The sequence below is a fragment of the Myotis nattereri genome (assembly GCF_964212035.1).
Source record: "Myotis nattereri genome assembly, chromosome: 3".
Lineage (NCBI taxonomy): Eukaryota > Metazoa > Chordata > Mammalia > Chiroptera > Vespertilionidae > Myotis > Myotis nattereri.
This window is the reverse complement of record NC_138077.1, coordinates 115192515-115480872: the sequence shown is the minus strand read 5'-3', so window position 1 is coordinate 115480872 and position 288358 is coordinate 115192515. Positions and strand designations below refer to the sequence as shown.

Here is a 288358-nt window from a genome sequence, read left to right as displayed (position 1 = left end):
GGGAACCACTGCTGTAAAACAAAGTGACTGCTATCCTGTTGTAACCAAGTCCCCAGGCATGAGACTGGGGACATAAAGATGAAAAAGATGCTACAAGTGGCTGGATGGAAAAACAAAAACACGGATGCTGAGGCCTTTCAGGAATGGCTGTCACCTAACCAGTCACCCAAACCAGGGACCAGCATGATCATGCACTCCTGTACTCCCAATCGGTCACAAACCTTGTCAACTTTAGCTCCCCAAAATCTCATACAGGGCCCTCCCTCTATTCACAGCCTAGACCCATCATCTCTCCCCTGAGTGTCCATCCTGCCACCAGGTCTACCATGCTCTGTCTACATTGTCACTCCCTGTGGGGAGCCGATATCAGGTTAAGCCTCGGACTGGCCTGTTGGCAAAGTCACAAACAAGTCCCAGCTTAGAGGGCATAGTCCTCTTAATTAGGCTGGACCTATGATGCTCCCTAGATCTTATCTGGGAAGCTAATGGACTGAAGGAAGTGCAGCAAGAACAAGAACAAAAACAAGTGAAACTCACAAGAACAGTGTAACTTTGGTAACCACTACCTGTTTACCTCTGACTATAAAATAAAAGCTCAGTTTGCCTTGGGATCTTTCTCTGTGGCCTCAGCCAGGCACAGGAAGATCCACTGAGACTAAAGAGAGCTAGAGAACTATGAACAATGTCTCCGTTTAAATCATTCTTCTCCGACTCCGTCCACACCTTTGGGAACCCCTGAGCCACCAGGGCTGGACCCCGGCAACTCCCCATGGTCTATGGCAGTGGTCAGCAAACCGCGGCTCACGAGCCACATGCGGCTCTTTGGCCCCTTGAGTGTGGCTCTTCCACCATGTGTGGGTGCGCACGTACAGTGCGATTGAAATTTCGTGGCCCATGTGCAGAAGTCGGTTTTCGGCCTGGGTGAGTCTATTTTGAAGAAGTGGCGTTAGAAGAAGTGGGGTTGTTGGTCGGTCGGGTGACGGGAGACACGGCACAGGAGGGCCTCGGGATATGCAGCACAGGGGGAGACGTGCAATTCATGCATGAGTTGAGTGAGCCAGTCAGTCAGCAGTCTCATTGTGCAGTGGTTAGTGCTAGTCGCATCCACAAATCGCGCATGGGGGACAAAAGATAGAAGAAACAAGTGTACAAGACGAGTGTGGATGGGAGAGTTGGAAGGGGTCGACCTCAGTGAACGTATCTCAATCAGATTGAGGACGTTTTTAGCAAAGGCCAGCTTAGGAGTACCTTAATTAAGTTAATAACAATGTACCTACCTATATGGTTTAAGTTTTAAAAATTTGGCTCGCAAAAGAAATTTCAATCGTTGTACTGTTGATATTTGGCTCTGTTGACTAATGAGTTTGCCAACCACTGGTCTATGGGGAAGATCCAGCCCCTCCCAAGCAGTGTCACACACCCCCTTTTGCTATGCTGGTCTCCCTGCTCCAATGTCCTTCTCCCTACCCCAAATAGTCCAAAATCCCTGATCTGACAAAACCCCTTTCTCAGAGATCTTTTTCTCCTTCATTCTGTCTTTTCTTCCTCACTTTATTGCAGGCAGACCTTGGAGAAATTGAGGGTTCAGGCCCAGACCTCCATAGTAGAGCAACCATCGCAGTAAAGCGAGTAGTAATCTTTTTGCTGATGAAGGGTCTTGCCCTCAATTTGTAAAAATTGCCACATCTCTGAAGCACAAGGAAGTGAAGTGTGCCTGTGCATATCTTGAAAGTCTTTGCACACACTTCATTGAACAAGTAGTTACGGAGTGCCAGAGTCAAGTACAGTACGTACTGGGGGCAGAGTAGGGATAAAGTGCTCCAACCTTCATGGTTACATTTTGGTAGGAAAGACAGCTAACAAGTAAGCACAGGCACCCAAGGAGTGGAATTGCTGGGACACAGGCCAGCCATAAAATCAACTTGAGTACGTAATGCCAAACAATTTCCCAGTGGCTACATCATTTATGTCATCCTTGCAGGACAAGAGTTCTCATTGCTCCACATCCTCATCTGTAGTTGATGCTGTCAATCAATAGCTTTCATTTTTTATTTTCTTGATTACAAATGAGTTCAAGTACCTTTTTGTTTGTTTATTAACCATTTGCAGATCTCATTCTGTAAAGCACCACCCTCCCCTGCCCAGGTAAGACGAGCATGTCCTGCTCCGTGCCCCTGAGCATTCCTCAGAGTTCTCAGGGTATCCGCTTGGCTCTCTGCTGCCCATGGCACATTTGTCCAGGAGCCATTCATGGGCTATTCCTTATCTCTGTGCCCCGCAGGTCAGTGCAGGGAGGCACTCAGGAAGATTGTAGCAGACTTCAGTTGTGACTTTCAGCCATGGCACCCTTGCCAAGTTTGGGGAACTTCTGCCCTCATCAGCTTCCCTGAACGAACAAGGGAGAAACTCACTCTCACAGCTCCAGGCTGCAGCTCAGGGGCAGCGTGGGGCCTCGTTCTACCACTCAGGTGCCCCAGGGCAGAATTCTGCCAGAAGCCTGCAAGGTGAGGAGGTGGCACCTGGGGGATCCATCCAGCAAGAGGGCAGGCTGTGGCAGGGAGACAGCCAGCGCACAGAGCACGAAGCACACCTTGGAGTCCAGAGGAGCAGGGTTGCCGGGGAGCAGACCTGAGATCTCATTTGGGTGCTGCTTCTGGCCATGCGGCTCAATCTCTCTGGACCTCCCACCTGGTGCAACGTACCTGACATCCTTTAACAAATTATTTCTCTGCTTAAACTCACAAGAGCAGATTCTGTCATTCACAGTTGAGCTCTAAGACTGACCCAGGGTTCGAACAAACACTGGTTAAAGTGAGTGAGTAAGTGAGTGAGTGAGTGAGTGAGTGAGTGAGTGAGTGAGTGAGTATTTTAGGAGGTGCCTGAGGATGGCAGCATGAATAAGTGAGCACCTACTGAGTGTTCCTAGCTGCTGGTGCTGGGTATGCTTTGGAAGCCTTGGGGGAGGTACAATGCAGATGGCAGGGATGCAGCTCCTCATTCACCATCTGGCAGTGGAAGAGAAGGTGACTCCTGACTCACTCATCACCTCCCCTCATGCTAACAGGGCAGGTACCATGACCTTCATTACCCAGAGACAGTCCTGAAGAAAGGCTCCCACAGCACACAAGATATGAACACGAGACAGAGGAAACAAGCCCTCAGCCCGGGAGGGAAGGAGACTCCAAAGTCAACAATCAGCCACGGTGCAGAACAGTGACTCGGGCTGCCCAGAGGACACAGCATGCCACACGTGGGCTGCCCGGCAAACTCAAGAAGGACACAGCAATGAAATTAGCAAGAATAATCTGCTCACGACCAAAACAGCCACCCAGGGTCTGCAGCAACACTGACCCCGCCAGGCAGCCTCAGGATCATCGCGAAGCTCACCCTCAGGCTCCCTGGGAAAGCAGAGAACGATGACGCCGAGATTTGTATTTTAAAAAATATTTTAAGAATCAACTCTGAAGCACTTTCTCCCTCTCTTCTCTCTCTTGTCCCTTTGTCTCTCTCTTCTCTTCTCACTCTTTTCCCCCCTTTCTTGTCACTGCATCTCACTAAATATATATATAAGCCTGAATGGGTCCTGAGCACTCTGTACCTGCGAGGCACTTATAAAAGTTCCTTTGGGCCCTGACCTGTTTGGCTCAGTGGATAGAGCGTCGGCCTGCGGACTGAGGGGTCCCGAGTTCGATTCCGGTCAAGGGCATGTACCTTGGTTGCAGGCACATCCCCAGTGGGGGGTGTGCAGGAGGCAGCTGATCGATGTTCCTCTCTCATCAATGTTTCTAACTCTCTATCCCTCTCCCTTCTTCTCTTTAAAAAAATCAATAAAATATATTTTTTAAAAAAGTTCCTTTGGGGCTGGAGGAGGGGGAGGTGAAGCTACCCAGGTAATAAAAAGCCAAGCTATCACACCATTCTCAGCACAGATATGTGGATGGGTTCATTGAGTTCAGGGAAGATGGCCATGTGGCCACTGTTTGCCCGGGTGCGACTGGGCACAGTGCTCAGCACCACCAGATTTTAAAAATTGATTCTACAAGTCCATGAGACTTGGAGCTCAAAGAGGCCCCTTGATGGCTGATGTCACACAGCTGGAGAGTGCCAGAACTGGGATGCAAAGCCATTTCTACCAAGGCTTCATCAGGTTTCTCAAAAACAACTCATGACTTCTGGCCTGGGGCACTGGTGGTAGGGCCTGCTTGGGAATCTCACAGGACAAGTGTCATCAACTGGGCTCCAAATAAATTGTCCCCAAACCAAATGGCTGTTTCCAGTTTTCACAGCCAGCGCCTGCTTTCTTAACACTGGGTCCAGAGAACTATGCCTTGAACTGGTGGAGCCACATCCCCGGAGCTGGGCGACCTTCAAGAGCTCTATCGGAAGTACATTGAGACTGGCATGTCTTTGGACATTCTAAGACTCTATCCAATAATCATTGCACAAAGGTGCAGAGAATACTGGCAGTGACCCATTCTCAATAGCAAAAGACTAATTTGTGATGATATCACACATGTAATTAGAAAATCATGCAGCCATAGGAAATGCTGCTGTGGATCAACCTTTCCTAAACAGGAGTCCCTCACCCCACTTGGCCCATGTGACCTCCGTGAGAAACATGAGGTCGAATACATTTAGGGCTCCCTACCCGGCAGGGAACAGAAGGCCCTCAGAAGGGATCATTGGAGTGACCTGCATGAAAGGGGCTACTACAGAGGTGTGGGTAGGGTTGGGGGAACCAACAAAGATGCTGAAGCTCCCAGGGCTGGAAAAAGTGGGGAGCTGCTAACCCCCTAGTTCTAAGGGACAGGGGAAGGGAACAAAGTGTTTACAGAACCTGGAAGGTTTTCAGGGGGAGAGTCACTCAATAGGAACTGTGGCTGAAAACAGAGGGACGCAGCCACCGCCCACCTCTGGCACAGCTGGGCAGGAATGAACACTCAGCCTTTCTCCATTCTGCCTACTGATCTGTGAGTGAGCCCATCAGGAACCTGGGGGGCACAGGAGCTGGTGATAGAGGGCAAAGCACAGTGGAGGAACCTGCAGAGATGTACCCGAGATACATTCTCTTCCTTGGAGAATTAAAATGCATGCTCCTAGCACATTCCACATACACGTCTAACTTCATTGATTCCCACCCCTTCTCAAAGTTATTGACCTTTTCTGACTTTGGGTCACAATGGCCTAGAATAGTTAATGACACAGGATATCATGAAGTAGGTGAAATGAACAAACTACAAAACTTCACTGACAAGCTCAAGTTGGTGAAAAAGTACTTACATGTGGAGAAAAGCCCCAAAGGAAGCTCTTCCACAAGTTATGGGCAACCACAGATGGTTTTCATTTCACTCCTCGTGCTTTTCTTCATTTTTTCTAACTGAACAGGACAATAAATGGGACTTGGGTTTTTTAGTTTGTTGGTTTCTTTTGCCTTATAATCCGATGCTTTTTAGTTTATTGAGTGATGCAACTACCCCCACAAATCAGTTTTGAAACGTTTTCTTCCCCAGTAAGACCCCTCATGCCTGTTACATGCAATTTACCCCTTTCTCATCACCAGTCCCTAGCAACCACCGACCTACTTCTGTTCCATGGATCTGACTATTCTGGACTTTCATATGATGAAATGCTACAGTATATGGTCTTTTGTGACTAATTTCTTTCATTAAGCATCATGTTTCCAAGATTCATGCATGACACAGTAGCCCATTCCTTTTATAGGACTGAGTAGTATTCCATTGCGTAGATGAAACCCATTTCATCTATGCATTCACACTGCTTTCCAGAGTATTTCCACCTAGAAGTCCCTAAGAGGAATCACAATCTCCAGGAAGAGGGCAGAGTGGGTCCCCAAACCTGTGCAGGCAGCCTTGCCTTGCACCTAACAGTGCAAAACTTCCCAGCCTGACTTATTTCAACCTCTTTCCCCAATATTGTGCTGTATCACTATTGTTTACTCAGTACTTTCTTTTAAATTGCCTCACTTTCTAACTTAAATACATGTATTTTGAAAAGAAAATTCATATTTATTTATATTTGCACTTTAGATGTTAAAATACTATCACTTGCCTAAAAAAGAAATGCACCCCCAAATTAAATACCATGAAAGCAAAATAATCTGGCTCCAAGCTGTTCTCCTTCATGGAACCAGAAGAGCTGGAAAAAGCTGGAATGGAGCGACCTTCTCAAGCGGGGGCTCAGGGCCTCCAGGAGCCGCACAAGTGTTCAGCCACCACCTGTACCAAAGGTGCAGCCCTCACCTCTGAGGCCCTGACCTGCTGGCTCTGCAATACCAGGACTTCAGGGCTCCTAGGTATGGAGGCACAGAACCTTCACAAAAGTCATGTTGGGGAACATGATGGCATACCCCAGCGCTCCCTGATCAATTCCTTCCACATTTGCCTATGACATACTGACCTTTGTGAGAGGCATCCCAGACAGAGCAAGGGCAGGGCTGGACCTGGGCCTGACTTTCAGGTCCTCCAAAGCTGGAACCACTTCTTATCCCAGTAGTAACCCCAGGTTCAGGCTCAGTGCTGAGTAAACAGCAGGCACTCATTAAATGTAGAACGATGCATGCACGATAAGCTAGCTGGCAATAGAGATAAGGCTGACTGAAATAACTGTATCTGAACACTCTCAAACCACAAGAGAAAGGCTATTTCTGAGAGAATGGGGTCTTGGGGCAGGATGGCTCTAACATCCAGTGCTGGAGATAGGAAATAGGTTTTTTAAAGACACAGAAGATGAAAAAACAGGGTCACTTATTCTATTTGCTCCTGTTCCTGGACAGGTTGAGGTGAGGGGAGGCAGGTAAGGTTCTGAGGGGGAGGTCCTGCAAGCTTCCTTAAGGGAGTGCATTGAGTCCTGAAGGCAGCGGGGCTGGAACCATTGACAATTCTTGAATGAGAGCCCTGATTCCATTAAGCTCTCCTATGACTGGTCTGGCAGCAGGTGTGCAATGGGGGGAACCCCCACCCTATTGACTTCTACACTTGTCCAAACCCTCTCAAATCATGTGCAATGCTTCCATTTCCCTCACCCAGTCTTCATAATTCAGCTGGAAATGCTCTCCAAAGTGTACCTGGAATCACCAGTTCTTCCCCCTGCTACCACATCCACCCCGGTTCAGGCTAGCCAGCAGCACCTTGCCCTGGACACCGCACCAGCCTTCCCACCAGTCTGGCAGCTTCCTCGAGGCCTTTGCAATTAGTTCAGCAAGAGGACGGGCTTTATAAACATTGTCACAGCACATCACTCCCAAGCTCCTGTGTAAATCCTCCCAAGACTCCATCAGTAACCCTGGCCCGGAGGCCCCACAGGGTCCTTCCCTGCCCCTCTCCACCCAGTGGTCTCCTGCCCCTCCTCTCTCTGGCCCCTTCGCCGCCCACCAAGCTCATGCCCATCTCCCACTTCACCGCCTCACACCAGCCCTCCCTCCACCGGGGACAGTCTTCACTGATCATCCCAGCTCTTCCTCCCCACCCTATCCCATCGCCCAGCCTGTTTCCAACATAGCGCTTCTGTAACAGCAGCGATCTGCTCACCTCTGTCTCCGCCAGGAGACTAAGCTCCCTGCAGGCAGGGACAGCCTGACCCTTCTGCATTGACAGCGGACCTTTGCTTGAACCAGCTCTTCCGACAAAACATTCATAACACCTGCTTCCAAGTTTAGCAGCAAAAGGAAGCTAAAGGTCTGCAGACCCAGGAACAAATCAGTTAGCACACTCGACACACACTCATGGCACCCGCTTTGTCCAGGTGCAGGAGTCCCTCCCTGGAGTCACTCACAGTGATGTATGCTCCCTGCAGCCCCCAAGCCTAGAAACATATTCCAGGACCCTGGTGGCCTCAAAATGGAGGTGCCTCTCAACCCAGCCCCATCCTGATGGGAAGGAACATTTAGCAGTCGCACCAAACAGAATGCTGCCTTCTTAATATTAATTACAACCTCACTAGCTGCTCGCTCTCCTGGCAGGTCCTGGGGGAACCAGTGGAGGATATGAAAAATGGACTCATGATGTTAAGTAATTCCAGCCGGCAGGCCCTGCCAAGACCCAGTGGGCTTCCTGCTCAGGCAGCGGCACCAGGGCTTGCCCACGGACTGGCCACCTCTGCAGGGCCTCCCTGGCTAAGGGGTCAAGGAGGGAGACAGCACCTCTTCATCCTAAAATCAGCAAGTTCCCTTAGAGGTGCTCAGGGCTTATTTCAACAAAGCTGATGCCACCCAAAACAGCTGGGAAACTCACTTTGGGACGTGAGTGTGTTTGTGGATGAGAGAACCAGGCCAGGTGGGTTCTGGGGCAATCCGGCCCCTCCTAAAGCACAGGCTACCCAGCTCCAGAGCACATCTTTCCATAGTCCCAAGTTTCAAACCTGGAAAACAACCAACAGGAAAAGGCGGCTTCTCACCAACATCAGGTGCCCAGGGCAGAGGGCACCCTAATAATTACTCATTGAATCAAATGACTAATTAATAATCAAGGTACTGCCATAAAATAAAAATGACTTCCTTCTCTGGTTTATTATCTCAGAAGCAGGTCCCTAAAACACATCACTTAAAATGTTCTGAGGCACATTTCAACCCTTGCAGAGAACAGCCTACCTCCCCCCATTTCTACCCTTGCAGAGAACAACTATGGGAACCCCAATCAGAGTACTCCAGATGATCAAGGCCAATTTGCCATAAGCATGCATGCAGGCAGGACACAGCAGTATTATTAGGTGAAAGGCCCCTTTGCCCTACGCAGGTGCAAGGGCAATGACTCAGTAGTAGCAATACACGTACTGTGCAAGTGCATTTTTATGTGATCTGTTTATGTCAATGTAGTACGTGCATGTATATTAATTGGCACAAGGCCACTTTTGTTTGAGCGTGTATATGTTGCCACTGACCAGCTGGTGCATGGCTGCTTTTGTGCGGCTGCTTTTGTGGGGCTACTTTAAAGAACTACTTTGATGGCTCCTGTAGTAGCAATGGCTACTTGGTCTACAATAAAGTGTCTCCTGTATGTGCCTATGACTTCTTATGTCTTCATCTATTGCCCAGGGTCCGAGGAGCTGTGTTCCCGCAACAGCCTACCTGCCCCCATTTCAACTCTTGCAGAGAACAGCCTACCCCCCACCCCAGGTGTGAAGGGTTTGCCCATTTGTACGCCCACATCATGGGATGTGTGGCTAAATCAGCCTTATTAAGAGCCTGGCTCTTCACATAGCCTTTCCCTCGTCTAGTCCACATGGATGGGTTTTGCTGCCAAACTCCTGTTGCTATTAATAGCTACCAGCTATGGGAATGCTTCACAGGCCTTTATTCCACTTATTTCTCAAAATGCCATCATGAGCTGTTTACCCCATTCTCCAGTCAGGAAAAGAGGTATAGAGAGGGGTGGTGATGAGTCTGAGGGAGGCAAGGAGGCCAGTGAGCAGACGGAGGAGAATGAGCCCAGTGGGCTTAGCTCTGAGGCCACCCTCTGCCCTGCCTCCCTCCCCCGCCCCCTCCCCCCCCTCCCCCCGCCCCATAACCACCCTCTGGGGTCAGCCACTGGAAGGACCCTATGATGTCAACACCACAGAAAGATACCCCCCAAATGGTGGGAGAGGTGGTGGTGTTTCTGCCCCAGAGAAGCACCAGGCCCTGTGGACAGAGGCCAGGCCTTTTTACTGCTCAAGGTGGAATCAACTAGGGCAGTGCCCAGAGGCTGTTCCTGCCTGGCAGGGACCCCTGCGGGGGGGGCGGTACGCATGGGCCTCAGGCTTGCTTGCTTCCTGGCCCAGTGTCCCTCTGCAGGCCCCTCTGCTCAACCAGGATGATACCAGCCCTGCAACAGGCCCAAAACCCCGCCAGTGGTGCCAGAGAAAGGGCAAAGGAAGGACAGAGACTTGGGACACAGACCACATCCCTCACACTGCACAGCATGTGAACCTTCTGAGCAAGGCCTTGTGGAGGTCCTCCCCTGGCAAACAGCAGAACTGGGATCCCCATCCCTGTCAGCCCACCCAGCCGCCCGGTGCCCTGTTCTCCATGCCAGGCTGAGTCCAGGGCCCTGATGAGCACCATCAGAGCCTCCTGAAACACACCTGGAGTGTGTGGTGGCTCTCCCGAGGTACACGGCTCCACAATGGCTACAGCTAGAGCAGTATGTGGCTCAGTGACTGAATCACAGGGGCCTGGCCGCCTCCGCATGGAGCTGCTGGCACCAGCAGCTACCACAAGCCAATGCTCACTGGCAATGGAGACATGGAACATGAGGTTTGGTGCCCACGCTGATCAGGCTCATAAAAGGAACCCAGGGCCAGGCAGCTGTCAGAGTTTGAAGTGTCGTGTGTTCCAAAGAGGAGCAAGTATCCTCAGCCAGACCCAGACCCCACTGGAAGCCGGAGCCTCAGAATAAAGGGGCCTGACACCCTTGCAACCAGAGGAGAGTTTCTGCCTCTTTTGATTGTGATGAAAGATACAGAACATGAAATTTGCCATTTTTAAGGGTACAGGTCAGTGGCATTAAGTACACTCACAGTGTGTGCCACCATCCCCACCAGCCATCCCCAGAACTTCTCATCTCCCAAAACTGAAACTCTGTACCCATTAAGCACTACCTCCCTGCCATTCCCGAAGCCCCTACCACTACCATTCTGGTCCCTGTCTCTATGAACTTGACTCCAGCGACCTAATGGGACTGTATCACATGGCATTTGACCTTTTGTGACAGGTTTATTTCACTTAGGACAACGTTTTCAAGGTTCCTCCACCTGATAGTGCGTGTCAGAATTTCCTTCCTTTTTAAGGCCGAGTCAGTGCACTGTGCAGACTGCACTGCCTATCCAGTGCCTTCCATGCACACTTGGGTTGCTTCTACCTCTTAGCTGTTGTGAATAATGCTGCTGTGAACATGGATGAGCAAATACCTCTTTGAGCCCTGCTTCCAATTCTTTTGGGTATAAACCAGAAGTGGACTAGCAGGGTCATAGGTAGTTCTAGGTTTAAATTTTTGAAGAGCCCCCATTGTTTTCCATAGCAGTTGCACCATTTTGCATTCCCATCAGCAGTGCACAAGGGTTCCAGTTTCTCCACATCCTCAGCCACTGGAGAACAATGTCTCAAAGCCTACGCCGAGTTACAGCTCTATGGCGGGCCATAAAAAAACATCCCAAGGTCAAACAGGTTTGAGAACCAGTGAGCAAGTTTTCCTCCCACAGGACTCTGAGAACTGTTAATGCACCGGTGAGCTCAGGGACCAGACAAGGGACAGCATAAGCAGAGTTGCTCAGAGCTTCCTTCAGAGCTGCTGGGAAAGCTTGCTCTGCAAGATGGCCCAGGACCGCCAAGCCCACGCAGCAGGACCACAGCAGAGGAAGAATAGACACAGGCCTCAGCATCCAGGAAACTTCTGCAGCCACTTTACACGCTCGGACACCCAAGGCAGGGTGTTGTATTTTACTAAAGTATTAATAGTGACGGGTTACAAACACAAAGGGGTTTTTCGGAGAGCTGTTGAGAAGGGTCATTCTAGAAGGCCCTGTTACAGAGGTTTGAGGAGAGGGTGGCTTTCCCTGCTGCATGCCGTGGACTCCTCTCCCTGGCTTTCTGTACTTTGTAAATAATCCTCAGAATGTTATCTCTTCATGGGAAAATAAAGGCTTCATTGCATAACTGATCTCCCCTGACTTAGAGACACAGTTGTGGGAAGACCCATAGAAGGGCAGAAGCTCATGTTTAGATGAGGCCCTAAAAGCTCAAATCCTCCCACGAAGAAGAAAGCTCTCCAGACTGTAACCACGTGGCCACCGGCTTCTGCTTTCCCACCTGCCAGGCAGGGGCACTCGCTGCCCCCGGGGGCAGCCTTCTTCACCCCTGTAAGTGTGAAAGCCTTTCCACACACTAAGTAGAACCCTCCCCATGCACAGGGACTGCGTGTAACAGACACCTCAGGGCTAGCAGACCTGCCATGTCAGAGAGAAGCTGCCCCTGAACAGTGCCCACCCTGCCTTTCAGGCCAGAACTGAGGGTCCAAGCTTCTTCCTACAAGAGGTATGCCTGGGACACAGGGAGTCAATGGCCATCTACAGAAGAAGTCAAAACAAAGGCATTAGAGAAAGAGGAAAAGCTTATTAAGTTTGGGACCCATTCCAGATTTTACACCTGGCCCATTGCAGCATTTTCTGACCAAACAGACTCAAGCAGAAGGAGGGAAGGAAGGGTAACATCTTGTGTCCTAGAAATTCACTGCCCAGAGCCACCTACTAAGGTGGCAATGATTTAGAATCACAGGACATTAATTAGCTTTGGAAGGAAATGGGAGGTCAGTACAATGTAGTGATTCAGAGCTGGGCTCCGGGCTAGATGGTCAGGGCTGAGTCCTCACTCAGCCACATACCTGCTGGTTAATCTTGAGCAAGTTACTTAACTGCTCTGAACCTCCAGTTCGTTATCTGAGAAATGGAGACAAATAAGGATGCCTGCATCTTGAGGTTGTTGGGAGACTTAAGTGGGAAAGGAAGCAAGACAATGCAATCCAGGGTGGCGTGGAATGAGAGTGGGTAACTGGGGCCATTAGAATTAAGATCCCTAACTCCCCACCCTGACTGGGAGTCCCTGCCACAGCCCAGTCCAGCCAGAGGGAGGGAAAAGACAGAGGCTTACTCTGAGCCCCTTGAAGTGTAGCGGGAAGAAAGATGCTCACCACACCTAATTATCAGGCCCCAAGAACAGCCGTGGAAAAGCTTTCCCTGGGGGGATCAACGCTGAAACCACAGGTCTTCACCAGTCTAGGCACCAGGCTCAGCCTAGGCCAGGACTGCCTGCTGTCTAGGGTGCAGTGGGAGAAAGGGCGCTGAACACAGTGTGGGGTCCTCGGCCTCAAGACTTCCATTCAGCCAAACTGCTTTCTCATTTAGTCTCCTAAGTGTTGAAATAAGAACCACTTACTTCCTCTCCAATACTGCACTGGGAGATATGAAAGCCAACATCTGCAGTGCCCACCAGAGAGTGTTGTGGAACTAAACTCGAAGTTCAGGTTCACACAACTCTCTCAGGCAGCCATCCACCGAGAAGGACAGGGGCAGGAACACAGCCTGCTAACAGAGTATTTTCAACAGCTCCTCTTCTGTGGCAGCATCCAGCCACCTGAGGGCCATCTCCATCATCACCCCCACATCTAAGTGACCATTCAGGTGCAAGGAGATGAGATACACATCAGACAGGTGTGGGAACCGCCCTGGCTTCAAGGCTTCATGCTCCATGATGCCAACACCTCTTGGAATAATTTCATCCCCAAAGTGTCCAGGCTTCCCACCAGGGATGCAGCCAGCACAAGAACCACTGTGCTCAGCACAGCCCGAGCATGGGGGCCCACCCAGTGTTTAAAGTCAACCACCCAGATGTCCTTTACTAACCAAGAGACATTTCACCATGAGCAATGCTGCCCAGCTTCAGAGGAAAGCATTTATTTGGTTCCCAGGGAAACTTTCAGAGGTTTTGCTACCAACAGTCCACACCTACGACCTTTGGTTAACAACTTTACATATAAGTTAAAATATTTATGACACCAGGATTTGTCTTACTGCAATGGGACATTAATGTCCCTTCTGTCCCCTAACCAAGTAGACTTTTCTTATGGCCAATTAGTTTTATAGTCCCTACAATACCTTTCGATCCTGGGGGTCCAATGTAAGTTTACATCAGATAACATCACATGTTAGAATGCAATGCACCAGAGACATTTCACAGAAGCATTTTCCTCTAAATGAATAATGTGAAGAGTCATCACTAGCTATGATTTTACTAGACTTTGTTATGAGTTTTCTCTCTTGGAACGTATGGGCAGTATTCAAATGAAAGTTCATCATAAGTAGGATTCGATATGCATATATTCACTTGGCAGCTGGTAAGTGCCAGAAACACTTTGAGTCATACATTCAACAAATATTTATTAGGTCTCTAACATGTGTTAGACACAGGCTGGAAGAGACAAAATTAATCAATAAATACAACAAGCTCTCTACCATCAAGAGACTAAAAGTAAATGGGGATTCATAAAGAAACATAAATGAGTGGGTTGTAAGGAATATGACCAAGGTATGTCCACAGGGCAATAAAAGCTAGGAAAAGGGAGAAATTTAAGTGCCTGGTAGCAGAGCAATTTAGTTTGGGTTTTAAGGAATGACGAGGAATTATCTATCTGAAAGGGCATTCTAATAAGAGGGAACAGCATGTGCAAAGGCTATTTGACTCATTAATTCATCAAGTTTCCATTAGATAGGCAATTCAGCTTAGGAATTAATAAAACATTCTGAAACCAGTCTGTCTGGGTTTAAAGCCCAAATCTGCCATTTAGTACCTGTGTGCCCCTTGGTTAGGTAATTTATCTATGCCTCAATTTACTCATCTTTAAAATGATAATAATCATACCTACCTCAAATCATTAATAATTACTAAGCACCTAAGTGCCAGGAATTGTTCTAGCACTGGGGATGGATCAGGGAACAACAACAGATTTTGCCCTTTTGTAACTCATTCTAGTATGGGATAGTAGAGGGCAAAAAAGGAAGAGCAGCAAGCCATGACATCTGAGGGGTGATAGGGACAAGTTGTACAGGGCTTGTGCCCACTCACCCTGACTGAGGAAGAAGCTGTGGGAATGTGCTGGGCAGAGAGAAACGAGGGCTCACTTGGGTTTTATCTGGATCTCTGTGTCTGAGGACAGAGCACAGAGACCATTTATGAGGCTACAATCCAAGTGAGTACTGATGGTAGTAGGACCGGTGGGGGCAGCGGAGGGTGTGAAGGTGGCATTTTTGGTAGGTTTGAAGGAAGAGCTGCCAGAAGTCACTGTTGGAGGAGACAGGTGTGTGGGAGATGAAGAGCTATCAGGAACACAGAGAACTAACTAAGGCAGGGCGTGAGCAGCACACAGGCAGGGCCAGCATGTGGGGAGTCCCCAGCAAGTGGTAGGAAAAGATTTACTGAGTGGGTGCTTATGCCAGGCGCTCTGCTAAGTGAAGAACTGAAGAATTCGGATGACTCCTATCCAGAGACTAAGGGATCTTGTCTGAGCACCAAGCACAACCTGCAGGGGTGAGATGGGAGCCAGGCAGGTTAGGCCAGTGGCCCTGGGGACTCATGGAAGTGGCAATTCACAGGACAAAGTTCACACATGGTGGGTAGGAGCAATTGTAGGCCAAGCCTGGAAGCCACAGAGTCCCCTCTGCAGCTGTGACAGCAACTGGGATCAGCCACCTGGATGCTAAGACCTGAGCCCCAACTCCCCCTGCTGGAGCTGCTCTCCCTCTGCTCCTCCTGCTCACCCTGCTCACCCGGCCCCAGTCCAAACAGTCTGACCTCAGTTTCCACACAGGGTAAAGTCCAGGAGAAAGCGTTCCACTCCAACCCCAATGGCCTCCTCAGTAAGCTCTCCTGTTCTCACCAGCTGTCTCACTCTCTGCCGAGATGCATCAGCCACAGGATCTGATTCATTCATCCACGAGTTCCAGGCAGCCAGGCTACCAGTAATCAAAGCACTGAAAAGTCTGTCTCTTCTGCTCCATCCCAAACCCTGTCACCTGGGAACAAGCTGATATTTGAATGACATTTGCTATAAAGTTCAGAGTTGCTATTTTTTGGCTTCTTTATAAGGCTCACAGGATCACTTCTCCATAAGAACTAGCCAGAATCTTCAAGTTCACAAAAGATCCCACTTTACAGACAGGAAACATGGAGCAGAGACAAGGAAGGGTCTGCAAAAGGGCTTGGTGGACAAAAGCTGGAGCTGGACTCAGGTGAAAGACAATGTGTGTAAAACGCTTGGTGAGTAGCCAACATTAAAAATTATAGCAATTTTAAATTGATTTTATACTAAAATATACCTTGGAACTTTGAAAAGCAAAAATTTTTATTTTAAATTGCAAAGATCTTAACGTCTTTAAAAAATAAAATCTTGTTTTAAAACATTACCAAATCCCTTTGTGTGGCCTACAAAGTGCCACATGATCAGTTCCTGCTTGTTTCTCCCTTCTCAGACCCTCCCGCACCCCTGCCCTCTGTGCTCCAACCTCACTTACCTCTTAGTTCTCTAAACAAGAAAACTATGCTCACCTCAGGGCCTCTGTACGTGTTCCTCTGTCTGGAACACTGCTCCTGCACTCAGAAGCTGGCAGGCTCCTTCCCCCTTTATTTAGACTTCTGGTAAATGATGCTTCCTCGCAAGGCCTTCGATGCTGCTCAATGTAAACTCAGTCCCTCTCGGATCACTCGGTTTTCTGGTTTTCTCCTTTTGGCATGCATGACAATTTCTGATTGGTCTGAGAACTTCCCCTAAGAGTGTCTGCCTGTCTTTCTTTTTACCACTAGAGTCCAGCCTGGTGCCTGACACAAGATAGGCACACGGTAGCAATTACAAAATAAATAAATAAATCTGTGATATTAGTTGGCACCTCTGGTGTACATACATACATTCATACACACTCTCATACAGCCAACATAGTAGAGCATATGGTGGTATCAAATGCTGGACTGCCTGGATTTCAATACCTCCTTTACCCCAAACAGTCTTTAGATAAGGTACTTGCCAAATTTTTGGGCTAGAACAGGGGTGGGCAAACTTTTTGACTCGAGGACCACAATGGGTTCTTAAATTGGACCGGAGGGCCGGAACAAAAGCATGGATGGAGTGTTTGTGTGAACTAATATAAATTCAAAGTAAACATCATTACATAAAAGGATACGGTCTTTTTTTTTTTCTAGTTTTATTCATTTCAAACGGGCCAGATCCAGCCCACGGGCCGTAGTTTGCCCACGGCTGGGCTAGAATGTTGTTTCGGTTTGCCAAGATCTCAGCACACGATGGTGTGCCATTTGATGTATACATGGCACATACAGTAACAGCAGCTGGCACATATTGCCTGCGACATGTTAACTACCGTTAGTATTACAATATGTCATAGACGTAGACTGTTCAGTCCTCAAATGTTTACTGAGTGTACAAGGGGACAAGCATGCCATCATGGGGACACTGCTCCCTATCCCAACCATTAATGTTCTCTTTAAACAGCAATGCAAGAGGTGAATAGGGATTGAGGCAGCAAGGCTAAGCTGTCACAGGCTGCCCAGAACTGACTGTCATGTTAGTGAATTACAGACCAGTGCAGGGGACACAGGGGAACATGGCTGAGGGGTCAGCAGGGCATTGTCAAGGAGGAGAGCTGGCAGGGGGACTCACATTCATTTATTCATTCTTCTCTCAAACTCACCAAGCTTCTTCTTGTCCTGGGGGGCCTTGGCACATTCCGTTCCCCTTGCTGCAATCCTTGTCCCAGACCCATCCACGGCTTCTCCTCTGCCCGGCACAGAGCTTAGCGAGACCAGTTTCTTGGAGAGTCTCACTCATGCCAGCTCAGCCTCTGGAGAGCTCTGGCTGCATTCTCTACTCCACAGCCATGTGACCTCAGGCAAATGAACCACTCTCTCCATGCCTCAGTTGCTTCATATGTCAAGTGAGAACAAGAATTGTACTTATTTCATGGGGCTGTTTTGAAATTTCTGGTTTGAGTTAATACGTATAAAATACACAGAGCAGTCCCTGACATTTAATAAGCCATATATATATAGAGAGAGTGTGTCCCAGAGTATATACACTTTGAATAATTATAAAGATGGTGTTTATTAAAATACATTTCATTTTCAAAATGCAATAGAATCTACAGACATTGTGTGTATACATTTTTTGGGACATCCTGTATATTCAGACCTTGGCACCCAGGTGGCTGACTCCAGCTGCCGTCACAGCTGCAGAGAGGAGCCTGTGGCATCTAGGCTCAGCCTACAACTGCTCCTACCCACCATGTGTGGACTTTGTCCTATGAAATGCCGCCTCCAAGAGTCCCTATCGCCACTGGCCTAACCTGCCTGGCCTCCATCTCACCCCTGCAAGTTGTGCTTGGTGCTCAGACACCTTCCTTTTGCCTCTTACAGGAGTCAACCAAATTCTTCACTTCTTCACTTAGCAGAGGGCCTGGCGTAAGCATTCTTATTTTCTGTAAAATGAGATAATGCCTACTTAGTTGTAACTATCACACACAATAATGAATATGAATGTTTTTTATAAACTATAAATTATTGTGCAAAGATAATCCTGATGTTATTATACCTGAGTTTAGACCTGCTCACAATACGCCAGATGTCCTCCAGCCAGCCTCCAGGAGGGTAGGACCTTCATCCCCTTTGTCCTCCATACTTTATTTCTATCAGTGTAGCCTGATGCAGTAGCAGCACTCTTGGCTACCAGACCATTCAATGACTTTGGTACTATTTCTGGCTCCTCATACCTGTCTTTCCAGGTTGCACGTATGCTCTAGAATATGGGGACCTCATCTTGAGTTACTATTTTCATTCCCAGCCTTGCTTGAGACAGCCTCCCACCATGGGGAGGAGGGTAAACAGGGAGATCTAGCATGGGGTGGGGTGGCCAGACTCCCTCCCACACAGTAAGGATGGCAGCAGCTGCCGAGGAGCCAGGGAAGCACCCAGTGTTGATGTCTTCATAGATGAGCTTTCCCACCCAGCTACTTGACACCCAGCTCATTTTTTCAGCCTCTCTGGGCCTCGGTTTCCCCTCTCTATAATGGGACAATGATGGGACTGAGAGGCTTGCGAAGGGATTTCAGACCAATTAGGCCAACCCATCTAGTATAGCAAATACTTTGTGACCCTCCAGTTAATATTCTGAAATAAAAATCACAGTTGAAAATCTATTTAATGAGAGAACCAAGATGGAGGTGTAGGTAAATGCTGGTACTTGCTGCCACCCATAACCATATCAAAATTACAACTAAAATATAAAACAACCATCATACAGAACTGCCTGAGAACTGGCTAAATGGAAGTCCTACAACTAGAGAAGTAAAGAAGAAAGCACACTGAGAATGTTAGGAGGGACAGAGGTGCAGAACAGGCTGGTCTGGCACCACGTGTGCCGTTTGTTTTTTTAAATCAGGAGAGATATCTCAGCTTCAGAGGTCCCTCCATAAGGAGCAAGGGGTCACAGCCCCACAATAGACCCTCAGCCAGGGTTCCAGAGCCGGGAAGAGAGGTCCCTGTAACTTTGGGCTATAAAAACCAGCAGGGATTGTGGGTGAATTACACAGAGGCTGCTGAAGACCCAGGTGTTCCTCCTCTTAAAGGACCAGCACACAAACTTACTCTGACTCAATCTCTCAGGTTTCAGACTTTGCTAAAATCTCTCAAACAAACAGCAGCTGATGTCAACATGCCCCAAACCTATCAATAAAAGGCCCAAAACCTGGCACTAGCACCAGCCTGCCTTGCTTCACAGCTGGGCCTTGCCTGGGCACTTCACAAGCCCAATACAAATAGCAGCCATCTGCAGATCGCTCTGTCACTCCTGCTGGGTGGCTCCATAGCCAATGCACCTGGTGGACAGCTTCAGAACATACCGGATTACAGTTCTATGCATCCACAGGTGACACAATCAAGGGGCAGACTTAGTGAGCACAAAAGCACCACTGAAGCAAGTCCTGCTTCATAGCGGTGTCCCCTGCACAGCAGCTCTTCCACTATACCAGTAGTCACAGCTGGTTCTCATAGCTAATTGGCCTGGAGGTCAATTCTTCCCAGTGACACCAACAGCAATCAAGGTTCAACTACCAGACTGTGCACACAGACTGTGCACACATACAGGGGCACACATAGAGTGATTTAGGTGATTGAGGAGGCTAAGCCACTGGGTCCTACAGGACACCTACTACACAAGGCCACTCTACCAATTCCAGGAGACATAGAAGCTCTACCTGATACATAGAAACAAACACAGGGAAGCAGCCAAAATGCAGAGACAAAGGAACATGTCACAAATGAAAAAAAACGGAAGCAAGCAAACTATTGGATACAGAGTCAAAACCATGGTTATAAGGGTACTCAAGAACCTTAATGAAAGCGTCAAGTGACTCAAAGAGAGCTTCAAGAGACTTAGTGAGACTTTCAAGGACCTTAGTGAGAATGTCAAAGACATGAAAAAGGACCAGTCAGAAATTAAGCATACACTAACTGAAATAAAGAATAATTTACAGGGATTCAATAGTAGAGTAGAGATTCCAAGAATAGAATTAATGATTTGGAATATGAGGAAGCAAAAATCATCCTATCAGAATAGCAAAAAAATCCAAAACTAAGGAGTCTTGGGACAACTTCAAGTGTATCAACATTCATATTATGGGGGTGCCAGAAGGAAAAGAGAGAGAGCAAGATATTGAAAACCTATTTGAAGAAATAATGATAGAAAACTTACCCTACCTGGTGAAAGAAATAGATTTACAAGTCCAGGAAGTGCAGAGAGTCCAAAACAAGAGAAACCCAAACAGGTCTACACCAAGACACATCATAATTAAAATGCCAAGGGTTAAAAACAAAGAGAGAATCTTAAAAGCAGCAAGAGAAAAGAAGTTAGTTACTTACAAGGGAGCACCCATACGACTATCAGCTGATTTCTCAACAGAAACTTTGCAGGCCAGAAGGGAGTGGCAATAAATACTCAAAGTGATGAATAGCAAAGACCTACAACCAAGATTACTCTACCCAGCAAAGTTATCATTTAGAATTGAAGGTCAAATAAAGAGCTTCACAGACAAGAAAAAGCTAAAGGAGTTCATCCCCACCAAACCAGTATTACATGAAATGTTGAAGGGTATTCTTTAAGAAGTGGAGGAAGAAAAAGGAGGAGGAGGAGGAGGATGAGAAGAACATTAAAGTGGCAATAAATAAATATCTATCCAAATTTAATCTATTCATCAAAATAAATGAACAAGAAATCGAATGAACAAAATAAATTGGTGAATAAAATAGAATTAGAGGCATGGAAACATGGAACAAACTGATGAATCTCAGAGAGAAGGGGTGGGGGCAGGAAGAGATTAGCCAAAGATCTTGCATGCATATATGCCTTACCTATGGACACAGACAATAGGCTGGTGAAGGCCTGGGGCAGGAACCGGGTGGAGGGGGACAATGGGTGAGGGGAAAGAGGACATCGGTAATAACCTCAACAATACATATTTAAAAAAATAAATTTAAAAAAATCACAGCTGAGTCCAGCTGGTGTGGCTCAGGGGTTGAGCTTCAATCTATGAACCAAGAGGTCACAATTCAATTTCCAGTTAGGGCACATGCCCAGGTTGCAGTCTTGATTCCCAGTAGAGGGTGTGCAGGAGGCAACAAATCAATGATTCTCTCTCATCATTGATGTTTTTATCTCTCTCTCCCTCTGCCTCTCTGAAATCAATAAAAAATACATTAAAAAATAAAAATAAAAAAGATTCATGAGAAAGTAATAGAGGTCACTGCAACATGTCAGTGCCCATTATGACCCTGCTGTGGGGCAAAGGGAAACAGCCATACCCACATCTGCCCGTGGCTGCTGCAAATGCAGCCAGTCCCCAGCAGGTAGCGGGACTCCAACACCACATAGGACATGTCCAAAGGTGATATGGTTATCTGAAAGCATGAACAGCTCTCAGTCAAGTCCAAAATGAGAGAAAGTATAACTTCTCACAATTTAGAGACCAGCTGTGCTCCAGAGGAAGCCCTGAAGGTGGAAATCTGAGTTGACTTCCAGACTCAGGGCATTAAGGGCAGATTTTCGCTTCATGAAGGTCTGGCATGATGTTCAAAAGTCATGAGGGATACGTGGTGATTCCCCACTCTGCCCCCACCCCCACCCCCACCCCCACATGCTGCTGCATGTCCAGCATCTCCACCCTGTTCATGCCAGGAGCCCCCATACCTGGATAAGTAAGACCCCGAGGCAGCACCTCCATGCTGGAGCCATGCAAGGACAAGGCCCACCTTGCCCCAGGAGTCAACACAGAGGCTGAACCCCACCAAATGACTGCTGATCTCCCAAGTGCCCTGGGAACGGGAAGGGGCTGGTGAGGAATCAAAGTGGAGGCAGGGAACAGGTGGGGAAGCTTTTAGAATAGCTCAGGTGAGCAATGAGGAGCAATGAGTGTTGATTCCAAGTTAATGAGGAAACATGGAGCTGTGGGAGAGGGTGCAGGAGGGTGAGGGGGCTGTTAAGGTGTGAATAAGGGCATGCAGGAGATTGGGGTTCCTGCTGGCTGAATCAGCAGGTGAGATGGGGACCCCCCAGGAAAAGCAGGTCTCAGGGAGGTGACAAATTTGCTCCTGGCTGTGCCCAATGTGACCTGTGTGGTGGTATGTCCAGTGGAGAGGCCTCATGTGCGACTAGACATATCAACCGGGCTAAGGAGACCACCCCCAACCCCCACTAGGTGACTTGCTAGTTGCAAATACAGGAAATTCACCACTTCCAACACCTGCACACTTCCATGTGGAGTAACCCCATTCCACCATGGGAATCTCAGTGCCCACCCAGCCTGGCCAGCCCCCACTGCCATTTGCCCCCATTGACACAGATTCTCGCAGAACCTTGCCTGCAGGGCTGCTCAGCATCATTTCTTCTCGGCCCATGTCCAGCTAGAGTCCTGAGCTCAAACCTGGAACTGAGGTGCAGCCAGAACCCCCAAAGCCCTAAGGGGGGCACTGTTCATGGACAGCAAAGCTGGCCCTGCTGGGCCCTGGCTCGCAGAGCCAAATTTTTGGATCTAATTACACTGAAGAGAACTTTGCCCTGCCAGGGTCCTAGGGTGGAGGAGACGAAGGGTAAGAACTCCTGGGATTTGGTTCAATGGTGCAAATGCTTTAATAAGGATAGGGTTCTGGAAGGGAGGAGAGGAGGGGTCTCTCAAACATTAGTGTTCATTATGGTAGTTCCTAAAATAATTAAACAAGGAATTACCACATGATTGATCTGGCAATCCAATTCTGGGTACTTATCCAACAGAAGTGAAAGCAGGAACTGAAGAAGTATTTGCACACCCACTTTCATAGCAGCATTATTCACAACAGACAAGAGGTGGAAACAATCAGTGTCCATCAACAGATACACAGATAAAATGTGGTCCATACATACAATGGAATATTATTCAGCTTTAAAAGGAAGGACATCCTGACACCTGCTACACCATGGATGAACCTGGAGGACATTGTGCTCAGTGAAATAAGCCAGTCACAGGGCAAATGCTGTGATTCCACGCATATGAGCTCCCTAGAGTAGTCAGTCATAGATACAGAAAGTAGAAAGCTTGCAGAGGCTAGAGGGAAGAGAACGGGGAGTTAGTGTGTGATGGGCAGGGAGTTTCAGTTTGGGAAGATGAAAAGGTTTCAGGAGATGGATGGTGGTGATGGTTGCACACTTAAAAATGGTTAAAATGGTAAATTTTGTGTTATATGTATTTATCACAATTTAAAAAATAAAATAAACAATGCTCCTTTGTAAAAACAAGTATATAGCACATATTAGATCAATGATGGCAAAACTATAACACGCGTGTCAGAGGTGACACGTGAACTCATTTTTTTGGTTGACTTTTCTTTGTTAAATGGCATTTAAATATATAAAATAAATATCAAAAATGTAAGTCTTTGTTTTACGATGGTTGCAAATATCAAAACATTTCTATATGTGACACGGCACCAGAGTTAAATTAGGGTTTTTCAAAATGCTGACACGCCGAGCTCAAAAGGTTCGCCATCACTGTATTAGATGCTCATCCAATGCTTGTCCTCTGCCATTCTCACCCTTACCCTCAGGGCACAGAAGCAACCAACAAGAGCCAGGAGCCCAAGGCTCAGTGCTCACTAGCCAATGACAATGGCCAAGCTCTCAGCTTTTCTGAGTTTGTGTGTGGACAGGGGGATTCTTCCAGCTCAGCCATTCTCTGGATTCAGTCCTTATCCCTAAGCCTGTCGACCTAGGAGGCCAGTATGCAAAAGTGAGCATGACACAGGCTTTGCACAGGATCAGTAAGATCTAAAGATTTGCTGGAGTGAATATAAATAGCCCCTAAGCTCCTGGCCTCCGCTGCTGAGCCTGGCTGGTGAGCCTGGGGGGCCAAGGGAGCCCCAGCAAGCCCGCTCCACAGAGCCCAGCAACAGGGCTGCATTCACCTCTATTTGTCGGGCCTCGGGTTCTGGCTTTATTCCAAACCCCTAGCTCGCTGCCTGCCACCGTTTCTCTTTTAAAACTCAAATTGGTTTTTAAATCAAAACAGAATCACCAGGAGGCCCTTCTCCTGCATGTGAAGGCATCTGGTTTGATGGGTAAGCACTTGATTGAGGAGAGGAGGGCTGCGGGCACACCTTTCGCGCAGGGGAAGGGGCAGAGCTGGAAACAAACAGTGAAAGCACACCACTTTTCTGCATTCCTGATCTGGGACATGGGTCTTAGTCTTGCTTTCCTCCAATTCCTCTACGATTTTCATTAGTCTCAAAATCAGCCTATGGATACCTCCAAAACATTTGGTGGAGGCATCATCTGATGGGTGTGTGGTCTCCTTCTCCTCTTCCCCACCAAACTGGCACCCCCTGACAACTGACCTGGCCTCTCTCTGCTCCAGTGTAGCCTTGGCTGGCAGCTGGCATTACGGGGTTGGCAAGTGCTGGTTAGGTGAATGAGAAAATGAATAAATCTGTTACTAATTCAACAAATGGGAAAGAAAAGAAAGGGAGAGGTGGACAGGTCATATGCATACAACTGCCTGCACGTCTCTCAGTCTCTGTCCGCCTCTGTCCCTCCGATCTCTTGCCTCTTCCTGCCCCTTCTCTGTCAGTGTCTGTCTGTATCTCTCCCATCAGTGCAGCTAAGAGCAGAAGGACCAGAGGGCTGTCAGCTATCACTGTGCTGCCCTGTCTCCCCCTAGGAAGGGGGCAGGTACACCAATTCCAGACTCCAAAGGAGTGGCCCAGGCCCTGAAGGTCTGGCCAGGTGTCCACTGCCCCACTGTCCACAGCAGCGGCATCCTGACCTTTCCTTTTCCCTAGCTGAGCAGCTGCAGCTGCTCTTCCCCTAAGGGGACCCAGGCCCCTTGCTGGGCAAAAGTCCCACCCCAGATGGTGCTCTCTCTGTCCAAGACACTCACCACTCACTGAGGGTCAGGGTCCAGGGATCTCAGCCAGCTCTACACCTCTGTACCTCACACTGTGTGAAATAACTGACCCTCATCGTGGAGTGATTAAACTCAGCAACTATCCAACACCAAAGGCCCCAGGGGTGTGGTCAAACCACCCTCCTTATAACCTTAGGACTGACCAAGAGGGACCAAGTCCAAATCTCCCAGCACAGACTTACACAGTGCTATTCTCAGGTAAGTCTGGGGGCGGGCAGTCTCCCAGCACAGATTATACAGTGCTATTCTCAGGTAAGTCCAGGAGGGGGACAGTCACGCTCCCCCAGGTTGTCAAGGCCCAGGCTCCTTCCAGCTCCCTGACCTCCCCTCTCTGTGGTGCAGCCTTGTCCTCATAAACCAAAGGGTTGCCCCATGTTCTCATTCTAGTCAACAGAGCAGAGGAGCATGGGCAAAGGACCCACCTCTCCTTTTAAAGGCGCTTCCTGGAAGCTGTGCACCACACTCCCGTTGACCTCTTATTGGCCAGAGCAGAGTCACATGTCCATCTGAGTACCAGGGGTGCTGAGAAATGCAGTCTTTACTCTGGTTGGCCTCATGGACATATTAAAAGACAAATTTTTTTAAAAAACACACAAAAACAAAAGTTTTAATGTTAAAGAAAAAGAGCAAAGCAGATACTGGGAGGCAGCTATCTGGTCATGCACCCACCCTATCTAGGTCAGGGGCCATCCTTCTTCACCTCCGAGACCCCACTTACTACTTTCCCCACAACCTCCAGAAGAATGAGGGCTAAGAACTACTACAGAGTGAGCACTCCTGCAGCAGTGCTGCACTTCCTTCTGGATTTGCCCCACAGGAGGAGCTCCATTCTCTGTGCTTATGCCCACTTTCCAGACGCGGAATCTCCCTTACTGCTCAGGTGGAGTCAGAAGTCAGACCCAGATCCAGATATTTTTATTAACCAAACTGCACTTGGCAAATTGAGGCAGGAGAGGTGGCAGTGTTCAACCCAAGCCCCACAGCCTTGACATTCCTTTCCCTGGAGTTGTCTCAACCTCAGAAAATACCCAGGGACCCAGTGCAGGTCTGACAGCACCAACACTAGCCTTTCTCCGACAGAAAGTTAAGCTCAGGCTGCCTATGGCCGGGCAGAGCTCATCCCACAGGCCCTGTGAAGTCCCCGGCCTGGGGACTTTCCCATCAAACCAGGGGACTCCCAGCGAGCCAAGCAGCCACCAGCTCTTGGGGGACAGGTGATCTGTTTCAATCAAATTAAAGCAAAGGAGAACCATTCAGGGAGAAACAATATTGTAAGTTTCAGCCACAGCTATCATTTTGAGAAGAAATCAAAAGCCAACCCCATCCTAGAGAGACAGAAGTCGAACTCAGAATGTGGGTCCCCGAAAAGGGGTACTGGCACTATTAAGGGCTCGCAGTTCCTCCAGACGCTCTCCCTACCAGCCTGGGCAGGCTTTCCTCACAGACCCTTGCACAGGGGAGAGGCCAGGGCTGTCAGCTTCCCCACCAGGCAGTAGGGATCTCTCCCGTTCTTTCCCTGCACACATCTGCACATACAAGGCCCTGTGCACACTTATTGGGTTAGACCTGCAGCACCAACTCAGTGGGGAGATAAAAGATACCAGCTTTTACACTAAAAAGTCCACGAAGAGAAGAAAATAAAAGCTGCCTTCTTATCCTTCTGCTCCCCTCCAGCTGAGGGGTCAGGACTTTTGGCATCTGGTGAATAAAAATTTGGGGGCCAGAGTCAGCACATTTCTTACATAAGAGAGGTGTTCCCACAACCACTGTTCCAGGCCATCCACACCTCTCCTCCTGGCCTAGAACTTTCAGGTTTGTGGGCAGATGACAGAGAAGGGGCTTGCAGAGTCTTGTCTATGAGGAGCCTTCACATGCCATGTCCAGCCCACTGCTAGCAGGAGCACCCTCCCCAGCGGCCACAGAAACAAAGAGAGGGGCATGTAGGCACCGGGCATGGCACAGTCAAGGTAACGCAGACAGGAGACCCCTGGAGGGACCAGGGCTGCAAACATAAATATAAAGAAAAGGCTTATTCTAACAAGTATCAAAATCATGGAAAGTTCTGAGATGGTAGCCAATCCTTACAGGAAATATGGGGTTTCTAGAGGCAGGAATAGAAGGTGTGGGAAGGGCACTCTAGGCAGAGGGAACAGCATGAGCAAAGTCACTGGAGTGTGAAAATGGCATGTGTCTGGAGTGAGTGGCAGTAAGAGTAAATGCAGCCTCCTGGCCACCCACCCAGGACAGGTTCTGAGCAAAAACAGTGCTTTCAGGAAACACCTATGTCTGCAAAGGAGAAGAAAAGAGAAGAGGAAAAAGCACACTCCCTGCTTGCTCACCTTGCAGCCCTGGGGCTCAGCTCACTCTGCTCAACTCTTCCACACCACAGGTCGTGGCCTCTGGGATTCGGGATTCACCTGAGGGCCCTGGCAGAAAAGGAATGAGGCTGTGGGGTGCCTACCCCCTCCTGGCAGATCGCCTGCCTCCCCCAGGCAGGAGTGATGCTGCTAATACTAGCCATAATGTTGGGAGAGAAGGCAGAAATGAGGATGCAGCATAATTTACTGCTCTTAATCACTGCAGTTATCAAAATATACCCGCAGCCCTGATTTCCTCCAGACCCCCCGTCTCCTCCCTGGATGCTTTGGCTACTTTGCTGTATGGCAGGAGTTCACAAAAGAGCTCAGAGAAAGGGATGCAGAGAGTGAGCCAGTGTCCCCCAGGAAGTGGGTGGGGGATGAGGGACAGCTCCACCCCCCAGCGTAGCCCCTGGTCAGGTCACAGGCCTGGGAGGTATTCCCAGCTCAGGGTGCTGGTCTCCTAAAGAACTATGGGAGAATACCCTTCAGACAACAGCCACCCACAGAAAGTTACCTGGCACCAAAAGGTCACCACAGAGGGGCAGGGCAGGCTGCCACATTCCACATAGAGGCAAAACTGGGCCCACCTGCGGGTAAGCCCCGCCCCGCCCAAGACTTTGTTAGCTTGAGGTGGGGAATGTGACACATGGCCTGTGGTGGGTTAAAGACAGCTGTTCATCCTCACTCCTCCTCCCACTGAGAGTGGAGTCTAATTCTAATCTGGCCTTGGGATCCACTTGACCAACAGGATGTGGCAGGAGCGACCCCCAAGACTCCCAAAGTCTAATCACAAGAAGCCTACCATTTCCCATTCGCCCTGGGGTCCCTGGGTCACCACCTAAGAAGCCTGACGCCCTGAGACCCCTAAGCCGGAGAGGCCACGTGTAGACACTCCAGTCGGCAGTCCCAGCTTTGCCTACCCTTCCAGACATAGAAGTATCCACATGTTCCCAGACATGTAATGAATCCAATTTGGATCCTCCAGACCAGCCCACCCACTATTTGAATACCACTGAGTAACTGACAACAAAGAGAAGACTCAACACTGAAGCTCTGCCCAACCCTGATGGCAGACTCTCAAGATACAAAGGGTGGTTGGTTGAAGCCTCTAGGTTTTAGTTTATTACACAGCCAAGGAACCCAAAGAATTTAGATGACTCCTAGACTGAGCCATTCAGTCACTTATTCATTTACTCGTTCATTCATTTGTTCTTTCATTCAACACATATTCAGGTCCCCTGCAGTGGTTCTCAACCTCTGGCCCTTTAAATACAGTTCCTCATGTTGTGACCCAACCATAAAATTATTTTCGTTGCTACTTCATAACTGTAATGTTGCTACTGTTATGAATCATAATGTAAATATCTGATATGCAGGATGGTCTTAGACAACCCCTGTGAAAGGGTGGTTCAACCGCCAAAGGGGTCATGACCCACAGGTTGAGAACCGCTGCCTTATAGGAACAGCAAAGACAAATAATTCATTTTCCTTGTCCCTGAGGGAGCTCTGGGCTGGTTCCTCATTGGCCACTCAGCTTATCTGGGTCCATACCCATGCACCTGTCTTCCTGTTTAGCAGCTTTCTCTCCTGGGACCTGCCACTTTTGGTCTCTACTCCCAACATTCTCATCCAGCTCCTGCCCCTGCCTTCATTCTCTCTGGGCAATGAGGATATTGGGATGTTTTGTCTCCTGGACAGGTTTTATTATACTCTAAAAAGTCCCCTGTAAAGAGGTACAAGGGCTAGAAAACCTATTTGAAGAAATAATGTCGCCGAAACCGGTTTGGCTCAGTGGATAGAGCGTCGGCCTGCGGACTGAAGGGTCCCAGGTTCGATTCCGGTCAAGGGCATGTACCTGGGTTGCGGGCATATCCTCAGTGGGAGATGTGCAGGAGGCAGCTGATCGATGTTTCTCTCTCAAGGATGTTTCTGACTATCTCTCTCTCTTCCTCTCTGTAAAAAATCAATAAAATATATTTAAAAAAAAAAAAAAGAAATAATGTCAGAAAACTTCCCTGATGTAGGGAAGAAAAAAGTCACACAAGCAAAGAGAGTCCCAAACAAGATGAATCCAAAAAGACCCACACCAAGACACATCATAATTATAATGGCAACTGTTCAGAACAAAGAGAGAATCTTAAAGGCTGCAAGAGAGAGACAGAAAGTTACATACAAGGGATCTCCCATTAGATTATCAAATGATTTCTCAACAGAAACACATCAGGCTAGAAAAAAAAATGGAAGGAAATTTACCAAGTGATGCAAAGCAAGGGACTGAATCCAAAAATACTCTATCCAGCAAGGCTATCATTCAAAACTGAAGGGGAAATAAGGAGCTTCACAGACAAAAAAATAAAAAAGGCTAAGGGAGTTTATCACCACCAAGCCAGCAATGCAAGAAATGCTAAAGGGACTGGTGTAAAAAGAAGAAATAAAAAGGGAAGAAGGAATACAGGCACAAAAAATAAAAATGGCTACAAACAAATACCTTTCAATAATAACTTTAAACGTAAACAGACTAAATGCTCTAATCAAAAGACATCGAGTGGCTCAATGGATAAAAAAACATGACCCATATATGCTGTCTACAAGAGACCCACCTCAGAACAAGGGACTCACACAGACTGAAAGTGAAGGGATAGAAAAATAGCTTTCAGGCAAATGGAAATGAAAAAAAAAAAGCTGGGGTAGCAATACTTATATCTGACAAAATAGACCTCAAAGTGAAGGCCTAACAAGAGATAAGGAAGGCCACTTCATAATACTAATGGGATCGATACAACAAGGATATAACTCTGATAAACATCTATGCACCCAATGCAGGAGCACCCAAATACATTAAAAAACTCCTGAAAGATATCAAGGGAGAGATCAACAACAATACAATCACAGTAGGGGACTTTAATACACCACTGACATCACTGGATAAATCATCTAGACAAAAAAATCAGCAGAGAAACAGCAATCCTAAATGACTCACTAGATCAGATGGACTTAATTGACATCTTCAGAACACTTCACTCCAATGCCACAGTATATACGTTCTTCTCAAGTGCACATGAGACATTTTCGAAGATAGACCACATATTGGGTCTCAGGCAAAGTCTCTCAAAATCCAGGAAGATTGAAATCAAATCAAGCATTTTCTCAGACCACAATGGCATAATATTAAAAATAAACTACAATAAAAACAATCAAAAGAATTCAAACACTTAGAAGCTGAATACCATGCTATTAAACGATGATTGGGTTACCAAAGAGATCAAAGAAGAAATTAAAACCACCCTGGAAACGAATGACAATGAAAACACAACAATCCAAAACCTATGGGACACAATGAAAGCAATCCTGAGAGGGAAGTTTACAGCTCTACAGGCCTACCTCAAAAAAACAAGAAAAATGGTAGTAAATCAGCCAACTCTACAACTCAAAGAATTAGAAAGAGAGCAACAAGAAAAGCCCAGAGTGAGCAGAAGGAAGGAGATAATAAAGATCAGAGCAGAAATAAATGTCACAGAGACCAAAAAAATAATACAAAAGGTCAATGAAACCAAGAGCTGGTTGTTTGAAAGGATAACCAAGATTGATGAACCTCTAGTTAGGCTCACCAAGAAGCAAAGAAAGAGGATCCGAATAAACAAAATCAGAAATAAAAGAGGTGAAATAACAACAGACCCCCCCAGAAATACAAAGGATTGTTAAAAAATACTATGAACAACTCTACTCTAACAAACTAGACAACCTGGAGGAAATGGACATATTCCTAGAAAATACAACCTTCCAGAACTCAATCAGGATGAATCTAAAAATCTCAATAGGCCAATAACTATGGAAGAAATTGAAGCAGGCATCAAAAAGCTTCCAGCAAACAAAAGCCCGGGGCCAGACAGCTTCACAGGAGAGTTTTACCAAACATTCAAGGAAGAACTAAAACCTATCCTCCTCAAACTACTACAAAAAATTCCAGAGGGAGGAATACTTCCAAGCTCATTCTATGAAGCCAGCATCACCCTAATACCAAAACCAGATAAAGACAACACAATGAAAGAGAATTACAGGCCAATATCCCTCATGAACATAGATGCCAAAATCCTCAGCAAAATTCTAGCAAATTGGATCCAGCATTACATCCGAAAGATCATACACCATGACCAAGTAGGATTTATCCTGGGGATGCAAGGATTGTACAATATCTGCAAATCAATAAACATGATACATCACATAAACAAATTGAGAGATAAAAGTCACATAGTCATATCAATTGATGCAGAAAAAGCATTTGACAAAATCCAACACCCTTTCTTGATTAAAAACCTTCAGCATAATGTGAATAGAAGGATCATACATCAACATAATAAAAGCCTTATATGACAAACCTACAGCCAACATAATACTCAATGGGCAAAAACTAAAGCCATTTCCCCTAAGAATAGGAATGAGACAGGGGTGCCCACTTTCAACACTCCTGTTTGACACAGTCCGGAAGTACTAGCCATAGCAATTAGACAAGAAGTAGGAAAAAAAAGGTATCCAAATTGGAAAAGAAGATGTAAAATTGTCATTATTTGCAGATGACATGATACTGTACATAGAAAACACTAAAGACTCCATCAAAAAATTATTAGACTTAATAAATGAATTCGGCAATGTAGCAGGATACAAAATTAATGCCAAGAAATCTATGGCATTTCTATACACCAATAGTGAACTTACAGAAAAAGAGACTAAAAAAACAATCCCATTTACAATCGCATCAAAAAAATTAAGATACTTAGGAATAAACTTGACTAAGGAGGTAAAAGACCTGTACTTGGAAAACTTCAGGACACTGGAAAAAGAAATAGAGGAAGACATAAACAGATGAAAGAACATATGTGTTCACGGATTAGTAGTATGGACATCATTAAAATGTCCATACTTACAAACAACAAGTGTTGGAGAGGATGTGGAGAAAAAGGAACTCTTCTGCACTGCTGGTGGGAATGCAGACTGGTGCAGCCACTGTGGAGAACAGTATGGAGCTACCTCAAAAAACTAAAAATGGAACTCCCATTTGACCCAGTGATCCCACTACTAGGAATATATCCCAAGAAACCAGAAACGTCAATCAGAAAGGATATATGCACCCCTATGTTCATAGCAGCACAATTCACCATAGCTAAGATTTGGAAACAGCCTAAGTGCCCATCAGCAGATGAATGGATTAGAAAACTGTGGTACATATACACAATGGAATACTATGCTGCGGTAAAAAAAAAAAAAAAAAAAAAAGGAACTCTTGCCTTTTGCAACAGCATGCATGGAACTGGAGAGCATTATGCTAAGTGAAATAAGTCAGTCAGAGAAAGATAAATACCACATGATCTCACTCATTTGTGGATTATAGAGAACAACATAGACTGATGCAAAGGGACAGACCCAAAGACTGAGAAACAGCGATTAGGCTATCAATCCCCAGAAGGAAAGTAGGGGAGGGTGGGGGTAAGGGGAAGAGATCAACCGAAGGACTTGTATACATGTATATAAGCCAAACCAATGGGCATGGACAACAGGGGGATGGGAGCATGAGTGTGCGGGGCGGGGAGGGGGGGGGTTTGGGGGAGGTTGGGGGTTAATGGGATGGATGAGGACGCATTTTTAATACCTTAACTAATAAAACACACACACACACACACACACACACAAAATGTCCATACTTACGTAAAGCAATCTATAGATTCAATGCTCTCCCCATTAAAATACCAATGGCATATTTCACAGACCTAGAACAAACTCTACAAAAATTCATCTGGAATACAAAAAAGACCCCTAATAGCTGCAGCAATCCTGAGAAAGAAGAACAAAGTAGGAGGGATCTCAATACCAGATATCAAGCTGTATTCCAAAGCCACTGTTCTCAAAACTGCCTGGTACTGGCACAAGAACAGACATATAGATCAATGGAATAGAATAGAGAACCCAGAATTTGACCCAAACCACTATGCTCAATATTTGACAAAGGAGGCAAGTACAATGGAGTCAAGACAGTCTCTTCAATAAATGGTGTTGGGAAAATTGGACAGACACATGCAAAAAAAAATGAAACTAGACCACCAACTTACACCATACACACCAATAAACTCAAAATGGATTAAGGACTTAAACCTAAGACAGGAAACCATAAAAATACTAGAGGAATCCACAGGCAGCAAAATCTCAGACATATGCTAAAGCAATTTCTTCACCGATACAGCTCCTAGGGCAATGGAAACTAAAGAGAAAATAAAAAAATGGGACTACACCAAAATAAAAGCCTTTTCACAGCAAAAGAAACCATCAACAAAACAACAGAAAAACCCACTGCATGGGAGAACATATTTGCCAATATTATCACTCATAAGGGTTTAATCTCATACAACTTAACAAAAGGAAGATAAACAACCCAATCAAAAAAATGGACAACAGACCTAAATAGATACTTTTCGAAAGAAGACAGAGGAATGCCAAGAGACATATGAAAACATGCTCATAGTCACTAATCATGTGAGAAATGCAAATCAAAGTGACAATCAGTACCATCTCACACCTGTCAGAATGGCTATCATCAACAAATCAACAAATGACAAGTACTGGTGAGGACATGGAGAAAAAGAAACCCTCATGCACTGCTGGTGGGAATGCAGACTGGTGCAGCCACTGTGGAGAACAGTATGGAATTTCCTCAAAAAACTAAAAATGGAACTCCCATTTGACCCAGTGATCCCATTTCTAGGAATATATCCCAAGAAACTAGAAACACCAATCAGAAAGGATATATGCACCCTTATGTTCATAGTGGCACAATTTACCATAGCTAAGATTTGGAAACAGCCTAAGTGCTCATCAGCAGATGAGAGGATTAAAAAACTGTGGTGCATCTATACAATGGAATACTATGCTGCGGTAAAAAAGAAGGAATTCTGACCATTTGCAACAGCATGGATGGAACTGGAGAGCATTATGTTAAGTGAAATAAGCCAGTCAGAGAAAGATAAATATCCCATGATCTCACTCATTTGTGGAATATAATGAACAACATAAACTGATGAACAAAAACAGATCCAGAGACAGAGAAGCATTGATCAGACCATCAAACCTCAGAGGGAAGGTAGGGGAGGGCTGGGGAAAAAGGGAGAGATCAACCAAAAGACTTGTATGCATATAAGCCTAACCAATGGAAAGAGACACCGGGGGTGAGGGCATGAGTGAGGGGAGTGGGGGTGGGGCAATGGGGCAATAAGGACACATATATAATGATTTAATCAATAAAGAAAAAAATAAAATAAAATAAGAAGTCTCCTGTATATTAATACAATAAGAAAACAAAAATCTTGCACTAGAAAATATCTATTTAACACAAAAGAAGGTAGAAAGGAAGGGGTAGAGGAAGAAAAAAGACATTACACATATAGAAAATAAATAACAAAGTTGCAGATATAAATCTTACCTATCTAATAATAGACAATGATGCAAATTGACCGTACCTTCACTACGGCCACTATTGGTTAATCAGAGTGATATGCAAATTAACCACCAATAAAGACAGTGGCTAATTTGCATATACCAGCTGGGAGCGAAGATTGAAGACACCATAGAAGGAAGCCAAGCAAAGGAGCCGAGGTAGCTGAGACGGGCAGGAGAGAAGTGGCAGAGAAGGGCAGGGTAGGAACGGCAGAGAAGGGTGGGGTAGGAGCAGCAGAGATGGGAGTGAAGCCCTATTCTTGCAGGAATCTTCCTGCAATGGGCCTCTAGTATTAAATATAAGTTGGTTAAACACTACAATGAAAAAGCAGAAACTGGCAGAATAGTTTAAAAAACACATTATTCAACTACATGCTGTCTACAAGAGACTCACTTTAGACTCAAAGATATAAATAGGTTAACAATAAAAGGGTGGGAAATGTAAATCATACAAATAGTAAACAAATAGAGTTGGAGTGTTTATACTAATATCAGACAAAATAGACTTTAAGACATAATTTGTTACTAGAGTTAGAAGAAGACAGTGTATAATGATAAAAGGGTCAATCCATCAAGAAAACATAATAATTATAAGATACATGCACCAAACAAACAGAATGGTGAAATATAGGGATGGGCAAAAGTTAGTTTAAGGTTGTGAAACACAGTGTTTATTCTTGTATTATTATTTATTATTGCATTGTCTTTTTCCATATCAAGAACTGTAAACCTACTTTTGCTTACCCCTGTATATGAAGCAAAAACTGACAGAAATAAAAGATGAAGTAGACAATTCGACAATAATAATTGGAGACATCAACACCACAATTTCAATAGACAGAACTGGACAGAAGATCAACAAGAAAACTGATGACTTGAACAGCACTATAAATCAAGCAGACCTAACAGACATGCACGGAACACTGAACCCACATTCTTCTCAGGTGTACTTGGAAAATTCTCCAGGGTAGATCATATTTTAGACCTTAAAGTGAGCCTCAAAACATTTAAAATAACTGTAACCATAAAAGTATATTCTCTAAATACAATGGACTGAAATTTAAGAGGTCCCTTAAAAATGTCTAGACAGCAGTTCTCGTGAGAATGTGCTAGACTCATGCTTGCTCAAACTATAACCTTCCCCACCACCTTGGACTCTCTGTGCCTCTGTTTCCCCATCTGTACAATTGGGATAAGAATGGGATCTACCTCACAGAGTTGTAGCAAATGTTTACATAAAACTAGTAATCATCACAGTTATTATTACTCATTATCGATGAAGGGTAGTCAAACAATCCCTCACATTTCATCTTTGGATGAGGAGATATTCTCTCATACACACCTTTACTCTCACTGTTTAACTTGGTCTTCACTGCAGCCCTGCAGGATCTGTCAAATGAGGGAGTTGGTGGTGGTAAGACCCCAGTACAGTGGCATCTATAGAATCCTTAGCCCAGTGCCTGGTTCACAAGAAATGCCAGAGAGTGAAGGTCAGCCTACAGATGGGAATTGAATGGGTGGTCAGAGTTACCCTGGACATTCCTTTTAACAAAGGATTTTTATGCACCTAGAAGTTTGATAACTGCTGAGCTGGGTGGAAGTAAAGCCTCAAAGAAGTCTAGACAGAGGCGTGAGGCTGTAGTGGGCTCTGCTTTATTGTGGAGAGCCCTCCATTCTGTTTTTAATAACATTAAGTCTCCACAACTTTCTACATGTGAAGAAGCTATAACTGAAGTTTAAAGAGATTATGACAGCACGTGTTACAAGGCTTGATTCAAAATCAGCTGCACTAGATGTGCAGAAAGATGAGTGGTAGATATATAATAGTTGTATGCTGAAACCCAAGTCCAAACCCCATGACTTTTCTCTAACATCAAATTTCTTCTCAACCTAGAAAGAGGGAACAGTGATAGAAGCTAGTAAGAATGAGGAATACTCTGCATTTATATATTAAGAATATAATCCTCACAACCCCTTTATGGAAAAAGTGATGTTTATAGGTGAGAAAACTGAGATACAGAGAGGTTAACTGGCCAGAGAAGATAGAGCAGGTACGTGGTAGAGGGAGTATTGTGGCTACAGAATGCATGTCCTGACCATTGCCACAGTCCACGTACTACATACATGTGTACCCAGACCAGGAACCATCTAGAATCCCCGGGCACCTGGAGAAAGTGGGCATCCCTGCTCAGGCTGCTCCTCCAGAAAGGTGAGTAAACTGGGAGGAGCTGGAGGCAGGGTCCAGGGATGTTGGGTGGTCCTCACTCACTCACCAGTCTAAGAAACGCTGAAGGCAACAAAGACTGACATAGCACATGGAGCTTTCCTCTGGTTAAGCAATGATCTCCTTCCCATCTAGACAGGCAGTTGTTGGAGGAAAATATCACATAGGACCTTGTTCCTTTTATCTAAAACCCATTTGCTCCTGTCTGCCTCCACCAGAACTCTAGGGGAGAAAGTCCCAGCATCACCCAAGTCCTGCAGCATCTCCTGCAACTTCCTATTCACTGGTCACCATGTCTCCAGGAGCCAAGTCCCGTCCACACCTAAGTGCAATCACAGCCCTCCTCTGCAATACCGTCCAGGGACTCCTGTCTCCCAAAGTCCTTCTGAGCTCACCTTGCCCATTCCTACCTCTGGGTCCCCTTCCACTCCTCTCCCACACTGTCCCCTCACTCACTCTGCTCCACACACACTGGTCTGCTTGCTGTGTCTCAACCACGCCAGGCACCCCCACCCCACAGGGCAATCCCAAAAGGGAGACCCAGGCATCACTGTTCCCATTAGAGACAACGAAGCTGAGGCTCAGGAAGGTTCATCTCACAGGCCAAAGAGAGAAAGAAGAGCTGAGGCTCCAGGCCAGGACCCCACCAGAATCTTACCCCTGGGTGACAACATGGGCCAGCCACCATTTGCATCCAACTTCAGGCTGTTTAAGGACCCTAGGTGCCATCCCCAAATCTTATACACACACACACACACACACACACACACACACACTTCCCTAGAAGGGTTCCTAGTGGCTGGACCTAGCACTGAAGCCATCCAGGAAGACAGTGGGTGTCTCCAGCACCTCGTTCCAGCCCCACCATGTCTGCCATTTCACAGGCATGTTACAAACAATGGGCTCCCGCCCACCCACGCTGCCCTCAATGGAGGCCCTTCTTACCCTTGGTGAGCCCTATTCACTGTGGTTCAGATGAGGAGGGCCACTTCCAGGTGCCTTGATTCTCTGAAAATTCAGACCCTCTTCATGCAAGGGTATATGCAAGAGCAAACAGGCCATTCAACCAACAAGGGGGAAGGCAGAGCCAGAGGGGACATAAATGCCAATCCTCCCAAACAACCATGGGTCAGTCCCAATGTGTCCTGGTAAATGAACTCATGTAGAAAGGCCCTGAGTTGCTTCACCAACAGCTTTCTAGGCGGTTCACATGTTTGGAGTGGGAAATTGGGGCCAACTCAAAGTGGAATGCCCAGCACTGGCTGGGTGCTTGATGCCTGAGAGAGTCCCTTCCCTGCACAGGTGCACCCACTGCCTGTGACCCCACCATTTCTGAAAAGGAACTCAGGCTCCTGGCAGTAAAAAAACTTCTCCAAGGTGACCCCAGCAGGTGACAGGTCAAATTTCAAAATGAAAAACCATAGCTGTGCTTGCATGGGTCATGATACTAAACTTAATTCTGCTTCTGAAGCCAAAAGTCTGGGTGCGTTGATCATACCACATCTGGAAAGGGCTCCAAATATTGTGCAAAACATTTACACATCAATAAATAGCTCTGAAGCATCACAGTGTGGCGGCAAACTGCATGGACTCCGACAGACATGCCTCACCACTAGGTCACTGCGGGCAAACTGCTTACTTCTCTGAGCCTCAGTTTGCATATCTGAAAAATGGGATGATAAGACAGAGTCAGGGGGGACACAAAGGAGAATGTGCTCAGCACACAGCACCTGGAGTGGGTTCAGTCATTACTGTGGTTTGATTGTAATCGAATTGTTCTAAGTGTAGGTACAAAGATTAGGATTTCTATGTTGTTCCTTTGTGAATCTTGCCCAACAAGAAGGAAAACCGAGCATTTCCCAATAAGGGATCAGACAAAGCAACAGCTTCAGAGGATGAGGCTTGTCCCCAGGCTGAATACAGGTGCTAGGCAGGCACCACCCAGGCTGCATATGGGCTCTAGGCAAGCAACCACGCAGGTTAGTCCATGCCTGTTTGGACCTTACCTGGCCCATCATCCCTACTCACAGGCCTGGATGACCATGACATCACCAGTCACCTCAAATATGCCACCTACCTTCTCACCTAGCCTTTCACATGCGGTGTTTTCCCTTGCCTTGGTATCATCCTCATCCTCTTGTTCTTCGAGCGCTGGCTCTAATGTCACCTTCTCCAGGAAGCCTCTGTTGACACCTGAGTGGCCATCTTCTTCCTGCTCTGGGTTGCACAACACTTAGCCCCATTTCCTATCCAGGCCTGATTATCTCTGCAACCATCCCTGTACGGGTCTATGTCCCTGTCACATAGTAGAGGCAGTGGGGGAGCTGCCTCGATCAAGAACAATAATCCTATGTGAGTCACCCAGAAACAGTGAACACAAGGATGTGGAGACAGTGTGTGTGCAGTGCTCAGCCTGGTTCCTGGGCCACTCAGGCACTACATAAATATTAGTTCCCCGCCCCACCCCCCAACGTGGTCCCAAACACCCTCCAGGATAGACAGGCATGTAATAAAGCAAATATTGCAAAACCTTCATTGTAGAACCTGGGGGTGTTCTGCCTTGTACAATTCTTTCAACTTTTCCATATGTTTGAAAACATTTGTAAAAAAAAAAAAACATTAGGGGAAAACAATCCTCAAAAGCATTCTCAATATCTTAGCTATTTCTGGCCCTGGAGCTTCCATCCACTGTGTCCTACGATGCCAGGCACCTCCCCGATCCCTCCAAGTCACTTCCAGAGCAGGAGCCCTCTCCATCTTACATGGGAAACACCTCGGAGCTAAGCATGACACCTGCCTTATTTGTGAAGTCCAAACTGCTGGGAGGTGGCTGAGGAAGAACGGGACCCTGCAAACACACTGCTGGGGCAGGGCTTAATGGCTCCAGTGTCAGTCACTGGGTGGCCTGGAAGGTCCCCAGAGCAAGGTCAGGCCAGTTGGGGTAGGGGAGGCATTGAAAAACTCAAGGCTGTAGCTCCTTAGCAATCAAAACAAAAGCACAGAGCATTTGTAGTACCCGGTCTGGCACACCCTGCAGAAATGCCAGCCCTGCAGAGGGCACAGGACTCAAACTCTAAAGGCTAAAAATTCCTTCAATGTTGTCACTGGGCCAAGCCTGGTTCACAGTTGAAGCCATTTCAGCTGCAGCCTGGCCTGCATCTGCACTGGGTAGAAGTGGGAAATTCAAGGCCCACAGAATTTCCTAGCCTCCTCCTAGCCTCATCTGTAGTTTCAGCTAGTTTCAATTAGGTCAGTTCACCTTCTCCTACTCCAGTTATTCCCAAACTCCTGGATGGTCTCTGTGCAATTTTTCAGCTGCTCTGTGGCAATTACAAGGATGACACCTACCCAAACAAGCTCAGAATGGTGCCCTTCCCAAGTCAGACAAAGCACCGCTTTTTCTTAAACGGACAGAAAGCAAAGAACAAAAAACACAATCAGTTGTCAAAACAATTTCATAGACAAAACAGCTGATACATAGCCATCCAACAGACAAAAAGTGCTGATGCCACAAATTCACACCTTACACTGCCTTCCACCAGGCACAGCCCCACCTCCTCCGGCACCACAGGCTGGACCTGAACCCAGAGGGGGAGGCGGAAACATACACTAGAAACGAGCAGGTCTCAACTTCATTTCACACACAGTGCTGCTCCTTGTGTTTCTCAATCTGAGCTAGATAAGAAAGAAGCATTTCATGATGTGTTTTCCAGGTTGTAAGGTAATAATTTGCTTAGCTTGTCAGATGGCTGGGAGAAAGCTTCAGAGAAATACTCTCATCCTGTAGATTCTACCATCTGCTGGAAAAGTAACAACTGCTCACCCTGCTCCCTTGGAATTGAATACATTTTGTCCGAGCAGGACAAGCCTCCAAGAGGATGGTGCAGCTCATTCCTGGCTGAAGGCCATCCTGCCGGCATTGGATACTTGGCTTTATCTTGGCTGGGGGAACAGGAATATGATTTCATGAAAATATGAGCACAGCATCGCCCTCTGCCACCCTCAGGTCAGCCTCTCTGGCCTGCACAGTCCCACTCTGTGCTAAGAGGGACAGGGAGAAAGATGGTAAGAGCCCTCAGATCTTCAGAACCAGTACTTCCCAGCTACTTCAAAGGATAACACTCTTTCACGGACCAGGACCTTCCAAGTACAGCTCCTCCCGCCATTGCTTCCAGTCATCCCTCTTCACTGGCCTCCCTCAAGGTTCCCTCCAAACTGGTGCACAGTCCTCATGGTTAATGTCACCACAGACCCAGGAAGAGGGCTTATTTGTTAAGGTAACAGAGACTGAATCCCACTGGAAACCTCCCCCAGAGTGGGTCACCAGCTCAGAACTTTAGGAAAGTGTTCTCTCTGGGTGATGTGACAGCGCTTGAGGGCTGGAGGGGATGAGAAAGTGAAAAGGTTGCTCCACAGAGGCCTCCGCTATGACCTTTTTAGGACACCATTTACTTCTGTCAGAAATTCCGGAATATAAAGTCTAGACGGGACCATCTGGTGCAGTCCTTCCCCAGCACACTGCCACCTCAGGTGAAGGCAGGGCCTGGCCTTGGTGACAAGATCCTGCGTGGCTGGACAAAAGCCCTGCGTGGGGGGCTTCTTTCCAGCACTAGAGATTGGGACTGGCAGGACCCCAGGAGGTCATGTGATCACTCCTCAGCATGGTAGGTGGATGAGAGCAGAGGGCCTACACCTGAGCCCCACCTCTGGCTCCACCACTAGCCAGGAGGAGAACTTGAACAAGTCACATAACCTCTCTGAGCTTCAGTTTCAACATCTGTAAAATCAGTGCTCCATACGAGTGCACCATACGAGTGATCCGTGCAAAGACCTGGAGCAGGACCCGCATAAAGGATGCCCTCAGCAGATGTGGCTGTCACTCCCAGACTTGGTTTTCTATGTTCCTCAACCAGCAATGCCTCCTAGAGTTCAAGCTTTCTAGAGGAAACACAGTGGTCCTCATCAATCGATCCCCTGCCGTCATCCACTTAACAAATATCTACTGAGCACGGACCATGTGTCTAAGCCCCTAGTGGGAGGGGGGCAGTTCTAGAACCATCATTAGAATGTAGCCCATGAAGCACTGGAAATGAATTCTAATGTCACAAAAAAACAACTTATATAGCCAGATGTAATCAAAGCCATCCTATTTCTTTCCTGTTATCAGCCTGTTTTCCTCAAAGCTCAGGCACTCATGATCATATCTTTCAGTGGTGGTTGAAAAATGACTTTCTGAGAAAGCGTTTAAATGTTTCTGGGCTTAAAAATTCCCACCATGCCCAGTAATCCTACCCAAGGACTGCTTGGGTGAAGTGGTACTAAGATGACTGCTGGCCTGTGTGAACCCGTTCAATTGCACCTATCTGTCCCCCAGAGGGACACTCTACTTTTCAGATGTCAGGGCCGTCCTGTCCAGAGGCAGGAGGAGCAGGACTCCTATTTCAAGCTGGAGCAGCAAGACTGCTTAGAAAAAGGAAAGCCAGGCCTAGCTTAGCCTGACATGCTCCCTGGACCCTGGCCTACAAGGGCCCCTGTCTATAGACAGCAGGGCCTGGGAGAGGCCACTGGCAGTGCCCGATGGTGGGCACTCCGGCGCCAAGGGAAAGTGGAGCAGAGTCCCCCAGCAGGAAGCAGTTCTGAGGCTGTGGCCTTGCCCTGCCTGTCACCTTGGTGACCTCATGCACAGATGTTCCTGTTTTGGTCAACCCCAACCCCACCCCAACTTCTGGACAGCGGTTCTTCATGGTGCCATGTTCCCCACTCCACGTCTCTGCACCAGGCCCCTGGAGGTCTCGCCATGTTGTCAGGAAAGTCACCTCCTGCCTGTGCTCAGTTGGCCCAAAAGAAGTGAGAACCTGGCTGAAGAGGGAAGAACCTGAACTGCATTAAGCACCTGTGGGCCAGTTTCCTCAACACCCATCACTTTCACTCCTACTCAGAAACAGTGTGGGCGACAGCTATGATCACCTCTGTTTTGGGGGCATTTTAAAAATCCCAAGGCTAAGAGAAGAGGCATGATGACCACCTGCTGGCAAGTGCCAAGCTGGCCATCAGACCCAAATTTGTCTGCCATGTCCCTTTCTCCATCAGAGCTGTTTATTCTTTTCCTTGCTGCTCTGATCTTTTTTTTTTCCCTTTCATGTTTACATGCACATCACTAATGGCTTTGCATAAAGAAGGCACTTACTAAAAGCTGGCTACTCTCAGGGGATGGGTTATCCCATGCTCCCTAGGCATAAATCACCTTGCTCCATGGATGACCCGTGGGCACCTCAAATACAGGTGTGGAAAAGTAGCTTTCAGTCCATTCCCCCCCAGGCTGACCAAACCCCACCAGCCCCCACAAGTCTCCCTTGAAGGGAAATGAAGCAGATGCGGGAAGATGAGATCTCAGATGATGACCTGTCAATATGCTGGTGGTCCAAGCTGCCTCTCTGGAGCTTGTTAGAAATGCAGGCTCTCCAGCCTGCCCCAGACCTACAGCCAGAATCTGCATTATAGTACAATCCCTAGGGCCTAGGCACTTTGTGTGCACGTTCAAGTTGAATAAGCTCTCCTGACCTACAACTTGGGTCAGGGACTGTGTTGCCACCATTTCTCTCCAAGGGGATGCTATCATAGGTTCTGGCTGTGTCTCAACTAAGGGAAGCCAGGCTGACACAGGGCTGGGGACTTGTGAAATCCTGCATCTAAGGCCACCGCCAGGATGCCATACTGTGAGGATCTCCATAGCAGGCAGGATTTACTGCCTCTTAGAATCTTCCCATCCTCACACTCACCTCCTCCAGAGCTAACCCAGAGCCCAGGAACACTGCCCAGAACCCGAGCAGGAAGCAGGGTGGCAGGCAGGGGCCCTCTGTCCCATGACTACAGCCTGGCACAGACTCACCTGCGGTGGGGGAGACATGGGATCTCAGATGAACTTACCTGGACTCCTGGGAATCAGGAGGCCCTCCCCTCCCCTTCATCCACACAGGATTTGGGGATCAGGGTTAACTGCGGACCACCACCTCTCCTCTTCCCAACCACCCCCAACCGTTTTTCTCCTCCCCCCAGTCCACACCATGGAATGTGGGCTAGGCTCCCAAAGACATAGGGACAGACTGGGTATACAGGGCGTGGACGCAGGAACCCCAACCCAGCATCACCCAAAGCCCGCCCACCCCAAGCCCGTCACATGCCCCGGATTGGTGCCCGGGCTTCTGCGCTCCAGTTTTCAACACCCACCGGAGGTGAGCCAGCAGCCGGCCCGCGGGCTGCGAACTTGCGGGGACGCCAGAGGCCCGTGTGACTGGGCAGTCTCGCCCCTTCACGTCCCGGCATAATCCTCGGTCGGAAATAGCCCGGGTAATGCCAGGATGAGGCGAGCGGGGTATTAACCCAGGGCCGCCAAGGAAGGCTTGGAGGCATCCTGAGGGAGGAGGCAGCATCCCCGGCCGGAGGCAGCTCCGAGTCCCTTCTGGAGGGGCTGAGTCCGAAAGTGACCCGCCCGGTCGAGAGTGGGGTCTGCGCCCGGCGTGTCCCTCCCCACCGGGTCCCGGGGTCTCCGGGGAAGGAGTTCAAGCTGCGACACCCAGAGCTCCAGCTCTGCGCCCCAGGCAGTCCCCCGGAGTGAGCCTGAGCCCGCGCCCGCAGCAGAGCTACCGGGAGGGCGGGAGCCGAGCCCCAGCCGTCGGTCACGGAGAGCGGGACGGTGGGGGCTCCCGACAGCGCCTCCGAGTTCCTCCTGAGGGCGTCCAATCCCTGCTCGAGAACCCGCCCCAGGCCGGGCCGCGACCACGCCGGGGGTCCCCGTTGCGCCCCGGGGTCTCTTGACGGGCGGGGCGCTCCCTAGACGGGCACCCTCCCCACCCGCCTCGCAGAGGAAGGGGCCCCCGAAGAAGTTCGCGCGACACCGACGCGCCGGCCGCCCCCTTCTCCGTCCCCGCTTACTTGTCGTGGCGGCCGCGGAGCTGCGGGATGGCGCCGAGAGGCTGCGGGCCGGGGCCGGGGTCCGGGCGGGCGCGCGCGGCCAGGTGTCGCCGGTGCCGCTCCAGCAGGCCGGCCTTCTCCCGGCTCAGCCGCGCCACTTGGAGCTCCAGCTCCTCGATGCGCCGCCCCCGGCGCGCCAGCAGCTCCTGCTGAGCCGCGACGATCCGGGCCAGTTCCTGCAGGTACTCGGCCGCCTCGCCCGGGGGCTCCGCGGCGCTGGCCATGGTCCCCGCCCGGCGCCAGCCGCGCCTCAGGCGAGAGGAAGGCGGGGCGGCGGCGGGGCGGCCATGGCTGCGCAGCGGGGATGGCGCCTCCGCGCGGCACCGGGATCGGCCCGGGGGGCGCGGCGGCACGGGCTGGCGCGGCCCCGCCGGGACTCTCACCTCCGCCGGTGCCCGCCCCGGGTGTCTCCGCGCCTTCTGCTCCGTGCGTTGCGGCGCTCTGTCACCCGCTGTCCCACGGGCGCGCCGAGGCCGAGCGAGCGCGGAGCTGCGGCCGCCCCTGGCGGGCGAGGAGTTTGCAAAGTGCCGGCTACGAGGCCGAACGGGAATCGGAGCGGCCAGCGCAGGAGGAGGAAGGAGGGAGGGCGCCTCCTGCCGGCCTTGTGCCCCGCGCCCTGTGCCCCAGGGTGCCATTCTCAACACCACCACTCCTAGCCGCTGGGATATATACATTTAATAAACAAGAAATTAGGGGAGGAGGGGGGGATATATATATATATATATATATTATATAAATAAAAATATATATAATCTTCAGCCTACGATTTGGGTTTGAATAGAAAAATAATGAATTGTGCAGACTTGGGAATGTTTAACTGATCTAAGTCTACTAAAATGAGGGTTTGTTTTGTAGATGCACACCCAAACAAGTTTTCTAGACTAGCTCTTCCACATTCTACTCAGATGGTGGCTCTTCAGCCTCCAAGATGTCCAGGTGGACCAGCTGCTAAGGCCTAGGCATGACCTTCCAAAACTCACACCCTGGGTTCTGGGAACTGATCAGCTTGTAGGACAAGGACCCATCTCCACACTGGCATGGAGGTCTTCAGCAGTTCATTTGCCTCTGAGCTTCAGTTTCCACAGCAATAATGTTTTCTATTTCTTAACTTTTAAAACATCTTTATAATTTTCATACTCCAAATTTCTTTGGTACTAAACTTATTTTTCTACTTGACTTGCAGAACTAAATATTTCCATTGTTTCTTATTTTATAGCAAATGCATTTTTAAGAATATAAACTTAACTGTGGGTGAAGCTTTAGCTACATCTCATAAGTTTCTAAAGCTTTGTAATAATGTATGTTTTGATGGTATAGCTTTTCTTTATTAAGGCTGGCATGATACCTGGTATCCCACACACCTGTTTGTTGATATTCCCTCCAACAGCAGGAGAGGATGAGCCCTATATGCTGAGACCTCAGACCCTCCAGGGGCCCTACACCCTTAATGATATGTTCTGGGCAGGATCTATTCTATGGGGAGGGAAAGAATGGCAGTGGGACCATTTAGTAGGATCCTCAAATTCACCAAGGACTCTTTCATCAGAATGAAATTAAACAAACACCATGCTAAAGGAAAACTCTTAACACTTGGCTTTAAACTTGTCCCTCATTAAGAGGCCAGTAATAGTGGTCTGAAAATTAATATATTTATAAATCCTGTAATTATCTTGTGAAAGTACAATTATATTACATCCTATTTGTGTGTATGTATGTAAAAGTGTTCATCACTACAGTTTTTACATTTAAAATATACCAAAGTCTTTGAAAACCAATTCTAATACTTCCTCATTTTATAAATATACCAGGAGCCTCCCCAAAAGGGATGTGGCACAGGCTTCTCTCAACTTTTTGGGGAGACCTGAACCTGGAATCACACATGGGGCCTCTGCCAATGTTGGGAGTGAAGGAAATTCAATTCTAAATCCTGACCCATGAGAGGATATAACCTTAGTAAATATATGAGTATATGCCCCCAATATAGGAGCATCTAAATATATTTTAAAAACTGCTAGAGGACTTTAAAGGAGAGATCAACAACAATACAGTCATAGTAGGGGAGTTTAACACCCCATGAATTCACTGGATAAATCATCTAGACAAAAAATTAGCAAGGAAACAGTGACTCCAAATGACAAACTGGATCAGATGGATTTAATTGACATTTATAGAACATTCATCCCAAAGCTGCAAAATATATATTCTTCTCAAGTGCACATAGGTCATTCTCAAAAATAGACCACCTGTTAGGACATAAAACAAGTATCTACAATTTAAAGAAGATTGAAATCATATCAATCATCTTCTCAGACCACAATGGAATGAAATTAGAAATCAATGACAGTAAAAATACTCAAAAACATCTGAACACATGGAGGCTAAATAGCATGTTATTAAACAATGAATGGGTTACCAATGAGATCAAGAAAAAAGTAAAATACTTCCTGAAAACAAGTGATAATGAACACACAATTATCAAAAATCTATGGCACACAGCAAAAGCAGTCCTGAGAGGGATGTTCATAGCACTACAGGCCTACCTCAAAGAGCAAGAAAAAATAATAATAAAGTATTCAACCCTAAAACTTAAAGAACTAAAGAATAATAAGAAAAGTCCAGTGTAAGTAGAAGGAATGAAATAATAAAGATTAGAGCAGAAATAAAATGACACAGAGGCTAAAAAAACAATACAAAAGATCAATGAAACCAAGAGCTGGTTATTTGAAAAGATAAACAAGATTGATGAACTTCTAGCCAGACTCATCCAGAAACAAAGAGAGAGGACCCAAATAAACAAAATCAGAAACAAAAGAGGTGAAGTAACAATTGACACCACAGAAATACAAAGGATTCTAAGCAAATACAATGAACAACTATATGCCAACAAGCTGGACAATGTGGATGAAATGAACAAACTCCTAGAAAAATACAATCTCCTAAAAGTGGATCAGAAAACCTGAGTAGGCCAATAACAGCTGATGAAATAAAAGCAGTAAATCAAAACACTCCCAGCAAATAAAAGCCTTGTCCAGATGGTTTCACAGGAGAGTTTTACCGGACATTCAAAGAAGAACTAACATCTATCCTCTTCAAACTATTCCAAAAAATCCAAGGGAAAGAAACACTTCCAAACCCTTTTTATGAGGCCAGCATTACCCTAATTCCAAAACCAGGTAAAGACATTACAAAGAAAAAAATTACAGGCCAATATCCTTGATGAACATAGATGCTAAAATCACCAACAAAATATTAGCAAATTGGATCCAGCAATATATTAAAAGGATCATACACCATAACCAAGTGGGATTTATTCCAGGGATGCAAGGTGGGTACAATATTTGCAAACCAATAAGCATGATACCTCACAAAAATCACATGATCATATCAATAGGCAGAGAAAAAGTATTCAACAAAATGCAACACCCATTTTTGATTTAAAAAAATACCAAAACAACTCTCAGTAAAATGGGTTTAGGGGGAGCATATATCAACATAATAAAGGCCATCTATGACAAACCTACAGCAAACATCATACTCAATTAGCAAAAACTAAAACCATTTTCCCTAAGAACAGGAAGAAGACAGGGATGTCCGCTTTCCCTACTCTTATTCAACACAGACTGGAAGTGCTAGCCAGTAAAAGATTTGTACAGAAAACTACAGGACATTGAAAAAAGAGACAGAGGAAGATATAAACAAGTGGAAGAATATAGCATGTTCACGAATTGGTAGAATTAACATCATTAAAATATTCATATTACCTAAAGCTATCTACAGACTCAATGCAATCCTTATTAAAATACCAACAACATATTTCACAGATCTAGAACAAAGACTTCAAAAATTTATAAGGAACCAAAAAGACCCTGAATAGCTGTAGCAATCTTGAGAAAGAAGAACAGAGTTGGAGAAATCACAATACCAGATATCGAGTTATATTACAAAGTTACTGTAATCAAAACAGCCTGGTACTGGCATAAGAACAGGCATATAGATCAATGGAACAGAACAGAGAACCCAGAAATAGACCTATGCCATTACGCTCAATTAATATTAAAAAAGGAGGCAAGAGCATATAATGGAGTCAAGAAATCTCTTCAATAAATGGGTTTTGGAAAATTGGACACATACATGCAAAAACATGAAATTAGACCACCAACTTACACCATACACAAGAATAAACTCAAAATGGATAAAAGACTTAAATTTAAGACATGAAACCATAGAAATCCTAGAAGAAACTATAGGCAGCAAAATCTCAGACATCTGTGGTAGCAATATGTTTTCAGATACATTCCCTAGAACAAAAGAAACTACGGAGAAAATAAACAAATGGGACCACATAAAAATAAAAATCTTCTGCACAGCAAAAGAAACCATGGACAAAATGAAAAGGGAGTCCACTGCATCAGAGAACATATTTGGCAACGATACATCTGATAAAGGGTTAATATTCAAAATATACATTAAGTGGCCAGATTATTATGACCACTGACGTTTGTAGGCAAGTTAGCTATAATTTAGCGCTGAAGTGGGCCAGACCATTATAAATAGGGAAGCAGGTTGTTTACCACAACAGTACAAGTGATTTTTTTCTGAAGATATGGGTAAACATTATGATTTAACAGCTTTGAAAGTGGGAGATAGATAGATAGATAGATAGATAATGGATAGATAGATAGATAGATAGATAGATAGATAGATAGATATACTGAGTGGCCAGATTATTATGTCCACCCAATTAGTACTTCGTTGGGCCACCTTTTGCCTTCAATACTGCGGCGATTCTTCTTGGCATTGACTCCATGAGATATTGAAAGGTGATGCAAAGAATCTGACACCATGCCTGATGAATAGCACTGTCCAGTTCTGTGAGATTTGATGGTTGTGGAACCAGCTGCCTGATGGCTCTTTTAACTTCGTCCCACAAATGCTCAATTGGATTGAGATCTGGTGATTGTGGGGGCCACCTAAGCAAGGTAAAGTCTTCCTCATGTTCTTGAAACCACTCCTGCACAATACGACCAACGTGGCATGGTGCATTGTCTTGTTGGAAGAAGCCATCTCCATTGGGATATGCCATCAACATGATAGGATGAACTTGATCAGCAATGATACTTAGGTATATTGTGCTATTCAGACATTGTTCCACACGAATTAAAGGGCCCAAATCATGCCAGGAAAACATGCCCCAAACCATAACCACCAGGTTGAAGGGTTGTACTCATGCATATGGGGTGCATGCTTTCATGCTGTTTCCACCAAATTCTCACTCTGCCATCTACATGATGCAACTGGAAACATGATTCATCAGACCACATGATTTTTTTCCAATGCTCGACTGTCCAATCCTGTGTTCCTGTGCGAGTTGGAGACGTTTTATCTTGGTAACTGCAGAGAGCAAAGGTGTTCGAACAGGCCTTTGGCTTCCATATCCCATACAATGCAGTGTACAGCTAATTTGCCTACAAACATCAGGTGGTCATAATAATCTGGCCACTCACGTTCAAATATATCCCACATTCAAAGGCTGTTAAATCGCGTTGTTTACCTATATCTTCAGAAAAAAAATCACTTGTACTGTTGTGGTAAACAACCTGCTTCCCTACTTATAATGGTCTGGCCCTCTAGCAACTTCAGTGCTAAATTATAGCTAATTTGCCTACAAACGTCAGGTGGTCATAATAATCTGGCCACTCAGTGTATAAGGACTCATACAACTTAGCAAAAGGAAGACAAACAATCCAATTAAAAGATGGGCAAAGAACATAAATACAGTGGGGCCTTAACTTACGAATGTCCCAACTAACGAGTTTTTTGAGGTACCAGCTGTCTCTTGCCGATTTTTTGCATTGAGTTGACAGAGTAATTTGAGTTAACGAGCTCCATAATGAGCTCCTTAACAAGCTCGGTCTCAGAACGAATTAAACTCGTAAGTCAAGGCCCCACTGTAGACACTTCTCCAAGGAGGACATACAGATGGTCAAGAGACATATGAAAAAATGCTGATCATCAGAGAGATGCAAATTAAAATGACAATGAGGTATCACTTCACACTTGTCAGAATAGCTACCATCAACAAATCAACAAATAACAAGTGCTGGCGAGAATGTGGAGAAAAGGGAACCCTAGTACACTGCTGGTGGGAATGCAGACTAGTGCAGCCACTATGGAAAACACTATGAAGTTTCGTCAAAAAATTAAATATGGAACTGCCATTTGACCAGTGATTCCACTTCTAGGAATATAGCCTAAGAAACCAGAAACACCAATCAGAAAGAATGTATGCACCCCTATGTTCATAGCAGCACAATTTATAATAGCTAAGATCTGGATACAGCCCAAGTGCCCATCAGTGGATGGGTAGATAAAAAAGCCGTGGTACATTTATACCGTGGAATACTATACAGCAGTAAAAAGGAAAGATCTGTTGCCCTTTGAGACAGCCTAGAGCAGTGGTTCTCAACCTTCTGACCCTTTAAATACAGTTCCTCATGTTGTGACCCAACCATAAAATTATTTTTGTTGCTACTTCATAACTGTAATGTTGCTACTGTTATGAATCGTAATGTAAATATCTGATATGCAGGATGGTCTTAGGCGACCCCTGTGAAAGGGTCGTTCAACCGCCAAAGGGGTCGCAACCCACAGGTTGAGAACTGCTGGCCTAGAGCAGTGGTTCTCAACCTTGGCTGCACATTAGAATCACATGGGAATCTTTTTAAAATCCTGATTTCTGGGTCTCATCCTCTGGAAATTCTGTTCTTTGTTACTAATGTTGTGGCCCCACCCCATAACAAAGAAACAGAATTTCCAGAGGATGAGGCCCAGAAATCAGGATTTTAAAAAGATTCCCAGGTGATTCTAATGTGCAGCCAAGGTTGAGAACCACTGGCCTAGAGAGACCTAGAGAGTATTATCCTAAATGAAATAATCCAGTCAGAGAAAGAGAAGTATCACATGATCTCATTCATATGTGAAATCTAATAAACAAAATAAACTGATAAACAAAATAGACCCAGAGACATAGAAGCATGGGACAGAATGTGGAATCTCAGAGGGAAGGTGTGGGAGGGTGGGTGGATAGGAAGCGACCAACCAAAGAACTTGTATGGATATTTTCATAACCCATGGACACAGACAATAGGGTGGTGAAGGCCTGAGGTAGGGCTCGGAGGCAGACCAGAAGGAGTCAATGGGGGAAAAAGAGGGACATTCTATATAATAAAAGCCCAGCAACCAAATGGCAGAATGACCAAAATGACAGGTCAACCAGTCGCTATGATGTGCACTGACCACCAGCTCCTGAATGCAGGAGCTGCCCCCTGGTGGTCAGTGTGCTCCCACAATGGGAGCATCACTAGGCTGACTGGGATAGGTGGGACTCCCACAGCAGCTGATCCCTGCAGGCCACACCCCCACCAGTGCACAAATCCCATGCACCAGGCCTCTAGTATATAATATTTGCAACAATAAAGATTTAATTAAAAAAAAGAAAAAACATCCTGATCCATGTCAGTGAGAATGGTGAGGAGAAGAGCTGACTGAATGAGGAGAAGGACTAGCTGGGCCTCCCCTCCTGGGCCACATCTCCATCCCCACCACAGACACCCCCTTTCAGCAGTTTCAGGTTGAAGCTGACTTCACATTTCCATCTCCCCACAGCCTCCTTGCTCTGGGAAATTTGCCACTTCTACAAGCAGCAAAGCGCTCAGCCGTGTGGATACCGGAGACTTGGGTGGGAGACTTCACCCTTGCCTTTTAAGAGCAATCAGGCCAGCATAGGGCAGATTATGACAATGGGCAGATAGGTGCTGTGGCAGCCTCAGGGGAACTATATGTACACCCTAGAACTTTGATGACCCTATCCTTCAGGGCCTGCTGCCCCGCCAAGTTCCCTTAACCAAGCTGAGATATCCACAGAGCATAAGTGGGGAACACTCCCAGGTGGCATGAATGATGGTGAGTTTTTGATCCATTTCTCTGCTGCTTCCAGCTCCTATCATCTTAGTCAATGGGAGAGGTGAGGGGAATGAGCCTCCACTGGGTTTTCCAACTGCCTCCCACTTTACTCATTTTCCTTGACCTCCATTCCTGGCACTCTGAGGTATTCCAGTTACAGCCAAATCCCTGGATCTGGGAGTTATAAAAGAGTCTACCACTGGCAATGAGATCACATACAACAGCTGCCTTCACTGCTCACACACCTGAGCCATGCCACGACCTTCACAGTGGGGTTAAGGATCTGAAGGAGGGGCCGACGCACAAATGAAAATACTATACAAGAAATATGAATTTAGAAGGTATGGTGGGGGGGAGGTGGATCCTCTTTCTTGAAGAGGCACACAGACTTCTGGCCTGATCTGCTATTTATTTACTTGAATACACATTTGCCCTTTTTAGCAATGCATACAGGCAGATCAAAGGTAGAGTTTGGTGAACAATGTAAGGATTATCAGGTTAGGAAATTGCCTTGAGCCATTGAGCCCACAGCAGAGCAATATTAGGCTGATTTTTTCAGCCCTGCTGAATATCAAAGTCCATTGGCCTTCCAATGTTTTCTTTTCACATTAATATGCTAACTGATGTTTGCTCCTCCTCAAAGAGCATCAGCCAGTCACTCACTGAGGGAATGTTACTGAGCATCAACTGGATCCAGGCTCTGAGGACACCTAGCATGACAGAAAAGGGTCCTGCTCTCTTGGAGTTCTTCTGTGGAGACAGACACTGAAGGGTCATGATGGGTGGACAGTTGCTCAGAAGGACTTGCTCTTGGGTTAATGCTTTGCTGTCACCATCTTGATTATCTTAATTTTTGGACACAGGGCCCCCATTTTCATTTTGCACTGTGTCCCCCAAACCATGAGGCTAGTCCTGAAGGCATGCAATGGTGTGCTGGTAAACACTGAACAACTGGAAAGAACACCATGTGTAGCATTTGCCACGGTCTGAGGTATAAATACTTCCACCATGGCTGACAGGACAAGGTGTGGCAGTGGCATATAACAGGTGCTTGTCTTGTTTGAGATTTAATGTAACTCAAACAGGAATAACAATGGTATCAGCAGAGAATTTCATCTTCAGGTCAAAGAAGTTGAGAGCTGGGAACAAAGCTTCCCACAGGAGAGTGCTTTCACACCAGCATTTGCTGGGGAAGGATAGCACTGAAATGCCTACATACCTCTTGCCTTATAAGCCAGGCTGTGGAAGATGGTCCAGCACAGCCTGCCTTTTGCAACGCTCTATTGCCACAGCTCAAGTCTTCTTGGCTTTGGTCCCCAGCTCTGGCCCCCAGATGTGGTAACTGACCTCTCTTCTGGACAACTGAACTCTTAGCCACCCAGATATCTCTTATGATTACCCTTCACGAGCCTGTGACATAGGAACAACTGGTAGGCAGCATGGCAGAGGCAGACAGGTAAGGGTAAAGCATGGATAACAAAACAAAGCAGTCAAAACAAATTTAGAGGGTCCAATGTAAACAATGTCTCTTCTCTAAATTGCAGCCCTAGTTGGTTTGGCTTAGTGGATAGTGTTGGCCTGCGGACTGACAGGTTCCAAGTTCAATTTCAGTCAAGGGCACATACCCAGGTTGTGGGCTCGATCCCCAGTAGGGAGCCTGCAGGAAGCAGCTGATCAATGATTCTCTCTCATCATTGATGTTTCTCCCTGCCCCCCTCCATCTTCCTTTCTCTCTGAAATTAATAAAAATATATTTTAAAAAATAAAAATAAATTCCAGTGCACAGTGAAAGAATTAGAACTCTCAACTGAATGTTGTGATAGCTGACCAAACTCCCACTTCATGAAGAGGCTCTTACCTTCCACAAGCCAGGCACACTAGCATCTGATGGCTCACAGGTGAAACGGAGTTTCTCTTGGGAAATTGCCCTGTGCCAATGGCATCTGTCTCACCCAATGTTATGTCACTCACTTCATGGGGCAGCCCTCATTCATGACTGGTCCACTAAGGACCTTATACAAGCGCTGACCCCCTGCCTGAGCTTGGACAGCTCTGCAGTATGATCCCAGCTCTCATCCATGTCTGGTCCATGTAGGATCTTGTACAAGAGCTGACCCGCCTCCTGAGCTTTCACAATTCTTCAGCAGCATCCCAGCTCTGGAGGTCTTGAGAGGAGCCCAGAGGCCTCTGTTGAGATTGTACCTCAGCCCAGCACCTTCCTCTACTCACTCCTGCTTCTTCCCTCCTTCACTGGTGCTGGTCCCAAGAGGACTCTCAAATAATGCTCCTACATGCAAACCTCCATCTCAGAAAGTGTCCCTGGGAAACAGCCCAGACACCCTCTTCTCCTGACCCTGTTCTTCACACCACTGTTGTTACCTTGTTGTGTTTTATGAGTTTACATGCTGTTTTGTAACTCTAGTTAAAGTCTTCCTGCTTCATATGCAGATAAATTCTAAGCCCTAAAAAAATAAAAAATTGGTTCTTCCAATATTATCCTATCTAATAATAGACAAACATGGTAATTAACCGTAACTTCACTACCCTTCCCATTGGCTAATCAGGGCGATATGCAAATTAACTGCCAACAAAGATGGCGGTTAACCGCCAACAAAGATGGCGGCTAATTGGCATACATAGGCACAATGATGGGAGGCCATAAGGGAAGGACAGTGATTGGAAACACAGGCGGCAGGCAAGAACCGGGAGGCACTGCCCCTGGCCCTGGATCAGAGAACTGGCTGCCTTTGCTCGCCCCCCTGCTGGTGATCGGAGAAGCCGAGGGGAGCAGGGATGAGCAACTGTAGATCCCACAGCAGGAAAGGGGGGCCTGCAGTCAGCCTCTATGTGTGCCTGCCCCTGGGTCACCGCTGCGATCCCCAAGCAGGAAAGAGCAGCCTCTAGCCAGCCCCCCTGTGCGCCTGCCCGTGGGATCGCCCGGAGATCATGGAGCAGGAAAGGGTGGCCTCTAGCCAGCCCCTCTGTGGACCTGCTCCTGGGTCGCCATGGCCATCACAGAGCAGGAAAGGGCAGCCTCTAGCCCGCCCCATGTGCGCCTGCCCCTGGGTCACCACGGCGATCCTACAGCAGGAAAGGGGGGCCTGCAGCCAGTCCCCATGTGCACCTGCCTGCCCATGGGATCGCCAATGCAATCCCACAGCAGGATAGGGTGGCCTGCAGCCAGCCCCCATGTGCGCCTGCCCCTGGGTCACCATGGCAATCACAGAGCAGGAAAGGGCGGCCTCTAGCCAGCCCCCCTGTGCGCCTGCCCTTGGGATCGCCACGGCGATCCCACAGCAGGAAAGGGCGCCCCACCCTGGCCATAGCTCAAGGGAGAGTACAACATGTAGTGGAGGCCAGGAGCCTGAGAGATCAACAGAGAGGAGCGCCTGCTCCAAGCCTCCAGGGTGTGGCTGGGGGCACACACACACACACACACACGGGATGCCTACACCGAGCCTCTGCTGCCAGATTGTGGCCATCAGTAGGACATCCACTGAGGGCTCCCGGACTGAGGGGCAGGCTTGGCTGAGGGACCCTCCCGAGTGCACAAATTTCATGCACCGGGCCTCTAGTATATATATAAAAGCCTAAGCAACCATTAAGACTAGTCAACCGAATAACTGGTCACTATGATGCACACTGACCACCAGGGGGCAGATGTTCAATGCAGGAGCTGCCCCTTGGTGGTCAGTGTGCTCCCACAGCCAACCTCCCATGGCCAGCCAACTTCCTGCTGTCCCTCCCCGCGGCTGGCCAGCCTTGATTGGCTCTGATCGCCAGGCAGGCCAAGGGACCCCACCCATGCATGAATTTGTGCATCGAGCCTCTAGAAATTACATAAATATAAGGCTAAGCAGTTTAAGTTGAACTGCAGGAAAAAGAATATGTAACTATGCACTCAAAAGAAAATAAAGGTGACAAAACTTTGGAGGAGGAGGCAGGGAAAGTACAAGCATATTATGATCACTTACTAATTTTTACTATTATGATCCATATGCAGCTTCTCAATAAGATCATCTACTTCTTAATATTGCCATTTGTTGTACAATATTCAGTGTACTTCTTAAAAACATTCCTCTGAGAGCTCTTTGACTCACTGTTGTAATTTGGGCTGGCTGCTTCCTTGGCCAGCTACACCACTATCACTGGAGATTTCTTGGCATTACATTCAGGTCTGGGTCCATGGTTTCTTGGATCTTCTGTATTCTCTTTCTTGGACTCATTTTGTACTTTTCCATGTATATCTTTCAGCAGTTCTCCCAGAGACAGCCTATGGAAAGGTCTTCGAGTCCTGTGTATCTGAAAGAATTTATTTTTTCCACAAACTTGATGGGCAGTTTAGCTGAACATAGGTTAAAAATTAACTTCCTCAGAACCTGGAAGGGTTTGCTTCATTTTCCTCTGACACCTAGTGCTGCTGATGTTAATCTGATTCTTGTTCTTTTGAAGAAGAGTTTCTCCTTGGGCAGATGGGGGAAGTACTTTCCTCCATCAGGACATTTGAAAATATGGTAAGGAGCATTTTTGATGCTGGATACATTCTGGTATTCAAAGGGCAGGGGCCTGGGGTGCTATGGCAGGGAAGCCCCACCTAACCAAAACTGCCCTACTTAAATTGCCAGAAAGAGTAACGAAATTGGAGGACTCACACTATCTGATTTGAAGACTTAATATAAAGTAAGAGTAATCAAAACAAGTGGTTCTGTTGTAAAGATAGACCTAAAGATCAATAGAATAGAAGAGAGTCCAGAAATAGACCCACATGCATATGATCAATTGATTTTCAACAAAGATTACAGGGCAACTTAATGAGCGAAAGTATAGTCTTTCAACAAGTGTTGCTGGAACAATAGGAGATCCACATAGAAAAGAATGGATCTGGACCCATGCCTCACAACATCTACAAAAATTAACTTGGAATAGACAGTAGACCTATATGTAGGAACTAATTAACAAAACTTTTAGAGGAAAAACATAGGAGAAAATGTTAATGGCCTTGAGTTTTGGCAAATATTTCTTAAGTATGAAACCAAAAGCATGAACACTAAGAGAAAAAGAGAAATAAATTGGACTTCATGGCAATAAAAACTTGTTCTTCAAAAGACTGTTAAGAAAAGAGAAGGCAAGCTACAATATGGGAGAAAATATTTGCAAAATATATATTCAATGAAGGATGTGTGCAAAATAAATAAAGAACTCTTAAAACTTCACAATAAGACAACCCAGTTAAAAATAGGCAAAAGACTCAATTATGCATTTTACCAAAGAAGATATACAAAAGCAAATAAGCACATAAAAAGATGCTCAACATCATTAGGCATTAGGGAAATGCAAAATAAAATCACAATGACTTATAAATGACTCCAAAACATAAAAAACAAAAGAAAAACAAGATCAGTTGGACATCAAATTAAAAATGTTTATTCTACAAAGAACACCAATTAAGAAACTGAAAAGACACCCCACAGAATGGTTAAAAAAAAGTTTTGCTAATCATATATTTAATTAGTGATTTGTATCTAGAATATTAAAAAAACTTTTATAACTCAATTATTAAAAACACAAGTAACCCAATGTAACCCAATGTAAAATGAACAAAGGACCTGACAGACATTTCCCCAAAGAAGATATAATAAGCACATGATAAGATGCTCAACATCATTAGCCATCAGAGAAATGCAAATCAAAACCACAGTGAGCCCTGGAGAATGTAGTTCAGTGAATAGAGCATCAGTCCATGCACTGAAGGGTCTTGGGTTCGATTCCCAGTCAAGGGCATGTATCTGGGTGGCAGGTTCAATCCCTGGCCCCAGTCAGGGTGCGTGTGGGAGGCAACCAAACAATGTGTCTGTCACATCAATGTTTCTCTCTCCTCTCTCTCACTCACTCCCTCCTCCTTCCACTCTCTCTAAAAATCAATGGAAAAAAATATCCTCAGGTGAGGATTAACAAAAACAACAAACCCACAGTGAAACACCACTTTACATGCACTAGGATGGCTAGAATTAAAAACACAGAAAATAATGAGAGTTAAAAAGAATGTAGAGAAATTGGGCCCTCTTATGTTGCTGGTGGAAATGTAAAATGGTGCAGCTGCTTTGGAAAATATCTGGCAGTTCCTCAAATATTTAAACATCCAACTATATGACACAGAAAGTCTACTTACAGGTATATAACTAAGATAATTAAAACCATGAATCCATGCAAAAACTTGTGCACAAATGTTCACAGCAGCATTATTTATAACTGGAGGCTCGGTGCACAAAAATTCATGCACTGGGTGAGAGGGGGGTCCCTCAGCCCAGCCTACCTCCTTTCACAGTCTGGGAGCCCTCAAGTGATGTCCTACTGATGGCTTAGCCACAGTCTGGCCTCTCTCAGCAGGAGGTGACCAGGCTGATCAGGGGAAGGTGCCACTCCCATCACCCTGCTGCTGATGCCACTTCCAGCTGCTGTAGCCGCCAAGGTGTTCTCATCAACACAGACTCCAGTCCCTTCACCACGAAAAAATGACAACTTTCTTTAGGCATTTTCAAGATGTCTCTTTTATAGGATATGACTCTTTCTTTCTTTCTTTCTTTCTTTCTTTCTTTCTTTCTTTCTTTCTTTCTTTCTTCCTTTTCCTCACCTGAGGATATTTTTCCATGGATTTTTAGAGAGCATGGAAGAGAGAGGGAAAGACAGAGAGAAACATCAATGTGACAGGGACACTTCAATTGATTCCCTCTTGCATGAGCCCTGACCTGGGCCCTGGCCAGGGAGGAGCCTACAACCTAGGTACATGCCCTTGATCAAAATTGAACCTGGACCCTGTGGTCCGCAGGCCGAGGCTCTATCCACTGAGCCAAACCAGCTAGCTGCAGACCTTCGTTTTTTCCTTCAGGAGTAAGGTGGAAAAACCCTAGGTCACCTTCTTGAATTCTTATTACCCAAGTTACCAAGAACACTACGAGTGGTGTACCGGGAGCTTAGCCAATGAGTGGTCAGAAAAGGTGTTTCCTGTGCAGCTCATGCACAGAGGTGGGACTGCCAGTGCACTATGGCTGGGAGTCCTTCTTCTCTCCCAGCCACCTCACAGCCGCAGTGACTGGCAAGCCCTCTTCTCTCTGGGCCTGCACCATCCATGGCTTGCCTCATTGTGCACGCAGTCCCCTCCCACCCACCTGATCACGCAGCTTCCTGCTGAGCAGTCGTGAGGTTATGGTGTCCTGGACAATTTGCATATTACCTCTTTATATATATACTAGAAGTGCGTTGCATGAAGATTCACGCAATAGGCCTTCCTTCCCCTGGCTGCTGGCACTAGTTTTCCCAGGCCTTTGGTCTGACCGCAGCAGAGAAGCCAAGCCTCTTCAATCTTCAGTCTTCAGTCTTCGCTGAAGAACCTGAGTATGCAAATTTACCACCATCTTTGTTGGGGTAATTTGCATAGTCTTTCTGATTGGCTGGTGGGTGTAGCGAGTGACACCAATTTGCATGTTTCTCTTTTATTAGTGTAGATATCTAAAAAGAGGAAACAACTCACGTGTCTATCAATCCTATATAATAAAAGGCTAATATGCAAATAAACCAAATGGTGGAACAACCAAACAACCAGTCGCTATGGTGTGCACTGACCACCAGGGGGGAGCACGCAGAACATGGCATTGGCAGCAGGTGGCAGAGCACAGAACATGGTGGGCATCTGCCATGAGAGGATGGTGGAGCAGGTGAGCGGGGACACCAGACCAAGGCAGGGCACTGGTTGCTGTCATCAAGGTGAGCCTCTGGTGGTTACTGAAAATTCTTTGCTCCAGTGCACCGTGGTCTCGCGGTCTCGCCTGGAGCTCACACCTGCTGCCAGCACTGGCCCCACTTGCACCCGCTGCCGGCACCTGGTGCTGGCCCCGATCACTCAGCACTGTCAGCGGGTGCGAGTGGCGGCTCCTGGCCCTGATTGCCCCTGAGGGCTTCTCTACCTAACCCTGCTCCTAAGGGGCAATCAGGGCCAGCAGTTGCCTCTAGCACCCGCTGCCAGCAACAGCCCTGCTCACACCACTGCTAGCGCCGGAGCTGCCGCTTGCACCCACTGCTGGTGCCAGCCCCGCTTGCACCCACAGCTGGAGCCAGAGCCACCGCTCACACCTGCTGCCAGAACCTGGTGCCCAGTGCCAGTCCATCAGTGGGTGAGAATGATAGCTGCCATCCCAGATCACCCTGAGGGCTTCTCCACCTCCTCCTGCTCCTGAGGGGTGATCGGGGTAGCAACTGCTGCTTGTACCTGCTGCTGGAGCGAGCCCCAATTGCTCCACGCTGTCAGCTGGTGCGAGTGGGGACAGCGCCATCAGTGCGTGGAAGTAGCAGTGGCAGGAGTGGGACTGCCGCCAGACAGAGGACCGTGGCAGGAGGGGCTGAGACCCGCCCCTATGCCCAGCGCAGCCTCATGGCCCACAGTTCCTTTAAAGGTGCACAAACTCATGCATTGGGCTCCTAGTTGATAAGTAAAATGTACTATAGCCACATAATGACAATCATTTGGTAATAAAAAGGAATAAAATACTGACACATGCTACACATGAATGGATCTTGGAAACATTATGCTAAGTGAAAGAAGTCAGTCAAAAAGGGACACATTCTATGATTTCATGTACACAAACTGTCCAGAACAGGCAGAATGTCGAGACAGAAATAGACTAGTAGTTGTCTGGAGCTGGAAGGTGAGGTGGCTAAGTGGTTTTAAAACTCTGTGAATATACTGAAAATATGTTAATTATATCTTGATAAAGCTGTTTAAGAAATCACAGGATCTAGCAGAATAGCTTCAATTAAGAAGACTGACTATTCTTCTTCTAGTATCCCCATTAGCGCTCATCTGGAATGGGGCAGTGGGGTTGGGAGGTGGAGGTAGGTAGCCAGCTTCTACAGGCTCAGCACGAAGCCCTCCCAGAAACCTCCTGCTGGGTAGGGGTCCTGGAAGTAACTGCCTTTCACCTCACTGCTCCTCTCTGCAACCTCCAGCCAAGGCATGGCCCAGGGAAGCCACAGCTCACTGTGCTTTTGTCAAAAGAAGAGCTGTGTGAATGAGTGCAATGGATGCAGTTCAGACATGGCTCAGTCTTTATGACTGAGTTGGACCCCAGGACAAAGGTTGAAAATGGAGTAGCAGGCCTTTCCAGCCCAAGATGAGCAGTGCATTAAATAATGGGTATCATTTGTCAACATTTTAAGGGTGTGGGATTTCATACAAAGAATCGAACTTGGGCTCCTCCTGGATAGGCCCCTTTGGCTACTATTGTCCCAGGTGGATAATGGCTGCCTCCCCTTAGGAGATTACACACACTCCAGGCTGCCCCAGGCTAGCCCCATCCTCTCCAGGCCTTTACATCACTCACTTGCCCTGAAAGCCTCCGAGTTTTCAGCCTGGTTTCCCATGAGCCTGCCAAGCCCTGGTGCTGGGCTCCAGAGCAATCCTGGCACTCAGTCAGCCACCACTCATTCACGTGGGAGGAGTGGGCAGCACAAGGTTCTCTGAGGTCCGATGCCACTTCTGTCATGTTCTGTTGGCCAAAGCAAGTCATGAGGCTATCTAGGCTCAAAGGGAGGGCAATAAATGCCACCTCTGGATGGAGATAGCTGCAGTCACATCGCAAAGGAGGTAAGGATAGGAAGCAGGCAGAAATCAGGGCCATTTTTGTAATCATGGCTTACGTGGTACTAGGCGCACAACAGGGGCTCAGTCAGCAATGACTTGTATTTCAAGGGCACATCCATCACTTCTTGCAACCACCCTCTAGCCCCTAGTCTGACTTGGAGCCAGGAAGATGGAGGGATGCAGGAAGGGGTTCATCCTCAGGACATCCCAGCTACCAGGACCCCTCTGAGGCAGCTGTAATTTTCCCTCCACCCTTCCATGCACCACAGATGCAGTCTCTTTTTATGATCCTAGGAGGACACTGTGCCATGGAAGTCCTACCTTGTCTGTCTCTCTACTCTTCATGTGTGTGAGGAGTGAGCGGGCTTGCTGAAGCAAGTATCTGCCTGGTGCACTGAGTTTTGTTGTAAAGGGTGTCTCAAAATTCACGCAAGAAATAATTTTGATAGAAAACACAGGTTTATAATTAAAAATTGTAAATTTTTTATTGATTCATAAAGTATACAGTATAGGGTTATGTATGGAATAGCATTTCGGGTAAATGGCCTCCACGGCTTTGCTGGCACATACGCACTCTTTTGTTGAAATTTTCCATGACCGAAATGCGGCTGCTCAGGCAATAACAGTTCATGGTGCTCGCTATCGCGACATGATAATCCAGTTTTTTGTGAATAAATTGCAAGATATGGATGTGGACGCCATGTGGTTTCAACAAGACGATGCCATATGCCATACATCCCGAGAAACAATTCAATTACTGCATGAGTCATTTCCTGGTCGTGTAATTTCCAGTTTTGGTGATCAGAATTGGCCGCCCAGATCATGCGATTTAACACCGTTGGACTTTTTTCTTTGGGTTTTTTTTTGAAGTCTAAGGTTTATGCCAACAAGCCCATGACCACCCACGCCTTGAAGGAGGAAATTGAGTGCTGTATCAACAAAATTCAGCCACATTTATGCAAAACGGTCATGGAAAATTTCAACAAAAGAGTGCTATGTGCCAGCAAAGCCGTGGAGGCCATTTACCCATTATGCTATTCCTTACATACCCTATACTGTATACTTAATGAATCAATAAAAAATTTACAATTTTTAATTATAAACCTGTGTTTTCTATCAAAATTACTTCTTGCGTGAATTTTGGGACACGCTTTAGAACACAGAGCCACATGTTGCAAAGGTGCATGAGGAGAGGGGAGTAGAAGGGTCCAGAGGTAGGGGACAAGAGGAGAACCCCCAGGCCAGGACAATGATTGCATGCTAAGCCTGGACTGCAACAGCCATCTTTCCCTCATTTCCTCACTCGTATGTGGAGGCCCCTTCCTACAAGCCAGGGTGTAGATGGGTGGCACCCTACAAATAAGGAAGTTGAGACCAAAGCCTGGAGTGACTTGCCCAAGGTCACTTAGTGAGTTAAAGGCAATAAGGATCTTGACCTTGAATTCCAGGCTCTGTGTGTATTGCTTCTTCCCACCCTGCACCATTTCCAATAGCTTAGTAATTATGAAGGCTGCTGTCATACCCTATCACGGAGGTGCAGAGGAGAAATGGGTGCAAGGCACAGCCAACAGTGTCCCTTGTTATTGGGCACACTCATTCCCTTCTCTCCACATCATCACTCTGCATTTTCCTGTCTTGGACACATCACATGCTCCCATACCTCTGCATTTTTGTACAATCTGTTCCTTCTTCCTGATACTCCTTCCCCACACTCTTCAGACTGGCAAACTCCTACCAATGCTACCCAATCCATGTGGCACCTCTTTCCAGGAGCCATCCATGACTCCTGCAGCCCAACCGGGGCTTCTTTTGGGCCCCCAGGCTCTTACTACTTCTGTTTTTAAAAGATGGTTTTCACCAGTTTGGTGGGGCTGTGGAGAAAGAAGCACTGACTCTCTGTCACTGCTGGAGTGACAACTGGCACAAGCTCCTCACATGCCAACTGGCAAATCAAACTCTCCCTCAGATTTCAAGTACACAAACCCTTTTGTTAGAAAGAAGGTGAGCCCCAGAGTTAAGGGTCCTAGTGGAACAGAAAGGATACTCAGCAGTCAGACAGCAAGGCAATATCTTTACTTCTGCAGGAGGGTGTGCAATTGGCAAAGAATCTGGTAAGCAACCACACCCAGTGTGAAGTCTGCTCGGATTTTTTCCTGACACAGTCTGCCTCTCCCTGATTGATTAAGGTTCAGGTTCACATTCTTGCACGATTGGCTAGTTCAAAGGATGGGGAGGGATTGACATTTAGGAAACTCAAACTTAGAATGGCGTCATCATGGGGAATTGCAAGTTATGTGACTTAGAATGGCAGCTGTCTCTAGAAATGGCTGCTCGTAAGCTAAGGGACTTTCTTCTTTGACAGAAAAGATTACAGGTTAATTCTCATAATTCTCACAATTTGACCCAATAATTCCAATCTTAGAAGTTTATCTACAGTAACTCACTCACAAGCTCAAAGGAATAATGGAAAGTCTGTTATATGGGACCTCTGCTGCATTAGTCTATGGACTAATAAGGAATAAAGGAAGAAACAAAGTTAGGTACAAAACAGTAGGCATGGGAAGTTCTTAGCAGTGTAAAACTATGAAGGGATGTGCAGAATCCTGTGCTTCAATATGTATAGACTATTTCCAGAAGGATCTACCCCAGGTAATGCTAAAAGTGGGTGCCTCTGAACTTTTTATATCTCCTCATGTACATTTTACCTTTTTATAAAGTAACAATATCCTTGATGTGGAAAAAAGACTGACTCAAAACCTTTGGTAAAGTTCAGATTTTGTTTTCCATGCACAATGCATGACCTTTTCAAAACAGAGCCATAATTAGTGACTTGGAGGAAACAGTAATCTCGGGTATTATACCCTCTATGCCCATCTTCCTCTCACTTCAACCTGGATTCAGAGGGCCAGGTCGTGTCTGAGGTCAGGAGGTACTATGCCCCTACGCCCAAGGAGGACTCAGCAAACATCTGATGAAGGGGATAAATGACTGAGTGGGAAGTCCTTGAGTTTCTAGTTCAGACAGAATCAGCACAGGTGCCTCCCAAGAGCCTGAGGTCAGGAAGACACCGGACCCAGAGCTTCCTGAGGCTCCTGGGCACCCTGAACCCTCACTGACAGGAAAAGGAGCTCTCCCTCTCCCTCTGGTATTCCTTCTTGTCTTTACTCTCCAACTTATCTGACTCTTTATTAATGAAGTACAGACAAAAATGATGAACACTACAAACAGACAGACAGACAGACAGACAGAAGGTATTGGAAAGATCCAGTATTCAGGCCCTGGTCGGGTGGCTCAGTTGGTTGGAGTGTTGTCCCATACACCAAGAGATGGCAGGTTCAATTCCCGGTCAGGGCACATACCCAGGTTGCAGGTTTGATTTCCGGTTGGGCTCGTGTAGGAGGCAGCAGATCGATGTTTCTGTCTCACATTGATGTTTCTTTCTCTCTTCCTTCCTCTTTCTAAAATCAACAAAATAAAATAGAATTTTTTTTTTTTAAAGAAAGAACCAGGACTCAGAAATCCTACTTTGCCAGCAACTTATTAATAAGCCCCAGGCAACTCTTCATCTCTTTGAGCTTCACTTTCCTCATTTGCAAATGAAGAGACTAATTCTGCTTTCCAAACTGCTCTTAGGATAAAATGAGGAGAACTATGGAAACACAGAGACAGTGCCTGGCACATGGTGGGTGAGCATAATGCCATCCTTCCCTGATCCTTGCCTCAGGCATCTGTCAGCATCCCGAAAATACCCATCTGGAATATAGACACTGTTAAATAGTAAACATTATTAATATATTTGACAAAGGAGGCATGAACATACAATGGAGTCAAGACAATTTCTTCAATAAATGGTGTTGGGGCCGAAGCCGGTTTGGCTCAGTGGATGGAGCATCGGCCTGCGGACTGAAGGGTCCCAGGTTCGATTCAGGTCAAGGGCATGTGCCTGGGTTGCGGGCACATCCCCAGTAGGAGATGTGCAGGAGGCGGCTGATCGATGTTTCTCTCTCATCAATGTTTCTAACTCTCTATCTCTCTCCCTTCCTCTCTGTAAAAAATCAATAAAATATATATAAAAAAATTAAAAATAAATAAATAAATGGTGTTGGGAAAATTGGAGATACATGCAAAAAAATGAAACTAGACCACCAACTTACACCATACACAAAAATAAACTCAAAATGGATAAAGGACCTAAACATAAGACAGGAAACCATGAAAATACTAGAGGAATCCGCAGGCAGCAAAATCTCAGACATATGCTGAAGCAATTTCTTCACTGATACAGCACCTAGGGCAATGGAAACTAAAGAGAAAATATACAAATGGGACTACATCAAAATAAAAAGCTTTTTCACAGCAAAAGAAACCGTCAACAAAACAACAAGAAAACTGACTGCATATTTGCCAATGTTATCACTGATAAGGGTTTAATCTCCAACATTTACAGGGAACTCATACAACTTAACAAAAGGAAGATAAACAACCCAATCAAAAAATGGGCAATGGACCTAAATAGATACTTTTCAAAAGAAGACAGAAGGAAGGCCAAGAGACATATGAAAACATGCTCAAAGTCACTAATCATCTAAAGATGCAAATCAAAACGATAATGTGGTACCATCTCACACCTGTCAGAATGGCTATCATCAACAAATCAAGAAACGACAAGTACTGGTGAGGATGGGAAGAAAAAGGAACCCTCATGCACTGCTTGTGGGAATGCAGACTGGTGCAGCCACTGTGGAGAACAGTATGGATTTCCTCAAAAAACTAAAAATGGAACTCCCATTTGACCCAGTGATCCCACTTCTAGGAATATATCCCAAGAAACTAGAAACAGCAGTTAGAAAGGATATATGCACCCCTATGTTCTTAGCAGCACAATTCACCATAGCTAAGATTTGGAAACAGCCTAAGTGCCCATCAGCAGATGAGTGGATTAGAAAACTGTGGTACATCTACACAATGTAATACTATGCTGTGGTAAAAAAGAAGGAGTTCTGACCATTTGCAACAGCATGGATGGAACTGGAGAGCATTATGCTAAGTGAAATAAGCCAGTCAGAGAAAGATAAATATCCCATGATCTCACTCATTTATGGAATATAATGAACAACATAAACTGATGAACAAAAACAGATCCAGAAACAGAGAAGCATTGATCAGACCATCAAACCTCAGAGGGAAGGTAGGGGAGAGTTGGGGAAAGGGGGAGAGATCAACCAAAGGACTTGTATGCATGCATATAAGCCTAACCAATGGACACAGACAACAGCGGGGTGAGGGCATGAGCAGGGGGAGGGGGGTCATGGGGGATAAGGACATATATGTGGTACCTTGATCAATAAAGAAATTTAAAAAAATAAACATTATTAGAAAACTAAGTATGTGTATTAAAAATATAAAAGTAGTCATCAGAAAAATAAAGATAGAAGATAAATTTTCCAAAAAAGTAGAGGGTAAAAATGGAACAGATTTAAAATTTAGAATTTGGTCAATTTTAAAATAAAACACAATGAAATCATGATTAAAAACATAAACTAAGATGGCTAAATAAGTTCAGACACATCAACAACTACAATAAACGTTAATATTGTCAAGTCCTCTGTTAAAAGGCAGAGGCTCTCAAAATTCTCATGATCTCCAACTGCATGTGTTTATAAAAGGTGAAGCATCTCAAGAGCATCCTTGGAGTTGAAGTCCCTGCTTCAGGTCCTCCCACTCTAACCTCACCTGCCCTGATGCTCCAGGCCCCTAATCCTTAGAGCTGGCCATTGGGCCCCTCTGGATGGCCACGGAGCACTTTCATATGGGGCTGGCTGGTGATGGCAGTAATCTTGTCAATCACCTCCTTTCTGCAAATCAGTTGCCCACCTTCCATAAGCAGGTAACTGGCTACTGTGTTCCTGTTTTTAGTGACTCAGAGCAGCTGCACACAACCTATGGTGAGAATGAAGTCCCTCTGGTCTCTCATCCTCAGCACTGAGCTGCTGGAGCCCATGTGCACAAAGCATAGTATTAGTATTCAGGCCCTTGGTCCACTGTCTCTAAGACCTGTCCCTCCAGAGAAGCAAACAGATTCTTCAGAGTTAGATTGTTAGCACTGGAACTTGTTTGGGCCAACAATCTCTTATTACAAATGGGAGGCCCAAAGAGGATGAGTAATTTGTCAAGGACACACAACATGTTAATGGCTGCCTACCCCAAATATAATCCCAAATTTGCTCACTCAAATTCTACCTTCTTAAATTTTGCCATCACTGGATACACACTAAATGCATATTTGATTTTTCTCTTTAAATTACTTTTTTGAGGCAAAATATCTTCAGTTTAAAAGTTTTCCTACCAAAATGCATTTAGTCTGAAATGAAAGTTTGTAGCACTTGCCATACTTAGAAGATAATTCATAAAAAAAATATTAATTTCTAGTTAGAAACTGTGATCATTCTACACTGTGATTTTGAGACCTGCTCTTTCTAGATCAGCAAGTGCTAGGGAAGTGTTTGAGGCCCGTCCCACAGAGCTGAACGCTTCTCCTTCATGTAATATGATTGAAATAGAAATGAAAAAAGGGGGGGCCTTTCTCTCCCTGTCATTTGACATTATTTAATTTATTTCTATCCACATTCCTGCACTTACTTACCATGGGGACTTTGTCTCAGGTGTGTTAGGGCTCCACAGGGCTTATCCTAACTCCCCACCCCCATTCTCTGATTTTTAATCTGTGAAATGGGGTTGAGAATATCTAATGAGGAGGGATGTTGGAGGCCATGAAATTCAATGAGGTGACATTTAAGTGACCCAGCACAGCTCCTCCTCAGAGGGGTTACAGGTATTATCACTACAATCTATGGGGGGGGGGGGGGTAGCATGAGCAATCCTCTCCAAGAGGAGAAACATGTGCAGTAGGAGGCACCTCTTCCAACCTTTCTTTCCCTTTTATAGATGGGGAGCCTGAAGCCCCAGAGACAAGGCCTTCTCCCTATAGCCTGGGGGCACAGTGTCTGCACCCAGGAGCTTGTCAGGGGCCCATGAAGATGTTTGAAATGGGGAGTGGGGGAGGGAGGAAAAAACACAATGACTCGTCAAAATGAATAAATGTTGTTAGGGTCGCCGAAGGAGGAACACACATAACCAAAAGTGGTAAAGCATTATAAATTAATTAGGTCATGTGGAAAACCAGATGGGTTGAGCCCCCAAATGGCACCAGCACCCAGGGATGGGGAGTCACAGATTTTAAAGAACTCTAGGTGGGTTTTTTCTGGGCAGAGAATTCTCTGTGCAGGTCCGGATCCTGGGAAGGTCCAGAGGGGAAGGATAATGGTCTTAGCAAGTGGAATGTGGTTTAAGCAAAAGGGCATGTCCATTGTGAAGTGGTCTTAAGGTCAGTTCCCAGGGGAGGGGGTATCGATTCAATTATTTGATCAGATCTAAGATTCCAGCATTTTTGTTTTATGGAATAGGGACGAAGGTCATATCTTCCATAGTTACTTCCTGCTGAGGGGGGGCATTGAAATCATAGGGGGACGGACTTTGAGTGTAGTTGGCTGGTGCAAGGTATAGATTCCTCACGGTTGGAGCAAGGGGCTGCAGCAGCATGATTTCCTGAGAGACTGGTCGGTGAAGCTCAAAAGCGGTCCTAAAAGAAAGATAAAAAGTGATGCAGAATACATGGGCGAAAACAAGTACGAGGAATAGGAATGTTAATGGTCCTATGAAGGGAAGTAGCCAGGTATACCAATTTATATTTTTTAGCCAGTAGTCCCATGAATTTGATTGATGTTCTCTAATCTTTGTGGCCCTTTCTGTTAATTTTTGGGCAACATCCCTGAGTGGGCCAGACTGACTGACATAATTACAACATTCTTCTTCCAGAAAGAGGCATAGACCTCCTTTCTCTGAAGTTAGGAGGTCTAGTCCTCTTTGATTTTGGAGGGTGACAGCTGCTAGTGAATCTATCTGATCTTGAATTTGAACTAAACTTTTGGCAATGTCACCTAGGCTTTCTTGTAGGTCCTGAGACAGGGTTTCAAAATATGATAGAGCAGTGGTTAAGCCCCTATGCAAGTCCCAACCCTTGCTGTGAGGGTTATGAGGAGAGGGATTATTTGGCCTGCTCTTTTGTGTCAGATATGATGGGTTATGGGGACAGGTAAAGACTGATTATTGGGGTTATACCTACATTGGATGACAGTACAGGTTCCTGTCCAGTTGGTTGGGAAGCAGATGAATGTCTCCCCACCCCCCCCCCCCCACCACCACCACCACCACCAAAGGAAGAAAAATCCCTGATCATGGAAACAAGCTGAAAGGTGTTGAGAGAAGAGTGAACTTAAGGGTATGAGGTTCCTTTTCTGGGTTCCGCACTCCAAACCAAGAGGGTAGTCACCATGACACTACCAATAAGAGGTGACAAATGAGTGGTTGAGATTCTATTGCAGTTAAAGTGTGTGGGAAAGCTAGAATGGGCTGTTATTCAAGGGGAAGGGAAGGAGAGGAGCAGCTGAAGCCTCAGATGGTTGGATAAGAAGTAAAAAGGACTGGCTGTAGGAAATAACCATTGGCTTCTGGGGAGACCTGATAGTCAACCCGTTGGGACCAATGGCCATTCAGCAGTTTTAAGTTAACTGTGGTGTTGCAAGCTGATGATGGGAGTTGGCCTGTAGTTATATTTTCCTGTGACCTTACAAAGCATAAAGGGACTTGGACGATTAGTGGAGTGTGTGGAGTGATAGGACCTGTGACCGGGATGAAGGAAGAGCTACCTCAGTAAGAGGTTGAATATAAATACAGAAAAGAAGGGGGGCTTGATTTGCCTGACCTGTAGGATAATTACCTAAAAGGGTGTCTGCCTTTTCCAGAAATATAGTTCCCCTTTCCTTTTTGTAAGCTAGAGTGATTTTTGCCTGATTCCATCTCCTGGTTGGTATAGAGAAGGTGGTATTCCCTGAAGAGGAGAGGGAAAGGCAGAGCCTGCAATTCCTGGCTAAGGTTGGATTGGCCTCATTTAGGAGGGAATGGGTAAGGTTAAGTGTTCATTCAAGATGAGTGGATGTGAGAAAATTCCTTATGGGATTAGGAGAAGGGGGTTGGAATAGGATAAGAAGGAGAGCTAATCCCCACTTCCAGGGTCAGGATTGTCCCAAGCAGGAGAAAGGTTGTGTTCAGGATCTAGAAAGAAGAAAATCTCGTCCCATGGATAATTGAAGGCCCCTTGTAGAGGAGAGTCCCATAGAAAGGTGAGAATTCTGATTTGAAGGGAGAGGGCGGCAGTATGTAGGACTTGTATTGGGAGAGGAGATGGGCTTTCAGGGAAGTCAGAGTTGGTAGGGTCAGTACATAGGGGGCACAAGCAGGGATGCTCACTCATTCGTCCTCTTCTGGGATGCAGGTAAGGTTGAGTCTGGTGAGCCCCATCTGGTGGCTGTGATACTTAGGGGATTCCAGCTCACTTGATGGTGGTGTGCTGGGGACAGGTTTTAATCTGGAAAGGTGGAACCATGGTATATGCCCTGATAGTTTAGCTGCAGTTGGGGTAGTTAGGAGTACCTGATTGTGTCAGGGCGAGGGGCTCCCTTTTCCGCGTCCCGCAAGGGAAAGAGAGCTTGAACTGGTTCCTTCAAGTAGAGGCGCTTTGGGATTGAGAAATGACAGACACAGAAATAGAAAGGAAAGCTGGGCCTGGGTGGGCTTCTGTCCTCTTCTGGCAGAGAGGCAAAGAGACCAAGTCCCAAAGCAGCGTGTTTATTTTATAGTCCCAATTCCCCAAAATATCAGGAGGTGTCACCAAAACTCAAGATAAGGGAGGTATTTCCAATGCTTGACTGGATTTACATAATAAAAACCCATTCCCGCACCTGGGCTTTGAAGAGTTGAGCTGAAGGCATTCTCAGAAATACCCCCAAGGAAGGGCTATGCCCAAGCCTTGGGTTCAGTCAACATAACTTAAAGAAAGCCATGATGCCTTCCCTGGCAGGGGGCCTCCCACACCTGATAAGGGCCTTGCCAATGGGACTGTAAATTATTTGATGAATGGATTTTCCTTAGGAGGACCCAGACCCCAGGCTGTAGAGGAGTAGGGGGATGTCTCCCATAAAGGTTGAGGGAGGACCTCATCAGCATGTTCTCTCAGGAATTGATGGACAAGATTTAAAATGGGGAAATAGCCTCCTAAAGAGGTCCCTGTGAAAGGGAAAAGTTTCCTAATAAGAAGAGTCTTCAATACATGAGTTCAAAGGGACTAAGAAAGGAGGGTATGCGGGGGTGGGGGTGTTCTAATGCGCATACGGGCTGGAGGTAGGAAAGTAGTCCAGGCTTCTTTAGTTTTGAGAGTTAATTTAGTTAGATGAGACTTGATTAAGGAACTTGCCCTTTCTACCTTGCCTGAGGATGGGGTCAGTAGGGGGTGTGTAAGTTCTACTGGATACTGAGAGTGGAAGAGACCTATTGAGTTATTTGAGGTATGAAAGCAGGTCTATTATCTGATTGTAATGAGGTGGGGAGGCTGAATCTGGGAATGATATGCTAAATGAGAGCTTGTGTCACCTTGGGGGACTTTTCAGACATAGTGGGGAATGCTTCTACCCAGCCTGAGAAGGCATCTACCAGGGTTAAGAGATAGTTGGTTCTTTTAATAGGGGGCATTGAGTGAAGTCAATTTGCCAGTCTTGTCCAGGGATTTGACCTATTGCCTGATGAGTGGGGAAAGAAGGAGTTCTAACCTGTCCTTGAGGAGCTACAGAGTAACAAGTAGAACAGGTTTGGGTGATATCTTGCAGTAGGGGGGCTAGGCTAGGGTATGTGATGAGGGGTTTTAGGAGTTGTAAAAGCGATCTGTATCTTATAAGGATACAGGGAATTATAAATAGCCCATAAGATGCCGTGGGCCTGTCCCTGGGGAAGGATATATTTTCCCTGAAATTTTAACCATGGATCTTCCTGAGTGGCCCCAAGAGCTAATAGGGACGGAAGTTCCTCTGGAGTGTATTTGGGTGTTATATGAAGTACTATAGCTAAGAGTTGGGGAGACGGGGGCTTCCTCTGAGCTACTGCCTTGGCTGTGGTCTGCTTTGTTATTTCCCTGTCTTACAGGATCATTCCCAACTTGGTGTCCTTTGCAGTGAATGACTTTTAAGAAGGCTGGAAAAGGGGAGAGAGGTTCCTAAATACCAAGCAGCAAGAACTGTTGAGGTTTTCAATGATAGTGTCAAGGACTGTGAATGAGCGGTGGAAATAAAGTCTAGGCTCCAATCTAAGGACTTAAGCAACAGGAGAGAGTCTGGGTGGGGTCCCTTCGGAAGTCAGGGGTGATCAGGTCCTGACTCACTGGACAAACTTTCCTACAATTTTCACAAACCTTTCTACCCATTCACAAATAACCAGCTTTAGCCAAAAAGTAAACAACCATATTTCTTAGATTGACATGTATGAGCACACTTTAAACACACTCTTACTTTCAAGAAAATACACCTTCAACAAAGTACAAGAGACCTTCTATAATAAAAGCTAATAGCACGCAAATTTAAAACCTGTCTAGCAATCAATGTTTCAGTATTTTATGCTATTTTAAAGTACTTAGATGTTTATCATTTAACCCAGTAATGCTCCAAAGCTTTTTTTTTTTAAATTTCTTTATCGGTTAAGGTATTACAAATTGTCCTCATCCCCCCATTAACCCCTAACCCCCCCCCCACACACACACACACACACACACTCATGCTCTCATCCCCCTGTTGTCCACGTCCATTGGTTTGGCTTATATGCATGCATACAGGTCCTTTGGTTGATCTCTTCCCCTTACCCCCGCCCTCCCCTACTTTCCCTCTGGGGATTGATAGTCTGATTGCTGTTTCTCTGTCTTTGGATCTGTCCCTGTACATCAGTCTATGTAGTTCTCTATAATCCACAAATGAGTGAGATCATGTGGTATTTATCTTTCTCTGACTGGCTAATTTCACTTAGCATAATGCTCTCCAGTTCCATGCATGCTGTTGCAAATGGCAAGAGTTCCTTCTTTTTTACCTCAGCATAGTATTCCATTGTGTAGATGTACCACAGTTTTCTAATCCACTCATCTGCTGATGGGCACTTAGGCTGTTTCCAAATCTTAGCTATGGTGAATTGTGCTGCTATGAACATAGGGGTGTATATATCCTTTCTGATTGGTGTTTCTGGCTTCTTGGGATATATTTCTAGAAGTGGGATCACTGGGTCAAATGGGAGTTCCATTTTTAGTTTTTTGAGGAAACTCCATACTGTTTTCCACAGTGGCTGCACGATTCTGCATTCCCACCAGCAGTGCAGAAGGGTTCCTTTTTCTCCACATCCTCTCCAACACTTGTTGTTTGTTGATTTGTTGATGATAGCCATTCTAGCAGGTGTGAGATGATACCGCACTGTCGTTTTGATTTGCATCTCTCGTATAATTAGTGATTTTGAATGCTCCAAAGCTTTTAAGTTACCAAAGACTTTGGAAAATTATGTAGAGGCCTCTGACACTGGAGAAAAGGTGGGGGGAAAGGGAGCAGGTCCTGCAGCCTGTTCTAGGACTGCAGTTTCCAAGCCTCCAGCCCCTTGGATTTAAAACTTCCACATTTTTCCTTAGAGATAACATGCTAAGGTTTGGTTGATAATGAATTCAGCTTCTGATAATAGCAGGACTGTTAAGTAAGCTTTTGCAGTTTTGCAGTAAAGAAAGTTATTCTTTGGGAAGGTGGGGTGGTGAGAAGGCACTGAAATGAAAGCAGTTTTTTTGAACATTAAAGGGATGAGAATGCTGGCCTTGGGATCTAAAGGCTCAGTGGGGGTCCCTTCAGTGTGTCATAGAGGGGCTTTTCCAAAAGACTAAAGTTGGGAACCCAGATGCAAAAGTATTTAACAAGCCCATGAAAGGAGAGTATTTCTTCTCTAGAGGAGGGGACAGTCATAGAAGAGATAATACGTTTATGGTCTGAGGTAATGGCTTGACTTTGTGGGGTAGAGTGAAACTGAGGTAAGTTACTGTGGTTTGGGACAGCTGGTCTTTATGAGGGGATGAACAGTAGCCCTGGTTGGGCATCAAGGTAGAATGAGGAAAGAGTGGATAAAGGGGGAATTTAGTAAGATGCAGTATAGAGGTGAGGTGGCTAATGGCTGTGAGTCTAATCCATCAACCCCCATAATAGAGACCGAGGAGGGGATAAGGGTATCAAGAAGTTTGGGGAGGGCAGAATGAGTGGCCCCAGTGTCAATTAAAAAGGAGATTGCAGCTGGCATGGCTCAGTGGTTGAGCGTCAACCTATGAACCAGAAGGTCACGGTTCGATTCCTGGTTGGGACACATGCCCAAGTTGTGGGCTCAATCCCCAGTGTGGGGTATGCAGGAGGCAGTCAATCAATAATTCCCTCTTATTGTTGATCTCTCTCTCTCTCTCTCTCTCTCTCTCTCTCTCTCTCTCTCTCTCCCCCTTCCTCTCTGAAATCAATAAAATATATATTAAAAAAGAAAAAGGAGATCGGCTTACCTGCCTCCACAATTGTTACCCGAGGGTCTGTCCTGGTGATGTAAGTCTCTGGGGCCATGTCAGGGGCTGGGCAGCTTCAGTCTTTGGTGGCCAGTCCCAGGAGGTCTGGGAGCTCCAAACCGGATCCAGAGGGTGGCCTTGGTGGACTGGCCAAGGTCCAACCTGGAGAGGCCAGACTACAGTCTGATTTCCAGTGGCCTTCCCTTCTGCACCTTGGGCAGGGCCCAGGCCAGGGTGTTCGGTTTGCACAGGACTTGGCCCAGTGTCCTTCCTTGTTGCATTTGAAGCATGGGCTTAGACGAGGCTTAACCCTTGACTTAGAGGTTTGTGAGAGTGGTGGCTAAGAGCTTAAAGGCCTTCTTCAGGACCTTAGCCTTTGGCCTGATCTCGCTTTTGTTTTTGGATTTGGGTCTCTTCATCTCTTATTATTAAAGACCTTAAAGGCCAAGTTAACAAGGCCTTTTTGAGGGGTTTGTGGACCTGTGTCTATTTTTTGAATTTGCAGCATATGTCAAGGGCTGATTCGGAAATAAAATGGGTGTTCAGAAAAGGGTTCCCTTTGGGGAGGTGTGGTCTAAGGTGGTCAATTTCTGTAAGGCTTCAGTGAGGCGGGAGAGGAAGAGAGCTGAGTTTCAACAGGGCCCTGAGTGATTTTATTGTTTGTCATAGTTGACTGCCTATGGGCATCCTTTTTCAGTCCAGCAATGAGACAGGTGATTATATGGCTACAGAGCTGGAGCCCTGGAGAATTAACCTGATAGTCCCGTCTGGGGTCAGTTCAGGGGACTGCATCACCGCAAGCTGGGTTGGCCACCATGTCCTGTCTATGGAAGGCATCGGCATGGTCCTGAGCTGCTAGCCAGATGTGCTCCTTCTCCTCTGGGTTTAGAGAGGAGGACAGGATGATGTAGATGTCGTGCCAGGTCAGGTCATAGGACTGGGTCAGGTACTCAAATTCCTTAGTAAAGGTGGTCGGATCAGTGGGAAAAGACCTGAGATGCCTTTCAATCTGTGCAGGTTGGGCATGGGATGTGCACCCAGACAATACCCCCAGTTCCTGCTACCTCCCTCAGGGATAGAATGGGAGTGGGAATAGAAGTGGCTGTTGAGGAGGGCGGTCTTTGGGTGGCCAGAGAGCGAGTGTTAGGTGAGTGTATTACAGCTCGAGTTCTTGGTATTTGGGCTCTCAGGGACTGGGGAGAAGGTGGTTGCTAGTTAGGAGGGTCTGGGTTTGGGAATCTACTGCAGCTGAGGAAGGGGGTGCATAAGCGTGTGGAGGTTGGTTGTCTGCTGGGTCAAAAGTAGATTTAGAATCAGAAGTGTTAGGGGTATGATGTTCTGTGTGAAAGGGGAGGTTCTGATAGGTAGAGCAGGGCTGACAGAGGGTTGAGACTGGTGGGTGAAAAAGGCCTGGACATAGGGAATCTGACCATTTTCCATTTCAGTAACAGCAATTATCTAAACCATGAAATGTGTTAAAATCAAAAGTTTTCAGGCCATTGAGACTCATTATTTAGTTTATACTGTGGAGGCACTTGGACCTGATCTCCCCCATAAGTGTGCAGAAGTGTGGCGTGGCCCACAAGAGAGGAAAGGTGAGTGACAGACCACAAATCCAAAGTTCTGTTTAGGGCAGGCTAAACAAATCACCATGAGAAACAAGAGGTGACCCTCCAGACTGGGTGTGACCAGTCCAGAAGGACCCAAAGCCAAATGGCTGAGGAGTCTTCTGGCCTACTGCTAGGACTTTCGAGATGAAAGGACTTTCGAGAAGTCAGAGAGAGTGGGCAGATTGGCCGGTATGGGGTGAAGGGTCAGCAATGGAGGAGAGGTTCCTGATCTGGTGTCCTCCTTGGCTGGTTCTGGAGAGCCCGTAAGAGAGGGAGGCCTAATCAAGGCTGGCAATCATGTCACTTGAGTAGGATTCAGAGGTAAGCCCAGGACCAGCTGCCGCTGCCTACTGCTCTTTGAGTAGCAAACTCAGGGTGACCGAAGCCAGGGTGGTGGATCCCCTTCCCTATGGAACCCTTCGGGATTTTGGTACCAAATGTTAGGGTCATCAATTGAGAAACACACGAGGTCAAAAGTGGTAAAGAATTATAAATGTATTACATCACGTGGAAAACCAGATGGGTTGAGCCCCCAAATGGTGCCAGCACCCAGGAACCGGGAGTCAGAGATTTTAAAGGACTCTAGGCAGGCTTTCTGGGCATTGCATTTTCTGGATCGGCCCAGATCCTGCGAAGGTCTGGAGGGGAAGGATAATGGTCTTAGCAAGTGGAATGTGGTCTAAGCAAGTGGGATGTGGTCTAAGCAAAAGGGAATGTCAGTTGTGAAGTGGTCTAAAGGTCAGTTCCCAGGGGAGGGAGTATCGATTTAATTATTTCATCAAACCTAACAAATGTTTAATTAAATGTCCAGAAAACATAACAATAAACAAGTAATCAATTGCATCTCAGCTCAGTTCTTGTATAGTTATATATGAATTCTATTTAATGAGGCATGTGTGTGCCTTTTAACATATTTGATGTGATGTAATGTGGGTGTGCCAAAACAGAACCTAGCAGAAGTCTTAAAATAGCCCTAGCCACAAAAAAGGCTAGGGTTTGTCAAAGAGCCCTCATTCATTCATTCATTCATTCATTCATTCTTTCATTCAATAAGCACCTTACAGAGTAAGCCAGCAGAGCCATGAGTGGAGCCCTGATGTTAGGGACAGAAATAGAATATTGGAAACTAACTATAATTATAAGAAATATTAATCATGCTCTGTTAACTGTGATTGTTCTTTTCTGATTAGAGAAAGCACATTTTCACCTCACTGGGAGCTAGCATCAGAATACAGTCCATCCTCCTGTCCCAAGAACTGCCCATCATTATGGAAAGATTTACAATCTGGTGGCTGAAACAATTTAGTCCCAGGGGCACCTGCTCTTTACAATCCCCAGCCTCTATTACCTGTAATCTGGTCCCGGGGTGCCTGGAGGCGCCCGCCCTCTGTGACACTCCCCCTCCAGACCACATGACTTGTAAGCTGTAATAATTATTCCATGCCCACTTTCCCATACCTGTAGTTCCTCCTTTCCTTTGTAATCTTTGTCCTTCTACCCAATATAAGCAGCTGGCTTATGGTGACGTGCAGAGCAGGTTTTTGTGAATGACCTGCTGCTCTCCATATGGCCAGAATTATTGGAATAAATGCTCATATATGATTCAACCCTGCCTCTGATTAATTGGCTGAAGTAGGGACAGGCTGCCCAAACCCCTTGGTTGCCCAGTTACCCAAGGGGCAGCTAGAGTCACCGCCTCCCTGTGGCCCTCATCTCCTGGTAACCGGTCTTGAACTTCATTCTTTCAACTGTCTCCCCCAGGGCAGGGCCTCTCCTGTACACATGGGGAAAACGGGAGTTCAGAGAGTGCAGGGCAGGCCTGAGGTCACAGAAATTCACCTCATTTGTGGCAGAGCCAGGATTTGCACCCACACCTTCAGCTGTACCTCTCTTGGAAGTGAGCAGGCCTGTACTCCCCAGGGTCCCTCTCTGAGCTCATGAATATTTACACAGCTGATCCAGGCCTTTCCTTCCAGAAGTCTGCAAGGAAGCTGGTTAGAGTCATGTGGCACCAAATTCATGTTCTAATTTTAACATCACTCACATACTACCACCATGTGCCTCCCTTTCTCCTTTCTGCAAGGGATGTTTTGCCTGCTGGGAGCATACCACAGCCCCAGCTCTCTTGTCTGTTAGTTGGAATGAGTCATCTTTTGGAGGGCTCTTCGTAATGTAGGTGACTTGTTCTGGGCTCCCTAACAGAGGTTTCCCCAAGTATGCAGAGTACCCACCCACTTAGCTGGAGGCTGGTGGCCTTAGTTCCTGTTGTCCATGATGCTTAGAATTAAATTCAACCATTCCCAAGGCCTGTCAAGCCTCTGCCCTTTTGCTGACTCATTTCCCTCAACTTTTTCCCTCTCTCTCCCCACTCTAGCCTAGGATTCCCAAATAAAATATACAATGCCACCCTGGCCAGTGTGGCTCAATTGGCTGGGCGTCATACTATCAACGTAGGCAGTTAGAGTTATTAATATAAGAAAGAAAGCAAAAGGGAATTAAATAATTTTCATAAACTGGGAAGCAGGAACAAGTAACAGAACAGAATTTCCATCTAGCTTACTGGTACACAGACCATTAACACACTCTGCAGCGGTTCTCAACCTGTGGGTCGCGACCATCGGAAAACACATTTTAGCATATCAGATATTTACATTACGATTCATAACAGTGGCAAAATTACAGTTATGAAGTAGCAACGAAAATAATTTTATGGTTGGGGGTCACCACAACATGAGGAACTGTATTAAAGGGTCATGGCATTAGGAGGGTTGAGAACCACTGCCTAGTAGTGGGACTGCTCTAGGGGGCCTGCCCTGGAGAAGTCAATCCCGGAAGAGGACAGGAAACCTCCTTAGAAATGCTAAACGCTCCCGGCCCAGCATAGCTCAGTAGTTGAGCATACACCTAAGAACCACGGTTTGATTCTCAGTCAGGGCACATGCCTGGGTTACCAGCTCTATCCCCAGTAGGGGCCATGCAGGATACAGCTGATCAATGATTCTCCCTCATCATTGATGTGTTTTTTTTTTTCGTTTTTTTTTTCTTAATATTTTTTATTGATTAAGATATTACATATGTGTACCCTCTACCCCACCCCCCCCCCGCTCATCCCCTCACCCCCCCGTTGTCCGTGTCCATTGGTTAGGCCTATACGCTTGCATATAAGTCCTTTGGTTGATCTTTCCCCCTTGCCCCCACCCTCCCCTACCTTCCCTCCAAGGCCCGACAGTCCAATCAAAGCCTCTCCGTCTCTGGATCAGTCCTTGTTCATCAGTTTATGTTGTTCATTATATTCCACAAATAAGTGAGATCTTGTGGTATTTATCCGCTCTCCAGTTCCATCGATGCTGTGGCAAATGGTAAGAGTTCCTTTTTCTTCTTCCTCTTCTTAAAGAATACCTTTCAGCATTTCATATAATGCTGGTTTGGTGGTGATGAACTCCTTTAGCTTTTTCTCATCCGTGAAGCTCTTTATCTGACCTTCCATTCTGAATGATAGCTTTGCTGGATAAAGTAATCTTGGTTGCAGGTTCTTGCTATTCATCTCTTTGAATATTTCTTGCCACTCTCTTCTGGCCTACATGGTTTCTGTTGAGAAATCAGCTGACAGTCGGATGGGTACTCCCTTGTAGGTAACTGACTGTCTTTCTCTTGCTGCTTTTAAGATTCTCTCTTTATCTTTTGCTCTTGGCATTTTAATTATGATGTGTCTTGGTGTGGTCCTCTTTGGATTCCTTTTGTTTGGGGTTCTCTGCGCTTCCTGGACTTGTAAGTCCATTTCTTTCACCAGGTGGGGGAAGTTTTCTGTCATTATTTCTTCAAGAAGGTTTTCAATATCTTGCCCTCTCTCTCCTTCTGGTACCCCTATAATTCTGATGTTGGTATGCTTGAAGTTGTCCCAGAGGTTCCTTACACTATCTTCATATTTTTTGAATCTCTTTTCTTTTTTCTTTTTCGGTTGGGTATTTTTTGTTTCTTTGTATTTCAAATCTTTGACTTGATTCTTGGGATCCTCTTGTCTGCTGTTGGATCTCTGTAAATTATTCTTTATTTCAGTCAGTGTATGCTTAATTTCTAGTTGGTCCTTTTTCATGTCCTCCATGGTCTCACTATACTCCTTGAGGGATTCATTAAATTTATCGGCGGTTTCCATAAAATTCTTGACAAACCTTATAAACGTGGCCTTGAACTCTATATCCAGTCGTCTGCCCTCCTCCGTTTCTGCCAATTGTGACCTGTTTCTTTGTCTCCGCATTTTGGCTGCTTCCCTGTGTTGATAGAGTGGCCCTGCGCGCCAGGTGTCCTGTAGGGCCCAGTGGCTCAGCCTCCCCAGTTACCTGGGGTGGACACTCTTGGTGCACTCTTGGTGCCTTGGTTGTTGTAGGATCACTGGGAGGAATTGACCTCCAGGCCAATTGGCTGTGGGAAGCAGCTGTGTCTGAAGTGGGAGAATGGTCCCCCTCTGACCACTGGGTACAGTGGCTCCTGGATCTAAGGAGGTGCTAATTCAGCCCCTGCCTGAGGCCACACAGTCGGAGCCACGAAGAGGCTCAGCTGTGAAGCAATGCAAGCCGCTGCAGGGCCTTGGGCCTTCTCTTGGAAGTTCCGGGTCTGCCTGGCTGGGCTGTAGTTAGGTACATTCACATGCAAAAGCCTCTGCCGCAGCCTGGGTGGGGCGGGGTCTCAGGGAGTCAAAAGGGCGGAGAAAGAAGCTATGGCTGATTCTCCGCGCCCGGAGTCACACGCGTCTCAGTGTCCCGGTAACGGCTGCAAGCACCTCTGAGGGAAATCCGCCCTCAAGTTCGCCCGCTGCCCCCTGACATACCAGCCTCTCCCCGTATGAGACCTGGGTCCCCAGAGACTTCCTGGAACCGGAGTTCAGAGCAGTCGGGAGCTTGTGATTCAAAAAGACAGCCGCGTCCTCAGGTGCCACCCCCTTTCCGTGCGCGGGAGCCGCCGCCGTACCTCTGCACTCAGCCTCCGCAGCCCCTCTGGCTCTCAGTGTGCTTTTCTTTTCTTCTAGTTGTAGAAATTACACTCAGCCAGCCTTCCTGTTGTTCTGGACGATGTTTGCTCCGTCCTTTGGGATATTTTTCAATTGTTGTGTGAGGCGACTATTTCCCGGTGTTTATCTATGCCGCCATCTTAGTTTCTCCATCATTGATGTTTTTATCTTTCTCTCCCTCTCCCTTCCTCTCTGAAATCAATAAAAATATATTGTTAAAAAGAAATGCTATAAGCCAGGTACTGGGTGTAAGGGAGGAAATTCCTCTTCTGGGCACACGTGCAATAAGAATTAGATGATGTGCCCTAGCCGATTTTGGTTAAGTGGATAGAGCATCGGCCTGAGGACTGAAGGGTCCTGGGTTCAATTTTGGTCAAGGGCACATACCGAGGTTTTAGGCTTCTCCCCGGTCCAGGCCCTGGTCAGAGTGCGTGCAGGAGGCAATCAATTGATGTGTTTCTCTCACATTGATGTTTCTCTCTCTCTTTCCCTCTCTCTTCCACTCTCTAAAAATTAATGGAAAAATATCCTCAGGTGAGGATAAAAAAAAAAAAGAATTAGATGATGTAATGAAACTTTTGGACACTCGCAATGAAGTCAGGGTGACGAAATAGAGGGACAGGGCCTAGTATGGGAAAAATTGTAAAGGTAACTGGGTTATAGAGCATGAAACCCCAAGCCACACCTGCGAAAAGTTAGGAATTTGGGTTGGATAATTGAAATGGTCCTTTGTCTTTTGCCTAACTAGAAGATATATGGAGGGGTATCAGACTGCCTCCTGGGAGTGCTTCTACAGCCTGCCCACCCTTTAGATCCCCGAGGGTGTATTAATTCCCCGTAATTCACAATAAAATCTTACCCTCACGTTTAAACTTCTGCGTGTGCATTTGCAATTCCCTTCCTCACTTCACCACAAAAGGACCTACTGCACACATGGACAATCCCATGCACCCAAAGGTCACTGATTTGATTCCTGGTCAGAGCACATGGCCAGGTTGCAGGTTCAGGGATGCCTACGGCAACTGGTCGATGTTCCTCTCTCTGTTCCTCTGCCTTTCTCTCTCTCTAAAAAGAAAATCAATAAAAACATTTAAAAATGAAATAAAATACAGAATGCCCACTTAAATTGAATAAACAATGAATAATTTTTTAGCATAACTATGTCCCATGCAACATTTGGGACATACTTATACTAAAATATTATTCGCCATTAATCTGAAATTCTAATTTCAGAAATTTAACTGGATGCCCTATTTATACAGGATAGGACAAAAGTAGGTTTACAATTGTTGGTATAAAAAATAATACAATGATTAATAAATAATACAGGAATAAACTTTGTTTTGTATGCTCACAACTGCAAACCTACTTTTGCCTCATCCTGTATATTTTTTTTTATGTTAAGGTTGCTGGTTTTGGGCAAATAGGTCCTTTTTCGAAGTGAGGAAGGAATTCCAAATGCACACGCAGAAATTTAAGTGGGAGGGTAAGATTTTACTGTGAATTAAGGGGAATTAATACACAGCGGGTACGTAGAGGGTGCTGTGGCAGGCTCAGATAGAAGCACTGAACCTTTGTTAATCCTCCATATATCATGGTTTAGGCAAAGGACAAAGGACCATTTAAATTATCCAACCCAAATTCCTAATTTTTCTGGCTTGGATTGGGCCCTCCTCCCAGTAAATTCTACTGGGGTTTCATATCCTCTGTCCAACCCAGTTACTTTTTAAAAATATATATATATATTATTGATTATTTTACAGAGAGGAAGGGAGAGGAATAGAGTTAGAAACACCAATGAGAGAGAAACATCGATCAGCTGCCTCCTGCACACCCCCCACTGGGGATGTGCCTGCAACCAAGGTACATGCTCTTGACTGGAATCCAACCTGGGATCTTTCAGTCTGCAGGCCAACACACTCAATCCACTGAGCCAAACCGGTCAGGGCCCAGTCACCTTTTTGATTGTTCCCACGCTAGGCCCAGCCCCTCATTTTCATCACCCTGACTCCCATGGCTCCTGCTCTGAGCAGAGAAATTTCCTCCCCCACCTCCAGTACCAGGCTTTTAGTATTTCTAAGGAGGTTTCCTGTCCCCTTCCAACTGGTGGCAGCCCACTTAGAGTACGTTAATGGGTCTGTGTACCAATAAGTTAGATGGGAATTCTGTTTTTTGTTCCTGCTTCCCAGTTTATAAAAATTATTTAATTCCTTTTGCTTTCTTCCTTATATTAATAACTATAACTGCTATGTAGACTTTAACATGTAATGGGTTTTTTTTTCTAATTACTGTTAACATACAATATCATATTAGTTTCAGGTGTACAGCATAGCAGTTAGGCATTTATATACCTTACGAAGTGATCACCCTAATAAGTCTAGTACCTATCTGACACCATACATCATTATTACAATTTTATTGATTATACTCCCTATGCATCCTCATGACTTTTTGTAGCTACCAATTTGTATTTTTTTAAAACATATATTTTTTATTGATTTCAGAGAGGAAGGGAGAGGAAGAGAGAGATAGAAACATCAGTGATGAGAGACAATCATCAGTCGGCTGCCTCCTGCAATGCCCCACACCAGGGATCGAGCCCACAACCAGGGTATGTGTGTGCCCTCACTGGGAATCGAACTGTGACCTCCTGGTTCATAGGTTCATAGGTTCATAGGTCAATGCTCAACCACTGAGGCACACTGGCTAGACCTAATTTGTACTTAATTGCTTCTCCTTTTTCACCCAGCCCCCCAACCCCCCCTCCCATCTGGCAACCATCAAAATGTTCTATTGGGTGCCCTATATTTTTATTTGCTATCTCTGCCGACCCTACTTCAGTACACTGTCCTCCTGCTCTTTCACAATTACCATCAACACCCCCACCTCAGGGCCTGTGCGTGTGCTGTTCCCTCAGCCTGGAACACTCCTTCTGCCCCATCTTTGCTAACTCCTTGACACTGAAATGCTCAACTCAAATGTTGCCACTGCAGCAAAATTTTTCCTGACTATCAAACTGAAGTAGTGTCCCCATTACCACCATTACTCTCTCTCCTATGATCGTGTTTTGTGTTCCTCATGGCACATGGAGCTATCTCTGAAATACTCCTATGTTTTTTCCATGTCCCCCACTACAAAGTCAGCTCCATGAGAGAATCTGAGTTTGTCTAGCAGAGGCTACACACATGTTTGTTGGATGTTGTTAAATACCTAACTAAAAGTGCCCCTGCAAGAGGGGTTTCATTTTGCCCACACTACAGCTGGAGAATCCAAAGATCAGAGTGGTGGGTAACCCATCCTTGGCCTCCAGCTGGCCTTTTATATACCAGGAACTCTTCCCAGTATTTTGCATTAATTAACTTATTTAATCTCAAATCAGCCCAATGATGGAGGCGCTATTATTACCAAAGTAAAGAAACTGAGGCACAGAGAGGTTTAGCAACTTGGCCATATAGCTCATTAGAAGTGGAGTCAGGATTTGAACTCAGGCCTCCAGAGCCTGCATGTAGAAAACAGTGGCCTGGTCCAATCCCTCACTTCACTCATTTAAATATTTACAACAGATCCACTGAAGCTCTGCCCAGCCATATAGCCTCAACACTCTCCTGACCTTAGTCACGCCCATCCTTGCTACCACCAACACCCACCCAGCACACACACAGTTCCTTGCCCTCTCCCTGATCACTTTTGCACGTGTTGTTCCCTCTGCTTGGGAATCCTTCCTTCTTTCTCTTGTCCACCAGAGAAACCTTTTACTAGTCCAGTGATGGCGAACCTATGACACGCATGTCAGAGGTGACACGCGAACTCGTTTTGGGTGACATGCATCAACAGAGACAAAAAATTGCATAATTCAAATATTTGTCTCTTGCAACGGCCAGAGTTGTACATCACTCGAGTAATATTACTCACGTTACTCATGATCAATACTGCGATTCTAAAACCGGATGTAAACATGTACATCAGTGTTGTGTAGCAAAGATACATAGTGAAAACATCCAAGGTACATTGTTCCAATATTGACATTAATATAAAAAGGTTAAGAATTGCACTATAAGGAGATTAATCTTTACTCATGACATTTTGTTTTTACTCGAGTGACAAAATACCCACTTCTGGAAACGGCCTCGTTATTGTCAACATGTGCCTCGGGTAAGCTTCCCGTGCGTTCGGGTGCATTCGGCAAACGAACGCACTTGATCGCCATGTTCGTTAGGAGACAGGAGTGGGAGGGTTAGAAGGAAAAGATATACAGTGCAACAGTGCTCGACGAGACATTCTGCGTGTTGGATAATTGATTACAGCACCATATATTTGTTGGTTATACATACTATCTTTGAATTGTTTTGCACCAGGAGTCAGTGCAACAACACTGCAAAAAGTTAATAGGTAAGAAACCTATCAACCTTTTATAAAAAACGCTGTGATTTATATTTATTTATTTTTGCAGCCTTGTGATGGAGAATCAAAAAAATAAAAAAGCAAGATTGTATGATAAAGAAAGTGGAAGTAGCAGTAGCCGACCCTTTCAAGACATATGGACCGAGATGTATGGGATTGTCGACAGAAACAACAGATCATTGTGCATCTGTGTAATGAAATGGTAGTAAGAAGAATGTGGAATGTAGAGAGACATTTTGAAACTAATCATTGTCAGCTCTTGAAAAAGAGTATCGATGAAAGGAAGGAATACATTTCTAGGCAGCTATACCTCTATAAAAGTCAATCAAATTCCATCATTAAATTTGTAAGATGCTCTACAAATTTAACATCAGCAAGTTACTGTATTGCTCACTCCATAGCTCAGCATGGAAAAGGCCTCAGTGACGGACAATTTATTAAGGAAACATTTCTAAGATGTGAACCAGCTCTAATTCACGATATGAAAAATAAAGATGATATTATTAAAAGAATTTCTGAGTTACCACTCAGTAGAAATACTACCAAAGACAGAATAATAGATCTTAACAAAAATGTACAACATCAATTTAAAAAAGACTTAAATAGTTGTAAATATTTTTCGATTTCTCTTGATGAAACTACTGATGTCACATCAAATGCTCGGTTGGCCATTATTGCTAGATATTCTGATGGTCTCACAATGAGAGAAGAGTTGATAAAGTTAGAATCAGTGCCAATAAGTAAATCAGGAAACGAAATATGTAAGGTTGTTATAAAAACATTCAGTGACCTAAACATTGATATCTCTAAAATTGTGTCAGTCACGACAGATGGGGCACCAAATATGGTGGGAAAAAGTGTGGGATTCCTGAAATTGTTTATGGAAGCTATTAGACATCCACTTGTACCTTTTCATTGCATCAGGAGGTGTTGTGTGCCTCAGAATTGAATGATTTAATGTCCGTTGTAACAAAAATTGTGAATTTTATAGCTTCTCGACCCCTTCACAAGCGAGAATTTTCTGCACTTTTACAGGAAGTTGATTCAACCTACAGTGGACTACTGATGTTCAATAATGTGGGATGGCTGAGTCAAGGTAAAGTACTTGAGTGATTTGTGGAGTGCTTTGAAGAAATTACGGTATTTATTGAGAAGAAGGATCTGGCAAACTTTCCTCAGAGCAATGATCATAAGTGGGTCAGCAATTTGATGTTTTTTACACATCTCTCTGTTCATATGAATGAACTAAACTTAAAATTACAAGGTTTTGGCAAAAATATTGACGTTATGTTTGGATACATCAAATCTTTTGAAAGTAAACTTAAAATTTTCAAGCAAGATATTGAAACTAAAATTTATAAGTATTTTCCTCGGATAAAAAAGTATTTCAAGAAGGCCACTGCAACGAGTGTAATGGAGTCCATACTTATGTACCAGAATATAGTAAGCTCATTATTTGAACAGCTCAGAGAAAGATTCGACCAATTTAGAAGCCTAGAACAGACCATTAAAATAATTAAGTATCCGGATGTAGTTGTTTGCAGTACTTTGGAATTAAAGGATTTCCAATGGATGCAAATTGACAATTTAGAGATGCAACCTGCAGATTTTCAAGGTAGCATTTGGACCAGCCCTGGGCAAACTACGGCCCGCAGGCCGGATCTGGCCCGTTTGAAATGAATAAAACTAAAAAAAAAAAAAAGACCGTACCCTTTTATGTAATGATGTTTACTTTGAATTTATATTAGTTCACACAAACACTCCATCCATGCTTTTGTTCCAGCCCTCCGGTCCAGTTTAAGAACCCATTGTGGCCCTCGAGTCAAAAAGTTTGCCCACCCCTGATTTGGACTCATGTGTTTGTCGACTTAAGGTCGAAACTTGAAAATCTGGAATGAAATTATTTGAATAATGAAGAAGAGTACAACTACGAACAAGAAATTTTGAGTGCTTGGAACAGAGTACCTGACACTTTAGCGACATAAAAAATCTAGCGATGGCTTTGCTAACAATTTTTTCATCAACATATTTTTGTGAGACTTTGTTCTCAGCATTAAATAATATTAAAACAAACAAAAGAAACCGGCTAACAGATGAAGTTAGTGGCGCTTGCTTGGCCTTGAAGTGCACCAAGTATGAACCTGCAATTGAAGAATTAGCAGACAAACTTCAGCATCAAAAAAGTCACTAATTTCTAGTTTTCGTACCATTTGATTATCATTGTTTTTATTATTATTTTTTCCTAAATGTACATTGTTTTTCTGTTTTTGTTCATTTTATACATATTTTTGGTTGATTTTTCTTTGTTAAATGGCATTTAAATATATAAAATAAATATCAAAAATATAAATCTTTTTTTTACTATGGTTGCAAATATCAAAAAAAAATTATGAATATTTCTATATGTGACATGGCACCAGAGTTAAGTTAGGGTTTTTTAAAATGACACGCCAAGCTCAAAAGGTTCGCCATCACTGTACTAGTCCATCAAGGTCTCTGAGCAAGTGTCCCCTCTTCCAGGCAGCCCTCCCTGACTATTCCCTCTCCTATCCCAGGCTGGGGCCTCCCCTAAGCTTCCTCAGGACTACTTCCACTCTGATCCTGGTCTAAGCCCCAGCTGTCCCCACATTGGACTGAGAGATCTGGCAGGCAAGGATTGGTTGGAGGCCTTCCAGGGCCCCCGTGCAGGCTGGGCTGAGAAGATAAGACAAGCTCAGAATTGCAAGGGAACCTCAGCTTTCAACATCAGGAAACCTCAGCTGTTTTATCCCTTCAGTCTGGCCTCAGCAGGATTTTGGTCCCCATCCCAGGCTGTCTGTGGCCAACTGGAGTTTGCTCCTCTGGTGTGACTAGAGCAGGGACAGCCACAGAGTCAGGGTGGCTGGTTCAAGGAGAGGCTTCCAGGAAATTAAATCCAGTTGGGGATTTTGGCTCAATAACTCCCAAGACCCACAAAGAGGAAAGCACATACCTATAGCTATAAAACTGTCCTAGTGCCGGGAGCCGGTCCATCCTTGCTGTTTCAAGGGACCTGGCATATATGGCATACTGCTCTTAATATGTTTGCTCACCTTCTTGGCACTATGTGTTTTAACCAAGGTCACCTCTCTGAGAAAGGTTGTTTCCCCAGGTAGGGATTTTCCCCTGAAGTTAGGGAGGGAATAAAACCCCTTAACTAAGTGCCAGGCGGGTAATTAATCACTTTAACTATGAATAATCATGCTTAAGCTACATAATCTTTACTCCCTGGAATGGAGATAAGAAACACCCTAACCTTTGGAATAGAGATTAATAGGATTGGAATCAACTGGTATAAATACAGATGTAACAAGACAACAGGACACAGAACCTAGACACAGAACCTAGACTCGGAACCTAGACACAGAACCTAGAGACAGAAGAACTTCGCTGGAGAGAACATGGCAAAAGATCCTGGACAGAAACTGGCCACAGAACCTAGAGACAAAACCTAGCGAGAGAACCTGGCTGAAGAACCTAGAGACAGAACCTGGCTACAGAACCTGGATAGAACATGGCAAGAGAACCTGACTAGAACCTGTTGACTGAACCTGGCTGGAGAACCTAGCGAGGGAACATGGCTACAGAACCTGGCTGGAGAGCCTGAAGAACCTAGCAAGAGAACATGGACACAGAACCTGGCTGGAGATCCTAACCAGAACTTTGCTGGAGATCCTGACCAGAACTTGGCTAGAGATCCTGGCTAGGCTGCTGATCAACTGAACACTGTCTCCGTGTCATTCCTTCTTCGCCGGCTCCGTCCACACCTTTGGGGAACCCCTGGACCTGCTGGGGCTGGACCCCAGCATCCTAGGAAAATCCAGAGAAGTACGCAGAGTTATATACACGAGGAAGTTCATTCCAGTGCTGTTTATGACACTAAAACATTGGAGACAAGCTAAGTGCCCATTCGCTGGGGACTGGTTTAGTGACATATGCTGCATCTATGCCAGGCAGGTGGCCTCTTGCATCATTTCTCCCTGCTCTCTGCCCATAGGGCACAGTAGTCACATTCCCTCCACTCCCTCCTTCTTAGAGCCTTTGCACACATTATTCCCACTGCCTGGACACTCTTCCCTCCCCTTCTTAGTTGGTTAACTACCAATCACTCTTCAAACCCCCACCAATCATTATTTCCCAGGCATCTCTCCTGGACCAAGTAAAATCCTCCGATAATATGGGTCTTCAAGGAACCTGTTGTATTTGTGACAGTCCCACTACCAGTGTTTATCTTTTTCCCCAACTGGACTGTAAACTCCACAAGTGTAGGAATTGATCTGTTTTGTTCCCCAGTATAAACATAGATCCTAGCATAGTACCTGGCACTCAATATAAATTAATGAAGGGCTAATGGATATAGATCCATACTCATTAACACAGCGAGATGCCCATGATATAATTATGAGCATTAAGAATGTAGGTTACAAAATCTCTGCAGCTTGCTGACATTTCTGTAAGAAAATCCGCGTGTGTGTATGCATGTGTGTGTGAAAATCTTGGAAGAAAGAACAGCAAATTAAAAACAGAGTTAACAATCAGCAGGAGACTACATGTGATGTTTCTTTCCTTCTTCCTTATTTATATTTTCACTTCCATGAACTGAGATTACTCTGTAATTAGAAAAGTATATGCAAGTCCCCTGAGGGTCTTGTTGAAATGCAGACTCAGATCCAGGTGGTCTGGGGTGGGGCCTGACGGTCTGCATTTCTAGGCTCATGCTGTTGATTTGAGGGCCAGTTTGAGTGGCAAGGCTGTAGAGTACTGCATGAGAAGGAGAAGAGGAAGAAGAGAAATTACAAATGATGTGAGGCATCTACCCCTGGAGGAGCCTGGCAGGAGGAGACGAAGAAAAGACAAACAGAAGGACAGATTGGCCAGGGGCTGGCAGGGAGCATCCCCAGGGCAGAATAGACTTGGTGATGGGAGGAGGCCACGAGGTGTGGCCGGCTGGGTGGAGAGTTGGCCAGAGGGGTGTAATACTGCCCTGATGGGTAGACAGGCATAACTCAGGGGTCCAGTGTTTGGAGCCCCTCCTTCAACTGAAACATTTCCTGGTGGTGAGTGCTCTGCCTGGGCCTACTCCTGCCAGTCTCTCAGATGTTCCCAGTTAGGCAGGGACAGACAGGAACTGCTTGTTGTGTACTTCAGACCTCACCCTGCACTGTTGACTAAGCTGGGCTGCAGTTTGCAGAGGGGTGCCCTGCTGTCCCACCCAGCCCAGCTTAGCTGTGGCCTCTTACATTTCTCTCCCTACTGCCAAGGACAGGGCATCCCAAGGGGAGCAGATGTTCCCTGAGGGCTCAGCTGTGGTGGACAGGCTGACTCAGGCCTTTGGGCTGCTCCTTTCCTGGCCTCTGCTCCTCAGAGTTGGGAGTACCTGATCAAGGCCAAGGCGGGCACTAAGGGGAAGGGAGGGGAAGGGAGGGGTCTGGCAGGACTAAAAGCAGAAGCCTGGGAGAGCCTGGTTAAAGGACAAGGTGGCAGAGAAGAGGGGAGGACACACATTGTCCACTCCTTCTGGAAAGACAAGTCATTTTATCAGCTACCACTAAGGGTTCCACTAACACACACAATTAGCACTAGGAGAACCCCTCTAGTCTGTCTCCAAACACAGCACACTCCCACTCAAGCACCATTCATGGCTCCCATTACCTAAGAAGAGGTTTACAACTTTTGGGTTGCCTCCTCACGGAACTTTGGCAAGACTGTATCCCCCCACAATCTTTCTAAGTTGACATCTGTAAGTTTTCACCCTATGTTTCAAGGAATACTCGTATTAATAGAAAATAAAACATATTAGCCCTAACCGGTTTGGCTCAGTGGATAGAGCGTAGGCCTGCGGACTCAAGGGTCCCAAGTTCGATTCCGGTCAAGGGCATGTACCTTGGTTGCAGGCACATACCCTGTGGGGAGTGTGCAGGAGGCAGCTGATCAATGTTTCCCTCTCATCGATGTTTCTAACTGTCTATCCCTCTCCCTTCCTCTCTGTAAAAAATCAATAAAATATATTAAAAAAACATATTAAACATTTGACAAGATAAAATACACTGAAGATCAACTAATTAGAATATTTTATGACATGATTTGGTCAAATAGGTTTTAATTATTAAATTAAATAACCCACTCAGAACCTGAAATTATGTGAAATTTTATTAAGTGGTTTCATCCATTTTGTAATTCAAAATGTGATAAACCTAAAAGAGTCCAATTAGATGAGAAGAATCAACTTTGCTGACTCTTTGGCTGTCCTGCATTTAGAACATCCCCCCTCCCCCCCCCCCCCCCCACCTGTTCTCCGGGGAATGCTATGAGGGTGGAGAGATGGGAAGCCTGAGGTCAATGTAGTGATCTGAGGTATCCAGGACCTCCCATCGCCCTCTTAGCGTGGGGACCCGGAGCTCTTTACACCCAGCACAATGTGCCATAACTTGTTCCAAGGGGCAAGGATTTGAACCCAGGCCACTACCCATTCTTCCTCAGTGCCTCCACATGAGGCTCAAAGTTTCTGATCTTGGGCTCAAACCTGCCCTTCCCCTGAGATGCCCATTGTTCCTGGCCTGGTTCTGACTTATCTCCTCCCTGGAGCTGCCTTCAAGACACCAACAGGCACAGTCTCTTTTCCCAGATTTGAGCCCCTTCCAGCCTTTAGAACAGCGGTTCTCAACCTGTGGGTCGCAACCCCTTAGGGGTTGCCTAAGACCATCCTGCATATCAGATGTTTACATTACGATTCATAACAGTAGCAACATTACAGTTATAAAGCAGCAACGAAAATAATTTTATGGTTGAGGTCACCACAACATGAGGAACTGTATTAAAGGGCCACGGCATCAGGAAGCTTGAGAACCACTGCTTTAGAAGGTCCTTTAGCTGCTCTGTCTCCCACTTTGCCTCTCCATGGAGAAGCTCCACTTCACTCACCTCTCTGCCCCAACCCTGCCAGCACATACCTTGAGCTCATAAATGTTTGAAGAATAAATGCATGGCAAGTGGGACATTGACAAAGGATAACAACATCCCTAGGTGGTACTAACAGGAACTCAACTGTCTTCGCTTAGGAAACAAAATTATCAGCTTGGCAGAAGAAATGAATCTGCCTCCAACTCTGGTGCCCAAGAAACTGCCTTGATAATTTTCTTTTAATTTAGCCAATGAGCCCCCGTACCCCTCCCCAACACAGGTGGGAAATGTCATTTCAATGGTTTTTGAAAACTTAGTGAAATGACTACATTTACACATTTAACACAGCCCCCCACAAAGCCCCTTGCCCACTGCCTCTGGGACCCTGGGAGCAGTAGGAGCAGGAAGCTGGGGCAGCAATAGTTGCCTGCTCCCTCTGCATTTTAAGATGCTTTAGCCCCAAGCCTATAACTTTGAAGGGGGGAAGAAACTCTTCCAGCATGCACAGCACCTTTTACCACCACCCCTCTATCTCTTCCTCTATGTGTGTCCACCCCAGGCAAGTTGCTAGAGAAAAGCCTACACCTTCACATCTTTGATTATGAGAGTACAAAACCAGCCCTTCCATCTCTAAAATAAGGGTCTTAGAGTAGACTAGGGGTGATGGGCTCATCTCCTCTGCCAATACTAGCTGGATGGCTGTGGCCTCCTAGATTGCTGGACTGTAAGGGATTTTGAGGCAGAGTCCTGCTTGAGTAAGAAAGAGTGCTGGAAGCTTTGACAATGTCCGCCAAGGACATAGGAAGGGAAAGTGGGGATACAGGTTCCAGAATTTTACCATTTATGAAGAAATTTAGAGATTGAAAACTGGTGGCCCGAGGCCAGATTTCTTTGTCTCTTACAGGTTGTTACATGTATCTTAGAGAGAGAGGAAGGGAGGGAGAGAGAGAGAGAAACATCAATCAGTTGCCTCCTGTACATGCCCAGACCAAGGATCCATCCTGAAACCTGGGTATGTGCCCTGACTGGAAATTGAACCCACAACCTCTTGGCATATGGCATGACACTCCAATCAACTGAGCCACACTGGATTTTTTTATATTTTTTAAACTTGAATTTTACTACCACTATTTCTAAAGTGGAAGGTTTTACCATCAAAAGCTAGATTTGTGGAGTCTCTAGAAAACCAGAATTGTCCCCACTGGGCTTTGTTCCCACCTGGTAGCTGGAACTTGGCAGGTGGGTCATGCTCTCCAGGTCCTTAGTCTCCATCCCCAACCCCTCTCACATGCTGGGGGTTTTCAACAGAGAAACTAATTAAACCCACACAGCAAACCTACAGGGAAGGTCCTGTTATAATAACATTTTGCAGACAGGGCATCTGAGGCTCAGAGAGGTGATATGGAGTATCCAAGGTTAAAATCATCCACGGGTAAGTGGCAGAGGCAGGAGTCCTACTAGGTGGCTGGGCCTCACTGGCTACACTGTTTGCCTCTGAGGAGAAGGACCCAGAGGAGGGGAGTGCCTGCTGCCCTAGAGCAATTATGCCTAAAGCAGGGTCTTTCAGATTCCATTTTCCTGGTTCTTATAAATTGTATTATTTTTCCTTCAGTAAATACTCCCCAGAGGAAAATGGTGACCTGATAAGCATCCAGTTGTAGGAAATAGTCCTCTGTGATCCAGCTTCAGCATAGTCAACTTTTAATGGAAACGGTTACTGAATTTCCCCAGGGCAAACAGAATGTAGGGAGGAGGGAAGAGGATATAAGAACAAAGAAATGTGTGGACACCCTCATGGCACCCACCTCAAGTAGATGGGGGGAGGGGGAAAGGTAGAGACAACCAGAAAAGGCCTGAACCCATTGTTTTAAATAACCCAATAAGAGACAATATGATTTAGGCGACATATGAGGAAACTGTTAACCCCATAGTACTCAGCCAATGAGGAACTGGAGGAGGGACTCTCCCATCTTAGGGATAAATAGCCTGTGATTGCTACTCCATGTTGCCTGTTGAACCGGATGGACACCTGCTCTTACAAGAACATATTAAAAGTCTCGTTTTTTCCATCCTTCTGTCTCTGAGTCCATTATTTGAATTCGGACAGGTGAGCATTTCTCACACAGTTAAATCCTCCACAGAATTTTATTTGCTAATTACATACAATATAAAACTTAACAAAATAATAGATGGTCACCAAACCCATGGTCTTAGGCTTTGCCAGCTCCTTGAAAATTAATCATATAATAACAGGTGCACAGTGATTTGTTGACACATCTACATGGTCAGTTGGAACCTTACATGTACAGATAAAAAAAGGGGGGGTTCTCTGGAAACTAACTCACAGGGTAATCTGATCATGAATACTTAACTGGGAAGGTCATGGTGGGTAGTCATGCCTCAGGCATATAACTTCTTTAGTAAAAAGTTTATCTTGACTTAAACTCTGTCTATTGCTTCTATATATCTCTAGGTCAGTGGTCGGGAAACTCATTAGTCAACAGAGCCAAATATCAACAGTACGACGATTGAAATTTCTTTTGAGAGCCAAATTTTTTAAACTTAAACTATATAGGTAGGTACATTGTTATTAACTTAATTAGGGTACACCTAAGGCTTAGGAAGGGCCACACTCAAGGGGCCAAAGAGCTGCATGTGGCTCTCGAGCCGCAGTTTGCCGACCACGGCTCTAGGTTAATACACCTTTGAAATAAGACTAACCACCCTCAGGAGAGCACATAATCTTTTTTTTTTAACTTCTTTATTGATTAAAGTATTACAAATGTGTCCTCATCCCCCCATTAACCCCCAACCTTCCCCTCCCCCCCACTCATGCTTACATCCCCCTGTTGTCTGGGCCCATTGGTTTGGCTTATATGCATGCATACAAGTCCTTTGGTTGATCTCTTCCCCTTACCCCCACCCTCCCCTACTTTCCCTTTGGGGATTGACAGTCTGATCATTGTGTCTCTGGATCTGGCCCTGTTCATCAGTCCATGTTGTTCTCTATATTCCACAAATGAGTGATATCATGTGGTATTTATCTTTCTCTGACTGGCTAATTTCACTTAGCATAATGCTCTCCAGTTCCATCCATGTTGTTGCAAATGGCAAGAGTTCCTTCTTTTTTACCTCAGCGTAGTATTCCATTGTGTAGATGTACCACAGTTTTCTAATCCACTCATCTGCTGATGAGCACTTAGGCTGTTTCCAGATCTTAGCTATGGTGAATTGTGCTGCTATGAACATAGGGGTGTATATATCCTTTCTGATTGGTGTTTCTGGCTTCTTGGGATATATTCCTAGAAGTGGGATCACTGGGTCAAATGGAAGTTCCATTTTTAGTTTTTTGAGGAAACTGCATACTGTTCTCCACAGTGGCTGCACCAATCTGTATTCCCACAAGCAGTGCAGAAGGGTTCCTTTTTCTCCACATCCTCTCCAACACTTGTTGTTTGTTGATTTGTTGATGATAGCCATTCTAGCAGGTGTGAGATGATACCGCATTTTCGTTTTGATTTGCATCTCTCGTATAATTAGTGACTTTGAGCATGTTTTCATATGTCTTTCGGCCTTCTGTATGTCCTCTTTCGAAAAGTGTCTATTTAGGTCCGTTGCCCATTTTTAAAATATATTTTATTGATTTTTTACAGAGAGGAAGGGAGAGGGATAGACAGTTAGAAACATCGATGAGAGAGAAACATCGATCAGCTGCCTCCTGCACACTCCCCACTGGGGATGTGCCTGCAACCAAGGTACATGCCGTTGACCGGAATCGAACCTGGGACCCTTCAGTCTGCAGGCTGACGCTTTATCCACTGAGCCAAACCGGTTAGGGCAGGAGAGTACATAATCTTATTAATTATCCTGTAATTCAATCTCCATGTAATCTTCCTTATGGCCCCTCCTTCATTTCAAATGTATAAAAGAAACTGCAAAACTGTTATTCTCCTAAGCATTTGAGATCTTCCTTGCATTGTCCTCAGTTTAGTTCAAATAAACTCTTGTAAAAATTTGACAGAAAAAAAATGGTGGCAGAGTAAGGGGATGCTTCACAGACACACTCCCAGAAACAAACTGGAATTACAACTAAAATACAGAAAAACTTCCTGAATAATCAACAGAAGACTCACGGGAGAGAACCCTCATACCAGAGGACTGAATGTGGAGACTACATAAAGATGGATAGGAGGGGCGGAGGCCTGAAAGGACTGGCCAGGCTCCCACAGACAGCTACTGAATTTCCAGAGAGATAGCTCACCTGTCAGGGGTTGCCACTGAGAACTCTGGGGTCTAATCCCCAAGCTGGGCCACCCAGCAGAGAGCATTGGAACTGAGAAGGGTACCCACATAATATCTGTCTGTGAATAGCAGCAAGGTGCTGCCTACCAGGGAGCAGCAGCTGGAAATTCAGGCACCCTCTTAAAGGGCTAATGCACAAAACTCCCCATGGAACACCCACCTTGTGCTCCAGCAGAGAGAGGGCAGAGTGGACTGGAGTTGTGTGAGCAGAGGCCAGGATTGGGGATTCAGGGATTAGAGCTCAGAAGGCAGACAGCCACGGTTTCTTGTGCTGATCCATTCCCTCACCCAGTGGAGGACATCTTTCCCACACAGACATTTGCCTTGTCTGCAGGGAAGACAGTTGACTCACCCTATTAGAAAACACTTTGCCCTGAGGCCACTTAAGAGACTAAAAATAACAATTACCCTCCAGGCAGAAGCAACTGCCCTAACCTGTTGAAAAAAACTCTCCCCACACCTGAGGACGATTACCTGCGGGTAATGCAAGTCAGAATCCTATCAGTCTCTGGAGCAGGGGTGGGCAAACTTTTTGACTCGAGGGCCACAATGGGTTCTTAAACTCCACCGGAAGGCTGGAACAAAAGCATGGATGGAGTGTTTGTGTGAACTCATATAAATTCAAAGTAAACATCATTACATAAAAGGGTACGGTCTTTTTTTTTTTTAGTTTTATTCATTTCAAACAGGCCAGATCCGGCCCGTGGGCCGTAGTTTGCCCACGGCTGCTCTGGAGGATTTGAGTCTTTGCCTGATCTAAGTAGTCAGAAACAGTGTTTGACACTGTCCTGCACTAGAGATTGAGAGGTGTAGAGAATTTATCTACCTAATAAATAGTCATAAATCCAAATAGGCAGCCAAAATGAGGAGACAAAGAAACAACCCCGAAATAAAAAAAAATAAGAGAATTCTCCAGAAGAAGAGATAAATGAAGTAGAGAGAAGAAATTTATCTGTTTTATGTGCTTGCCAGTCAAGGGGATGCTAATTACTCACTTTTACCTTTTTATCCCTACCTGATCTCTGGCTGGTCTACTAGTGTAAGACCTTCTGAGCTAGAGATAAGGCAATGCACCTTGGGGCTTCAAAGGGTTATTGCAGGATGATAAGAACAGATGGATAGTAAATAAAAGTTTGCCCTGCCATATAGGTGGGTCTAAAAGGTTTTTGCTGGTAATCTCTTACTATGGGCCAGGACCCTAATTCAAGTTCTTTCAGGTAATTAAGGAAGGGACAGATTTCTCTTGAGCCTGAAACTACTAGTAAAATTGCCTTTAGCTCAAAATAATCACATACCGCCCTAACCGGTTTGGCTCAGTGGATAGAGTGTTGGCCTATGGACTGAAGGGTCCCAGGTTCGATTCCCGTCAAGGGCATGTACCTTGGTTGCAGGCACATCCCCAGTTAGGGGGTGTGCAGAAGGCAGCTGATCGATGTTTCTCTCTCGTCGATGTTTCTAACTGTCTATCCCTCTCCCTTCCTCTCTGTAAAAAAATAAATAAAATATATTTTAAAAAATAATCACATACCATTAAGGCACATCTTGGGGTGACTTGTTCTGAACTCCCACAAAAGCAAGATGCTGAATGTGACTACAATTATGTAAAAGCATAAGAGGACACACAAAAAAGTATTATTTATTGAATGCTTATTATTAACAACAAAAGTAGCTTTGAATGGATATGCTGCAAATTAAAAGTAGTTGACTCTAAGAATGTAGGGGAAGGGATGGAAGGCAGAGGTGAGATGAAACTTAAGTCATATCTTTGTGTATCTGTTTTTGTTTTGTTGTTGTGTATCTGTTTTTTTAAACAACACCACCACCATAGCCTGGAAGTCTGAAAGACCATGCTAACAGGTTCCTACACTGAGTGGAAGTCATGGGGGAGGGTTGTTAAATCATCCTTTATACTCTTATATATTACAATTATTTTCCTTATGAAAAAATGATCCATAAGACAGTCTAAAGGCAAGCTGCTCTGAGGGGAGTGTTTGCAGGCCCTGCTCCCTGCCCACACAGCCTTCCTCTCCAGGGTGTGCCCCCAGCCACCCATTCCAGGTGGGCAGAGGCAAGAATGGGTGTGGACAGCAAACCCTGTCACCAGTCTGCATGCATTCTGATCTTGGTTCTGCCACTTGCCAAGTGTGTAATGCCTGAAGGGTGGCTTGTCCTTGTGTACCTCAGTTTCCCTATCTGTAAATAGCTGTACCAGTTGTAGGGCTGAGGTGTGGACGAAGCAAACTAGAGACTGGAAAGTGCTCAGCACAGGCTACTAGAGGAGTGCAGTAAATGTCAGCTGCCTTGATTGCCCCTGCTGTTCCCAGGCTTCTTCTGACCGTCCACACTGCCTCAGGGAACCACGGCTGGCTGCAGGAGGTGGTGACTACTCTTCTGAGCTGCCCTTGCTTGGCCCTAATCCAGGTGGCTTCAGAGCCTCCAGGTTTGGGGGAGGCTGGGTCAGCCTTCTCTACCCCAGGGGCATTTGGGATGAAATGAACTTGAGAGTTTCAGCTGCACCTGTCTCCCCAGTCCCTGCTCTTCTCCTCACTGGCCCAAGGCTCAGGGTGTTCCAGAAAACTAGAGCCCCATGGTGGAGGAAAACCTACTATCATTTGTTCCTTCATGGGGACCTATTCTGGTATTCATCCAACAACATCCTTCTTTGTGTGGTCCCCACCATGAGAGAGGCAATGGAGGGTGAGGCTGGTAGGGGATGGTTTTACTTTGGGTACAGGATATACTAGTAATTCGATGGAGCAAGGAGTCTTTCAGAACCACATTTCCATCAACCCTCACAGCAGCCTCAAGTGTGCAGCTGACTGGCCCTTCCCAAGAAAAAGGAAGTTGGAGCTCAGGGACGGGAAGGCACTGCATCAGACAGCACTCCTGTGCCCTTCGTCCTCCTCAGAGGCTCCTGCCTGAAGCCTGGCTTGGCCTCTGAGTGCCAGTGCCCTTCCAGCCTCTGCTACGGCCACCCAGGAATCCCTGTCCCCGCAGATGGACTGAAAGAGCAGGTATGGCAGGGCCCGGGAGAGAGTAGGCTGAAGGGCTCAACTGTGTCAGTCAGACTCCACCCCAGAGTGACAAGTGATGGAAAACGTGCCTTCAACGAGTTCAGACAGAAAGGAATCCATATAACACGTTGTCACCTACTAAATAATAACACTGCCAGACATCCATCTCCAAAGTCAGTGTTTCTTCACACCCATCATTTATTCCCACGGGCATGGGTCTGTAGGTCAGTTGATCTGGGATGGGCATGGATTATTTCAGGTCCTTTTAGGTGTCTTTCCTCCTCCTTGGGCCAACAGCCACCTGGGCTTTTTTATTATTGTCAGTGGCAGAAGCACAGGAAGGGGAGTAGAAACTTGAGAGGCCTCTTTAAGCACAGGCTCTGAACTGACACGATGTGACATCCACCCACATCCTGTTGGCTGAAGCAAGTGACATGACCACAACTTTCATGGCGGGTGAGGAGGGGGATATACTCAGCCTCTAGTGGGAGGCACTGAAGAGTCACATGGAAGAGGATGTGCATGCAGGGAGGGTGAGGGCTGGGGAAGTAACGGACCTGCTTCCCTCTGGGAGCCAGTCTGGGTGGGAGGGCAGGAAAGATGTTATGAGGAAACTACTATGGCCCAGAGAGATAAAATTATTTGCATTTCCCATTAGACTACTAGACCCTCGCCACCCATCTGGGATGCCCCAGGCTCTGGGCTCTCTCCTAGCTGATATATCAGACTTCGAGATATAACATTTACAGAATGTCACTCACACTTACACACACACACACACACACACACACACACACACACACAAAAGATAGGCACAAAGAGTTAATTTTTGGACAAATTTTGGAATTCTGGAGGAAAAAAATCCATATGCAATACTATATTTTTAGCACTAAATGGTGCCAAAAGCATGTTTGGGCACTCTTTAGAGTGCAAGTTGCTTAGCTAGTTTGGGAACAAAAAGCAGAACCATGCTGTGCGTCACCTGGTTCTGCAGATGCACTTCTGGGGAGGTCTGACTACTTCTGGCAGCAGGTGCATCTGCCATCCCCAAATGTGCTTGAAAATGATGGTCGCTTCTGGGGAGAAGAAAGCCCAGACCTCTCACCTGTGTATCTGGTCCTCCAGCTCTGTCAGGCTCACAGCATTCAAGGTAGGTGAAGGGAAGACATATCATCATCAGAGAGAAACCAACTGGGCAAATGCCAGGACTGAGGCAGGATGCTAAGAAGCTAGGAAAATCTTTGGCCAGCAGAATGGGGAAACTGAGACAGGTCGCTGAACAAACTGGCCCCGCAATTTATAGCAGAGACAGGTCACCTCTCTAGGGATAACATCTAGGCCTCAGTTGTATTTCCGCTCCAGTCCCAGAAAAGCAGCAAAACCAGGTGGGCGATGCCAGGACCAGCAGCAATGACTAATGACCCCTGCCCTGGTGCTGACCAATCAGTGGAGACCATGACCGTGAAAGGGCATACCTGGAAAGCTAATTATTATTTTATTGAAATTCTCCCCTAAGTTCCCAACCTTTAAAACCCTCAAAACAAAGAACCCAGCAAGTGCTCTCTCTCCTGGGAGCATGCCTTTGTCTTTCCCTCCCCATTCCCATCCCCCACAGGCATGCACCTCCTAAATTCTAAGGGACCCCAAAGCTTGCAACCAGGGCAGCAATGGTGAGTGGCAGCTCCTCCCGGACTAACCCTCTGAACCTGTCTTTGACTTTCTCGTGAGCTCTACCAGCCCCGCCTCAGCTCATTTCTTTCACTATGACTTTTATTTTTCAGTGAGCCAAAGCAGCCCAGCCCAGGCCCTCTCCTGTTGCCTCTTCTACCCTAAGCCCTTTCTTGTTTCACTGTCCCCAGCTTTAATAAAGATACCCTCATAGTCACCTGGACTTGTCTTGTGAAATCTTTCCTGCATGAAGTCAAGAAACCACACACTACCAGCTGACCCTAGGCAGGCCTTTTGATTTTTGCTGAAAGAGGTTGAAGGAGTCAATATCTTGACATCCACTCAACCCCGAAGGATTACCACACATGGACATAATCATCCCATTGCCCGCACCAGCCACGAGATAGAAATGGCCATGAGAGCCAACCTCAACTATGATATTATGGGAGCTGTCTGCGAAGGAGCCTTCCAGCAAAGAAGTCTTCAGTCGTTGAATGGGGACAGGGAGAGCGTGACTTTCTGCTCTTCTTATGAATGCCACCATGTCTAGATGTGATATGATTCCTGGCTCCTGGCAACCAGTTGTTCACCGAGGGGGCTTGTCTGAGGGCACTGCTGACAATTATTGAGTGCTGTGTGCTCAGTATGAAATTTTTAAAGATTTTTCTTACCTTCGTTCAGTCATCAATTCAAATGGAGACTGAAGCCAGGAAATAAACGGAAGGCTCAGAAGGGCAACAATAGAAAAATTAGAAAAGATCACCAAAAGCAAAGATGTGTCATTAGAGACCAAGGCTTAAATCACCTACACCCTCATATTCCCAATTATTATATACAGATGTGAAAATTGGATAGTGAAGAAGGCTGATAGGAAAAAATGGATTCATGTGAAATACGGTGTTGGAGAGAGCTCCATGGGATACCCTGAACCACCAGAAAGATGAACAAGTGAGCCCACAGCAAATTAAGCCTGAAGCATTGCTGGAAGTAAAAATGACAAAACTGAAGCTGCTTCAGGCACATTACGAGAAGGCAGGTTCTTTGGAAAAGACAATAATGCTGGGAAAAGCAGAAGGCAGCAGGAACAGAGGAATCCCAAGCATGAGCTGGTTGGGCTCCAGGAAAGAAGCCAGTGGTGCGAGTCTGCAGGGGCTGAGCAGGGCTGCTGAGAACAGGACACTGTGGACATCACTCATTCGTGGGGTCACCAAGAGTCAAAACTGACTCAAGGGCACATAACATAACTGTGCACCAGGCAGACTCTGTGCTGAATATATGACATCAGTTAAATGCTTTCTAGATCTTTCTGTGCCTTGGGTCCTGGAAACATAATAGAATCGGGCTTGTGCCCACCCTCAAGGAGACCCCAGCTGGGGAGGGAAGTGGGGTCAGATGATTGGCAGCACAGCATGGGGAATAACAGCAGAGGTCCAGGGGGCTAGAGGAGCATCCTCCCTCCCTGCTCACCTGTCTCTTCATCTCATCATTATATGACACTCTTTCTCCTCACGGGCCCTGTGCCAGCTTTCCCCCACAGTGACAGCGGCACATGTGGATGCAGCACCTCCCATCTGTTAGTTCATTTTGTCCTCACAGAATCCTCATGAAGAAAGTTTCCTCCTCTTTCCAGTCAGGGAAACCAGGACCAGGGCAATGACAGTGGCTACAGGGGCTATTTTATTTTTTTAAAATATGTTTTGTTGATTTCTAGAGAGAAAGGAAGGGAGAGGGATAGTGAGATAGATATATCGATGAGAGAGAGGAACATCATTGACCGGCTGCCTCCTGCACACCCCCTACTGGGGATCGAGCCCGCAACCCAAGCATGTGCCATGACCAGGAATTGAACCAGCAATGTCTTGGTTCCTGGGTTGACACTCAACCACTGAGCACACTAGCCAGGCTTTTTAGATTCAGCATTTAGCTTGTCAGCATGAGCAGGCCATAACAAAGTCTTAACTTGTTCTAAAGTTATCACTTGTGCCCCAGTTGTTACAGAGGATATATGAAATCTTATGCTAATCAACAAAATAATATTGTTGAATAAATAACATATAATTAACAATGTTTCTTTCCAAATCAGGGAACAGGCTGTATGCTTTAAAACAAAGGCCCAGTTTGTCACGCCTGCCATAAATTGCTAACAACCTTTTGAGCATATTACAGGAACTAGCTTTGGAGAAGGCGGCTGACTCTGCAACCGGACGTTCTGGCTCTGGGAGACCTGCTGATTCTCAACCATAAAAACTGGACCTCCGCTTGATCTATTTATTGCAAGATAATCATCAGAATGGACTGTGCTGACTTACATGTAAAGAACGTTCAACTCCTCCTCCCCGATTTCTTTATTCTGCTTTTCCTCTCCTTCCTGATAAGAACCCTTGCCTGCACTGAGATGTTAAGATGGGCTTTGAGACGAGAGTCCCCCTTCTTCTCAGGCGCTCGGCACTTTAATAAACCACTTTCTTTCTCAAGAGCGCCTGTCTCAGGAGTTTGGCTTTCATTGGGGCAGGCAGCCAAAACTTGTTCAGTTACACAATCATTTATGCACCCAGTCATCTCCCTTTCCCAGGGCTCTCAGTGCAATGGTTGGCCTCCTCCCTGCTCCACAGAGCCTTCCATATGGTGCTGAGGCCTCTCCCTCACTATCTCCCTCTCCTGCCTTCCCTTCTGAGAGTCAGATCAGCCACTTCCTCCCGGAGAGGACACCCCCCCTCACCCATCCACTGCCCGAATGAAAGGCCTCACACATGGTAGCTTGTTTATTTTTACAGTAACTTTGTAGGCACTGCTGCACCCATTTCACAGAGGAGAAAAACAAATCCCACTGTGGGTAAGAGACCAGAACAGGACTGCACAGGAGGGAAAGGTGGATCCAAGAACTGACCCCAGCTCTGTCTGATCTCAAAGCCAGCTGAGTGAGAGGTGGGGAGGATGGATTGGGGGTGGGGAGGATGGATTGGGCCAGGAGGGCAGTTTCCACCTGAGTACAAAGAGCAGAGGTGAGGAAAGCCGAGCCTATTTGGGAAATGGTACTTTATGGGGTGTGTACAAAGAAGCTGGGACAGTTAGGCCTGAGGGGCCACACCCAGGAAGGGCTGTGGTGAGTTTAAGGGAGGTGCAACAATCAGATCTGCCAGCAGCACGGCAGGGGATCAGAGGGTAGTTAAAATGAGGAGAGGCTGGGGCAGGGAGGCCAGTGGGGAGGCCATGACCTCATCCATCAGGAGTGTCCCTGGACTGAGAAGAGAGCCATGGGAAGCCAGAAAGATGAGGAGACTAGGATTCATGGGAACTTGGAGACTGGCTGGATGCAGCGAATGGGGTCGAGGAGGACCTGAGGAGGGGATCTCAGTAGTGCAGGAGCAAGTGCGTCCATGGTGGTGAAAGGAGAGCTCTGGTCAGGAGGTGACTGGATATGTGGGTGTGACCTACAGGAGTGGGGCCCCTAGCACAGAGGGCTGGGCCATCTGGGCTTGCATTTAGGTGCTGCCATTGAATGAGAGGAATTAGGTTAGGCTGTTAATGAAGGCCCACTTGATCATGGAGCCAATGAGTGTCAAGGGAGGCAGTCCTGGGTTGGGATACAGGCTTCACGGTTACAATGGCCCAGCGACTCTACTGTCCTTGCTACATGGAAACCCCACCAGGTCTGCTCAGTCAGGGGAAGAGATGCTGAGATGAGGAGTGTACCACCTTCCTTTGGGAGACCATTTTGTGAGCTGCACGGGACACTGCTGCTCATTCTCTTCCCAAAACATAGTGGCATGGTGGTTTCTGTGCATGCTGGCTGCTCTTTGTCCTACTTAGTCAGAGTTTTGGATCCTAAGGAAGGAGAGGAAGTGATGTTGGGTACATCTGGTCTCCACCAGAGGAACCTTGGGGTGGCTTGTGATCTTGGGCAGCTATCTCATTTCTCTCAGAATCTGTTCCCATGCCTGTGACCTGACCCTCAGGGCTCTCGGATGTCTGTGTGAGTGCTCTGTGATGGCAGATGGGGGCTCTAGGGGCCTGAGTTGGGGTTGGTGGGGAAGGGCCGGCAGAGGACTAACCCTGAGGGACATGAGCAATCCAACAGGCAGAGGGTGAGGGTGTGGGGAGGTAAAGTGGGGCAGTAGATGAGGAGTTGCCCACAAGGCAGGGAGTTAACAGGGAAGTGTCCAGACTAGAGGTCAGTGAGAGGACTGGCTGAGTAGAGGTGCTGGTGACCCTGGGAAGATCAGCCTTACAGGAAGTGGGGTGGAAGCCAGAGTGGCAGGGAGAAAGGAATAGCTGGCAGAGGGAAAGATGCTGGGAGAGAAGGCTGAGCTGGCAATCGGTAACATGCAGATGTGTGGGCAGGGCTGCCATGAGGTCCTACAAGGAAGACACCTATGGGGGTCCTGGACTGGCAGCTGTGGGAAGACACCATGGCCGCCAGCCCTGGCTGCTGGCTGCCCTCGGAGGTGGAAGGGAGGCTTTGGTGGCCAGAGGAGGGAGATGTAGCGCAGGAGGCTCAAGGTGAGTAAAACAGAGCTTCTTCCCAAACCCACGTAACCAGAAGCAGTCACCAGGGCCTGGGCCCCTTCCAGGCAGGACTCATGTAATCCCGGCAATGATCACGCGCCTCTTAAGAAATTATACTGAGCTTTATTAAATAAATCAAGTAGAAATAAACCTGTTTACATCCAAGTTGTCAGTTTGAGCTCAAGTAATATGCAAGGCACAATTCTTCCTGTCTCCAGCTTTACAAAATCACAGAACAACCCCAAAGGACCGAAGTGGATTCACACTGCATCTCAGAGTCAAACCAGACCCCACACACAGCGCCCACGTGAGACGGGCCCTGGGGTGTGTCTCTAGGTCCACCTGGTGCAGGGCAGAGGGAGTGAGGAGTGGGAAAGAGGGAGGACTTTCCCCACTGTCTTCTCCCAGCGCCTCACTGGTCCGGCTGGGCTGCACCTGCTGCGGAGCTGCCTGGAGACCTGCTGGTAGGACAGAGGCTAGGATCTGCTGAGGTGTGACTGTAGCGGCTCAGATCTGCTGAGGTGTGACTGTCATACAAAAGGAGGGACAAATAACACTGGGTCTTTGTGCGTGGAAATATGGAGGCTTCTCCAAAAGAACACAAAGATTCCTGACTCCAAGGACATTTCTTCACGATGATTCCAAGGTTCCTGTGCTGACAGAGAGCTTGGACGTCCCCAGGGGGCGAGGCTGAATCCAGATGTGTCCACAGGTCAGGAAACAAAGAAACACGAAGGCCAGCAGTCTATTCACAGTGGCCCAAAAGCAGTCTGGCTGGTACTTCCTGCTGTGTCTCAGCACTTCAGTGAGGCTGAGCGGGCTCAGGGTCCCACTCGCTGCGGTCCTGAGGCTTCTTGTGCAGGAAATGGGGCAGGCATGGGCACCTGTCATTCACTTCCCTCATTTCCTAGCAGGAGCTGGATCAGGGGAAAAGCAATTTCCACAGGGGAAAAAGCCCCCAAATAAAAAAGTAATTAAAAAGTCCTTTCCCTGAGACCACTGCAGTAGCATCATCTATAGACAACTTCTAAACAGTCTGGCTGCTCAAAGTCAGAGAAGGGAGTGATCGTAGAGACTAGGAAAATGAAAGCACTGTTCAGAAACCCTAGACAACCAGGCATAGAGGGATGAGTCAGAAAGTCTTCGCCTTTGCAAGGCTGAAGTAAAACAAACTCCAATATATCAGCAGCAGCCAATGAGCACAGTCTAAACTAAAAATCAGAACAGAGGAGCAGTGGGACTGGGCTGGGGCTGGGCAACCATCAGGGGCTTGCTCCACGCTGGCGCTGCAGAACGGCCCCTGGCTCGATGACTAGTGGGAGGTGTAGGCAGGGCTCCACAGCCCTGAGGGAGGGCTAGCTCGGCGACCAGGAGGCAGTGCAACAGAAGACATCGGGGATGAAGCAGCAAAATCTGGATGAAGAGAGACATGTGAGCAAGAGCACAGGGAGAGGGACACTCCTTAGATTTCTCTGAACAAAGATCACCAGGCACCTCCTAAATGTGCCCCCAGGCACCTCTGGGCAGCAGAATGAATCCACTGGGGGCTTGCTGAGCTGGCCCTTGGAGGGAAAAAGAGCAGCTGGATGTGCAGAGAGGCCTAGAGTGTGACTCCTGACCTCCCGGACCGCCAGCAGAGTGTAAGAATGGCAGAGAAGCATCTGGCCCACGGTACATGCAGGGAGGGGCTGTCCGACTGTACAGAGAAAGGTGCATGAACAGACTCCAAGGTGAGCAGAAGGTCAGAGTGTCGGGGAGACAATGCAAAGGCCCGGGGGTGGCTCCAGCACCCCGAGAGAGTGAGTGGGGAGGTGTGGTTAGAAAAAGCATGGTGGGGCGGGGCAGGGCAGGGGGGAGGTATGGGTAGAAAGGGCACCCAGGGAGAGTGAGTGGGGAGAGGTGGTTAGAAAGGGTGAGTGAGTGCCTCTGTGTGCCTCTGGTTAGCCTACCCGAGTTACAAAGCTAGTGAGCTGTTGACCATCCCATGCCTTTCACAGGTATTAGTTCACAGACCTAGGAGGAGCCTCCTAGGAGACTGTGATTCTGGAGTCCAGCATGTATGTGGGAACCGGCTATCCTGGAAATGCATCTATATACAAAACTGTGTCCTGACAAAAACTTCACGGAGCCCTTGAACCTAGACATAGTCGGTAGACCCAGTTCCAGGATTTCCTGTGTGGGGGAGAGAACCCTTAAATGGAATCAGGAGACAAGGGCTGCCGTGCACAGCTGTGCAGAGTGGGCACTGCACAGTTTCAGGAACACCACTTACAGAGAGAGGTGCTCCCTGGAGTTGTGCAGAGTTGCCAGGGCCTCAGTGCCACCAGAGACAATGGGGTTGTTAAGGGGAATGGGCCTTGGCATTGTTGCCCACTTGGGAAATCCCTCATCAGGACTATCCAGAATCCTTGTCTCTGAGTCGGCCAGCCCAGCCCCAGCTTAAAGTCCACTGCAGTGCCCAGCAGACGGGAGCCAGGCCTAGTGTGCACACCTGCAGAGACAGCGCTCCCTGCCACCGGCCCCTCCACCCTGCCCAGCTCTGTCTGCGAAAGCTCTCCTGGCCCAGGACCCAGGATCAGTGTTGGAGCCCACGGTTCTCTCCCATGAGCTCCCGGATCTGCCTTCCTTTGTGCCCAGCACCACGCCTGCTGAGACACGGGGTCTAGGGACTCAACTGCCACTTCTCCCCAGGACTCCTCTTCAGCCCAGTTCTGACTGCCTGGGCTTTCAGGGGGCTACTCACAGTGGGAGCTGTGCTGAGGGCTGGCTCGGTGGGACAGGGCTGGTGGGGCGGTGAGCTCCTGGGGGGCATAGACCGTGTGGTAAGCTGCAAGACCGAATACATGGCTGGTTAGAGCAGGATGGGCATGGGGGCGCAATCCAAGGGACACACGTGGCCTGCCTCACCTATGATCATGACCGCGGTCCCAGCCAGCAGGGCAAAGAGTGTGAAGAGCATGACTTGGTAGGAATCCAGGAAGTGCTGGAAGAGGCCGGCTCCATCTGTGGGCAGTGAAGAGACAGCTTAGCACACTACCCTGGAACCCCTGAGGTTCCGTGTGCATGGCCAGAGGGTGAGGGCCTGCTTGAGGCCAGAAGCAGTGTCTGGTCCGTGGGCTGTCTCCCTGTGCTGTCCCCTTCTACTTGGGCTGCCTGACCCGCCCTGTTCCTCCAGACAGTCTGCTTCCTTGAAACGTCCTCCTCATGGAAAGGCCCCACACTGCTCAGCAGAAAAGCTGAGGATACAACAGGCCTGTCTAGGAGAGTTAGGGGGGCATGGGCTGCCCAGGATCAGCCATGCTGCCCCAAAAGGCAGGGCAGTGCTGAAAATGCCAAGTGAGTTAGCACCACAGCAGTGGAGGGAGGTCAGGGGCAAAGGTCCTTTACAGGGACCCCACTGCTCTCAGAGCTGAGGCTTCTGACCCAAAGCCTGCACGTGGCCCCAGGGTCTCTGACTACATCGCCCACCCTCGGCCACTCATCCTTCCAGACTTAGCTGAAGCAGCCCTTTGACCTGCAGCTCCTCCCAGCAGAGGGGAAACTGCCCCTGTGTGCTGCCCCATCCGCAGCCACATCTCTAGAAACATTCCCTCGTTTCTGTAGTTGGAATCCATGCCTCTCTACTGGGGTTGGGAGAGGGAGGGGGGAGCGCTTTTCAGGCATCTGCCAGCATGGGCTCTGGAACACAACAGGTGCAGACTTAACAAATATGTTCGCTAATGAGCACCCTAACTGTATATGCCTGTTCTAAGTGCTGTCCTCACATACTTAACTTCCAGTGGAGGAGACGGGCAGCAATCACTACACTCAATGGCGCCAGCTACTGTGCGGGCTGGCAGCTGGCAGCGGTGCTGAGGAAGCATGCGGTGTTTGGAGTGAGGGTTGATGTTCAGATTCTAGGAGAAGGTGCCATTGGAGGAAAGCTTTAAAGAAGGTGGGGGTTTTGGCCAAGGGGAAAACACATCCTACAGTGAAGAAACAGCAAATGCCAAGGGCTCTAGTTGGGAGCTGCACATGTTCCAAAAACAGGAAGGAGGCCAGTCTGGCTGGAGCAGGGTACACAAAGGGAAATGAGTCATAAATGAGTCAAAAGGGCAGGCCATGTGAGGCCCTTGGGGACCTTGGAGGGACTTGGGCTTTATCTCCCAAGGAGATGGGAGTCATGGCAGAATGCTGAGTGTAGGAAGGGTGCAATCCAATCACATTTTAACGGGCTTCCTCTGGCCGCCGTGTGGAGGATGGACTGTGGGAAGCACAGTGTGCATGACCGCCTGAATGGAGGACTTTGTGGGACATTCTATATTTTTATTCCTCCAGTTCCCCCTCTTTCAGGTTTCCACTAACACCCAGGGCAACTCCAGTCCATCTCTCCACACCCAGGTCCGTCCCAGCTATTGTCCCATGACTCACAGGGGCCAGGCCCTCGGCGATCCATCACAAAGGCCACGGTCACTGGGATGGTGACAGCTTGGCTCGTCATAGGACTGGAGAAGGTCAGAGTAGTAGACAGAGGTCCCTGGCTGCCAGCCGCAGGGTCTGAGATGCCAACTGTGTATGTAACAGAGCTGGGCAGCTCCACAGACTTCTCCTTCTCGAAGACCAGCACTGCTGGGGATCCCGATTTCACCTGGGAGAGACGTCAGGGTGGGAGGGAAGCACCTCACTGCTCCTGTAAAGCTGGAGGTGGGGACCCTGCCCAGCTCCCGCAGGCTGGGCACTCCTGAGAGCACACCACCTGCCAAGCTAGGGAAGAGCACACTGTAGACACTCGAGCTGTTTGTAAGGAAAGGACAGGTCCTCATCACTGAATTCCAGTCAAGTTCTCGTTTAAACATGCTAAACTGACACGAACACCCACCAAACAAACTTTCAAGGGAAGTAGTCTGGAGCTCAAATAATGGTGGATTCCCAGGAGCCCAATCCCAGGGCTCAGCAGACCCACCATGAACAATGCACTCAGCCCTGCCTCTCTCGACTCAGCCATGTTGGCTGCTCTGAGATGAGAAGGAGCAGGCAGAGAAGCCAACACCCTCACACATCCCCCTGCCTCCTCCCACCTGCTGAACTCTAGGACATTTACCCACCATTCAGCAGTCGGGGAAATTGAGGCCCAGAGATAGAGACTTGTCCCCAGTTGTATGTGAGTCAGTGACAGGTTATGAATTAGGACATTTATTCCTGCCAAGGTCAGCAGCCTTCAGGCACTGAACCCATTCATTCAATATATTAACTGTTCACTGAGCACCGTCTCTGTGTTAGGGGCCCTGTGACAAGTGCCACTCTCGCACACTTAACTTCTCATTGGGGAAGACCAGCAGGAATCATAATAATCAATACAATTATATAGGCTAATAGAGACCAACAGTGCTATGGGGAAAAAAGGGGTAAGAATATTAAACATTTTTTATTTTTTATTTTAAAAAGAGGTGATGTAGGATTTCCATGTACCACCTCGCCCTCTCTGCCTCCTGGTCCTTCCTCACGCCCTAGGCTTGTGTGTTGATGCCACTTACCTCCAGGTTCTCCAGAATCTCCATGGTACCAAAGACCTTGACCTCGGAGCTGGTGTAGTGGTTGCTCAAAAGGATTTCAGCCTGGTCGGTGTACAGTCCTGGGCTGAAGGGCACCTCAGCCCCAACCTGTTCTCCGGAGAAGTGGCTGCCCCGGAGGGAGGCTGTGACCAGCAGTGCTGTCTTCTTCATGCTCAGGTGCTTCAGCTGCTTGTCTGTCAGTCTGTGCATCATGACCGAGCACAAGTACCGACCTGTGGAGACAAGGGTGTTCCACTTTGTCCCTTTTCCCACCCATGCTCTAATGCTATTCCTTTTCCCTGCTTTTTAAACTGGAGAATTCCTACTCATCCTTCAGAGCCCAGGTGAGACTCCTCCAAGGGTCTCCTAGGAAGTCCTTCGTCACTGTCTCCAGCCCATTAAACACCCTTTTAATGCCCACCACTCTCCCACACTGTCTCAGAACTCTCTACTCCCCAGATCCCCATTGGATTGATGCTCTCTGGACAGGAACACCTGGTACAGCTCTGCAGCTGGGCCCAGCCAGCCTGGCTCAGACAAGGGTGACAGAAGGGTGAACAGCAGACTGCATCACCCAGCGCTGGGCTGCAGGTCAAGCTGACTCAGGGTGCAGCTTAGGGCCCCAGGTGCAGAAAGAAGTTCTGAAAAAGCATTAGTTAGGATTATTTGGTATCACCTATCCTCCATGCCTGACCCAGATAGATAATTAGCTGAACAGACACTGTTGAGCAATGCCTTGGAAAGCATCCTAAACATCAAACCTGAACCTGGATTAGGGTCCCTTCAATGTCCATGCCAGCCAAGTGCCCCTAGAGGAGCCCTCCCATGCCTATGCCAGCCAAGCACCCCTAGACGAGTCAGTTTTGTGGTGGCCCTGTTTCTTCTGGTCAAGTGGCAATAACATCACTCTCCTTAGGGCTGTGTCTTTGAGTAGCCAGGGACTGGGACTGCTAGGTGCCTACTCTGTGCTAAGCCCTGAGCTTAGCACACGCATGTGCTCTCATGATGTATGTCCTGTTCTCAAACAGTGGCTTGGGTGCTGAAGATGCTTTGGTGCTGCGGCCAGAGGGATAGAGCTGCAGAGTGAGTGCAAGAAGAGGAAGCCCCTACCCTAGGCCACTGGGAGTTGCAAACTGGGCTCATGGCCTGCTAACTTCTCCTGGGTAAGACTGGTCATCATCAGTCATCATCATAACACTGGCAGCTACCACAGAGGACTCAGGATATTTGTTGCATGTAGCAGGAATTATCCCCTGAACCCTCACAGCATCCTAGGTGGGAACCCCTTTCCTGAAACCTAGGAGATGATGCTTGACGTGTCTTGGCCAGCACACCTCAGGCAGGCAGCCACTCCTGTCTATGATGCCGGTCTTCAGTTCCACAGCTCTAGTTACGGCACATTGCATGGCCCTCAACTATTCAATAAGGTCCTTCCATCGCTCTCTGGCTTGCTCCTCTCAGAGCCCTGACCTGCAGGTAGAGCAAGGTGCCACCCTCCCCGTTTTATGGAGGGATGCAGTCTCAGCACTTACAGGCTCTGAGCTGGGAAGAGCAAAAAGTGATCGAGCTCAGGGTTTCCAACTTTGACCATGTCCGTCTGCTGGGTAGGTGGTTGCTGAAAATGGCCATGACCCATCACAGAAACACCCACCTCGCCTGCAGGACACAATGAACCACAGAGCCGGAGTGACAGCATCAATCCCTAACTGGGCTCCTGAAAGACTGCCCCTCTGGACAGACAGCCATTGTGAGACAACTGCACTGAAGGCAAACCCTCTGTGCAAGTTAATTTCCACTTTCAACCCCTGGAGACTTACCTAGGGCAGCATCGAACGCTGGTTCTGCAGTGAATACATCACAGGCCGGTACATTAAGGATGTCTTGCTTGAACTGGACCTGGCAGCTGATGAGGGATTCCGGACTCAGCTTCTTGATGACCTCCACCTGGGCCATGGAACACTCACCTAGAGATGGGGAGAGGTTAAGAAGGGCTGGGCTGGGCCAGGCTACCGACCGCCACATCTGGCCCATCAAGGCTTCTACACCTGCCTGAAGAGCCCCAAGATGAGGGAGCAGGGACAGACAGGCACATGGAGGCTGGCCGGGACACAAAATGGCAACTGCACCCCAAATGCCTTCCATGAGGAGCCCCTAGGGTTCTCCAAAGGTGACAGAACAAGGGTGACAGAATGGTGAAGAGCAGACTGCATCACCCAACACTGGGTTGCAGGTCAAGCTGACTCAGGGTGCAGCTTAGGGCCCCAGGTGCAGTAAAAAGTTCTGTAAAGGCCCTAGCTAGTTTGGCTCAGTGGATAGAGCATCAGCCTGCAGATGGAAGGGTCCCAGGTTCGATTCCGGTCGAGGGCATGTACCTTGGTTGCGGACACATTCCCAATGGGGAATGTGCAGGAGGCAGCTGATCAATGTTTCTCTCTCATCGATGTTTCTAACTCTCTATCTCTCTCCCTTCCTCTCCGTAAAAAATCAATAAAATATATTTTTAAAAAAAGTTCTGTAAAGGCATTATTTAGGATTATTAGGTGTCATGGTTTATAAAAGCGAAGGACAAGTTTTACAGAGGATGGGGATCATTCTGAATCTCAGGCAATTTCAGATCAGAATTTCAGCATTTGCTCTAGAGCTTGGGTCTAGGGCAGGGATGGGCAAACTTTTTGACTCGAGGGCCACAATGGGTTCTTAAACTGGACCGGAGGGCTGGAACAAAAGCATGGATGGAGTGTTTGTGTGAACTAATATAAATTCAAAGTAAACATCATTACATAAAAGGGTACGGTCTTTATTTTCAATAGTTTTATTCATTTCAAACGGCCCGGATCCGGCCCGCGGGCCGTAGTTTGCCCACGGCTGGTCTAGGGGCATGGGATGTGGGTGGGTCAGGCCTGCTAACGTGTGTTTGTTCCTGTCAGTGGGGAAAATGGGCAATTGATATCTGGACATCAGGAGGGCAACAGTTCCCCTTTGCTCACTGGCACTGAGGTAGGAAGAGAGGACTGTGATGCAATAAAGCTGCCTCATTAATTAGAACAAAAACAGTTCTGATTAATTCCAACAGTGAAGTCTTTTTTAAAGCCTTAATTGATGTATTTATTTCTGGAAGCTGCTGTCCAGAGCTTTCGTGGGCAGGGGATGGGATTGGATGTTCTGTGTATGACTTGGGACAGGTAATCACAAAACGCCACATCTGCAATGAGGCCTGCTAAGCCATTCCTTTCTGGGATTCGTGGTGGTCAGTGTGGCTTTCTGTATCTGCTGCCCTAGGGCTGAAGTAGCATTTCCAGCTAAGAAACACAGTTTCTGGGGGCCAGGCTCTTTTGGGAAGATTCCTTTTACAACTTCTGCTTGTGGATCACTTGAATTTCTAAAATGCTGAAAGGAGCAGGCATCTGGGGTTAAGTGTTCTCTCTGGCGAACACTTGAGTAGGAAAAGCACACAAAACCCATTAGAGGGGCATAAGAAGCCCCCTTCCCACTCCTGGAGTCTGGCAAGTTCCCTACCCAGACCGCCCGAGTCCCACTCACTCTCTACCTCTCAGGTTAGAGCTTCTGTCTCCCACGGTGACCATCACTTTGAAGGTTGTGACTTCCTGGAAGCTGGTCTGGACAGGGTGGATGTGATGGGCTTGAATCCTTTGAGGGACGCCAATCACTAGCTAGAAGGAAGCCAAGGGAACTTCACTGAGTGCTGTGTTTTTATCTCAACTTGTGGCCTGGATTGCAGGGACTGCCCATTTCACAGGTGATAAAACCAAGGCTCAAAGCTTAAATTATGTGCTGGAACAGGTCCGACTCCATACCCCAGTGCTCTCCCATTGAACAGGGCAGGGAGCTGAAGAGCAGGCCTGAAATGGTCATCAGTCTGGTATGGGCTGTGGATTTTGGCTCCTGTGACACGTATCATCACTTCTCTGTTCATCAATTTGGTTAATTAATCTTTCAGCACTTTGCAGACAGGGCGAGGGCTTTGGCCCCATTCCCCTGTTGTGCCCTGCCTGTTCCCACCCACATTCAAGACCATCACTGTGCCGTAAACCCCACCCCTATTTCCAGCTTTTTGCCCTGGAGCTCCAGACACACACACCCAGCTGCATCCACTGCCCCCCAAGCCCTTCCTGGAAGAGCTCAAACTCATCATGCCCCAAAGTCACTCATCATCTTCCCCCAACTGGCTTCCCCTTCTATGCTCCCCTCTCACAGCAAAGGACCATCTACCTCATCACCTAAGCCAGACCCTGGGGAGTCATCCCCAAGCCCCCTTCTCCCTCATCCCCTACTCTAGTCACCAAACTTTGATGACCCTACCTCCTGAATCTCTTCCAAAGTCATCTTAGTTTCTGCCCACCCAATGGTGCCAGCTGAGGGCCCATCTTTGGTCTCCTGGCTGCTTACTCTGCAGCTACTCCTCCTCTCTTGGGCTCTTAGACTCTGCTGGGCAGCAGGTGATCGTTCCAACACTTACTGCGGATCCATGTCGCTCTTTGATTAAAAAATCCCTGATGAACCCCTACTGCATCTAGTATAAGCTTCAACCCCTTTACCCTGGAATAGTAACAGTACAACTAATACCTACTGAGCATTTGCTACGTGCTGAGTACCATTCTTAGTGCTTCCCACATGCTAACTCACTATTCTGCATCCCCATTTTACAAATAAGAAAACTAAGACACAGGGAGATTAAATAACTTATCCAAGGCCACATAGCCTCTCAGCAGGTGGTCCAGCTGGGATTTAAACTCAGGCAGCCCGGCCCCAGAGCCTACATACTTAACCACTCCATGGAACTAACAACCTGAAATTAATGCAGTTCATGATCTAATCCCAATGCAAGCCTCCATTCCCCCACATCCTATATTCCAGCCACCAGGACTGGGCTCTTGAACCCTGCACACCTTTGCCCATGCCATGCTCTGTCAGCCTTCCTTCCCCAGGTCCCGCCCTTTACCACTCTAAGTAGCTCATTCCAGGAGAGCACGGCTTTATTAGTCCCCAGGTGCTTCTCCCTGCACCCAGTTGGCCCAAACTGCAGAGTTGCAGCACTAACGTGCAAGCTCCTGGGTGATGTTGCTGGAGTCCATACAGGCAGGCTGGCTCTAGGGGTACACTGGGGTGCAGCCAGACGTGCTCACTGATTCATTCTCAACTGGAGATAAACAGAAGAGAGAGCAGTTTTGTTTGCCTCCAGAAAGACTCAAAAGGTCACCTGTTGGAGGAGGTTTAACTTTGCTAGTAACGCCAAATCGCTAGGCTGGCCTGCCCACAGCCACAATGCCCAAGAAACGCCCATACAGGGCATTCCTGCCCTTCCAGGCATAGCGTGAGTCAAACAGATGGACCAACCCTAGGAGATCGCTTCCTATCATCATACAATTTGAAAATAGGGAGACAGAGGCCGGAAATGAAAGGACACTTGTCCCAATCCCAGAAGTGGGTGGCAGACCCCAGACTTATCACTCCCAGAGCTTGACTGCCTCCGGAGACACTGACAGTTATTTCTTAGAGAAAAGGGAATCATTCAGTACCAAAAACTGAAAGTTTCACCCCAAGAAGTTCAGCTATGCCTCTCGGGCCACGTGTGTCCTGAAACCCACCTCCTTGTAGGTCCTCAGGTGCCCAGCAACCTCGTAGTAAACCGTCACGGATCCTGCATCCCGGGCAACGGCCACTCCTGTCTTGGGGTCTATGTGGAGGATGCTGTTGTCTGAGGAGCTCCAGGTTCCAGAGAGACCTGGGGGAGAAAGCCCAAAGTGTCACCTCTCTTTCCCACATCTGACACACCTGCCAAACCCCACCTCACCTGGTGATTGTGCCAGTCTTCACGCTGTCCCGCCCCCACACTCACATCTCATCTCCCTCAGGATAGAAACTGTGCTCTGCCTGCCTCTGAAGCCTGGCTCACCCACTCCCCTCATGTTCCTGGCTGCAGCCACCTGGAACCACCAGCAAGTTCTACCATACCTGCATATTGCACAACTGTTGCCCTGCCAAGAAGGATCCTCCGGCCCCTCCACCCCCAACCCCTCCCTGCTTGTCTCTCAGTCATTCCCCCATCCTGAGATGACCTGGGTGCTGGCCCTCCAGGCCCCACCCTCTACATGCTCTTCCCCACAGCACTGTCCCTGGCCCCCATTATTTATCAGTCCCTTTTGACCAAATGAAGCAGGTGTCAGGCTCAGAACCGTCACCAGACAGTATTTCTTAATTAAAAGTTAATCACATCCTATATAACAAAAGCCTAATATGCTAACTGTCCGGTCGTCTGTTCAACCAATCAAAGTGTAATATGCTAATGATATGCTAAAGCTGCTCAATCACTCACTATGATGTGCACTGACCATCATGGGGCAGACGCTCTGACTGGTAGGTTAGCTTGCTGCTGGGGTCCGGCTGATCAGGACCGAGTGAGACAGGCCGGACACACCCTGGAGCCCTCCCATTTTCCCTTCCTGACTGGCCAACCCCCCACATCCCTCCCCACCTCCAATCGTGCACCGGTGGGGTCCCTTGGCCTGGCCTGCACCCTCTCGCAATCCAGACCCCTTGGGGATGTTGGAGAGCCAGTTTCAGCCCGATCTCGCAGGCCAGGCCAAGGGACCCCACTGGTGCACGAATTTGTAATATAATAAACTAGAGGCCCGATGCACAAAATTCATGCACGGGTAGGGTCCCTAGGCCTGGCCGATGATCAGGGCCGATCTGTGGGGTGACCGATGGGGAGATCAATGGGCCCTCACTGGCACCCACGTTGGCTGGCCTGGTGCCGCCTACTCACCAGTCCTGCCCCCTGCTGCTGGTCACCTCCCTCTGTGGGGCAACCAGTGGGGCTATTGGGGGCCCCTGCTGGCACCCCACCTTGCTTGGCCTGGGGCCTGTGAGCTGGGGGCAGCTCCTGCGTTGAGTGTCTCCCCCTTGTGGTCAGTGCATGTCATAGCAACTGGTCATCCCGCTGGTCAATCTGCATATTAGGCTTTTATTATACAGGATAAAATTAAAAACGGAACAACCACAGTCTATTTATGGCAACTTATATTTGCTTTTCTTTAAAGGCAGTGTTTACCTTCCTTTTAAAAGGAATTTAATTAGGTAAAAAAAATAGCAAATTTGAAAAAAAATTAATCAATAATTGTACATGTAGTTCATAGATGTACAGGTGGCATGGGAAGGACTGAAATTTGGAAGTCACTAAACTGGCCCAATAGCTATTCTTTGCTTAGGTTTCCTTACAGAGGCATGCTGGTCACATGATAGCTGCCAGCATAAAACCAAACGAAACATTCAGTTCCTCAGCTGCATTAGTTGCATTTCAAGTGTTTACCTGCTAGTGGCTATTGTGTCAGACAGTGTAGACACAGGGCGCTTCCACGCTGGCAGAATACTCCTGGACAGGGTTGCTTCAGGGCAGGGGTGGCAAAGGGCCATATATTTGGGGCTGTGTGTGCCCAAAGGTCTCCTATGCCACCATCCAAACTGAAAGTTGGGTGAAAATGGCTACTGACAAGTAAATGAATGGGTGGTTGCTGAGTTCCAATAAAATTTTATTTGCAAAAAACAGGCAACAGGCTGGCTGTGGCCCAAGGTGCCAGTCTTCTGACTCCTGTTCTAGAGCATCATCCGGATTCTATATGTACGTCTCCCACAGCAGGAAGCTGAGCACCTCCCAGGGAGACCACTCCCATCTTTTTGAGGGCCCGTGTCTCACAAGGGAGGGTGCCTGTGAGGGCCAGTGTCTCTCTTACCTTCTAGGCTGACCAGAACAGTGGCCAGACAGAGGATGTCCCCCACCACCACCGCTCCAGACAGCTCCGGAGAGATGGCGTGTAGGACAGGCAATGGGACAAAGTCGAAGAGGCCTGCGTGTTCCGTGTCCCACACACTGAGCAGCGTCAGGCCCACGCTGACAGTGCGGAGGATGCAGGTGTTGTTGGTTGTGCCCTTCCCGATTTGCACAAACTCGTCCCTAGGCACAGAAGGAATATGAGGGCTCTCAGTATCAGGAAACAGCCCTGACTTGGGGGAGAAATGCAGCATCAGTCCTCTGCTGGGCAATACTTTTTGCTGAGCAACAGCCCAGATGTCACTCCAATGCACGGCCACCTAGCAGGTGCTCCAGGTAGAAAGCACCACAGGCCCAACAAGCCTGCCCTCGCCTCATCTTCTGGAGGAACCCGCAGCCTCAGCCAGGAGCGGCTGCATCGCCACCCACACTACAGAAGGAAAAGGAGAGGCCCTGAGAGAAAATTGGCCTGCAGCGTGCTGTCAACAGGAAGTGGGTATGTCCTGGGGAGGCACAGACTGCCCTTTGCGGTGTAGCCTGAACAAGTAAAGTAGCCTCTGCACTCTCATCTGTAAGATGAGTATAAGAATGAACCCTTGTCACAGGCATGGTGTGAGCACCAAACTAGGTCAGCAGCTAGAGGTGCTCAGACTAGTGCCTGGCAACAGTTCGATCCACACCGGCCAGTGTTGTCCAGTGAGAAGGCTTGGCCTGGGAGGCTGTGGGTTAGGGTTCCTGGCCTCATCACTTCCTTCCACCGCACCTTCTGACTCCTGAACCCTGACTGCTCTCTTAGAGGCTCCTACTACACAAGGGCCAGTGTAGCTTCTGCACTGTAGCTAGGGGCTGCCACACCCAGCTCCACCTCCCACAGGGCAGCCTGCACCCCAGACCGACAGATGTCCATACTGTGTGCACAAAACTCCACAGCTGGCAGCGGCCCTCATGCCCACGCCTCAGCTGCCACGCTCCCCTCTTGACGGGGTGACAACAGAGGTCCGGAGAGGTGGCCTGCCTTGCCCAAGCTCACAGGCCTGTAAAGAGCCGATCTGGGCTAGAGCCGGGCCTCACCCTACACCCAGGCCCTCCGACCATGCCCTACCTCCAGCGTCCGGCACTGGGTGTCTGAGCAATAGGGGACACATCTGTTCCAAGGCGCATGGAAAGGCCGGCTGCAATGGTCATCAGAACCTGGACTGTCTTCCGTGCCCCACCCCAGTGCTGCCTAGAACTCCCCAGGCCTATTCCACCCTCTTGGTCTGATGCTTCTCTCTCCTCCTCTGAGCTGGGACTGCATCCCCCTGGGCCATAGTGCTCAACCTTTAGAGTCTCATAGAAGCCTCATTAAAACAGAGATCGTTGGGCCCTGGCAGTGTCATTTCTAAGAGTTCTCCAATGATGCTGATGATGCGGACCTGGGGACCACACTTGAGAACCACCTCTCCCACGGACTCAGGGGTTTTAGTAGGCCTAGACTGAGCCCCCGCCCCCCCCTCTCCTCACATTAGGCCTGAGGCTGCAGTTGTATTTCAGAAGAGTCATCCAAAAAGAATTGCACTTGGAGCTGGTATTCAAGCCTCACTTCCTGGCTGTGTGACCTCTCTGGGTCTCAGCAGTGGGCCACAGTGAAGAACGAGATGTCAGTAGAAGAGCCCGCACACAGCCTGCAGCCAGTGAACACCCGAGCACCGAAGGCGTGTGCCTCATTTGCTCTGACCACCTTTTGTGAGTGTATAATGGTGACGTGCATCCACGGATTACAGGGCCTAGACGTGGCCAGGGCAGTCTATACCGCCCTTGCTATCCAGCTTTCAAAGGTACACAAAAATATTACTGTAAACCCTCCACCTACAAACCCCCACATCTGTGTTTTGCTTCCTGACCATCAGGGAACATCTCCACCCAATAACATCCTGTCACAGAGCAAACAAAGGCTCCCAACCACACTTCCCTCACTCCTCCTGCCTCTGGGCCACGCCTGGTGCTTCCCCTGGTGGCCCTTTGAGAGAGGCATGCCCCCTCTTCCTAGAAACTCTAACAAAACTTTTCTTTCAATGCCCGTAGCTTCTTTGTGTTGTCATCAGTCACATCTCTAAATTAAATGTAGGTACAATCAAGACATAACTTCGCATGAGAAAAGAGCAGCACCCACACCCTACCTGTTAGTTGCAAAGTTGAGGATCGAATTGTGCGCATGGAAAACATCTCCAGAGTTGTCATGGAAATGGACAGTGAAGGTCACAGTCACTCCCAAAGGTAGGGCAGCCAGAGCCTCATTGTTCCGGGTGTGCAGGGCAGGGCTCAGGGAGATCCTCAGGTAAGACACCGGAGCCACCTGAAGGACAATAAGCAGATATGGCAATGACTGTGTTGGTAAACCCACCTCCCAAGGAGATGCTTGTCCCTAGCTGGTCCCCATCTCAGGGAGGACTGGGGGCCCGACCAACAAAGAGCAAAGGCCTTGCTCCCCAGAGTGTCCCAACCTAGTGACGAGGTTCCCACCTCCCTACACAGTGAGCCAACTTAACCCACAAGAGTTAAAATCTATGACTGAAAATTAGATCATTATTCACATTGCAAAGATATCCTGAGCTTTGACTGTTCTGTCCTCAGAAGCCCAGGCTCTATGGCATTTAAAGGAGAATGCTGCCTGCTTGGGTTGTAGAGGCAGCGTTGACTGGAGACACTGCACACCTGAAGCTGCTCCGGGGAAAGGACCGATGGGGAAAGGCGAGAATGATGGGTTTTGGGAGTGGAAGCCCAAGAACCTGAGCTCCATAAAGATCAGTCTTGCTTCTCTAATTCCAGGTGAAATCTGAACAAAAGCTGGCTCCCCACAGGCCTGACATCTTTGACAGCGTTCAGAGGTGCAGTGATGGCACACAGTTGTGCCATGAGCAGTCAGTCACTTCCACTCACTCAGAAACTAGGGTGCAGCTTCCCTGCCAGGCACTCACCTTGAAACAAAGAGCCATTACTTAAGGAAGTAGGCCTGCGACCCAGGGAAAATCTAAACATAAAGTCATGGACTTTCTCTGTCATCTAGGATTTAGAGATGGCAGTGATGAGATATGGAATATCTCACGTTAAGATAAACCCCAGGGATGTCCAAGGACAAATTCCCCTCACTGAGGAGCGACCCGGGAGGCACCGTGATGTGACCAGAGGACACAGGCCTGAGCCAGGCCAAGGCAGGTCAGCACCCAGACTGACTCGCAACCACTGTGACCTTGAGCAACTCACTTCCACTCTGGATCCTGGTTTTCTTGCCCATAGCATGTGTCACCTACCTGTCCAGGCTGCCGCCGGTGTCATGTAATGAACTGTGGGTCCTGTATCTAGCTCATGCATTCAGTGGCACTTATCATGTGCCAGGTACCAGCTGCCCCATCCAGACCCTGGGGTGCCAGTGCTGGCAAATCACAGGACTGTGCTGTACCTCAGTTTCCCCAGTTATGAACAAGGTCAGTGCACTCTATAATTTCCAAAGACCTCTGGCTTGGACAGCCAGAAGATGCTGTAGCTTTTTACCTAGGAACTTTGCCCCTGGCTATTCTGAAATAAATTCTTACATATGATTTCTCAGCTGCAGGGGAATATATTCATTTTTATACCTGCAAGGGGAGAAATATTACCTCCGCACTACTGCTTTTATTACTCTAAAAAGGAGAATAATGGGACCCTACCTTTACTGCAACGATGATGGTCTGGTTGGTCCCAAACGGCTCTTGGGCAGTCACTTCAATGGTAGAAGTCCCAATTGTGGGTCCTGACACCAGGAAGCCTTTCTCATTAATGTGCACGATGGGAACCTTCTCGGGCCCATTCAGGACACGGTAGCTCAGAGACGCTGTGCCATCCCTTTGGAAAACAAAACAGAGCTGTTTACGTGTGGGCAGCCTGCCTCTTCAGTCACTAACAGGAACCAAAAGTTCCAAGGAAAGTATCTTTTCCCACTCTTCCAAGAACAGCTCCTCACATGGCCAGTCAACAGGGAGACAGACACCATGAGGGCTGATTTCCTTTCACCAGCCACATGGGGCATTTACTGTAAAATACTGTTTCTGAGGCAAACTGTTTTCCGTTTACTGAAATAAGGCAGCCTGGTGTAGCAGAAAGAAGGTGGGAGCTTTGAGTGGGACAGAACCCGGAGGCCGTCCCATCACCCTGCAAACAGCGGTGTGCCTTTAGGCACATCAGTGTGAACGGGAAGCAATGTCCTATTTCCAAGGGCGGGAACAGGGTAAAATGAGCTACTTGCTCAGAAAATGATCTGTGAAGCCACTGACACCATGTACTAGGTGGAAGACAAATCCTGCAGCATTCACATCCCTTACATACTCATTAACATCATAAAGAAAGGACGGTATGGTGCCCTAGCCCCGAAGACCCTCCTGAGAGGACTTTAAACAAACTCTGCCTCAACTTTCAACCCCCTCATCAACCTCTCCTCCTATGCAGAACTCCTATGCATCCTTCAAGACCCAGCTCAAGCATCTCTGTGACATGTCTTCCCTAACTCTTCACATGGAAGGCCCTTCTTTGGGCTGTGGCTTGAATGAAACTTCATTTCATTATAGCTTTTATCATGCTATCTTTTCCCCGCCAAATTCCTTAAGGGCACCATGTGTCATCCACCTCTGTTCCTGGAGCCTGGCACACAACTTAACATTTAGAAAATCTGGTTAAATGAATACCATGTGTATGTGTTTCATGGAACATGTAAGTGCTCCTATGGTCCTCACTGCCCCCTATCTTGCAACAGCATTCCAATGCAAGTCATGGCTGCCAAAGGCATCCACTTGGAATGCACGGTAGGAACTATGTCTGCAGAATGAATTAAAAGGTGTTTCTCAAACATTAATGTATATTCCCATCACCAGAAGATCCTGTTAAAGTGCAGGTCTGGGGTGGTGCCCAAGATTTGCATTTTCTTCTTTTTTCCCCTCCATTGATTTTAAAAAAATATTTTATTTATTTATTTCAGAGAGGAAGGGAGAGGGAGAGATAGGAACATCAATGATGAGAGCGAATCACTAATTGATTGCCTCCTGCATGCCCTCTACTGCGGATAAGCCCACAACCTGGGCATGTACCCTGACCAGGAATCAAACCCTCACCTCCTGGTTCATAGGTCAACACTCAACCACTGAACCAGACTGGCCCACCCCACTGATTTTTTTAGAGAGAGAGTTGAAGGAAGGGAGGAAGGAAGAGGAGAGGGAAAGGGGGGGGGGGAGAGAGAGAGAGAGAGAGAGAGAGAGAGAGAGAGAGAGAGAGAGAGAAACACTGATTGGCTGCCTCCAGCACATGCCCCAATCTGAAACAGGGATCGAACCTGCAACCTAGATACGTGCCCTTGACTGGGAATTGAACTCACTAGGACCCGAGATTTGCATTTTCACATGCTCCCAGTTGATGCCATGTAGGTCTGTGGACTATACTTTGAGTGGCAAGTCTTGAAGATACACAGGATTTGGAAAATTTAACACTTACAAGTTGGTGCTTTTCCCCCTTTGAAGTACTGGATTTCACCAGCAGACATTAAACAGTTTTTAGGCCACAATGAGGAGAAGAGGGCCTGCAGGTCTAAGTGATGAGGAAGAATGGGGATGTCCACACAGAGAGGAGAAATGTGAGGCCACACCCATTTTAAAGGCAATGCCAAGAAAGATGCCCAGTGTACCTGAGGCAGCCACAGCTGTTGACAACTTTGATAAACGAGTTACTGGACCAAGCACAGATTCATGACCTTGCTAAAAACCAGTTGTGTACCTGTTTGTCTGAAGCTTTATAAATGAGTTGGGTGACATTAGTATTTGTTCTGCTTCTATTTCTGGGTTCAGCAGCATCAGCTTTTCAAATACCTAAAACAGAGGCACATTTTATTTCATGTGATATACCAGAATCATGTCTCGTATCTCCTGCTCTCTCAGCAGGGAGAGCCGAGTGTGGCGCACAGATGAGAAACTGCTGCCAGCAAGCATCTGTCTAGCTGGTGATGCACTGGTGAGGGCTGACCGCTAGGAGACACCAGAGGTGGGATGAGGGAAACAGGCAGGTGCATGCTGGGCACCCTGATGGGAGCTGCTTTACAGAGCCAGGGGCATGCTCTACCTCAGTCCCCGGGGGTGCTGTTGAGGGAGGGGTGTGTGTGCACCAGGATGTATGTGCAAAAAGGAACATGCATGGCCAGTGGCACTGACTCAGCCTCACTGTCAAGGATACAACAGGGAGTGATGGGGGGGCCTGTGGCAAACTGGAGAGCATAGTGCTGTTAAAGGGTGGCTGCTTCTCATCTCCTGCTGATTTTGCCATATGGCAAATGCATGTCTTCAGGATGAGCTGCATATTGGATTTTTATACAAAATCTTATTTTTAAATGTTGGCAACAAAGAAAAAATTGTTTCAAAGCGCTGAGCCAAATAAAACACATCTGTGGGCTGGATCCAGCTTCTCTAAGTTTCTGATGCACTCAAAACTCCATCCACTGTCAATGGGGGAAACCAAGTCTGAGAGAGACTGGAAGCTGCAAAGCCCATCTTTAATCCCATGACAGGTGCTAGAACTTCATTCTATTTTAACCAAAAGGAACATGTACTCATGTGTTTACGTATCTGCATGTATCTGTGTTTCTGTGCACATAGTTCTTGTCTGTATGTCTGTGTCTGTGCACATATGTGTGTGTCAGTGTCTGTGTACAATGCTCATGTGAGCCAAGTTGAGAGGGGCTGGCAAACAGGCATTTCCTTCTTGGAAAAACCGCTTCTTCACCCCTACTGGGGTATGTGCCCAGGTTAGAGATGGTTCACTTCTTCTTGAAGAGGGGGCTTGAACCCATTTCTTTTCTCTTAATAGTTAGGGGTGCTTTCAGTTTTTCCTTGTAATTTAGGAGGACCCAGGGGTTGCTGAGCCCCAGATCAGCAGAAGAGGGTCCTTAAAGCTAAAAATGCTCTTCAGAGCATCAACTCTCCAGTTTGACAGAGGGGCCCAGAAGGGCAGAGGAGGCAGGAGGGTGGGTTGGAGAGATGTGCAGGCTGAGCCTGGGTGGGAGGAGGGCTCTGGTCTCGGCTCCTGAATAGGTTGTGTACCCTCGAGGGCTGTGAGCAGACCACCTCCCTCTGAGGTGGGGGCTCATCTGTGAAGTGATGGGCTACACCATCTCCCAGGCCACCCACAGGGCCCACCACCCACTTACTGGGAGCTGGAAGGGCCGCTCCCCGCCGTCTCCCCACCCCCATGGGGCCCTAGGCTTATTGTCAAGGCAGCTCTTGCCCTCAGGCCTACGGGAGTTCTGGGAAACAGGAAACATGTCTAGCAGTCAGGTCCTCTAAGAGTGTTTGTAAAATAAATTCAGACAATATGTTAATGCCCGACTCAGACTATTTTCCAGCCTTTTCCTCCCATGAAAGTCAGAATGACTTTCTATTTTGGGAACACATCAAGCTATTTCAGACCCCCAGGCCTTTGCCCATGCCGGTCCATCTGCCCGGCCACCAGCCGGTTCCTCCCACCCTGCCCGTGCCGTCCATCTGCCCGGCCGCCAGCTGGTTCCTCCCCCCTGAAATGCATTCCTCTGAGAAGCTCTCGGCAGCCACGTCTCTGAGCTCCCAGAGTAGCTCATACACCCTGACCCCGACCCCAGCAGACTGAGAACTGCTTGGGGTAGGGCCTGCCTGTGGCAGTGGAAGGGCTGACATGTACCTTCATGGCCCCTGAGGACAAGGGCACTGGGCTGGCACTTATCTCCCTCTCACATGTGCTTCCTGCCCACCTGGCCTTTACCTGGATTTGGATCTCATCAGAGAGTTCTTTGGCGAGGCCATGCAGCTGCCCAGCTGTGGGGTCCAGAGCCTTGACCACCACCCTCAGCCCGGTCCGGCCTCTTACCCGGCCGTGCACGGTCATGGCAAAGTTGTACTGCGACGGGAGCTGGAGTGACGCCTGGGACAGACACCAAATATGTTTTCAGGGAGAGCCCTGGGGCCCCAGCACCCCCAAAGGGCGGAGCCAGGGAGAGCCCCAGACTGTTCTCAAAGGCTGCTGCCTTCCTGCCCTGGTCAGGCCTGCTGACCCCAAGTGCGCAGACTGCAGTCACCCAGGGCGAGCGGAGTGCCCCATACTGAGTCACCGTGTTCATTCATGGGTGAATGCAGAAAACGCTGGGTCAACCCACCATAGCCAGCATTTCCACGCAGGACTTCTCAGAGCCTTTAGTGTGTGGAGGTGGTTATGAATCACCTAGAGCCATGGTCGGCAAACCGCGGCTCGTGAGCCACATGCGGCTCTTTGGCCCCTTGAGTGTGGCTCTTCCACAAAATACCACGTGCGGGCGCACCGTACAGTGCGATTGAAACTTCATGGCCCATGTGCAGAAGTCGGTATTTTGTGGAAAAGCTGATATTGTGTGGAAGAGCCACACTCAAGGAGCCAAAGAGCTGCACGTGGCTCGCAAGCCGCGGTTTGCAGAGCCGCGGTTGGCCGAGCCGCAGTTTGCCGACCACTGACCGAGAGGGTCTCCAGGCTTGGCAGTGCTTCCCTGCAGAACTCTCTGTTATGATGTCTATGAAGAAGTCACTGCCCACATACCAAGGAAACTGCCTGGGGAAGTGCTGGCACTGGGGACAGAACCCTGGCCCTCCTGGGTGGCCTGGGGAAGAAATTGCCCTATACTAGATGAGCTTTTGGCAGCCCCTAGGAAACTTCATCCCTGGGCCTGGCTCCTCCCCATCACAGCCCCCCGCCCCCCCATCACTATTCACGGATAAGACAAGAAGGACTATCCCAGAACCACCTCCCACTCGGGTCCTGTACACCCAAGGCCTAACTGGGGTGGCAGCCTGGAGTCACCAGGCCTGGCACCCAGTTCCTTCTCCCCACTGGCTCACTGGGCAACCCTAGGTGAGTCCCTTCCCAGGTATGAGTTCCAGTTAACACAAAGAGAGGTTTAAGTAAGTAATTTCCAACACTTGCCAGCTCTGAGATCTGAGGAGGGCAGAGCCCCCCCCCCCCACTGGAGAGCCGTTGGGATAGACCAGAAGAAAACCCCAGGGCTTCCAGCATCATCTCAGAAAGTGGGTAGAAGTTACAGTTTAGCAACCCTATGACATTCTAGGACTTTTTTGATGCCCCCACAAGGCTGTAATTTTTGTTGCCTTCTGTTAGTAGCTTAGCCATAAACTCCTCTATAGTGGTTAGCAAGAATGAGCCTCAAGTGAAAAGGGCTGCACACAGTCCTTGAGCACTATGGGAAGGATCGCTGGGAGACCGTATTCCCAGACACAGGACTGAGAGTCGAGGACACACATCGGAGGAGAGAGAATGGTGGCAGTGTTTGGGCAGTGTCCTGATAAGCCTCAAGACAGAGAGCAGAAAAGGGCTAGGACTGGCCTGGGATGGAGGGGAGGCTCTGGGCAGATGCTTACCTCGTGGTGCCGCCCCCGGATGTCTAGAATGTCCCTCTTGGTGACCGACCAGTGGAAGGTCAGGCCTGGCACAGCATTACCAAAGGAGAAAGGGTTCTGGTTGTTAGTGATTCCAGTAATGTAAACAGGCATCTGTGGGGGAAATACCAGGCCTGTGATCAGCAGAGTCCACTGCCAGGAGCACCCCTGGAAGCTCTGGGCACTGCCCCATCTGCCTCTCCATTGACCAGGGACGTTCGTGTCTCCTTTGTGCAACATGACCTGCCTCGACTCTGCCCTCACCAGAGATGGGGGCTGCACAGGTTAGGAAGGTGTGATAGAAAAGCACCTCCCCACCCATCCTTTTTGACCTGTGGGCTGTATTTCACCTTGGCTGAGAGACTCCATGCCTGAAATGACCCTAGACCTCTCAGGACCTGCAGTCCCCAGCAGCCATCACACCCCGCCTGGGTCCCTGCCTATGCTCTCCTCTCTTCATCTTGCAGGGCCCTTGCTCCCAGCAGTGGCTCCCCTGAGCTCATCCTGAACCAGAATTCAGAGCCCCAAACCTGCCAGAGGCTGCTCAGACAGCACAGAGAGGAGGGGCTGGAGAGGGGGCCACCTCACCTGGGTCCCTGTCCTCATCCGAGTGATGGGGGCTCGGATCCTCACTGCCTGCAGGAGCTGCACCTCCACTTCCACGAGGTCCTGGGGAAAGAGTTCTGGAGCTCAAATGGGCTGAGGATGGGACTGTGGCAGCAACAGTGGTTTCGGGAAGGGACCCCTGCTTCCTCCGAGGCAACCACAGAATGTCTAGCCCAATGCTTCTCTTCCAGAGGTGGCTTAGCTTTGTGGGTGGCTCACCTCACACGGACCTGGTCACTGCCTCTCCCACTCCCTGGGGGAGGGCCGGGCCCCCGCCTGGCTCTCTGAGCCTACAGATCTGTCGGACCCAGGTGCTCCAGGTCAGCACTGCAGAGACTGGGGGCAGTGACTGGGGGCTGTTCTTCTCTAGGCTGGGAAGTACAGGTCTCCAGACCCTCCCAACTCCCAACCCCAAATCCAGCCTGTTGCTCTCTGGCTGAGCACAGTAGATGGACAAATGCAGGAGCCAGGCAGAGTCTGATTAGAGCAGATTTTACATCTTCCTTCATTCTGAACTTTATTCTCCTATAAACCTAGCCGAATTTGATTGGCTTCTTCATAGTACTCTTGACTCATGCTGAGTATTGTTAGTAAGACCCTTAAGCCCTTGCACTGAGCCCATCTCCTGTATCTCGTGATCTGGGCTAATGCCTGGCACATAGTAGGTCCTCAATAAGCCCTTATTCCCTTCCTTTCCTTTAACGTTCTCATTACTTGGTCTCCTCCTGCCAGTCCTGGTCCACCCCTTGACCTTGGGTGTTGATTCTTGGACAGAGAGAACTGGAAGCTTCAGACCAGAATCACAATCCCTTCGGGGACACACGAGCCTCAGGCTGAGCTCGCACCTGCCTGGGCTTGTATAGCCTCTCCCTCTGTCAAGGGGCATTAGGGTCTTCTCCCAGCAGCCCCCGTCTCCAACCTGCCAGATGGAGACACAGAAAGAGGGGTGGCCCAGCAAGGTTAGACCACAAAGAGCAGAGATAGCCAGGAGGGAAATGCATGGCTATGTGTCCCTTTGGCCAAATTTCTAGTCAGCTGCCATTTCAGCCACTTGGGGCCCCAAGAGGGGAAAAGTAGGCCAGTTTCTATGGCAATACTCTCTCTAGAGAGAAAACAAGGGCAGAGCCTCCTTGTTCCTTAATTTATCCTCCAAGACACCTATCTAAAACATGATGTGCCACAAGGTGGACTTTTACATTCCCAACACTTTCTGATCTTTAGCAAATTGACAGGCAGAACCAGTGTCCACCTCCACGATTCAAAAGGACTGCACAGTTTAACTGGGGTACATGGAAGACACTGAAACTGCTGGAGAAAGGAGTAAATCAGTGAACTCAGCGTCAGCTCAGAGTCAGCCTGGGGGAGGACGGTGCATCAGCCTCCCTCCCCGGGCAGCACGTGCCCCAGCTCCTTTCTTCCAGGGTCCCAGTTCCAGCAAGGAACAGGATGACTGGGCTTTGAAACATTACACAAAACAAAATGCTCTCCTTAAGCCCGGCTTTCCATCACAGCCATAAGCATGAAGCAGCCTCCCCTTGAGATGCTCTGTAGGTCACTGCAGGCAAAAGTATTAGGGAGATTCCAAGTGATCTGAGCCCTTCTCAGGAGGTGGAAATGATCTCCCATCTCCTTTCCAGGGGCCCAAAGAGGTACCCACCCCCCCTGGAAAGAAGGTAAGTCAACAGATTTGGGGACACCAACTTTCATGTGCTTGGAGTCAGTCCCACCGACATGGAGCAGTGGGGCTCTCCCAAGGAGAGGCCTCCCCTAGCTAGGCTTTCCAGCATCATGTTGACCCAGAAAAGCAACCAGGAAATGTCCCCACTCAGCAAAGAGGCTTGAAAGACAGCGTCTAGAGGAGCCAAAGATATTAGTAGAAGATTCCAGTTTTGTTTCTCCTGGAAATACAAATCCAGGCCCAAAATACTGTTGGTGTCTATTATTTATGCTTTTAAGCCAAGCCAACGCACACCTTTGAAAACTCACACTGTAATCCACAACGTGTGAGAGAGCCAACAGCACCCTTTCTCTTCCCTCGGAACATCCCAGCCCTGCTTGAAATGAAGGAACAAAGGGACCGAGAGCTCTGCTGTCGGCAGGCCCAGGTCAGTCCTAGAACTGCAGTGTAGTCACCGGCACCTCTAGCAGGTTCGCTAGCCCCTCACCTAGAAACAGGGAGAGGGGCACAACTGCCAGGTGCTGAGGCTACAGGAGGGGTGCACAGTGGTCTGGGCAGAGTCTGTCACCATGGCTGGCACCATCCCCAGGGCAGGGGCTGGAGACCCTGTTCCTTAAAAAGAAGTTAGGAACTCAGTCTGGAGAAGAATCCAGGTGCCTCAAGTTGGCAGGGCTGATCTAGGTGACAGACAGGGATTATAGCCTCAGAAGGCAGAAGCAAGACCCTCAGAGAGGGATGGTCCTTGGGAGCAGAGCCCAAACCCAGTAACCAGAGCTGCCTCCCCTTCACAGATGACCACCCTGCAGCTGCTAGGGGGCAGTACACCCCATCGTGAGAGTGCGGACTCAGAAAGCACCCATCTCTGATGGAGCCCAGGCCTGTTACCTGAGACACGATGACGAGCTTTCCGGTCTCAGCATCCACGGCCTGGACGACCCCGGACACGGTGCCATTGCCAACGGCGAGTCCCCGCACCAGCCCAGCGCAGTTCACCACTGCCAGGCTCTCGTTGCTGATGGAGAAGAGGATGTTGGACTGAGGCTGGGGGCCTCCCTCAGAGGTGATCTGGAATGGGGAGAAACAGCAGTGCCGTCAACCCCTATCCTCCCGGCAACCACACCTTGTCTTCAGAGGATGAGAGTGCTAACATCCCAGAGCACTCCATCTCAGCCTGTCGATGCCCACGGCAGGTGGGCACACCTGGAGCCCAGGCAGGGTGTGTGGCTACTGCCTGCTGGTGCCTGGCCGTGGATGTGGGTGGCATAAGGATGTGGCCTTTGGCTCATACCTGCATCATGGCCCCAATAATCAGCGTCATCTTCCTGGGTATCAGCCTAAATGGGGGAAAGACCTGGGTGTGGAGACAAAAGAGAAAGAGGGGACCGTTGCATTCCAAGCTCATGCTGTTGGGCATAATTCACTCACCATTTTCAGGGAGAAGGGAACATGGTGCGTGGAAATCACTCCTCTGTGAAGGGGTACCTGGGAGAGCCTTGGGGTCCTGTGCCAACTCTGGGGGAGCCTGAGTAGCTCCCATAGGCTCTCATCCCACCCACGGGCCCAAGACTCTGTGGTTGGGGGCATGTCCTACTGCTTGTGAAGGTCTCCTGGGAACCATTAGAGATGCATTTTCCAGCCCAGACCTGTAGGATCAGGTGGGTCCTGTGGTCTGGGAGATTCGCTCCGTGTCAGTTTCAAATCCACTGCCTTTCAGATTTCCCCAACTCATCTTTGGAAATTTGCCTCTTTCCCAAATTTCTCTAAATTCCTATTGACAAATTACCTCTATTTCAATGCCCTCAAAACTTCTCAGAAAGTGGGCCCAGGGGTAGGGAGGAGGATGCCCCATCTCTGCAGCAAGGCAAAGCCCCACATCTTCCTCTTGTTCCCCAGCCCCCACCTGGCAAGAGGAGAGCTTAAGGGTGAGCAAAAGAGCCAGTGGCTGAGAGGCTGCTTTGTGTGTGAGGATTAGTCTCAGGGCTGAGCTATTCACAGGCAGAAATGAACTCCATTCCACCAGGAGAAAGGTGCACTTCCATGTGGAGGCACAGTTCACATCCACCAGTGTCAGACACAGATTAATTAACATACAGCGCACAAGCCCATGTGTGGCCGAGACCCTTGGAAGATGCAAGCAGGAGCCAAACAGTCTAGTGCTGCTGAAGAAGAATAAAGTTGGGCAGGACTTCTTGGTCATGGCTGCCTAGGTCCCTGGTGACTGTGGGGCTCCGGTCAAAAGCTAACACCACATGACAGCCCAAGCCACTTGCTGAGATGATGCTGGGGGGAGCTCAGTGCTTCCCTATCCAGTAGTTGCTTGCTCCAGGCACTCCCATCCCGAAAGCTTGCCCCTTCTAAGGGTCCCGTCTAACATTCAGACTGATTGCCAAGAGGAGCATCCGCACAGCTGTCCACAACTTCTGTCTGGCATTAGAGCAGCTTAGAGTGCCTGCCATTACCCTGCTGGGTGATAAGGGGCTTCGTTTCTCTGAGCAACATCAATGCCCCCATGTCCCAGAGGGAGGTTAACGTAGCTCAGCCCTTCCTCTGGGGCTGCCCTCAGCTCCCTGAGGCTGGTCATCAAGGCACACTGTAGGGCACAGATGCTAAAATGGCCTATCACAGAAAGGACGTCCTCTCCTCTCCACCCGTGTGCCCCCTAGGGGCTGGACTGACCCCACGTGGCATGAAGAGAAACAACTTTACCTCAATCTGTTGTGGGGCTGAGTTGATTCTCTGTCCAGCTTTATCAGTCACAACTGCAGTGAGACTGGTCTGGCCAATGGCCACACCATGGATGTGGAACGTGGCAGTGTAGTTGTCAAGGGCCTCGTCAAGGGAGCTGGAACAGAGGGAAGGGCTGGGACTTCTCCCCCAGACAGGCCTGTCAGCACCGTCCCTGAGATGCTGTCCTGACCCTGGGGAACTCACACCAATGTGACGATCTGGGAGGCTGCGTGGAGCTTCAGGTCCATGAAGGCAAAGTATTTTGCCAGGAAAGGCTTCTTGTGCAAGTCCAGCACACGGACATACGCCTTGACTGTCTTCCCAATCTCCACCTATATCACAGGGAACAGATTCAGGGGGTTCGGAATGACCAACTCCACCACCTATAACAACCTACGATCTTCTGAGAAATGTCATCAACCTCAAACCCCCAGACCTGGAAATTAGGGACAGGTCACCTGGATTGACCTCCAGACCATGAGCCAATCAACAAATGAAAATCAATAGAATAACTGCTGTATACAAGCAGTTACTTAGATGCATAAATTACACTCCCCACTCTTAAAGAACTAACCATCGAGTTAGATAAGGCACAGCTTAGAATGGCAGCCGATGTAGTGTAGTTCAATAAGTGCATAATGACTGAATATCTCACACCTGGCAGCATATAATACATACAGTAAGAATTTTAGGAAATGGGAGTCAGAAACGCTAAGTGAAATCTGGTCAGCAAATCACCAGCGAAAATGAGACCATAGGAGGAATATTTGAGGCTGTGTAAGAGAATATTGGCTTTTTAAGTTGTCTAAGCTGCTCAAACACTTCCCTTTTAATTAACCATTCTCTCCACTCAGAAAAATAGGAACCAACAGTAACTCTCCGTAAATCTAGCTACAGTTACTTTAGGTATTTGGAGTATAAACATTTCCTATTTACATTAAAGAAAAGCCTATATCTACTATGTATTTACTTTGCAAAAGACTTGGCATTAGTGAGCTTCATTCAATTGCCAATGAAATTCCTGAGACTCCAAAAGCTACATAGTGGGGAGAAAATATCATGTTCCACAAGGTGTGCACCCAGCTGGCTAGTGACCCGCACCAGCTGCAGGACAGGAATCCCTAGTCCAGGCTGATGTGGAGACAGCTCCAAGGGGGATTTGCAGCCAAGCTTTATTGTTGTCCGCTGGGCTGAAGAAGTACACTCAGAGCTCATTCTGCACTATGTGCACAGAAGAGCAGAGATGAGAGACAGTGCCAGCTCACAGCAACCCAGGAGGGATATAGCAACCAGGAGAAAAAGCAAAGAATGTGAGAAAAAATATCTCCCATGACCACAGCATCTTCCTGGTTTCTGTGAATCAGCAGAGAAGGGGAAGATCAGGAAGCTGACACTGACCTTGTCTACTACTCGGACGTACAGCTCCTGAATGTCTGAAACATAAACATCAACCTTCGCTGGGGCTGGGAAGGCGAGGCACAAGTCGTGGATCATGATGGTTGACGTGCCCGGGAACAAAGGGTACACCTGCAGGGTCAGAGACAGGCTCAGTCACAGCTTTTCACAGCAGCAGGCCATCCCCATGGAACACCATCTCACAGAGACCTCTGGGGCAGGGCTGGAAGTAGTTAACAGAGAAAATCCTAACTCAAATGTTGCCCTTCCCACTCCTCATCATGAGTTCCCACTGCCAGCCAGGGGATGGGCTTGAAATGTAAAATATTAGTGCTGGGATATTATCTCAGAGAGCATTTATTTCCTTTGTACATTTTATAAAGAAGAAAATGGAAGTTGCAACTTGGAGGCGGAATGAGGATTCAAACCTAGGATTCCATATTCCCTGTCCAGGCAACCTGCACCTTCAGCTCCAGTAACAGAAAAGCATCTGGCAAGTCAGGGACTGGAAGGGCACAAGATGTCTCAGCCTGAACTCAGAGTCAGAACCTGGGAACAAACCCTGGAGGCCTCCATGTAAGTGTGAGCTCTTTGAGTCTCATTCATCTCTATTCATTTCTACCACAGCTCCATTTGAATCAGAGACCTCGTAAAAAGTACTGACTGAATGAACACATGTGAGTTACTGTTTTCCAGTCTTTCATTGCCTGCCAAAGATGCCCCCTTCTTAAATCTTCTTCTATCTCTAACCACTTCCATGGATCCCACCTCAAAAGAACCTCTCCCCAAACGTCATCCTCATCACTCTCTCTGTAGATGGATTTGTAGCAACTTGTCAGATTTGTTAGGTGCATATCTCAACTGGGTGGTCTGGGAGGCTGGAAAGGTGGAGGTAAGTTCTGGAGCCAGTGGTGAGCCCAGTGGGCTGCCTGCCATCTCTGTCTGCACTGGCTTTGTGGCCTTCACTTTGTTGTATTACATTCATCGGGGGTAATGTGTACACTGACAGCATTAGTGTTTGTGAAGCTAGAATTTCAATATCAAGAACCTGTGGGGGGAAAAAATAAGGTTTCAGACCCAAAGGAGACAACCAAATATGATTATATCACACCTAGGTTAAAACCCTTCAAGGTCTGCCCAGAGAGTGAGTCCAAATCCTTAACACATCCTGTAAGAACCTGACACAATCTGGCCTCTGCCCATGGCTCTAATTTCACTGAAAACCACAGTCCCCCAGCACCACCACACTGTAGCCACACTGTTCTCTTTGTGCCTCAACTGGCCAGCACCTGCCTGCTGGCCTCAGGTCTGCACTGTCTTTCCTAAGTCAAGATTTGGGATTCTTCTCCCACATCTTCACCTGCTGGCCACACTCATGTTTCAGGTCCCTCTTTAAGCATCCTTTCAGGGAAGTCCTCACTGACCCCATACTGGCCAAGTTCCTGTCACTTCTGCTCATTTCCAGTGCAGTTATACCTTCTGTAATTCAGTCTTGGTGTAGACCCTTGTTTGTGTCAGCCCATTCCAGGCTGTCTTATCCCCTACTGTATCCTCAGGACTGAGCCTAACATCTAGTGCAGACTATCACCCAACAAACTTGTCTTCATTAGATCAAGTTCCATGGGCATAGTTAGCTGAGGCACTCAGGTACCATAAAGAAACCGAGTGTTCCAGCCTGATTGCTTAGTTTTACTTTTAGCTGAAGACTTGGAAATTCTGGGGAGGCGGGAGGGGGGTGCAGTCTGCAAACCCATGTACCCTCACCTATTTGGGAAGGGTTGTTTCTAGTCCAACACCTTCAATGCACACATGGGGAAATGGAGGCTTGCACAGAATGAGAGCACAGCCCTGAAGGGGCAGCACTGGTGAGAGAATCCAGGCGCCTAAGCTCCCAGTGTAGGGCTCCATCCACCACACTCTGCCACTTCCAGAGCTGACACCTGCTCTAATTAGTCAAAAACAGCAGTTTGGGTCCCCACCACGGACACTACCCGACACTGCTCAGTGAGGCAAAAGCCAGTGGGACCCCAAACACTGCAGCTGACAGCTGCAGGACTAGCTCCATGGGGGAAGGAAGTGCAGGTCAAAACAGGGTCAATAAAGTGTGAGACTCAAGACAGATCCAGCCTCTGGGCTAAGAAGTCCCTGACCACTGGACTACAAGAGGATTCAACTTCTTAGACCTCAATCAGGTTGCCTAGGACCACAAAGGGACAGTGACTCACATATACCTGCACTTGAGCAGCTACCATGAGGCACAGGATAGACACATCAAGGGACCAGATTCAACAACATCAGAGAAAAATCCAGCGAGCCCCACAAATAGCAGACCCAAAGCACCTGTATAACAGCTGGAACGAGGACATTGGGGATGAAGCTCACTGGCATCCAATGAGAGGAAAGATCCCTCCCACAAAAGGGACATCAACAATCAAGTCCCAATTACAACAGGAGAGCACAAACAGCACACATAAGGATCATTCCTAGAGTATCCAGCTCAGGTGAACAAAGAGACTATGCAACTGGACCCCTTAAGACACTTTCTACATAAGGTCATTCCACAAAGACTGGGAGGGAGGCATAGCAGTTCTATCTTATACATAGAAGCAAATACAAGCAGACAGGTAAATGGGGAGACAAAGAAACAACCCTCAAATGAGAGAAAAGGAATATCCAGAAAAAGAACTAAATGAGAGGGAGGCAAGCAACCTATCAGACATAGAGTTCAAAGCAATGGTTATAAAGATGCTTAAGGCCAGCATGGCTCAGTGGTTGAGCATTGGCCTAGAAACCAGGAGGTCACAGTTCAATTCCCAGTCAGGGCACATACCCAGGTTGTGGGCTCAATCCCCAGTGTGGGGCATGCAGGAGGCAGCCAATCAATGATTTTTCTCCCATCATTGATGTTTCTATTCTCTCTCCCTTTCCCTTCCTCTCTGAAATCAATAAAAATATATTTTTTAAAAAATATGATTAAGGAAAACTTAGTGCATAAAGAAAACAACAGCATGAGAAGGGAAGTATAGGTCATGATTCCATTTTCATGCTGAACAAGACAGGAATGATGAATGATATATCTGATATCAAGAACACACTGGAAGGGATTAAAAGTAAAGTGGATGAAGCAGAGGATTGAATCAGCGATCTGGAAGACAAGGTAGAAATAAATACCCAATAAGAACAGCAAATAGAAAAAAGATTTAGAAAGCAGGGAGATAGCTTAAGGGAGCTCTGGGACAACATGAACCCAAAGAGACACACACTTAGACACATCATAATTAAAATGGCAAATGTTAAAGACCAAGAAAGAACCTTAAATGCAGCAAGAGAGAGATAGAAAAAAAAATTACAAAGGAGTACCCATTAGAATGTCAGCTGACTTCTCAAGAGAAACACTTCAGGCCAGAAGGGATTGGCATGAAGTATGAAGTACTCAAAGTAAAGAAAAGCAAGGGCCTAAATCCAAGACTACTGTATCCAGCAAGGCTATCATTCAAAATTGAAGGTGAAATAAAAAGCTTTCCAGACAAAAAATGGCTAAAGGAGTATATTACCAGCAAACCAGCAATGCAAGAAATGTTAAAGGGACTGCTTTAAGGGGCGAACCAAGATGGCAGCATAGGTAAATGCCTGTACTTGCTGCCTCCCACAACCACATCAAAATTACAACTAAAATACAAAACAACTATCATCCAGAACCATGGGAAAGCTGGCTGAGTGGAAGTACTACAACTAGAGAAAGAAGAAAGCACATTGAGGCTGGTAGGAGGTGCAGAGGTGCAGAACGGGATGAACTAGCACTCACATGTGCTGCTTTTTTTTTTTTTTAATAAATCTTTATTGTTCAGATTATTACAGTTGTTCCTCTTTTTCCCCCCCATAGCTCCCCTCCACCCAGTTCCCACGCACCCTCTGCCCTTACCCCCCCCCCCCACTGTTCTCATCCATAGGTGTACGATTTTTGTCCAGTCTCTTCCCACAACCCAAAACCCCTTTACCCCCCAAGAATTGTCAGTCCACTCCCTTTCTATGCCCCTGATTCTATTATATTCACCAGTTTACTCTGTTCGTCAGATTTTTTATTCACTTGATTTTTAGATTCACTTGTTGATAGATATGTATTTGTTGTTCATAATTTTTTATCTTTACCTTTTTCTTCTTCTTCCTCTTCTTAAAGGATACCTTTCAGCACTTCATATAATACTGGTTTGGTGGTGATGAACTCCTTTAGCTTTTTCTTATCTGTGAAGCTCTTTATCTGACCTTCAATTCTGAATGATAGCTTTGCTGGATAAAGTAATGTTGGTTGTAGGTTCTTGGCATTCATCACTTTGAATATTTCTTGCCACTCCCTTCTGGCCTGCACAGTTTCTTGAGAAATCAGCTGACAGTCGTATGGGTACTCCCTTGTAGGTAACTGACATTTTTTCTCTTGCTGCTTTTAAGATTCTCTCTTTGTCTTTTGCTCTCGGCATTTTAATTATGATGTGTCATGGTGTGGTCCTCTTTGAATTCCTCTTGTTTGGGGTTCTCTGTACTTCCTGGACTTTTAAGTCTATTTCTTTCACCAGGTAAGGGAAATTTTCTGTCATGATTTCTTCAAATAGGTTTTCAATATCTTGCCCTCTCTCTTCTTCTGGCACCCCCATAATTCGGATGTTGGTACACTTGAAGTTGTCACAGAGGCTCCTTACACTACCTTCATATTTTTGGATTCTTTTTTCTTTTTGTTTTTCCGGTTGGGTATTTTTTGCTTCTTTGTATTTCAAATCTTTGACTTGATTCTTGGGATCCTCTTGTCTGCTGTTGGATCTCTGTATATTATTCTTTATTTCAGTCCGTGTATGCTTAATTTCTAGTTGGTCCTTTTTCATATCCTCGAGGGTCTCACTAAATTTATCTGTGGTTTCTAGAAAATACTTGAAAAACCTTATAACCATGGTTTTGAACTCTATATCCAGTCATTTGCTTTCCTCCATTTCTGTCATTTGTGACCTGTTTCTTTGTTTCTTTGTGGGCTGTGTGCACAGTCTTGTTGTAGTTAAGCCTTGATTGTTGTAGGTATCACTGGGAGGAATTGACGTCCAGGCCAATTGTCTGACAATCAGCTGTGTCTACAGTGGGAGAACTTCTGTGCTGAAGACACCCTTATGGGGCAAGACTTGCTTCAGTGGGGCTTTGGTGCTCACTGAGTCTGCCCCCTGAGTGTGTCCCTTATGGATCTGAAGATGTAATTGGATGGTCCCAATCTGACCACTGGGTACACTGGCTCTTGGATCTCTAAGGAGGTGTTAATTAGCCTCTGCCTGAGGCTACCCAGCAGGAGCTATGAAGAGATCTGCAGATGTCTCTTCCTTGTTTGGAGTTTGGGGGTGCCCAGATGAAGCCCAGCTGTGAAGCAATGCAAGCTGCTGTGGGGCCTTGGGACTTCTTTTGGATGTTCTGGGTTTCTCTGACCCAGCTGCAGTTTGTTAGGTAATTTTAGATCGAAAAGGGCCAGGTCATTCATATGCAAAAGCCTCTGCACACAGTTTTGGTGGGGCGGGGTCTCAGGGAATCAACAGGGTGGAGCAAACAGCTATAGCTGATCCTCAGTCCTGCCCTAGGAGGCCCAGGGTCTGTGTCCCGGTAATCGCTCCAAGCACCTCTGAGAGAAAGCCGCCCTCGAGTTCCACCCGCTTCCAGGCAGTTCTGTTTCTCCCCGTATGAGTCTGGGTCCTGAGAGACTCGCCCGGAACTGGAGTTCAGAGCCTTCGGGAGCTTGTGACTCCCTCCCGGTTGAAAAAGACACTGGTGTCCTCAGTTGCCAGCCCTTGCCACCTGCGCCTCCGTACCTCTGCACTTTACTTCCGCACCTCCTCTGAGTCTCAGTGTGCTTTTCTCTTTCCTTCTAGTTGTAGAATTTCCACTCAGACAGCCTTCCTGTGGTTCTGGATGATGTCCGTTTTGTCTTTTAGTTGTATTTTTGAAGCGGTTATGCGAGGCAGAAATTTCCGGTGTTTACCTATGCCGTTATCTTGAAACCATCACATGTGCTGCTTTTTTAATCGGGAGGAAGATTGCCTCTGCGGAGGCTGCCTGGAGGAGCAGAGTCCCAACCCCACACCAGACCCCCAGCCCAGGGTCCCAGAGCTGGGGAAAGAAGTCCCTATAGGCCGTAAGAACTACAAACTGTAAAAATCGGTGTGGATTGGGGCTGAGTGACACACAGCCTGCTGGAGACCAAGCTGCTCCTCTTAAAAGCCTGGCACCACGAACTGTATTTACAAGCTCCCACTTCCTCTGAGCTCCAGTGCCAGGTGAGCTCATATGGGGAGAAACTGGACTGTCTGGCTTGGGGCAGGAACACGGGGGCGGCTTTCTTCCAGATGGAGGTGCTCGCAGCGGTCATTATTCCCGTGCTGGGACCTCCCTGGTGCAGGGCTGACTGGCAGCCATTTCTGTTTGCTCCACCCTAGTGAGTCCCTGAGACCCCGCCTCACCCCATTTACACCCCACCCAAGCTGTGGGCAGCGGCTTTTGCATATGAATGGTCTATCCTTTCTCAGGTAAAAACTGTTAAACAAGATGCAGCTGGGTCAGGGAGATGCAAACCTATCAATAAAAGGCCCAAAAAATGGCACCAGCACCAGCCTGCCTTACTTCACATCTGGGCCTCATCTGGGCACCTCCAAACCCCAAACAAAGAGGAGGAATCTGCAGATCTCTCTGTAGCTCCTGCTGGGTGGCTCCAGGTAGTGGCTGACTTTGCCTCTCCTTGGAGATCCAAGAGCTAGTGTACCAATGGTCAGTGTGAGACCATACGAGATTACAACTATTCACATCCATAAGTGACACTCAAGGGGCAGACTCAGTGAGCACCAAAGCCCCACTGAAGCAAGTCCTGCTCCATAAGGGTGTCTCCTGCACAACAGCTCTCCCACTGTAGTCGCATCTGGTCCTCACAGCCAATTGGACTGGAGATCAATTCCTCCCAGAGCTATCAACAGCAATCAAGGCTCAACTACAACAGGACTGTGCACACAGCCCACAAAGAGGTGCACCAAGAGTGTCCACCTCAGGCGATTGGGGAAGCTGAGTCACTATAGGACACCTACTACACAAGGCCACTCTATCAACTCAAGGAGACTTAGCAGCTACCCAATACATAGAAATAAACACAGGGAAGCAGCCAAAATGTGGAGACAAAAAAAACATGTCACAAATGAAAGAAATGGAAGAAAGCAAACTACTGGATATAGAGTTCAAAACTACAATTATAAAATTACTCAAGAATCTTCTAGAAACCTCCAAGGAATTTAGTGAGACTTTTAAGGATCTTAGTGAGAATGCCAAAAAAAAAAAAAAAAAAAGGAAAAGGACCAGTCAGACATTAAGCACACACTGACTGAAATAAAGAATAATATACAGGGATTCAGCAGTAGATTAGAGGATTCTGAGAATCAAATCAATGATTTGAAATATGAGGAAGCAAAAAACACCCAAATGGAAAAGCAAAAAGAATCCAAAAATATTGCCCTAACTGGTTTGGCTCAGTGGATAGAGCATCGGCCTGCGGACTCAAGGGTCCCAGGTTTGATTCCAGTCAAGGGCATATACCTTGCTGCAGGCACATCCCCAGTAGGGGACGTGCAGGAGGCAGCTGATCAATGTTTCTCGCTCATCGATGTTTCTAACTCTCTATCCCTCCCCCTTCCTCTCTGTAAAAAATCAATAAACTATATTCAAAAATATCAAGATAGTGTAAGGAGCCTCTGGGACAACTTCAAGCATACCAACATCTGAATTATGGGGGTGCCAGAAGAAGAGAGAGCAAAATACTAAAAACCTATTTGAAGAAATAATGACAGAAAACTTTCCCTACCTGGTGAAAGAAATAGACTTAAAAGTCCAGGAAGTACAGAGAACCCCAAACAAAAGGAATCCAAAGAGGACCACACCAAGACACATCATAATTAAAATGACAAGGGCAAAAGACAAAGAGAGAATCTTAAAAGCAGCAAGAGAAAAACAGTTACCTACATGGGAGTGCTCATATGACTGTCAGCTGATTTCTCAACAGAAACTATGCAGGCTAGAAGGGAGTGGCAAGAAATATTCAAAGTGATGAATAGCAAGAACCTACAACCAAGAATACTCTACCCAGCAAAGCTATCATTTAGAATTGAAGGTCAGATAAAGAGCTTCACAGACACGAAGAAGCTAAAGGAGTTCATCACCACCAAACCAGTATTATATGAAATGCTGAAGGGTATTCTTTAAGAAGAGGAGGAAGAAGAAAAAGGTAAAGATAAAAATTATGAACAACAAAGTTACAACAAATACATATCTATCAACAAGTGAGTCCAAAAATCAAATGAATAAAAAAATCTGATGAACAGAATAAACTGGTGAATGGAATAGAACCAGGGGTATGGAAATGGAAAAGACTGACGATTCTCAGAGCGAAGGGGTTGGGGGGCGGTGTGAGAAGAGGTTAGACAAAGATCTTATATGCATGTATGCATTACCTATAGACACAGACAATAGGGTGGCGAGGACCTGGGGTGGGGTGGGAACTGGATGGAGGGGAGCTATGAGAGGTAAAAAGAGGGACATCTGTAATAATCTTAACAATAAAGATTTAAAAAAAAAAGAAAGAAACCGTGTTAAGAAGAAAAAGAAAGAGAGGGGATCACAAGCATAAAGAAAATAAAAACAGCAATAAAAAAATACCTACCAATAGTAAACTTAAATGTAAATAGATTAAATGCTCCAGTCAAAAGACATAGGGTGACTGAATGGATAAGTAAACATGACCCATATATATGCTGTCTACAAGAGAGCCATCTCAGAACAAAAGATACACACAGACTGAGAGTGAAGTGATGAAAAAATGTATTCCATGCAAATGGGAAGGAAAAAAAAGCCAGAGTAGCAATATTAATATCAGACAAAGTAGATTTCAAAACAAAGGCCATACCAAGAGACAAAGTAGGCCACTACACTACACTAAAGGTAATGACTCAACAAGAAAATATAGCCCTTGTAAACGTATATGCATCCAACATAGGAGCACCCATGTACATTAAAAAATTTTTGATGGACTTTAAGAAAGGGTTTTACAGCAATACAGTCATAGTGAGGGACTTTAATATCCCACTGACATCACTGGATAGATCGTCCAGACAAAAAATTAACAAGGAAACAGGCCTTAAATGATACACTAGATCAGATAGATCTAACAGATATTTATAGAACATTTCACCTCAATGCAACAGAATATCCAGTCTTCTCAAGTGAACATGGAATATTCTCAAAGATAGACCACATGTTAGGGCACAAAACAAGTCTATACAAATTCAAGAAGCTTGATATACCAAGCATCTTTGCGGATCACAATGGCATGAAGTTAGAAATCAACTACAACAACAAAAAACCTCAAACACACTCAGATACATGGAGGCTAAATAGCATGTTAATAAAAAGTTGAGGCCCAGTGCATGAAATTCGTGCACTGGACGGGGGGCTGTCCCTCAGCCCAGCCTGCACCCTCTCCAATCTGTGGCCCCTCAGGGGATGTCCGACTGCTGGTTTAGGGCTGATTCCACAGGGATTAAGCCTAAACCAGCAGCTGGACATCCCTCTCATAATCTGGGACTGCTGGCTCCCAACTGCTCACCTGCCTGCCTGCCTGCCTGATTGCCCCTAACCACTTTTGCCTGCCAGCCTGATCACCCCTTAACCACTCCCCTGCCGGCCTGATTGCCTCAAACTGCCCTCCCCTGCCAGCCGGGTTGCCCCCAACTGCCCTCCCCTGCAGGCCCGGTCACCCCCAACTGCCCTCCCCTGCAGGCCTGGTCATCCCTAACTGCCCTCCCCTGCTGGCCTGATCACTCACAACTGCCCTCCCCTGCCAGCCTTCTTGTGATGACATGGGGGTGGCCATCTTATGTGAGGGTGTGATGGTCAATTTGCATATTACTTCTTTATTTTATAGGATAAATGGGTCAACAATGAGATCAAAAAAGAAATTAAAAACTTCCTAGAAACAAATGAAAATGAACACACAATCACCCAAAACCTATGGGACAGGGCAAAAGCAATACTGAGAGGGAAGTTCATAGTACTACAGGCCTACCTCAAGAAACGAGAAAAAGGACTAATAAACTACCTAACCTTCCTACGACTAAATGAATTAGGAAGAGAATAGCAAGAAAAGCCCAGAGGAAGCAGAAGGAAGGAAGTAATAAAGATCAGAGTGGAAATAAATGATATAGAGACTAAAACAACAAACAAAAACAGTACAAAAGATCAATAATTCCAAGAGCTGGTTCTTTGAAAAGATAAAAAGATTGAAGAACCCCTAACCAGACTCATCAAGAAACAAAGAGAGAGGATCCAAAGAAATAAAATCAGAAATGAAAGAGGCAATATAACCACGAATACCAGAGAAACAGAAAGGATTGTATGCAAATACTGTGAACAACTATATGCCAACAAACTAGACAACTTGGGTGAAATGGACAAATTCCTAGAAAAATACAATCTTCCAAAACTCAAGCAGGCAGAATCAGAATACCTTAGTAGGCCAATAACAACTGATGAAATCGAAGTATCGATTTAAAAACTTCCAGCAAACAAAAGTCCTAGACCAGATGGATTTACAGGTGAATTTTACCAAACATTCAAAGAAGAACTAACACCCATCATTCTCAAACTATTGCCAAAAATTCAAGAGGAAGGAACACTTTCAAGCTCTTTTAACAAAGCCAGCATTAACCTAATTCCAAACCCAGATAAAGATACTACAAAGAAAGAAAATTACAGACCAATAGCCCTGATGAACACAGAAGCTAAAGTCCTCAGCAAAATAGTAGCAAATTGGATCCAGCAATATATTCAAAAGATCAAACACCATGATCAAGTGGGATTTATTCCAGGGATGCAAGGCTGGTACAATATTTACAAATCAATAAATGTGATAAATAATATAAACAAATTGAAAGATAAAAACCACATGATCATATCAATAAATGCAGAAAAAGCATTAGACAAAATCCAGCACCCTTCTTTGATAAAAACTCTCAGCAAAGTGGGAATAGAGGGACAATACTCAACATAATAAAGGCCATATATGACAACCTACAGCCAACATAATACTCAACGGGCAAAACCCAAAAGTGTTTCCCTTAAGAATAGGAACAAGACAAGGATGTCTGCTTTCACCACTCTTATTCAACATAGTACTGGAATTCCTAGCCACCGCAATCAGACAAGAAGAGAAAAAAGGCATTCAAATTGGAAAGGAGAAAGTAAAACTGTTACTACTCGCAGATGACATCATACTGTACATAGAAAACTCTAAAGACTCCACCAGGAAACTACTAGACTTAATAAATGAATTTGGCAATGTAGCAGGATACAAAATCAAAATTCACATCGATGGCATTTTTCTACACCAATAATGAACTCTCAGAAAGAGAAACTAAAAAAGCAATCTCATTTAGCATTGCAACAACAACAACAAAATAAGATACCTAGGAATAAACTTAACCAAGGAGGTAAAAGACCTGTACTTGGAAAATGATAGGACATTGAAAAAAGAAACAGAGGAAGATACAAACACATGAAAGCGTATACCATGTTCATGGATTGGAAGCATTAACATCATTAAAATGTCTATACTACCCAAAGCAATCTACAGATTCAATATAATCCCTATTAAAATACGAATGGCAGCCTGGCTGGTGTGGTTGAGTGTCATCCTATGAACCAGGAGGTCAGGGTTCAATTCCCGTTTTGGGCACATGCCCACTTGCAGGCTAGACCCCCAGTGTGGGGCATGTAGGCGGCAGCCAATCAATGATTCTTTCTCATCATTGATGTTTCTATCTCTCTCTTTCTCCCTCTCCCTTCCTCTCTGAAATAAAAATATATTAAAAATTACAATGGCATATTTCACAGAGCTAGAATTATATATAATGATCAAGTAGCAGTTATCCTAGGAATGCAAGGTTGGTTTAACATCTGAAAGTCAATTAATGTAACACATCATATTAACAAAATAAAAAACCACACAATCATCTTAAGAGATACAGAAATGCATCTGACAGTACCCAATACTCTTTCATGTGTGAGTGTGTGTACACGCAAATAGAGGTGATAGGTAAAATGTATGGGGTTTCTTTTTGAAGTGATGAAAATACTCTAAAACTGACTGTGGTGATGGTTGCACATCTGTATGAATATATTAAAAACCACTAAATTGTACACTTCATTATTTTAAAAATTTTATTTCATTTTTTCCATCACCTTTTATCTCCTCTCTGCCCTCTACCACTTCCACCTATATCCTTCCATCTCATGATCACCACACTATTGTCCCTGTTCTCTTTTCTTTTTTTTTTTTTTTTTTTGCTCAATCCCTCCACCATTCCAACCCTCTGCCCTAACCATCCAGAGCTGTCTGCTGACTATGTATCTATGAGTCTGTCTCTATTTTGCTTAATAGTTTAATTTGTTCATTAAATTCCACATATGAGTGAAATCACATGGTACTTGTCTTTCTCACTGGCTTATTTCACTTTGCATAATGTTCTCTAGGTCCATCCATGCTGTCACAAAGGGTAAAACTTTCTTCCTTTTTATGGCAGGGTAGTATTTCATTGTATAAATGTACCACAGCTTTTTTTTATCTATTCATCTACTAAAGGACACTTGGACTGCTTCTAAATCTAGGCTAATGTAAGTAACACTGCAAAGAACACAGGGGTACATATAGTCTTTCTAATTAGTGATTTGGGGTTTCTTCAGATAAATTCCCAGAAGAGAAATCCCTGGGTCATAAGGCAGTTCCATTTTTAATTTTTTGAGGTAACTCCACACTGCTTTCCACAGTGGCTGCACCAATCTGCATTGCTACAAACAGTGCAAAGTTTCCCTTTTCTCCACATCCTTGCCAACACTTGCTTTTTGTTGATATTGATGGTAACCATTCTGACAGGTGTGAGGTGATATCGTATTATAGTTTTAATTTGCATTTCTTTGATGATTATAACAATGATAATTTTTTATATGTCTATTGGTCATCTATATGTCCTCTTTGGAGAAATGTTTATTCATATCCTTTGCCCATTTTTAATTGGATTGTTTATTGGTGTTGAGTTTTATAAGTACTTCATACATTTTGAATATTAACCCCTTCTCAGATGTATCATTGGCAAGTATGTTTTCCCATTCCATAGTTTTTCTTTTCATTTTGTTGATGGTTTCCTTTTCTGTGTAAAAACTCTGTAGTTTAATGTAGTCCCATTTGTTTATGTTTCCTTTTGTTTCCTTTGCCTGAGGAAAAAATATTGCTATAAGAAATATCCAAGATTTTACTACCTATGTTTTCTTTTGGCATTTTTATGGTTTCGAGTCTAACATTTAAGTCTTTAATACATTTTGAGTTTATTCTTGTATATGATGTAAGAAGATAGTCTAGTTCCTTTTTCTTTTGCATGTATCTCTCCAATTTTCCCAACACCATTTATTGAATAGACGATCTTTAGTCCATTGTATCTTTTTACCTCCTTTGTCAAATATTAATTGACTACAAAGGTATGGATTTATTTCTGGACTCTCAATTCTATTCCATTGATTTATATGTCTGTTTTGTGCCAGTACCATGCTGTTTTGCTAAATTGTACACTTTAAATGGGTGAATTGTATGGTATGTGGATTATACCTCAATAAAGCTATTATTAAAAACTAGAGGCCCATCGTGTGATTGAAATCACGCGAGGAGGCGCCCTGCCTCCTGCCGTGTGAGGAGGCATCCCGTGGTCCACTGCGGGAGTCAGGCCTGACTGGAACCACGGGCGGCTGGGTCCCGTGCCTGACTTCCACCCCAGGACCCCCCTACCCCCTGCCTGTGTCCGCTCTGGGATGCTGGAGCCTCTGCGCCAGCTCAGGCAGGCCCCCTGAGTCTGTCTCCGTCTCCGCTCCAGGCCTCACCTGCGGCGCAACCTCCTCCTGTCTGGTCCTGACCCGTTACGGCGTCCCAGCCTAATTTGAATATCACCTCTTTATATGTATAGATACCAACAGAAGTGAGCTATAGATGCATAGTGGTTGTACCTTAGACATGGCCTGTGCTCTCCCTCTCCTACAGTCCCACCACTGCCTATTACGTCCCAGCACTGAAGCTAAGCATCAGGTGATATTTTTTTTTGCTTTTTATTTTTTAAGGTGACATTTCAGCATAGCACTCCCCAAGCATGTTCCTCGCACCCTGCTTGTTTTTCTCACTTTACTTTGAACCTGTCCCACCTCAGAGGCAACTAATTTTGTGACCCAGGTGGTAAGACAGTCAGTGGATGCAAACAGATAAACAGACTTGCATAAAGTCATGGCTGGACATGTCCTGCAGAGACTGAGGTGACATATTTTGATTTCTGACTAGGCCACAAACTTACTATACAACCATGGGCAAGTACCCGGGCTGTACTTCTGAAAGGAGATTTAGGGAATAGGTCTCTATGAAGGTTAATTCTGATTTTAGCCTTCCCTGGAATTAGAAAGCTTGTTCCATGCTGTTGCCAGTCTGTTAGGGCTCACCTCCGGGAACAGGACAACACTGAAGCCAATGTGGGCATCAGGACAGCAGGTGACTAATGGCCAGGATAAGGTCCTAACCTGTCCTCCCTCACTGTATGTACTATCTGCACTACTCCCACCACATGCCAAACACTGAATCAACCTGGCCCCTTTCGAGTTCAGGAAGAAGTTTCATTTGGTGCTGTATAATTGGGGCACTCCTTACACACCTGGCAGTCAGCCCTTAACAAAGGGAAAGCTGGTCTTAGGTTCAGAATATTCCAATGGCAATAGAAGAGCTGCAATTGATGACACTGCTTTGATGTCATCACTGTATTTTTGTTTTTGGCTGCCTGCATTTATGTAAGTAAGAATTTCCTTTTAAAGAAAGTTAGGTTTTCATGATTGCATAACTCAATATACAAATATGCAGGTATTGAGAATATTGGTATGTGTTTTTAATCCTTTCACTCTTTGCTATAATTGCAGGGCTATTTTTAAAAAATGATTTAAACTACCAAAATGCTCTACATGGAGAAAATGGCTGAGTATAAAAGGCTGCACAGAAATAACCAGCCAGCCTACACAGCAACATGGGAAAACACTTAGGATAAAATAATTGAAAAAGTGGAATGCTAAATTCTTCTATGCCATGGACAAAGATGTCACATTTGTAGGAATAGGGAGAGGATTGAGAAAGGAGTGTGGAAAAAACATAAAAAGCTAATACATCTTTTAAAAGCAACTTTATGGTTGTTGTAGTGATGCTTATGTTCTTATGATATTTTAATCCTAATAAAGATTTACTAAAAGGAAGCCATTGGCTAACTAATAGTGTGGGTAATTTGTGGAGATGAAATAAAAATCACAAAGGTAGCAGACAAATGACTGAAGCTGCACAACAATGAATCAGATAATCTGAAGACCTTGCAAACTACAGCTGACAGTGCCAACCTTTGAAATAATCAAATCAGGAAGCCTATGGCCACCCAATGATAGAGACGGGCCCCCACTCACCATGGCACTGCTTCTGGCCTCTTGGTAGGCCACCTTGACGACGTCAGTGGTGCTGGTGTTGAGGAAGAAGTAGCCGGAACCTTCTCTGATATGCAGCTCTGCCTGCAAGGAGGGTCAGTCTAAGAGGCCAGGACTGCCACACCAATGGGCCACATCTAGGTGGCAAGGCAGCAAGAAAGGGGCTGTACCTGTACTCCAGGGTGGTTGTAGATGGTCACCTCTTCCGGACTCACCCTCACATCCTCTACCAAGATGAGTTCTATAGAGGCTGACACAGGCACAAGAGGGTCCTGCTGAAAGGGCAAGACCAACACCATCATATCCAGGAAGCAACAGGCCAACCCCATGAGCCCACAGGCCTTCCACCCACCCTTGCCCCTGGGGAAGAGTAGGACCAGAGGCCCCAGATTCCGGTATCATTTGCTATGTCTAGGACACAAGTCCTGATGAATTCATTGTGTGAGCCCAGCTCAGAGACCGTGTCCCTTTGAGGCATCTCATAATCCTGCCAAGGCAAGTGCCCCATCCTACCTTCCAGGTTCCACATAGTGGACAATTCACAAACATCCAGGAAAGCAGGGGCACACAGCAACCGGCCAGCTGTAGTGCCATGTATGAGATGTGTACTGGGCAAACAGCAAAGACCCTGACCAGCCTAAACATGGGAGTACTGTACAGGTGTCCTCAGGGTGCTCACAAGAGGACAAGCTTGGCTTTCACCCCTTGGGCCATGTGCATATTTAAGTATCTTTCTTTCCTGCCACATCATTCCAGGGAGACTGCTGGACCTGACCTGGCTTTGACCCACATATACTCACACATTTGAGCACCTACTCTGTGCCAGGCACTGCACTAGGCACTGTGTTAGGCACTAGAGGGACAGCAGCTACCCTCAGGGAGATGATTCTAATGCAAGGATTAGAGAAAAAGAATGCCAGAAAGGTGTGTTTGTGGTGTGGGCTGAAGGGACCATGACAGGTTTGAGAGGAAGAGACTCTCAGGTGTGCCTCTCAGATGAACAGAGACACAGAAAGTGAAGGTATGAATGATGTAAATAAATTGCAAAAAGCCCACAGGGCAGAGTGTAAGTGCAAAGGCCTTGAAGGGGGATCTGCTTAGATGTTTATAGTCCAGAAGGAGGCCCATGAGGCCAACAGCTGAGATGCTAGTGAAATGACTGAGAACCTAAGCCATCAGGGTCATGTACCAGTATGCTCCTCAGGGCTACCTTCCTCCAAGCTAGCCTCTTAGTGCTGCTCCCATTGGTGTCACACCCTCTTCAAGTGTCCCTGCTCCCCAATACCCCAGTTCCTCGTCCTAGCATTCAGAGTCCCTCAGAGTCAGACACACCTTCCCTCCACAGTCATTACCTGCTGCCTCCACCCCATTCACAATCCAATCTGACTGCCACCCTCTTCCATGATGGGGTGGTGTCATCCAGGCAGTGCTGTTCTGGGGGAACCCTTCCCACTCACCTTATAGGTGCCCACCTGCCACCCACTGCAGCACTTCTGCCTGGGCCCCCATGAGAGGCTGGGTAGAGAGGTGTGGTCCAGTGGATGGCCACATGTGTGTGCAGACAGGGTGTCAGTGCATGAGTGGAGGCTGCACTAGGAGAGCAGGAAGCATGAGTGGCTCTGGGACCTGGGCAACAGCGGCTGCTCTGTGAGGAGAGTTCAGGGAACTCTCCACAGAGGGGCTGATATTTTAGGTGTGACTAAAAGAACAGGAGGCTCCTGGGAGAGAAGAATAAAAGGAAGGAGGAAATGGAATTCCAGGGAACAAAACTGAGGGTTCAAAGGCATATAGAGGCAGGGGCGGGGGCTGTAAGTCAGGTCAATCAGGGAGAAGAGCGTGGATGGGCAAGCCCTGGCTGAGGATGAGGACGGCTCCTGCCCTTAGGTCTGCGGGCTCCCAAAGCCATGTCCTAGAGCCGAAAGGGGGCACTGGATCCCTCCAGTCCCCTGAATGCAGGTCATGCAAGGTGGGGGAGACTGGAGGCGGGAGGCCAGCAAGGAGGCTCACCAATTCAGGTGAGTGTACCTCACCTGATTCAGGGAGAAGGGCAGTGAACTGAGGGGTGTGGCCCAGTGCAGGGGCTCAAGACACTAAAACTAAAGAGAATGCAGGAGGAGCAGAAGACCCCATCCCCAATGTGCCCTGGGAGTTACCGGCTGCTTCACGCTGGCTGCGAGGAGGTGGGACTGCTGGTAGCCACTCACGGTAGCAGAGATGGCTGTGGTTCCCGATGCTTTGTGAACCGAAATGGCCTGCAAACCTGAGTCCAAGAAGAGAAAAACCCATGTCTTTTTTTTTTTTTTTTTTGCCCCACTGCTGCCTGTGAAACAGACCCTCCCTCCTTCTGATTTGCAGTTTTAAATCTTCCAGTCCTAAAAGTAGATGCCCGAGTTTGTTGAAGCTTTATGTATCATAATGGTTGACATAGCAAGGTTCCATGAAGCAGTTTAGATGAGCTGGAGATGTTCAACTCCTGGCTGCTGGGGCCAGGCCAATGTGCTGTATAGCCTAGGACGTGGGGGTCACCTGCAACAGTCTCTGAACCTGCTCTCTATCTCTCAAACAAGGTCACAGGTTTAAAGGAGAGTGGTAAACCCACAATGCTCCCTAAGTTTCCATCCTAGATAAAAGGGTGTCCCAGATAACAGCTCCCAACAGCCGCTAGCACTCCTCAGACACCTCTTGTCTGTAGGGTTTCACTGCTCTGTCTTCCTGTCCTGGACCTGCAGGCTCACCACCCCAGCTCACCATGCAACTTCTGGCCACTCCCATCATCCCGGGACACCAGCTGCATGGGCAGGTCAAGCTCGATGCTGGCCAGCAATGGCCTCGTTGACTCCCACTGGATGCTCAGAGAGCTGAAGTTACTGAACTGGCGGCCCTGCTGGTCATAGACAGCCAAGTCCAGGAGGGGGTTGCGGTGGCTGGAGACTGGAACCTGAAAGAAGCCAAGGTCAGGTGCTGTGACCATACCCAGATCACAATGGGCACAGTGTTCAGAGTAAGCATTGAGGACCCATAGCGGCACAGCCATTCCTGGTGTTCCAGGAACCCAGCGGACTGCCTTATGGGCTCATTAGGGTCCTGGTGAGCAACTCGGGGCAAGTCACTAACCAGTCCTCACTACTGCCCAGTGATCAAGGTGCCCACAGCCTTGGCCTCTTACTCTAGCTCATGATTCTCAACAAGGGCAAGGGGGCTTTGATGACATCTAAAAGCATTTTTATTATAAACTGCAGGGGATGCAAACAGTATCTAGTGGGTAGAGGTCAAGGGTACTGTGTATACCCTGCAGTACACTGGTCAGCACCATGAGCAGAAAAAATCTGGTCCAAAACATCAATAGTGCCAAGGGTGGGAGACTCTGTGTCCCTTAGTAGTTTAACAGGAATGCCAATTCCAGCTCCAAAAAGCTCTTGCAAAGCTCCTTGCTCCTAAAATATCTGAGACGTGGGAGCTGTCACCCACATATCAAGGGTGAGGAAGCAGAGTCCCCAGGAATAGAAGGAGCAAAACAACTCAGTGGCTGAGTGGCACACCTACAGGATTCAGTTCCAAACCCTGAATTCTACCATCTACCCTCACCTCTCTGGCCCTTGTAGTTAGTTAGGAGTGACCATGTCATTTACTTTGGCCAGTGACAACTGACTTGAGACAATTCCAGGAGACAGAAGACTTAACAGCCAGAACATGATCTGCCATGGTCTCCTTGCCTCCACAGTGCCACCTGGCCATATTCAACTTGGCGATGCTCACATCTAAGTCTTGGAAGGAAGATCACAATGACACACAGTAGGGTCCCCAGCCCGCCCAGATGCACAGGTAGTGTGAGTAAGAGTATGCCTGTGCTGTGTGAAGCCAGTGGGACTTGGGGCTGCTTGTCGTTGTAGCCTCGCCTCATCTGCCCTGACTATTATAGCCCTCAAACTCCCGACCACACGTGGCTGCTCCCCAAGTCCTAGGTCTTTTCCCCAAAACACTAAACCAAAGCATGTTGCAAATTGTAAATGCAAATCAGCACAATCACCTGAGAATGCAAAGGGTTTTATAAGTATCTGGACACAAATTGGGAGCCATGACTATGGGCAGAGACAAGGGGCATGTGCTGGGTGCCCCATTTCTTCCTCCAGATGCAAACCTGGGTGAAACACTACTATTCCTCCCTCCCTCCTGCGCTCCCAGGGAAGGACATTAATACTGTATGTCAAGCATGCTTGCATGTTTACTGGATCCTTCCCATGGCCATTTCAGGCACGATATAATCCCTAACTTACAGATGGGGAAGCTGAAGCTCAGAGACATCAGTAACTTGCCCAAGGTCACACAGGGTTCGGGGTGGAACTGCTGGTCTGATCTGAAAGCCCATGGGCCTCCTCGGACAGTGTGCAGCTTCTCTCTGGCTCGAGAGTGAGGCTCCGATGGCTACTCAGTCTCCTGGCGTGCAGCTGCAGTGACCAGAACTTGGATGACCTGAACGAAGTGCCAGCGTCAGGCCAGAGTGTGGTTCCATTGTCATTCCAACCAGTCAGATCTGTTCTAGTGTCTGGCCTTGCCAATAATTTACTCTGCAAATGTGTCTTGGGTAGCCTTTGGCTTTAGAGAAGTGTAAAATTAAATTGATACTGCACCCAGGATGTATGGCAGGGATACAGCTTTCTCAAGGTCCCCTGGTGACACCATAAATCACAGGGTCCCTGCCTAATCAGCTCTCAGCACCAGAACCCCAGCACTGATGACCACATGGCAATTCCATGTTCAAGGTCTACTGCTTCCTGATGATTGAGGTCTACAGCACATGCAAGCGAATGCAGAGCCCTGCCCTGCTGCCTGGCCAGCATCCTTCAGACAAGAGAGACAACCCTGGGCTGACCCAGAGGTCACACACTATGGACGGCCTGAACCTGCTCCCTGGACGAGGAGCCAGCATTTAAGGACAGGGAAGCTGCACATAATCTGATTGGTTTTTGTTTTGAAAATGAGGTTTGGCCAGCCTGGGGTTGAATGGGCTGGAGCTGAGCAGGCAGGTTTCCTGTGCGGTCCTGATCCTGAGGCTGGCACCATCCACTGTGCCCCTTTCCTCAGCAGTGTCTCCACTGGGATTCTTGAGGTGTCTACACAGCCGGAGTCATGACAGAAGGCCACTGGGACACAAGCAGTGAGTTCTTTGCCATGCTCATGCGCCTGCCACATTTACTGAGCTCCTGCCATGAGCCAGGCTCCCCTAGAGGCTCACAGAGGAGAGAAGAAACATTGTACAGTGTGCCCAGTGGTGTTCAGTGCTGGCTGAGGGAAGGGACCTGGATATGGAATGTGGAGGGTGAAACTTCAGATAAGGTCTGAAGGCCGAGGAAGGCCCCACTGAGGAGGTAATGTGTGAATGAAGAACTAAAGGAGGCAAAAGAGGAAAGCATGGGGTGGGAGGGGAGAGAATTCGAACCAGAGGGCATGGCAAGTTCGAGACCCACGCAGGATCACTGCTCACAGGTGACAGGGCTTCCAGCAAGGATGGAGTGGGCAGCAGAGGGAGACGTGGCCTTGCCTCAGTGAGTGGGATGCCACTGGCAGGGTTGAAGTGGAGAACAAGTAAAAAGCCTAACAGGTACCGGACTGAACCCCTTTCTCCAATAATGACTCTGGGAGGCCAGTCACCCCCAGTCACTCGGAGGAGGCCAGCCATATCCGGGGTAGGGTTGGGCCCTATCTCTCAGCCTGTGGACGTGAGTGCTGTCCAGCTCCAAGCCTCACACAGTGGACCCAGCAGGCCAGGTTTTCCCAAAGAGTTCGGACTTATTGCAATTTTAGTCTTTTAGGGCATAATTTGCTAAATGCATAAAAGTGATTTAAAATGTAAAACTTTCAGGACAGTCATTCTCAATAATTCCCAAAGTCTGGGAAATAAAAATGTTTCCGTTTGGGAAAGATGGTCATCAGCTCCACGCCACAAACACCCAGGCCTGAGCTAGGGTGACACTGGCTTCTCAGGGCTCTGAGCCTGCTCTCCTCACCTGCCAAGAGGGCACAAAGGTGGGACAATCCTCGCCCAGTCCCCGCTAGCTCTGAGGCGGAGCACAGAGTCCTCACTTTTAACGATGCCTCAGGACACCAACGTTATGGTATCAGCATCAGGGCTGGCGGAGCTCACACACCACGTGTCTCAGAGCTGGGTGACTAGTAAAGCCCAAGAGAAGGCAGAAGCCCACCCACCGATGCCAGAGCTGTGGAAGGAAAAGTTGAACTAAATGTATAGTCATGTGCTAGATGGTGGAATTGTTCCCAAATACCAGACACTGGAGTCTGGTGCTTTCCCTGGAACTTTGACCAAATACAAAGCAGCTCTGTCCTCCATCCAGCAAGAAGCTAACTCCCAAATTTCGAAGGCTGCCAGGGTGGGAGAGGCTGCTGATACAAACTGCTTCAGAAAGGTTCCCGTAGGTGCAAAGAGGACAGGCACTGAGTGTTCTCTGGAGAACTGCGGAGAGTGGAGAGGGTTTCCCAATGCCACCGAAGCAGCGGGCAGCTAGACCAAGACTGGGCTGGGAGAAGAGAAGCAGCTCCAGGGGCCACTGGGGAGGCACTGAGCTTGGAGCTGGGCAGATCTGTGCTCTGCCTTTGGGACCTTGCCCATCTCCGAGCCTCGTGGACAAACCCGTGAAGGGGATGCAAGGACCCTGGGGTCACAGACAATCCTGGTGATAGGCAATGAGGCACAGAGGTGAAAGTTCTTAGCACAGATGACTTGTGTGATTATCATGTGAGCACAGGAACACCGAGACCCTGGTCTGGCCTCAAGGCCTTTGTACTGCTGTTCTATCTGCCCAGGGTGCCCTTATCTCAGCTCTTTTCAGCCAAGGGCCTGAGTGGGATGTGCTCTCTGCTCCCGGGCCTTTCCTGGCTCCATCTGAAGGGGCCTCCACCAGTAGCTGTCTCGCACCCTACTTTACTCCCTCCACAGCACTTCCCACCTTCTCACCCATCCTGTCACCTCTGTGGGGAAGGTGCCTCACCTGTCCTGATTGCCCTATATCCAAGACATGGAACGGTGCCTGGCACAGAGGAGGTGCTCAACAAACAAATGTCAAGGAATGAGTGAAAAGAAGCCTAGTGCCCGCCTCTGAGGAGGGCTGGGGACAGCTGCAGATTCACACAACTGAACCTGCACAGCAGGACTTCCAAGCTCTGTCCAGTCATCTGGTCCCTGAGTGCCTCAGAGGTAGAGGGTTGGTTGGCTGCAACCCCAAGGGGACCAGACCTTTGGGTTTCACCTCACCTCCCTGCTGTTCTTTTCTCTGACCACATTTGCAGCACAGTCCCTCGAGAACACTGCAGCTGGGCCCTGTCCTTGGCAACCCTTCCTCTGACCACACATACTGCCTGCCGACAACAAGCCCCACCTTATCATCTTCAAGTCACAGAAAAAAAAGGTTTTTACAAACTGCCAAGCGCTGTGCAGAGAGAAGCAGCTGCTCCAGGTGCCAGAGGCCCCACCTTCACCGGTGCTGCCACTAGCAGCTGGGCCTGCTGGGTCTTATCACCTCTCTAGGTCTTGGGAACCCCCAAAGGTAACATTCAGGCAAAAGTGCCCACCATGCAGGGCCAGCTGAGTGTAGAGACGTGATGTGCACTGAACCACTCCAATCCCCAAGCAGTGCCCACTCACCACCTGCTTGTTCTGCTGCAGCAGCGGACAGGACAAGCCCAGCTGGGGGCTGGCGTAGACAGGCGTCAGGGTGACCCTGGAGGGTGTGGCGCACACAAACTTCACCACAGCAGGCTCCAGCGCAGGGAAGGGGTTGGTGATGCTGGGCTTGTTCCCCACTGAGAGCGCAATGACCTGGCAGAGCACAAGGAGCAGTCAGACATCCCCAAATTTGAGGCTCGGCTCCACTGTGCACCTCACCTTGCCACCCAGCTCCAGGGGACTCAGTGTGCTTTTCTGCAGAATGGGAATGATAATGACATCTACATCATGGGGGACGGGGAGGGGTGAGTACAAAAGTCCAGTGACATAGGCATGGGAGATTGGAGCCCCTAGTGCCCTCTACAGACATCAGCCAGAACCACTGCCCAGGAAAGAGGTGGATTGGTGGCACCACATGGCTTCCCAGCATCCTATGAAAACCCCAGGTTGCATGAACAAATTCCCAAGTCTGGGTTGTTAAATGAAGAGTCCACACTGACTTGAAAACATTCATCACAACGAGGTACAGGTGTGAGAGAATGTGTGCTATCGGACTGAGACCTGTGGGCGGACCAGAAAAGAGAGTGGTCCTGACCCCCTAATGACACACTCTGTAGGAAGGCATGGTCTGGTCCAGAGCCTCTCACCCTTCCTGACCTTTGGGCAGGACAAAGGGCAGTTTCCACGTTGACCCGCAGGGTTTCTGCCTACAGCCTGACACCCCAAGAAAGTAATACACAGACCAGTAGAGTGGGCAAGCTGCCCTCAATCCACGTGATTCCAACCCTCAGGGGTTCCAGTGACAGACACATTTTGTTCAGTCTACCCAGTCTCCTAATTTCTTGGTTTTCAACATTAAAAAGAAAATGAAAATTGCCTGGCCAGTGTGGCCCAGTGGTTGAGCTTCAATCCATGAACCAGGAGGTCATGGTTCAATTCCAGGTCAGGGTGCATGACTGGGTTGTGGCTCAATCCCCAGTGGGAGGCATGCAGGAGGCAGCTGATCAATGATTCTCTCTCATCATTGATGTTTCTATCTCTCCCCCTTCTCTCTGAAATCAATAAAGACATATTAAAATAAATAATAATAATAAATAAAAATTAAGAGATTTCACAGAAAAAAGTATTGGGATTACCAGATTTTCGTGAAATACCAAAAAGATATGACAAATGTGGCCCTGTGACTTCACTCTTTACAAGACCTGCCTGCCCCTGGAGGCATCTGACTGTGCCCCTGATCTTAGCTCAGCCCTGATTTGGTAGTGGGGAGTGTTAAAGCCTGGAGAGAGAAGAGGTCACCAGGTTGTTGAAATGGAGCCAGGACTGACTAGCTCTATCAAAGCCAGCATGTATAGGAAGGGGGTCCCAACCGCATAACCTGCTAGATCTGCTTGCATTCTACCTCACTGATCCTCATCTGTCTGTGAGATGAGTATAGCAGCAGAAGCTATCTCTCAGGTATAGCAACAGAGCCTTCTGCTCTGTATGTGAGATGGATATAGCAGCAGAGCTGGGTATAGAACTGACTGAACAGTTTGATCACAGCCATTTTGATTAAATAAAATGATGCTGTGAATACAGCAGGGTCCTCCCTCTGGGCAAGGTGATCTGGGGGCGGCTGTCCTCTCACCTGTTCACCCAAGGCCTGGCAAGTCACGAGGATCCAATGTTGCTGGTAATTACGGGAGGCAGGGGGCCCAAGGAGAGCCAGACTGATGCTGTGAGTGTCCTCGGAGGTGACATTTCGGAAGAACTTGGACGGCTCCAGGACCCAGGGCCTGGGACCTCCTTCGAACAGCATCTCCTGTGAGGAGCCGAGGGTCACCAAGGCAACAGAGGAGGGGTTCACAGCCTGTGGGAGCAAAAAGAAGAGTCAGTGCCTTCCTCTGAGAGGCACGTGTAGAGGCCTGCCCTGCCCTGTGGAGGCCACATAGCCCCGCTCCTGGTGCTCATTGGCAGCACTGCCCGTGCTGTTGGTGCAAACGTGCTCTGAAGGGGAATTCTGTCCTCTCTGATACTGCTGGGGTGAAGGGAGCCATAAATTGATCTGCTTCTTTTGTAAAACAATCCAGTAAAGGCCTTGAAAATACTCACTGTCCTTGACACAGGAACTTCCCGTCTGGAATCTAACCTAAGGACAGTCTAGGAAGGAGGGAAATGAGCTCATGCAGAGAGGCTCACACATAGCCATTTCCTACTGCAGATGCCCAGCACGGGGCTGCGTGAGTGCTTGGTGCATCCACACAGTGTACAAACCCGGCCGGGCTGCAGGAGTGCCTTGTGCATCGCGATGGGGCCTGTGTGGGTCCCTAAGGCAGAGCTGGGTATGGAACTGACTGAAGAGTTTGATCACAGCCATCTTGTTTTAAAAAGCATGAAAGAATTCTAAACAGAAACAAACCAGATGACCAGGGGAAACACAGGCTGGTGTCATTGAGGGCATAATTCAGAGTGGTTTGTTTCCTCACTTCTTTCTCCACTGCATTTCTTGCACTTCCTTCAACGTGTCCATGAGCTTTGGGGAACAAGCCTTTCTGCCGTTTTGCTCCTAGAACAGTGCCTAGAACAGTGCCTAGAACAGTGCCTAGAACAGCACCTAGAACAGTGCCTGGCACAGAGTAGGTATTCAATTATTTGTTAAGTGAAAGAGTGAATATTAAGTCCTCAAAGTACCCAATCTACAAAGAATAAATTAAAGTAATTTTTTTATATTATTTATTTATTTTTTTACAGAGAGGAAGGGAGAGGAATAGAGAGTTAGAAATATCGATGAGAGAGAAACATCGATCAGCTGCCTCCTGCACACCCCCTACTGGGGATGTGCCCACAACCAAGGTACATGCCCTTGACTGGAATCGAACCTGGGACCCTTCAGTCCGTAGGCCGATGCTCTATCCACTGAGCCAAACTGGTTAGGGCAATTAAAGTAATTTTTTACAAAAAGCTCTCATCTGCTCTCCCGGCCTAGGGTGACCGTGTGCTGTGGGCCCCAGGGATTCCTGCAGGGATAGTGGCAGTGCTGAGAAAGGATGGAAAGCTGGTGGAAAGGATGTCATTCCCATCTCACAGCGGGTTTGCTCCACATGAGGACACTTCCCTCTACAGACATAGCTGGGGTGTGAGGAAGCAGGGAGTCCTGAGGGCCCTGCAGCCCTGCTCTTCTGCCCCCTGCCTGGGCTGCTGAGCTCCTGCTCCAGGGGATCCACAGGGTTAGCACCCAGTCCTGACTTGTGAGCCTGCTTCCCTGCTAGTCACTACAGTCTGCCCTCTGAGAGCTGCTCGGTATTCCTTCCTAAACACAGACCATGCCCTCTCTGTATTAAATGGTTCCATAGTGCCGGTCGCCCTGAGAAGAAAGGCTGAGCTAGCATTTTACCCTAGGATTCAGGCTCTCCCAGCCTGGCCCTCACCTATCTCTCTCGAGTCCCACCTTCAGACTAGTCTGTCCCCAGGCTATCCTGCGCCCCCTACCCACTCCTTCCTCTAAAAAGCTCCTGCTTCCTCCCTTACCAGGTGACCCTCAACCTGCCAGGTAGGTGGCTCATTCTTTGGTTCCTGCTTCGAGTGTTACTCAATCATATTGGGAGGAAAGGATCTGTTTGGGTATCTATCTCCTGATCAGGCTGTGGGCTCATTAAGAGTAGGGAAATATGTGTCTGTTTCCTTCTGTATTCACAGCATGATCTCAACCACATGAGAAATAAAATATCATATAGGAAAAATTAAAACATTAAATAAAACAAGAATGTACAACCACACTGTGATATTTTTCAGCCATCTGACTGATACAAGTCCAAAAGTTTGACTCTCTAGCAAGCACACTGCTGGTGGGTAGATAACAGTGTACTCTTTTCCAAAATTAGTTCATTTTGGCCCAACACACGTGCCTCCCACTGCAGTGTGCCAACCTCTGCCCTGCCCCCTGTCTGCAGTGTCTGCAGACCATGCAAAACCTGACTTCTCTCACCCCTGGGCTATGTCCAGACCTGCCAACAGCCTATAGTCCTTGCAGGTACAGGCTAATAACCACTCAGCTGTCCCCCACAGTCCTGGACCTAGAGCAGTGCCCCAACCAGATGCCACCTAAGGTGGAAACAAACTCCCACCTGAATGGCAGCTTTATATGCACACACCCTCAAGAATGGGGTAGGGCTAGTGGCTAAGGCAGCCGTGGGCAAACTACGGCCCGTGGGCCGGATCCGGCCGTTTGAAATGAATAAAACTAAAAAAAAAAAAGACCGTACCCTTTTATGTAATGATGTTTACTTTGAACTTATATTAGTTCACACAAACACTCCATCCATGCTTTTGTTCCGGCCCTCCGGTCCAGTTTAAGAACCCATTGTGGCCCTCGAGTCAAAAAGTTTGCCCACCCCTGGGCTAAGGTAATGATCTGCGGAGGCCTATAGGTGCGGGCTCGCCTGGTTGGCTTTTCACAGTATACCCTTAGCAAAAAAAGGTATTACTTTTCAATGAGAATTCTCTCCTTTTGAATTACTTTTTGCAATATGAACACTTTTCTGGGTTTATCAGCCAACAACTCCCCATGCATCCCCTCCCTGCACACGTGCTCAGGTCTGCTCAAACGTCACCTCTTCAGAGAGGCCTTCCCTAACCCCATCCAAAGCAGGACCTCCCAACACTTGTTACTTCCTTCCCTTATCACTACCTACCATCACTTTCAATGTTTATTGTCCATCTGCTTCTCTGTCCCCACAACGGGAACAACACTGCCACTTGCTCAGTCTCTCATGCTGTAAAATGAGCATGAGAAGAGCTCCTGCCTTGCAGGGTTATTGCAGCTTCAAGGGAGTGGGAATGAACACATCCAGCACAAGCTCAGTTAACAGTCTTTGCTATTATCACTGTCATTAGTATGAACTGTCATCCCATTTTACAGATGGAAAACATGAATCCCAACAAAGAAATTTACCCAAGTTTACCCAGCTATTCTGGCTTCAGATGCCCTGCTCTTGCCCATGTCTCAATGCCACAGTCCGCAAAACTCTGCTGTGGGTAAAGCAGGCCACTGCAGACGCCACCAAAGGAAGTTTTCATGACCAACCCAAAGGGAAGGGTTGTGCAAATGAACCAGATGCTCTGTAACCAACAGCCAGAGAACTAGGAATTATCACTTTCACACGGAATTCCATTCTCATTCGGCAGAAAAGTGTCACAGAAATCTATGCCAGGGAGATAGGTCAATAACCAACACCACTAATGAGGGACACTCAGAAATCGTACAGGCTCCTTAGTACGCATCAAAGTGCAGATATTAAAACAGGCAAAGCCAGGGACTTGAGTGCCCATGTAGCTAGAGCGAGGTCTCCACCCTGGGCCTCGTTTTGCAAAACAAGAAGATGGGTCTGGCTATCAAGAGGCCCTTACTGCTGGCAGTATATGTTTCTAGGAGATAGAACAGATGCACTTTTTTGTAGGGAAATCACAGCTGGTGTAAGATGAAGAGGCAGAAGGCCAGGGACAGGGCAGAGGGAGATTCAGGCCCCAGGCACCTGGCTGGCCCAGGGTGATGCATTCAATCTATGCTGACGGACAGAAGGAAGAAGCAGGTGGGCTCTCCAGACCCAGCACTTGGGGGCTTCACAAGAGTGATGTGCAGGTGGGGCAGACCCTCATGTCATTTGCAAATAATGACAGTTTTACTTCTTCTTTTCCAATTTGAATGCCTTTTATTTCTTCTTGTCTTGGCTAGCACTTCCAGTACTATGTCGAATAGGAGTGGGGAAAGTTGGCATCCCTGTCTTGTTCCTGTTCTTAGGGGAAATGGTTTTAGTTTATGCCCATTAAGTATGATGTTGGCTGTAGGTTTGTCTTATATGGCCTTTATCATGTTGAGATATGCTCCCTCTGTTCCCACATTGCTGAGAGTTTTTATCAAAAAAGGGTGTTGGATTTTGTCAAGTGCTTTCTCTGTGTCTATTGATATGATCATGAGATTTTTGTCTTTCAATTTATTTATGTGCTGTATCATGTTTATTGATCTGCAGATATTGTACCAGCCTTGCATCCCTGAAATAAATCCCACTTGGTCAGGGTGTGATTGTTTAATATATTGTTAGATACAATTTGCTAAGATTTTGTTGAGGATTTTGGCATCTATGTTCATCAGGAATATTGGCCTTTAATTCTTTCTTTGTGTCCTTATCTGGTTTGGGAAATATAATAATGCTGGCCTCATAAAAAGAGTTTGGAAGTGTACCTTCCTTTTGGATTTTCTGAAATAGTTTGAGGAGTATAGGTGTTAGTTCTTCTTTGAATGTTTGGTAAAACTTCCCTGTGAAGCTGTCTGGACCTGGCCTTTGTTTGCTGGGAGTTTTTTTTTTATTACTGCTTCTATTTCATCAGCTGTTACTGGCTTATTCAGATTTTCTGATTCCTCCTGATTCAGTTTTTGGAGATACATTTTTCTAGAAATTTGTCTATTTCATCCACATTGTCCAGCTTATTGGCATACAGTTGTTCATAGTATTTTCTTACAATCATTTGTATTTCTGTGGTGTCAGTGGTTACTTCTCCATTTTGTTTCTGATTTTATTTATTTGGGTCCTCTCTGTTTCTTGATGACCCTGGCTAATGGTTTGTCAACTTTGTTTATCCTTTCAAAAAAACAGCCCTTGGTTTCATTGACTTTTTATTTTTTTGTATTGTTTTTTAGTCTCTATGTTTACTTCTGCTCTAATCTTTATTATTTCCTTCCTTCTACTTATTCTGGGCTTTTCTTGTTGTTCTCTTTCTAGTTCTTTAAGTTGTAGGATCAAATAGTTTATTGTTGATTTTTCTTGTGGTTTTTTTTGTTTGTTTGTTTGTTTTTCTGAGGTATGCCTGTAGTACTATGAATTTCCCTCACAGGATTGCTTTTGCTGTGTCACAGAAATTTTGGGTTGTTGTGTGTTCATTTTAATTTGTTTCCAGAAGTTTTTTTATTTCTTTTTTGATCTTGTTGGTAACCCATTCGTTGTTTAATAACATGCTACTTAGCCTCCTTGTGTTTGAATGTTTGGGGTGTTTTTACTGTAGTTGATTTCTAATTTCATTCCACTGTGATCTGAGAAGATGCCTGATATGATTTCAATCTTCTTGAACTTTTAGAGACTTGTTTTGTGTCCTAACATGTGGTCTATCTTTGTGAATGATCCATATGCACTTGAGAAGAATGTATATTCTGCAGCTTTGGAGTGAAATGTTCCATAAATGTCTATTAAATCCATCTGATGCAGTGTATCCTTTAGAGTCACTGTTTCCTTGTTAAGTTTTTGTCTGGAAGATCTATCCAGTGAAGTCAGAGGGGTGTTAAAGTCCCCTACTATGACTGTATTGTTGTCGATCTCTCCATTAACGTCCTCTAGAATTTTTTTTTTATATATATTTAAGTGTTTCTGTATTGGGTGCATATATGTTTATCAAGGTTATATCCTCTTGTTGGATCATTCTCTTTAGTATTATGTAGTGACCTTTGTTGTCTCTTATGATGACCTTCATTTTAAAGTCTATTTTGTTGGATATGAGTATTGCTACTCCAGCTTTTTATTTTCCATTTGCATGGAAAAATTTTCCCATCCCTTCACTCTCATCCTGTGTGTGTCTTTTGTTCTGTGATGGGTCTCTTATACACAGCATATGGTTGGGTCATGTTTTTGTATCCATTTAGCTACCCTACGCCTTTTGATTGGAGCATTTAATCCATTTTCATTTAGGCTTATTATTGACAGGTACTTATTTATTGCCATTTTAATTCTGTATGGCTAGGGTTCTCTGCTTCTTCTTCTCATTATAGCAGTCCTTTTGCATTTCTTGTAATGCTGGCTTGGTGGTGATGCACTCCTTTAGCCTTTTTTTGTTTGGTCTGGGTAGCTCTTTGTTTGACCATCTATTTTGAATGATAGCCTTGCTGGATATAATAGTCTTGGTCTCAGATCTTGCTTTCCATTACCTTGAGTACTTCATGCCATTCCCTTCTGGCCTATCAAGTTTCTGTTGAGATATCAGGTGTCAGGCTTATGGGAGCTCCTTTGAGGTAACAGTTTTCTTTTCTCTTGCTGTCTTTAAGATTCTTTCTTTGTCTTTAATTTTTGGCATTTTAATTTTGATGTGTTTGGGCATGGGCCTGTTTGGGTTCTTCTTGCTTGGGGTTCTCTGTTCCTCCTGAAGTTGTGCTACTTTTTCCTTAACCAGGTTATGGAAGTTTTCTGCCATTATTTTTTCAAACATATTCTCTATTCCTTTCTCTCTTTCTGCTTCTTCTGGCACACCTGCTACTCTAATATTGTTACATTTTACATTGTCCCACAGCTCCCTTAAGCTGTGCTACTGTTTTTGTTTTTTCTTTTTGGTTCTCTGATTGAGTGATATTTTCAACTCTGTCTTCTAATTCACTGATTCGATCCTCAGCTTCCCCTAATCTACTGTGTATTCCTTCCAATGCATTCTTTATTTGTGTTATATCATTCTTTATCTCACACTGTTGTTTTTTCATAGTTATATTTTTTTATGCTGTTGAACATCTTTGCCATCATTACTCTGAACTCTGTTTCAGATAAAATTCTTACTCTGCTTCATTTATCTCTTCTTCTGGGGAATTCTCTTGTTCTTTCATTTGGGGGTTGCTTTTTTGTATCCTCATTTTGGCTGTTTCTTTGGGTTTATAACTCTGTATTAGGTACATCCTCTACACCTCTCTCTCAAATCTCTAGTGTTAAAGGCTGTTTCTGACTACTTAGGTGAGGCAAAGACTCAAAGCCTCCAGAGATCACCTTTGCCTACAGACTGATAGGATTGGGACTTGAATTGCCCCCCCCCCCCCCAGGCAATTGTCCTCAGGTGTAGTGAGTTTTTTTCAACAGGGTGGGGCAGTAGCTTCCGCCTGAAGGCTAATTGTCATTTTTATCTTTTAAGTAGCTCAGGGCAAGGTGTTTTCCAATAGGGTGTGTCACCTGTCTTCCCCCAAGGCAAGGCAAATGTCTATGTGGGAAAGATGTCCTCTGCTGGGTAAGTGAATGACTCAGCCCAGGAAACATGGGGTGTCTGCCTTCTTAGCTCTATCCCTTGAGTCCCCAGTCCTGGCTTCTGCTCTCACAGCTCCAATCCACTTCACCCTCCCTCTGCTGGAGCACAAGGTGGGTAGCTCCACAGGGAATTTTGTGTGTTGGCCCTTTAAGAGGGTGCCTGAATTTTCAGCTGTCACTCACTGGCAGACAGCACCCTGCTGCTTTTCACAGCCAGATGTTATGTGGGTACCCTTCTCAGTTCTGGTGCTCTCTGCTGGAGGGCCCAGCTTGTGGATTAGATCCCAGAATTCTCAGTGGCAACCCCCCACAGCTGAGATATCTCTCTGGGACTTCAGTTGCTATCTGTGGGCGCCCAGCCAGCCCTTTTGTGCCTCCACCCCTCCTACCAGTCTCTATGGGGTCTCCACTTTCGGTCCTCAGATATCAGGGTTCTCTCCTACAAGTTTTCCATTGATTATTCAGGAAGTTTTTCTGTGTTTTAGTTGTAATTCCAGTTTGTTCCTGGAAGCATGTCCATGCAGCATCCACTTACTCTGCCACCGCAGCAGACAAGGGCTAAGGAGTGACTGGGATGTTAACTGCAGAGGGAGTCAGGTCACTGGCAAGCATGAGCCCCACCATGATCCTAGCATAGAGAGAAGATACCATGTAAGTTGGAGGGGGAGGGCAAGCAGTGCAAACAAGATCTGAAATGGATCTTTCTTCTGCGGATCAGATGGGGAGAGTCCTTACACTGTGCTTCCAGGGCACACACATTCCCCTACTCCACCAGTAGTGCTGGTCATGTGTGAACCTGACTGTCATCCCCAGACCTTCACCAACTGCCCACTGCAAGATGAGAACATCCAGCTCCTAAATGGATTTCAAAAACCTCCTATTCTGACCCACCACAGTCTCTAATCTCACTCCAAGATATACTACACTACTTCTGGTGCCCCCACCAGCCACACTTCCTGCCTCCCTGTCCTCCTTCTATTTCTGTGTTCATCAGTGACCTGTCCTCCTGGGGACTCTTCATTATCTCTACTATGTTCACTGCAATGATCTGAGTGTCTGTCTTCCCCATACACTGGCAGCCTCCCCGGCACAGACTGTGAGATTTCTCCCTAGAGCTCTGTCTCCCCAGCCTGGGCCTGTACCTGCCAAGTGCCCAGCAACTGTCTGCAAAGTAAAATGATGGATGGACCAGCAAACACAGGCTGTAGCAATGACTGCTGCCTTCCCCGTTTCCATACTCCTCTCTTCCTTAGAGAAAGAACCCCATTTTATTAGCGTAGTAAATATCCCAGCTAAAATATGTCCCTCGGTGTGACCAACAGATTAAGTCTTGGCCAGTGAGACATGGGTGGAAACTGCTGCTTTAAACTTCTGACAAGGCTCCTACAGGAAATGAACTCAGCTGAGAGGGAGCACTTCCCCTTCTGGCTACATGGAATGCAGACAGGATGCTGGAGCTTCAGTAGCCAACTTTAGACCACGAGGCAGCCTTGAAGATGAAAGCCACATACTAGTATGATGAAGTAGAGACAGAAACCTGGGTCCCTGATGACTCTGGAGCTGCCACACTAGCTCTGTGTGAACAAGAAATAAATTCTCTATTGGTTAGGCCACTGTTATTTGGGTTTTGTTACCTGACCTTAACTGATATGAAGGCATAAGATAGATAAAAGGAGAAGAGATCCATATTCTTCTTCTATTATTTGTCTAGTCAGGAAGCCGCCTTGATTGGGGACATGCCTACCTTATCTCTACCTTTAATCCCGTGTTGGGACAGTGAGTTCAGTTGTGGGCCTCTGATGTTCTAGCTCAATACCCCAGTAATCAGACCATCCAGTCATCTGGAGAAGCACTCATGAGGGCTATATAGAACCTCACAGGAGGGTCCTGGCAGAACACCCCGCCTAGTGACAGGCTGTGGCCAGCTATAGAGGACTGTGGGGGGCTGTGGAGGGCTATGAGCAGCTATGGTGGGCTGCGGGCAGCTGTAGAGAGCTATGGTGGGCTGTGGGGGGCTATGGGCAGCTATGGTGGGCTGTGGCAGGCTGTGGTGGGCTGTGGGCGGCTATGACAGGCTATGGGGAGCTGTGGGCGGCTATGGCAGGCTGTGGCAGGACTTCCTCAAGAATGACCACTGCCATCTTAGGAATTTCCGTTCTCTTCAGCTCTGCTCTCGAAGCCCTCTCACCTCATCCAGTGCCCTCATCAGGAAGGGAAGTTTGACCTCCTAATTTTAAACTGCCAGCCTCCCTTGCCCCATGCTTTTTATAATCTCACACTTTTCTCTTAGTAAAACATCTGTAAGGATCTGCTATTTTAGGTCTGGGGGTCAGGAGATCTTGAGTTGAGTCCTGCATGGTTAACCCTGAACACATTTTCCCTACTTGTTCATTTTAAATAAAACAACCCTTCTCAAATAATTAAAACAGAACCACTCCTCTTCTGGATATGAATGAAGGTGAAGGAAACAAAACACTAACTTGAAAAGATTTCTGCACCCTCATATTCACTGCAGCATTATTTACAATAGCTAAGACATAAAAACAACCTAAGTATCCACTGATGAATGAGTGGATAAAGAAAATATGCTTCATATATACAATGGAATATTATTCAGCCATAAAAAAAAATCCTGCCATTTGCAACAACATGCACAGACCGTGAGGGCATTATTCTGTGACATAAGTCAGACAGAAAAGACATATAGTATATGATATCACTTATATTTGGAATAAAAAACAAATGAACAACTCATAGATACAGAACACACATTGATGATTGCAAGGGTGAGAAAGGATTTGGAGGAGAAATGCATAAAGGAAATCTAAACATACAAACTTCCAGTATAAAATAAATTAGTTCTAGGGATGTAATGTACAGCATGGTAACGATAGTTAACAATACTGTATTGCATATTTTATTTTTGAATCCTCACTTGAAGATATTTTTTTCTTCATTGATTTTTAGAAAGAAGAGAATGGAGGGGAAGAGAGAGAGAGAGACACATCACATCAATTGGTTGCCTCCTGTACAGGCCCTGGCCAGGGATGGGATCAAATCCACAACCGAGGTACATGCCCTTGACCAGGAATCGAACCCACAACCCTTAGTTCCATGGGTTGACACTCTAACCTCTGAGAAAAACCAGCCAGGGCTGTATTACATGCTTTTTAAGCTGCTAATAAAGTAGAGCTTAAAAGTTCTCATCACAAGAAAAAAATATTTAACTATGGGTGGTGATGGATGGCAACTAGACTTACTTGGGTGACCATTTCCTGATATATACATTGAATCATTATGTTGCACATAATGCAATGTTATAGGTCAATTATATATACACTGTTATATGTCAATTATACCTCAATTTTTAAAAAAGCTGTCTGTGTTATATCAGGCACTATTTCCAGGGCCAGGGGCTCTGAGATGAAAGATTCTGATGTTACTGAGCTTGCTTTAATGAGTAAAAGTCAGAAACCCAGGAGACCAGGGCTGTCCCAGAGGTTGATGGTGAGTGTCAGGGAATGCAAGCACTGGCTGGGCCTTCAGCCATCCCCTGAAAAAGGAGCCAACTTACCTTCTCTGGGCCTCCTGTGTGAGAAGCACAGTTCAAAGTAAGAAATAGATACATGCACCATCCTGCTTCATAGTAGCTATTGTGTGAAGCCTTCTTTTTTATTCGTATTTTAATTATTAACCCTCATTGGGCACTCCCTACTTCCTAGGCACTGTTTTAAGCCGATTTTGCACATAACTCAGCTAATTCTCACCACAACCCTATGAAGTGGGTACTATATTAGCCCATTTTTACAGGCAGGGAAACTGAGACCCAGAGAAATTAACCCTTTGTATGCCATTAGCATCTATAGACGCAAGCCAGATAAAAGCATTTTTGAATGCATGGCAATTAACTGGTTAAATTAGCCAAAGCCTGTGGTCGGCAAACCGTGGCTCATGAGCCACATGCGGCTCTTTGGCCCCTTGAGTGCGGCTGTTCCACAAAATACCACGTGCGGGCGCGCACGTACAGTGCGATTGAAACTTCCTGGCCCGTGCACAGAAGTCGGTATTTTGTGGAAGAGCTGGTATTTTGTGAAAGAGCCACACTCAAGGGCCCAAAGAGCCGCATGTGGCTCGCAAGTCGCGGTTTGCTGAGCCGCAGTTTGCTGACCGCTGGCCAAAGCCACAGAACTGGTATCGGACCTGGATCCAAACTCAGGGTTGGTGTCAACCCTGAGGCAGTGTGCTGTGACCTCAAGTGCTGTAACTGCCACAGATGGACAAAGGGGGACTCAGATGCTTGATGGTTACCTGACAGGCAGGGGGAAAATCCAAACCTGTCCCAGATTCCTGAGGCCTCAGAATTTGCACTCACAAGCCAGGGTCACTGTCCCCATTCGAGGGTTCTGTGGAGACCCTGCAGGGTAACTCTGGAGATCACTAGAATCACCCTCTCTGTCTTAATCCCTGGAGGCCCAGAGAGGGCAACATTTCATCTGCATGGGTATCAGGAATCACTAAGCACTGCTCTTTTACATACTTCCTCATTTCAGCCTGAAACTCAAAGAAAGAGATCGCTGCTCTAAAAGCTATTCTGAATCATCAGGGCTTTAACACAAACTCACCAGAACAAATGAATAATTCCCATCATGGAAGCAGGTGGAGTACAGGGGCCCCAGGCTCACCTTGAGGGGCAGGTAGGCAGCAATGGTGATGCGGGCACTCAGGTGGATGTGGCCATGTTTGTAGCTCACCAGAAGCACAGTGTGCCCCTGGGCCTCGGCTCTTACGCTGACACCACTGCAGTGCTCAGACCCCGGCTGCAGCCGCCCTGCAAGAAGAGAGTCAGGTGGTCACTCTGAATTTGCCTTTGTTGAAAGACCACACAGGCAGACAGTCCTTTCATCCTGGGTTAGACACACAACCTAATTTTCTAACGTAAAATTATAATTCCCATACCAAACAGTACAATTGTCAGAAACATACAGTTCACAATGACCCCCCCCCCCCACACACACACCCCCCATAAACTGAGCACACCCTGTACCCAGGACTGGGATCAAGAAACGTGACCTGTTCCCTGGAATCTCCCATGGACCCTTCGGGTCACTAGCTCCTCCCCAAAGGAGAACCACTGTACTTCTGCTGGCTTCTCTATTTTATATAAAGGGATCCACTGAGCTTACACTCCTTTGTGTCTGCCCTCTTCAACTAAGTGTGGATGGTGAGATCCCTCCTTATGTTATGCATGTTGTAGATCTTTTATCCGTATTTGTATACATGATTCTGTTGTGTGAAGAGATTTCTCCATGCTACTGCAAAGTCCTGGGCTGTTCCCGGACAGCACAACAGCACACAGCGCTGCTGAGAACATTTCTTTCGATGCATGTTTCTTCGGGCGGACATATTTCGGCCTTTCTGTTGAGTGTGTCCCTAAGAATGCCATATGTGCACCCCTTATCCCTATTGCCTAGGATCATGCGTATGTTCAGCTTTCAATATTCCTGCCTAATACCTTTCCCAAAATGGTTGAAACAAGTTATACTATTTCTAAAGGCCATGCTACATCCCTGCCAATGGTTGGTATTTTCCACCCTTTTAAAAAAAGGCCATTCTAGTGGGAGTATAGCAGAGTTCTACTGTTTTCTTTCCAAACTTTTAGAAAAAATTACATTGTGAAACTCCATATTGTCACCCCCTAGATTCTACAATCACCATTTTGCTTTATTTCTGTTATTGCATTATCTATCCATCCCCTACCCATTGACCAATTGATCTTATTTTTTTAACTATATATATTTTTATTGATTTCCAAGAGGAAGGGGGAGAGAGAGAGAGAGAGAGAGAGAGAGAGAAACATCAATGAGAAAGAATCACTGACTGGCTGCCTCCTGCACGCCCCCTACTGGGGGGGGCGGGGGGAATCAAGCCCGCAACCAGGGCATATGTCCTTGGCTGGAATTGAACCTGGGACCCTTCAGTCTGCAGGCTGATGCTCTATCCACTGAGCCAAACCGGCCAGGGCTGATCTTATTTTTTATGCATTAAAAAGTAAGTTGCAGGTGTCAGAATACTTCATTCTAAATACTTTATCAAACAGGTAATTATCTACAGTTTAATATTTCTTTATGGTTCTGTTTTTCTAAAAATCAAATTTATGCACAGTGAAATGCACAGACCAGACCATGAATTCTGGCTATCCAGAAGCCCCAATCTCCCACGTGCAGAACCGTCCCCACCGCCCCAGGTCCCTCGTGTGGTTTCCAAGGCAATCCCCAGCCACTCCTCCCCTACAGGCCATCACTATACCATTCTGATTTTTCCCACCATAGTTTAGTTTTTTTTAATACTAGTTTTACTGAAATATAAATCACATACTGCAGAATCACCCATTTAAAATGCACATGCAATTCTGTGGTTTTTAACATATTCATGGGGTTGTGCAACTATCGCCACTAATTTTAGAGCATTTCACCCCGAGCAAGAAACTCCATACCCATGAGCAGTCACCCTCCTCCCCTAGACCCCATCCATGGCAACCACTGCTCTACACTCAGTCTCCACATGGACCGGTTTGCCTCACCCTACACATCCACAAACTGCACTCTTCATGTCTGGTTCGTCTCATGCAGTGTATTTTTTAAACTTGGCCATGCTGCTGCGTGATCAATGGCTTGCTTCCTTTGCATTGCTGAGAAGTTTTCCACTGCCAGGATGTCCCGCAGTCTGCTTATCCATTCACCAGTTGATCAGCATTTGGGTTCTTTCCAGTTTGGAGCAATTAGTCAAAGAGCTGCTGTGGACATCTGAGAACAATCTCCTCCACCCTTAGGACACATTTCAATGCATGCTGTTTCGCCAATGGCCACTGCTGTACCCACCAAGAAGGGCAGGCCAGAGTCCACAGGCAGAGCCCAGGAGCTCCTGAAAACTGAAACTGCCAAATGGGCCATCTGTGTCCACATTACACAAAAACAACAGGGAAATGATGGGTCTGAGTATGGACCCTGCTGTCTTCCAGTCAGGTACAAGGAGTCTGCACAAACGTTTATCTGGACATGACCCTGAATTATAAGTAGGGAGGTGGGCCCTTTGTAGGAAGATGCTGAAGATGGAGCCCCAAGGGGCTTACTCTGGTTCCAAGGACCTGCCCTGGAAAGTGGAGGCCCACCTGCCCCAACCTGGCAGGAGCCGGAGTGTGCCATATCCTTTCTTGTGTCTAGGCTTACAACACTCTTCCTGCTCCTTGGAATACTCTTCCCATTTCCTCCCAGCCCCATCCTTCAGGTCTCAGCCTTCCTGCACACCTCCAAACTGGCGTAGGCACTTTCTTCAAGCACATCTCTTCTAGGGAACGTGTTTAGGCATTTTGGTGGGTTCATGGCCAGGAGTGAGACAGAGCCCCCAGGACCCTTGCTCCCACACTGGCACACTGTCCCAGCACCACTCCTGCCCATTGCACCATCTGTCTTACTAGACTGTAAAGGCCATGAAGGTGAGACCACAGCTCTCATGGTAACTAGGGGACCCCAGGGCATAGCACTTGGGAGGTGCTCAGTGAACAAAGGGCTAGAAATCAGCTGAGTCTGAGAACAGAGAAAGGGCTGGGGGTGGGGACAAGAGCTGTGGGGTTGCCACCCCCAGAGGTCAACCTGGTCAAGCCCAATCCTGGGGGCTCCGTGAAGAAGTTCACAGTAACACCCACAACCCCAATGGGCTCTTAAGGGGGCTTCCATGATGAGGACATGGCAGAAATGGGATCCCAGTGGCAAGTCCAGCAGGAAGAAGGTGAGGCCCCAAATTACTCAAATGCTGCTGGTAGGGGTGTTGCCTGGGATCCTGGTCGAGTCCTTTCCAAGAACCAAGGCTTGAGTTCCATCAGGTGTGTCTTAACTTGGTCAAGACCAAGGACCTGCACTTAGTAGGGGAGACGGAGAAAGAGAAGGACCCTGTCAGCCTAACTGGGATCCTATCTGTCCTCATGTTTCTCTTCCATGAGCCTCCTGTGCCCTAGGGCAGGTGTCACTCAATCTACTGACCCCATCTGGTCCTGAGTCCCACGGATTTCCATGATGCCATCGCCTTTCTACCCTGACTAGGCTTCTCATGTTACCTGGGCCCTACCACAAGCCTCCACAAAGCCACATGTACTATACATTGGGGGACACTTAAGAAGCTTTCTAAGGGAAATTTTGCTGCCACAGGACTTGTCTCCGCTGCTGTCTTCAGGACCAAACCCCAGCTCTGGGCTGAGGGACATTCATTGTAACCCTCACAGCAGGCAAGGGGCCGGTCTCCCCACTTTATACATGAAGAATCCAAGGCTCAGAGAGGTTGGGCAACTCAGCCAATATTGAAGAAGGGGTGCTCAGACCCAGGAGTGTGGAATTCCAAGGCCTGTCCTTTATTCCTGGACTCCTGGATGCTTACCCAGCGCCTGGGCTGAGCCTGCCGATTCCCCTCCAGGACACCTGTGGGGGACTGGGAGGCAGGCTTCTTCCCTGTCGCCAGCAGTGCTCTCTCCCACGCACTAATGTTTTCCTCCACCCTAAATTGTTGCCTCGCCAAGAACACTTTAAGATCTCCCACAGCTGGTTCTCCTGGATGGTCAGAGAGGACCTGGCATAGCTTGTCCTTCCTCTGCGCAGCTCCGAGTTCACGGGGCTCCATGGGTAGCCATGCTGTGACGCTGGTGTGGAAGGCTGCTCAGCACCTCGGGCCACTCTACAAACACCTCTGCCAACTGGGCTTCCCAGCCCCATCAGGATCAAGCCACACTGCTCTGCTCACAGACCGTCAGTGGCTCCCCACTGCCTGGACACTGAGGTCCAAGCCCTCCAGTAACCTCCACAATTCAGGATTCAACAGGCTCAGCCATTCCAGGTCCACTGTGTGTGCCCACGTTCCTGGACATGCCCACCTCAGGAGCCCCACCCACTGAATGCTGATCCCTGTTTCCCTGTTACTTCCACCCCTGCTTAAACCTTACTCCTTCCTCAATGGCTCAATAGTCCTTGCTTTTCTTCATCTGCACATCGAAGAGGAGCTCTCTGCTGCCCCTGAGCTAATTTCCCTGCAAAGCCCACTTTTTGGAGGACTGAGGCTTCAGATCAGTATCCCAGACATACTTGGATCTGCACACCATCACACCCTGTGCCCTTTGTGACCTTGGATGGCTACACAGCTTCAGTCTCTTTATCTGACACATGGCCCAACACCAGTTCCTCCTCCTGTGATGGTTGTGAAGTCTAAGGAGGGCATACACAGAGGCTCACTTACCTGTACCTGGCAGGGCTGACACCCTATAAATTAACAAGCTTCCACTGACACCAACACCACTGACACCACCACCCCCCAAACCCTGCATGGGGCGCTGATGGCTCTGGAGGGCTAGACCACACATGTCTCAAAGGTGTTGCGATTCTGTCCCTAACCAAATCCCCTTATCAACAGTGTATTCTGAGCATCTACTACAGTCCAGATGCTGCAATAGGCACTGTGACATGCAATTCTATTTAGTATGATACTGCATTAGAGATGTGGAAACAGGCTGAGAGCACAGTGACACAATAGGTCACATGGCAGGTAAGATCCAAATCAGACCATTGCTGGTGGAGCACAAGGAGACAAATGCCATTTCTCATGCTGTGACCCCTGCTGCCTCATGCCCTCTTTTTAGGAGCCTAGAGTAGCCCATGTTGAACACAAGGCGTCAACCCACTGCTATCTGGCACCTGCTCATCAGTGCTAATTTACCTGGAAGCAGCTGGAATACGCCCTGGTTCTCCACCTCGACCACCAAGTCTAAGTGGGAGCAGTCGCTCAGGGTGACCACCTCATTGGCCCCGCCGGGCATTAGGCCATTGATCCTTATGGGCAGCTCCAGGGTCTGGCCCACTCGTGCCTCCACCTGGCATGGGGTGAACTCCATGCCTCTGGGCTCAATCACATACACCTGGAAGACAGGGAGTTGATGAGGTCATCAGGCTCCATGGGAGAGGAAAGGCCTGCTGCTCAGATTTACTAACAGTACTGTGTGCTGGGTACCAACTATATATCAGTGAGAAGACCAAGCCTGAGGGTCATGCGGGTGTGTGCTGGGGACTGAGGTAATGTTCAGGGATAGAGCTGTCAGGGAAGACCTTTCTGAAAAGGTGATGTAGGCTTAGATCTGAGAGCCACAAAAGTCTGGAGGAAAGACATTCTGGGAAAAGAGATGGTCCGAGCAAAGATCCTGAGGCATGTACCACCTCAGCACATTGGAAAAATATAAAGAAGGCAGTGTACAGGGTGAGAGAGAGCCATCATCAAAAACAATGAATCTTTGCCCAGCAGGTGTGACTCAGTGGGTTGAGGGTCGACCTATGAACCAGGCGGTCACAGTTCTATTCCCAGTCAGGGCATATGCCCAGGTGTGCGCTCGATCCCCAGTGTGGGGCACACAGGAGGCAGCCAATCAATGATTCTCCCATCATTGATGTTTCTATCACTCTCCCTCTCCCTTCCTCTCTGAAATCAATAAAAATATTTTTTAAAAAACAACAATCTTTGTATAAACAAAACTTACCAGACTCCAGGTTCAGTTAGGAGAATGCTGCTAACTCACTGACTCCTCTCAGTCTCCTTGTTAAGAAGGTTCTAATACCAACCTCAACACTTGATGAAGAAACTGGCATGGGAGGTTAAAGAACCTATCTGGGCTGAAGCATGGTGGTGTCTGGCCCAGGCAGTCCAGCCCCAAGAGCCAGGTTCTAACCATTATATACTGCCCATCAGGGAATTGTCCTCGGCTTTTGGCTGAGTAACTGGGTGGAAGGTGGCACATTTACTGAGATGAAGAAGCTTGGGAGATGGGGAGGGGCAAGGTGGCTAGAGTTTATCCAAATATTTCACAATTATGCTGTAGCTAAAGGGTCTCCATTACAACCCTCTTCATATGAAACTTAGATAAATTTTAAGGTAGGGATGTGTGTGTTTGTGTGACAATAAAAAGACAAAATAGCCTATCAACAATATCCCAAATAATATGAGAAGATCAGTATTAGACATATCATGAACGGACCTTCAATTTCTGCTCTAAGTGAAGTAATGAAAGGGTCAGGGAGGAAGGAAAGAAGTGGGGTCAGGAGGCCACCAGGCTCAGCTGCAGATGACCACTCACCTGTGGCCTTTGCTGAGTGAGTTGATCCCACATCACTTGGGGTCAAAAGCCAGGTGTGGAGCCCTGGGACAGGGGACTCCTGACTGTATCTGAACAAGAAGCAGAGCAGAGGCTGGGCCAGGTCTCCTGGAGTCCTGGGCTTTCCTTTCACTGGGCACTTACAACCTGACAGTCAGCAACCCTTCCAATTTGGAGAGTTGTATGTTTTAGGTCTGGCAAATGTTCTAGAATGGCTCATTTGGTTATCTCCTGTGTTCTGTGTTCTCTGGTCTCCACTCAAAAAACTCCAGCTATGTTGACCCTGGCCCTTCTGGTCCCATCCCCTGCCTGGTGTGGGATGCCATTCCCATCTCCCTGATGCAGCTGGGAGCTCCTCAAGGGCAGGGCTAGGGCCTGATTCACTACCACTTCACCTGTTGCCAACACCAAGTATATGACCAAGGGCTAAAGGGTGATTCTGAATTAAGCCTGAGGCCTAGACATCACCCCCTGGGCTTTCCTGGCCCCTGAGGTCTCACCTTCATCTCCCCAAAATGGAGCGGGTTCTGAACATCATGAGCCTGGATCACACTGAGTCCCATGTCACTGCCTGTGGTCATCAGACCCTTGACGGTGACTGTGGCAACCACGTAGTTTGATGAAGACCAACTGAAGTTCCCACTCCCACCATGGGCCTAGAGGAAAAAATCATCATCTAATCAGTACACCTGCATGGCCTCTCTCTGCTTCACACACACCCACTCACATTCACCCCCACTCACACCTACTCACACTCACAGGTCAGTGTCCCCCACTGCAAGGAAAAACATGTCATCCACCCCATGCCTGACTGGAGGCTGCCTCCACGCCTCGCTCTCTCCACTCTACCCGGGTCTAATCCTCACATTCTAGGGACCTTGTGGCGACATACACATACCCACATGTCCATGACAGTGGCCCCAGAGCCCAGGGGTACCTCCCAGAGCCCAGGCTGGAATGGATGGACCCTAGGCCATGGGGCCCGGTGCAGGATGCTGCCTCTGACCAGACACAACGCTCCCTCCCAGCACACACCCCTGCCCACTCCTAGCCATCTGCCATGAAGTAAACAACAGTCCGCCAGCTCCCAAGAACAGGGGCCACCACCTTAAAACCCAAGAGGGGCCAGGACGGTGACACACCTGGCAGTGGGCACCATTGCACAGACAGGACACCTGCCATCACTGCCAGGGAGGTGGGGACTGATGGGGAACATGCTGCCCTCAAGGGCTCAAAAGGCCCAAAGGAATCAATCAGTCCATGCTGACAAATGCCCAAGAACACTTGGTAAATAACAGGGTTGGAGACATTTTCTCTTACATTTCAATTTTTTCTCTACGAATATTTACACTGCTTTGGGAAAACAATTTTTTTTACAAAAACAAATGTATGTGGCCCTGGCCAGGTAGCTCAGTTGGTTAAAACATTGTCTCAATACATTAAGGTTGTAGGTTCGATTCCTGGTCAGGGCACATACAAGAATCAACCAATGAATGCATAAATAAATAAAACAACAAAACAATGTTTCTGTCTTTCCTTCTTTCTTCTTCCCTTCCTCTCTTTCTAAAATCAATAATTTTAAAAAAACACCAAATGCATATGGAAGTTATATCGGTATTCCAGGTTTTCTTTATTTTGCTTTACTTTCTATTTTTCAGGGTTTTTTTTCTGATTATCAAAATTTACAGCTGTGATAGAAACCTCAGAAATAAAGAATAAAGACTCTGATTTTAAATTCTCTCCAGCCCCTAGAACACAACCTAGAAGATAATATTAGATGAAACACAATGTCCTAAAAGTTTCAATCCCATGGAAATGCCCAAAGGAGTGCAGCCAGACTTGGGGCTCCCAGTTACCTTGATCACGTACTGATAGGCGCCTGTCTTTGGTTGCCACGGAAACGTCAAGATGCTGGGATAGAGGGTGATGGGGATGTGAATTTCCACTTCCTGCTGGTTCCACACAGGCACTCGTAACATGTGGACCCCTCCATCCTACAAGGGGATGAGGGTGCCCCACATCACCATGACAACCAGGTTGCAGCAGTTTTCCCAGTCAAGCAGACCCCTGTCCCTCCCTGGGGATCAGACACGAAGGGGGAGTGGGAAGGAAATGCCAGATAACCTGCAGCCTCTCCATCTCCTTGGAGATGGCTTTGTGTGGCTCTATAATGTCCACTGGAGTAAATGCTGCCTGACTTCATCCTCAGGGACCCCCTGACAGGATGGATGTGGGTGTCCCCACTTTACAATGGGAAAGCTGAGGTGCGGTATGCTAAAGCAACTCGCCCAAAGCCCCCAGGGAAGGTTTGGGTAGGAATTGCAGTGTGGGCCACACGCCATTTCTTTCTGCTGCCTCTTAGAGGTTGGTGCAGGGTAGGCAGATGAGAACAGTCATGCCAGTGTTCCCATCAGTAAAGAATTACTCCCACTAACTGATTGGCCTTTTAAGTACAGGAAAAAATGAAAAGACTTTGAAGCTGGGGAGAGATTAACCAAAGAACGTATACGCATATATGCATAGCCCATGGACACAGACAATAGTACCATGAAGGTCTTGGGGTTGGGGGAGGGGGGAGGTTGAGGGGTGGAGGAGATCAATAGGAAAAAGGGGACATCTGTAATACTCTCAATGATAAAGATAAATTTAAAAAATATGTATATGTAAAAACTTTAAAAATAAAAGAGACTTTGAAGGACCCACAGCCAAAACAGCCAAAGGGACGCTGGTGGCTCCTGGTTGGTGCAGCTGGATGCAGGGGCCCAACACTGTTCCTCAGCAAGAGTTCTGGCCTCTTCCCAAAGGTGCAGGCTCACTCTTACAGGGGCTGGCAGGGGAAGAGGGCCTCTGGCCTGGTGTGAGGACAGGTGACAGAAGAGCCCAAAGCCGCCCCCAGACATCCTTTGTGAGCCCAGAGAGAGAGGAACCCTCAAGGTACCTGTGAGAGGAACACACAGGCCGAGCTTGGGTCCCTGACTCCCCAGGGCTCCCATCCAGCCTGGGTGAACACTTCTGCCTGTGGGGCACAGAAGGTAGACGTGGGGCGCCGACTTACCTGATCTACCACGGAGGTGAGGGCTGCCTCCACAGCCGTCTGGCCTCTCTTTATTGGCCTGACCTGATGGGATGACCCATTCTTTGAAGAAGAGAGCACCTCAAAGAACTCAGAGGGAAGTGCAGTTTCAATGCGGATGTTCTGGAAGGTAAGGCAGGGTGGGTGAGAGGTGCTTCTCGGACAACCCAGGAAAGTCAGATGCAGGCCAGAAGCCATGTGACCTGAAAGCAGGAGGCAGGCCAGGCGAAGGGCCCCGAGGCTCGCAGGTCCAGACAAGCTGGACAAAGCCCACGCTGGCCTTGACCCTTCCCGGGCTTCCCTCCCTGCCTGACCTGATGACCCAGTGCTCCTGCTATAGTTATCCCGTGGGGCTCCTGGGAGCTAAAGGCCTGCAGTCAGCTTTCATAGGTCCTGAGGTCCCATCAAGGACACCACCAAATACAGTAAAGGACATTGAAACCCGTATAGCTAATCACAGCTGGCAGACACCACCTCCTCACCACCACTTCCTCAACCCTGCTGCTTCTTCTCCCACCCAGCTCTGTGGGAGTGAGTCTGTGGGGTGCAGATGCACAGGTGTACTGGTCCTCGAGATGCCTCAGGGATCCCACACAGTGCCTCCTGTAGGCCTAACAGTACCACTAGGAAGTTCCTGAACTCAGCCTGCCTGCATGGGGACCCCTGTTCTTTGGGAGCAGCTCATTTAGGAGCTATCCCACCTCCCCATCCCTGCCCTCATCCCCACCCCAGGACCCTAGGCAGGCACTCACATCTGATGGGTAGACCTTGTTGCCAGACTTATCAAGCACGTCAATGGTAATTTCATATACGCGTCCAGTCTCCAGCACCCACCTGTCACCAGGGTGGACTGTGAACCCTGTAAGAAAGGCAAGTGGCAGCATCTGATGACTCAGGCCACAGGGACATACAGGATGGGACCAAGCACCATTAGCACGAGGGCCCACACTGCTTACCTGGAGGCCCCACAACCACCTATCTGGAAGGGCCCAGACCACTTACCTGAAGAGACATACAAATGCTCAACTTAAAGGTACCTAAAACCACTCACCTAGACAACTCACATCTACTTACCTGGAGGGCCCACAACTACCTACTTGGAAGGGCTTAGACCACTCAATTGGAGAGACCTATAACCGCTCACTGGAAGGGCCCCATAGCACTCACCTAGATAGCCCACAACCGCTCACCTATATTCCTCCATGGAAAAAGTCCAGCTGTTAATGACTATGGGATCTGATGCTGGGCTTCAGTGCTGAGCCCTACAAACCTGAACTGATCTCTAAGATTCCCCAAGACAATCCCACACTTGACTGCTCAGTACTCACTCAAACTTGACCCTGTCCATAGTAAGTCAAAATTCCATACTGATATATACTCTGAATACACAGTAGGCCCACTCTGAATCCATGTGAGTCTATACTCTGAACCCATAGTAGGTCTATGCTCTGATACCACAGGGGGTCTACACTCTGAATCCACAGTAAGGCTATACTCTGACTCCGAAGTGAGGCTATCCGCTGAATCCACAGTGAGGCTATACTCTGAATCTACAGTAGGTATATGCTCTGAATCCACAGTGGGTCTACACTCTTGAGTCCACGGTGAGGCTATACTCTGAGTCTACCCTCGGGCTGCACTCTGAACCCACACTGTATCTACATTCTAAATGCACAGGTTTGCGTGAGGCCTGGCACTGGGTACGCTCCCCGAGTGAGCCTGCACTGCTTCCAGGCCCCCTGCTTTGTTCCCACTGTAGATGCCACACCAGCTGCCTGCTGCCCCCTGTGATGCTATGTGCTTTCTCACCTCCACACCATTACCCATGCTGCTCTCTGAGCCATGATGACCCACCAGCAAAAGCAGCTTCTTAGAAAAGGCCTGCCTCAATTAGCATATCCCTGAAGCCTTTCTCTGCACTCTCATTAACCCTCCCAGCTGTCCTGTCACTGCCTGCTGTGCTGGCCTCTCCCCACAACACCAAGCACCAAGAATCCTGTCTGCCTTCTGGAACACCCTGCCAGCATAGACCAGACAGCTGGGAGATGCCAAGGAGGCATTTCTAAGTGGAGCTCCTAAGACACGCAGGGCCATCCTGCCTGGTGTCACCACATCATCCACAGAGGTCTGCACCAAACAGCAATCTGACATGGCAGCACACAAGAAAACTTTGGGGTTGCTGCACCATGTCACTGCACTCAACAGGTGAGCAAGCCCAGACCAAAAGAAGTGTTGCGTTGGTGACCCGGAGTGTCCCGGACACATCTCAAGTCCTCATCTGTCATGGCAGCTCCCAGGCACTGGCTGTACCCATGGCTATGGGTTCCTCCCCTCCTCCTGACAAAAGCCTCCCCTTCCTCCCCAAGGAGACATCTACCAACTATCATGGTACCTCAGGGGCCCTTCTCACCTCCAAATGTCCATGGCCATGATCAGGTCTGGACAGAGCCCTGCTATGAAAGCCAGCAAGAGACAAAGCCCTTCCCCACTCTACCCTATCCCATTTCTCTCCCTGACGAGCTGGCCACCTCCCTGACCCCATCTAGCCTCTGACAGATTCTGGGTTCGGACAGGGGAAGGACTGAGGAGCAGCCCTGGCAAGGGCAGGTGGGTGCTGATGGCCCCAGGCCTCCCAGCTGGTCGAGCTGGTCAGATTGAAGCATCCTCTGGGGAGTTGTTACTTTTATTTTATTTTCCTAACTTATGTAATAAAAAAAGAACAGCATCCAGGACCTAGGATGCCCACACTCACCCAAGTATCCGGGTTCCACCACGTAGATGGTGCTGTTAGGTAACCTGGAAGCACCCTGCATACGGATACCTGAATTCCTCATTAAGGAACAAAACACAAGGCGGTAAGTAAACCAGCTGGCAGGCTTCAGCATGGGTAGGATGGCTCCCATCACCCACTGCATGGACAGAGGAGGGAGGGAAACTTCCCTGCCTGGTGTCAAGTGGGGCAGAGCCGTTTCCAGAATCAGAGCCACTCCGTGCTTCCTACACCAGCAAAGGGGGTCTCTGCAGAGGACACTGGAGGCACACAGACACCCCAACAAGTCTGAGACAAGGGATGGCACCATTGTGGAAACAGCTTCAGCCAGCCCCTTAGAAGAGATCGCAGGCGTTCTGGAGTTGGAAGTGAGGCTCCAGGCCCACAACCAGCTCCCATGCGGGAGCTTCTCCAGTGAGTCACCCACAGAGGTGAGCAATCTTTCTGATTTTCAGACCTTGAGGGAAAACAGGGCTATTTTTAGCCTAGCCCAGCTTCCAAGGAGAAAAAGACTCCCCTTCCAAACAGCAGATCCCCTGAACATAGGACATGCATCGGGCATGCTGGTCTGAGGAAAGGATAATCCCCGCACTGAGGACTTGCATGGGGCATGCCGGCCCGAGGAAAGGATACTCTTGTAGGCCAGGACCAGGCTGCTCTGTCCCAGCTGCACGGCAGTGACCGTCGTTGTGTCCTGAGCCAAGACAGCCACAGGCCGGCTGGGGTCTCCCGTAGGGCCCTGGATGTGGTCTTGAAGCTGCAGTTGGTACTGATCTGAAGGCATTGAGAGTTCTGGCCAGGAACCCAAAAAGCCAGGTGGGAGAGAGGGAGCGAGAAGATAGGAAATGTCAGGAGCTGATGTATCAATCGCACCCTGAATCCCTGCTGCCAGTACAGCTACATGATATTTTTTTGCTTATTTTTTTAGTATTATTTCCCATGCCTATGGAGAAAGCTGACACTCTTCATGAATCCTAGAGGCAATCAGCTTTTTGAGGCTGTCAAATGCTGCTTTTTAAATTTTAGCACAGCCTCTGTCACAGGGCCTCCTGCTTACGGAACATCAAGGCCCTTTTGTGTTCACTGCAGAAGTGCACTCTGCTGCACCGAGAGTGCAGATGGGGCTCCCTGGGCTGGGTATCCTCTGGAAGTTTCCAGAAAAGGTGCTGGTCCGGGTTCCACCACCATGCTTTGGGGAGCTGAGTCTAGAATATGCAAAGCATCTTCTCTGTTGCTAATCCTGACCATCATCAATACTTCCCTGCTTCATGCTGTGTTGTGGAGAGAATGAGCTCAGCGGGGCCAGGATGAAAACAATTTCCCAGGAAATAACAGCTTACAGAACCTACCCTCTCTGTCCATCTCCCGCACAAGCACTTTTGATCTAAGTGGCTACTGCTGACCAGGAAACCAAAATGGTGTGGGACTGAGCCAACGTTCTCCTAGTATGTGCACATTACCCCATGTTGTCCCTCAGCAACCCTTGAAATAGACACTCCCGATGCCTGCATCTCGAGATGGGAGTGCTGTGGAAATGAAATGAGAAGCTTGGGAGTGGTCCCACAGACCTGGGACTGAGACCACCGAGTCTCGAGTCTCGCCACTCTGACACGCCCTCTCCGCCAGTTTCCTGTCAAGTAACCCACTCACCAAGGCCAGCAGGAGTGGCCATGTTCCAGCCATCCAGCAAGAGATGAAAGAGGCCATAGAGAATGCAGGACAACTTCCCTGCTCAGCCCTGGGAGAAATTTCAGCTGGAGCAGCCTTCAGAATGAATCTGAAGGAAGGCCACTTGCCCATTTCCTGTACTGGGGAATCTTTTGTGTGTTCTGATTAGTCCCCAAGATTCTACCCTAGAGCAGAGGGTTCTCAATGTGTGGTCCCTGGACCAGCAGCCTTACCTGGGAACCTCACATAGTGGGCCCCTGAGGATGAGGATCTGCTGAAGCAAACTCAGGGGTGGCCCCAGTGCTGTGAACAGGCCCGCCAGGTGATTCTGGCCTAGGGCTGAGTCACTTAAAGTGCGTACACTGCTCATTTCCTTGCCTCTAACTGGGGAGTCCGGCAGCGCTGTTGTGATTTGAGCAGAGTATGCACCAGTGTTCAGCATGTGGCCATAGTGTGTCAAGGATGCAGGTCATAGTAAAATGAGATGGTGCCACTGCTCACTCAGTAGGGCAGCTTTCCTTTATGCTGCTTTATGAAGCACTAGCTGCCTCCCTGTCTAAAGTTCCCCAAATGAATATACTGACTCTCGAGGGACCTTGCACAACTCAGACATAACTATACAGACCAGACAAAAGTATGTTTACAGTTGTGAGCATGTGAAACAGTTCATTCTTATTTTTTTAACTTTATTTTAATTGTTGACACTATTACAGATGTCCCCATTCTCCCCACCTTTGCCCACCTCCACCCAACTACCCAAGCCCCTCACTTCCCTCTGGCTAGCACCACAATGTTGTCTGTGTCTATGGGTTATGCATATATGTTCTTTGGCTAATCCCTTCACCTTCTTTCATTTTGTCCTCCCTCCCTCATCCCCTCCATTCTTGTATTACTATTTATAAATCATTATATTACTGCCATATGAAAGATGATAAACCTACTTTTGCCCTACTATGTATATACAAAACCCTAAAAGGATAAAAACGAGGAGGAGCCTAACAGACTCCTTAAATACCTCCTATAATGCAGGCTCACTACTTGTCAGAGGCCCTGAATATGGGAGGCTTTTCAGATGTTAAGGGTCACTGTCCACTGTTCCTGGGGTCCCAGATCAGACATATTGCAGAGAATAAATGGCCATCCTCAAGGTTGCCCTTACATTCTCCTAGGAAACATGGTCTCTGACCCCTCCCGCTGGCTCTCCAGATGTGCTTCTAATTGTCAGAGTCCCCTGCTCCAGGTAGGGTCCAGGGATGACCATGGAGTTGCTGGATGATGGCCTGAGCTCAGGATGGCATGGGCTCACTCCAGCCCCTGCTCATGCAACCAGTGTGCGTTAGTTCTGAGCAGCCATGGTTCAAGGGTGGACTGGGTTCTAAGTCCCTCCAACATTGTCTTTGACACAGGAACCCAGCCCACATCCATCCATCCATGCAGTTGGACACTTTATGTCAATAAATTCCACCAGGAAGAAACCAAGATGGTGGCATAGGTAAACACCGGAAATTGCTGCCTCCCACAACAAATTCAAAAATACAACTGGGAGGCCAGGGGATTGTCAAGGGCGGGGGGGGGGGGGGAGGGACACATATGTAATACCCTTTGTAATACTTTAAGCAATAAAAAAAAAAAAGTAAGTCTGGAGTTAGGCACACCTACAGTTATATGAAACGGAAATGCTAATACTACTTCACTCTGTTTTTAAAGCTAATGTTTGTTGACTGCGGACTATGTACCAGGCACTAGGCTTAACCCTTCATATGCATGATGTCATTTAATCATTGCAACAACCCTAGGAGGTAGGAAGGAGCTTGCCAGTTAAAAACAAATCCTTCCTCAAAACCACACATGCCCCTTTAGATGCTGCCTTTCCCTATCCTTTACAACCAGACTCCTTGTAACACGTACTATCCCTATGTCCTCACTTCCCACTCACAATTCTACCGTCTTCAGTGTGGCTTCCACCCCATTATTCCATCAAAACAGTTTTCTGTAAGGCAGCCATTTTTAACAAGTGCGCCGCAAGAATTTAAAAAATAAGCAATACCTGATACTTAGTCAGGGACACTGACCTCTTTTCCTTAGATTGTTAAATAAAAAACAACAACAGGCAACACACACACACACACACAAAAATACAACTAAAAGACAAAATGGACATCATCCAGAACCACAGGAAGGCTCTCTGAGTGGAAATTCTACAACTAGAAGGAAAGAGAAAAGCATTCTGAGACTCAGAGAAGGTGCGGAAGTAAAGTGCAGAGGTACGGAGGCGCACTCGGAAAGGGCTGGCAACTGAGGACACGGCTCTCTTTTTGAATCGGGAAGCAGTCACAAGCCCCCAACTGCTCTGAACTCCAGTTCCGGGTGAGTCTCTGGGGACCTAGACTCATACGGGGAGTAACTGGACTGTCTGGCAGCGGGCAGAACTCGGAACTCGAGGGCGGCTTTCTCTCAAAGGTGCTTGCAGTGATTACTGGGACACTGAGACACAGGGCCCCTTAGGGCAGGGCTGAGGATCAGCCATAGCTGCTTGCTCCACCCTGTTGATTCCCTGAGACCCCGCCCCATCCAAGCTGCGGCACAGGCTTTTGCATATGAATGCCCTGGCCCTTTGCAATCTGAAAATTACCTAACAAACTGCAGCTGGGCCAGACAGACCCAGAACTTCCAAGAGAAGGTCCAAGGCCCCACAGCAGCTTGCATTGCTTCACAGCTGTGCCTCATTTGGGCACCTCCAAACCCCAAACAAGAAGGGGAATCTGCAGATCTCTTCATAGCTCCTGCTGGGTAGCCTCAGGCAGAGGCTAAATTAGCATCTCCTTAGATCCAAGAGCCAGTGTACCTAGTGGTCAGATTGGGACCATCCAATTACAACTCCTCAGATCCATAAGGGACACACTCAGGGGGCAGACTCAGTGAGCACCAAAGCCCCACTGAAGCAAGTCTTGCCTCATAAGGGTGTCTTCAGCACAGATGTTCTCCCACCGTAGACACAGCTAATTCTCACAGCCAATTGGCCTGGAGGTCAATTCCTCCCAGTGATACCCACAACAATCAAGGCTTAACTACAACAAGACTGTGCACAAAGCCCACAGAGGGGTGCACCAGAGTGTCCACCTCAGGTAATTGGGGAGGCTGAGCCACTGGGCCCTATGGGACACCTAGCACACACAGACACTCTACCAACACAGGGAAGCATAAAAAATGCAGAGACAAAGAAACAGATCACAAATGACAGAAATGGAGGAAAGCAAATGACTGGATATAGAGTTCAAAACCACACTTTTAAGGTTTTTCAAGAACTTTCTAGAAACCACCAATAAATTTAGTAAAACCCTCAAAAAGTCTGGTGAGACCGCCAATAAATGTAGTGAGACCCTCAAGAAATCTAGTGAGACCCTCGAGGTTATGAAAAAGGACCAACTAGAAATTAAGCATACACTGACTGAAATAAAGGATATTATGCAGAGTTCCAATAGCAGACTAGAGAATCGCAAGAATCAAGTCAAAGATTTGAAATACGAACAAGCAAAAAACACCCAACCGGAAAAGCAAAATGAAAAAAGAATCCAAAAATACGAAGATAGTGTAAGGAGCCTCTGGGACAGCTTCAAGCGTACCAACATCCGAATTATAGGGGTGCCAGAAGAAGAGAGAGGGAAAGATATGGAAAACCTATTTGAAGAAAAAATGACAGAAAACTTCCCCTACCTGGTGAAAGAAATAGACTTACAAGTCCAGGAAGCACAGAGAACCCCAAACAAAAGGAATCCAAAGAGGACCACACCAAGACACATCATAATTAAAATGCCAAGAGCAAAAGACAAATAGAGAATCTTAAAAGCAGCAAGAGAAAGACAGTCAGTTACCTACAAGGGAGTACCCATACGACTGTCAGCTGATTTCTCAACAGAAACTTTGCAGGCCAGAAGGGAGTGGCAAGAAATATTCAAAGTGATAAATGTCAAGAACCTACAACCAACATTACTTTATCCAGCAAAGCTATCATTCAGAATTGAAGGTCAGATAAAGAGCTTCACAGATAAGAAAAAGCTAAAGGAGTTCATCACCACCAAACCAGTATTATATGAAATGCTGAAAGGTATCCTTTAAGAAGAGGAAGAAGAAGAAAAAGGTAAATATAAAAATTATGAACAACAAATACACATCCATCAACAAGTGAATCTAAAAATCAAGTGAATAAATAATCTGATGAACAGAATAAACTGGTGATTATAATAGAATCAGGGGCATAGAAAGGGAGTGGACTGACTATTCTTGGGGGGTAAAGGGGTGTGGGGGATGAGGGAAGAGACTGGACAAAAATCGTGCACCTGTGGATGAGGACAGCGGTGGCGGGGGGATGAGGGTGAAGGAGGGGTGGGAACCGGGTGGAGGGGAGCTATGGGGGGAAAAAAGAAGAACAACTGTAATAATCTGAACAATAAAGATTTAATTTAAAAAATTAATTAATTAATTAAATTCCACCATTCCAATCACTCAAGTCTTTCTCAAGATACCAATTCCATCAGCCAGCATGTCCTTCCCACATTTTGTTCTGTCTAATAATTTGGTTACTGTGCCTATCGTGTCTGCAAGCAATCCAAATGCCAACAGAACTGAGTAGAAACATCACCCTGCAAGCAACATAGACACCTGCTATAAGTACTAAGAGCCCTCTTCTCCCTCACCAATCCTACTGTGGGGATGTTCTCAGGGTGCACCTCTTGTCAGAGAGAGCCAGGCCCCAAGGCAGGAGTGGCTGTTCTCGGCTTCTGTGGCCTTCTAAGCGTGCCACACAGTAATACTCCTCTCAGCTAAGGTGCTGTCTTTTCAACCAAGCTGGTTAAAAGCTGAAGCATGCAGCTTCTTAAACAGCGCCCTGCATCACAGGCATGCAGCCCCCAACCTGGGGTAGGCGCCTGCCCAGACACAGGTCCAGGCCCTCAAATGATGGTCCCCGATTGCAACACTCTTGTTCCAGAGACTCTTGACACCCTGTGCTCTAACCATGAAATGTGTAAATGCTAAACAAAATGACAATAATAATAATTCTTAGTAGGATTGGTGCTGCATTAAGAACACTCACTATATGAAATGTATCACATGTACACAGCTCTTTGAAACTCCAGAACAAATCTATGTCCATCAGTTCAATTTGCCCTCACAGCGCAGGCAGAAAGGCCTCAAGGGCTCTGATGGAGAAAATGAGTCTCAAAAGTGGGGGATGGCTTGCAAAGGCTGCTCAGCAATTGATGGCAAACCAAGGGTAGAACCCAGTCCAATGTGAAGCTCACGAATAAATACCCAAAAGAACTGGAAGCAGGGTCTCAACTTGATATCTGCACATCCATGTTCACAGCAGCATTATTCACAATAGCTAAGAGATGGAAACAACCCAGGCATCCACCGAAGGATGACTGGGTAAACAAAATGTGGTCTGTCTATACAATGGAATATTATTCAGCCTTAAAAAGGAAGGACATTCTGACACGTGCTACACCATGGGTGAACCTAGAGGACCTATGCTACGTGAAATGAGCCTGTCACAAAACAACAAGTACTGTTTGATTCCACTTATTTGAGGTACTTAGAGAAGTAAATTCATAGAGACAGAAAGCAGTGGATTGGGGAAGCGGATGGAGAGTGTTGGATGGGGACAGAGTTTCAGCTTTACAAGATGAAGATTTCTGTGGATGGATGGTGGTGATGGTTACTGAACAATGTGAGTGTACTTAATGCCACTGAACTGTTAACGTGGTAAATGTTATATTATGTATGTTTTACCTGAGTCGGTGACTCACCTGTAATCTTTCCTTGCCTGATCTTCTGCACCTTGTAGCAAATGGAGGTCCCCACCATCAGGTAAACATCATAAGCTGGGTTCAGAAGGATATTCTCCAAAATTAGTAGCCTCACCTCCGCAGCATGGACATTCTTGGCATAAAGATGAGGATAGAACAGGTGAGGTGGGGTCAGGGACAGGAGAGTGGGTATGGCCAAGAGAAGGAACCTTTAGAACATTTCAGTATGTTCATGTGAGGACAGGGAAGGTAGGGGTGAAAGAATGAGGCAATGCCTTCGGATCCCAAAGCCCCAGGAGAGCCGCGCTTGTGCCGCAAGCATGAATTCAGCACTCCCTCCATGTGTGTTACAGCCCAATTCACAACAATAAAAATTAAACAGAATGCAAAGTGAGGAGCCAGGAGTGATTTCCATGGATACTGTGGTCACCAGGGGCTCAGGGGCTCTCCGCACAGAAGGGTTGGGAAACCTGAGGCCAACGTGGAAAGGGGAGGCGTGTGTCTCTGAGAGCACTCAGCCCTTGCTTCTGGGCCCGTCCCTGACCAACGTGAAGCCCCACCAAGGCCTCCTCCTCAGTGACTCTGAGTGGGAGAAAGACCACCTGTGTGGACTGCAGTGCACCATCGCCACCGGGTCCTACGGGGCCGTGCCTTCCATTGCCATCTCACTGCTTGGCAACTCTGCAAGTTGGAGAAAACTGATGGCAAAGCAGATGATTCCCATCCACAGACATGGAAACCCATTTTCCCTGGGGGGGAGGGGGGGGTGGTGGTGCAAATGATTACCGCCCAATGAATATTGACCAGCTTTGCACCTATTCATAAATTATTTGGGTTCTCTTTTGACTCAGCTGTAACATTTTACAGGTTTCCTGGCTTAACAATAAGTTAAATAATATCCTTGACTTGTTGAAAAATCAAAGAACATACAGAGCCCCTCCCTTGGGCCAGGTTTTGTGGTGGGTGCCTCCCAGAAAGGCAGGCAGGGAAGCCCTTTACCAACACAGGCAGGACAAAGGGCCTGTCCATCTCAGCCCTGCACACCACACAAGGGCCCAGGATCCTAAGAGGCAAACTGTTTCCAAAGAGCAGAGTCCTGTAGGGTCAGCCCTGTGCCATGGCACCTCCCATGTTTCCAAAACCCTCCAGGACTCCCAAACTACTGGCTAATCTGCCAAAGAGTCTTAATGTGGGGAGGTTTCTGTCATCTGTCACTTTACAGATTAAAAGGCAGATGAAATACCACTGCCTGTCTCCCTGTGACCCAGGAACCAGGCCAACAAAAGGAAGAGCTCCGGTTTGCAGTTTGCAGGCAGGGCAGACATCTTCTCACAAGAATCTAGAAAGAGCCAAGACTGTGACAAAACCCACCCTTTTCCTATCGTACCCCTCTCAAAACAAGGCACTGATGGAAAAGTAGGTGCTGGTGAGACCAGGGCAACACTGGGGGTGGAGGGAGGGTGAGGAGCACTAGTCCTTCACAAATGGAACCGCCAGTCTCAGGGCTTCTGTTGGGCACAGGAAGAGACAGCATGGAGGGCAACTCAGGATTGTTCGCAGAGTGCCCAATGCTCGGATGTGTCCCTATATTGGCACAGGGGGTAGTTGTTGAAAGTAAGCTAATTAATGAAAATCCCAGTGCTCCTGAACCTCCTTCAAAACTGAGAATGGAACAAATGTTTGTGACTCCAGATGGTGCACTCTGGTGCCTCAACTACCTCTCACTAAGCTGTGGCCCCCAAACCCAAACCAAACTAACAAAAACATGGAATCACACCTTGAAGTTCCCCTTTCATGACAGTGAAACTTTCACGGCTGGGCATCTCACTTCCATGAGGAAATGTGCATATGGGGTGAACAGGCATCCTGCCCCCTCCCCAGGAAGCCCAGCACCTCCCGCGCCCAGGCCCACCTGATACACAGCCTCCTGGATGCGAGCCTTGAGCTTGGCACTCCCGGTCTTCATCCCGGACACCAGGACGGTGTCCCCTTGCTTGGCCGCCTTCTCCATTTCTAATATATAGGAAGGAGGTGTGTAGGTAGACTCCAGGAACGGGAGGATTCTGGAAAAGCACATGTCATCAGACCTGATGTGTGGAACCAAAGAACCTCACACATCCACTGTCTATCAGGACTCCTGTAGGTACCAGGTGCTAAAATGAGAGGTGTTGCCCTAGTTGGTGCTGCTTAGAAATGTGTCCATGAAACTTCCTTATCAGACTCGCCAACATCCTTATGAAAATTGCACATTCATGGGCCCTGATCCAGATCTTTGTTTGCATGAAGCCTGGCAGTCTGCATTTTATCAAAATCTACATGTGATTATGATAAACACTGAAATTTGAGGATCACCCACTTAGTAGAAATGCTTCACTCTCACAGATGTGAAAGATGAGGCCCATGGAGACTAAGAAGCAGGCCCCAGACAACAGACTCAGCCAGGGTGATGTCAAAAATGCCCATCAGGCTCCCTAGGGCCACTTGCCATGTTCCGGTCCACCCTTGGGCTACCTCCTGCCTCTGGGAAATGAGTCTCAATGACCCAATGCATCAGGACTAGGGAATCATATCACACCTTATCCTTTTTAGGGTTGGGCTGTGGGGGAACGCCCAGGTGGGGAGAGAAGTCGAGATGTGTGGGGTCTCCCCAGAGTGTTCTTTGGCAAGTATGGCTGGCTTAAGGGACCCTTTTGAAACAGTCTGTTACCTACAGTCTGTGATTTATAAATAAGCCCACCTTACTGCCTGAACAAGAGCCATCCACTGGAGATGCTTTCCTTCTCCCCGAGGTCTGCTGGGTGCTGTACTGCACCATGATCTATCTCCTTGTCCTATCTTACAGGTGTCATATGCTGAGTTTAATGAAAACCCAATACACTAGTTCCAATATGCCTTAGTACCTGGGATTTCAGTTAGCTGTGGACTCAGATATGGGGTGACTGGGCGCTCAGGGGCCTGTTGTGGCAGAGAACAGGCCAGTGACACAAAAAGTACTACTGGTAGGTACCACGTGCTAAAATGAGAGGTGTTGCCCTAGTTGGTGCTGCTTAGAAATGTGTCCCTGAAACTTCCTATATCAGACTTGCCAACATCCTTATGAAAATTGCACATTCATGGACCCTGGTCCAGATCTTTGTTTGCATGAAGCCTGGCAGTCTGCACAATAAGGGCCCGTGAACCAGCATTCCCTGAACATCTAGTGTGCACAGGCCCAGCAGGGGCTCTGAACACAGTCCATGTGCTGACCCACAGGGCCACCCTCAGAGGGAAGCTGATGCTCAGAGGATCACATTCCTTCACTAAGACCCCAGGCAGGAAGTGACCAGGTCGGGACTGGAATCCAGACCTTTGACTGCCAAGCCCATGTCCCAGGCTTTATGAGATACCAACAATTCCAGAGCTCTTCCAGGTAACACATTGATGGTCCCAGTCCCGGGAAGAGCTCTGGCCCAGGAAGGTGCCTAGGGGTGCAGGGTCAGGACATAAGGGTGTCTGCCAGGAGATGCTGTGAGCCAAGGCTGGGTGTGTCCTACAGCCCTAAGTTAGACCTTTAGAGGGATAAATACCGGACTCTTAGCTCCCCACAAAATACTTAAAAATTGCAAGGGGGTAAGAACGTGACTTTATATTGGGGTCTTTGGCAGACACCCAATCCAAGTGATGACAGTGATGGACCAACATCAACATCAGTGATGGGCCAGCAAAATCGTAACACGATGCAATTAGAAGAATACAGAATCTCATCTTTTTTATATTCCTGCCAAAGATGCAAAGCTCTGAGTCTAATTGGGAGTGAACATTAAACAAACCCCAAATGAGAGACCTCCTACAACATAACTGGACTGCAGTCTTCCCACATGCTGAGATCCATGAAACAGTTCCAGGCTGATAGTGACTAAGTGACAGGACAACATGGAGGGACTCTGGGCTGGGTTTTTGCCACAAAGGATGGAACTAGAATAATTGGTCAATTTGAATGAAGTCTTGTATGCATCAATGTTTATTTCCTAACTAGAGGCCCAATGCACAAAATTCGTGCAAGAGTAGGCCTTCCTTCCCCAGGCTGCCAGCACCAGATTCCCTCTGGCTGCTGGCAGGCACCCAGAACCCGGGCTTCACTCCAGCTGCCAGCAGGCACCCGAGACCTGGGCTTCCCTTGCAGCTCTGGCTTCGTTCGGAAGGTTGTCCGGAAGGATGTCCAGAAGGACATCTGGTGTAATTAGCATATTACGCTTTTATGATTATAGATTTTGGTGAGTATGCTGTGGAGATGCAGGAAGTGCCCTTCGTGGCAATAAATGCACATTAAAGTCCTCAGGGTGATGGGGCAACAGGCTGGCAAACCTGCTCTTCTAGGGCAGCAATTTTCATCCTTGTCATCTTGTGGCACATAAATGAATTACTAAAATTCTGTGGCACATCAAAAGCCATGTTATAATTTTTGCCAATTTGACAAAAAAGAGTTATAATTTTGATTCATTCACACCAGATGGCTTTGTTGGGTTGGCTGTTGTCATTTTTTTTACTTGATGATCTAAGGCAGGGGTCCTCAAACTTTTTAAACAGGGGGCCAGTTCACTGTCCCTCAGACCATTGGAGGGCCAGACTATAGTTTAAAAAAAAACTATGAACAAATTCCTATGCACACTGCACATATCTTATTTTGAAGTAAAAAAACAAAACGGGAACAAATACAATATTTGTATTTGCATGTGGCCCGCAGGCCGTAGTTTGAGGACCCCTAATCTAAGGGAACGTGCCCCTGACTAACCATTCAGCTATTGCATGTTTTAAAAATTCTTGCAGCACGCCACTTGAAAATCGCTGGTTTAGGGAAACCACCTTTTGTACTGTACTTGCAACTTTTCCATAGACTGAAAATGGCTGCAACATTTCTGCCCCCAGAGGGATTACACTCTTTTAAAACATACTTGATAAAGCATGAGACAATGTAGTATCACCGAGGTAAAGCCCAGGCCTGGCTCTTTGTCCCACTGGCCCACAGAACCTGCAGGTGTGATGGATGCACACCCATGCTGTCCACAGGTGGTAGCCACTGACTGCACAGTGATACGCACCACAGATGCAGCTAGTGTACCTAAAGACCTGGGCTCCTCATTCTACCTAACATAAATGCAAACAGCCAGGATGAGGTGGTGGCTACCATATTCATAGTGAAGATTTATACAGATCTGGTTTAAACTCTATCTACGCCATTTACTAATATGAGACAAAAGGCTTCAAACTCTCAGTTTCTGTCTGAAAAGTGGAGAAAATCGTGGTACGTAAGCCCACATAGCTATTGGGAAGAGTTAATGAGTCAAGATAGGTGAGGAATCCATCTGTACTCTGGTGCTGGGAACACAGTCTCTTGCATCCGAGAATGTTCTCTTAGCTGGAACCTGTCTCCCCATTAACCATCCCCCAATAGGAGACTGCCCTCTGGGGACACACAGAACCCTTCCCTGTACCCCATTGCCAGGGACAAGTTTTCTCTTCTATAGTTGGACACTCAGCCTCCTTGACAGCTGCTACAGAACACACCCAATGGGCTGCAAAAGCATCAAAATTCCCGCACAACTGTGTGGGCCAAAACACTTTTTCCTAAATCAGTCCCGAGGAATGTTGGCTGGCATACTGGCAATCGCCCCTCACTGACAGCAGCAATGATCACGATGAAAGCCCCCAGCCCGTTCAGAGCCAAGTGACACCCCTTCCCATTTCCCTTCCCAGGAGAGGTAGTTCTCACCGTAGTGCACTGTGGGAGTCGGAGAAGCGGCTGGCCTCCGTGTCCTTCATGATTGTCCAGTCAAAGACCAGTCCAGCCAGGGTGCTGAATGTGTTCCCTATAAGAGCAGATGGGGGAAGGGTGGTAAACATGCTGGAGTTAACTCCCTAGGGCCAAGGGAAGGGAGAGTCCTCAGGCCCCTGCAAAGGAGGAGTGAGGGCAGTGGGAAATTGAGGCTTAAAGGATCAGGGTCCCGAGGCTGTGAGGGGCCAAGCTGGGATGTGAACCCAGACCAGTCTCAGATGAATGCTGTGTGCTTCCCGCTGTACCTCCCCCTTTGCTCACAGCAGGTTCAGTGTAGTGCATAACACCATCACCCCTAGCACCTATAAGCACTTTACAGTTTAGGCAGCAGCTCTTGAGACCTGATTCATCCATTCTTGCTACCACCTCCCTACACAGGGAAAGAAACTTCAGAGGAGAGGCAGATCCCCGACCTGCTGGCTGGCTTCAAATGGCTGGGGGATTCTTGTCTCTTCACCTTGACACTGAGACCCCTGGCCTCCAGGGTGGGGCTGATGGGAAGCCATGTGCATCTGGCGTTGCTCTTGAAAAGTCTAAAGGTCCAAGCTCCTGGGCTCTATTCCTTCCTGTGAGCAGTAGCTAGCTGGCTCAGCCTCTCTAGAGGGACATGATCACAGGTGTGCCACCTTCCCCACCACACCCTATTGTCCCACATCCACTCCACCCCCATCATCTATATTCCCTGCCTGTCCAGCCTCCAAAGCAGAGCACCTGGAGCCTAGAAAGTCGTTTTCCAGCACACAGGGCATGGTGTATAGAGTGAGAGAGGACTGTGATCCTGTACCCCACACCTCCTGTGAGGTTTCAGAGGTCAAATTAAACAGTGCTTATCAAAAGTTCCACAAAATTGTGACTGTCGTTACTTTTCAGGGCACTTATTATGAAGGGAGACCATTCCTTACCATTCCTTAGATGTCTTTCCATCAACTTAGCAACTGATCAGAAGAAGGGAAGAAAAACCCCATGCACAATGGACACAAGCTTGGAGCTCCAAGGGAGGACCCAGAATACCCAGCTGCTGTGACAACTCACCCAGTTCTTTCCTGAGTGGACAATGAGTAACATATAGGGTGCAAAAGGGAATAGGACAGGGCAAAAACCAAGGAAGGGAGGCAGCTGCAAGGATCCTGTATCCTCCTCCCCCCAAAACCGGACCCCAGCCTAGCGGGCAGGAGAGCCATGCTCTCAGTGCCGGCGCATGGCCCTCCCACTATACAGAGTGTGCTCAGCTGTCTGAGTACTGTCATTACCGGGAACTCAGGAGGACAGGACTGTCCCACTTATCTCTGCGGTACCTTGGCAGGGCCTGATACACATTATAGGTGCTCAATAAATGATTTTGAGCAAACAAAAGGTAAAGGTATGTGATTTCTTAAACCTCAAAGCATTTTGACCAAAGTAACCTGTCTCCCCAGTATTCAGGCATTAGGTAAGAAGGTAGATGATAAAACCCATGCCAGTGAAGCATGTTGGTTGCAAGAGTCCAACCCAAGGACACCACACCCTGCTGCAGGGACCTACACCTTTCCTGCTCACCCAGTGAGGAGCAGCTCACCAACTCCCAATATAGCCCATTCCTCTGTTTAATGGTTCTGACTATGAGAACCTCCTGCCCACTGAGTCAAAATGGAATGCCTAAAGCAAAGCCAACCCAACCACCCAACACCCCCCCCCCCCCCCCCGCTTCTGGTGGCAGAGCCAAGCATGCTGACTCTGCAATCCACTTAATTGGGAGAAGAATGGATTTCCCTATTATCGCAGCAGACTGTCAAAGCATGACCAGAAATTCAATACAAAAGCTTTTTTGGCACATGTCCATTTAAGCATCACTAAAGTGTACTGACCTACCCAGGTCATCTCTGAGCACCACTTTTCTCACTGTAAAATAGGAATAAAAATACCAATGCACAGGGTTGTTGGTAAGATCAAATGGTGAAAGGGCCCCAGCGAGATGCCTAGGCAGCGCTGGACAGCCCCCGTGAGCAAGTACTATCCAAGAAGACCTTCTGAGGACAAGACTGAGGCTGGGGGAGGCCTGCTGGGGTCTCTTAAGATGAAAAATGGCAATAGGAAATTTGTTTTCATATAGTTCTGATTTGCTGCCCCACCCAGACTCTCCTGCATGCCCACCACGTTCAAATGGGAGGACAGAGGAATGTGTGGCACATCTCAGACTGATGCATGCAGCAGGAATATGTGGGGCTGGTAAGGTAGGGGATGGGGGATGTCAAAAAAACTTCTGCCTAAAGTTTTGCTTTTTCCATTCCAAAAGTAGCTATTAGCACATACTATGTGGGACAGACTAAGCCCATGACCTTGCAGCCTCACAGCCAAGTGTTAATATTGAGAAATAAAACCCAGGGTCCAATCTCCGGAGGCTGTACCTCCCCTGTCCTGGTCTGGGGACCACAGAAAAACATTAAGCAATTCAACTTAACAAATCTCTGATGAATGCCCACTGGGCCCAAAGTCCAGTGTCAAACACAGAGAGGCCAGAAGAATGAGGTCAGCCCTGTTCTATTCTGCAAGTGCTGGACTGGACAATGCAGAGTGAAAAATGCCCCAAACCCAGTAGTGTCAGAAGGGAGGGACAGATTTTTCCTTCGTGGTCAGGGAGAGCTCCCTGGGAGAATGTCTAAAAGGGAATATCCAGAGGGACCAGGGCTTTTGAAAGCAGAAATAGGAAGAAACGCTGGAATGTGGTCTGAGAAGAACATGCAGCATAAGGAAAGGGGGAGGGGAAAGGAGGGGGACATCACTGGTGACCCTGAGCTAGTCTAATTTTGCCATGTATGAGGTGTGTGGGGGCTGAAAAATACTGTGAAAAACATTAGCTCAAAACAGTCACTCTGCAGATGCCCCTGGGCCAAAAGGATGGCCCCCAGCCCTGTGCAGAGCCCACCCAGGAAACACACTGCAGCAGGAAACAGGCGATGTGCCCTGGGGGACAAGAGCTCAAGCAACAAAATCAGACATCCTGAGTTCCAACCCATACTCTGCCACCCATGAGCTGTGGGACCTTGAGCAAGTTACTTAAGCTCTGGGCCTCAGCCTCCTTGTCTATGCAACAAGCTTTATCCATTGAGAGTAAATGACTGCACTTGTAAAGGGCCTGGCACAGTGCATGGTATACAGAAGGCACCTAACAATGCTTCTTGAGCCATAAGCAGAGTCTTTTTGACAAACACCAACCAGTCTAGATAAGATGTGTCCTTTCTGAGACTGTTAAAGGTTACAAAGGTCAAGTTCCTCTTGACAAAGGACACTGTGGCTAGTAAAGAGGACAAAGGCTCAGGGAAAAGAAAGAAGAGATAACTGAGGTTCTGATCCAAGGATTTCTGGGGAAGGTTAACCAACTAGAAAGGGAGACACCCTCACAGTGAACAATGAGGAAGGTAGTGAACCACATGCTTACTGCAAAGGCGGGGCCTTGATCTGGACCAGTGGTTCTCAACCTTCCTAATGCTGCGACCCTTTAATACAGTGCCTCATGTTGTGGTGACCCCCGATTTCATTGTTACAAATTGAACATAATTAAAGCATAGTGATTAATCACAAAACAATATGTAATTATATATGTGTTTTCCGATGGTCTTAGGCGACACCTGTGAAAGGGTCGTTCGACCCCCAAAGGGGTCACGACCCACAGGTTGAGAACTGCTGATCTGGGCAATTAATGAATGATCCAGCATTTGTAGGCCAGCTGGTGAACCTCGAATTCCTACTCTGGAACTGGTCTCATGTGCCACTGAAACCTCAGGAGTGGGAAAGGTGACTACCAAGGGCCACTGGGCACCTGTCCTGCAGGGACAGGCCAGGAACAAACACCTTCCCACTCCTGACATTGCCACTAACCGCCTAAGGGAAAGGATGCACACCTAGCAGAAAAATGACTCAACTATAAAGAAGAAGATGAACAATAACAAGTGTTAGTGAGGATGTAGAAACACTGGAAGCCTCATGCATTGCAGGTGGGAATGTAAAATAGGATAGCTGCTGTGGAAGAAAGCCTGGTGGTTCCTCAAATAAAAATTATTTCCACTCCTGGGTCTATACCCAAGAAGCACATGCTACTTCAGGGATGAACCTGAAACACATTATGTGCAATAAAAGCCAGTCACAGAAGGTCACAGAGTGTCTGATTTTGTCTATATGAAATGCCCACAATAGGCAAATCTATTCACACAGAAAGTAGATCAGTGGTTGCCACGGGCTGGAGAGAGGAAAGAATGAAAAGTGACTACTAATGAGTATGGGTTTATTTTTCACAGTGATAAAAATGTCCTACAATTAGTGGTAATGATTGCACAATTTTGTGAAGATATGAAAAAACACTGAATTATACACTTTAAACAGGTGAATTCCATGATATAACATATCAATAAAAATGAACAAATCTTTTTAAAATCTGTCACTTTTAAAAAAGTGACTTAAGATGGGAAATAGAACAGTGGCCAAGAGCAAGGATGGGTAAACTAAACTAGTCCCGGGGACAACTCTGGCCCACTGCCAGTTTTTCTAAATAAAGTTTTATTACAACACAGCTATGTCCATTCATTTACACACCATCTAAGACTGCTTAGAGCAACAATGGCAGAGCTGAGTAACTGCAGTAGAGACTGTACAGACAGCAGAGCCTACAACGTTCACTCTCTAGCCTTTCACAGTTTGCTAACCCCCAGCCAAGACAGTGAACTCTGGGACCAGGTTGGAGCTCAGACTCTGGCTCTGCTACATACTAAGGACATGTCTGTGTGCATGCATATGTGTGTTCACTCTGTCCCATAGTCTCATCCCCTGCACGTGAAATGAGCTGGAAAATATGAAGTGTTCAGAGGAGTGCCTGGCACCTTTGTGGCCTCAAATTTTGGTCATTTGTTCCCAAGAAGAGCAAATGCCCCCCCACCCCCACGCCACCCCCCAGAGTCCTGCAGGTGAGCTCCTATCACTTCACTGCACAAACTCCTTCCTCAGCGCCCTCTGTTCTAAGGCCAAGTGCAAATCCCACACATGACACACAGGATCCTTTACATTCTGCAACCTACCCCTGTCTGAGCTTCAGTCGCTTTCAAAATAAAATGGCCTTCCCTTCCTAGCAAACCTCACATCCTCAAGGATCAGGCAACCATCATGTCTTCTAAGAAACTGTCCTGACCTCTGTCCTACACAATTCACCTCCAACCTTCCCAGGGTTTCGCTCCCCCAAACTCTGTGGTCCATTCACACTTTGCATCTAATTTGACTCTCAACAGTACCTACTGAGATGCATGTGGGCATTTATTTACACAGGGACCTTCCCCAAAGCCGGAGAATCTGGGAGCAGAGGCCAGGCCTCCCTTTCCAGGCAGCACCCCCAGACCTGGCAGAGTGCTAGATATGTAGAAAGTGCACAGACACTACTGGGCTTAATGAGTACTCATATGCACCATGCAGCACGAAACCCTTTACACACTTCTTACCAAGTCCTTCAATCCCCTATCTTACTTTCACAGACCAGAAAACAGATAAGGTAGGCAACTTATTTGATGGATGAACACACAGAGGAAGGGAAGATTGGAAAGATGCCCCCAGAACAGTTCTACCCCTTCCAAGGGATATCTGGCACTGGCTAGAGATATGTTTGGTTGTCACAACTTGGAGAGTTCTGCTGGCATATAGTGGGTGGAGGCCAGGGATGCTGCTAAACATCCTATGAAGCGTTAGAAAGCCTTTTGCCATAAAGAATTATCTTCCCTTGAAAGGGAATGTCAATACTACCTACGTTGAGAAACCTCCATCTAGAAACGTTTTTAAAAAGCAGGGGGGGTGGGGGGTGAGAGTGGTCAGGGAAGATTTCAAAGATAAGATGTGACTTGGTTTGAACTTGAAATTTTAGAAGATCCTTCATCTTAAAGGCATCTTGTGCCTAACTTGCTTTCTTCAACAAGAATCTTAACCTACATACTAGATTCAACAGGGTGATCACTTCATGAGGTATATAAATGTCTATTCACTATGCTGTACACCTGAAACTATTTTTAAACTTTTTAAAATCATTTTTCAATTTCAATTACAGTTGACATACATTATTTTTTAGTTTCAGGTGTACACACCAGTGATTAGACATTATATAATTTACCAAGTGATCATCCCAATAAATCTCACACTCATCTGACACCATACATAGTTATTAGAATACTAGAGGCCCGGTGTACAAAAATTTGTGCACTCGGTGGGGGAGGGGGGTCCCTCAGCCCGGCCTGTGCCCTCTCGCAGTCTGGGACCCCTCAGGAGATAATGACCTGCTGGCTTAGGCCTGCTCCCGGGTGGCAGAGGGCAGGCCCAATCCCTAGGTGCAGCCCCTGGTCGGGCTCAGAGCAGGGCTGATTGGGGAGTTGGGGCGCCGCCCCCTGTCATACACAGAGCAGGGCAATTGGGAGGTTGTGATTCCACCCTCAGTCACGCTCAGGGTAGGGCCGATTGGGGGGTTGGGGCACCATCCCCTGTCACACTCAAGACAGGGTCGATGGGGAGGTTGCGGCGCCACCCCCTGTCACACACAGAGCAGGGCCAATCAGGGGGTTGGAGCACTGCCCTCTATCACCCACAGAGGAGGGCCGATCAGGGGGTTGGGGTGCCGCCACTCTCACACTCAGGGCAGGGCCAATGGGGAGGTTATGGCTCTACCCTGTCACACACAGAGCAGGGCCCATGGGGAGGAAGGGGGGTTGGGGCGCCGCACCCTGTTACACACAAAGCAGGGCTGATCAGGGGGTTGGGGCGCCTCACCCTGTCACACACAGAGCCGCAGGGCGATCAGGGGGTTTGGGCGCTGCCCCCTGTCACGCTGATCCTGGTGCCAGGAGGCCTCGCGGCTCCGCTGATCCCGGTGCTGGGAGGCATATTACCCTTTTACTATATAGGGTAGAGGCCTGGTGCATAGGTGGGTGCCGGCTGGTTTGCCCTGAAGGGTGTCCTGGATCAGGGTGGGGGTCCCCACTGGGGTGCCTAGCCAGTCTGGGTGAGGAGCTGAGGGCTGTTTTCAGGCTGGGGGTGACTGAAGTTCCCAACCGCTCCTTTTATTCTTTTTTTTTTTTTTTATTCTGGGCCAGCTTTAGCTTTGAGGCTTGGCTCCAGCTCTTAGGCCTCCGCTGCTGAAAGTAGGTTTCTGGCCTTTGCTTACAATGTTGCGATCCTGCTGGCTGAAGCCCAGCAGGTTTCTGGGGTTTTGTTTAGCTTCTATGTTTGTTACATAGTTGCTTGCAGCTCGGAGGCCTGCAGTGGCAGGCGGGGAACGTTGGAGTCCTCCGTCACTGAAGCAAGCAAGCCTCATGTTAGTTTCAAGCTTCCTGGCTGCCCACAGCCATCTTGGCTGACAGTTAATTTGCATATCACCCTGATTAGCCAATGGGAAGAGTAGCGGTCGTATGCCAATTACCATGTTTCTCTTTTATTAGATTAGATTACTGACCATATCCCCTATGCCCCTGGTCGGCAAACTGCGGCTCACGAGCCACATGCGGCTCTTTGGCCCTTTGAGTGTGGCTCTTCCACAAAATACCATGTGCAGGCACGCACATACAGTGCTATCGAAACTTCGTGGCCCATGCGCAGAAGTCAGTTTTCGGCCTGGGCGAGTCTATTTTGAAGAAGTATGGTTGATATTTGGCTCTGTTGACTAATGAGTTTGCCGACCACTGCCCTATGCTGTAATTTACATCTCTGTGACTGTTCTGTAACTACCAATATGTACTTCTTAAGCCCTTCACCTCTTTCACCCATTTACCCAGCCCCGCTCCAATCTGGCAACCACTAAAATGTTCTCTGTATCTATGAGTCTGTTTCTGCTGTGCTTGTTCATTTATTTTTTTTAGGTTCAATTGTTGATAGATATGTAATTATTGCCATTTTATTGTGTTTTTTTTTTCATTTTTTTTTTTTATTGCTTAAAGTATTACAAAGAGTATTACATATGTCTCCTTTTTTTTTTTTCACCGCCCTTGACAATCCCCTGGCCTCCTCTACCCCACAGTGGCTTATGTCCATTGGTTATGCTTATATGCATGCATACAAGTCCTTCGGCTGATCTCTTACCCACCTCCCTCCTGTCCTCCCATCCTCCCGGACTTCCTGCTGTAGTTTGACAGTCTGCTCGAGGCAGCTCTGCCTCTGTATCTATTTTTGTTCATAAGTTTATAATGGTCTTTATTATCCAGAAATGAGTGACATCATGTGGTATTTTTCCTTCATTGACTGGCTTATTTCACTTAGCATAATGCTCTCCAGTTCCATCCATGCTGTTGCAAATGGTAAGAGTTCCTTCTTTTTTACAGCAGCATAGTATTCCATCATGTAGATGTACCACTGTTTTCTAATCCATTCATCTACAGATGGGCACTTAGGCTGTTTCCAGATCGTAGCTATGGTGAATTGTGCTGCTATGAACATAGGGGTGCATATATCCTTTCTGACTGGTGTTTCTGGTTTCTTGGGATATATTCCTAGAAGTGGGATCACAGGGTCAAATGGGAGTTCCATCTGTAGTTTTTTGAGGAAACTCCATACTGTCTTCCATAGTGGCTGCACCAGTCTGCATTCCCACCAGCAGTGCACAAATGTTCCTTTTTCTCCACATCCTCTCCAGCACTTGTCGTTTGTTGATTTGTTGATGATAGCCATTCTGACAGGTGTGAGATGGTACCTCACTGTTGTTTTGATTTGCATCTCTCGGATGATTAGCGACTTTGAGCATGTTTTCATATGTCTCTTGGCTTTCTGAATGTCCTCTTTTAAAAGGTGTCTATTTAGGTCCTTTGCCCTTTTTTTAAAAAATATATTTTATTGATTTTTTACAGAGAGGAAGGGAGAGAGATAGAGAGTTAGAAACATCGATGAGAGAGAAACATTGATCAGCTGCCTCCTGCACATCCCCCACTGGGGATGTGCCCACAACCCAGGTACATGCCCTTGACCGGACTCGAACCTGGGACCCCCCAGTCCGCAACCCGACACTCTATCCACTCAGCCAAACCGGTTTCGGCTCTTTGCCCATTTTTTGATTGGATTGTTTATCTTCTTTTTGTTGAGTTGTATGAGTTCCCTATAAATGTTGGAGGTTAAACCCTTATCAGTGATAGCATTGGCAAATATGTTCTCCCATGTAGTGGGCTTTTTTATTGTTTTGTTGATGGTTTCTTTTGCTGTGCAGAAACTTTTTATTTTGATGAAGTCCCATTTGCTTATTTTCTCTTTAGTTTCCAATGCCCTAGTATCTGTATCGGTGAAGAAATTGCTTTGGCATATGTCTGAGATTTTGTTGCCTTTGGATTCTTCTAGTATTTTTATGGTTTCTCGTCGTATATTTAAGTCCTTTATCCATTTTGAGTTTATTTTTGTGTATGGTGTAAGTTGGTAGTCTAGTTTCATTTTCTTGCATGTATCTGTCCAATTTTCCCAACACCATTTATTGAAGAGACTATCCTGGCTCCATTGTATGTTCTTGCCTCCTTTGTCAAATATTAATTGAGCATATTGGTTGGGGCTGATTTCTGGGCTCTCTATTCTATTCCATTGATCTATATGTCTGTTCTTGTGCCAGTACCAGGCAGTTTTGAGAACAGTGGCTTTGTAATACAGCTTGATATCTGGTATTGAGATCCCACCTACTTTGTTCTTTCTCAGGATCGCTGCAGCTATTCGGGGTCGTTTTTTATTCCAGATGAATTTTTGGAGAATTCGTTCTAGGTCTGTGAAATATGCCATTGGTATTTTAATGGGAAGTGCGTTGAATTTATAGATTGCTTTGGGCAGTATGGACATTTTAATGATGTTGATTCTACCAATCCAAGAACATGGTATGTTCTTCCATCTCTTTATGTCTTCCGCTATCTCTTTTTTCAATGTTCTGTAGTTTTCTGAGTAGAGGTCTTTTACCTCTTTAGTTAAGTTTATTCCTAGGTAGCTTAATTTTTTTGGTGCGATGGTAAATGGGATTGCTTTTTCAGTCTCTCTTTCTGCAAATTCACTATTGTTGTATAGAAATGCCATAGATTTCTTGGCATTAATTTTGTATCCTGCTACATTGCCAAATTCTTTTATTAAGTCTAATAGTTTTTTGATGGAGTCTTTAGGGTTTTTTAAGTATAATATCATGTCATCTGCAAATAAAGACAGTTTTACTTCTTCTTTTCCAATCTGGATGCCTTTTATTTCTTCTTCTTGTCTAATTGCAATGGCTAATACTTCCAGTACTATGTCAAACAGGAGTGGTGAGAGTGGGCATCCCTGTCTTGTTCCTGTTCTTAGGGGAAATGGTGTTAGTTTTTGTCCATTGAGTATGATGTTGGCTGTGGGTTTGTCATATGTGGCTTTTGTTATGTTGAGGAATGATCCTTCAATTCCCACCTTGCTGAGAGTTTTTATCAAAAATGGGTGTTGAATTTTGTCAAACGCTTTTTCTGCATCAATTGATATGACTATGTGGTTTTTTTCTTTCAATTTGTTTATGTGATGTATCACGTTTATTGATTTGCGGATATTGTACCATCCTTGCATCCCTGGGATAAATCCTAATTGGTCGTGGTGTATGATCTTTCTGATGTACTGCTGGATCTGATTTGCTAAGATTTTGTTGAGGATTTTGACATCTATGTTCATGAGAGATATTGGCCTGTAATTCTCTTTCCTTGTGTTGTCTTTACCTGGTTTTGGTATTAGGGTGATGCTGGCTTCATAGAATGAGCTTGGAAGTGTTCCTTCCTCTTGGATTTTTTGTAGTAGTCTGAGGAGGATAGGTTTTAGTTCTTCCTTGACTGTTTCGTAAAACTCCCCTGTGAAGCCGTCTGGTCCTGGGCTTTTGTTTGCTGGAAGCTTTTTGATGACTGCTTCAATTTCTTCCATAGTTATTGGCCTATTGAGATTTTTAGATTCTTCCTGATTAAGTTTTGGAATGTTGTATTTTTCTAGGAATATGTCCATTTCCTCCAGGTTGTCCAGTTTGTTGGAGTAGAGTTGTCCATAGTATTTTTTAACAATCATTTGTATTTCTGTGGGATCTGTTGTTATTTCGCCTCTATCATTTCTGATTTTGTTGATTTGGGTCCTTCTCTTTGCTTCTTGGTGAGCCTGGCTAGAGGTTTGTCAATCTTGTTTATCCTTTCAAAGAACCAGCTCTTGGTTTCATTGATTTTCTGTATTGGTTTTTTTGGTCTCTATGTCATTTATTTCTGCTCTAATCTTTATTATCTCCTTCCTTCTGCTCACTCTGGGCTTTTCTTGTTGCTCTCTTTCTAATTCTTTGAGCTGTAGATTTAGATGATTTACCACCATTTTTTCTTATTTTTTGAGATAGGCCTGTAGAGCTATAAACTTCCCTCTCAGGACTGCTTTCATTGTGTCCCAAAGGTTTTGGATCGTTGTGTTTTCATTGTTATTAGTTTCCAGGATGTTTTTAATTTCTTCTTTGATCTCATTGGTAACCCAATCAATATTTAATAGCATGCTATTCAGCTTCCAGGTGTTTGAGTATTTTGGGTTGTTTTTATTGTAGTTTATTTCTAATATTATGCCATTGTGATCTGAGAAGATGCTTGGTATGATTTCAATCTTCTTGAATTTGGGGAGACTTCGTTTGTGACCCAATATGTGGTCTATTTTTGAAGATGTCCCATGAGCACTTGAGAAGAACGTATATTTTGTGGCCTTGGGATGAAGTGTTCTGAAGATGTCAACTAAGTCCATCTGATCTAGTGAGTCATTTAGGATTGCTGTTTCTTTGCTGAGTTTTTGTCTACCGGATTTATCCAGTGCTGTCAGTGGTGTATTAAAGTCCCCTACTATGACTGTATTGTTGTCGATCTCCCCCCTGATATCTTCCAGGAGTTTTCTTATGTATGTGGGTGCTCCTGCATTGGGTGCATATATGTTTATCAGGGTTATATCCTCTTGTTGTATTGATCCCTTTAGTATTATGAAGTGGCCTTCCTTATCTCTTGTTAGGCCTTCACTTTGAGGTCTATTTTGTCCGATATAAGTACTGCTACCCCAGCTTTTTTTTCATTTCCATTTGCCTGAAAGATATTTTTCCATCCCTTCACTTTCAGTCTGTGTGAGTCCCTTCTAATGAGGTGGGTCTCTTGTAGACAGCAAATATATGGGTCATGTTTTTTTATCCATTCAGCCACTCGATTTCTGTTGATTGGACCATTTAGTCCATTTACATTTAAAGTTATTATTGAAAGGTACTTGTTTGTAGCCATTTCCTTTTTTGTGTGGCTGTTTTCTTTCTGAGATTTTTATTTCTTCTTTTTACACCAGTCCCTTTAGCATTTCTTGCATTGCTGTCTTGGTGGTGATAAACTCCGTTAGCCTTTTTTTGTCTGTGAAGCTTCTTATTTCCCCTTCAATTTTGAACGATAGCCTTGCTGCATAGAGTATTCTTGGATTCAGCCCTTTGCTTTCATCACTTTGTAAATTTCTGTCCATTCTTTTCTGGCCCGATGTGTTTCTGTTGAGAAATCATTTGATAATCTGATGGGGGATCCTTTGTAGGTAACTCTCTGTTTCTCTCTTGCAGCCTTTAAGATTCTGTCTTTGTTTGTACATTTGCCATCGTTATTATGACGTGTCTTGGTGTGGGTCTTTTGGGGTTCATCTTGCCTGGGACTCTCTGTACTTGTGTAACTTTTTTCTTCCCCATATCTGGGAAGTTTTCTGACATTATTTCTTCAAATAGATTTTCTAATCCTTGCTGCTCTTCTTGTCCTTCTTGCAGCCCTATTATGCGTATGTTACTTCGTTTCATGTTGTTCCGAAGCTCCCTTAGGCTCTCCTCCTGCTTTTTAATTTTTTTCTCCAGTTGCTGTTCAGATTAAGCTTGTTTCTCTGCCTTATCTTCTAATTCACTAATTCGGTCCTCTGCTTCTTCTAGTCTGCTGTTGAAACTTTCCATGGTGTTTTTGATTGTAGCTATATCACTTTTCATTTCTTCCTGATTCTTGCATAGGTTGTTGATTTTCTCATCCATCCGGTGAATGAATTGTACAACCATTATTCTGAATTTTTTTTCTGTCATGTTGCATGCTTCAACTTCATTAATTTCCTTTCTTGGTGACTCCTCATTGTATTTCCTCTGGGTGTTGTGTCGTCTCTTCATTCTGATTATCTCCCGATGGTTCAAACGTCGAGTTGCGTGGGCCTGGGCTGTGTGCAGTGGGAGCCTCCCACCTCCCTAGTGTCACTGAAGAGCTCTGACACTAAGATGTCTGGTTGTTGTGGGTTGGTGGGAACCAGGCTCGCTCAGAGTCAGTGTAGTCAGCGCTCAATGTGTCCTCGTACGCGCCCTTAGAATCAGGGACCCTGCCTGCACCATGCTGGAACAGAGACCCCCCTGAAGCATGTTGAAAACCAGAACCCCCTAGCGTGCGCCAGGAGTCAGAGTTCCCCAAGAATCCAGTATTAGAGTCTCTGTTGCTTTGCGCAACCTTGCTTTGAGAATCAGGGTCCCTGTGTGCCCTTGCACCAGGAATTGGAGTCACTGGCTCTTAGTATAAATACACAGGGAATCAGGATCTCAGGCACAGGTGATAAGAAACACAGTCAAGTCACTGGTGCTTGGTGCTGCCTCCTGCCCAGAGAATCGGGGTCCCTGGGCCTGTGCTACGCGAGACAAATTCCCGGTGTTCCCGTGATTGCTCTCAGCCCAGGGCTCCGAAGCCAGCAGTGTGCGTAGGATCAGTTCCTGGGGTTCGCGTGTTTGCTCCCAGCCCAGGGCTCCTGGAGCAGGCAGTGTGAGCAGGACCAGATCCCGGTGTTCGCGGGATTGCTCCCAGCCCAGGGCTCCGAAACCGGCAGTGTGCATAGGACCAGTTCCGGATGTTCACACAATTGCTCCCAGGCCAGGACTCCTGAACCCAGCCCTATGCGGGATCAGTTCCAAGGTGCTCGCGCACTTCCAGGCTAAAGTTCCTGGAGCGCTGAGGCACCGGCAAGGGGTGGGTCTATCAGTTAGTTACTCTGGCGCTGCCCGCAAGCCTGCGGGAAGCGGGGATGGGCTCTGTTACTCACGGATCTGCTGCGGGGATTTCTGAACTTTTGGTGTCTGCAGGTCTGTAGCTGTGGTCACAGGTCTCTGTCCCCAGTGGCTGCAGGGTCCTGGTATGCGTCTGAGATCAGACTGGGTGGTGCTGAGGCCAGGATCCTAGTCTCAAACAGCTCTGTTTCCCAAGATGGTGTGGTCGCTGTGCCTGTGCTGGCCACCCAGGAGTGTCCGGGCAGGGAGCGGGACTCCGCCGCCTAAGACTTCCCTGGTTTAGCAGCTCCTTAGAAGACCTGCAGAATCTAACTGTCCCTAGCTCATACACACACACCACACACGTCCACACACTCCTCTATCACTTCCTTGCGCTCTCACACTCTCTCCCTCCCTACCTTCCTGCTGGTCACCATTTTCTCCCTCCAACACTGTAGTATTCGCCATTTTATTGTTCATATTTTTTCTCTTGTTCCTCTTCCTTCTGCCCCTCCCCACTCCCCTACTTCTTCCTCTTCTTCTTGAAGACCCTTTAACATTTATTGTAATACTGGTTTGGTGGTGATGAACTCCTTTAGCTTTTTCTTGTCTATGAAGCTCTTTATCTGTCCTTCAATTCTAAATGATAGCTTTACTAGGTAGAATAACCTTGATTGCGGGTCCTTGCTGTTCATCACTTTAATATTTCTTGCCAATCCCTTCTGGCCTGCAAAGTTTCTGTTGAGAAATCAGCTGACACTCTTATGGGGCTTCCTTGTAGGTAACTAACTGCTTTCTTTTCTCTTGATGCTTTTAAGATTCTTTGTCTTTACCCTTTTATATTTTAACTAGAGGCCTGGTGCACAAAAATTTGTGCACTCGGGAGGGTCCCTCAGTTCGGCTTGTGCCCTTTCCCAGTCTTGGACCCCTCGGGGAATGACCACCTGCTGGCTTAAACCCGCTCCCCGGGGGATTGGGCCTAAGCTGGCAGTCAGACATCCCTCTGGCAGCCTGGGAGCCTCGGGGGATGTCCACTTTTCAGCGGGAAGCAGGCCTAAGCTACAGTCGGACATCCTTAGCGCTGCTGAGGAGGCAGGAGAGGCTCCCACCACCACCGCTGTACTGGCAGCCGTCAGCCTGCCTTGTGGCTGAGCAGAGCTCTCCCTGTGGGAGCACACTGACCACCAGGGGGACAGCTCCTGCATTGAGCGTCTGCCCCCTGGTGGTCAGTGTCATAGTGACCATTGATTCCCAGTCGCTCTGCTGTTAGGGTCAATTTGCATATTACCCTTTTGTTATATAGGATTAGAGGCCTGGTGCATGGGTGGGGGCCGGCTGGTTTGCCCTGAAGGGTGCCCCGGATCAGAGTGGGGGTCCCGCTGGGGTGCCTGGCCAGCCTGGGTGAGGGGCTGAGGGCCATTTTCAGGCTGGCCACAGCCCCTTCAGGGAGGGGGGTCCAGCTGGGATGCCTGGCCAGCCTGGGTGAGGGGCTGATGGCTGTTTGCAGGCTGGTCAAGCCCCCCAGCGGGGACCCTTACCCCATGAGGGTGTGGCCAGCCTGGGTGAGGGGCTGATGGCTGTTTGCAGGCTGGCCACAGACCCTTCAGGTTGGGGGTCCCCCCTGGGGTGCCTTGCCAGCCTGGGTGAGTGGCTGATGGCTGTTTGCAGGCTGGCCATGGCCCCCAGCCACCCAAGCTCCAAGTGGAGGCTGGCTAGAAGCAGGTATCTGGGATTTATTTAGCTTCTATAATTGAAACTTTGTTGCCTTTTGTGGAGGCCACAGCTGGCCAGGGCGGGCGGGAAGCTTGGCTTCCTCCATCACCGGGGCAACCAAGCCTCCTGCTTGCTCCAGCTCCGTGGCTGCCATCTTGGTTGGGTTAATTTGCATACAGTCGCTCTGATTGGCTGGTGGGCAAGGCTTGGGTGTAGCAGAGGTATGGTCAATTAGCATCTTTGTCTTTTATTAGTGTAGATTATGATGTGTCCTGGTGTGGGCCTCTTTAAGTTCATCCTGTTTGGGACCCTCTGTGCTTCCAGGGCATTGTGTCTCTTTCCTTCACCAAGTTAGGGAATTTTTCTGTCATTATTTTTTCAAATAGGTTTTCAAACTTCTTGCTCTCTCTCTCTTCTTCCAGTACCCCCACTATGCAAATGCTGGTGTGCTTAAAGTTGTCTGAGAGGCTCCTTACACTGTCCTCATTTTTTTTATTCATTTTTCTTTTTGCTGTTCTGACTGGGTGTTTTTTGCTTCTTTATATTCCAAATCTCTGATTTGATTCTTGGCTTCATCTACTCTACTGCTGACTCTCTGTAATTATTCATTTCAGTGAATGTATCCTTCATTCTAACTGGTTCTTTTTATGATTTCCATGTCCTTTTTTCTATGCTGTTGAAGTTCTCACTAAGTTCACTGAGCCTCCTTCTAACTGGTGTTTTCAACTCTACATCTAGCAGATTGCTTGTCTCCATTTTGTTTAGTTCTTTTTCTGGAGTTTTGCTCTGTTCTTTCATTTGGGCCACATTTCTTTGTCTCCTAATTTTGGCAGCCTCCCTGTGCTTGTTTTTATGTATTAGGTAGAGCTGTTACATCTCCCAGGCTTGGTAGAGTGTCCTAATGTAGTAGGTGTTCTGTAGGGTCCCATGGCACAGCCTCCCTGACCACCAAAATCTGGGAACTCAAAGGTACATGCCAGTGTGGGCTTTGTACACCCTCCTCTTGTAGTTGAGCCTCAACTGCTGTTGGCATGTCAATGGGAGGGATTTACCCCCTCAGGCCAATCAGCTGCAAGGACTGGCTGTGACCACCAACCTCCAACCACCCTGGAGGATCAGCTATGCAGGGGCCCATCCCACAGAGCAGGACTTACTTCAGCAGGGTTCTGGTACCTGCTGAGTCCACCCCTTAAGTGCGTTGCGTATCAAGGTGGTTGGGTGGCAGTGCTTTGATTTGATCTGAAGCTGTCCACTGGGTACACTGGCTCTGGGGCCTCCTGGGAGGTGCAGGCCAAGATCAGGCATTACCTGTGTTCTGCCCGGGGCCACCCAGCATGAGCTACAAAGCGATCTACAGATGGCTGCTACTTGTGCTGCGCTTGGAGGTGCCCAGGAGAGGCCAAGCTGTGAAGCAAGGCAAGCTGCTGCTAGTGCCGGGCTTGGGTCCACTTAGAGAGGGGGTACAGGCTCGCTGCAGGCAGATGCTACTTGCTTGAGAAATTTTAGAAAAATCTGAAGCATGAGCCAAAACAGGCCATTAGTATGGAAAGGCCACTGGAAACAGTTTGGGTGGGCCTGAAAGCTGGGTGTGGAGGGGTGGGTTCTCGGAAAATCACTAGGATGGAGCAAAGAGTGGCTCTGGCCTATTGGCTCTGTGGGGGGAAGGCTCATCAAAGGAACAATGTCCTCTGCCAGCACTTCTGTCTGGAGAAAGTTGCCTACCCCAGTTCTCATCCTAATGCTGGACAATTCACTTCCTCCCCATTTGCCTCTGGTGCCTTTCAAGTTGCTGCCCGAGTGCTGGAGCTCAGAGGTAGTGAATCAGACTAAGTCCATGTGCAGGCCCTTTATTTTATTTATTTATTTTCATTTTCATACCAGGGCATGTTTATTGATCTTAGAGAGAGGAGAAGGAGAGTACAGAGAGAAACATCAATGTGAGAGAAACATCAATCGGTTACCTTCCTGTATACCCCCTGACTGGGGCTCAAACCTGCAACCTAGGTATATGCCCTGACTGGGAATAGAACCTGAAACCTTTCAGTGTACAGGACAATACTCCAACCAACTGAGTCACACTAGCCAGTTTTTAGAATATTATTGACTGTATTCCCTGTGCTGTACTTTACATCCCCATGACTATTTTGTAACTGTGTACTTATTAATCCCTTCCTTTTTTAGCTCTGATGCTCTGAGTGGCTTTGAGTCCATATATTCTTCTAAATTCTTCCTATTCGACTAAGCCAAGCACAGGGCTAATTCTTCCTCGAACCCTGCCCACTGTACTAACTGTTGGGAACTTAGTCCAAGTTCCTCCTTTATCCTGTGCTCACTAGTTACACAGGTCAACTCGTGGGGCAGATGGAGAAGCCATGAGAGGTTGTGAGTATATAAGAATGCGTCTTTATTGCAGAAACCAGTGGCCATACAGCCATTAGACACGACAATTCTTCAAGGCAAAGTCCATACAGGCAGGCAGCTGGACACCGGCTGGTAAATACATATCTTTCCCATAAAGTAGCATCAGTCTCTGTACCCACAGTTACAATCTGAGCAGCCGCATGCTGCCTCTAAACTTACCGCTTTGCATCATAGTGGTATCTCAGCTCTCTGGCTCAGCAGCTTCTCCTGTCTCTCCTACTCAGCACACTGGCTGGTCTCTGTAGCCTCACATAGTAACTACTTCTAAGCTTCACTGTCCCAGCACACTGGATGATTAACATGGTGGCTATATCTGAGCTCTCTGTGAGCTCTTAGCCTTATATCGTACCAGTATCAGCTCTCAGCTCCATCTGAGCCCTCTAGCCTCTCCAGCACACACAGAAGCTACATTCTCTGTGCCTACCGCCTCTGCTTCTCCACACACTCCTCTCCCAGCTGCTCTCTCTCTCTAGCAGACTCCTGGTCAGTAACCTGTATATTACTCCAGCGACAAAGAAGGCTAGTTGCCAACAGCGACATCAATCATTTGGGTTACAGAAGGGCATAGCGTACCGTACCGTGAGATCACTGTGGCCTTGCAGCTATTCATGGTATCTTGGCCTTGGGCACCCTAATTAGTCTCATGCTCAGAGTGGCCTTGGCCATTCTGATGTATTGACAACAAGGCCTATCAACTGTAATTGAGAAAATTAAAGTATGTCAACTGTAATTGACAAATAATTTTATAAATTAATTAATTAAATTTAATTTAAAAGGAAAAGAAAAATAATCTAACCTACAAAATTTCCCTTTGTTCCTTTACCACAAGGTCAGGCTACAGTGAAGATAGTCTGACGACTGCCAGAATAGATCTAAGAACAATTCAGTATTCGATTCTGATAAAATGAAGAAAGATACCACATGAGGACAGCAGTATACATGTGTGCCAGAGTCTATCTGTTTCTTTCTCTCTCTCTCTCTCTCTCTCTCTCTCTCTCTCTCACACACACACACACACACACACACACACACACACACACACACAGAAGCAAACACACACACAATCTGCCATCTGGAACAGGAAGTCATACCAGCACTCAAAGCCAAGCAAGGAGAATGCCTCCCACTGTTTACAACCTAGTAACACAGGAGCCTATCCCAGCTTCTCATCACTCAGATGTCACTTTTCCAAGAGGTGCCTTTACCAAACACAATCCCTATGCACATGCCTGAAGTCAGCCTCCAGAGGCTACAAAAGCTCTCACCTCACCAGCCCTACTACAGAGACCAGTAAACAAGAGTGGCCATGGCATCCCTGACACCAAGGGCCTGGGGTTTATCTCCCAGGTAGTCCAGAGCTCTTCAAGCCTCCTCCCCATCCCCATCACCAACCTCACTTTCCTGGCTGGAGCAGCCTTCTGTGTGGAATGGTAGGACTGGACACAGGGAAGAGAGAAACAGAGACTGCCAGGAGGATGTCCTCACCTTCAGAGTCCAGAGCCTGGATCTTCAGCTCCAGGGGCGAGTCCTCCAGGTAGAGTTCGCGGGTCGTGGAGACGATCTGAATGCCATGGATGAGGTCAACGATGGCATCACAGCGCAGGACCTGGCCCGTGGCTAAAGGGACAGGACCCAGGGGTCAGACGGAGTGCCAGGGCATGACTGGCACCCACCTCCAGGGCTTTGCAGGTCAGGTGGTTTTACACTTTGGCAAAGACTAGAGCAGCCAACAAAACAAGCACCACAAAACAGGGCTGGAAGAACCAAATTAAGCCTCAGAAGGCAAGCAGCTGACCAGCACACGCTCTTCTGAAAGTCAGCATGGACTTTCAAAGAGTAAGCACTTTAGAGGCATGCTCACTGCCCACTGTGTGCCTTTCCAACATGAGCACCAGCATTTAAAGCTGTGTGCAGAACACTCCTCTAAGGAAACATTGTACTTTCCGGGCATAGTCATTATGTTAGATGACATATAGTACGATGAGGAGCATCCAAAAAGATAGTACTGTTCTGATGCCTGTCCCTACAGTGAGATCAGGAATTCTGCCTGGTGGTGTTTATTGATCTACACTGGTGTTTTTACATAAGACTATCAGCTCTACAGCAGAAGAAAAGGACTGTGTTCCCATGAGCACAGATGTTTTACTTGCTCCACAAATAAGACACATAAATGGTATTAGCTGGAGAACTCCCTTGCCGGAGTCCATTCATTGTCACTAGCTGAGTTTAGACAGAGACCCCCCAAAAGCTAGTGACCTTTGAAGTCCTAGCAAAGGTCAGAACTACGCACCACCCAGTTAGTTTAGGTAATAATAGTTGAAGCATCCCCACCTTAGTTCCCTTAATTCCTTAGATACTTATGTAGATCCTTGTTGATTAGTGTTAATCAGATACTCTGCCTACTCCCGGAAATCTATTGATGAGCTAATCAGATACTTTGTCTATTCCTGGAAATTGTTTGCTGATCTGTGTGTCATTGAAACCTCCTTACCCTAAGGGCTACTCCAGATCAATAAAAGATTGGAGCAGCCTGAGCAGTGGTGGAAGTCCTTCGGGACTTGCCCGTCTGGTTCCCCAATATTGCAAAATTATCTCGTGTCTTTTTCTCTCATTTGTTGTGCGGCTCCTCTTTCAGATACCGAACCCTACTCCACGCAGAACGTGGAGGGAGTCTTACTCGACACTCCCTAGTGCAAAAATAACAGCATGTGACTCAAAATCACTCTGACCATTCTCCAGGCACCATATGAAACTTCATGTGCACTATTAATGTACTTTGGTAGAAATCAATACAGCCCCATATCAAAAACCTTAAAAATATTCACATGCTGCGAGACCCAGTAAAACTGGCAATCTATCATTAGCTGGAAATGGCTAACAGAACCCAAAATAATTCTCTGAATAAGAATTTTTACTTTTCTATGTAACACTGAAATAAACATCTAAAAACAATATACATGTCCAATGTAAGGAATGATTACAGGACAACTTCCTGTTAAGAATATAACTCAGCCATTAAAAATAATTCTATAATGAGATGAAAAACTGTTCATATCATGTTAGATGGAAGAAAAGCAAGACAGAAAATTATATTATTTTTTAAGCATTTTACAACCATAATATGGTAAATTAAATATGGGGAAGTGAAAGGATTACAACAACTTTCTTCATTTTGATTCAATATTCATTACGAGTTATTTGCGTAATAAATACTAATTTAGAAATGAAAGCCAGCCTCCATGACAGGGAAAACTGTACAAAGTGCTGGCAGGAGGGACCAGGGTAATGATGTTGCTTGCTCAGTGTCCCTATCCTGCCTGGGTGTCCTCTGACCCAACAGGAGAAATAGAGAGCACTGCCATGGATTCTAGTGGCATCTATGGCTGGGCTGTCAGTGGGATGTTTGCTACATGGTTTCCCCCAGGGACCACACAGGACACTCAAAGCCCTTACTGATGTCCTCTGCAAAGATGATGCTGGTCAGGCGGGCAGGCTGGGACAGACGGGCTTGCACCACTGCCTTCTGGGAGCACTGTTGCTCGTCTGGGCTCAGCGGCTCGATGCTGGCCACCTCTGGCCGGGTCGATGACCTGTGATAAGAAGACAAGAATTTGCTCTCTGAAGCCATCCCACAAGGCACAGCTGGGAGCAGAAGCCAAAGACGGCTCCCCATCTGAGGCTCTGTCACAGACTCAAACACAGAATAAAGGTGGTAGTCTCCACAAACTTCAAATCCAGAGGAGAAACAGGGCCCAGCCAAGACCCCTGTGATAGAAGGGGGACAATTTGTGGATGTGGAACCTCTGCACACATACCCCTGCTAAAATAACCCAGCAGGAGACCAAAGACTTGGAAGCCACCTCAATGTTCACTAGATAGGCATCTTACGAGATTATTCTATGGGCTTGAAAATAATTCTACACCAGGAGGAAAACTGCCTATGGTCTCCGGTGAAGAAAAGACACAGTGTACCTCTCATGACTCTACGCCAGGCCTGGCACACAGCAGGCTCCAACATTAGCTCCCATCCCCAAATAAATTCTACCAAAGCTGAAGATGACCACAATGACTTCAAGCCCCCATGTGATGAAGCCAACATCATGTTGATGTGGTTAAGAAAGGCAGATCAACACACAAACAAATGATCAACCAAATCTGTGAGGTGGTTTCCCATGGAGAGACAGGCCTCCAGAATAAAAGGATGAAGGGACAGCATGACTCTGGGAGGTATCCAGGATCAGTGCCATGTTTTCTCACCTACAACATGTGATACAACAGTTCCCAGTTGCAGTGAGATGGGAGGGAGGGGTGCAAGCAGAGTGGAAACACCACAAAGATCACAGGATGAGCGCTACCCTTACAGCTGTCTGCAGACAGAGCTCAGAGAGGCCGCTCTGAAGTGGCCATTCAGTGACACCACGCAAACACAGGTGTATCAGGCTGGGGACCGGTCAGCCAAGGCCCTGGGGTTGAAAGCAGCTAGGTGTACTCAAAGAATGAAAGGGCTTCAGAAGATAAGAGCTGCTAAGCTCAAGGAGAATGGCAGGGGCTGAGGTCAGGGATTGAAGTCAAGGAGATAGCGGGTTTTGAGTTCAAGGAGATGCCAGGGTCTTAGTCAAGTTGATGGCAGGGGGTTAGGTCAAAGACACCAGAGGAGCTGAAGTCAAGAAGACAGGAGGTGATGAGGCCAGGAAGCATTGAGGGCCACAGTAAGGAGCTTCCGTTTATTCAAAGGGCAATGACAAGCACTGGGGATCTTAAGCCAGTAAGCCAGCGGTTCTCAACCTTCTGGCCCTTTAAATACAGTTCCTCATGTTGTGACCTAACCATAAAATTATTTTCGTTGCTACTTCATAACTGTAATGTTGCTACTGTTATGAATTGTAATGTAAATATCTGATATGCAGGATGGTCTTAGGCGACCCCTGTGAAAGGGTCGTTCAACCGCCAAAGGGGTCGCGTCCCACAGGTTGAGAACCGCTGCTAAGCATTCCAATCTGATGTACATTTATAGATCAGAAAATAAGGTGCTGCCCTCAGTGAGCTGCTAGTGTGACTGAGGAACCAGGAAAGGGGAACCTACTGTGCAGAGAATTCGATGCTCCTTCCTAGGGCTACACTTAGCACAGCACCCAGCAGAGCAGGCACATACATGTTTCTCTACTTCCTTCCTGGCCTCGGCTTAAACTCACTGATACATCAACGTCCTAGAATATTCAGAAGGAAACTTGCAAAAACTGCCTGGTGTTTAAAAGCAGTGATGTTAAACACACCCAAACAGACCTCTCCCTGCTCTCCAGTTTGATGCCAAGTGGCTCTCCCAGAGCCAAGTCGGCACAGTAGTGACTGCAAACACACCTAAGGGTGCTTTGATTGCACAGACATCACAGGCACGTGAGCTGCTGGCAAGGTGCCTGAAAGTACTCTGCAATAAACCTCACCCACAGTTAAGGAAAGAAGTCTCAGCCCCTGAGAAAGTGCGTCACTGAGAGACTTCTGAGAAAAGAGTCTCAGAGACTGAGGGCAGACAACACAGTGGACCAGAACATACAAGAGGTGAGAGAAGGTAGCTGTGGCACAATGCTCACACCCATGCTGGAAACACACCCCATTTAACTGGCCATAGCTTTGGAACTCTTAAGAGCATTTTCAAAGGACATTAAACCTTCCAAACATGTGTGCACACACATGCATATATGCACACACCACACTTACTGTGGAAACAAGACCAAATTAGAAAGCTCACACAGATCAGAGGGGACAGAGGAGACAAAGGAAATGGGCAAATAAATGCAATGCTGATGCTGGACTGGATCTAGGAACAGAAAAAGAACTTCAGTGGAGAAAATGGTTATATCAAACAGCCTAGAGTTTAGTGAACTGTCATGTACCAATGTCAGTTTCTTGATTTTGACAAGTGTTCCTGGTTATGGAAGATGTTAACATTAGGGGAAGCTAGGTAAAGGGTTTACAGGAACTTGGTATTATCTTTGTAACTTTCCTGTAAATCTAAAATTAATCCAAATTTTAAAATTGTGTAAAAGACTGGGGAGAGAAGGATGAATAGACAGAACATAGAGGATTTTTTAAGGAAATGAAACTACTCTGTATGAGACTATAATAATACAAGGCAATACACATTTGTCCAAACCTATAGAATGCACAACACTAAGTACAAACTATAATATAAACTATGGACTATGGACAATAATGTGGCAGTGTAGGCTCAACATTTGTAATAAATACACCACTTTAGTGTGGGATATTGATAATGGGGGATACTGAGGGGAGGGGTGCTATATAGAAAATCCATAATTTGGCTCAATATTTTTATGAACCCGCAAAGTTCTGAAAAGTAAAGTCTATTAAGAAAAAATAAAGACAATTTATCATTTCCTGCTTTTACCCTGAGAAACAGCAAGGTTTGTCTTGTTTAATGGCAGCTGGGAGCTAGAGATCTGGACTCCCAGTCTAGGATATAAATGCCACTCCCTCTCCAAGTCTTAATCTCAAGAACAAACTAGGGACACCTCTCTTCTCATTCCCTCACAGCAGTGAGTTAATCTCAGACAGAGTCCCAACAAATAAATCACTGCTGATAAGAACAGAGCTATCCAGTTCCAGTTGAAGAGGCATGAAGCCCTTCGTCCCGCATCCCTAGCCCTTCTCAGTCTGCAACTGCCATGCCAGGCAGCCTTCTGAGCCTGGCTGGGACACTGCACCTTTCATTGTGTGCCTACTGTTTGTAGGGCTTTATTAAGTACAAGCAGCGTTGTCCAGTAGAAATATGAGGTGAATCACATTTAAAATGTTCTAATTGACATGAAAAATGTAACAGTTAAAATTAATTTAATAGACTATTTTTAGAGCAGTTTTAGATTCATAGCAACATTAAGAGTTAAGTACAGAGATTTCCCCTATGCACCCTGCCTACCATGTGCACGCCTCCTCCTCCTCCACCCCCACCCCCACCCCCTCACTATCAATGTCCCCGATGAGGTGGAGATGAGAGAGAGAGAGAAACATCCATCGGTTACCTCCCATATATGACCTGACCTGGGATTGAACCCACAACCTCAGCTCCAACAAACTGAGCCACACAGGCAGGGCAACGGATAAAATTAATTTTAATAATACATATTACTTAATCCAACATATCACAAATATTACATGGCCCCAGCAGCATGTCAAGGACTCCCAAGAGTGGCAAGTGACTATGGGGCTGGACAGTCAGCTCTGAGGGCAGGCCTTTGGGTGGAGAGCCAGTCAGATACAGTACTCTTAATTCACCACTCCCGTGAGCATCTTCCGATCTCTGCCAACGGCTGGTTGCGGGTAGCAGGTGCTGAACCCTCCTACAACCTCTTAAGAAAGGCTCTTTGCACTTAGGGCTGACACGGGGCAGTAAATGTAGCCCAGAGATAAGACAAAGCAGAATGCCTTACTTCTTCTAGCTGCCTGGGGAAGAAGGTACCCACCCCATCCTCAGGCCTGCAGTGGTGGCCTGTCCCAGCCTGAAGACAGCCAGACCCATGCAGGGAAAGATCCCACACACAGGCCTAGAGCAGTCTGGAATCCCTGCACTCACTCAACCTGGGCTGAGCTCACTGCAGTGGGAGCCAGACTGGTCCTCACGAGGCCTCTGGGAGGGCTGGAAACACTTCATAATGAATGATAAAGTGCTGAGAAGTCAATAGCAGACGTGGCAAACTACCAGGGGGTGGACAACCACATCCTCCACCCCCACTTTCACTTGGGAATTTTCTCTGGGCTCCAGAATGCTCCATCTGAAGCCAGAGGGGCTCATCCCAACCATCCGCAGAGGGTTTAGGGCAGCCTAGGGTGGTGTTTCTGTTAACAGCAAAAGGTTATTTTTAGTTATCTGACTCCTTCTAGGACATTCTGAAGCCATTTGTTTTCGCTGTACTTTAAAGAGGTACAAAGAACACAGACTCCAGCAATGACATGTCATCGGGCCTCGCTGTCCCCCTCACGGTGAGGTTCCAGTCGATCCACACTGTAACCTGCCCCCACTGAAGCCACATCTCCTACTCCAACAGTCCAATACACTTGTATGCAGCAGCATGTTCTGTTAAAGAAGCAGGTCCTGGCTCATAAGGCTTTTCTACTGAGAGCAGACTCCAGTTTAAATTATCCGCCAAGAGTGTGTGCTGCTCCAGCTCGCACGTATTTGGCTCATCCATGCATCTCAGCTGCTGGTGGGCATGTCTATCCCACTATCCCCCACTCAACAACACTCCCCAAGGCCTACATGGAAGTGTGAAGGTCTTTCTCTGGGCCCCTGGTGTCTGGATGAGATCAACATGTAACCAGTGGAATGACTAAAGCAGGTTGCCCTCCCTAATGTGGTGGGCGTCATCCAGTCAGTTGAAGGTCTGCGGCTAAGTGGTGAGCAGCACTCTGTGATGGGACATGGCCTTGCTCAGCTCTCTGCCTACTGATATCTGCTGGAAGGTGAACTACTGAGACAGCAGGGTGCTGCCACTCACTAGCTGTGTGACCTTGAGCAAATGACTTAACCTCTTTAGACCTCCATTTACTCTTCTATACAATGGGAATAAAAACAGTACCTGGTGTAAAGGGATAGAGTGGTTTAGTACAATAACAAAGCTCTTATCACAGGGCCTTGCACACAGTAAGCTCTCAAGTTCAGAAAACAGGAGGAGGCTCCCAAATAAGGGGCTTGTGGCCCTTCAGTATTTGGCATGATTCTGAGCACAAGAACTCTGCTCTTTAAAGAAATGAAGAAAATGCGGGGCCTTCCATATTGTGATCATTTATGCTTGACCCTGTCCATCCTCTTCTCTTAATAAAGCCTGACCCTGACCCCTGTTGTCAGGGCCCCAAGAGCAGCCTCCTCAATGCCCGCACCCTACCATCCTTAGAGCCACAAGCAAAAATTCAAGCCTAAGAGAGGGTCCCTGGTTCAAGGTCACATTCTTGAAAAGAGCCTGAACTTCCAACTTCAAGTCTAATTTCTGCTGAGAAGTCTCTCCCTCCCTCTCAGCTTTCACACCTCCACGCTCCATTCCTTTGCTTATACTGTTCCCTCCATTTCACATGCCCTTCTCACCCACTCTCCTGTTGCCCAATTCTCATGGCTTATGGCAAATGGCAACTCTTCCATGGACCCATGTCTGATCCTCCTACCTACCCTCCTCTCAGTTTCCACACCACTGGTCTCCTTGGGGCCCCTAATTCATTTATTCATTCATTGAATCCATATTTATTGGGTTATGTGCAATGTCCCAGGCACTGTTCTAAGCTGGGAATACAACAAAGTACTAATTACACATTAATCCTCACCTTCACAGAGCTTACATTTCAGTGGGAAGAGAACAAGAATAACCAAAATGAGTGAATATGGGGTCTTAGAAAATAGGGCTATGGAAAGCATTAAAGCAGGATAGGGAAAGGCCGTAATTTTCAGTAGAATGTCACCCTCACGGAGAGGGTGACATGGGAGCAGAGACCCACATGTCTGTAAAGGAGCAGCAGGCATGGGCTCTTGGACATCCAGAAGAAGAGTGTCTGGGGGAAATGGATCATCGAGTTCAAAGGCCCCAACACAATGACTTGGCAATAATGCTTTTCCCTGTCCAACTTCCCTCAGGCACTGCAGACAAGGACAGAGCCTGTGGCTTGTTCACTTCTTGCCCTACTGCACTAGCATATGATTTTGGCACATGTTTTTGTAGATGCCCTTTATCAGATTGTGAATTGATTCTCTTCTATTCCTACTTTGCTGTAAATTTTTCTCATGAATGGTGTTGACTACTCTGCACCTATGGGCTTTTCCTCTTCATTCTGTTGATATGATGAATTATATTGATTCCTTTGTTAATGTTAAACCAAACCTGCATTCCTGGGATTTACCCTAGTTGGTCATGATACATTATCCTTTTTTATATTTTCTTGGAATTGATTTGCTAGTATTTTGTTAAGGAATTTTGTGCTTTTGGTCTACGCATTTCTTTTACTGGTAATGTTTTTGTCTGGTTTGCAATCAGTGTAATGTTGGCCTTACAAAAATGATCTAGGAAATGATCGTTCCTTCTCTCCTTCCTAAAAGAGTTTATAAAGGACTTGTACTATTTCTTTATAAATGTTCAAAGAATTTACAGGTAAGGCCATCTGAAATTAGAGTTCTCTTTATGGGAAGGTTTGTAATTATAAACTTAATTTTACCAAATGTCCTTAAATGGAAAAAAAGGCACCAAATGTCCTAAATGGGGAAAAAAGGCCTTTCCAAGTGTTTTCAGAATCATCCCCAAAGTCCTACACAGGAGGTGGCCCAGGACACCCACCTTACAGCTGGGAGACTGAGGCTCAGTGCCGGCCACACAGCCATGCCGCCTTCTTTCCTCTCGTCATTCTCACTCACATCCCACCATGACCTCCTCCCAGACAGCAGCTCCCTTCAAGCACCCGCCCAGGGTATATCTGCCCCCTCACACACACACAAACATCTAAACAGCTCAACGAGCAGGTGAGTGAGGCCAATGCACACACATGGGTGTCATTCCTGTAGGGAACCTGTGCTTGGTTTGGGTGACCCAGTCTCCACCCACCTCTTTCAGTAACAGTGTCCAGATTTTCTAGGGGGGGCGATTTCTTCTCCACTCTCAGACCATGAGCCCCAGAGTACTCACACTCCTCTGGACACTAGGAAGCAGGTGCCTGGGGCCTGGTGAATCAGCTGTGTGTTCCCCTGGTTTGCCAGGGTTCAGACCCAAGCATGTGCCCCACTAGACTTGACTCTGGGGGCTGCAGGGCTGGAACTGTTTTCTTCTACCCCAGGAGAGCACCTAGCTGAAGTAAAGACCTGAGGACTGAGAGACCAAGTACTGCTGAAAAGCTCCTGCAACACAGATGCCCAAAACAAATCCTTCCTGCCTCCAGGTTTATGAGCCAGAACAACATGCCATTGTTTTATTTAAGCTACTGTGGTTTGAGTTTCCTGTTACATACGGTCAGAAGAATCTAGACAAATGAAATCCCCCTGACTGAATTCTGTTAAGGTTTGTTGCCTTATTTCATTCAAACTACTGGTACTATATTTTTTTAAAGAAAAAACCTTTCATTTATTATGTGCTTTTTATGTGTCAGTCACAGAATGAAACACATCACAAATATTTCATTTTAATTCTATTGAAACCCCATTTGGTACACAAGGAAACCTCTGCATGATAAGTAATCTGCCCATATTCATACTCCTAGAAAAATGCCTCAGTCCAGCCGGCTCTAGACCCCTGGTCTGGACACTGTCCCACTCCCTTGTGCTGAAGGCACATAGATAGTTCAAAATAAGGACAAAGGCCTCCCACCCCTGTCCACAGGGAGGGGCCGGCTTCCAAACCTGGGCAGAAAATGGCCTTAACCTCTTCCTCAAACACCACACACCACACATGTATCCTTGACACTGCTTTTCAAGTGGCACTAACTGTTCTAAAACCGTCTTGAAGGAACTAGGTAAACCAACTGTTAGCTGAGAAGTGCTGGCTCATTTCCTCTTGCCTCCCAGGTCTGAGCTGGCTCTAGAGCGAGTGACCTGGTTTTGAAAGTGGCTCTGCCACTAACCGTCTGTGAGGCTCCTGGTCTCTGGCTCCCCATTTGTGCAGTGGAAGTCATTCCTACAAGGGTTAAATTTTGTTTTTAGGATTAAATGGGGAGTAACATGTAAAGGGATTAGCAGGAAAAAAACTGGTTCTACTGTTTTTGTTCCCTCTGCCACACCCCTCCTACAATACTCCAAGCCCCTGCCTCTGGACATGTGCCTCTGGCCACCGGGCAGCTGCCCTCTGCCAGCCTTTCCCCACCTTTGGGCTATTGCTGTATGCTGCCCTCCTGGATCCAGTCACATCCAGGTAACCCTTATATCTTCTCCTTATTTTTTCCTTTGAATTGATTCTTCTTTATAGAAACAGTACTTTAAAGGAAACCTGTATCAATTCTGTAGATAGAAAGCCGCTATCATTTGCCATACATCTGCAGTAACCATAAAAACAAAGATGAGTCAAAACAATGTTACTAGATTCTGGGAAGGCGGAGCTGGGGGGGTAGGGGGGGCACTGCTGCCTGCAAAAGTTCTGAGCCATCGTCCTGTTCTCTCTGAAGACAGACAAATATTAAAAGGTGTTAAGGAAAGTAGAATGGTGGTTGCAGGGGCTGGAAGGAAGGGGATGAGGAGTTGGTGGTTGATGAGTATCGAGTTTCAACTGGCACTAATGAAAGGGTCCTGGAGACGGATGGCAGTGATGGCTGCACAACAGTATGAATGTACTTAATGCCACTGAATCGTCACTTAAAAATGCTTAAGAAGGTACATTTTATGGTATGTATATTTTACTGCAATTTTTCAAAGAAAAAAATATAAACAACATATTGGAACCAGAAATAAACGTTTATTTTGAGGAACTCTAAAGGACTGACACTGAATTTTGAAAGGGTAAAGCTTTCCCAATCTTAACGTCACATAAGGCCCTCGGACACACAGAATGTGCCTGGCGCTCTGGGAGGCACAGGAGCTGAGCAGAGGATGCGGAGCCCCGGACAGGGAAGTTCAGGCCAGAAAACCACAGGGAGAAGAAAAAGTGAGAGCTGTGCCAAGGGGGAGGGGGTGGCAGTGGAAGTGACAGCCCACCCTCTATCCACCTGCAGGTCCAGCCCCTCCTGGGCAGAGTTAGAGCCTGCAGGCCGGAAGATGAGCAGAATGGGGAACCCAGAAATGAAACAGGAAGTAAACAACCCAGGCACCAGGCCAACTGAAAGAAACACACACTTCCAGGCACCTCCCTATCTGGGTCTCATGAAGGGAGTTTAGCAAGGCCCCACCAGTCCTGCAGGAACTAACACTGAGGCAGCCCCCAGGCCAGACGCAGAGGGGAGAGCAAGGCCCAGAGCACCAGTCCCAGGCTAATGCCACCCAACTCCTGACCCTGACCACCCGCTTCCTGTCTCCTAACCATAGGCCACAAGGTCCCACAGGCCCAGCCCCTGCCAACCTCTCTAACCTCATCTCCTAACACCACTTCCCTCACCAAACCTGCTTGTTTGTGCTCTTCCAACAAGCTCAGTACCCCCCCCCCCCCAGGGCCCCTGCACTTGCTGCTCCCTCCGGTTGGTCCCACTCAGGTTCTAGTTCAGCTCCAGAGGCTTCTCCTGCCTGCCCTCTACAGAATCACACAGCACACTGCTCATGTCCTCAAAGACTCACCACTAGGAATGTGGCCTGTATTTTCCTTAGTTTATGCTCCAGGAAAGCAGGTTCTTCTCTGCTTGTCCATTGTCACCCCTGGGACCTGGAGTAACACCTGGCTCATACACTCACAAATATTCATGACCTACCTGTTAAGTGAATCCCCAGCCCTCACCTGTGAAATATGGTTGTCATCAATGCTGTCCCTAGGGCACTCAGGCAGGACAGCTCTTCACAGTGAGCACTGTCCTGGGACCTGCAGGCACGTGGCATCGCTGCCAGAAATAACACCAAATACGACCTCCAGTGAGAACACACAAACACAGTCTACCATTCCAAGACCCCTGCAGAAGCAAGGAGGAGAGAGACTGGTCTGAGTGTGTAAGGATGAACAGTGCCCACAAATGGGGTGTCAAGGGAAAAATACTCCAGACCAGGGGAACAGAAGCACAGTTACAGGCCACAGAAGGCCCAATGAATAGGTGCAGAAGTTGCAAACTGGTCAGCCTGCAGATGAATGAAGCCCACTTTTTTGTAAGCTTCCACATTGTAAATGTTTTATTTTAATGTCAGAGCCTGATTAGCCAGTTCCCGTCAGGCCTACTGCCTCACCTGTCCAGCTCCCAACATGTGAACTGCTCTGTTCTGCAGGCTGAGTCTGTGAACCCAGCAGAAGGTGCTGGAACTGGATGAGGTTCCAACTTGGCTCAGCAGGTAGCAGGGTTTTGGAAGGAGCCAGAGGAAACCTTCACCTCACCCTCTCTCCCCCAACTTCAGCCTGCAAAGTGCTGCAATGTGACTTGCTGATGGTTCCTCCTGCTGGGGGCAGGCAGAGGGACCCTGGGAAGTACATATCTCAGGGAGGTGCTGGACTCTCAGATACGGGTCAGCAAGAACAAAGGGACTGTGAGTCTTTCATGTCCAGTGATTCTCAATGGGTCACCTGAGCTGACTGGGACACAGCATACTCCAAGGACAAACTCCACTGTACAGGGCCCATGTAGCAGAAAGGGGTCCCATTTGCCTCCCCAACAATCCTTACACTTGTGGCTGAGAAGTGCCGGGCTGTGGTGAGTGGGTGCACCTAGTTCAGGACCAAGCCTGGCACACACATCAGGCAGCTCCATGTTGCCCTGGGGAGTTTCCGGCCGCCTGTGCACAGCTCGATTCAGTGCGCACTGTGTATGCCCTGCCAGGTGCCAGATGCTCTTTACCAGGCAGGCCCACCCCATGCCCCTGAGCTGTGGGGAGTACTGTTGCTCACAGTCTATACCCGCAACCTTGTCCAGTCAAACATCCTTGGCCATTAGGCTCCACCCAGAGGCCTGGGAGGCTGCACACACCCCTCCCCTCAGGAGCAGCCAATGGCTGATTGGGTAAAAAAGTACAAGCTTGGTTTCCCCCTCACCTCAAAAGAGGACAACCTTCATCCAAGTTAATTCCAGAGGGTCCCATGGATCAGCCCAAGGCTAGACCTTCTCTGAGACCACATCCTCACTCATCTCCCCTTCCCTATTCCACTTCTCAGCGGAGAAACCTTTTAATATGCCACGCACATTAAATCCTTATCTCGAGCTCTGCTTCTGGGACAACAGGCTAAGACACTTTCTCCAAGACAGTGCAGCCCACTGAAGAATCCAGAAATCCTGGGACTTCAACCGAAAGGAAAAGAATAAGCAGAAAATGTAACATCTATCTAGCAGAATAGTACTCAGACACTGAACACCTAGGAAGATTTTGAAACGGCATAGAAAAGTACTTGGACTTTAATTTTAGCTGGTGGTTGGAAGAGAAAGAGGTTACTAAGTGGCCTAAATACCAGGTTTGAACTTAGAGGGAAAAAATAATGATTAAAAGGGAACTGAAATGGTGACTGATTGATTGTATTACAGTTGAAGAATTATGATATATTTCTCTTTCCACAATTTTCCATATGATGTAATTTTTGTATAAAACATATCTTTAAAAAGGACCTAATGAAATATACTTTATGGAGCATTTTCAATCACACAAAATATTTAAAAAGAATCAGGAACCTGTCACATAACCAGCAATGCTGAGTGTAATTGGAGGGATTCAATTCGTCAGGCAAATTAGCCAGAGGCTGTAAGTTCCTGAATGGGGTAGAACTGGAAGCGTCCCATGTCCTAGCAGTGGTTCTCAACCTTCCTAATGCTGCGACTCTTTAATACAGTTCCTCATGTTGTGATGACACCCAACCATAAAATGATTTTTGTTGCTACTTCATAACTGTAATTTTGCTACTGTTAGGAATCGTAATGTAAATATCTGATATGTAGGATGTATTTTCATTGTTCGCGACCCACAGGTTGAGAACCGCTGTGGGGTCTTGCTCAACTCACAGACCATCACTCTACAGGACATCACAGACAGTAGGTTCCTCTCTGAGGCTTAGACTAAAACATAGGCAGTTTAGACTAGATGATCTCTATGGTTCCTCTGGCCCTAAAACTGTCCAATTATTTGATGCTATAAAATCAAGAAACACGCCGAAACCGGTTTGGCTCAGTGGATAGAGCGTCGGCCTGCGGACTGAAAGGTCCCCGGTTCGATTCCGGTCAAGGGCATGTACCTGGGTTGCGGGCACATCCCCAGTAGGAGATGTGCAGGAGGCAGCTGATTGATGTTTCTCTCTCATCGATGTTTCTAACTCTCTATCTCTCTCCCTTCCTCTCTGTAAAAAATCAATAAAACATATTTTTTTAAAAAATCAAGAAACAGGAAGACAAAACTGTTTCTTGGCTCAGGCATGTGATTTCAGTAAATTTGGAGCTTGACTTCAAATTCTATGGATAACCAAAGTAACTCCAAGGTTCAGGAGAGTTTACGCTTTCTTTGTGTTTCATCACAGAGACTTAACAATGAACTCCTTGGATGCAGAGGATATTTCCTCCCAGGTTTAGATTACTGCAGACATACAGCTTGTCTGCATGCCAACTAAATCAGCGATTTTCAACCAGTGTGCCAAAAGAAGTTTTAAAACATGCAATATGTGACCCTTTAGTCAGGGGCAATGACTTATTTTCCCTGAGATTGTTAAATTAAAAAAAAAAATGACAACAGCAAATACAACAATAGCCATCTAGTGTGAATCAAAATTATACCTATTTTTTTATCAGATTGGCAAAAAATATATTTTTTTGGTGTGCTGCAGAACTTTAGTAATTAGTTTATGTGTACCATGAGATGTAAAAGGTTGAAAATCACTAAACTAAACAATAGATGATGAAACTAGGAACAGCACTACTAAAAATAAAGAAAGCATTTTCAGTACTTGACTGATGGAAGATTTTCCTGTGAAGGGGAAATCACAACCAACAAACACCTGAGGAGACACATAGAATGAGCAGTCACACACTTGCAATAAAACTATGGATCAGATGCAAAACAAGTTATAGCTCACTTAAAGCTTTTCTGATGTGCCAGAGACTACGTGTGTTGTTTTTCCCCTCCCTCCTAAGAAGCTATAACAAGTAAATTAAAATAACCCTAGTCTATATGCTCCATTCAGAAGAAAATGCACACAAAAACACACAAAAAAGATTGTTACTTCAGGGGGAGTGGAGGTACAGTTAAAGAAGCTCAGAGGAAGCAGCATACAAATACATCCAAAAGGACTCCTATGAAGCCAGCTGTTTTTAATAACCAGTTTCCTCTTTCTCACCAATAAAATAAGAGAACAGACAACTTCAACCAGAGTGAGCATGTATCTCCTGTAAAGCATGAACAGCTAAACTTCCCCCACAAGACAAGGCCCTAGACAGGGATATAGAAAACTTAAAGCTAAAGATCAGCCTCTGACAGCCAGCCAGAAACAAGACCCGCAGGCACAGAAGACACTAAACCCAAAATGCAATTGGCTGACATAGCATGTCCTTATTTTAGGAGTCCAACGTACAGAAAAATAAAAAGATGCAAGTAAGGAAGAAAGCTGCTCTGGGCACCACACTTGCACAGATGAATATTCAAACAAACTTAAAATACGCACATACTCCTCTGTAATGTGATCCCACCTTATTAAGCCACAACACACACCCTGCTTTTGAGACTCTGAAAGAAAGGGAGGAGCAAAGGTGTACCATGAGGGGGTGGGGGGGTGGGGCTGTGGAGGGGGGGGGGGAGCCAGGCAGGGGACTACCTCCTCCTTTTCATCTCTAGCAAGGCCCATCTTGGTGGGGGCCTCAGGCACACCAAAGGCTGTCTCCACCCTGCTAGTAGTAGAAGCCGAATTACTCCCCATCTGCTGGATGAAAGGGCTGGACCACATCACTCTGCCCTGCCAGGAGCCTAGCCAGGTCTCCCTGATGTGGGGAGGAGGCACAGAGCCCTCTAGTTTCATTAGTATCACATCCCCCACAATGAGTGTACAATCCCTGAATTCCCTGAGAAGCCAGGAGAGGTGTCTGAGCTTGAGGCATCATGGCTAACTCCACTCTGAGAAACTTGGGCGTGAGTCACCAAACACGTTCTTTTGTCTCATTTCTTGTCTGTCAAATGGGTATTTCCTCCAAAAGCCCTTTCATCACAGGTTTATGTTCTTCCCAAAGATGCTGCAGGGATATGATTTGACTCCCACACACGCCTTCCACACTTCTCCACACCTAATTCCCACACCACTGTGGTGCCAGGGACGGTACCCCATCACTAGGCTTGGCAGGGCCTTGTCCACCTGCTCCCTGGAGTACAGAACAAGAAGACTACAGGACGCCAATCCCGGCCCAGACGCTCGGGCACATTCCACTCCCGACCAGAGACGTCCTGAGAACCCTTGTCCCCAGTCAGGACGACTGGGTGGAGCCCCTGCTCCCGAGGAACCCACCAAAAAGCAGGTCACGGCCTGTCAGGCCTAGGCGGCCCTGGCGCAGAGGCCCAGCGGCGCCGCCGTGCGCAGTGGCGGCGCCGGGCGTGCACGCCGCCTGGTCCGGCCGCCGCACCTGCTGCACGCGGGCCTGGAAGGAGCGCCCCCCGCCCGCCAGACCCGCTCGCGCCGCCTGCCCCCGCGCGGCGCACCTGCAGCGCCCGCCCGCCCGCCTGCAGCCCGGGGCCGCGGCCGCGCCTCACCAGCGGTAGCAGCCCTCCGAGGCCTCCAACGTGAAGTTCACGCGCGTGGCCCGCGTGAAGGGCAGCAGCACTTTGGGGATGTTGAGCTTGGCCGCTGCGGCGGGGCCCAGCGCCAGCAGCACTGAGAGCGCGAGCAGCAGCTGCAGCAGCCCCCGAGCCCGCGCCGCTGTCCTCGCCGGCTTCACCTCCGGTGACCCGGCTGCCCGCGCCGCCATCCTCGTTCGCTTCACCTCCAGCGACCCGATCGCCCGCGCGCTCCCCCTCGCGCCCGAAGTCCCCGCCCGCGCGCCTGGCCAGCAGGTGATAAGCGCGGGAGCGAGAGGGGCGGGGCGGGGCAGCGCGGGAACTAAAGGGGCCGAGCTCACTGCGACCCCACTCATAGGCACGGCGGGCGGGGGGAGGGGCTGGGGTGCGCGCCCCGGGCCATGCAGTCGCGGTATGAGATGGTGCGCGCTCTCGGGGAGACGGTGACTAGGGGAGGGGTAGGGAGGGGTGGGAGTAGAGGAAAGATGCGGCGCATGTCCGCGCCACCGTAGGGAGTAGAAGCGCTGGGTACGCGCCGTGTGGGGAGAGCCTGAAGGCGCGCGCCTGCGGGACACCCTGGACGACGCGGGAAGCCCTGAGCATTTTCTGGCTCCCACGTTCACACCCTGTGGTTTCAACTCTATGGCGGTACTTAGCGCGTCAATGTGGTTTACCCAAAGGGTAGATTAAGGGCGTCGGCACTCCTAGAGCACACTCTTACCCTCACCCCGCCCCCAAGAAAGAGAGAAAGTTCAGCGTCACTGAATTCATCTGCATGCAAAAATCGCAGCTCTTAAATTCAATGTACTTTTTGTCCTCTGTGGTTTGTAGTTTTTGTCATGAATTGTGTGAAGGTGGGTTCAGCAGGCACCAGGTGCACCAGCATTTCTAAAAATGTTAATCTGCTGCAGGGAGGGTTCAGCCTAGTGGGAGGTCAGGAAGGGAACAGGGTGAGCATGCATCCAGAAAGTGTGCTCTGAATTGTAATCAGGAAGACACAAAATGTTGCCACCACCTGACAAGGAAGAAGAAACTGGATTTCAATCATGCTGGGGAAGGCTTCTTGGAGAAGGTGGCCCTGGGGCTGGGCAGACACCTCACTGGACTTCAGAGCGGCCCAGATGGGTCTAAGCCTGCCCCTCAGGAGTCATTGGGCTTGTGGATGGTGATGAGGGGTGTCTAGGGGTCACTCTCAAAGCCTGAAGTCCCCAGGCCAGGGAATGTGTGGGTTGGGGGAACCTCTAAATATCCCTGTACTGGGAGGTCTTCCCTGGGTGGGACCAGGTGCTCTGGCAGGGAGGGTTCCAATGGTTTATTTTCTCTGAAGAAACAGAGAGTTGAATGGAAAGCATCCAGCCCCAGAGAGGTCTCTGTGGAGAAATTTTTGTGTTCTTGTTTGCACATTTTATTGATTCATTTTACAGTCAGATGGCTTAAATTAACAAGGCTCAAAGGGGCTGATCATGAAAGTGATTCCCCCTTACTGTCCCATCGCCAATACCTTCTGGTAAGCAGTGTTTTCTGCTTGAGTACACTTCCAGAGAAAGTTTATGCGTATACAAACATGTACATTTAAAAATCAAGATATAACTCATTATATTCCAGTTCTGCCCACTTAAATTGGCAAACCAAGAGCCTCACCAGGCAGGTAAATAAGTAAAAGGGACTAGGCAGGGCATTAGGGGACTGAAGCACTCTGGCCCATGAGTCTCTATAACCCCATCTTTCCAGATCTTCTGATTATTGAGGAAAAATCAGGAACATGTATTTGTAATTGAAACATCCTGATTGTAAGTGTGAATGAGATTATTAAAAACAGACATACACACTCTTGGACATTTATTCCAGAAAAATGAAAATTCATGTTCACACAAAAATCTGTATATGAAATGTTCATAGCAGCTTTAGTCGTAATAACCCAAAGCTGGAAAAGCACAGAGGCCCTTCAGTGGATCTATCCACATCATGGAATACTAACTACTCAGCAGCAAAGGAAGCAGCCATTGATACAACAACTCACATGAATCTCCAGGGACGTATGCTGAGTGAAAAAAGCCAGCCACAAAGGGTTATGTACTGTATTGTTCCATTCATATAACATTCTTGAAACGGCAAAATTACAGAAATGGAGAGCAGATGGGAGATTGACAGTGGGGGAGCGCCAGGCCTGTGGGGGTGGGGGGTGATGTGGCTATAAAGGGACAACATGAGAAATCCTCCTGGTGGTGAAAATGCTCTATACCTTAACTGTACTGATATCAGTGTCCTGGTTGTAATATTGTCCTTGGGTTTTGCAAGATAATTACCACTAGGGGAACCTGGGTAAAAGGTGCATGGGATCCTTCTATATTATTTCTTACAACTGCATGTGAACTACAATTACCTCAAAAAATAAAGTTTAATCCCACAAACAAATAGCTGACACAGAAACAGACCTAACTGAAAGATCAGACGGAGGCCTAAAACCAGGACTACAGGCTTTATTAGAGGAGAAGCACCTGCCGGGCTGCCTCACAAGGGGAAGACAGCAACACGTGCAGGGGTGGGCACGCCTTTTGAGGGGCGGAATGGGAAGGGGTGGGGGGGCTTAGTGTACTCGGCGCACACTGATTGGTGGTTTACTGTATTGTCCATATAGGACAAGGGCTTAGGGTATTTGGCAGGTGTGGATTGGTGGTCCAATGTATAGTCCATATAAGGTACCTGGTTAGTCACTCAGGTATTTCTGGGCTGCAGGTTACATCATACCCCGCCCACCAGTTGGGGGAAGGGAGGATCTATCATTCCAGGCTTTTGGTAATAGTGAAAAAAAAAATTGTGAGTCCGGGCAAGGTCAGGGGGCAAAGGTCTGTCTTCCATGGCTACTTCCTGCTGAGAGGGGACGTCGTCAGGGGCATCTGCCCGGGGTCTCAAAGATTCTGGTGACATAGGTGTCTCTAGGTTCTGAATTCAAGGCCAGATAGATTTCTCCCACCTTCTGGTTGGCCAACGCCTGCATTCTGTTCTGCAAGAAACTAGTGAAACAGCGCATGAGACAGGGGCCAAAGAGCAAGATTAAAAGAATAAATACCAGTGGGCCTAATAGTGGGAGGAGCCATGGTATAAGTGAGCCAAAGATGTCATAACCCCCTTCTAGCTGGTTACGTCGTCTTTGGTCAATCCTGTCCCGGAGGGATTTAATGTGATCTTTGACAATTCCTGATTCATTTACAAAGTAGCAGCATTCTTCCCCAAGAAAGACACAGGTACCTCCTTTTTCAGCTGTCAAGAGATCTAAAGCACGCCGGTTCTGTAGGGCTACCGCTGCTAAGGAGTCTACCTGCCTTTGAAGGGATTCAAGGGAATTGCTAATGATGGAGATATCTTCTGAAAATTCAGCAGACAATTTGTGGTAGAAATGAACAGAGGAGGAAATGACTCCTACGCCTGTCCCTACTGTAGTGAGAACTCCCGTACCCACTAAGAGAGGAACAAGGGCCCCCCTTTTGTGGCGAGACCTGAGAAGACCAAGAGAAGATTCGAGTTCTCCCTCTGTTCTGATAGAAAGGTTGGGAGTTAGGAAGACATAAAGGCAGAGCGAGTGTGACAGGTCCCGGGGGACACAGGTGTAGGCTGTAGTCCCACAGAGGAGAAAAATACCCGATGGAGGGCAGGCTAAAGGAAGGGGTAAATTTATAGATTGTGTACAAGTAGTAAGGTGTTGGAGTAGTTGAGGTAGTGGTTTGAGACGTATTTGTTAAACAGGTAGTGTTTTCCATATTAGAGAGATGTTGTATAGTGTGCATTGAAGTCTGGTATAGGTAAGAGTTAAGTTAGTGGCCCAATAGGTTGGGATTGGAGTGGCTATGCTGAGGGTTCGAGCCAGTGACAGACAAATCCAGCAGGATGTAGAGAAGGAGGGATTGATGTTAGAGAATAGATAGAAAGTTGTGTTGAGGAGGGTGGGCAAAGGAGTAGGTCCAGGGTTCGTAAATAGAGAGCGACATTAGAGGATTTCCCATCCAGACAGTAGAATTGATGACTCCCTCATCATTCCGTATCTGTTTCACCTGAAAATATGAAAAACCTGAGCAAAATTGGAGGGTCCCTTGCCAGGTAAGAGCCTGTGAGGAATGATGGGTCATCCGGTCCTGGATGGTGTCGCCGAGTCTTCTTCGGGGATGGTGGGAGGCATTTGGTGAGCCTGAGAGAGGAAGGTATTGCAGTGAAAGTGGGAGGGAATGTTAGAATGGGCTGTATCCAAGGGAAAAGAAAATAGGAAGGAAAGGAGCAGTGGAAGCCGGCGACCTGGATGGTTGGATAATAAGTAAGACACTGTGCTGGCTTAACTTCTAATTTTTACTGAACCTTAATCCTTGCTGTTTTTCTGAATATTCTGGTTTAGCTTAAGAAGTATTCAGCTACCTTGTCCTGCCAGGCTTGGAGACCGAAACCTCACTTTCTTGCTCAGAGAAAAATGGCCCTTTTACACTTCTTGTAAATAGTTAATTTAGAACTTCTTTCTTTCTTTCTGCCTTTCTTTCTTTCTTTCTTTCTTTCTTTCTGTCTTTCTTTCTTTCTGTCTTTCTTTCTTTCTTTCAACATTTCTCTTTTCCTTCTCATCACATACACAACCTTCGTAAATTTCACACTTTCAAATTAGCCTTCAAACCTTCTTTCTATGTCCTTCAAAAATGCATAACCATGCCTCAGACCTTCCTTTACTTTCAATAAAGTATACATTCTAAGAGCAGGCGAATTCATTTAACCCAGCAATGCTCCAAAGTCTTTAAGTTAATAAAGACTTTGGAAGATTATGTATAGGTATATGAGGCTGGAGAAAATGCAGGGGGAGGAGGGAGCAGGCCCTGCAATCTGTTCTCAGGCCTCAAGCCGCTTGGATTTTAAAACTGCCACATTTTTCCTAGAGATAACGATCTCAGTTTCTGATAGTAGCTGGACTGTTGAGTCCTTTGGAAAGGGTGGAGTGGGGGAGAGGGGTGGGGTGAGAAGGCGCTGAGGTCAGAGGAGTTTTCAGAGCATTAAAGGGGTGAGAATGTTGGCCTTGGGATCTAAAGGCTCAGTGAGGGGGGTCCCTTCGCCATGTCATGTCATGGAGGAGCTTTGCAAGAAGACCTCAGTTGTGAACCCAGAGGCGAGAGAACCCAGTGAGCCTGAGAAAGAAGATTTCTTTTTCAGAGGAGGGGACAGTCACAGAGGAGATAAGATAAGGCATTTACAGTCCCAGGAATGGCGCAGCCTTGTGGGGCGAGACAGTGAAACTGAGGTAGGTGACTGTGGTTTAGGACAACTGGGCTTTATGAGGGGATACATGGTAGCCTTGGCTGGGCACCGAGGTAGAATAAGAAAAGAGGGAATAGGGGAATTTACTAAGATGCAGTGTAGACATGAGGTGGCTAATGGCTGTGAGACTAATCCATCAACCCCCATAATAGAGACTAAGGAGTGGACAAGGGTCCCAGCGAATTCGAAGAGGGCAGAATAAGTGGCCCAGTGTCAATTAAAAAGGAGATCGGCTTACCTGTCGCCACATTTGTTACCCGAGGCTCTGTCCTGGTGATGTAAGTCTGTGGGGCCCTGTCGAGGCCTGGGCAGCTTCTTCAGTGGCCAGTCCCAGGAGGTCTGGGAGCTCCAGACCGGATCCAGAGGGCGGCCATGCTGGACTGGCTGAGGCCTGGACCGGAGGCCAGACTACAGTCTGATTTCCAGTGGCCTTTCCTTCCTTGGGCAGGGCCCAGGGGGGGTCTCGGGTTTGAGCAGGACTTGGCTCACTGTCTTTCCTTGCTGCATTTGAAGCATGGGCCCGGAGGCGGCTTAGCCCCTGACTTACCTGCAGTTGGAGGACCGGCACTTCGTTTGGGGTTTGAAAGCGGTGGCTAGGAGCTGGAAGGCTCCTAATGGGCCTCAGCCTTGGCCTGATCTCGTCTTTGATTTTGGATATGGGTTTCCTCGTCTCTATTATTAAAGACCTTAAAGATCAGATTAACGAGGTCTTCTTGAGGGGTTTGTGGAAGTTTGCTGCGCATGTCGGGGGGAGTAAAGGTGGTCAGGTCAGTGGAAAAAGAAACCTGAGGTGCCTCTCAATCTGTGAGGCTGGATACAGAGAGTGGGGCATGGACTCAGACTATGTCCTCAGTTCCTGCTGCCTCCCTCAGGGGTAGAATGGATGCAGGAATAAAAGAGGCTGTTGAGGAAGGCAGTCTGTGGGTGGCCTGAGAATGAGTGTTAGTGGGAAAAGCCGTTTTAGAGCTCACGTTCCCAGGATTTGGGCTCTCAGAGACTGGGGAGAAGGTGGCTGCTGGTTAAAGGGTCTGAAGAGAAAGAGTCAAGATATTTTGAGAAATATCAATTTGAGAAAGATCAGAGAGTGAGAAGGGAATGACTACCCAGATAATACCCTCCCCTGTGACTTTCAAGCAAAGGGAACTGGCCAGCCACCTGAATTTGGTTGCTGGCAGTCACGGGGGCCGAGATTCGATGGAGAGCATACAGGGGAAGGCTGGCGGTGAGAGATCTCAGAAGGTAGAGGATGCAGGTTTCTACGGCAGGGTTGTAAGAGTCAGAAGACAGAGAAAGGAGCTGAGAATCAGTTTGAGAGGCAAAGAGGACTTTGCGAGGAGGATCTGATGAATGGAACATGAGAAGTAAAGCGAGGAGCGAGAGCAGAGGGAAAAAGAAGCCTGTTTGTAGGGATTTCGAAAGCTTTCCCCGTCCGGTGGCAACATTATCTAGATCTCGGAGGATATTGGAATCGAAAGTGCCGTTTTCAGGCCACTGAGAACCATTGTCGAGTTTATATCGTGGCCAGGCAGTGTTACAGGAAAAAAAATGAGCTTCTTTGGTTTGATATAGCCAGAAAGACCAAGGGTCGAGAGATTGGCGAGGAGACACCCTAAGGGTGTGTTTCGAGGGGGTTTGGACTGAGAGGTCCCCATGACCGGAGGGAAGGGCGATTGGAAGTTGGGGAAGGAACAAGGAGCATCCTCCTGTTCCCTCAGCCAACCTGTAGCGAGAGAGAGAGAGACGAGAAAAGGTTCCAAGGTCGTCACCCCGAGACCTTTCCTGCGGAGTAGAAGAGAATTCCCGGCCAGGTACCTGGGCTTTCGTAGAACGCACGAAACGTGTAGCCGAGTAGACGGGAAACTCTGTAGGCCCTAATGCCCCTCCAGGTCACAGGGAGCTAGCAAAAAAAAGTGGCGGGGGCGGGGGGGGGGGGGGTGGGGGTGGTGGTCCCTGAAGCCTACCGGAGAAGGGAAGCGAGGAGATCCCCATGTGTCCTGGTGCGGCAGGGTTCGAGAGGTGTCCGGAGCGGGCCAATCAACTCAGAACCGTACCACCGAGCAGAGCCAGAGCAGGAATCAGAAACTTGGGCCTAGGCTCGAGGATCGTCCACGCTCCTGTTCACCTCTCCCGGGTCTTCGGCACCAAAATGAAAGATCAGACGGAGGCCTAAAACCAGGACTACAGGCTTTATTAGAGGAGAAGCACCTGCCGGGCTGCCTCACAAGGGGAAGACAGCAACACGTGCAGGGGTGGGCACGCCTTTTGAGGGGCGGAATGGGAAGGGGTGGGGGGGCTTAGTGTACTCGGCGCACACTGATTGGTGGTTTACTGCATTGTCCATATAGGACAAGGGCTTAGGGTATTTGGCAGGTGTGGATTGGTGGTCCAATGTATAGTCCATATAAGGTACCTGGTTAGTCACTCAGGTATTCCTGGGCTGCAGGTTACATCATACCCCGCCCACCAGTTGGGGGAAGGGAGGATCTATCACTAACAAAATAATCTGGGTGGACACTGTTTTCTGACCACCTGTATGCTTAATTTAAAACAGTCAGGAAATTTCCCCAGCAAAAATAACCAGTGGGAAACAACAAAATGATGGACAAATGTTTTCACATTTGATATCTTCCCCTTTGGTAAACAGCTCTCCTCTTCCCAGGACAGCAAATAGGAGGGACTCAGCTGAGCTGTCAGCAGGCAAACACTCCGGCAGCTAGGAAAATAGGCCCTGAGCATGGAATGGGCCTTCTGGGCATGGACCTACTGCATGCATTACATACATCCTCCTCCTATTCTTCCACCAGCCCAGCCAGCCTGGCATAGAAAGGCATATGATATAGGTTTGGCCAACCTAATGCTATCACCCAGGATTGGATCCTTCAGTAGGGAGTGAGGGTCAAGGACTGTTGAAGGCTATACTGATAGTCATGGAATGGGGACATGCAGTGACCCATTTCTGCAGCAGGATCTCTGCTGAAGATCCTGGGTTCCAGCCCATTTTATAAGCCTGTTTCTTCAGGCTCCCAGTCGACCTGAGGGTATACTTACAAAAAATCCTCCCCCGCTTTCTGATGAAATCAGCAAAGAGGGTATTTGGTCTTTGCAACCCAAAAGCCTACCATTCCAGAACATTTCCAAGATGAAATGCCCTGGAAGAAGAATGTCAGTATGACTGGGTTTTAAACACTGTTGTGTGACTCAATAGGTAGGATATAAATAAGCAGGAAACAGCCCTAGCCAGTGTGGCTCAGTAGTTACTGATAGGTCCTCCCTTCCCCCAACAGGTGGGCAGAGTATGATGTAACCTGCAGCCCAGAAATACCTGAGTGATTAACCATGTACCTTATATGGACTATAAATTGGACCACCAATCCACACCTGCTAAATACCCTAAGCCATTGTCCTATATGGACAATGCAGTAAACCACCAATCAGTGTGCGCCGAGTACACTAAGCCCCCACCCCTTCCCAGTCTGCCCCTCAAAAGGCGTGCTCACCCTGCACATGCTGCTGTCCTCCCCTTGAGAGACAGCCTGACAGGTCCTTCTTCTCTAATAAAGCCTGTAGTCCTGGTTTTCAGCCTCTGTCTGATTTTTCAGTTACAGCATTGGCCCGTGTACTAAAGGGTCTCGGGTTCAATTCCTCGTCAAGGGCATGTACCTGGGTTACAGGTTCGACCCCCAGCCTGACAATCACACACACCTCCAGTCCTTTCTGTGGATTTAGCCATACTTTGCAAGGAAACTCTCTCAGGCAGGGTTTTTCTAACAACAGCACATGGCCCCAGCCAGAGGACCCACACCTGTCCCATGGGGAACATACTCTGCCCTACCAAGCCCAGGAAGGGCAGGTCCTCCCCACAAGACTGGTAAACTGGTGTCTGCACTGCCCCCAGTCAGGGTAATCAAACCTCCAGCTCTCTCCTTCAGATTTTGCAAGAGTGAGTAGTAAGGTACCAGTCCCCTTCAGTAGTGAGGTTTGCCCCAAGTCAGCAGAACATACCCTGCTTTTACTTTGTGAGGGCCAGGGACACCTTGAGGTCAGGAAGGTGATTTGCCCCTCAGGTATTGCTCACTCACAGGAAAGCAGGAAGCAGATTCCTAGAAAAGGCAAATGAAATCGGATAATCTGAACCAGGTATTACAGAGCATCTTCAGATGCTGGCCCCTCCTGCCCTTGGCTCCTTAGCATACAGCTCCTCCCACCTTCCTAATAGCCCAGGCCTTTCAGCTGAGCCACATCTCCCCGACTCTCTTGCAGCCCAGGCCATGCAATTAAGTTCCGGCCAATAGGATGTTAGCAGAGTCATGTGAGCCACTCCCAGCCAAGCAGAGAGCAGCTCTGGGCTGTGCCCTTAGAAGGGAGGCACTGGCCCTGCCCTCCGCTTTTCCATTTCCTCAGCTTGGAGCCAAAGAGCCATGCATAGATGACAGCAGAGTAGCACTGAAGGCCTGGATTATTCAAGAGCCAGTCCTGGATAACCCACACTGTCTTTTATAAGAGAAGGGAATAAAAACTTTGCTATTTAAGCTTGCTGTTATTTCTGGTGCCTCTGTTAAAATGACCAAGTTTTTATCCTAATCAATACAGAGGGTTCTATAAGAGGAACATTGCCTATTGAAAGGACAGTAAATAAAATGGAGGGTTCGGACACATACAACAACACGACCCTTTGATCCCCTACAAGCCAGTGCCTCTCCCCAGCTTCATATCTCAAGTTCCCTGCCCCCTGCAGGAAGTCCCACATCAACCACGGCTCCTTTGGAAACTGCCCTTGGTTATAGGGAATCCACTAGTGCTGGCAAAGTGATAGCCTTGGCGGTCCTGCCTGGGTGTGGCTAGGACAAAATGGGAGAGAATTCTCTTAGATGCATGCCTGGCCTACTTTATCCTTTCCATTTTCAGTGGGACATAATTAAATCTTATCCCAGTAATCAAGCCCAATATTTTTTCATTCACAGCTACAGATCTAGGAGAAGACAGAAAAAGAAGAGAGAAACTTCAGGTAGGGGTGGGGGGTACATTTTAAAAATGTAATAAAATTAAGGTAAATTTGTGCTTTGTTTAGTAACTTTGGGGCACAAATAGAGTTCACTTCTAATCTTCTAAAAAATCTTTATTGTTGAAAGTATTACTTATGTCCCCTTTTTCCCACATTGACCCCTCCAGCTGGCTCCCAACCCCCAACCCAGGCCTTCACCACCCTATTGTCTGTGTCCATGGGTTATGCATATATGCATACAAGTTCTTTGGTTGATTACCTCCCACCCACCCACCCTCCCCTGCCTTCCTTCTGAGATTCCACACTGTTCCATGCTTCCATGTCTCTAGATCTATTTTGTTCATCAGTTTATTTTGAATTAGATTCCACATGTGAGTGAGATCATATGATACATGTATTTTTCTGACTGACTTATTTCACTTAGAATTCAGTGGTTCTCAACCTTCTGGCCCTTTAAGTTCCTCATATTGTGACCCAACCATAAAATTATTTTCGTTGCTACTTTGTAATGTTGCTACTGTTATGAATCGTAATGTAAATATCTGATATGCAGAATGGTCTTAGGCGACCCCTGTGAAAGAGTTGTTCGACTGCCAAAGGGGTCGCATCACACTGGTTGAGAACTGCTGACTTAGATGATATTCTTCAGGCTCCTCCATGCTGTCTCAAAGGGTAAGAGATTCTTCTTTTTTAAGGCTGCATAGTATTCCATGGTATAAATGTACCACAGTTTTTTTATCCACTCATCTAATGGGCACTTGGGCTGTTTCCACATTTAGCTATTATACTAAACTAGAGGCCTGGTGCACAAAAATTTGTGCACTCGGGGGGGAGGCGGGGTCCCTCAGCCCGGCCTGTGCCCTCTCGCAGTCTGGGACCCCTCAGGAGATAACGACCTGCTGGCTTAGGTCTGCTCCTGGGTGGCAGAGGGCAGGCCCAATTCCTAGGTGCAGCCCCTGGTCGGGCTCAGAGCAGGGCTGATTGGGGAGTTGGGGCACTGCCCCCCTGTCATGCACAGATCAGGGTGGATCGGGAGGTTGCGATGCCACCCCCAGTCACACTCAGGGTAGGGCCGATTGGGTGGTTGGGGCACCGTCCCCGTCACACTCAAGGCAGGGTTGATGGGGAGGTTGTGGCGCAACCCCCTGTCACACACAGAGCAGGGCCAATCAGGGGGTTGGGGCGCTGCCCCCTGTCACTCACAGAGCAGGGTCGATCAGGGGGTTGGGGAGCTCCCCCCTGTCACACACAGAGCAGGGCCGATCAGGGGGTTGGGGAGCTCCCCCCTGTCACGCACAGAGTAGGGCCAATAGGGGAGTTGGGGCACCACCCCCTGTCACACACAGAGCAGGGTGGATCATGGGGTTGGGGTGCCGCACCCTGTTACACTCAGGGCAGGGCCGATGGGGAGGTTATGGCTCTACCCCATCACACACAGAGCAGGGCCCGTGGGGGGGGGGGGCGCCCTCTATCACCCACAGAGCAGGGCCGATCAGGGGGTTGGGACGCCGCCACTGTCACACTCAGGGCAGGGCCGATGGGGAGGTTATGGCTCTACCCCATCACACACAGAGCAGGGCCCGTGAGGGGGGCGGTGGGTGGGGTTGGGGCGCTGCACCGTCACACACAGAGCCGCAGGGCGATCAGGGGGTTGGGGAGCTCCCCCCTATCAGGCACAGAGCAGGGCTGATCAGGGGGTTGGGGCACCTTCCCCTGTCAGGAACAGAGCAGGGTGGATAGGGAGGTTGTGGCCCCGCCCCCTGTCACACACAGAGCCGCAGGGCGATCAGGGGGTTTGGGCGCTGCCCCCTGTCATGCTGATCCCGGTGCCAGGAGGCCTCGTGGCTCCACTGATTCCGGTGCTGGGAGGCATATTACCCTTTTACTATATAGGATAGAGGCCTGGTGCACGGGTGGGGGCCGGCTGGTTTTCCCTGAAGGGTGTCCTGGATCAGGGTGGGGGTCCTGCTTGGGTGCCTGGCCAGCCTGGGTGAGGGGCTGATGGCTGTTTGCAGCTGGTCACACCCCCTTCAGGGTGGGGGTCCCCACTGGGGTGCCTGGCAGTCTGGGTGAGGGGCTGAGGGCTGTTTTCAGGCTGGCAGGTGACTGAAGCTCCCAACTGCTCCTTTTTTTCTTTTTCTTTTTATTCTGGGCCCGCTTTAGCTCTGAGGCTTGGCTCCAGCTCTGAGGCCTCGGCTGCTGAAAGCAGGTATCTGGTTTGTTTGGGTTCTATAATCAAAACACTGTTTCAACTCCAGCTCTGAGATCCCGGCTGGCTGAAAGCAGGTTTCTGGGGTTTTGTTTAGCTTCTATATTTGTAACAATGTTTCAAACTGCAAGCTCAGAGGCCGGCAGGGGCAGGCAGGGAACGTTAGCTTCCTCCGACACTGAAGCAAGCAAGCCTCATATTCGCTTCAAGCTGCCTTGCTGCCTGCCATCTTGGCTGGCAGTTAATTTGCATATCGCCCTGATTAGCCAATGGGAAGGGTAGCGGAGGTAAGGCTAATTATCATGTTTCTCTTTTATTAGATAGGATTGTACTGCTGTGAACACAGGGAGTGCATACCTTCTTTCTGTTTGCTATTTTGGGGTTATTAGAATATAATTCTAGAAGTGAGATCACTGGGTCAAATGGCAGTTCCATATTTAATATTTTGAGGAAACTCCAGACTATTTTCTATAATGGGTGCACCAGTCTGCATTTCCACCAGCAGTATACTAAGGTTTCCTTTTCTCCACATCCTCACCAGCACTTGTCATTTGTTGATTTAGTGATGTTAACCATTCTGACAGGTGTGAAATGATACCTCATTGTCATTTTAATTTGCATCTCTGATGATCATTGCTTTGAACATTTTTTTCATATGTCTCTTGGCCAGCTGTATGTCCATTTTGAGAAGTGTCTATTTAGGTCCTTTGCCCATTTTTTAAATTGTATTGTTTGTCTTCCTTTTGTTAAGTAGTAGGAATTCCTTATATATTTTGGATATTAACGCTTTATCAGATGTATCATTGCCAAACATGTTCTCCCATACAGTGGACTCCCTTTTCATTTTGTTGATGGTTTCTTTTGCTATGTACAAGCTTTTTATTTTGATGTAGTCCTATTTATTTATTTTCTCTGTAGTTTCCTTTGCCCTAGGACAGTGGTCAGCAAACTCATTAGACAACAGAGCCAAATATCAACAGTACAATGATTGACATTTCTTTTGAGAGCCAAATTTTTTAAACTTAAACTATATAGGTTGGTACATTGTTATTAACTTAATTAGGGTACTCCTAAGGCTTAGGAAGAGCCACACTCAAGGGGCCAAAGAGCCGCATGTGGCTCGCGAGCCGCAGTTTGCTGACCACAGCACTAGGAGATGTATCAGTAAACATACTGCTACCAGAGATGTCCGAAATTTTGCTGCCTGTTGTTTCTTCTAGGATTCTTATGGTTTCGTAACTTACATTTAAGCTTCCTGTTCTTAGGGGAAATGGTTTTAGTGTTGGCCCATTGAGTATGATGTTTGCTATAGGTTTATCATATACTAGAGGCCTGATGCACAAATATTCATGCAAGAGTAGGCCTTCCTTCCCCTGGCTGCCAGCACTGGCTTTCCTCCAGCAACCAGGACCCAGGCTTCCCTCCCTCTGTCCAGGGCAACTTCGCCCAGGCTGGCCACAGGCACCTGGGACCCGAGGCAGCTTTGCCCGGGCCCCGGTTTTGTCAGGAAGTATGTCCGGAATGACATCTGGAAGATGTCCGGTCTATCCAGTCTAATTAGCATATTGCCCTTTTATTAGTATAGATGGCCTTTATCATGTTGAGATATGATCCCTCTATTCCCACTTTGCTGAGAGTTTTAATAAAAATGGGTGTTGCATTTTGTCAAATGCTTTTTCTGCATATATTGATATGATCATGTGATTTTTGTCTTTCAATTTGTTTATGTGATGTGTCATGTTTATTGATCTGCAGATATTGTACCAGCCTTGCATTCTGGAATAAATCACACTTGGTCATATTATATGATCTTTTTAATATTTTGTTGGATCTGATTTGCTAATATTTTGTTAAGGATTTTAGCATCTATGTTCATCAAGGATATAGCCTGTAATTCTCTTTCTTTGTAGTGTCTTTATCTGGTTTTGGAACTAGGATAATGCTGGCCTCATAAAAAGAGCTTGAAAGTGTTCCTCCCTCTTGGATTTTCTGGGATAGTTTGAGGAGTATAGGTGTTAGTTTTTTGAATGTTTGGTAAAACTCCCCTGTGAAGCCGATCAGAACTTTTGTTTGGTGGGAGTTTGTAATTATTGCTTCTATTTCATCAGTTGTTATTGGCCTATTCAGGTTTTCTGAATCTTCCTGATTTAGTTTTGGGAAATTGTATTTTTTAAAGAATTTGTTCACTTCATCTACATTGTTCAGGTGGTTGGCATATAGTTGTTCATAGTATTTTCTTACAATTTTTTATATTTCCATGGTGTCAGAGGTTACTTCTTCGCTTTTGTTTCTCATTTTATTTATTTGGGTCCTCTCTCTTTGTTTCTTGATGAGTCTGGCTAATGGTTCATCAATTTTGTTTATCCTTTCACAGAACCAGTTCTTGGTTTCTTTGATTTTTTTTAGTCATTTATTTCTGCTCTAATCTTCATTATTTCCTTCCTTCTACTTCCTCTGGGTTTTTTTGTTGTTCTCTTCCTAGTTCTTTAAGTTGTAGGGTTAAATAGTTTATTGCTGATTTTTCTTGTTTTTTTTTTTTGTTTGTTTATTTGTTTTTTTGTGATATACCTGTAGTGCCATGAACTTCCCTCTCATTACTGCTTTTGCTGTGTCACTGAGTTGTTTATGTCATTTGGTTGTTTGTTCATTTTCATTTGTTTCCAGGAAGTTTTTTATTCTTTATTCATCTCATTGGTACCCATTCATCCTATAAAATAAAAGCCTAATATGCTAAGTGTCCAGTCATCCATTCAACCAATCAAAACATAATATGCTAATGATATGCTAAGGCTGCTTGCTATGATATGCTTGCTATGACATGCACTGACCACCAGGGGGCAGACACTCTGACCAGTAGGTTAGCTTGCTGCTGGGGTCCAGCCATCGGGATTGAGCGAGATGGGCCGGTCATACCCTGGAGCCCTCCCATGGTCCCTCCCAAGCTGACCAACCTCCCATGTCCCTCCCTGGCCCAGCAATCATGCACCAATGGGGCCCCCTCAGCCTGGCCTGCGCCCTCTCGCAATCCGGGACCCCTCGGGGGATGTTGGAGAGCCTGTTTTGGCCTGATCACACTCAATGCAGGAGCTGCCCCTGGTGGTCAGTGCATTCCCACGGGGGGGCGGGGGGGGGCGACTCTCAGCCAGAAGCCAGGCTCAAGGCTGGCAACTGCAGCAGCAGTGGCGGGAGCTCTCTGGCCTCTGTGGCAGCGCTAAGGATATCCGACTTCTGGCGTAGGCCTGCTCCCTGGACTGTGAGAGGGCACAGGCCAGGCTGAGGGACCACCCTCCAAGTGCATGAATTTCGTGCACTGAGCCTCTAGTTGTTAATAAAATGCTATTTAGCCTCCTTGTGTTTGAATGTTTTGGGGTTTTTTTACTGTAGTTGATTTCTAGTTTCATTCTACTGTAGTCTGAGAAAATGCTTGGTACAATTTCAGTCTTCTTGAACTTGTTGAGACTTTGTTTGTGTCCTCACATGTAGTCTATCTTTGTGAATGACCCATGTGCACTTGAGAAGAATGTATATTCTGCTGCTTTGGGGTGAAATGTTCTATAAATGTAAATTAAATCCATCTGATCCAGTGTGTCCTTTAGAGTCACTGTTTCCTTGTTAATTTTTTGTCTGGAAGAACTATTCAGTGAAGTTAGTCAGATGTTAAAGTCCCCTGCTATGACGGTATTGTTGTCAATCTCTCCCTTACAGTCCCCTAGAAATTTTTTTTAAAACAAATTTAGATGCTCCTATATTGGGTGCATATATGTTTATCCAATTATTGGATCAATCCCTTTAGTATTATATAGTAACCTCAGTTGTCTCTTTTGATGGCCCTCATTTTGAAGTCTAGTTCATCTGATATGGGTGTTGCTACCACAGCTTTTTTTTCTTTTCCATTTGCATGAAAATAATTTTTCCCATCCCTTCACGCATCTAGTTGAGTCATGTTTTTATATCCATTCTGCTACCTTATATCTTTTGATTAGCACATTTAATCCATTTACATCTAAGGTTATTATTGATAGGTACTTATTTATTGGCATTTTAATTCTGAATTCGTATGCTTCTCTCTCTATTTCTTCTTCTCATTACAGCAGTCCCTTTAGCATTTCTTATAATGCTGGCTTGGTGGTGATGACCTCCTTTAACCTTTTTTTTCTCTTTTTTTTCTTTTTTGTCTGGGAAGCTCTTTATTTGACCGTCTATTTTGAATGATAGCTTTGCTGGATATAATAACTTGGTTTCTGGTACTTGCTTTCTATTACCCTGAGTACTTCATGCCATTCCCTTTTGGCCTGTAGAGTTTCTGATGAGAAATCAGATGACAGCCTTATGGGAGCTCCTTTGTAGGTAACATTTTGCCTTTCTCTTACTGCTTTTAAGATTCTCTCTTTTTCTTTAATTTTTGGCATTTTAATTGTGATGTGTTTGGGCATGGGCCTATTTGGGTTCTTCTTGCTTGGGGTTCTCTGTGCCTCCTGGACTTGTGTAACTTTTTCCTTCACCAGCTTAGGGAAGTTTTCTGCCATTATTTCTTCAAACATGTTCTCCATCCCTTTCTCCCTCTTCTGGCATACCTACTATGCGAATATTGTTATGTTTTATGCTGTCCCACAGCTCCCTTAAGCTACCCTCCTGTTTTTTTTGTTTTGTTTTGTTTTTAATATATTTCATTGATTTTTTACAGAGAGAAAGGGAGAGAGACAGAGAGTTAGAAACATCAATGAGAGAGAAACATCGATCAGCTGCCTCCTGCACATCCCCCACTGGGGATGTGCCTGCAACCCAGGTACATGCCCTTGACCGGAATCGAACCTGGAACCCTTCAGTCCGCAGGCCAATACTCTATCCACCAAGCCAAACCGGTTTCAGCAACCCTCCTTTTTTTTAATTGCTTTTTCTTTTTGGTTCTCCAAGTGATTTTTTTTCAACCCTGTCTTCTAATTCACTGATCTGATCTCCAGATTCCCCTAATCTGCTCTGTATTGCTTCCAATGTGTTCTTTATTTGTCCTCTATCATTCTTTATTTCAGACTGTTCTTTTTTCATAGTTACTATATCTTTTCTCATGCTGTTGAGCATATTTACCATCCTTATTCTGAACTTTGTATCAGATAAATTTCTTATCTCCATTTCATTTATATCTTCTTCTGGATAATTCTCTTGTTCCTTCATTTTGGGGTTTTTTTTTCTCCTCATTTTGGCTGACTCTTTGGGTTTGTGACTATGTATTAGGTAAATCTGCTACCCCTCTCAATCTCTAGTGCTGGACAGTGTCAAATGCTGTTTCTGATTAATTAGATCAGGCAAAGACTCAAAGCCTCCAGATGCCACCTCTGCCTGCAGACTGATTGGATTCAGTCTTGAGTAGCTCTCAAACAATTCTCCACATGTGTAGTGAGAATTTTTCCAACAGGGTGCGGCTATTGCTTCTGCCTGTAGTCTAATTGTTAATCTCAGTCTCTTAATGGGCCTCATAAACTCTAGTCTACTCCATGAGGCAAAGTGTTTTCCAATAGTGTGAGCCAACTATTCCACCCCCCCACCCCCACCGCCCCCACAGGAAAAACTGTCCGGATAACAATTGTTTGCCTTAGGAAGATGACCTCCACAGCATGGGGGAATGATTCAGCACAGGGAACAGGGTGGCTGTCTTCTGAGTTCTAACCCCAGAGCCCCCAACCCTGCCTTCTGCTCACATAGCTCCTGTCCACTCTGCCCTCCCTCTGCCAGAGCATAAGGTGAGTGGGTGTACATAGATTTTTGTACATTGGCCCTTTAAGAGGTTGCCTGCATTTCCAGCTGTCTTTCCCTAGAATACAGCAACCCTGCTGCTTTTCACAGCCAGATATTATGTGGGCACCTTTCTCAGTTCTGGTGCTCTCTGCTAGGGGTTCCAGCTTGGGGATTAGACCTTAGAGTTCTCAGTGGCAACCTTTCACAGCTGAGATATCTCTCTGGAACTTCAGCTGCTGTCTGTGGGAGCTTGACCAGCTCTTTTGCACTTCCACTCTTCTTACCAGTCCCTACGTGATCTCCACTTTCCATCCTTGGTTATCAGGTTTCTCTCCAGCTAGTCTCCACCTCTAATTTTTTAAATTAAAACATACTTGAGTCTGCACATACTAGATTAGTAGTTTCTCTTCTTGAGAAAAGTTGAGGGATTACTTAGTCTAGCAATTCAATTATATTCTTGAAAAGTGAACTGGCCCTAACCGGTTTGGCTCAGTGGATGGAGCATCGGCCTGCAGACTGAAAGGTCCCAAGTTCGATTCAGGCTAAGGGCATGTACCTTGGTTCTGGACACATCCCCAGTAGGGGGTGTGCAGGAGGCAGCTAATCGATGTTTCTCTCTCATCGATGTTTCTAACTCCCTCTCCCTCTCCCTTCCTCTGTGTGAAAAATCAATAAAATATATTAAAAAAAAAAAAAGAAAAGTGAACTGGACTAAGTATCCAGCAGGGCCCATATTTCAGTTGGGATTACCCTGTCCCTGCCATGTTGTTTTTCTTTTGGATGTTAGCCTTATGCAACCTGTCGTGGACTGATGCACTCAATGGTCTGGATCCTTCAACTGACCACAGCACTGTCCACACTGTTTAAGGCTTTGGTTTATAGGCTCATGTTAAGCCACTGTCCTCAAATCACATGTACCATTCCAGAGCTAGTTTGAGCCCAATATATGGTTTCCCTCCACCACACAACATAGACCTGGCATGGAGCATGAGTCACTAGCCCCCGTGGTGATTTCTCCATTTGTATTCCTACATGTCCATTCTTGCAAGGGATCTTTAGTCAGGAACTAACCCCACCATGTCAGACAGTTTTATTATAGTGGAATCTCTAAAGAGAATGGGAGGTATCTTGATTACTTTGTACCCAAGGGGTAATTTGGTCCTAATACAAAATTTCCTATCTTTTCCCCAGCCATAGACTTTGATTAGCCAGTGACTCCCATTATAATCTCCTCGCAAGGCAATGGGTAACCCTCCACACTTGCTTTTTAAGTAAACTAATTTAATTAGGTAAACTAACCTAGGTAAACTAAGAGGAATACTTAATCATTATTCTCCAAATATCAATTTGCTCTAAAGTGACCTTTTTAGTTCATCGAGAGTCAAGCATGTCAAACTCAAAGGCTAACATGGGCCAAATAAACAAGGTTTAAGTTTATGTGGGCTGCCAAAAAAACAAAAAGCTTCAATTTTCATAGAAACATGGGTTTATTTTGATAGAGACATGCTGAATACAAAGGGCTGAAATAAATGAGTAATCATTAACATAAAATAATAGAACATTTTAATAAAAATTAATATCTTTTTCTGGAACATTAACTTACCAGACACTGAATAACTGCACAAATTAATAAGCATAACACAAATAAACCTCTTTTTCTTGTTCTCCGAAAGCAAAATGTTTCCTGTTGTGCACACCAAACAAGTCAGTCCAAGACTAATGACATGGCAATCGGCTGCTAACATATTCGCTGCCAGTACTAGTAGAGAGAAATAGTGTGTCTGCAACTTAATGAGAATTATAAAGGACTTAATGAGAGCTACGCCAACATGAAAAGAGAGCTTGAAACAATAAATAAGAATGTAAGGGAAATGAATGCAACATGATTATAATAATCAGTCATTAGTGGACATTGTAGTTCGTTATTAATAATCCTATCTAATAAAAGAGAAACATGGTAATTAGCCATACCTCCGCTACCCTTCCCATTGGCTAATCAGCGAGATATGCAAATTAACTGCCAGCCAAGATGGCGGCTGGCAGCCAGGCAGCTTGAAGCTAACATGAGGCTTGCTTGCTTCAGTGACGGAGGAAACCAACATTCCCCGCCTGCCTTGCCAGCCTCTGAGCTTGCATTTTGAAACATTATTACAAATATAGAAGCTGAACAAAACCCCAGAAACCTGCTTTTAGCCAGCCGGGATCTCAGAACTGGAGTTGATACAGTGTTTTGATTATAGAACCCAAACAAACCAGATACCTGCTTTCAGCAGCAGAGGCCTCAGAGCTGGAGCCAGAGCTAAAGCGGGCCCAGAATAAAAAGAAAAAGAAAAAAAGGAGCAGTTGGGAGCTTCAGTCACCCAGCAGCCTGAAAATAGCCCTTAGCCCCTCACCCAGACTGGCCAGGCACCCCAGTGGGGACCCCCACGCTGATCCAGGACACCCTTCAGGGAAAACCAGCTGGCCCCCACCCGTGCACCAGGCCTCTATCCTATATAGTCAAAGGGTAATATGCCTCCCAGCACCGGGATCAGCGGAGCCGTGAGGCCTCCCAGCACCAGGATCAGCGGAGCTGAGAGGCCTCCCAGCACCGGGATCAGTGTGACAGGGCGCAGCGCCCAAACCCCCTGATCGCCCTGCGGCTCTGTGTGTGACAGGGGGCGGGGCCACAACCTCCCTATCGCCCTGCTCTGTTCATGACAGGGGAAGGTGCCCCAACCCCCTGATCAGCCCTGCTCTGAGCCTGACCAGGGGCTGCACCTAGGGATTGGGGCTGCCCTCTGCCACCCAGGAGCAGGCCTAAGCCAGTAGGTCATTATCTCCCGAGGGGTCCCAGACTGCAAGAGGGCACAGGCCGGGCTGAGGGATCCCCCTCTCCCCCGAGTGCACAAATTTTTGTGCACCGGGCCTCTAGTTATGTATAACAGGATATTGTAAAAATTAAGTTATGAAATTTTTATTAAAACATTTCTTATATACCGTTATATTGGCTGGGCCACAAAAATATTTGTTGTGGGCCACATGTGGCCCATGGACCACGAGTTTGATGTAGACCAAGAAGTAAAATATAACTTCTAAAGAGCAACCTCTCTTACTCTAAAACAAAACCAAAAGCCTAAGTCTCTGTAAGTGGGCACCTGCCACACAAAGTAAATGACCACCCATTATCACAACACTCATCACAACCAACTAATGAAATCTGTATATTCCCTTGTTGTCCTTGACCATCATGTGCAGACTCAACAGAGCTGTTCAGGCATCTGGGCCAGGAGAGAATCGCCAGGGCAGAAAATAAGCTTCTCTGACTTGCAGTCCTGGTGTTCCACATTGATGCCTATGGCAGCAGCTCAAGCAACAAGGCTAGAAACAGGACTTGCCAGTTGGTCCTCTCTTTGCCTGGTGTGAGCCACCTGGACTGAGGTCTTTGGACTAAATCATCCCCAGCATCCTAATCCAGTGGTTTGGAGGATGAGGCTCAAGAAAAATATATGTGGAGGTTAGACTCTAAAGCCTGCATATAAGACTCAAAATGTATTATTGTCAAGCTACCCTTGAAAATTCCTTAAATTAATAGAATTTAAGGTCCTTGAAAAATCAAAAGCTAATGATTAACTTTTCTCTCTCTCCATTTTGGCTATGGCCTTGCTTTCCTTAGGACAGTGAAGACCAAGATCTAATATGAATGGATGGGAACTAGGAAGGGGTAAGAGGTTAATAAGAGCTCTTTCATTAAATGGTAGTGTGGGATGTATAGTAGTTGTGGATATATAACGTCATTTAATCTCACAATAACTATAGAGGTAAGTATTATTATTTCCCATCCACCCTTTATAGATATGAAAACTGAAGCTCAGAGAGGGCCCATATGTAGCCTCATGTGTAACCTTGTGTCTGGGCCACTCTGAATCCAAGGTGAGATCAGTGTAGGCTCATGCTGGGGCCCTGACACGTGAGACATCACAGAATGCTCTTTGTTCTCAGTTCAGACCATGATCTCTTGGAGGCTGTTGAAATGGGATAAGTGTCAATGAGAGGAACAGGAACTAGAGAGATGTCTGAGGGGTGGCAATGTGCTTTGTTTCTGCAGATACTCAATGTGTGAAAGATGGGGATGAACAGAGTAGAAGGGCTGCTGGGCAGAAGCATGGGAAGAGGGGAAGTGAGGAGGCTGGGAAGCAGAGCCTGTGTCCAGGGGACTGGAGAGTGTGGCTGTAGTGTCACGTGGGTGGGGTGTTCTAGGCTAGAATGCCAGAGGTGCCAAATTGGAGATTTGAGTGCCACCACGAGGGGTAAACTTGAGGAATTGGTGGGCATGGGAGACAGCTCACCCCCTAATATCCTGCTCAGGTTGCCCAAAAAATGTGGCTATGGGATCCCAAATACAGGTGGAAATCACCTGTCTTGAGGTTTGACTGTTTGAGGCATCAATGGAGCAGGTATTCCATGTATTTGAAGTGAGCATGAAGCCATCAGCAACACAGGGCTGAGCTGCCAAGAGGCTCTGCTGCATTTGAAGCCCCACTCTCTGCATATCTTAGTGGACCAAGCAGTGTGTCCTTAGGTGGCAGGTGACAGAAAATCCAGCTCAAATTGGCACAAAGGGGGCTTACAGACACAGGAACTGGCTTGTAGGCACCGAATTGACTTCAAGCTTGGCTCAGACAATACCAGGGCTTGGTTCTCTGTCTCCCCACTTTGCTTCCCACTGAGTTGGCCTCACTCTCAGAACCTACTTCCAATTTGACAGCAAAGAGGTCACCAGCAACTCCTGACACCGATTCCTTATCCTTTTACTGGAAAAGCTGCCTTTCCAAGAGCTACAGCAACAGTCTCAGGAAGAGTTTTCCTTGGTCCAGCTTGAATCACATGCACATGCCTGACCAATCACAGGCATGTGTGAATTAAATGCCCACCTAATGGACTGGTAAGGGGAGGGCTGGCTCCCCAGTGAGAAAAGATGGGTCTTTTTTAAAGCCTATTTAGGCCTCTTTCTTACCCCTCTTTATTGTGGTAAAAACACACATAACAAAATTTACCATTATAACAATTTTGAAGTGTACAGCTTAGTGACATTAAGTATATTTACATTGTCATACAATCATCACCACTGTCTCCAGAATTGTTCATCATCCCAAACTAAAAATCTGACCCCATTAAACACCAATTCCCCATGTTTCTCTCCCCCAACCCTAGCCCCAGCCTCTGGCAACCATCATTCTATTTTTCTTTCTGAATTGACTACTCTAAGTACTAATAAAGGTGGGATCACACCATATTTGTTCTTTTGTGTCTGCTTATTTCACTTAGTAGAATGTTTTCAAGATTCATCCATGTCATAGCAGGTGTCAGAATTTCCCTTTTAAGGCTGCATAATATTCCACTGTATGGATTGACCACACTTTGTCTTTCCATTCATTGATGGGCAAGGATTACTTCTACCTCTTGGCTACTATCACTAATGCTGCTATGAACATGGTTGTGCAAATATATTTTTGAGACCCTGATTTTAATTATTTTGGGTATCTAGTCAGAAGTTAAATTGCTGGGTCATATAATAACTCTATGTTTAATTTTTTGAGAAACTTCCATACTATTTTCTACAGTGGGTGCATCATTTTGCATTCCCACCAGCCATGCACAAGTGTTCCGATTTCTCCACATCCTCAGCACCACTTTTCATATTCTGTTTTCCTTTTCTTTTTATTATTATACCCATCCTAATGGATGTAAAGTGGTAACTTATTGTGGGTTTGATTTGCATTTCCCTAACAATTAGTGATATTGAACATCTTTTCATGTTCTTATTGGCCATCAGTATATCTTCTGTGGAGGAATATCCTTTGCCCACTTTTGAATTGGACTTATTCATTGTTGCTGTTGTTGAGTTTTAGGAGTTCTTTATATATTCTGGATATGAATTCCTTACCAATATGTGGTTTGCAAATATTTTCTTCTATTCTCTGGATGGATGAGAATGTTCCTTTAACAAGAGAGGATGTTGGGCAGGCAATTCCATTGATGTTCAGCCCATGGGTCTAAGCCAGCCGTGGGCAAACTACGGCCCGTGGGCCGGATCCGGCCCGTTTGAAATGAATAAAACTAAAAAAAAAAAAAAAAGACCGTACCCTTTTATGTAATGATGTTTACTTTGAATTTATATTAGTTCACACAAACACTCCATCCATGCTTTTGTTCCGGCCCTCCGGTCCAGTTTAAGAACCCATTGTGGCCCTCGAGTCAAAAAGTTTGCCCACCCCTGGCTAAGCTCTGGAAGGTGGGAATCAAATGAAACCTGCTCTTCCCTAATGGCAGAGGTGTAGCCAGGGCCCAAAGGAAAGATGGGAAAGATTCTACTCAAATTGATTAATTTGCTTGCCCTAGATTAGTCAGGTCCTCTCCCAAATGGGAATCTCAAAGCCTAGCTTGTCCAAAAAATCAGGCATGACTCTTCTCCAGGATTACACAGATTTTTTTTCTTAACACATCTAATTCCTTTTCAGTTCAAGCAGTCCTAATTAAAATCCCTGATGGAATGTCACTTTACGGAAGAATTCTGTGAAAAATAGTAAGTTTTGTAACTGCAGACCCTGGTCCTGTCCTGTTTTCTAAGAAGAACCGGAACCAAAGTTTAAACCTGGGGTGTACCACTGTAGGAAATGGACCTCTGTGATCCATCTCCAGCATGGTTGGCTTTTGATGAAATTTACTGAATTTCCTCAGGGCAAGCAGAATATAGGGAAGAGGGAAGAGGAACAAAGAACTGTGCACGTGGGCCAACATGATGGAAACCCCTGAGGCATCTTCTCAGTTAGGGGAGGTGGAGGCAGCTAGAAAGGCCTCAGCCCAATATTTTAAATGGCCCTAATGGGAGACAGCAAGACCTAGGCGACGTATGAGGAAACAGGTGACTTCATACTACTCAGCCAATGAGGAACTGAAGGAGGGACTAAATAAATAGGCTATGATAGCTAGTCCATGGTGCCTGCACGATGGGATGGATGCCTACTGTCAAGAGAGAATTGAAGGTCTCATTTTCACCATACTTCTGTCTCCTCCAAGTCCGTCATTTGAATTTGGACAGGTGAGCCATTTCTCACACCACTTATGAGTAACATTACATGTGGTCCCTTAACTGCAACTCTATAAAACAGGGGTCCTCAAACTTTTTAAACAGGGGGCCAATTCACTGTCCCTCAGACCGTTGGAGGGCTGGACTATAATTTAAAAAAAAAAAAAAACTATGACCAAATTCCTATGCATACTGCACATATCTTATTTTGAAGTAAAAAAACAAAACGGGAACAAATACAATATTTGTATTTGCATGTGGCCCGCGGGCCATAGTTTGAGGACCCCTGCTACAAAACCCTACCCCATATCCTGGACTGAGGAAAACAGCTCTGGTCCTGCCTCCTGTCTTCTTGCCAGTCAACTCACAAGCAACACTCCATTCTTTTCTCAAAAACCAGTGCCTTAGTATTGACTTCCATGCACAATGGGCAGCAAACCTGTTTGGTAACAGACTCAGACTTTTGTGGTTTTTTTCTGATTTGCTTTTTAAAAAAGTTATCTTTACTGTTGAAAGTATTACAGATGTCCCCTTTTTTTCTCCTATTGACCCCTTACACCCTGCACCCACCACCACCCACCACTCCCGGACCTTCATCACACCACTGTGTCCGTGAAATAAATATATATATATATATATATATATATATATATATATATATATATATATATATATATAAAGTTCTTTGGTTAATCTCTTCCACCCGCCTCTACACATCCCTCTGGGATTGACAGTCTGTCCCATGCTTCTATGTCTCTGGATCTATTTTGTTCATCAGTTTAATTTGTTTATTAGATTCCACATATGAATGAGATCATGTGATACTTATCTTTCTCTGACTGGCTTATTTTGTTTAGCATAATACTCCAGGTGTCTCCATGCTGTCTTAAAGGGTAAGGGATATTTCTTTTTACAGTAGCATAGTATTCCATGGTCTAAATGTACCACAGCCTTTTTATTCACTCATCTATTGATCGGCATTTGGACTGTTTCAAGATCTTAGCTATTGTAAATTGTGCTGCTATAAACATAGGGGTGCATATATTCTTTCTGATTGATGTTTCTGAGTTTTTAGGATATATTTCTAGAAGTGGGGTCAGTAGGTCAAATGGCAGTTCCATATTTAATTTTTTTGAGGAAACTCCATACTATTTTCCACAGTGCCTACACCAGTCTGCATTCCCACCAGCAGTGTACTAAGGTTCCCTTTGCTCCACATCCTCGCCAGTACTTGTCATTTGTTGATTTGGTGATGGTAGTCATTCTGACAGGTGTGAGGTGATACCTCATTGTCATTTTAATTTGCATGTCTCTGATGATCAGTGACTTTGAGCATTTTTTCATATGTCTCTTGGCCATCTGTAGACCCTCTTTGGAGAAGTGTCTATTTAGGTCTTTTGCCCTTTTTTTAATTGGATTATTTGTCTTCCTTTTGTTAAGTTATATGAGTTCTTTATATATTTTGGAAAATAACCCTTTATCTGATGTATTATTGGCAAATATGTTCTCCCATACAGTGGGATACCTTTTCATTTTTGATGTACAAAACCTTTTTATTTTGATGTACTTCCATTTGTTTATTTTTCTTTTGGTTCCCTTGCCTAAGAGATATATCAGCAAACATATTGCTGGGAGAGATATCTGAAATTTTGCTGCCTATGACTTTGTTGCTGGAGGATTGAGTGGGGTCCTTGTAATATCTTGAGAAAAGGAATTTAATAAGACTCACACAGGAGAATGAGTGGTTTTTATCTGCGTAGTTACATCCCTTGGTTTGCAAAGTCCCATGTTCCTTAAACAAGTCCTGAAAAAGATGCAGTTGTGCAAAAAGCAAAGCTAGTGTCTAGAGTTTCCGTTACATGGTGGAGCTGGGACCGATGTAGCATTAGGCTAATTAAAATTAATTGTGTGGAGTCCACATGGCTGTGGGCCACATGGGCCAGGGCAGAGCATGCAAGCTCTGCAGTCCAGGAGTGCCAGAGGGCCAAGAGTGTCAAGAGGGCACGAGAGAGAACTTTCTTTGTTTAGGAGTTAAGTATCAGATTTTGTGCCCTTGAAGAGGCCATGCCTATTCTCCCAGGTGTGACAGACAGGTAAGTAAGTATCATCTCACATCACCCAGACCTTTCTGGGCATGCAATCTGCAGGGAACAGACTTAGAGATAACTGCAGCTTCCTGGAAAAGCTGTGAAAATAGTAGCCTATATTATCTAGTCTCCCCTTTTCTCCTCTACTGTTAAATAATAAGCAGGTTATTATAATGGTATCAGTTTCTTCCAGGATTTTTATGGTTTCATGACTTACATTTAAGTGTTTTATTCATTATGAGTTTATTTTTATGTATGGTGTAAGTTGGTGGTCTATTATCATTTTTTGCATGTACCTGTCCAATTTTCTCAACACCATTTATAGAAGAAACTGTCTTTACTCCATTATATGCTCTTGCCTCCTTTGTCAAATATTAATTGAGCTTAATGGTTTGGGTCAATTACTGGGTTCTCTGTTCTGTTTCATTGATCTATATGCTTGATCTTGTCCCAATACCAGGCTGTTTTGATTACAATGCCTTTTTACTATAGCTTGAGTATCCAGTATTGTGATCCCTCCTTCTTTATCAAGATTGCTCCAGTTATTTGGGTTGTTTATTTTTTTTTTTTTTGGTTCCATATAAACTGTTGGAGTATTTGTTTTAGATCTGTGAAATATGCTGTTGGCATTTTAATAGGGATTGCATTGAATCTGTAGATTGCCTTGGATAGTATGGACATTTCAATGATGTTAATTCTTTCAATACATGAGCATAGTATATGCTTCCATTTGTTTGTATCTTTCTCTTTTTCTTTTTTCAATGTCCTATAGTTTTCTGATTATAGGCCTTTTACCTCCTGGGTTAAGTTTATTCCAAGGCATCTTATTCTGTTATTGTTGTTGCAGTGGTAAATGGTATTGTGTTTTTTTTTTTGTTTGTGTGTGTGTGTGTGTGTGTGTGTGTGTGTGTTTCATTTCTCTTTCTGAGAATTCATTTTTTTGGTGTATAAAAATGCCATCAATTTTGGGCCCTGGATAGTGTTGCTCACTCAGTGGTTAGAGCATCAGCCCAGGCTTGATTCGTGGTGAAGAGTATGTACCAGGTTTTCTCCCTGCCCCAGCCAGGCCCTTGCAGGAGGCCACAAGTCAATGTGTGCGTGTCTCTCTCTCTCCTTTTCCCCCTCCTTCTCTCTCTTATACTCTCTCTGAAAAGCAATGGAAAAAAAATCCTCTGGTAAGGATTAACAATAACAAAAAATGCCATCTATATCTGGGTGTTAATTTTGTATACTGCTACATTGCCGAATTCATTTATTAAATCTAGTAGTTTTTTGGTGGAGTCTTTAGGGTTTCTATATATAATATCATGATATCTGTGAATAATGACAGTTTCACTTCCTCCTTTCCAATTTGAATGCCTTTTATTTATTTATTTATTTTTGTCGGATCACTATGGCTGAGACTTGGAGTGTGGGGAAGCACGGGACTTGGTTAGAATGTCTATAAGGAGGATTCTTGAAAAGGTTGAGGGCCTCTGAGGTGACCTTGCCGAAGGCAGCAGCCCCTACCTTGACTTTCCCAAACAAGTCCGATCCCCGGGGTGTTTTGCTAGAATCTCTATGTTTAGTCTTTAAAGACCCAGCCTTGTAGAAGCATATACTTTCTCAAGGATACTTACCCTGCTGATTGTATCTAGAGGTTAATTTTAGTTTAAACTGTTATAACAATAAAAGCCTAAGAAGGCAATCAAACAAGACTGTTTTTTACTTCTAAGTCCTTTAGCCCTCTCTTTCACAGAAATGTGTGTCAGAGCAATCTGTTCATCCATCGCTTGGAGTCTGCTGGTCAGCCCCGGCAGCTGGTGCCCTGTGTGAGGAGGCCAGGAATGAAACAATAAATAAGAATCAATTGGAAATGATGAATCACATAGTTAAAATAAAGAACACCCTGGAAGGATTCAACAGCAGAGTAGAAGCTGAGGTCCAAATCAGCAAATTGGAAGACAAGGTAGGAAAAACACCCACTCAGAACAGCAAATGGAAAAATTAAAAAGCAGGAGGAGAGTCCAAGAGAGCTTTGGACAACATGAAATGTTACAACATTCACATTATATTGGTACCAGAAGGGTAAGAATCTGATAAAGGAATAGAGGACCTGTTTGAAGAAATAATGGCAGAAAATGTCCCTAATCTGATAAAGGAAAAAGTCACTCAAGTTCAGGAAGCACAGAGAGTACCAGTGAAGATGAACCCCAAAAGAGCCACACCTAGGCACATAATAATTAAAATGTCAAACATTAAAGGCAAAGAAAGAATCTTAAAGGCTTTGAGAAACAGAAAGTTACCTACAATGGAGCTCCCATTAGGCTATCAACAGATTTCTAAACAGTAATACCTTAAGCCAGAGGGAATGAAATGATGTATACAAACTAAAGAAAACCAAGATACTGAACTCAAGACTACCCTATCCAGGAAGTCTATCATGCAAAGTAGAAGGTGAAATAAAGAGCTTCACAGACAAATAAATAAATAAATAACGCTAAAAGAGTTTATTACCACCAAAGCAGCACTGCAAGAAATGCTAAATGGACTGTTATAAGAAGAAATAGAGAGAAAGAGAAAAACAGAGGCATAAAGAATAAGAATGGCAATAATTAAGTACCTATCCTATCTAATAAAAGAGAAACATGGTAATTAGCGTACAACTGCTACCCTTCCCATTGGCTAATCAGGGCGATATGCAAATTAACTGCCAGCCAAGATGGCAGCTGGCAGCCAGGCAGCTTGAAACTAACATGAGGCTTGCTTGCTTCAGTGATGGAGGACTCCAACGTTCCCCGCCTGCTGCTGCAGGCTTCTGAGCTGCAACTCTAAGCAACTATGTTACAAATATAGAAGCTAAACAAAACCCCAGAAACCAGCTTTTAGCCCGCTGGGATCTCAGAGCTGGAGTTGATACAGAGTTTCGATTGTAGAACCCAAACAAACCAGATACCTGTTTTCAGCAGCTGAGGCCTCAGAGCTGGAGCCAGAGCTAAAGCTGGCCCAGAATAAAAAAAAGAAAAAGAAAAAAAGGAGCAGTTGGGAGCTTCAGTCCCAGCCTGAAAACAGCCCTCAGCCCCTCACCCAGACTGGCCAGGCACCCCAGTGGGGACCCCCACCCTGAAGGGTGTGTGACCAGCTGCAAACAGCCATAATTCCCTCATCCAGGCTGGCCAGGCACCCCAGTGGGGACCCCCACCCTGATCCAGGACACCCTTCAGGGCAAACCAGCCAGCCCCACCCATGCACCAGGCCTCTATCCTATATAGTAAAAGGGTAATATGCCTCCCAGACCGGGATCAGCGGAGCCGAGAGGCCACCCGGCACCGGGATCAGCATGACAGGGGGCAGCGCCCAAACCCCCTGATTGCCCTGCGGCTCTGTGTGTGACAGGTGGCGGGGCCACAACCTCTCTATCCGCCCTGCTCTGTTCGTGACAGGGGAAGGCGCCCCACCCCCTGATTGGCCCTGCTCTGTGCCTGATAGGGGGGAGCTCCCCAACCCCCTGATCGCCCTGCAGCTCTGTGTGTGACAGGGTGAGGCGCCCCAACCCCCTGATCGGACCTGCTCTGTGTGTGACAGGGTGCGGCGCCCCAACACCCCCACCCCACGGGCCCTGCTCTGTGTGTGACAGGGTAGAGCCATATCCTCCCCATTGGCCCTGCCCTGAGTGTGAGAGTGGTGGCGCCCCAACCCCCTGATCGGCCCTGCTCTGTGGGTGATAGAGGGTGGCGCCCCAACCCCCTGATCCGCCCTGCTCTGTGTGTGACAGGGGGCAGTGCCCCAACTCCCCTATCGGCCATACTCTGTGAGTGACAGGGGGGAGCTCCCCAAACCCCTGATAGGCCCTGCTCTGTGCATGACGGGGGCAGCACCCCCACCCCCTGATTGGCCCTGCTCTTTGCGTGACAGGGGGTGGCGCCGCAACCTCCCCATCGACCCTGCCTTGAGTGTGGCAGGGGGATGTGCCCCAACTCCCCAATTGGTCCTGCTCTGAGCCCGACCAGGGGCTGCACCTATGGATTGGGCCTGCCCTCTGCCACCCGGGAGCAGGCCTAAGCCAGCAGGTCGTTATCTCCCAAGGGGTCCCAGACTGCAAGAGGGCACAGGCCAGGCTGAGGGACCCTCCTTTCCCCCAAGTGCACAAATTTTTGTGCACCGGGCCTCTAGTCCTATATAATAAAAGCCTAATATGCAAATAGTCCCCTTGGGCAGTTGTTTGAGAGTTTGTTCAGGAGACCAGGAGTTCGACTCCTCGCTATAACATGCTCCGACCACCAGGGGGCGGCGCGAAACATGGCAGGCGTTGGCGATGCAGTGCCCAGGTCAGGGACTACGAACTCTCACCTGCTACCTGGGGGCGGGGATGATGGGGATGGAGGTGCAATGAGAATGAAGGATGTCTGCCAAACTCACTCTCACTCCCCCTGCTACCCTCCCCTGGGATGCAAGGGCTAGAGCACTGGGGAAGCCCCCACACTCAGGTACTGGGCACCAACAAGGAGCCTGCCCTGCACCTGCATAGCCTCTTCCAGGTGAGCTGGGCTGGAGCCGCTGGGACCATAGGGGCTGGTTGGACTCCCTGTGGGTTCACGAAGAAGCCGGTCTGCAAGGCCAGCTGGGAGAGAGTGTGCTGCCCTCCCAGCTTCCGTGTGGTACCGCTGGGTGGCCCAGAGGCCCACGCTGTGCCCTAGCCCACAGCATCCGGCCGTGCTCACTGCATCTCCACGTGGGGACTCGGACACCATGACTCAGTCAGAGGAGTTTGCATGGGGGCCCCAGGGGCCCTGGTGCTGCCCAGGGCCCAGAGGTCAACTGGACCTGCCCTTCTACACCAGACACTCACGTTTCAATTGCCGACCAGGCCTAGGGACCACACTCATGCACAAATTTTGTGCACCAGGCCTCTAGTCAATAATAACCTTAATGTAAATGGAATAAATGCTCCAATCAAAAGACATAGGGCAGCCGAAACCGGTTTGGCTCAGTGGAAAGAGCGTCGGCCTGCGGACTGAAGGGTCCCAGGTTTGATTCCGGTCAAGGTCATGTACCTGGGTTGCGGGCACATCCCCGGTGGGAGATGTGCAGGAGGCAGCTGATCCATGTTTCTCTCTCATTGATGTTTCTAACTCTCTATCTCTCTCCCTTTCTCTCTGTAAAAAATCAATAAAATATATTTTAAAAAAAAAGACATAGGGCATATGAATGCATAAGAAAACATGACCCATATATATGCTGTCTATAAGAGACCCACCTCAGAACAAAGGACTCACACAGAATGAAAGTAAAGGGATGGAAAAAAATTTTCCAGACAAATGAAAATGAAAAAAAGCTGGGGTAGCAATACTCATATCTGATAAAATAGACTTCAAAGTGAAGGCCATAACAAGAGATTCTTCAGACAAAAAAGAATTAAAACCTATTCTCAAACTATTCCAAAAAGTTCAAGAGGAAGGAACACTTCCAAGCTCTTTCTATAAGGCCAGCATTACCCTAATTCCAAAACCAGATAAAGACACTACAAAGAACTAAAATTACAGGCCAATATCCTTTATGAACACAGATGCTAAAATCCTCAACTAAATAGTAGCAAATAGGATCCAGCAATATATTAAAAAGATCATACACCATGATCAAGTGGGATTAGTTCTGGGGATGCAAGGCTGGTACAATACTCACAAGTCAATAAATGGGATACATCTTATAAACCAATTGAAATAGAAAATTCACATGATCATATCAATAAATGCAGAAAAAGCATTCGACAAAAAGCAACATCCATTTTTGATAAAAACTCTCAGCAAACTGGGAATAGAGGGAGCATATCTCAACATATATAAGAAACCTACAGCAAACATCATACTCAATGGGCAAAAACTAAATCATTTCCCCTAAGAACAGGAACAATATAGGGATGTCCACTTTCACCACTCTTATTCAACACTAGAGACCCCGTGCATGAAATTCGTGCATGGGGGGGGGGGGTATCCCTCAGCCCAGCCTGCACCCTCTCCAATCTGGGAGCCCTTGGGGGATGTCCGACTGCCAGTTTAGTCCCGATCCCTGTGATTGCCCCTAACTGATTCTGCCTGCCAGTCTGATCACCCCCTAACCACTCCCCTGCCTGCCTGATCGATGCCTAACTGCTCCCCTGCTGGCCTGATCGCCCCCAACTGCCTTCCCCTGCTGGCCTGGTTGCCCCTAGCTGCACTCCCCTGCAGGCCTGGTCCCCCCAACTGCCCTCCCCTGATGGCCTGGTCACCCCTAACTGCCCTCCCCTGCTGGCCTGATCGCCCACAACTGCCCTCCCCTGCTGTCCATCTTGTGACAACATGGGAGCGGCCATCTTGTGATGACATGGGCATGACCATCTTGTGACCACATGGGAGTGGCCATATTGTGATGACATGGGGGTGGCCATCTTGTGCGAGGGTGTGATGGTCAATTTGCATATTACCTCTATTATATAGGATAGTACTGGAAGTCATAGCCATAGTGATCAGTCAAGAGGAAAAAAATCAAAGGTATCCAAATTAGAAAGGAGTAAATAAAACTGTCACTGTTCACAGATACATAGAAAATCCTAAAGACTGCATCAAAAAACTACTAAATTTAATAAATGAATTTGGCAATGTATCAGGATAAAAAAATTAACACCCAGAAATTAATGGCATTTTTATAAACCAATAATGTACTCTTAGAAAGAGAAATGAAAAAAAAGAATCCCATTTACCATTGCAAGAAAAAATTTAAGATACTTAGGAATAAACTTAACCAGAGGTAAAAGACTTGTACTTGGAAAACTACAGAACATTGAAGAGATAAAAGAAGATATAAACAAGTGGAATAGTATACTGTGTTCATGGATTGGTAGGATCAACATCATTAAAATGTCCACATTACCCAAAGCCTGTAGATTCAATGCAATCCCTATTAAATACTAACAGCATATTTCACAGATCTAGAATAAACACTAAAAAAATTTATATGGAATAAAAAAAGAACCCAAATAGCTGCAGCAATCCTGAAAAGAACAAAGTTGGAGGAATCACAATACCAGACAGATATCAAGTTATACTACAAAGCCACTGTAATAAAAACAGCCTGGTACTGGCACAAGAACAGGCATATAGATCAATGGAACATAACAAAGAACCCAGCAATGAACCCAAGCCATTACGCTCAATTAATATTTGACAAAGGAAGCAAGAGCATACAATGGAGTCAAGACAGTCTGTTCAATAAATGGTGTTAGGAAAATTGGACAGGTACATGCAAAAAAATGAAACTAGACAACCAACTTACAATATACACAAGAATAAACTCAAAATGGATAAATGACTTAAATGTAAGCCTTGAAACCATAAAAAACCTAGAAGAAATCATAGGTAGCAAAATCTCTGACATCTCTCGTAGCAATATGTTTACTGATACAACTCCTAGGGCAAAGGAAACTACAGAGAAAATAAACAATGGGACTACATCAAAATTGAAAGCTTCTGCACAGGAAAAGAAACCATCAACAAAATGAAAAGGGAACTCACCATATGGCAGAACATATTTGGCAATGATACATCCTATAAAGGGTTAGTACCCAAAATATATAAGGAACTCATACAACTTAACAAAAGGAAGACAAACAATCCAATTTTTAAAATGTGCAAATGACCTAAATAGACACTTATGTACATCAACCTGCAGGGGAGGGCAGTTAGGGGCAACCAGGCCGGCAGGGGAGGTTTTGTACATCAAAAGAAGTCTTGCCTCAAGGAATGGCCAATAGCCCCACCTTATGTCAAAAATATGTAGCTCAAGCTATTCAGCCTTTAAGGGAAAAATATTCCCAGTATTATATTATCCATTACATGGATGACTTTCTCATAGCGAGTCCACTGGAAGAGCAGACTTTAGCAATGTTTTCCCAATTGGAAAAGGAACTCCATAAGTGAGGCTTAAGGATTGCTCCAGAAAATGTACAGAGAGAAATGCCCTTCAAATATCTAGGAACGATAACTGAAAACCAATGTATTAGGCCTCAAAAAGTGGAAATATGAAAAGATTGCCTTAAAACCTTAAATGACTTTCAAAAATTATTAGGGGACATTAATTGGTTAAGACCTTATCTAAAAATCTTTATGGGAGAAATGACAAATTTATTCAATATACTTAGGGGTGGATCTAATCTTTTCTTGCCCCAAACATTAACAAATGAAGCTAGGAAGGAGTTACTAAGAATTGGGCAGGCAATCTCCTCAACCCAAGTAGCATGGGTACAGCCTGAATTGCCTTCATTAGGACAGATTAATCCTACTGTAAATAGTGCCACTGGGGTCATCTTCCAAAATAAGAACTCTCCTACTATTACTGAGTGGGTCCACCTAGGGCAGTGGTTGGCAAACACATTAGTCAACAGAGCCAAATATCAACAGTACAACGATTGAAATTTCTTTTGAGAGCCAATTTTTTTTTATATTTTTTAATATATTTTATTGATTTTTTTACAGAGAGGAAGGGAGAGAGATAGAGAGTCAGAAACATCGATGAGAGAGAAACATCGATCAGCTGCTTCCTGCACATCTCCTACTGGGGATGTGCCCGCAACCAAGGTACATGCCCTTGACTGGAATCGAACCTGGGAACCTTCAGTCCGCAGGCCGATGCTCTATCCACTGAGCCAAACCGGTTTCGGCGAGAGCCAAATTTTTTAAACTTAAGCCATATAGGTAGGTACATTGTTATTAACTTAATTAGGGTACTCCTAAGGCTTAGGAAGAGCCACACTCAAGGGGCCAAAGAGCCGCATGTGGCTTGCGAGCTGCAGTTTGCCGACCACGGACCTAGGGTATCAATCCTGTAAAACTGTGGTTACATATACTAGTATAGAGCTCATGGCTCAATTAATATCTCAACTCAGAAAGCACTGCAGGCAGCTTAGAGGAGAATAACCCCAATGCATCTATCTTCCCCTCACTGGGAAGCAATTAGAAATGTTATTTCAGACTGATTTTTTTTGAATTGGCAAATTGGACAAAGTGGATATTCAGGGGAACTTAGTTGTTACCTACTAAAACACAAATTACTACAATTTTTATATTACACCCCTATTATTATACCAAAAAATACTAGGCAGGAACCTATTCCTGGAGCATTAACTGTTTTTACTGATGGTTCATCTAATGATAAAGCTGTTTATCATGCAATGAATTCAGACTGAGTCATCCAGACAAGTCATACTTCTGTGCAAAGAATTGAATTAGAAGCTATCAAGGCAGCATTGGCCCAGGCTGGAAATACAACTAAATTGCAGAATTTCCCTAGAATATACCACTGTGGTCCAGCTAAGAAATTCAAGAAAGAACAGAAGGCACCTGGGGACATTCAAGAAGGGTGAGGTAGCAATAGGGCGGTTGCCCAGAGCATACGCACCTGCACTTGGTGGCTGCAGAGCGAATGGTGTCACCTCTGGACCTGCCATGGCATGATCTGCAGTGCGCGTATCATCCAAGCAGCTACGGAATCTAGCCAGCAGAATGGCAGCAGCAGAACAAGGTCAGTGGGGGAGAGAGCTGAAGTTTTTATTTCTTTTTCCATCTTTAAACCCAGAGCACAGGAGTTTTTGTTTGCAGCTACACAAACCTGAGGCATTGGCATGGGGAGGGAGGCGCAGACTTGAGGTGCCTGAGGACAGGCAGGGGTGGGAAGCAGGGCAGGGAGACTGAAAAAGCAGTAACCAGGAGTCCTGCATTGGGTCGATCATAAGCTTCCAAACCAAAAAGGCCCTTTTCCCAGGGAGGAGTTACTTCCCCCCAACACCCAGAGGGCAGGTAAAGGGGAAAAAACACCCCGCCCTAGGTGATATAGCCTGCCACAGCCTGCATCCTGAGCTTTACTGAGGAAACAAAGGCAGAGGCCAAGCTTATAGGTCTGAACAGTCTCAAGGAGCCCTCGGTGACCAGAGGGGGAGGAGGGGCCATCCACCCCACTATTCTAGGAACCAGACTGATAAAAACTGCAGGGTCCCAACTGACCCCATTGATCTCCATATAATGACCTCTGTCCAGTCAAGGGCAGAGTAATATTTTGAGCCACTTGTGGAGGAGTAGCTCTGGGACAGGAAAAAATACCCATCATATTCCCTGAAAGCGAAATAACTCCAACCCCACCTAAAGCCCTATCAGAGACAGACTCTTGAGTGATTAAGACTAACACCTGGCGGAAGGCAAAGAGGGTAGAATGGCTCCTCATGCTTGAAGCCAACGCCTGTGGAGACAGGTGCAAGCAGTGGACCAGTTGGATCACTTGGAGCTTTAAGCAGGGTGCAAAAAGCCAAAAGACAGTGCCTGACAGTGGTTAGCACCTGAGTACCTAACAGAAAGTCCAGAATTGGCTGACAGAACAGAAGAGTGGGGACCTAAGCCAGCGCCCACAAGGCATTAAAACTCAGCTGAAGCAAATGACACTTCACTTTATTTTTTTTACTCTTATCTCTTTTATTTTTTAGAACTTTTTCCTCCTCTTCTCTTTTTCTTCTGTTTTTCTTCTCCTTTCTCCATTGCAGTTTTTCTTTCCTTTCTTTTCCCCCTTTTTAAAAATTGATCTTCCTATCTGCTTCATTGATTTATTATTCTAGTCTCTGTTGTTTTGTTCATATATCTAATTTCCTCTTCCCTGCTCATATTCATTTTCCCTTTCTCATTGCTTTTCTTTTATTTTCTTTCACTACTAATTTTTAAATTTTTTTCTCTTTCTCTTTTCTTCTGCTACTAATTTCTTAACTTGTTTCACTTCCTAAATTTAGGACTATCTGCTCTCTCCTCTTCAATTATTTTCTTTATGTTTTTTATCTTCTCATTTCTTTTCTCCCTCCTTATTCTAAACCGGTCATTCCCCTATTCCCCAAAATCTTTTTTAAAAAACAATTCCTTATTGTTGAAAGTATTACATATGTTCCCCTTTTTTTCATTATTGAACCCCTCCAGCCTGCCACCACACTCCCCCAGCCCTAGGCCTTCAGTACCCTATTGTCTGGGTCCATGGGTTATGCATATATGCATACGAGGTCTTTGGTTGTGTACCTCCTACCCTCCCTGCCTTCCCTCTGATATTCCACACTCTGTTCCATGCTTCCATGTCTCTGGATCCACTCTATTCATCAGTTTATTTTGTTACTTAGATTCCACATGTGAGTGAGATCATGTAACATTTGTCTTTCCCTGACTGACTTATTTCACTTAGCGTGATACTCTCCAGGTCCCTCCATGCTGTCTCAAAGGGTAAAAGAGTCTTCTTTTTTACTGCTGAATAGTATTCCATGATATAAATGTACCAAAGCTTTTTTATCCACTCATCTACTGATGGACATTTGGGCTGTTTCCAGATATTTGCTATTGTAAATTGTGCTGCTATGAACACAGGGGTGCATATATTCTTTCTGATTGGTGTTTCTGGATTCTTGGGATATATTCCCAGAAGTGGGATCACTGGGTCAACTGACAAATCTGTTTTTAATTTTCTAAGGAAACTCCATACTATTTTCCATAGTGGCTATACCAGCCTGCATTCCCACCATCAGTGCACGGGGGTTCCTTTCTCTCCACATACTCACCAGCACTTAAGATTTTTTGATTTGTTCATAGTAGCCATTCTGGCAGGTGTGAGGTGATACCTCATTTATCATCTTGATTTGCATCTCTCTGATGATCAAACACTTTGGGCATTTTTTCATGTCTCTTGGCCATCAGTATGTCCTCTTTGGAGAAGTGTCTATTTGGGTCCTTGCCCATTTTTTAATTGGATTGTTTGTCTTCCTTTTAAGTTGTATGAGTTTCTTGTATATTTTGGATATTAACTCTTTATCAGATGTATCATTGACAAATATGTTCTCCCATACAGTGGGCTCCCTTTTCCTTTTGTTGATGGTTTCTTTTGCTGTGCAGAAGCTTTTTATTTTGATGTAGTCGAATTGGTTTATTTTCTCCTTAGTTTCCTGTGTCCTAGGAGTTGTATCTGTAAACATATTACTAACACAGATGTCTGAGATTTTGCTACCTATGATTTCTTCTAGTTTTTTTTTTTATGGTTTCATGATTTACATTTAAGTCTTTTATCCATTTTGAGTTTATTCTTATGTATGGTGTAAATTGGCAGTCTAGTTTCTTTCTTTTCTTTTGCATGTACCTGTCCAATTTTCCCAACACCATTTATTGAAGAAACTATCTTGACTCCATTGAATGCTCTTGCGTCCTTTCTCAAATATTAGTTGAGCATAATGGCTTGGATCAATTTCTGAGTTCTCTGTTCTGTTCCATTGATCTATATGCCTGTTTTTGTGCCAGTACCAGGTTGTTTTGATTATTGTGGCTTTGTAGGATAACTTGATATCAGGTATGGTGATTCCTCCAACTTTGTTCTTCCTTCTCAAGATTTCTGAAGCTATTGGGTTCTTTTCTTATTTCATATAAATTTGTGGAGTATTTATCTAGCTCTGTGAAATATGCCATTGGTACTTTAATAGGAATTACATTGAATCTGTAGATTGCCTTGGGTAATATGGACATTTTATTGATGTTGATTCTACCAATCCATGAACACAGTATATTCTTCCACTTGTTTATGTCTTATTGTATCTATTTTTCAATGTCATGTAGTTTTTCAAGTACAGGTCTTTTGTCTCCTTGGTCAAGTTTATTTCTAAGTATCATAATTTTTTTTTCAGTGCAATGGTAAATAGGATTGTGTGTTTAGTTTCTCTTTTGGAGAATTCATTATTAGTGTAAGAAAAAGCCATAGATTTTGGGTGTTGATTTTGTATCCTGAAACAGTGCTAAATTCATTTATTAAATCTACTAGTTTTTTGGCGGAGTCTTTAGGGTTTTCTATGTACAATATCATGTCATCTGTGAATAATTAGAGTTTTACTCCCTCCTCTCCAATTTGGATGCCTTTTCTTATAATGCTGGCTTGATGGTGATGTACTCCTTCAGTCTTTTTTGTGTTTGTTTGGGAAGCTCTTTATTTGACTATTTTGAATGATAGCCTTTCTGGATACAGCCTTTCTTCTTGCCTGATCATTGTGGCTAGGACTTCCTGTACTATGTTGAATAAGAGTGGTGAAAGCAGACATACCTGTCTTGTTCCTGTTCTTAGGGGAAATGGTTTTACTTTTTGCCCATTTAGTCTGTTGTTCACTATAGGTTTGTCATAAATGGCCTTTACCATGTTGAGATATGCACCCTCTATTCCCACTTTGCTGAGAGTATTTAATAAAAAATGGGTGTTGGATTTTGTCAAATGCTCCAGTCCACTATACACTCCCTCTGCCAGAGCAAAAGGTGGGTGGCTCCACAGGGAATTTTGTGTGTTGGCCCTTTAAGAGGGTGCCTGAATTTCCAGCCATCACTCCCTGGCAGACAGCAACCCTGCTGCTTTTCATAGCTTAGAAGTTATGGATGCTCTTCTCAATTCTGGTGCTCTCTGCTGGGCAGTCCATCTTGGGGATTAGATCCCAGAGTTCTTTTTTTTAATATATTTTTTATTGATTAAGATATTACATATGTGTCTTTATCCCCACGTTACCCCCTATCCCCCCACCACCCCGCTCATGCCCTCACCCCCCCCCCCCCCCCCCGTTGTCCGTGTCCATTGGTTAGGCCTATATGCTTACATATAAGCCCTTTGGTTGATCTTTTCCCCTTACCCCCACCTTCCCATACCTTCCCTCCAAGGCCCAACAGTCCAGTCAATGCCTCTCCGTCTCTGGATCAGTCCTTGTTCATCAGTTTATGTTGTTCATTATATTCCACAAATAAGTCAGATCGTGTGGTATTTACCCTTCTCTGACTGGCTTATTTCACTTAGCATAATGCTCTCCAGTTCCATCCATGCTGTGGCAAATGGTAAGAGTTCCTTTTCCTTCTTCCTCTTCTTAAAGAATACCTTTCAGCATTTCATATAATGCTAGTTTGGTGGTGATGAACTCCTTTAGCTTTTTCTTATCTGTGAAGCTCTTTATCTGACCTTCAATTCTGAATGATAGCTTTGCTGGATAAAGTAATCTTGGTTGAGGTTCTTGGTATTCATCACTTTGAATATTTCTTGCCACTTTCTTCTGGCCTACATGGTTTCTGTTGAGAAATCAGCTGACAGTCGTATGGGTACTCCCTTGTAGGTAACTGACTGTTTTTCTCTTGCTGCTTTTAAGATTCTCTCCTTGTCTTTTGCTCTTGGCATTTTAATTATGATGCGCCTTGGTGTGGTCCTCTTTGGATTCCTTTTGTTTGGGGTTCTCTGCGCTTCCTGGACTTGTACGTCTATTTCTTTCACCAGGTAGGGGAAGTTTTCTGTCATTATTTCTTCAAATAGGTTTTCAATATCTTGCCCTCTCTCTTCTTCTGGCACCCCTATATTTCTGATGTTGGTTCACTTGAAGTTGTCCCAGAGGCTCCTTACACTAGCATCATATTTTTGGATTCTTTTTTCTTTTTGCTTCTTCGGTTGGGTATTTTTTTGTTTCTTCGTATTTCAAAACTTTGACTTGATTCTTGGAATCCTCTTGTCTGCTGTTGGATCTCTGTATATTATTCTTTATTTCAGTCAGTGTATGCTTAATTTCTAGTTGGTCTTTTTTCATATCCTCCAGGGTCTCACTAAATTTATCGGCGCTTTCCATAAAATTCTTGAAAAACCTTATAAACGTGGTTTTGAACTCTATATCCAGTTGTTTGCTTTCCTCCATTTCTGTCATTTGTGACCTGTTTCTTTGTCTCCGCATTTTTTATGCTTCCCTGTGTTGGTAGAGTGTCTGCGTGTGCTAGGTTTCCTATAGGGCCCAGTGGCTCAGCCTCCCCTGTTACCTGAGGTGGACACTCTTGGTGCACCCCCTTGTGGGCTTTGTGCACAGTCTTGTTGTAGTTATGCCTTGATTGTTGTAGGTATCACTGGGAGGAATTGACCTCCAGGCAAATTGGCAGTGAGAATCAGCTGTGTCTGCAGTGGGAGAACTTCTGTGCTGAAGACACCCTTATGAGTCAAGACTTGCTTCAGTGAGGCTTTGGTGCTCACTGAATCTGCCCCTTGAGTGTGTCCCTTATGGATCTGAGGAGTTGTAATCTGGATGGTCCCACTCTGACCACTGGGTACACTGGCTCTAGGATCTAAGGAGGTGCTAATTTAGTCTCTGCCTGAGGTTACCCAGCAGGAGCTACGAAAAGATCTGCAGATTCCCCTTCCTTTTTTGGAGTTTGGAGGTGCCCAGATGAGGCCCAGCTGTGAAGCAATGCAAGCTGCTGTGGGGCCCTGGGCCTTCTCTTGGAAGTTCTGGGTCTGTCTGGCCCAGCTATAATTTGTTAGGTAATTTTCGGGTTGCAAAGGGCCAGGACATTCATATGCAAAAGCCTCTGCCGCAGCCTGGGTGGGGCAGGGTCTCAGGGAATCAACAGGGTGGAGCAAGCAGCTATGGCTGATCCTCAGCCCTGCCCTAAGGGGCCGCATGTCTCAGTGTCCCAGTAATTTAATTGCTGCAAGCACCTCTGAGGAAAAGCCGCCCTGGAGTTCCAAGTTCTGCCCGCTGCCAGACAGTCCAGTTTCTCCCCATATGAGTCCTGGGTCCCCAGAGACTTCCCGGAACTGGAGTTCATAGCAGTCGGGAGCTTGTGACTCCCTCCTGATTCATAAAGACAGCCATGTCCTCAGGTACCAGCCCCTTTCCGTGCGCGCTTGAGCCTCCGTACCTTTGCACTTTACTTCCGCAGCTCCTGACTCTCAGTGTGCTTTTCTCTTTCCTTCTAGTTGTAGAATTTCTACTCAGCCAGCCTTCCTGTAGTTCTGGATGATGTCTGTTTTGTCTTTTTTGTTGTATTTTTGAAGTTGTTGTAGGAGGCAGCAATTTCGGTGTTTACCTATGCTGCCATCTTGGTTTCTGTAGATCCCACAGTTCTTAATGGCAACCCCCCACAGCTGAGATATCTCTCTGGAACTTCAGTTGCTGTCTGCTGGTGCCTGGCCAGCCCTTTTCTGCCTCTGTCCCTTCTACCTGTCTCTATGTGGTCTCCACTTTTGGTCCTCAGTATCAGGGTTCTCTCCAGAGAGTCTTCCATTGATTATTCACAAAATTTTTTCTGTATTTTAGTTGTAATTCCAGTTTGTTCCTAGGAGCATAGCTGTGCACCATTTACTTACTCTGCCACCATTTTTAATCTGTTGTTTTTTACTATTCCTCAAATTCTTTTTTTTAAAAATATATTTTATTGATTTTCTACAGAGAGGAAGGGAGAGAGATAGAGAGTCAAAAACATCGATGAGAGAGAAACATCGATCAGGTGCCTCCTGCACATCTCCCACTGGGGATGTGCCCACAACCCAGGTACATGCCCTTAACCGGAATCGAACCTGGGACCTTTCAGTCTGCAGGCGACGCTCTATCCACTGAGCCAAACCGGTTTCAGCTGCTGTAATTCTTTAATGTTATTTCCTTTATTTAAGCTCTGCATCTACAGATTCTGCCCCTCCCCTTCTTTTTGGGTGTTTTTTGTTTGTGCTTTTTTTTCCTCATATTTTTTTCTTTTCTTATATTTCTATAATTTTTGCTCTTTTCTCTTTCCTGATTCACTTTTCTCTGGTGGTTACTTTTGTTCAGTTTATAGGGATATTGTGTACATTTTTGTTCTGGTCCTTTTGTGACATGTCTTGTCTTGTATTTTGTGCTTTTTGCTCAGCACCTCCACAGTGGCTGGCACGATATGGTAGGGAGTGAGCTACATAATCAGGCACCCTGAGAGGAGACTCCATCCATGAATGGGACAATAACATTCAACACCCAATTACATCGGGGGAAGCCAAATATCTCAAGTAGGGGGCCTCCCTAGGACATGCAGTTCAAGAGACCTCAGAGACTGCACCACTGGGTTTCACAAAAACATCTACTACATAAGACCAACCCAAAAAAATCTGTGTGGCACAGCACTTTGATCATAGAAACAAATACAAAGGAACAGCAAAAATGGGGAGACAAAGAAACAACCCCCAAATGAAAGGAAAGGAGGAATCACTACAAAAGGAACTATATGAAATGGAAGCAAGTAATTTGTCAGATACGGTATTCAGAGTAATACTTATAAAGATGCTCAAACATCTGTATGTCAAATACATGCAACTCAATGAGAATTATAAGGAGCTGAATGAGAAATACTCCAGTATGTGTATGAATCAAGAGGAAATGAATAATGATATAGAAGCAATAAAGAACACAATGAAAGGTTTCAATGGGAGACTAGAAGAAGCTGCGGACCAAATCAGCAAGTTAGAGACAAAGGAGAAAAAGGCACTCAAGCAGAACAGCAACTAGAAAAAAAATTAAAAAGCAGGAGGAGAGCCTAAGGGAGCTTTGGGAAAACATGAAACGAAACAATATCTACATAATAAGGAAAGGAAGCTGAACAAGGAATAGAAAACCTGTCTGAAGAAATAATCACAGAAAACTTCCCGGACTGGGGAGAATAAAGTCACACAAGTCCAAGAGGCACAGAGAGTTCCAATCAAGACGAACCCAAAAAGACAAACACTAAGACACATCATAATTAAATTGGCAAACATTAAGGACAAAGGAAGAATCTTAAAGCCTGCAAGAGAGAGACAGGAAGTTACCTTCAAGGGATCTCCCATTAGACTATCAACAGATTTCTCAAAAGAAATACATCAGGCCAGAAGGGAAGGAATGAAGTATACAAAGTGATAAAATAAATAAATAAATGAATAAATAAATAAATAAATAAATAAAGCAGGAAACTGAATGCAAGAATACTCTATCCAGCCCTAACCAGTTTGGCTCAGTGGATAGAGTGTCAGTCTGCGGACTCAAGGGTCCCAGGTTCGATTCTGGTCAAGGGCATGTACCTTGGTTGCGGGCACATCCCCAGTAGGGGGTGTGCAGGAGGCAGCTGATCAATGTTTCTAACTCTCTATCCCTCTCCCTTCTTCTCTGTAAAAAAATCAATAAAATATATTTTTTTAAGAAAGAAAGAATACTCTATCCAGCAAGGCTATCTTCAAAATTGAAGGTGAAATCAGGAGCTTTGCAGACAAAAAAAAAGGGTAAGGGAGTTTATTACCACCAAACAAACCATGCAAGAAATGCTAAAGAGACTATTGTAAAAAGAAAAATAGAAAGTGAAAAAGGAACACAGTCATAAAGAATTAAAATGACAACAAACAAGTACCTATCAATAATAACCTTAAATGTAAATGGATTAAATGCCCCAATAGAAAGTCATAGGGTAGATGAATGGATAAGAAAACATGACCTATATATATGCTGTCTATAAGAGACCCATATCAGAACAAACGACTTACACAGACTGAAAGTGAAGGGATGGAAAGGAAATTTTCAGGCAAATGGAAATGAAAAAAAAAAAAGCTGGGGTAGCAATACTTATATCTGACAAAATAGACCTCAAAGTGAAGGCCATAACAAGAGATGAGGAAGACCATTTCATAATACTAAAGGAATCAATACAAGAGGCTATAACTCTGGTAAACATATATGCTCCCAATAAAGAAGCATCTACATATATTTAAAAACACTTTTGGATGATATTAAGGGAGAGCTCAACAGCAAAACAATCATAGTAGGGAACTTTCATACCCCATTGACATCACTGGATAAATCTTCTAGACAAAAAATTCAACAAGGACACAACAATCCTAAATGACACTCTGGAACATATGGAACTAAATGATGTCTTCAGAACATTCTATTCCAAAGAGACAAAGTTTACATTCTTCTCAATTGCACATGGGACATTTTTCAAAGATAGACCACATGTTAGGATATATGCTAAGTCTCTGCAAATTCATGAAGATTGAAATCATATCAGGCATCTTCTCAGGCCACAATGGCATGAAATTAGAAATCAGCTATAATAAAAATGCCCCAAACAATCAAATACATGGACAATCAAATACATGGAGGCTAAATAGCATGCCATTAAACAATGAATGGGGTTATCAAAGAGGTAAAAAAAAAATATCCTGGAAAAAATGAAAATGTACACACAACAATCCAAAATCTATGGGACCCAGTGAAAGCAGTCCTGAGAAAAAAGTTCTTAGGGCTACAAGTGAACATGGAACAATCTCAAAGATAGACCACATGTTAGGGCACAAAACAAGTCTATACAAATTCAAAAGATTGATATAATACCAAGCATCTTCTCAGATCACAATGGCATGAAGTTAGAAATTAATTACAATAAAAAAACTCAAACACAATCAAATACATGGAAGCTAAATAGCATGTTACTAAACAATAAATGGGTCAACAATGAGATCAAGCAAGAAATTGAAAACTTCCTGGAAACAAATGAAAATGAACACACAACCACCCCAAAGCTATGGGAGAGAGCAAAAGCAGTCCTGAGAGAGAAGTTCATAGCACTACAGGCCTACCTCAAAAAAAAAAAAAAAAAAAAAAGAAAGAAAGAAAAAGGACTAATAAACTACCTAGCCCTACAACCAAATGAATTAGAAAGAAAACATCAAGAAAAGCCTCGAGGAAGTAGAAGGAAGGAAATAATAAAGATCAGAGTGGAAATAAATGACATACAGACTAAAAAAACAAACAAACAAAAAACAGTATAAAAATCAATAATTCCAACAGCTGGTTCTTTGAAAAGATAAACAAGATTGATGAACCCCTAACCAGACTCATCAAGAAACGGAGAGAGAAGACCCAAATAAATAAAATCAGAAATGAAAAGAGATGATATAATAATAGACAGGACAGGAATACAAAGGATTGTAAGCAAATAGTACGAACAACTATATGTCAACAAACTGGACAACCTGGACATAATGGACAAGTTCCTAGAAACATGATTTTTTAAAATTCTACCAGGAAGAATCAGTAAACCTGAGTAGGCCAATAAGAACTGGTGAAATTGAAACAGTAATTATAAAACTTTCAGCAACAAAAGTCCTAGGCCTGACTGATTTACAGGTAAATTTTACCAAACATTCAAAGAAGAACTAACACCCATCCTCCTGAAACTATTCCACAAAATTCAAGAGGAAGGAACACTTTTTACGAAGCCAGCATTATCCTAATGCCAAAACCAGATAAAGACACTACAAAGAAAGAAAATTACAGGACAATATCCCTTATGAGCACAGATGCTAAAATCCTCAACAAAATAGTAACATATGGAAACCAGCAATTAAAAATTATCATACACCATGATCAAGTGGGATTTATTCCAGGGATGCAAGGCTGGTACAATATTTACAAATCATAAAACATGATACATCACACAACCAAATAAAAAGATAAAAACCATGTGATCATATCAATAGATGGAGAAAAAGCATTCAATAAAATGCAACACCAATTTTTGGTAAAATCTCTCAATAAAGTGGGAATAGAGGGATCATACCTCAACATAATAAAGGACATACATGGCAAACCTACAGCCAACGTAATACTCCATGGGCAAAACCTCAACGTGTTTCCCTTAATAACAGGTACAAGACAAGGATGTCCACTTTCACCACTCTTATTTAAAACTAGAGGCCCGGTGCACAAAATTCGTGCACAGGAGTGTCCCTCAGCCCGGCCTGCACCCTCTCCAATCCGGGACCCTTCGGGGGATGACCGACTGCCTCTTGCAATCCAGGACCACTGGCTCCTAACTGCTTGCCTGCCTGCCTGCCTGATTGCCCCTAACCCCTCTGCCTGCCTGCCTAATCGCCCCTAACTGCTCCCCTGCTGTCCTGATTGCCCCTAACCACCTCTGCCTCGCCCTGCACCCGGGACCCAGGATTCCCTCCTCCGGCCAGTTGCAGGCATCTGGGACCCAAGCTTCCCTCCCTCTGGACAGCCGCAGGTACCCAGGACCCAGGCCAGCTTCGCCGGGCCACAGCCACAGGCGCCAGGAACGCGGGGCAGGTGGCTTATTCCTCTCCTGGGCTGCAGCCACAGGTGCTGGTGCCTGGGACCGCAGCGTGGGCAGCTTGTCCCTCTCTCAGGCTGCAGGTGCAGGCGCAGGTGCAGCCACTGGCGCCTGGGACTGCAGGGTGTGTGGCTTGTCCCTCTCCTGGGCCGCAGGCACAGGTGCAGCCACTGGCACCCAGAACCACAGAGAAGGCAGCTTGTTCCTCTCCTGGGCCGCAGCCTGGCTGGTCCCCATTCCTCTCTCGTGAGCTCATTTGTGCCTGGCTGGTTCCCATTCCTCTCTCCCCAGTGTTGAGTGTCTGAGCCATTATGGGGTGATGGTGTGAGGGCATGATGACCATTTGCATATTAGCTCTTCCTTATATAGGATAGTACTAGAAGTCCTAGCCACAGCAATTAGATAAGAAGAAGAAACAAAAGGCATCCAAATTGGAAAGGAAGAAGTAAAACTGTCATTATTTGCAGATGACACCATGATATTGTATATAGAAAACCCTAAACACTCCACCAGGAAACTAGTAGTCTTAATAAATGAATGATGAAAGGTAACAGGATACAAAAGCAACATCTGCAAATCAATGGCATTTTTATACACCAATAATGAACTCTCAAAAAGAGAAATCCCATTACCATTGCAACAAAAAATATAAACTTAACCAAGATCTGTACTTGGAAAACTATAGGACATTGAAAAAATATATAGAGAAAGATGCAAACAAATGGAAACATATACCATGTTCATGAATTGGAAGCGTTATCATCAGTAAAATGTTTATACTACCCAAAGCAATCTACAAATTCAATGAAATCACTATTAAAATACCAATGGCATACTTCACAGAGCTAGAACAAATACTCCAAAAATTTATATGGAATCATAAAAGACCATGAATAGCTGCCGCAATCTTGAGAAAGAAGAATGATGTAAGAGGGATCATAATAATGGATATCATACTACACCACAAAGCTATTATAACCAAAACAGCCTGGTACTGGCACAAGATCAGGTATGTAGACCAATGGATCAGAACAGAGACCCCAGAATTTGACCCACACCATTACAGTCAATTAATATTTGACAAAGGAAACAAGAACATACAATGGAATAATGACAGTCTCTTCAATAAATGGTGTTGGGCAAACTGGACAGACACATGCAAAAAGATGAAACTAGACAACCAACTTACACCATACACAAGAATAAACTCAAGATGGATAAATGACTTAAATGTAAGCCATGAAACCATAAAAATCTTACAGGAGAACATAGGCAGCAAAATCTCAGACACCTTACATAGCAGTATGTTTATGAACATATCTCCTAGGGCAAAGGAAACTAAGGAGAAAATAAACAAATGGGACTGCATCAAAATTAAAAGCTTCAGCACAGCAAAAGAAACCACCATTAAATTGAAAAGGGAACCCACTGTATGGGAAAACATATTTGATATATCTGATAAGGAGTTAATATCCAAAATATATAAAGTACTCATACAACTCAACAAAAAGAAAACAAACACTCCAATTAAAAAATGAGCAGAAGACCTGAATAGACATTTCCCCAAAGAGGACATATAAATGGCCAAAAGACATATGAAAAAATGCTCAAACTCCCTAATCATCAGAGAAATGCAAATTAAAATTATAATGAGGTATCACCTCACACCTGTCAGAATGGCTATGGTAAAAAAAAAAAAAATCAACAAGCAACAAGTGCTGGTGAGGATGTGGAGAAAAGGGAACACTAGTTCACTGCTGGTGGGAATGCAGACTGGTGCATCTACTGTGGAAAACAGTATAGAGTTTCCTCAAAAAATTAAAAATGGGACTTCTGTTTGACTCAGCAATCCCACTTCTGGGAATATATCCTAAAAACCCCAAAACACCAATCAGAAAGAATATATGTAGCCCATATATTTACAGCAGCATTATTTACAATAGCTAAGATTTGGAAACAGCCCAAGTGTGCATCAGTAGATGTATGGATAAAAAAAGCTATGGGACATTTACACTATGGAATAAAAGAGGGATCTCTTACCCTTTGGGACAGCATGAATGGACCTGGAAAGTATTATAATAAGTGAAATAAGCCAATATGAGAAAGACAAATATCACATATTTCACTTACTTGTGGAATCTAATGAACAAAACGAATTGACCAACAAAATAAGACCCAAAGCATGGAGGCATGGAATAGATTGACATAACTTGATGTGGGTTTGGAGGGATGAGAAGAGATAAACCAAAGAACTTATATACTTACTAGAGACCCAGTGCATGAAATTTGTGCAGGGGGGCAGTCCCCTCAGCCCAGCCTGTATCCTCTCCAATCTGGGACCCCTCGGGGGATGTCCAACTGCCAGTTTAGGCCCGATCCCCGGGATGAGGCCTAAACTGGCAGTTGAACATCCCTCTCAAAATCCTGGACCACTGGCTCCTAATTGCTCACCTGCCTGCCTGCCTGGTCACCCCTAACTGCACCCCCCCAGCCTGATCACCCCTTACTGCCCCCCCCTGCTGGCCTGGTCACCCCTCACGGCCTCCCTGCCAGCCTGGTCACGCCATGCAGCCTGCTGTTTGGTCATTTGGTCATCCTTCACTAACCCCCGTGCTGGCCTGGTTGTAGGCAGCCATCCTGTGATGGCATGAGGGTCGATTTGCATATCACCACTTTATTATATAGGATAGGCATAGCCCATGATAAGGGCAATAGGGTGGTGAAGACCTGGGTCTTCTGCAGGGGTGGGTAGGGGCTGGGAGGAGAGGGGGTAAACTGGGAGAAAATGGGAGCTATCTGTAATACTATCAACAATAAAAAATACATATTTTTTTAAAAGAAGCTTGTAAATTAGAAGTTGTCGATGTGGAAAGATCTGCAGGGATGTGCTATAGGTAGAAAAGTAGCAAGGTGCAAAGCAGTGGGCAGAGTGATTATATCAGGAAAAATGTTGGTATATCTAAGTGTTCTGGAATGAAATGCAGAGTGATCCTCTTCAGTGAGAGGGACTGTCAAAGAAAGGGAGGTTTTAGTTTTTCTTTTATTGTCTTTGAAATGTTTGAATGTCCTAAATATGTGCTTGCATTAATTTTCTTTTTAAAATGCCCCTTGGATTACCTGTGTGGCAGCATTACTCACCATTTTTATTCTCTTTATGTTTTTCTTTTTTTTTTTTTTTTTGGTGATTAATCACTATGCTTTAATTATGTTCAAGTTGTAACAATGAAAATACATCCTGCATATCAGATATTTACATTAGGATTCATAACAGTAGCAAAATTACAGTTATGAAATAGCAACGAAAATAATTTTTTTTAATTAAATCTTTATTGTTCAGATTATTACATTTGTTCCTCTTTCCCCCCCCCCCCCCCATAACTCCCCTCCTCCCAGTTCCCACCCCACCCTCCGCCCTCACTCCCCACCCACTGTCCTCATCCATAGGTGCACGATTTTTGTCCAGTCTCTTCCCGCATCTCCCACACCCCTTTCCCCCCCAAGAATAGTCAGTCCATTCCCTTTCTATGTCCCTGATTCTATTATAATCACCAGTTCATTCTGTTCATCAGATTATTTATTCACTTGATTCTTAGATTCACTTGTTGATGGATGCATGTTTGTTGTTCATAATTTGTATCTTTACCTTTTTCTTCCTCTTCCTCTTCTTAAAGGATACCTTTCAGCATTTCATATAATCCTGGTTTGGTGGTGATGAACTCCTTTAGCTTTTCCTTATCTGTGAAGCTCTTTATCTGACCTTCAATTCTGAATGATAGCTTTGCTGGATAAAGTAATCTTGGTTGTAGGTTCTTGGTATTCATCACTTTGAATATTTCTTGCCACTCCCTTCTGGCCTGCAAAGTTTCTGTTGAGAAATCAGCTGACAGTCGTATGGGTATTCCCTTGTAGGTAACTGAGTTTCTTTCTCTTGCTGTTTTTAAGATTCTCTCTTTATCTTTTGCTCTTGGCATTTTAATGATGATGTGTCTTGGTGTGGTCCTCTTTGGATTCCTTTTGTTTGGGGTTCTCCGCACTTCTTGGACCTGTAAGTCCATTTCTTTCACCAGGTGGGGGAAGTTTTCTGTCATTATTTCTTCAAATAGGTTTTCAATATCTTGCTCTCTCTCATCTTCTGGCACCCCTATAATTCTGATATTGGTATGCTTGAAGCTGTCCCAGAGGCTCCTTACACTATCCTCGCATTTTTGGATTCTTTTTTCATTTTGCTTTTCCAGTTGGGTGTTTTTTGCT

General features: G+C 46.7%; 1 protein-coding gene across 1 annotated transcript; it reads right to left on the bottom strand.

Annotated features, from left to right (window-relative positions):
- Nucleotides 1-107689: 107689 nt before the first annotated feature.
- NUP210 (nucleoporin 210) lies at nucleotides 107690-236043 on the bottom strand. The gene is made up of 40 exons (XM_081086167.1): nucleotides 235780-236043; nucleotides 220932-221068; nucleotides 218964-219095; nucleotides 199295-199391; nucleotides 195458-195608; nucleotides 193546-193678; nucleotides 186704-186862; nucleotides 186053-186121; nucleotides 184053-184159; nucleotides 183283-183423; nucleotides 182084-182221; nucleotides 180728-180883; nucleotides 178805-179003; nucleotides 173734-173879; nucleotides 161659-161880; nucleotides 160008-160181; nucleotides 155099-155288; nucleotides 154504-154610; nucleotides 152521-152625; nucleotides 152333-152434; nucleotides 136757-136885; nucleotides 135563-135690; nucleotides 135338-135473; nucleotides 133920-133982; nucleotides 133517-133696; nucleotides 130936-131016; nucleotides 130330-130461; nucleotides 128690-128848; nucleotides 126680-126771; nucleotides 124591-124765; nucleotides 123064-123239; nucleotides 120867-121087; nucleotides 118722-118858; nucleotides 116663-116786; nucleotides 114933-115079; nucleotides 113098-113348; nucleotides 111995-112211; nucleotides 110492-110587; nucleotides 110328-110411; nucleotides 107690-108997 (listed from the first exon to the last, which is right to left on the bottom strand). Exons 1-40 carry the CDS (start codon nucleotides 235992-235994, stop codon nucleotides 108897-108899), a joined length of 5709 nt encoding a protein of 1902 aa, XP_080942293.1. The 5' UTR covers nucleotides 235995-236043; the 3' UTR covers nucleotides 107690-108896.
- Between the last annotated feature and the right edge of the window lie 52315 nt (nucleotides 236044-288358).

What these genes read in the sequence shown, in the direction of transcription:
- NUP210 (XM_081086167.1), bottom strand. Translation starts at nt 235,994, where the DNA reads ATGGCGGCGCGGGCAGCCGGGTCACCGGAGGTGAAGCCGGCGAGGACA. An exon ending in CATCTTTGCAGAGGACATCA is followed by an intron (nt 219,096 to 220,931) that starts GTAAGGGCTTTG and finishes CTGTCCCTTTAG; the next exon opens with CCACGGGCCAGGTCCTGCGC. An exon ending in TCGCCGAGGGCCTGGCCCCT is followed by an intron (nt 110,588 to 111,994) that starts GTGAGTCATGGG and finishes CACTGCCCACAG; the next exon opens with ATGGAGCCGGCCTCTTCCAG.